The sequence below is a fragment of the Pan troglodytes genome, chromosome 5, assembly GCF_028858775.2.
Source record: "Pan troglodytes isolate AG18354 chromosome 5, NHGRI_mPanTro3-v2.0_pri, whole genome shotgun sequence".
In the NCBI taxonomy this organism is placed as follows: domain Eukaryota; kingdom Metazoa; phylum Chordata; class Mammalia; order Primates; family Hominidae; genus Pan; species Pan troglodytes.
Window position 1 is genome coordinate 148979406 of NC_072403.2, and position 288358 is coordinate 149267763.

General features: G+C 39.5%; 2 protein-coding genes and 1 long non-coding RNA gene across 7 annotated transcripts; 1 reads left to right on the forward strand and 2 right to left on the reverse strand.

Annotated features, from left to right (window-relative positions):
* Positions 1-13409: 13409 nt before the first annotated feature.
* IL22RA2 (interleukin 22 receptor subunit alpha 2) lies at positions 13410-43236 on the reverse strand. Of its 3 annotated transcripts, XM_001171428.2 has the most exons (7): positions 43005-43236; positions 31246-31371; positions 27901-28036; positions 26314-26409; positions 24526-24704; positions 17301-17470; positions 13410-15366 (listed from the first exon to the last, which is right to left on the reverse strand). In XM_001171428.2, the coding sequence occupies exons 2-7, from the start codon at positions 31304-31306 to the stop codon at positions 15217-15219; spliced, it is 792 nt and encodes a 263-aa protein (XP_001171428.1). In that variant the 5' UTR covers positions 31307-31371; positions 43005-43236; the 3' UTR covers positions 13410-15216. The 3 variants fall into 3 exon arrangements, with proteins under 3 accessions (XP_001171428.1, XP_527512.2, XP_001171411.1); XM_527512.3 differs by lacking the exon at positions 26314-26409; XM_001171411.2 differs by lacking the exons at positions 17301-17470; positions 26314-26409.
* Positions 43237-67039: 23803 nt separating this feature from the next.
* On the reverse strand, positions 67040-89241 carry IFNGR1 (interferon gamma receptor 1). Of its 3 annotated transcripts, XM_016956378.4 has the most exons (8): positions 88498-88991; positions 85109-85219; positions 76800-76914; positions 75973-76145; positions 74169-74341; positions 73337-73523; positions 70750-70877; positions 67040-68198 (listed from the first exon to the last, which is right to left on the reverse strand). In XM_016956378.4, the coding sequence occupies exons 2-8, from the start codon at positions 85161-85163 to the stop codon at positions 67590-67592; spliced, it is 1440 nt and encodes a 479-aa protein (XP_016811867.1). In that variant the 5' UTR covers positions 85164-85219; positions 88498-88991; the 3' UTR covers positions 67040-67589. The 3 variants fall into 3 exon arrangements, with proteins under 3 accessions (XP_016811867.1, XP_001171570.1, XP_009450359.1); XM_001171570.7 differs by lacking the exons at positions 85109-85219; positions 88498-88991 and adding an exon at positions 89069-89241; XM_009452084.5 differs by lacking the exon at positions 85109-85219.
* Positions 89242-89254: 13 nt separating this feature from the next.
* Positions 89255-225087, forward strand: LOC134810376 (uncharacterized). The gene is made up of 3 exons (XR_010158206.1): positions 89255-89344; positions 134305-134391; positions 224998-225087. It is a non-coding gene; the product is annotated as an uncharacterized LOC134810376 (long non-coding RNA).
* Positions 225088-288358: the final 63271 nt, after the last annotated feature.

Genomic DNA, 288358 nt, shown 5'->3' on the forward strand with positions numbered 1-288358 from the left:
CCTTTTGTCCTTGAAATTTATATTAATAGGACAAAAGGGAGATATTGGTTTTTTGGTTAGAGTATTCATACAGCCACATGACTTCTGAAGACTATCAGATGGGACCTTGATTTACTGCTGTAAAAATGTACTTTTTACATACTAGGTTTACACACTAGATTTCAAACTAGGGATGCACGAATGGTTTAACATTTGCAAGTCAATAAATGTGATACAACACATAAATAGAATTTAGTACCAAGGAAGCTGTGAATTGAACCATGTGATATAAGCAAAATGAGAATTTGCTGACAACAGTAGATGTTGGCTGATATCGTCTCTGATAAAACCCTGACCAGAATAACCAAGCATAGTTCTGTAGGGCTTTTCTGTGCTCAATTTGCCCTAATTGTATCATCTGCAGAAAGATGAACTTTCCGGCCATGTTCTTCTCAATATTTAGAGGTTAGAGTTTAAAAGTCTTTTTTTAAAAGTTTAAACTGTAACTTTGTCTTCATAACTTACATTGGCTTCATTCTCTACTGGGTTTTCTCCATCTGCTGGGAAAGTTGTTTAAAAAGTTTAAGCTGTAACTTAATGCAGATGATACAATTAGTGCAAATTGAGCACAGAAACTTTACTTTTGTTAGTACAATACATAATTCATGTCACACACACTTATTTTTTTTGTTCTATTAGTCAAGGATCTTCTGGTTGAAAGTGATAGAAATTTAAGATAATAGTAAAATAAGGGGAAAAAGTAATTTATATGTTCATTTAAAATCAAAGTACGGAAGGTGGGCTGGTTTTCAGCACAGCTGGATTTACTTGAATACTATCAGGAATCTGTCTCTTCCCATCTTTACTCTGCTTTCCTTCACATTGGCTTTCTCCTCTACTGGGCTCTCTCTACGCTGAGAAAGTTGCCTGCAGCAGCTCTAAGCCTAACAGATCCTTGCAGTGCATGACTCCAGAGGAGAGAGCTGGCTGTTCTTCTCCAATCTCAATGTTTGTATTTTAAATAGCTCTAATTGATCCACCTGAGTCAAGTTCCACCAGATGATTGCCCTGTGTGTGTGATGGGGTGGGAGGTGGGAAGACTTCTTTGACAAGGTGGCAAACAGGGCCAGGGAAGGCAAAGAGTCAGCAGAGCTCTGGGGGCCGTCACGTCGCATTCTTGGGGCTGTGAATGAAATGAGGGATGTGTGTGGAAATAGGGTAGATCTACCATTTGCCTCTTCTCACCCAGCTCTCATCTTCTCAGACCCCTAAAAAGAATAAACAGACCCATCTCCAGGACCATCATCCTTGGGCACAGTATCATTTCAGCTGAAGGGTGAAGGGCCTTTCTGCTTAAAACATGTATTTCCAGTTACACAGCACTGCCTGGAATCAGTTTCACTCAGAGCAAAGCATTTCATTCCAAATTATTCTTTTACAGATAAAAAGCCCCAAATGCAAAAATCTGGCAGGATAGGCTTATTTGTGAGAATGTCAGTCAAGTATAACTGACTGCTTTTTGTATGCGACTGAGAGTCAGAAAGAAGGAAGGCAAATGGTTCCCAAGAGGGAAGGAATGCCAGTGGACCAGCCTCTGCCCCACATCCGGCCAAGGGGCTGTGGGTAAATAGAGGCTAGCTATTGTCAAAGAAGTACTAGAAGAGATTGAGGTCCCAGCTGAAAAAAATGATACCTTTGGAGCATCAGGAGCAAGGTTTGTCTCCTTGGCAACCCTCATTTTGTAGAGATCAATTTTTGTAATTCGGCTTAAGCAACATCTAGCAATTGACTATGTAGTGATTTTTGTCATTGTTTAGACACAAAGGTCTACTTTCCTTTCCAGGGAACATAATCCTTACTAGCAGGATAAAATAAAAGAGAATCCACAAGAACAATAAAGAAAAGTTCTATCCACCAAGTTCACTTATTTCTCTGGGTAAATGGCAGTTTAAAAAGTTAAGGAAACTTATTTCTCTGGGTAAATGGCAGTTAAAAAGTTAAGGAAACAATGTAGTTTGGTGCAAGAATTTCAAGATGGTTATGACTTTAAAAGGCTTGGATAGAGTTTATCCTAAATTAGTTTCATCTTATCAAGCTGGTTTTATCTTTTTCTTTTTTTGCCTTGGAACCATTGGAACTTAATTTACCAAAAAAAAATTATGATTTTTTTTTGCTTGGAGGTCAAGATACCATAAAAATGATTGACAATAGCCTTAAAAGTAGTTGAGAGTGATGTTAGCAAGATGGCCAATTAGAAGCCTCTCCCACTCATTCCCCTAACAAAGACAGCCAAAAACAACAAATAAACAACTACATTATGATAAAAATAACTAAAGGAGAATGCCAGAGTACATCAAAGGAGTGGCAGAAACCCCGTGGAACACAGAAATCCAGGATGGCCACACAGAAAAAGAAAGGAAATGCCTTGCCTCCACCATCCCATACCCCAGTCGGATCAGCAAGGAACCAGGAGGGATATCTCTTTGCAGGGAAAAGGGAAGCAAGAGGACCCCAGCAGCCCTCATCACCACCTTGAACACCTACAGTCCTCACCACTGAGGTTCTTTGCAGTCCTCATGGGCGTATTAAGCTTAGTTGAGAGAGCTGCCTGGAGTCCACACAGCTGCACTTCCCCTAGAGAAGAAGCCAACACTGTGCCCTCCTCCCTGTGGTCCATGCAGCTACTTCACTGTGCCATCTTGGAACCAGAGCCACTGTTTGAGTGTGTCCTGCTCCATGGATTTGCCACAGCACTCTTCCATCCCTGAGGTTTTGTCACCACTGAACCACCCCTGCCTGATAGCTTGCCATTCCTGAGCCAAGCTACCTTGGAGCCTCTCCATCTGCCCCTCCCAGTTGCTTCTGTGCCCCACCCTTGTGGCTTGAGCTGGAGTGGTGTACTGCTTCCCAGAGAAACAGCGCCTTGGCTGCTCTGAGCAGTGCGCCCCCTGGACCTGAGCTGAAGCAGCACCCTACCACCTGAGAAATCAGTGCCATAGCCACAGAGAGCAGTGGCTCATCCCAGAGCTGAGCTGATATAGTACCTGCGTCCCAGAGAAACAGCATTGGCTGAACTGAGATATCTTTTCCTATAGGCTGAACAACCATAGTACCTTGATTTCCTAGAACTGGACTAGCCCCCTAGAATCTGAGCTACTAAGACACCTCCTACTCAGGGAAATGGAATCATTACTGTGCTGCTCCCTGCCCCCCAGGGCCCAAGCAACTCCAAACACTCTACCATTCTGGCATCTTTGCTGCCACTGGATCTGGCTTCACAGGGTCTGGGATACTGCCTAGTCCTACTGTCCCAGGGTCCAGAGTCACCACTGCCTGATGCCTCATCCCCAGGGCCTGAGTTGCCACTGTGCCCTATTGGCTCTGGTTCCAAAATTGTAGCTGTACCCTGCCTCAGAGTCACAGGCCCTGGCTTTGTGGGCAGTCTGCACCTAACCATGACTCAAGAGAGAGAAACTGTACCTTAAGACTCAGGTGCCCTAATAGGTTCATGAGACCCTGAGCCCAGGGCCCTGGTGCAACAGTCACTTTGAGCATCTGTGCCCCAGAACCCAGGGCCACTGCAGCTGCTTGTAGGTTGTGTCAGAGCTGACACCAAGAAAGATCCACTCAACTAAGAATCCCCGCTGTGAGGAAAACAAGAACAAGAGGCCACCCAAAGCACTTGTAACTGAAGACCTTAACAGCCTATGCTACTATCACTGCTTACTACAAACTCCTACAGCCTAAGCCACCGAGGCACCCACAGTTATCATTGATGTTGATTGCAGCTAAAGCAGCTGCATGGAGGCTATACCACTGCATCTACTTAAAAACAAAGTCACCATACCCTTCTCAGCTGGCACACTAGGACCCATGTTCTGGTGAAAGTCTTTTCCTGTGAAAAACACTTGGTAGAGTTTGGAAGAGGTGATTGCTCCACCAGATGTGCAGACATCAACCCAGGGACATAAGAACCATGAAAAAGCAAAGAATATGACATTACCAAAAGAACACAGTAATTCTCTAGTAACTGACCCTCAGCAAAGGAAATTTACAAGTTGCCTAAACAGGATTTCAAAATAATAATCTTAAGAAAATTTAGTGAGATACAAGAGAATACAGATAGACAATTCAAGACAATCAGAAAAAATCATGATCTGAATGAGAAATTCAACGAAGAGATAGATATTATTAAAAAAGAACCAAACAGAAATCTTGAAGCTGAAGAATTCAATGAATAAAATAAAAAATACAATAGAGAACTTTGACAGCAGGCTAGATCAAGCAGAAGAAAAAAAATCTCTAAACTTGAATATAGGTTTCTTGAAATTACCCTGTCAGAGAAAGAGAAAAAAAAGAATGAAAAAGAATGAGAACAGCCTAGAGGGCATATGGGCCATCACTAAGTGAACAAACATTTGCAGTATGTTTATTTCAGAAGGTGAAGAGGCAAAGATAGGAGTGGAAAGTTTATTTAATAAAAAAAATTGCTGAAAAACTTCCAAGTTTTGGAAAACATATTATCATTCAGATCCATGAAGCTTAAAAATCTCTAAACAAATTACATCCAAGTAGGTTCTCTTCAAGACACAATATAATTAAACTGTCCAAATTAAATAACTATTAAAAGAGAATTTTAAAAGCAGTGCTAGAAAAGCAAAAGGTCACATATTTAAAAAATCACCATTAGACTATCAACAGATTTCTCAGTAGAAACATTGCAGGCCAGAAGAGAATGGGATGATATATTCAAAGTGCTGAAAGAAAACAACTGGCAGCCAAGAACATGATACCCAGCAAAACTGTCCTTCAGAAAGGAAGAGAAATAAAGCCTTTCCCAGACAAGCAAAAGTTGAGCGAATTCATCAGCACTAGAAAAGAAATGCTCAAGGGAGCTCTTCAAGTGGAGATAAAAGATGGTAATTACTAACGTGAAAATGTATGAACACATATAATTCACCGTAAAAGTAAATATATCATCAAACCCAGAACATTACAATAATGTTATAGTGCTTGTAAATTATATATATCTCTGGTATGAAGGTTCAAAGAAGTCAAACAGTTGAAAATAATGGTAACTATAATAAGTTGTTAAGAAGTACATAATATAAAAAGATGTACATTGTGACATAAAAATATAAATCATGTGTGTTGGAGGGGGGGGGGAGGAGAATAAAAGCCTAGAGATTTTGTATGCAACTGAAGTTATGTTGTTATCAGTATAATATAGTCTATTATAACTATAACATATTCTATGTAAGCTTCAGGGTAACTACAAAGTAAAAAGCAATGGCAGATACATAAAAGATAAAGACAAAGGAATAAAAATGTAGCACTACTAAAATCACCAAATTACAAAGATAAACAAGAGAAGAAGAAAAAAACAAAGGATCTATAAAATACCCAGAAAACAATAAACAAGAAGCAGTAGTTAGTCCTTACATACTAATAAGTACTTTAACTATAAATGAATCAATTCTCCAATCAAATGACATGGAGTGGCTGAATGGATTAAAAAAACAAGATCTAATTATATGGTGCCTACAAGAGGCCCATCTGAGTCTTAAAAACACATGTAGGCTGAAAGAGAAGGGATGAAAGAAGACACTTCATGCAAATAGCAACCAAAAGAGAGCAGGAGTGGCTATACTTAGTAGATAAAATAGACTTCAAGTCAAAAACTGTTACAAGAAACAAAGAAGGTCATTATTTAATGATAAAATGCTCAATTCATGAAGAAGACATAATCATTTTAAATATATGTACCCAATATTGGTGCACCTAAATACATAAAGCAAATGTTAATGAACATAAAGAGGGAAATAGATAACAATAGTAGAGAGAAATAGACAGTAACAGTAGGGGACGCCATTACTTTACATTTAACAATGAACAGATCAACCAGACAAAAAATTGATAAGTAAATGCTAGAATTGAACTGCACTTTAAACAAAATGGACATAACAGATATACACATACACACACACACATATACATATATATGTATGTGTGTGTGTGTATATATATATATATATATATATAAAATATAAAATGTTCCATCCAACAGCAGCAAATACACATTCTTCCTTAGTGCATATAGAACATTCTCTAGGATAGACCATACGGTAGACCACAAAACAAGTGTTAATAAATTTGAGAAGATGAAAATCACATCAAATATTGTTTCCAAACACAATGATATGAAACTAGAAATCAATAACAGGAAGAATTTTGAAAAATTTACAAATACATGGAAATTAAACCATTTGTTCCTGAACAATCAATGAGTCAAAGGGGAAATTTTTAAAAATCTTGAGATAAATGACAATGGAAACATAACATACTAAAACCTGTGGATTGCAGCCAAAGCAGTTCTAGGAGGGGAGAAGCTTACAGCAAAAAGTACCTGTGTTAAAAAGTAAGAAAAATCCCAAATAAGCAGCTTAACATTGTGCCTCAAGGAACTAGAAAAAAGAACAAACTAAAACCAAATTTAGCAGAAAGAAGGAAAAATAAAGATGAGAATAGAGATAAATAAAATAGAGAATAGAAAAGTGGTTAAAATTTTTTTGAAAAAAAAATTTTAACAAACCCATAGGCAGACTCACTAAGAAAAAAAGAAATAAGACAAATATGTAAAGTCAGAAATGAAAGTGGAAACATTACAACAGATGCCTCAGAAATAAAAAGGATCATAAGGGACTATTGTGATCAATTATATGCCAGCAAATTTGATAACCTGTAGGAAATGAATACATTCTTAGACAAATACAACCTACCAAGGTTGAATCAGGAAGAAATAGAAAGCCTGAATATAATAATAAACAAAGAGATTAAGGTAGTTATTAAAAACATCCCAACAAAGCAAACCCACGACCAGTTGATGGCTTTAAAGCTGAATTCTACCAAACTCTCAAAGAAGAATGAACCCCAATATTTCTTAAGCTCTTCCGAAAACAGAGCTGGAAGGAATACTTCCTAACACATTTTATGAAGCCAACATCATCTCGATACCTAAGCCAGGCAGGATACGACACAAAAAGAAAAGTAAAGGCCAATAGCACGGATGCACATTGATGCAAAAATCCTTAATAAAATATTAGCAAATCAAATTTAACAACAGAACAAACATATTATACCTCATGATCAAGTGAGACTTATCCCTGGCATGGAAGGCTAGTTTAGCATATGCAAGTCAATCAGTGCAAGTCAATCAGTGTGATACATAACATTAACAGGTAGAAAGACACAATCCACATGATAATATCAATAGATGCAGGGAAAGCATTCAACAAAGTTCAACATCCTTTTTTGATAAAAACTCTTAACAGTTTAGGTATAAGAAATTTCCTCAACATAATAAAGGCCATTTATGAAAAACCCACAGCTAGTATCATAATCAATGTGAAGAAAGTCAAAGCTTTTTTTCTAAGATCTGGTACAAGGCAAGGATGCCCACTCTAACTTTTATTCTACATAGTACTGAAAGTACTCTCAAGGAATAAAAGGTATCCAATCCAGAAAGAAAGAAGTAAAATTATCTCTATTTGCGGATGGCATGATCTCGTAAGTAGAAAACCCCAAAGACTCCACCAAAAAACTATTAGATCTAATACATGAATTCAGTGAAGCTGCAGGATACAAAGTCAACATGCGAAAATTCATGGCATTTCTATACACAAATAGTGATCCAGCTGAAAAAGAAATCAAGAAAATAATCCCATTTATGATAGTATCAAAAAAATGCTTAGGAACAAAGTTAACCAAGGTGGTAAAATACCTCTACATTGAAAATGATAAAACATTAATGAATGCAATTGGAGAGGACACAAATAAATGGAAAGATAGTCCATGCACATGGATGAGAAGAATGAATATTGTTAAAAATGTCCATACTATCTAAAGCAATATATAGATGCAATGCAATCTTGATCAAAGTCTCAATGTCATTCTTCACAGAAATAGACAAAACAAATCCTAAAATTTGTGTAAAACCACAAAAGATCCTAAATAGCCAGAACAATCCTGAGAGGAAAAACTAAGTTGGAGATATCACACTTTTTGATTTAAAATTATGTTACAAAGCTATAGTAATCAAAATAAAATGCTACTGGGAAAAAATGGACACATAGACCAGTGGAACAGAGTAGGAAGCCCATAAACAAATCCAAACATATATGGTCAACTAATTTTTGACAAGGACATGAAAAAGGAACAATTGAGGAAAGGACAGCCTCTTCAATAAGTGGTGCTATGAAAACTGGATTTCCATATGCAAAAGAATAAAATTGGACTCTTACCCCATACACAAAACAACTCAGAATGGATAAAAGGCCTAAACAGTAGACCTTAAAGCAAAAAACTCTTAGGAAAAAAACTTAGAGGAAAAACTCCTTTACAGTGGCCTTGGCAATGATTTCTTTTGTGTTTTGGATATCAAGTCAAAAGTTCAGGCTACGACAGCAAAAATAAATAAATGGGTCTACATTAAACTAAAAAGCTCCTGCACAATAAATGAGACAACAGAATGAAAAGACAACCTACAGATTGTGAAAAAAAAATTTGCACACTTTATATCAAATAAGGAGTTGATATTGAAGATTTATAAAGAACTCAAACAAATCAATAACAAGAAAACATATAACCCAGTAAAAAATGGACAAATGACTTGAATAGACATTTATCTAAAATGACATAAGAATGGACAGCAGATACATTGGAAATATTAGTTGAAAAGGTGTCCAACATTACTAATTATCAGAGAAATGAAATTAAAACCACTATGAGATACCACCTCTCACCTGGTAGGATAGCTGTTATCAAAAGATAAAAGATAACAATGTTAATGAGAGGGAAAAAGGAAGCCTTGTGCATGTGGGAATGGAGACTGATGCAGCCATTATGCAAAATAATACAGAGGCTCCTAAAGAAATTAAAAATAGAACTACTATATGCAGTTAATCTTCTGGGTATATACCCAAAGGAAATAAAGTCGTTACCTCATGAAGATATCTGTATTCCTATGTTAACTGCAGCATTATTGACAATAGCCAAGATATGGAAACAACCTAGATGTCCTTCAATGGATAAACTATGATATGTACATACAATGGAATATTATTCAGCCTTTAAAAAGAGGAAAATGAGGAAATCTTGCTATTTTCCACAACATGGATTGACCTGGAGGACATTATACTAGGAGAAATAAGCCAGAGACAAAAAGAAAAATATTGTATAATTTCACTTATATGTGGTATTCTCCCTAAAAGATCAAATATATAGAGAGAATGAAACAGGGTTACCAGTGCTGGAGTCTGGGAGGGGAGAATGGGGAGATCTAGGTAAAAGGTTACAAAGTAGCAAATATATAGAATAAACAAGTCAAAAAATGTGTTGTACAACAACATGTGGATTAAAATTAATAATAGTGTTATATACAGGATTTTTTTCTAAACTAAGTATATTATAGCTGTTTGCCACAAGGAGAAACATGGTATATTAGCTCATTTTGCATTGCTGTAAAGGAATACCTGAGATTAGGTAATTTATAAAGAAAAGAGATTGATTTGGCTCACCGTTCTACAAACCGTACAAGAGGCTCATGGTTCCACAAACCGTGCAGCTTCTGCTTCTGGTGAAGACTTCAGGAAGCTTTCAATCATGGTGGAAGGTGAAAGGAAGCAGGTGTGTCGCATGGTGAAGGGAAGCAGGTGTGTTGCATGATGAAGGTGGGAGCAAGAGGGCAAGAGGTGAGGTCCCAGGATGTTTAAGAACCAGCTTTCATGTGAACAAATAGAGCAAGAACCCATTCATTACTGCAAAGAGGGCAGCAAGCCATTCATGAAACATCCACCCCCAGGACTCAAACACCTCCCACCAAGCCTCACCTCCAGCACTGGGGATCACATTTCAACATGAGGTTTGGAGGGGACAAACTATATCAAATGGTAACTGAGAAGATTAATAAATTGTTCCACTATAGTAACCATTTTACTACACACATGCATCTTATAACATCACGTTTTATACCTTAAATATACACAATACAATTTTTTTTAAAAAAAGCTAGTTAGATATGGAACTTACCAATGAGTGAATGTTTGCCAGTAATTGTGTAGACTTCAGAGCTCTTTCTGGCGAGTACATATGGCCTCCAACTTAATATGGTTCGACTTAAGGTTTTTTGACTTACGATGGATTCATCAGGATGTAACCTCACTATAAGCTGAGGAGCAACCATATGTACCTCCATCCATGCTGGATAAATGGATTCTTTTTTTTTTTTTTTTGAGATGCAGTCTTGCTCTGTCACTAGGCTGGAGTGCAGTGGCATGATCTTGGCTCATTGCAGCCTCCACCTCCCGGATTCAAGCAATTCTCCTGCCTCAGCCTCCCGAGCAGCTGGGATTAGAGGTGCATGCCACCACACCAGCTAATTTTTGTATTTTTAGTAGAGACGGGGTTTCGCCATGTTGGCCCGGATGGTCTCAATCTCTTGACCGCGTGATCCGCCCGCCTCGGCCTCCCAAAGTGCTGGGATTACAGGCGTGAGCCACCGTGCCAGGCCAACAAATAGGCTCTTTAAGGCACTGCTCTTCTTTGTCCCTGAAAGCAGACAGCCACCCACCAGCTGACCAGCTGCTTTATCAGGTCTCCCTGTCCCATGCTCTCTTAATACTCACCCTTCAACATACTGACATTAAAGGGGAAGAAGAGTCCCAGAGTTCAACAGGGCAAAACTGACATTTGAAAAAGGAATTTTAATTAAGAGACTAAAGGGAAATCTCTATGTACAAAGGCTGAGAGGAAGTTCTAAAGGGTCTGATAGAAAGAGAATAAGCTGTGGAATTAGACAGATATGGTTTCCAGACCTTGGCAAATCACTTAACCCATCAGAGGCTCACCTGTAAAGTAGAAACAAGCATGACTTGTAGGCAGTATGAAGAAAGAGAAAACAGAGTATGTGCAAGTGTCACCTTGGGCAGGCCAAGGCCTAAACTTGATGAGAAATATGCCTGAGGAAACGATCGTTGCTATATCCTCTCTCACAGCCAGTTTGCAGGATTGCGGTGAGACTGTTTGTCACCATTTTCTTGCTCCTGTGAGCAGGCAGACCTTTGGCCAGATCCCTCAAAAGACGGGTGAGGGAGAACCCAGGGGCTGCAAATCCCTGTGAGGATGGCAAAGAGGGCCTCTCACCTGCCAGAATGTTATTCCAAGCAAACGGCAGTAGCCACAGCACTGTCTTTACAGGGGAAGGTAGGGACTGGGGGTGCTTAATCCTCACTAGGAGCTGTGTGTTCCCTATTGAACCATTTCTCCAAATTTCCGTATTGCATCTTGCATGTCTGTTGGAATCTTTCCTTCAGTCTCATTGGCACAAGAGAAGTTAGCTCTCTTCTGTTGCCCCCTCCCTCAAACAACTTTGATCTAACCCCAGGTAAAATAGGCTCATCTGCCTATAGGGTGTATTAGTCAGGGTTTCCTGAGGGACAGGACTAATAGGATAGATGTATATATGAAAGGGAGTTTATTAAGGAATACTGGCTCACACAATCACAAAGTGAAATCCCACAATAGGCCGTGTGCAAGCTGAGGATCAGGGAAGCCAGTCCGAGTCTCAAAACCTCAAAAGTGACAGTGCAGCCTTCAGTCTGTGGCTGAAGGTCTGAGAGCCCCTGGCAAGCCACTGATGTAAGTCTAGGAATCCAAAAGTGGAAGAACTTGGAGTCTGATGTTCGAGGGCAGGAAGCATGCAGCACAGGAGAAAGGTGGAGGCCAGAAGACTTGGCAGGTCTGTTCTTTCCATCTTCTTCTACTTGCTTTACTCTAGCTGCACTGGCAGCTGCTCAGATGGTGCCCACTGAGATAGAGGGTGGGTCTGCCTCTCCCAGTCACTGACTCAAATATTAATCTCTATTGGCAACATCCTCGTAGACACATTCAGGAATAATACTTTGCATCCTTCAATCCAATCAAGTTGACACTTAATATTAACAATCACATAGGGCATCCTGGTTTTTCATGGTTTTATCTACTTGCCACAACCTTTTTAGAGAAGACTCTAAAATTATTTTTTGTCAATGTGAGTCTTTTTTCCATACGCAATTTTACTCCCTCTCTCCTTTTGAAATCTGGGACAGGACTTCTGGACTTAACCACCAGCCAGGGAGAAGAAACAATACCAAGGAAGTGACACTCAGTTGGAGGAAGAATGATGATTATAGAATAACTCTCTGCTCTGGCACCAGGACTGCCTGAGATCTGGTCTCTGCACATCTTGGTGTCTGCATCCTGGTAAAAAATGGCCCACTTACCCACACTTACCCATGGAGGAAGATGAGGCAACAGGTTGTAAGAAATTACCAGAAAAGCCTCACTCCTCATCTCCTGACCCACCCCCTCATGCTCTCAGTGCTTCTACTCTTGCTTCATTAATTTATCCAACAAATACTAATTGTCTGCTAGGTACCAAGTTCTGTTATAGATAATTAAGATATGGCTGTGGAAAAAGAACCAGAAACCTGCCTTTACATTCTAGTGGAAGAGGAGGAAGATAAACAATAAAGAAGGTCAACAAGTAAACTATAGCATGTCAGGTGATTTAAGTGCTGGGAAGGAAACTGAGTGGTATAGATCATTGCAGAGGGTAGGTTGCAATTTTAAATGGAATAGTGAAGTTAGCCTCACTGATAAGGCAGTCTTCCAGCAAAGATCTGACAGAGGTGAGGAAGTGAATCTATGGAAACCTGGGGGTACAGCCTTCCAGCAAATAACAGGTGCAAAGGCCCAGAAGCCTAGGGCATTTGTATTTGAGGGCAAGCAAGGGGTCTGTGTGCTGGAGAAGAGTGAGCAAGGTGAGAATTAGGGAGTGAGGCCTGGGAGATTATGAGGAAAGGAAACAGATCATACAGCGCCTTGGAGGCCATTATAAAGACTTTGGTTTTTACCCTTATGAGATGGGAAGCCATTGGTGGTTTTAGAGCAGGAAAATGACATGATCTGATTTATGTTCCAAGGCTCATGCTGGCCACCTTGTTAAGACAAAACTGGAGGGAGGCAAGCAGAGTGGGGACACCAATGAGGTAACCATAGTGACCATCCAGAGCAGAAATGATGGTGGCCTGGAATAGGTAGTTCTGAGAAGTGTTGTATTTTGGAGGTAGATCAATAGAATTTATTGGTGCATTGAATATATTTGATGTGAAAGAAAGCGGGGAGACAAAGATAACCTCAACGCTTTTGGCCTGAGCAGCTGTAAGACTGGGATTGCATTTGATCACAGGGCAAGCTCAGTCGGGCTCAACACTGTTTGCTCCTGCCTGGCTGGAACTTCGTGTGGGCCTAAGATGTTTAACTGGAATTTCATCTGGCAGACTTAAACATTGTATTCTTCTTTTAAAGTCTCAAATAACAAATATTCCAAAATGTAAAGCAAAAAATTCAAGGATTTATTGAAATCGTATGACAATATATCCCTAACACCATGAAGAAGATGACAATTATGATTTTCACAGAGTATTTTGCACTTACCTGAGCACAAAAGCAAAACCAGAGCAAGGCAAACAATATACAAACAAAACTTGATCCTATCTAATAACTTTCATGAAACAACCATAAATGAATTTTGTTTTATTAAGTCAGGCTTCAGGACTACTGAATTGCATTCACTAAAATGCTATTTGAAATTTTACTTACTCGCCACCCACCCCACTACTCTTAATTCATCGCCCTCTCCACAAAAGGACAAAAGGCAAAAAAGGTAGTAAGCAAAATATAAATAATAAGAATTCAAAAACAGAGATCAAAGTAAATTTTTTTTTCAGTCTCTGCGTCTATGCTCAAATCAATGTTTTCTGAGCATACAGGGAAGCAAGGAAACCAATTCTCTAGCTCTTACTCTGCCTCTTATTCTCCTCCACCCCCCAATACATTTCTGAATATTTTTTAATCCATTTATCACTGAGTACTTGCATATAACTAGAAGCACCGACTATATTGTTATCACACTTTGGAGCAATTTTCATGGGGAATTGTACAAATGTTCTCTGATATGTATCTCCTCACTAGAAAGACAACCTTAAACATATATAAAGACTTAGCCTCAAGTGAAGAAGGCAGCTTTCTGTTGACCACACTGAGCCTTAGGTCACCAGATTTCTACTCAGGAGAGGCAGTGAGCAGGAGGGGCCAGTTTGGAGGGCTTTGTCTAGCTCTATAGTCTCTGTAGGCACCTACCAACACCAGTCCTTCTCCTGCTAACCACTGTGTGCTTCCAGCTTCAAGCTGAGTTCTCTGCATGGGGTCGACCCCAGCAGTTCCCAATAAACCATCATTCATGGGATCCTCCTATATAGAGATGAGGAAGGCGCCACAAGCAAGACACTCTTGGCCAGAAGGGTTGAGTAATGAGGTTTCCTTTCTTCTTTGTCACTAAAAAAATTACATTTAATTTTGAGAATAAAGATAAGTTCTTCTAAGATAGGATTAAAAACTAAACAAAACAAAAACAAACAGAAAAGAAAACCTTAATATATCTTTTAAATGAGGGACAATTGTACAGAGTAGACTTCCTTGTTGTTGATAGTTTTAATTCAGATATCAATCCAGAAATCATAAGATTTTTTTCCCCAAAACCTGTTCTTATTTACATAAGTAGAATTTAAAACAAAATTTTGATTCATTAAGTAGAAATATTTAATAATAATAAATATATAAAAAGTATATTCATATAAAATAGAAATGTATGAAAAATATTCATCCGTATAGAAATTTTAAATTGTCAAAACAATGTCAATTTAATTGGCTCAATAAGAGAGTGAAAAACCATTGCTTCAGGACTGCCTCAGTCTGTAATGCTATTTTAAAAAAATTATTTCAACATTTTCTTAAATACTATTCCTTGGTTGTTAAATTTTTATTTTGCTGTCTTAGAAGAATGAAGGTTGTTATTAGGGATGTTACATTCAGAAATAAAGTTCTGAATTTCATAGAACACTTTATTCTCTGCCTTGTCTTTATATTTCAATTTTTGGGGGGAATGTTGTTCAAATACAGTTTACAAATGAAATATAAAGGATGAAAGAATGGGTAAACAAAGAAGTCCCCAAGGTGTAACAGTGAATATTGCTTTAAGAAAATACAAAAACAATTTTAAATAAGATCCTTCAAACACGAGTCATCCTGTTCTCAGGGAGCTTTAGAATTTCCACATTGCTGAGTGCCAAATTCTACAAGTCATGGAATTTCCACACATCTCTCTTCACTTCTCTGACTTCTTCTGTCTAACATGGGCTGATATATTTCAGCCACTACACAGTAGCTGGAGTGTGGTGTTAGAGCTTCAATTTCAACCACTCTGTGAGCCCCTTCATAAACCTTTTGCTCCTACACACGAGAGAGAAAATAATCAGTTGGTAAATGGCTGCCATTAAGTCACAGCTGCATTTTTGTTTAAATTAACAAGTTGTACATGGTCACAGCAGTAGATAGGTTGTGGGGTTTCTTCCAAGACACACCCTTCTTTTCTAGAGTCCTAGGCCATAGCCTGGTAAAGGGACAAGGCAAGTGGCCGTGTAGGTGCAACTTGACTTCTCCTTGAGGGCTGTTGGCTGGTTGACCCTGTGGTCAGAGTCTTCTTTTTAAGAATTTTGTTTGCTTTTTGAGACACAGTTTCACTCAGTTGTCCAGCCTGGAGTACAGTGTTACTATCTTGGCTCACTGCAAACTCCACCTCTCAGGTTCAAGGGATTCTCGTGCCTCAGCCTCCTGAGTAGCTGGGGTTGCAGACGCATACCACCACGCCTGGCTAATTTTTGTATTTTCAGTAGAGATGGAGTTTCACCATGTTGGCCAGGCAGGTCTTGAACTCCTGACCTCAAATGATTTGCCTGCCTCAGCCTCCCAAAGTGCTGGGATTACAGGCGTGAACCACCCCGCCTGGCCTTCTTTTTAAGAATTTGAAGTGTGCAGTGAGAGTGATGTGCAGCGAGATGAGCAGAGGTAACTGCAGGCATGCAACTGTGGCCACAGAGAGACAGAAAGTCAGACAGACAGAGCAGGATCCCTTAGAACTCACTTCCATTTCCCTTCCCAGTCACCGCTAAGCCTGCCGGCACTCTACGTCCTGCCTCTGTCCCTGAGATTGCTTGCCTATCTCCTAATTATCCCTCCCCTCCTCTTTTGTTTCTAAACAAGTTAGACTGTGGTTTCTGCTCCTTACAACAAAAACCCCTTATCTTAGATGACACCAAAAAAGGAACAAATTCAAGTATCCACCAAATCCAGACAGAAGCACCGATGGTGGATTAGAATACCACTGCAACGCCCGGCATGGTGGCTCATGTTTGTAATGCCAGCAGTTTTGGAGGCCAAGGCAGGCGGATCAGTTGAGCCCAGGAGTTTAAGACCAGCCTGGGCAACATGGCCAGAGCCTGTCCCTACTAAAAGCACAAAAAAACATAGCTGGGCATGGTGGCACGCACCTGTAGTCCCAGCTACTTGGGAGGCTGAGGTGGGAGCATCATTTGAGCCCAGGATGTCGAGGCTGCTGTGAGCTGTGATTGCACTGCTGCACCCCAGCCTGGGTGACAGAGTCAGACCCTGTCTCAAAAAAAAAAAAAAAAAAAAAAAATTGCAGCAAAACTGGCACAAAAATAATCATGTGATTCAAAAGCTATTTTAAAATAAGGTGTGAGTCTGGGCATGGTGGCTCATGCCTGCAATCCCAGCACTTTGGGAGGCCAAGGCTGGAGGATTGGTTGAGGCCAGGAGTTTGAAACCAGCCTGGGCAACATAGTGAGACCTTGCCTCTACAAAAAAAAAAAAAAAAGCTGGATGTGATGGTGCATGCTTGTAGTCCCAGCTACTCAGGAGGCTGAAGCAGGAGGACCACTTAAGCCCAGAAGTTAGAGGCTACAGTGAGCTATGATCACCACTGTACTCCAGCCTGGGTGACAGAGTGACACCTGGTCTAAAAACAAAATACATAATAAATAAATAAATAAATAAATAAGGTGTGCAAAGCCTGTAAAAATGAATATTTGTGGCAGTCACCTGCAATTAAATACTGTTAATACCAATCTTTAGCTATGCAGGGAAGACTGTAGAGACAAACCGGAGGATGGAAAGGGCACACACACATTCTGATGGTGATGCCACCACCAACCGTGGATCAATGCTGGCTGAGAGTAAGAAGGAATTAAAGATAAGGAAAAATAAGAGGAGGCAGAATAGCAGAAGAGGACATCTCATATGACCAAAATATTGGTTAAATAAACAAAAGAAAAAAACTCTAAATATATCTATTCATCTGAACTTACCTTTTCTAGTGAATTGTTAATTATAAAAACTTGGTATAGTAGTTCATAGTAATCTTCTATAGATACATTTTTTTCCTTTTGGTATCTATATGGTAAATTTGGAGCATGCAGAATTACCAACAAAGATCCATTGACTTGGGTTATATTCATGACTGGAGGATCTATTTTTGCTGAAGAAAAAAACATAAAAATTTGACAAATCATCAAAGAATGTATTATATACAGACACATTATGTATAATGACAAATCAGCATGGTGGGAGGATCACCTGAGCCCAGGGAAGCCGAGGCTGCAGTGAGCTATGATCATGCCACTGCACTATAGCTTGTGTGGCATAGTGAAATCCATGTCAAAAAACAAAAATAAAAAAGAAAATTGCATATGTATTTGAATCTCGAACCTTTATAAATGTAGAGAGTGTTAGATTCTTAGCAGAATAAAGATGGAAACATACAAATTACTTTCCTCTGTTTATTGGAAGGGCTTTTCTTAGTCCGACTTTTGTTTGTTTGTTTGGTTGGTTGGTTTTGGGTTTTTTTTTGAGACAGGATCTCATTATGTTGCCCAGGCTGGGCTCAAACTCCTGTACTCAAGTGATTCTCCTTCAGCTTCCTGAGTAGCTGAGATTACAGGTGCATGCCACCACATCCAGGCTAGTCTGACTTTTTATTGACAGTGTAGCCCTTGGAGGTTCTAAGACTTTTGTAGGGGTATTAGTTCTAACTCCCTGCCTTGTGCTGGCCTAAAACCTTGTCTTTTGTCCTGGGAGTGGCTGTTACCACTTAGGGTCTAGTTACCATATCCAGCAAATGCCTTCAGGGTAGCTGGGGCAGTCACTGTGTTGGTCTTCTGGTTCCCCTTTGATTTCCATTTACTTTGTTTTGGCCCCCAAGGATTCCCTTTATTTTTATTTTTGCCCCTCTGTGGAGTTTGGAGAATGTGTTTTATTTTATCCAGAATTTCTAAGTGTTTTAGAAGAAGAGAGTTTCCTACTCCCAGGCTATTTAATTTGGAACCATACGTTTTTAAAGCACTTTCCAACTGTATTGGAATAATGTGATAGTTAACTTTAAATACACATGTCCCTTTTGCAGTGAGGCACATATTTCAGGCATTGTCCTATCAGTGAGTCAGCTGTGGACATCACAGGGCTCCTGGCTTATGATCTGTGACGCTAGATTTTGCAACTGATTGCAAAATCAGTTTTGCAATCAGTTGCAAGTTTCTTGACCCATTCACTGGATTGTGATTGTGTTACAAGACCAAGTCAAGATTATTTGACCTCATAGCACTTTACTCTTTAACAGCTCTCTCCTTGAAATATTACCTTCCTGCACTATTCATGAACATATCAGCCCACAGATTTCCTCCTACCTCTTTGGCTATTCCTTCTCAGTCTCCTTTTAAGATTTTTCTTACTCAGGCATCTTTGGGTGAAAGTCCCTCAATATCTGGTCTTACTCAAAACTGCCTCTCACTCACTACTCTCTCCCTAGGCAATCCTATCAATGTCCACTGTACTATATGCATGAAATGACTCACAAATTTTTGTCTCTAATAAAGACTTTACTTTGAGTCTTGGATCTGAAGAGATATGTCCCCTGGATCTCTTAAAAGCATATTAAGCTTAACATATTCAAAACCAAACTCATAATCTCTATTACCTTGCATCCCACCAAACTGGTCTTTTTCATCAAACCCCATCAAAAACATCTCAGCAATTCATCTAATTATGCATGCAAGAAACTTAGAGGTAATCTTTGACACGTTCTCTTCACCATTATATCCGATCTATCACCTGGTCATGCCAATGTTTCTTACTAAATGTCCCTCCAGGAATAAATTTTCTCTAGTCCTTTTCATAAGCCAAATTCGGTCTCCTGTAGACTATTATTAGTAACCTGCTACTTCACTTATCTGCATCCAACCTGTTCCCCCAAATATAGTCAAAATGATCTTTTCTATACACAAGTCTGATCATATGGCTCCTGAGTAAAATTACGTTTTTCTGGAGGAAGTCACAACTCCTTAAAAAATTCTTGTACCTGCCTACCTTTCCAGTCCCATCTCATTATGGACTCCTTCCTGCATGCTCTTCTTCAACATATTGGTTATCTTTCAGTCCCTTGAGTTTGCTATGCCAGAGGGCCTTTGCAAATGCTGTTCCCTTGCTTGAAATGCTCTATTCTTTGCCTCAAGTGATCCTCCTACCTCGGCCTCCCAAAGTGCTGGGATTACAGGCATGGAGCCCACACACCTGGCCTTCACATCTATTTTTAATCCAAGTAATTCTAAGGTCAAATAATACTGAAATCTTGCTAAGTATCAAATGCTGCTTTTAACTGAAGAAACTTTACTTTGTTTTATTTTATTTTTAAAATCTTGCTTTGTCTCTAGATAGACACCATAAATCAGAACTTCTTAATCTAAGATAACATCCTGCTGCTCAAAAACAGGTGTCAGAGGAGCCAATGCATGCAGCTGGCTCATTAGTCTATATCACAGATGCCACAAACATGCTGTCTTGAGGAACTGGAAACGTGTTTTTTGAAATATGTTCTTCAGAAGTTCTTAGGAGCTGTGGTGGGAGAGCGCAAGCCTGGGGGTGAGGAGACAGCTGAGTGGGTGATTCTTCTCACTATTGCATCAACAAGAGTAGTAGCTATAGACTGGGTTTCTTATTCTTCTACTAAGAGGCCCCAAAATAAAATGGCTTTTTAAAGGACCTGGTCTAAAGCTTTTTTCTTTTCTTTTCTGATTTTTTTTTTTTCTTTTTTAGGGAGAAAGGTCATATAGAAAACACACAAACCCTTCTTAACTCAACACTATCCCAATTTAAATAGAATTGAGCTAAAGCTGTGTCAGTCAATGTCTTTGGCTATTCTTACCTGACTGGCCTAATGGCTTAGACTGAAGGAAACTTTGTTTGATAAGTAAATTTGAATGTGACCCTATTTCTAGGCTTGAATATAATAATCAAACTGATCTGTGAATTCCCTTCACTGGTGTTCATCAGTTTAGTCATGAAATCTCCTTTTCCTCAACTAGAGAATTGCTTGTTGAGTATATTGGCTTTGAATTTCAATGTATCCAAGAGACAACCAAGAGTTACCATGAATTAGTTTGCTCAACTCTATTCCACCCTCCTGCTAATTAGAGAGTTGGGGGAAAATGCATCTAGCATTTTGGACATTATCTAATTAATTTGGATCTAATTGGACCTTGCACCAGTTAGAAGAGGTGTATGGATGGATCCCTAAGTACTAAGATACAGAATGTGAATATTTCTGTGGCCATATGAATGCAAAGCAAAAGGCTCATACTGAAAAGTGGTCTTAAAAAATCTAGGTGGTTAGAGAATTGCAAGGAACCCATAATAGTCAAAACAATCTTGAAAAAGATGAATAAAGAGGAGGGCTCACCCTTCCCAATTTCAAAGCTTACTACAAAGCAACAATAATCAAAATAGTGTGGTATGGGCACAATGATGAATGTATAGCTCAATAGAATAGAATTGAAAGTCTGGAAATAAACCACACTTCTATGGTCTATTGATTTTCAACAAGTGTGCCAAGAACTCTCAATGGGATAATTTTCAACAAATGGTGCTGGGACAGCTGGATAGTCATATGTCAAAGAATAATATTGGGCCCTTACCTCACACCATATACAAAAATTAACTCAAAATGAATCAGACTTAACTGTGAGAGATAAAACTATAAAACTCTTAGGAGAAAACATAGGGTAAATCTTCATGATTTTGGATTTGGCAAAGGATTCTTAGATATGACACCAAAAGCACAAGCAACAAAAGAAGAAATAAATTGGATTTCATCCAAATTTAAAACTTGGTGTCAAGTGATACCATCAAGAAAGTAAAAAGACAACCCACAGAATGGGAGGAGCTAGCTGAGGATCATATATCTGATAAGGCATTGGTATGCAGAATATATAAAGAACCCTTACAACTCAAAAATAAAAAGATTTGATTAAATTTTTTAAATGGGCAAAGGATCTCAATGGACAATTCTCCAAAGAAGGTACAAAATAGCCAATAAGCATAAAACAGAAGCTCAACATCATTAATTAGCAGGTAAATGCAAATTAAAACCACATGAGTTACCTTTTTATACCTATTAGGATGGCTACAGTCAAAAAAGATTGGTAAAAATGTGGAAAAATCAAAACTCTCATATATTGCTCATGGGAATGTAAAATAGTGCAGATGCTTTGAAAGTAGTCTGGCATTTCCTCAAATGATTAAATATAGAGTTACTATGAGACCCAGCAATTCCACTCCTATGTATATATTGAAGAGAAATATAAAGGTATGCCCAGCTGTGTGTGGTGGCGTATGCCTGATAGTCCTTGCTACTTGGGAGGCTGAGGTGGAAGGATTGCTGGAGCCCAGGGGTTCAAGACTGAAGTGAGCTATGTTTGTGCCACTGCACACCAGCCCAGGTGACAGAGCAGGATCCTGTCTCTCAAAAAAAAAAAAAAGAAAAAAAAACAAAAAAAACTCCCACTCAAAAATTTTTACATGACTGTTTATAGCAGCATTATTCATAATAGCCAAAAAGTGGAAACTACCCAAATGTCTATCAACTGAGGAAAGGATAAATAATATGTGGTATATCCATATAATGTATTATTTGATCACAAAATAATGAAGTACTGATACATACTACAATCTGAATGAACTTTGAAAACACGTTAAGTGAAAGAAGCCAGTCAAAAAAATCATGTATTATATGAGTCTATGTAGAACAGGGAACTCTATAGAGACAGAAAGATTAGTAGTTGCCAGGGCTGAGGGCTAAGGGAATGGTGAGACTGGAAGGTGATAGCCAAAGGGTATGGAGTTGCTTTTTGAGGTGATAAAAATGTTCTAAAATTGACTGTGAGTGATGGTTGTACATATTTGTGAATATAGTAAAAACCATTAAACTGTATGCTATATGCTTAAAGTATAGGCTGTGTGAATTATATCTCAATAAGGCTGTTTAAAAAAATCTAAGTGGATGCAGTGACCATCTATTTCCCCAGTGTCCTGTAGTTGCTCTATGGGCTCTTGAACAAAATAGTTGCATGATGGAGGCTATATATAGACTTAACAATATGGATCTCCTCTTACCAAAGTTGGTCTGACCTGCAGAATGTCCAACTTTCCAGTAAGGAAGATCAATGTTGAACCCCTAGTATAGTGCCATATTCCAGGGGCTCTCGTCTTCCATCTCGTTGCAGGTAGGTTTATTTTTGTTCCCTTCCAAAAGGGAGGGGGCAAGAGACATTGGTTATAGATTTTCTTTACTGCTGGGTATAGATTCTGGTTACAGATTTTGTTTATAGATTTTTATTTACTGCTTCAATGCTTTTATTAGCAGACCCCTCACCACTCCTGGGACCACACATACACCCATAGATGTAGTCAATGCCTTGTTCATGAGCATAGTACTCCACAATACATTGCTTATGACAAAGAACTTAAGTTAATGTGAAAGGAGTGAAGCAAGGTCTCAAGACCCATAGGACAAATATATATCATATATTTGTCACTCAGAAATCCATGACTTTATAGGAAGGTGAAATGGATAATTGAAAACTCAGTTTGAGAGACGTCTTGTGAATTGGCATATGAATTGGTAAATGCTCCAATTGGTAAATGCTTCACTAAGCCTAGGGCCAATATATGGTGCTATTTCTTCCATAGACAGAATTCACTGGTCTAGGATACAAGAAGTAGAAGTGGGAGGGGCAACTCTGACTGTTACCCATAGTGAACAACTTATGACATGTTTATATTTCCCATATGCTTGGCCTTGAATTCTTCTGGTTTATAACAAAAATGGTTTCCAAAAATTGGAAGTCGAGGCTCTCTCCTGACCATTTGGAGTGCCTCATGCCATTTAACTAACAAAAAGAAAATGAGGTTCTTATATTGTCTAGGGTGATTCATTCTGATTTTCAAGGCATAATATAGTTATAAATACAATGGGGTCAGGTGGAAGAATTCTTGGTATCCTCTGGTGTGTCTCTTAGAGCTTCTCTATTCAGAAATAAAAATTAATGTAAGGTTAGGTCAAGCAGAGACAGGAAACACCAAAAGGACTCAAACTCCTCGTGGATAAAGAGCTGAAGTGCTGGCTGGAAAGAAAGTGAATGTTGAGTTTATAATGAAGGAAGAAGTCATAAATATTAACTACAGCTTCATGACTAGTTGACTAGTTGCAATTCTGAGGACTGTGGTAAATATCTTTATTTTTTTTCTTGTTCTATTTACACACATCTTTATATCTATACATTAAACCCCTTCTCTCTCTCTCTCTACTATTTTATCCAATGTCTGTTGGTAATGGTTAATTTTAACACCTATATCTTAGATTATATTATTCTATGATTGTGACTAAACTAAAAAAGGAATAAATATCCTTCAGGATGGATACTGAGAAAGCACTTTTGGTCTGCCTTTTTGGGGAGGTGACTAAAAGTCTTAATTTCCTCAATAGAAAATTCCTCTAATGAGTATTTTCATGAACTTAACCTTCATGTTTGGGGAAGGACTAGGGCACTATGACAAATTCTGCTGTCTAAAAATACTTTTTTAGGGGCTGGGCATGGTGGCTCACATCCATAATTCCAGCACTTTGGGAGGCCAAAGGGGGCAGATCACCTGAGGTCAGTTTGAGACCAGCCTGGCCAACATGGTGAAACCCTGTCTCTACTAAAAATACAAAAATTAGCCAAGGGTGGTGGCACACACTTGTAATCCTAGCTACTCGGGAGGCAGAGGCCGGAGAATCGCTTGAACCAGGGATGCAGAGGTTGCAGTGAGCCAAGATTGTGCCACTGCACTCCAGCCTGGGTGACAAAGCGAGACCCTGTCTCTCTCTCTCTCACACACACACACACACACACACACACACACACACAAGGTGACAAATTGATGGAGTGGAGGCTCTGCAGTCAGATGTAGCAAATTTGAACCCTGACTTGGATAATACAGGTCACGAGATTGGAGCAATGACTAAAGCCTCTACATCTTGATGTTCTGGGCTAGAAAATTAGGATAATAAAAGCTATCTCCTTGAGTTGTTCTGACAATTAGACCAAAAGAGATAATGAAGTAGAGACCTCAGCAAAGCACAAGGCCTAGTCACTAGCCGTGCTCCGGGAGGGCTGTCCAAAAGCAGGAAGAACAAGGGCAAAGAAACTCCATGGTACTCACTTTCCCACCAGGGAGTGAACCGCGGCGTCATGCTCCATTCTGAGTAGCTCCCAGCCGACGCCGCCCTCACCCTACCGTAATAAGGTTCCTGTATGTCTGAGGTTTCACTGGTAAGGTCACAAAAGAGTTCTTGAGTACCCCAACAGTCTTCTTTATTTTTCCATTGTCTCTGTCCATATCTGTAGCAGGGAAAAGGCAAAGATCTGAGTTTCTTTTCTCCACTCAAGGAGTCTTCAGTATTTTCAGACTAATAATTTTTTATACCTGATTCTAGTAGCAATACCACCATGATAGCTTATGGCTCCTCTTCAGAATCTTTAAAAAAATTCCTTCTTATTAACTGTTTCAGTCCATTTTCTGTTGCTATAACTGAATATCTGAGACTGGGTAATTTATAAAGAAAAGGAATTTATTTCTTACAGTTTTGGAGGCTAGGAAGTCTAATGTCTAAGAGCCATAAGAGCCACATCTGGTGAGGGCCTTCTTGCTGGTGGGGACTCTCTGCAGAGACTTAAGGTGACAGAGGACCTCACAGGGATTCAAGAGAGATGGCATATATATATATATAAAACAGACCAACTTTTTTGATAACTAGCCCACTTCCTCAATAACACGTTAATTCGTTAATCCATCAATGGATGAATCCATTCATGGGGGCAGAATCCTCATGACCCAATCATCTCCCCAAAGTCCCACCTCTCAACATTGCTGCACTGGGGATCAGGTTTCCAACACATGAACTTTTGGGGGACACATAGAAACCACAGCATTACCTAAAGTGCTGTCTTGCTGGAAGATAAACATCCCTGGCACTTTCTGTATCACTAACATAAGGGTTTTAACCTTTTTTTTAATACTTGGCAAAATGTTCTTTCTGGTGTGTGGACTGACTTCCATTTTTGAATACTCACTCTCCACATCCTTAATGCTCTGTGGTTTTGGCTCTTTGTGGTTTTTCTCCACTTCTCATCAGCTTGCTGTTGAGTAATGTGGCTGCTTCTGAGAAGTTGCTACCACTTTTCATCTCAGGTGTTGCTTACCCAACATACATGATTAATCTCTTTATTGAAAATTGACGGGAACTTTTAGTGAGGACTATATATGGAGCCCTGTAATTAGGGGTTGGGAGAGGGGGAGGGAATCCCATGAAAAAAGGTAGTGAGGCAAGAGGCAGAGAGGTTGACTCAGCCTGAGGCCACAGGATGGTGTAATAGTCAAAGGGAAGATTCACGCTTTGTTTCCTTACCTGCCATAAATCAGACCAATGTAACAAAGTGATGGTGGGGAACAGAGAAGGAATTGGAGTCTGGGGAGAAAGGTTTCCCAAAATATTTATTGAAAGATTTAAAATCTAGCTTTCTAGACACATAATAAGGAAGATAGACGGTATCTGTACTCGGTAATCTACATGGTGACAGCAGTTTCATTCCATCACAATTAAAGCAGAACCACAACATATATTGAGTATAATTTGATGTTTTAAAATTATTATTTATTTATAATAAGTCTTGAACTTAGCTGTAATGACAGACTTCTCTTTTAAAATAATATCTCATTGTTTATCCTATTCTAAACACAAGGGATATAACAGTATTATAGCCCATGAACTGGATACGCTAAAGTGAAAGTTCTCAAAATTATAAATTTGTCTTGTGCTGTTGAAAATCCCTTAGAGACAGGAATGGATTCAGGTATTCTGGGGTCTGAAATTTATATAATCTTGGTCCATTTAATGTTTCTATAACAGAACACCTGAGGCTAGGTAATTGATAAGGAAAAGAGGTTTACTTAGCCAATGTTCTACAGCCTGGGAAGTTACAAGAAGTGTGCTGCCAGCATCCACTTGGCTTCTGGTGAGAGCTTTTCATGCTGCATGAGAACATGCTAGAGAAGGTCAATGGGGAAAACAGATCGTGTGAAGAGGCCAAACTCAAGGGGCATCCTGGCTTTACAACAACCACTCTCATAGAAACATTTCCATGACAAATTCAGTCTTGCAAGAGTGAGAACTCACTCAACTGCAGCAATAATGGTACCAAGCCATTCATGAGTGCTCCATCCCTATGACCCAAACACCTCCTACGAGGCCCTACTTCCAACACCACCACACTAAGGATCAAATTTCAACATGAATTTTGGTGGAGACAAACTCAAACCATAGCAGCTTGGGAGTCCTCTTTAAGAAAAGATTTATAAATATAAAATCCTTGCATTGGGGTCCTGACATTTAATCTTCATTAGATTCATAGTAAAACAGTTTCTAATCTTCTTAGTACTTTGGACCACAAATAGGTCCACTTTTGACCTATTTATACTGCTCCAGGGGAAGCATAAAAAGTGTACCAATCTACTTCCTACATGCTGAAAGTATCTCCAGCAATGCACAAATCTACTTTTGTAATGGAGAAACCTTCATTGTAAAGATTTGTAAATTTTACAATTGCTACATAAAATATGTAGAGAGAAGTAGCAGCGGTTAAAGATGGAGATGCTTCTGGGGATATTCCTTCCAAAATTAATTAGCAGGAAAATCTGACCTAGGACCTACCCCATGCTGGAGAGACATGGACGAATTTATGGGATAAAAATTGCTACTTTGGCCATAGCTGCATTTGATCTTCTGAATTTCTATTGAAAAACCATGAAAGCTAAATTGTAATATCTCCTGTCTCACTGTCAGGAGACAGGATTGAGCCTCAACCCCCCTCACCCCCCCAGAAATATATGAGTGGAAAAACCTGACATTTTCAAGTCAGGAGTGTTTGTTTCCAAGCCTTGAGCCAGGAAAGGAGTAGATTATATCTGAGTTTTGGCAATGATCCAGCAGGAGTAGCCTGAGGATCACACGAGAGGAACATGTAGCAGCATGTTCCAGTTTGTGTTCATGCTTACGAGAGTCATTAGTTTTTGAAAGGAATGTTCTAAATAGTAAATCAACTCTGAAAGTGACTTTTAAATTAAAACCTTATTTTACACACTCACCACCATGTTTGCCACAACTTCTTTTTCAACTACCGATAGTTTCACTCACTGAGTACTTGCTATGTGCTAAATAAGTTGCTTCCAACATTCGCCTGACAAATCGATATTGAGAATCCACCATGTGCCAGGCTCCTCCATGGAGACGAAGGCTGAGCCTGTGAGGTCTTGGTGCAGGTCTAGGGCTGAAGTATCTGCCCAATGCACTGCATACCATCATGCATTTTGAGTCCCCAGGCAGCCTTCAGGGGAGACAAGTCACTGTTATCCTGACCTTGGCTTCTTCTCAACCCTTCTGAAACTGAAAAAAAGCTCGGATCCTAACACTCCATTGCATTCTAGAACATGTTATCCCAGTGCCATCTCTATCAGCTGAAGGAGGCTCAATTTACTTACATTTTGTACTGCACAAAATAGACACTGCTGTTGCCAGTAAGTGCCCTCCCAGGCTGCCACTGCAAAATGTTGTGAAAATTTCGGGACTGAAATTGTACCCTCTGAGGCTTCAGAGACTCATGCGTTGACTGAGTTCCTGAGATAATAAGAGAAGAAGAACATTGAACGTTGCTTGGAGCACTGTTGTTCCCAGCAGTAGTTTTCAATGGAATACCTGCATCAGAATTCCCTAAAGTAGTTGCTCTAAGTGCAGATAGTAGAGGTGGAGCCCAGAAATCAACATTTTGAATCTTCAATGCAATGATTTTGATGCACGCTAAAGTCTCAGAATAATGCATTCCAGATCATAAACATGTACGTGATACTTTCCCACCCTATTTCCCAGGCTGTGGGGGAAGTAAATTGCAGTAAAAAAAATATTGCTCTTATTTTATTCCCAAATAGTGATGGAATATAATGACTGAGATGAAAGACCCACACTAAGACCACCAACCATCTTCTTAGGAACCACTATATTAGTACTACTCAAGCAAAATTTGCTAGTGACCACTTCTGGGCTCCAGGACCTCAGCCCAGCACTCAGTCCCTCTTTTCACAGGTTCTTGCTCAATCTCTGGGTCCTGCTTCCAGGTAGGTCTGCCTTTGCTGTCCCACTCCTGAATGGCTGTATTTACCTGCCTGCATCCTGGCTCCAAGTATCCAAGCATAATCCGTCAGATGAAATGGCCATGCTAATGAGGAAAACTACCCAAGACCCTGCTGGGGGGTAGTGTTTCTGAGACTAATCATGGCATGGCATGGGATAATTTTGCACTGGCATGACTTGTGCTTTCTTCCTCAAATCATGCAACATAGGTGGTACAACCTCGCTTGCCTTTAGTCACATGGAGGCAAGAGAATTTTGGCAAAATTTTACTTAGGGTTCAAGGTTTTTTACAAGGGATAAGAAGTTGGGCAGAAGGAGGAGTCAGGAAGCATATCTTTTTGTTTTAGATGGAGTTTCACTCTTGTCGCCCTGGCTGGAGTGCAGTGGCATGATCTCAGCTCACTGCAACCTCTGCCTCCCAGATTCAAGCGATTCTCCTGCCTCAGCCTCCTGAGTAGCTGGGATTACAGGTGCCCACCACCACGCCTGGCTAATTTTTTTGTATTTTTAGTAGAGATGGGGTTTTGCCATGTTGGGCAGGCTGGTCTCGAACTCCTGACCTCAACTGATCCACCCACCTCGGCCTCCCAAAGTGCTGGGATTACAGGCGTGAGCCACTGCACCCGGCCAGGAAGCATATCTTCTGTTTTCTCCCTGACCTCATCTTCTGTCACCCCGACCCCTGTGTTTGCAGTGTTGACTCCTTCACTTGCTCCACCATGACTTCAGTGACTCTGCCTTAGGACCTCTGCACTGGCCCTTCCCTTTTCCTGGTGTGCTCTTCCCCTGGATTTCACATGGCTCATTTCTCCACCTCCTTCAAGTCTTTGCTCAAATGTATCACGTTATTGAGATGGTTAAAAAAACACTTCCAAGCCCATGGTCTCAGCTCTGAACTTTCAAGATTTGTTATTTTCAAATGAACAAGACTGTTTCCTCAGGCCTTTCTTCTTACCAACCAAATAGTGTGAATACTGTTATTTGTTTTTTAATTTGTTTTCACTTTTATTGTTTGGACCACCATCAGTGCATCAAATGGTGTTGTGTTCTTGGAAAGAGTCTACAGCCACAGTTGATTTTGCTCACAAAAATCACTGCCTGATCAGTCATCTTTAGAATATAAAAATTCCAGAAGTTTTCAGGAGATGACAGGCACAATTTCCTGAAGGCCTGCCTAGAATTGATTTGCTAACATGAAGATAGATGGCTTAATGCCCTTAATCCCTCTGTCTATGGATTTCTTCTCTCATTTTTGTAACATCAGTGCTACCACCACCAACAGTAATAACACTGCACCAGGCACTGAGGGACTTTTATCTGCATTCACTCATTTAATTTGCCCAGCTCTTCTGTGAGGAAGGTACTGTGCATTATGGTCTTCCTCTTACAGACTGAAAAAACGAAGCCTTGGAGACCTGAAGGAGATTGCCAGGCAGCAAATGGTGAAGCTGATTTTGTACACCCAGACAGTCTGAGTGCAGAGCCTGCCGTTACCCTCCAACAGAAAACCAAGAGCAAAGCCATGGGAGAGAGGAGCTAATGAAAGGCAGACCAATTAGAAGCTGAGGCTATACTTTATCGTCTTCCTTCTTCCCTCCTCCTCCTCCTTCTGGCCGGCATTCATCAAACATTGAACATACATGAACATTAACTTATATTAGGCACTATGTTCAAAGCTTTACAACTTACTTAATTCCCACAGCCACCAAGTAAGGTAAATATTTTTATTATCGCATTCTACAGATGAGGAAGCTGAGGCTTTAAAAAGTTGCATCTCTTACTGGAGGTTACAGGTTTGGTAAGATGCAGAGCCAGGAACATTTTGGTAGCATTTGAATTCCTGCCGTATTTTGCTAAATGTGCCCTTGCTGTTACCAAGTACCAGAGTCTTCTCAAATCCAAACACTTCTGGAAGATGAAGGCTTGAATTGCTTTTATGTATTAGTCACTGGACAACTGCACCATCTTGGCAAGTTACTTAAATCACTTACACTGAGAGGTACCCATCTGTTAACTTGGATTCTTACAGGCTTGCTCAGAAGTATGTGGCGCTGATAAGATGCTCTACACTCCTGCAGTTTCCTCCACGAATACCAGAAGCAAATTCTCACCTGTTGTTTGTGGTCCCTATCCTGTGCCAGGCACTTCTCTAAGCATTTGGCATATATTAATTGATTTAATCTTCATAGTGACCTAGAATCCCCATTCTACTAATGAGGAAATTGAGGGTGTTAAGTAAATTTCCCAAGTTTTCCTAGATGGTAAATGGCAGATCTGAAATCTAGACCACGATAGTTTGGCTTAGGAGCCTGTGCTGGTAACCACCATGATTTAGTGTTCCTTCAAGGTAAAAGACATTCTAAGGTGAGTGAGAGCCAGAGAGAAAGAGAGAGGGAGAGAAAGAAAGAGGGAGGGAGGGAGGGAGGGAGACAGAGAGAGAGAAATGGATGTACATTTGTTCTGTATGAAGTCTCTGCACCCTCTAGAGAGCCTTTTCTTTAGTGGGAACTCATTAAGTACATGTGGGGTCATTCAAGCTGCAGATAGACACTAACCCCATGCCTGCCCTGATCATTTAGTGACATCAAAAGCTGCAGCCTTTATAAAGTTCAAAAAAGCACCAGTGCCATTTCTAACAGATCCTTGATCGGACTCAGATGACAAAGCTATGAGCAATTAAAAAGAAACAAAGCACTTACCTGCTACACCAGTAAGGAAGAAACTGATGAGGAAGCCTAGAAAGCAATGTTTAGGCATCATGGTTGCAAGTGTGGCTGTTCAGGCAACCAGTGTTCCTTTTAACCAGCTCAGGACCAAAGAGGAAACTGTAAAATCCACAAACAGACAATCACTCCTGGGTTTAAGGCAGATGGTTCCTTGAAGCAACTACAGTTTTATTTTGATACTACATTATATTATTTTATTTTAGGAAAAATATGAAAGTATAAAAATCACTTCAAAAAACATTTGCTGTCACTTTTATGTGGAAGCTCATTTTATTGGGAAGCTCGGTTTTTTGTTGGGGCTTCATTAGCTGCAGAAAGGCAAAACACTGAGGATGGGTAGACCTGAAGGGCAGGGCAGTGCAGGGATTGTGCAAGTGGCAAGCAGGTGAGTGAATGAAACGACTAGTGGGGCTTTAAGGGAATCTGGCCCCAGGAGGCGGAGAGGCTGCCAAGGACTAGGACTTGGCTGCCAGGGTGATTTTGAGTAATGTGCTTGGCAGTTGCAGCTATCGGGGCCCCTGGCAGTGGTTCAAAGCAAGAGGGGTCTATCGTTGATTCACTCTTTTCCTCTTTTTTTGGTAGGTCCCCAATTAATCTCCCTGCTATGCCCCATACCCTTCCACTGCGTCTGGCTCTCCACGGGGCTCCCTGCCATACTCTTCAGCCTTTCCCACTCCTTAGTGGTCCTGGGCTCCATTTAGCTAATGCCTCTTCCTCTTCCATTTTCACACCCAGTTTCCAGTGAGCTGGAGAAAGATTTTGAGCCTGTCAAACCACATGATTCCTTAAAAAGATGAATGGGGAAGACACTCCTTTTGAGCTACATTAGATCTTTTTCACATTGTCTTTGAAATCTGATTGAAGCAGGTCATCTGTTCTCTGTCTATGATTCATTATATCATTCTTCTTACCTTTTTTTTTACTACATGTGTTTAGAGATACTAAAATTATACATGAAAGAACAAAAAAGTCATGTTCCATAGTGAGCAGGTCTGTGCAAACCTACCCTTAAAGTCCAAGGAAGCTGAGAGGTCAAAGAAAAAGGCTGACATATCCAGTTTCTCAGAAAGAAACATTTCGTAGGGACTTATGAACAGAGCCATGTGTGTGTCCTGGACAGTGGCAAGACAAGATGGTGGACCCTCATGCCATTACCCTGTAGACCTGAAGAAGGAATTAAGGAAATCAACTATAACCTAATAGTAGTAGTAGTAATAGAAATTTTAAAATCCTCTTAAAGTTGCTGCAAAGTGTGATCCCCCACCTTACACTCAAGTTAAAAGGGAATATTAACAGCCTGTCTTCTCTCTGTGGACAGTGGACCTTATCTATACTTCCCAAATCCACATTCCTCAGAGTTTATTACAGGCCCAGTGAGTTCCTGCATGACTGCAGGGTCACAAGACTGATAAGTTTAGGTTGCAAGACATGTCTTTCTCAAAATGTAACAAATGTTGTAATGCTGCCTTTGTTTCTTGCTTCTGTATCTCGCTTCCTGCCTCATGTAGTTCCCACCTTAAGATGTTTAAAAGTAGGAAAAGCCCTTTGCTCAGGGCTCAGACTTTCTGGACATATGTCCTACTGATCACCTTAATTTAGTAAACTCTCCTGAACCTTTTTCGGTCTCTCCAATCTTTGGTTGTCCCACAACATTTCCATGGGCCAGTCCGGGATTGGAGATGGCAGATTTTTGTCTCCTTTGCCTGTGGGTTAGAGCCCCAGGACATGGGAAATCTGGGGTCCTTGGTGCCACCGGCAGAGTTTTAGCCCAGAAGGAGAACAGCCCTTCCACGTTCTGGAGCCTTCCTCCAACAGTGCAAATGGAACCAGTGGAAAGGGTTGCAGGACAGTCACAGGAACAGCGCATAGACATATGAACTGCAGTAAGGTTTGGGCCCTAAGGCAAGACCCGTCCCATAAGGATGGAAGGGGAACCTGGTCACCTCCAAGGGCATGACAACTAGTCTGACCCGAGGGGGTTGGGACAATGGGAGAGGCCCATTGATTCAGATGAAACTCACACCCTAATTGACACCAGACGTAAGTGGGGCTCATGAGTCGGTCAGAAAGGAAAACCATTTTGGGGATGGGGGAGGTATGTGAAAGTGTGTAAAAGAGACGGTCTCGGGAGAGACCAAGGCGGGGTTGATGTGGGGAGGCACAGATCTCTTAGCGTGGACTGTGTGCTCCCAGGCGAGTGTGGGAAAAACCAGACCTAGGACACTGCATACGGCCCAGAGGACCAGCTCCACAGCTGCAGCTAGCTGTGACAGGAATTAAGGCATGCTCCTGGCTAAGCAGTGTCCAAACCTCCTGTAATAGGACCCAGTCTGGTGGATCCAAGAGTGAAAGTGAGAGTGAAAGTGCATCACGAGGGAGGAAACAGGAGGAAAAGCGTCAAAGCCTATTCCACTGGAGTGCGTGCTGAAAAACTTTAAAAAAAGTTTTAATGGTGATTATGGGGTTAAGCTAACTTCACAGAAACTGAGAACTTTTTTGAGATAAAATAGCCATCTTTTAATGTAGGGTGGCCAGCCAAGGGGACAATAGACAGGGAGATAATTGGCCGAGTGTTTCAGGTGGTCACCAGGCTTGGAGAACAGCCCGGGCACCTGGATCAGTTTCCGTATATTGACTCCTGGCTAAGTATAATTCAGACCCTCCCTAAGTGGCTGCAGGCCTACTTTGAGATCTACTGTAAGACTCTAACGGCCAAGACAAAACCAGGAACAATAGAAAGAAACTGCAAGCATCAGAAAAAGAAAAGTCACAGGAAAAGCAGTAAAAACCTGTCCTACAGGCCCCACCTGAAGAGTTAGAAATTCCACCCCACTATGCACCAATTTATCCACCTCTGGCAAAGCTTAGACAGAAGGCTGCCCCGGCTGCCTCCGGAGACTCAGACTCAGAAGGAAGCACCCCTCAGGCAACACCATGCAGAGAGGAGCCAGAGCCCTTGACTGAAAAGCCAAGGGAGGAACTCCAGGGTGATGAGGTCGGCCGCCTTAGGTCGGTCTGTGCCCAAGCAATGCAGATGCCACTCTGAGAAACATGGGGACAAATTTATTTGAATGCACAGAATGAAGTCCAAGGTGGAGAACAGCTCTTCTTTTATCAGCCCTTCTCTACTACTGATCTCTTAAATTGGAGACAACATACTCCCTCCTATAGAGAGAAGCCTCAGGCTCTTATAGATCTAATGCAGTCCATTTTCCTAACTCACAATCCTACCTGGGTTGATTGTAAACATTTTTTTCTGTCATTATTTAATATGGAAGAGCACCATAGAGTTATACAAGCCGCTCTCCAGTGGCTGGAGAAAAATGCACCTTCAAGCACAGGAGATATCAGGCAGTATACACAACAAGCACTCCTGATAGAGGCTGACCCAGGCTGGGACCCTAACCAGGCTCAAGGGCTACAAGTTTGCAGCAGTATTGAGAGGCACTCCTAAATGGAATAAACGCTGGAGAGAAAAAGGCCACCAATATCGGAAAGGTCTCAGAGGTTCGCCAGAAGCCAGATAAAAGTCCCGGTGAATTTTATGAGAGGCTGTGCGAGGCTTACCAGCTTTACATGTCACTTGACCCAGAGGCTGCGGGTAATCAGTGTATGGTTAATGTGGCATTTGTAAGCCAGGCACAAGAAGACATCGGAAGTTAGAAGGGTTTGAAGGTGTGAATATTACCCAGCTTATCCAGGTGGCTACTAAGGTGTTTGTAAATCAGAAGGAGGAGGCCAAGAGAAAAGCTAGATGCAGAGCTAAGGAAAAGGCAGACTTGCTGGCGGTGGCCTTAGTTGGAAGAGAAACTGGTTTTGTGAGAGGATGTGGTCGTGGTTGCGGTCATGATAGAGGACAAACTAGGTAAAACCAGGAAGCTAAGCCAGGACAAGAGGGCCAACCTAGGCTTAAGGGAGATCAATGTGTGAGATGCAAACAGATGGGACACTAGAAGAATGAATGCCAAATTTTCCGGTGCCCTTGTTAGGAAGAGATTTCCTCCAGAAATTGCAAGCACAAATCTCCTTTATACCAGAAAGGGACATGACTCTAAATCTAGGTCAAAGAAAAGCCATGATAAAGACCCTTACTGTCCCAACAACAGAGGAATGGTAATAATTTGGGTGCCCCACACGGTTGTCACCCTGATGGAGCAGAGGGGACATTGCTGGCTTTCTAACCCTAGAATGTTAAGATATCAAGGACTTTTGTGTAAAATCCCCTACATAACCTTGGAGGCTATGAATATTCTAAATCCAGCCACACTGCTGCTGATAGAATGGGCGGAGCATGGAAAGCCCCCATTGTGTGGCCCAGAGTATCACTGTTGTGTGGAAACTGTGGATGAAGTTTTCTCAAGCTGAAAAGACTTAAAGGACTAGCCCTTAAAAGACCCACATGTTAAATACTTTGCTGATGGAAGCAGCTTCATATCTAAAGGTTTATCAGATGGGCTGGATATGCAGTGGTAACACTGAATTCAGCAGCTGAAACCTGCCCTCTGCCGGCCGGAACTTTAGCCCAAAGAGCTGAGATAATAGCTGTCACTAGGGTGTTGCTTTTGGCCAAAGAAAGTTGGTAAACATCTATACTGACTCAAGGTATGCCTTTGCCACTTTGCATGCCCATGGAGCCATATATAAGGAAAGAGGATTGTTAACTACTGAAGGAAAGGAAATCAAAAATAAAAAGGAAATAGAGCAGCTCTTAGAAGCTGTATGGGCTCCAAAAGAAGTAGCAGTCATCCATTGCAAAGGGCATCAAACAGGAGGACATGACAAGGCTAGAGAAAACAGAAAGGCAGAAAGAGAAGCCAAAAGAGCTGCAATGACAGCGATAACTCAGAAGGAAGAGGAAACACTTACCATGCCCTTATTGGAGCTTCCTCTTACAGAACCCCCTAACTACTCCTCTAATGAAAAGGCTTGGTTTGAGCAGGAAAGTGGAAGTTACCAGAAAGGAAGTTGGTGGAAGTTCTCAAATGGGAGGCTCGCCAGCTATCCCAGAAGCAATAGCCCCTGGTTCATAAAACAGTTTCATCAAGGAACACATATGGGAAAAACTGCATTAGAGACTCTTGTAGGATGGCATTTCTATTGCTGAGCCTAACTGCCATCACTCGAGCCATTTATGAGTAATGTTTAACTTGTGCCCCAAACAATCCACAGCAGGGGCCAACATGGCCCCCAGGGATTCAAGAAACTGGAGCTACACCCTGTGAAAACCTGCATGTGGGCTTTACTGAGCTGCCTCGAGCCGGAGGCTACCGGTACATGCTAGTGTTTGTCTGCACTTTCTCAGGGTGGGTCGAGGCATTTCCCACCAGGACAAAGAAAGCTCGGGAAGTAACCAGAATCTTACTAAAGGACATTATTCCTAGATTTCGACTGCCTCTAACTTTAGGATCAGACAATGGCCCAACATTTGTGGCAGAAATAGTACAACAGCTAACACAGAGGTTAAAAATCAAATGAAAACTGCATACAGCTTATCACCCACAGAGTTCTGGAAAGTTGAAAGAATAAACCGGACACTCAAAGAGCTGTTAAAAAAGTTTTGCCATGAAACTCATCTAAGATGGGATCAGGTGCTGCCCATGGTCCTTCTCTGAGTCAGGTGCACCGCTACTAAATTAACTGGGTATTCACCCTATAAGATAGTGTTTGGCTGACACCCTGATCATAACTCAGATAAAAGGGGATTTAAAAAATTGGGGAATTAACCTTAAGAAGGCAAATGCAAGCCTTAGGTGAGGTCTCGCAGGAAATGCAAGGATGGGTAAGAGAAAGAATATCTGTTAGCCTCACAGATGCAGTACATCCCTTCTAACCTGGAGACTCTGTCTGGGTCAAACAATGGAACCCAACCACTTTAGGGCCTTTATGGGATAGTCCCCATATTGTGATCTTGTCTACTCCCACTGCTGTTAAAGTTGCAGGTATCATACCTTGGGTTCATCATAACCGGCTGAAACCAGCAGCAGCCACCACCCAGGACCAGTGGACAAGTCAACAAAACCCAGACCACCCAACATGGCTGATCCTGTGGTGAAACCAAGCCACTGCTGACAAGGACAACTGCCCTGCTTCAACCACACCAGAGGCTGGTTGGTCCATGCACGGCTGAAGCTTGAGGAAACATCGAGCCCTGTTCTAGTCACACAAATGGAAGCTGACTAGTCTATGCATGGCTGAAGCCTGAGGAAGTCAATGATACATAAGTAAATGTAGATTAAATTTACAAACATAGTTATACTCTTACTTGTAGTGATTATTTTGCTGTCATGTTATCTGTGCAAATGCTGCCAAACTTGTTGCCCAGAAAGGTGCCCATGCATAGTATAAGTTTAATCATATTAGTAATACTGAAGCCACTGACACTTTCACCTATGGTTATAAAAGGGGACCAGGATGACTGTCATCACTGTACGATAGAAGCCTGGTCTGGAAAAGGTGTGACTAAAACTCTGTTATACCAGACCTACTATGAGTGTACAGGGACTCATACAGGAACTTGTTGTTTATAACCAGACTAGTTACTCGGTCTGTGATCCTGGAAACGGGCAGCCCCAAATATGTTATGACCCAGAGTTCTTGCCCTATGACTTCTTATTTGAAGTCCAAATTTGGTGAACCCCTAATGCCATCATATACAAACCCCACAGAAACTGGGGTCAGTAAACTTGTAAACAAAATGCAAGTATTCACTTACTCGCATAAAGGGCCTGTCTCCATATATTTTGATGCCTGCCAAGCTACACGTCTCAGTAAACTAAATAATATTTTGACCATCTGTAAAAATCTAGGACAAGAAAGAGTCAGCAGCAGAGCCACCAAGGCCATAATAGGAGAGTCCGAAAAAGAGTGCCCTGATTGTGATAATCAGTGGACCACACATGAATTTAATCAGCACCTATACACAGGAAGGGCTGCTCTGTTTGCCAGCCAAGAGGAGAAGATAGGGTAGACAACTGGAACATGCTACCCACTCAATCTGACAATACTAAAGCCAAATATGCCTTTCTGGACTAAAGGGCATAAAGGATTACTAACCTTTGATCAGGCAGGAGCTCTCCTAGGACTTGGTATTCCTCTGGTCATCACAAAGAAAACCCGAAGGACTCAAGTTCAACTTAGTCCAATACAACAGTTCAGGTTTTATAAATCTTTCAATGAACACTTTAATCATGAAGTATCAAAAATTCAAATTCCTCCTATATCAACTGAAAATCTGTTTGTCCAGCTAGCCAAAAGTATTGCTAACAATTTAGGAGTTACTTCCTGTTATGTATGTGGAGGTGCTAATATGAGAGATCAATGGCCCTGGGAAGCCAGAGAATTGATGCTACAAGACAATTTTACCTTGCCTGAATTTGTTACAAAATTCAATGCAAATCCAAGTGTTTGGCTATTAAGGAACCCCATCATTGGAAAATACTGTATTGCCTGTTGGGGCAAGTCCTTTCAGAACCAGGTAGGGGAAACAACTTGCCTAGGTCAACAATATTTTGAAGAATCTGAGAACAGAACACAATGGAGAAGCTTTATAGACGATTCTTCTGTGTCACTTTAATCCCTTTTTGCAGTTCCCAACTGCATGGGTACCAATCAATCATGGTACCAATTAGATGCTCCAACTGTTTGGAGAGCACCTGCAGGGTTATATAGGATCTGTGGAACAAAGGCTTATCAATTACTAACCGATAAATGGACAGGGGCATGTATATTAGGAACAATAAGGCCATTCTTTTTCTACTCCCCCTGCAGCAAGGGGAAGATCTAAGCTATCTGGTCTATGATGAAGGCAGAAAAAGAGTCAAAAGAAATGTGTTTACAAAAATAAGTACTGAGGAAAAAATAAATACTAACATTAAAAAGGACATTGAAATAGGGGGCTGGAAAGATAATGAATGGGCCCCTGAAAGAATTATCAAATACTACGGACTGGCCACCTGGGCACAAGATGGGTCATGGGGATACTGTACTCCTATTTATATGTTAAACCACATCATAAGTTTGCAAGCAGTTCTGGAAATTATAGTCAATGAAACAGCCCGAGCCTTAGACTTGCTAGCCATACAGGCAACCCAGATGAGAGATGCCATTTATCAGAACAGGTTAGTACTGAATTATGTTTTAGCTTCAGAAGGGGGTTTGTGGAAAACTTAATTTAACAAATTGCTGCTTACAAATTGATGACAATGGAAAAGCTCTCATGGAAATCACTGCCAGGATGCGGAAGTTAGCTCATGTTCTGGTTCAGACATGGTCTGGTTGGAACCCGAGTTCACTCTTTGGAGGATGGTTTTCATGGTTTGGAGGCTCTAAAACTGTAATACTAGGCTTTGTGGCCATAATAGGTGGATGCCTACTGCTTCCCTGTCTCTTGCCATTTCTAATCGGAAGCATCCAATCCACCATAGACTCAATGGTAGACAGACATACCACCACCCGAATAACGGCTCTGCAAAAGTACCAACTGGTATCCCAAGATGAGTATGTACCCACTCAAGAAGAAATAGCTAACTGTGGTGCTCTTTATTAATCTACATTTGTGTCGAGCACCAAAAGGGGGAAATGAAGAAGGAATTAATGAAATCAACTATAACCTAATAGTAGTAGTAATACAAATTTTAAAATCCTTTTAAAGTTCCTGCAAAATGTGACCCCTGCCTTACATTCACGTTAAAAGGGAATATTAACAGCCCGTCTTCTCTCTGTGGACAGTGGACCTTATCTATACTCCCCAACTCCACATTCCTCAAAGTTTATTACAGGCCCAGTGAGTTCCTGCATGACTGCAGGGTCACAAGACTGATAAGTTTAGGTTGCAAGACATGTCTTTCTCAAAATGTAACAAATGTTGTAATGCTGCCTTTGTTTCTTGCTTCTGTAACTCGATTCCTGCCTCACGTAGTTCCCACCTTAAGATATTTAAAAGTAGGAAAAGCCCTTTGTTTGGGGCTCAGACTAGCTGAGCCGGTGATCACCTTAATTTAATAAACTTTCCTGAACTTTCGGTCTCTTCAGTCTTTGATCATCCCGCAACAGACCCAGGGCTTACATACCACTGGGAAAGGGCCTGCGTGATTCAGAAGGGATGTATATGACAATTGAAGTATCATAACATCAAGGTGGTTTTGACGTACAGGCAGGACTTATGACAAGTATGTGTTCTCATACAAGGAACAATAGATAAACTAGAAATCTTAGAAGCCTTCCTGGAAAAGGATTAATCAGAAGTCAACATGGCAGAGTAGCATCTAAAAATGAAGTTGCTTCAGCCTCCACAAGTCATAAAGGTTTTTTTGTTGTTGTTAAAAAGAGAGGCTCTTTAGATCAAAAGGGGAAATGTATACTGGTTTCTATTTTCTCTTGTATAGTCTCTTTCAAGTTCTTGGTAGAATAGCTCCTTTAGTAAGGAATAATGATGGCTGCTAAGCAGTATCCATCCATGCAGCTATCCAATAACATTTCACAAATATTTGCTGTCCTACCATAAACTAGGAATTAGTCTCAGCAGCAAGGATGCAGCAGCAGATAAGAGACATTGCCCCTGCCTTCCTTAAGCTTGCTTCTCAAGGGAAAAGTAGACAATAAGGAGCTACAGCAGGGTTATGACTTCTATTCATCTAACCTTCTCTGTCTTTTTCTTCTCCTTCTTAAATGGGAGATGAAAAGTTTCAGAAGCCGGCTTGCAAAGCCACTTTGCCTCCCACCCTCCATCACAACCATTAACCAAGACTAGAATGTAGGAGGGGAAGCAGGTAAAATGAAGGTGCTAAAAGGAGAGGGTTGGGTGCTGCTGATGTGGAGGAGGCAGAGTCTTCAAAGAGAAAGGGAAGAATGGCCTTCTGCATACAGACAGGAGCAGAGGAGTTGTTCTCAAGTGTAGACCCTCCATCCCAACCCCATGACCCAGCACCTGTGAACATTTTTAGACACTCGGGTGCCTGAGACTGTGAGGCCTTGGGTGGAGCTGGGGCCATGCAGGGAAAACCTTATTCCTGATCAAAGGGTCTTAGAAGAGAGCTTATCAGAAATTTCCTCAGAAACCAGATCCCAGTGGACCAGGCCACTATCAATTTTCATTTAACAAATTTCAGTTATTGGAGGGCAGTTGCGCTGCATGCTTTCTGAGGCCAGCCCTACGTGGAAAGTTTTGTGTGGATAACATCAGGTTTCCCAGTGCCTCTGTTCTATGGCAGTCTTCTGAATCCAGGCTTGTATCTCCTCCAGCTGAAGTTTTTGGTGCTTATAAGGTAGCTTCTGCTTTGAAAGAAGAAACATGCAGCACGTTTTATGTTCCCTTTTCACCTCTTCATGCTCCTTAGCTTGCAACCTTCTCAGCATTGTTATTCACTTCCCTGCTAATGTTTACCACTTCACATTTACTTTGGTATTTAAATGGGGGATGATAATCTGGGTTTGCACTATTGATATTCAATGGATTCAATACCAATAGATCTCATTTTGAAGCCACCAAATTGCTCCAAGTTCCAGCTAAGAATAAAAGGAAAATATTTAAATTCAGGGTTTTATGATGAGAGCAGCAGAGAACGAAATTGAGGTTTCCACTGGGTTGCTGACTTTGTCAAACAAATGAGGGGAAATTAGGGGGAGTGGGATAAGCAAAACATATTTAAGAGCTGAATTCTCCCCAAAACGTGAGCTTTGGTGCTCTGTTAAATTTCACAAACCAGACCAGTTCTGTCACTGTTCAATTAGCTCTAGTTGTGTAATAGAACCTGCATAAAAGCCAACACTGTCAACAAGGCCTCAAGGTAGATGAAAAGATAAAATTAAATTCTAATTTCCCATCAATCTGGAAGCAGAAGAATTTGTACAGAATTGTTTCAAATGAAATGCTGTTTTGTTTGGGAAGTAAGAAAGTTTTAGTCACTAGGGGATCTCCGCTCTGCCTCCTTTCAGGCATGAAATGCTGGCTTCATTCCCTGCCCTCCCCCGACCTCAGCCCCACTCCGCAGCAGGGAGAGTCCACCTTGACGGTGACAACGGGTATTTCCATCATCGTGTTGACTCTGGAGAGAACTTGCTTAAGCCCGTGTCTTGAACAGATTTGATTCTCTTCTTCCTTTCTTCTTGTGGCTTCCAGCAGACCAACCATTTATCTAATTAAGGAATCATTGTTCATTGTTTTTAGGTGTGATATGGAATTTTGGTTATTATTTTTATTTTTTTTTAGAGCTACCTATTATAGTACTACAGATGAAATGGTGTCATGTCTGGGATTTGCTTCAAAATAATACAAAGGCCTGGGAAACGGGGTTACCATCCATGAGCTGATAATTGTTGAAATTGGGTGTCAGGTTTATTATACTCTACTTTTGTATGTACTTAAAATTGTTCATAACAAAGAAAAAAGATTTTTAAAGTTTATCTACAAGATGTGGCCAGACATGGTGGCTCACACCTGTAATCTCAGCACTTTGGGAGGCGGAGGTGGGTGGATCATTTGAGGTGTGGAGTTCCAGACCAGCCTGGCCAACATGGTGCAACCCTGTCTGTACTAAAAATACAAAAATTAGCCAGGCGTGACAGTGTGTGCCTGTAATCCCAGCTACTCAGTGGGGCTGAGGCAGGAGAATTGCTTGAGTCAAGGAGGTGAGGTTTGCAGTGAGCCGAGATCGCGCCACTGTGCTCCAGTCTGGGCAGTGATAAAGCGAGAGTCCATCTCAAAATAAATAAATAAATAAATAAAGTTTACCTACAAGATGCTGTCTTCCTTTTGGTAATTTTAATGCCATTTTAGTGTCAATAATAAGATCTAATAATTATGGGACACCATGTTATGTTTTTCCCATATTTTGTCTTTGTTAACCCTCTTATGAAGTCTAGGAGATTGGTATTATTATTCATTTGATGTTACAGATGAAGAAACTGAGACATAGATAGAGAGGTCGAGAGAACTTGACCAGGGCTCTATAGCGAGTAGTGGTAAAGTGAGGACTGAAATCAGATCTGGTTAGCCTCAGGGCCTGAGGAGTATTATGAAACTCCTCTTGTGTTATTCTTTGCTTGTAATAGACATTCCATAAAGGGATAGAATGATGCCAAAGAACATTTGTCCATTGGCTTCTTGAATTGTTTATTCAGTCAAACAAATGTTTATTGAGCATCTGTTATATGCCAGGCACTGTGTTAGACATCGGGGATGCAGAAATGAACAAGACTACAGAGCCAGCCCTCAGGGAACCAACAGCATTTTCTTCAACCAGGTCTTGGTAGCAAAGGGCTAAGTGTTTCTTATTGTTTTTCAGAGAAGTGTTTAAAAACTGGTGTTCAGTATGACTTTGGCGCTGTCCATTGAAGGAAAGTCAGAGCAACTGTGTTTCTGCTAGGCCCTTTCCTTCATCCTATGATTTGGTGGGCAGCTGAGCATCTTTTAAAAGTTTCATCATGAATGATAATCTGAACACCACCCTTCTCCCTCTCTGGAAAACTATAGAGCTGTAGAGCCAACAACAGGGAAACAACTTGTTCTTTCTTATTTGCTGGGACCTTAATAGCTCCACCGAGTAATATCCATGTCCTTTAAGCAGTTCGGCATTCTGGAAATAATTGGCATGCAAAAATTCAAAATGGTTTGTGAACTTGAATTCAGAAAAGAAAAAGAAACATTGTTATTCAAACACAGGTGATAAGCACAATGACTAATCTGAGTTTTTGGACTGTGATCACTAATACATTATTTAAAATCTCCACTCATAGGACATAGGGCTTAATGAGGTTAACCTTTCCTGCTCTTCACTCTTATTTTTCTGGATAAAAGATGCTATTGATTTTGCTTTGATTATTCTTTAAAAAATTTTTTTAAATTTATTTCTGAAAACCAAAACATAAAGGAGTGGTAACATTTAAAAAATATTTATTTATTTTTATTTCAATAGCTGTGCAATAGTGCAAGTGGTTTTTGTTTACCTGGATGGATTGCACAGTGGTGAAGTCTGAGATATTATTGCATCTCTCACCCGAGTAATGTACATTGTACCCAATATGTAGCTTTGATTATTCTTCACCCAAGGTCACCTTGAAACCCCTACCAGATATCATCAATCATTATGCCCATGCACCGGTATGTTTGTATGTATTGTTTGATCCTGAAAATATCTTCATGGCATAACCAGAATCCAGCTGGTTTTCACCTCCTCCACTGTACCCATTTGGGTAACCTGCTATCATCATCTCTTGTGTGGACTGTGGCCACAGCCTCCTTACTGGTCTGCCTGCCTCTGTCACTGTTCTCTGCATCAGGTGGAGTGTTCCTATTAAATGTCAGAATAGAACATTTTATTCAGAACCCTGTGATGCCTTCCCATCTCACTCAGATTGAAAGTCAACATTTTTACAGTCCCTTACTAAGCCCTATATAACCAGGCCCCATTACCTCTAAATTTATTTCCTACTGCTCTCCTCCCAACCCATGGTGCTCCCTCCTGGGTGGTCTTTTTGCTGTTTCTCAAACATATCAGGCACATCCCCACATTAGCAAGGTTCCCTCTGCTCCAATGCTCTTCCTGAGATGTCCAGGCTCACTCCCTCACCTCCTTCATGTCTCTGCTCAAATATTACCTTATCAGTGAATTCTATGACACCCAAAATAGCAGTCCCCAACAGCTGTCCCTGGCACCTTTATCTGTTTGTTTTCCAAAACATTTATCATCATTTGGCAGGCTATGTTTCATTTTATTCTTGTTGTCTGTCTCCCCAACTAGGATATAAGCTCCACGAGGTCAGGGATGTTATGTGTTTTGTTCACTGCTTTAACTCTAGCACTTAGGACAAGGCTGGGGACACAGTAAGCCCTTATCACATGTCTAGTGAATCAATAAAAAGGAATGTGATTTTAGCAACTGCCATGAATTTACAAGAATTAAGCTAAAGGAACAGGAAGGTGCTTTTCTGCTTTTTATGGTCTGAAGTAGGAGTCCTGAGGGGAAGGGGCTGAGAGGTTACTATGGTCAGATACTCACGAGCTCAGACACTCATGGGCAACAATGACCTTTGCAAAATCATGCAATGTTGCAGTCAGCTCATCAGTTGGATAAATTAATCTGAGTGACCTAGGAATTATCTGCTTCTTAAGGATACATAGATTTCCCTGAGAAATCATCTGGGTGCTTTTGGAATTTGGGGGCAGAAAATACAGGATAGTATTATCTGACAATTTTCTAATTCTTCTATGGTAATTAGTGTGTTTCGATTTTTTTTTTATCTCATCTAGATTCAGTTTCTACACAGTATATTTTCTTTAGAAGACTATCCTTTTTATTCATGACTTTAAATTTATTGGTACAGAGTTGTGCAAGTTATTCCTTTATGATTTATTTAATTCTCCTGTTTCTGTGACTTCCCTTTTATAATTTCCTGTTTTGAGTAATGATTTTCCCCTTGTTTTCTTAGTAAATTGGCTGGATATTTATTTTCAAATTTCTTTTCAAGGAACTAAATTTTGTAGTTTTGTATTCTACTTTAAAAAAAGTCATGTCTCATTTTTATCTCCTTTACCTTTAAAAATTCCTTCCTTTTGTTTTTGTTTTATTTAATTTGTTGGATTTTTCAAAAAACAAAAACTCCTGAGTCAGATATTTGTTCTGTTTGTTTTATTCTTTATTTTATACCAATACAAATTTTTACACTAGGGATTTCTCTGAAATGTATAAGCTCCCTCATTGGCTCTAAAATGTGATGTTTTCTTTTTTCTTATTTTTATTATTTTTTTTTTTAGCAATTCTGCAATTTAGATTTCTTTTCCTCACCCAAGGGTTTTTAAGGAAAGAATGAAAAGCAAAAATTCCAAATGGAAGGGCTGTTTAATTTTAATTCTCATTGTTGCTTTTTCATGATATCCAGAGAAGAAGAAAAAAGATGCTTGACTTACGTAACCATGCTCAATTTGGAAATACTCTCTCTTTTTGCTTTGATTTCTGGGAGGTGGATTAGCATTTACTATTAGATTCACTATTTAATTTACTCTTTAAGAACAAAGATAAAGTGTAGCCAGACAACTGCTTAGGAGTGTATCAGTTCAACAAGATGTACATTGAGCTCTAAACAAAATTTAAAAATCTTCATGAGCCTTAGAATAAGAAAAATACCTTTTACATTTTAAAACAGTGACTTAAATTTTTTTTTTACTGTAGCATATGAGCAGCCACCATAAGTAACTTATTTTGTATTTCTAGCTTCACCTAAAGCTATTTCTGGATGTGGCTGCTAGTTTGTCAAAGTTAAATAAAGCGTGACGCATATTGTTCAAAGGCAAGCGGAAGATCTAACGTTTCTTTTTGAAATATAGGAAACTGGAGATATCAGGCAACAGTGGAAAAGCATGCACTTTGGAGAAAGGTGAAACCTGAATTCAATTCTCTCAAAATGTACTTCGAGCCTCATCCATTTGCATTGGGGTCCCCATCCTGGTACTTAAAGGCATGTAGGATGCCATTTCTCATTCCCCCCAAGTGCTCCCACACAAACCCAGAGTACTCACTAACTTCATTTGATTTCTGGGGTCTCTGGACTCCTTAACTGAACCCACTTAGACATCCCATATGCCTTAAAATAGGGGCTCCACCTCAGCCATGGGAAGGATTCCAACCTTCTTCCACATCCATGTTCCTTGCTTAGCCCAACAAGACCCTGGCAGAGGCTCCTGCCCAAGGGCCATGCTGGGCCTTGGGCTCCCCTCTCGGCCCTTAGCTGGCTCCTTGTCCTCTGAGCTGCACTTGTTCCAGCCTGAGGCATCCCTCCCTCCCACCCTTCATCCACAAGACCCCAGCCCTGCCTCCTCAATGTTTTATTTGCATTCTGAGTTCCTACTATATTGTATTCCCAAGACATATCTCCTCTAAATTTCTAAATTACAGTAAAACAACTTCTAAATTTCATGTGTGATATGGTTTGGCTGTGTCCCCACCAAAATCTTGTCTTGCATTGTAGCTTCCATAATCCCCATATATTGTGGGAGGGACCTGGTGGGAGGTAAATGAATCATGGGGGTGTTTTTTTCCCATGCTGTTCTCATGATAGTGAATAAGTCTTACAAGATCTGATGATTTTATAAAGGGCAGTTCCCCTGCACACATCTCTTGCCTGCCACCATGTAAGACGTGCCTTTGCTTCTCCTCCTTCTGCCATGATTGTGAGGCCTACCCAGTCATGGGGAACTGTGAATCCATTAAACCTCTTTTTATTTATAAATTACCCAGTCTTGGGTATGTCTTTATTAGAAGTGTGAGAAAGGACTAATACACTGTACCTCAGTTTCCTCACTGGAAAAAATGTATAATACTAGCCTTACCAGATAGCTAGGAGTGTCAATAAGAGAAACTTTGCCAACCATCTGCCTATAGTAGAGGCTCAGGTGCATTAGTTCTCCCTCCCATTTCTTTCCACTTCCTGCTGGAGCATGTACCCAGGCTACCCATAGCTGCTTTAATGTTTCCCAAACTTGCAAGCAGGAATCAAGGTGTGTGGAGAGAGAGGAGTCTCCATAGGTCCCAGGAGAGAGTCATACCTGATTCTCAGTCCTACAGAGGGGAAGTTAAAATAATGGGAAATGAGCAGTTCTACAGATGCAGTAACATAGGTAGAATTGTTGAGGTAAAGTTAGTTCACTGAATTTGGCAAGCTGTTATAGCTGGTTTTTTGTTTTTGATTTTATCTAGCTTTTTGCAATCTGACTATAATCCTGTACGTTTATCCATATATTTTATTGACTTTCAGTCAGTTCTGGCTTGCAAGAATTTCTGCAATTCTTCTGTAGAAGTTTTCAAAATTTCTGGAATCACAGAAAACAGACATGTTTCTTTCTCTATAATACATAAAATAAATTATATTAATATTATAGGTTATATATAATAACACATATAAATAAATATAAAATTTTATATATAGAAATATATTTTTTATTTTTATAAGTACATATTTATTTGTAAACTGTAAAACCATAATAAAGGAGTAAAACTGACATGAATATAAGTGAAATGGAGGGGGTTGTGTAGACAATATGTTTAGCTGACAAATATTTATTGAGCACTTGTCCTATGCCAGGCACTGTCTGAAGTTCTGGGAATACGCAGGGATTAGACAAGTTCTTGTTCTCATAGAGCTGATATCCTAGTGTCCGTGGCAGGGAGGCAGATAATAAACTGACACATCACTATTTTGTCAGGTGGTGCTAAGTGCCATGGAGACACAGTAGGTGCAGGGAGGGAGAATAATGGGAAGATACCATTGCAGGTAGGGGGTGAGGAATAGCCTTGCTGGACAGGGACATATGAACAAAGATCTGAGTTGGGTGAGGCAGGATGCCACACAGACATTGGAGGAGGAAAATCTGAGCAGGGGGCACAGCAAAGCCCCAAGGCTGAGGCCAGATGAAGGAGCAGAAGGCAATGTGGCTGGAGAGGAGGGAGCAAGGGGCAGAGTGTTGGTGGTGAGGTCAGGGGCCCAGCAGCCTGATCCAGGGGACTTGAACAGGATGGAAGGACTTTGGGTGCGTTCTGAAGAAGGGGAAGCCACTGGAAGGCATTAAGTAGAAAAAATTGGAAGTGAGAGTAATTATATGTGAAAGTTGTTAGAGTCACAATGGAGTGACGATGAGGCAGGACAGGTAGCCAAGGAAGTAAGTGCAGTTAACACAATGAGCCCCAGTATTCGCATTGTAATCCAGCTCATGCAAGCACAGCTATCTCCTGCAGGGAATATTTCCCATAGATAGCATTTGCACTTTGATTTTACCTCTTCTCAAACTGACCCTGTTCTCATGATAATAGTAAAAAACACACCCCTAGGTGGAGATTTAAGATGCTAATGAATTATGTGATGTATGAACAAGCATGTACAGCTACTGCACATGTGCACCCAGAGGACCACCGAGGACATGCTTACTAGCAACACCTTTTCTCACCCTCTTATGAATAATCATGTAAGAGTCCCATAAAAGGATTTCTCCAGCAATAATCAGTGCTGTCCATTCAGTGGCTCATGCCTGTAACCCAGCACTTTGGGAGGCCGAGGTGGGTGGATCACCTGAGGTCAGGAGTTTGAGACCAGCCTGGTCAACATGGTGAAACCTCGTTTCTACTAAAAATACAAAAAAAGTAGCCAGGTGTAATGGCACATGCCTGTAATCCCAGCTACTTGGGAGGCTGAAGCAGAACTGATTGAACCTGGGAGGTGGAGGTTGCAGTGAGTCATGACTGTGCCACTGCACTCCAGCCAACAGAGTAAGACTCTGTTCCCCCTTGGCCCCCTGGAAAAAAAAAAATAACAATGATAAGAGGCAAGATCAATGGCCACCAAAATTTTATTTTTTCCCATAGCGTTGCTGGGGTGGCATGGCTGCCTGCCCTGGGTTCATCCTGTCCCTAAGTGGAACTCCCTATGGCTGAGGGACTCAGAATCAAATGACTTATAGCCAATTAAATGTTCTAGTCCAGATGCCCAATTAAATGGGCATGGACAGACATTCATTAGCCTTTAAATTATTTTCTAAGTAAAAAGTCAACAAACAAAAAGTTAAAGGTGAGGTTACAAAACTGACTTTTCTTTAACCTCTATGCTACTGTAATCTTGGGTTTTGTTATTGACTTATAGCAATTATTTATACAAAACATAAGAATTGTTCTGAAAAAATTAAAAAATATATACCTGCATGACTCATAACTGGAAATATTATACCAGGAGGCTTTTCACTTGATATCTTTATCCTTTTACTTATTATTTTCTTTTAATTCTACAGGAAGCAGTAAATTCTTTACGGTTGGAGTGGATGAAGAGGTGCCATGTAATAGCTCAGAAGGCAAAGTCCCTTGTTTTACCAGCTGTTTAGGCATCCATGTACTCATCCTTGATTTGAAGGGTTTGAGTTAATTCTATCCTTCCAAATCAGCCCTTACAATCTCATGTGCCCACCTCTTCTGCAACAGTCTCTGGGCCTAGAGGGAGGACGCTTGCAATACAGGATTTTTTGCATGTTCCCAGTGGCTCCACCCCATTCTCCCAGTGCACATGCAGGCCCTTAGTCTGAACTCACTCTACATTGATTTATTTCCCTTACTGAGCATGTGTTAAGGGATGGAATTTTTCACCATGGGCATGTTTAGGCAAGCCCCCTGTGCACAATGTCCTGGATGGCATTTGGCTGTCTTCTGCCTCTATCATTCCCCCATCTAAAAAAGTACATCTAACTGCCATTAGAATAAGGATAAGAAGAAAGACAAAGACCGATCTTAACTGCTTCCTGCTGACAGAGGGCACTGTTTTGGAAAGACAGCAGTTGGGTCTCCCTCAGAGGCCTATCTAAGGGTATCTGGTAAAAGGGACCATCATTCGAGGATCTGGTTGCATAACTGTTTGGAGTTTGAGGGCCTGAAGGCGAGAAGAGACAAACCAGGTTATTAGAAGACATGTACCAAAATGAAATGGGGGAAGGGTAAGGACAGTTCAAAAATCCTGAGGCTGCTGACATGCCCAGATAACTGGTGGCTATAGTTGTGCCTGCTAATATTTGGGTGCATGGGACTTGGCTTTGGTTAGCTCCTGTAGTTTATTTTCCCAAAAAAGAAACCTCTGGGTTATGGGCACCCTATTTACTCCCATTATCTGGCAGGATTTGTAGGATAATTGTTCAGAACTAGAATACTGTTCCAGATTTTTACATTACCCATGCCTTTTGTTTCTTCTGAGCTGCAGCCAGAGATCACTGGTTAGTTCACAGGAATAAGCAGGGTTAATTTAAAATGTAGGCAAAAAACTTAAAAACAACTAATGAGTCTAGAATTTAATGATAAATGTATGATAAGTTTTGAAACATAATTTCTTTCTCCCCAGTCCTCATTTTTGTTAAAAACAAATCATAATAGGAGTGAGTTGTTTGTAAAATAAACTTTAGTCTTACACTTAGTCTGCTTATTTGCACAAAGTACAACAAGAATAATTATTTTTACATAGGCTTTTTAAATTGGCTTTGATGGAACTCTGTTCCACAAGGAATTTCAGATAGGACTTCATAAAAATGAGCCCAGCCATGGGTTTGTACCCTCAAATACCTATGAGTTGGGTGAATTGCTCTCTTCTTGAGGTCCCAAGAATATGCGGTTCCTGGCCCTGTTAGAAAGTGACATTCTTTACTCACTACAGGTTAGGGAACCTGTATGGGGACTGTGTAGACAAAGTATGAGGCTGGTTTACCCAAGGGGCTTTTATTGGCTCTGCAAGTTGAGCTTGATTCCTTAAAGGGAAACATACCCTTCCAGTCAAAGTTACAGTTACTGGTTGGTAAAGTTAAAGTTACAGCTACTGGTTGGTAAAGCAACCAGTTTCTCCAATTGCATCCTGTTGCAAAAGAAAGTGGATTCCTACTGCACTGATGCAAATAACCGTGTTGCCCTAAGTTAAGAATACTCACAGATAGTTTCCAAATTCTAGAGGAAGCAGGCAGAGAGAAAAAAAAGTGCTAAATTTTGTTCACAGGAGTCTGCGTTACTCAATTATTAAAGATTGTGTATAGCTCAAAAAAAAGATCAGCAATGTTTTAAGCTAAAGTTTAAAAAAGATTACTTCAATTTTCTATTAGTTCAATCTGTTCAGTTAACTCTTGTTCTGCTTGATATTTGTGAACATTTCAGCTCTTCATGAGTCCTGTACATTTTTCCGTTATTCCAATGTCACAATCTCCAAAGTTATCAGAAACCTGCATTTGAGAGCACCTGTTAAGTTTCTATAGCTGATTATAAATCCTATTTGAAGAAGATCAAAACAAAACAATGGTCTGTGAATAGCAAAATGTCCATGGTAGTTACAGTCAAAAACACAATTGACAAAGAAATTTGGTTATCTCTGTGGCTTATAATCACCTAACATAACACCTTTAATTGTGATTGATAGCATATACTTAGATATTAGAATTTTAGAAATCCCATACAGTTTTGGAACATATATTATTATTCACTAAAATATAACCCAAAGAAGATTAAATATCATTTTGGCAATCCCATGTACATAAACTTGTCAGGTAATCCTATTTACCTCTCTTCTGGATGCTCCAGGGATGCTAGGGGTCATGAAAGACAACCTTGAAGCTGACATTTGATTTTGGGAAGCCCATTAAATATGTTAGAGGTTTAAAACAATGTTATGAAGTAGAATTCCAGATTACCATAAATTACTTATTTTGCCAAAATGATGACTCAAAAATTTTAAAACAAGCCAAAAACTTTTACTCATTTGGAGGGAAGACTTAGATTTCCAAAGAATTTGTCTCCTGTCTTCACTTTCATTTCCTTGGCAGTCTATCTGGAAGACAAACTGAAATATTTAATTATCCTTTATTATTACATGAAAATCTTATACAAGGGAGAGAAAGCCAAATTTTACCCTTACATTAGTTTACTATTAATGTCAACCCCAATTTTTTAATGAAACCTTATAGACAATTCTATCCAATCTTAACCAGTTTGATCATGAGGCAAGATTCCTATAAACTTTTTATAACCTTTTACAAATTACTAATTTACTAATCTGCTAAAGAGCAGATTAGGGCTTTAAGAAAACCTTGTTGTGCTTTCATTTCAATGCTCAGTTTGTAGAAAAACCATATAATACAGTTTTGGATTTAATCAATGTTCACACACAGAATTTCTTTTGCAAGATTAATTTTTAGAAACCTCCCACAACTTGTTTAAACCTTTAGCTTTATCTTATCTAATTTATAATAGTCCTTTAACCTTAGGCAAAAATTTACATTTCCATGCATTCTTATAATCTTTGACTAATAACACATTTTACTGTTCTTACATACCTTGCATGTAAATCTATTTTCAGTGGTCTCAATTACAAGTTATAATGGTACCTCTTAGCAATTTTTAATTTTAGTTTAAAACCTGGTAAGTCGTTTTAATTACGCACTAGGTGCTGATAAAGTTTGATTCCTTCCAGCATAATTAAGGGTGTGGTTAATTCCATATGTCCCCAGGCCTTACCAAGTTGTAAAGCAGGCAGATTGAACAGTTTTCAAAGGCAAAAGAAGCAGTTTACAACCTTAAAACATTTAGCAACCTAGTGCCTGACTTGCATAATTTAGACCAGCTATTTACATTTTAAGAACATTTGCATTTTATCAATTATCTTTAAGACTACTTTTATTTCTCAGAGATTAAAGTCACAAGAGCTAAAAGGCATTATAGCTTTTATCTTTCCTCCAAAAATATTTGATCTTAGTGCTTATTTTTCTTTAAGCCAATTAATTAGAGCTCTTTTTTATAACTACACAGATGGAGAAGAAGATTGAGTGTTATAAGATTTTTCATTTGCCCATCTCCTAATTGGATTCTTGGTCTCTGGGTGGGACCCTTTAAGAGCAGGGCTAAGAAAGCATGCAGTTTATTTTCTTTTTCTTTTCTTTTTTTTTGAGAAAGAGTTTCACTCATGTTGCCCAGGCTGGAGTGCAATGGTGCGATCTCAGCTCACTGCAACCTCCGCCTCCCAGGTTCAAGCGATTCTCTTACCTCAGCCTCCTGAGTGGCTGCATGCAGTTTCTAGGGCCTAATAAACAGGCATAGCTGGAAAACAAAAACTGATTTTGAGAGCGATCTATTTGCCTCTAATTCCTGGGGTTCCATGAGGAAAACAGAGGTTTCTCCCAAAATGGAATCCATGGTGCCTTTTCTGTTTTTACCAAGCAGCCCTATGCCATCAGAAATTATCTTAGGGCCTCTCATGTGCACATTAAGACTGGCAAGACAAGGTGGAGAAAAGTAATTCAGTCAACTGAGAAAAAAACCTTTTTCCAGCAAAACAAGATCCAAGAAGAGAAAAACATAAAGGCCTTTCAAATATACGTATAACTTGGATATCCACTTTTAATTAAGCTGAGCTCTCTTTAAGAAAGTCCTTTTAAATCCCACATTACCTGACTTTAGCCATGCCAAGCAGCCAATATTTCTGGCTTTGGAAGTTTATCAAAAGAACCTCAAGGTTCAACCAACAAGCCTCAATTAAGACACGCAAAGCACACCAGATTGGCTACACCTTAAGACCAGCCTCATAAAACCTTTTTCACTAATGGAAACTTTACAGGGAATATAAACAGTGATCCTTATCATTCTTTTCACCAGTTTGCACAGGGAGAGAGAGGCCAAAAGTCTGACTGGTTAAAAAAATTTTATCCTTTTGCTGGCATGTCACGCTTCTGGGTTCCCTTCCCCTGAGCTCAATTCTAAGCCAACCAGTTTAAGGTTTGGGAAATTAACTTTTCTCAGTTTGGAGGATGCATCCTATGGGAATGTCCTTTAGTACAGGGACACAGTCACCCATCTGTGAAGAGAGGACAAAGGAGGAAAAAGTAAAAAAAGGTTTTTTTCAAAGGCTCCCCAGGAGTTAAGGATGCATTTGAAAGGGGGACAGATTGAAGATGAATGGCTACTTATCTAGAAAGAGGGGAGCCAGGCATCCCTGGTTCCTTTCTCTTTCTAGGAAATAGCCAGGGTATGTGAGGGAAAGAAGGAACAAGCATCCATTTTCCTTCTTCTGTCCTTATGTCCCCAAGTCCTGACAACCTCGACAGGGTGCCAACCATGGGTGCCAATACGGTTCTCACCCATGGTAACAGGGGACCTAGTGGATGGGATTATCCACTGTTACCCACAAACTGTCTTTCCCCCTGCTGTCAATAGCCTTCAAGTGCCCTAGACCTCATTTAGGCCATTGATACTAGTATGACCTTTATCCATGAAACAAGAGGCTTGGCTTAATTGTCAGGAATTAGTCATGCTCACCTATACTGTGCTTTTTAATTTTTGTTGTTGTCTGCCTCTGGATCCCTCCGATGCAGTTATCTTTCCTAGGGCTTCTACATGAAGCTTGGAATTGAGTTTGGGACAAAAGAACTGCCTCAGTAGGTGGGTGCATGGACTCATCAATCCCCAGGTGTCCCTCACCAGTCTGGCTGCTGTCGCCTTATCATAAGCTGAAGGCTAAGGTGCAACTGTGAAATTAGGTCCTTCTCAAACAAGGGAGGGAAAATGGTGTCCTGTGAATTAGGGTCCTGGTCTAATAAGATGCCTTCCAAAAGGAAGAAAACTTCTGGCACAGAGAAGACCCCTCTACCCGCAGGGCTGTGTTATTAGGTTGGTGCGAAAGCAATTGTGGTGCCCATCATTCTAAGTAATGGCAAAAACCACAACTACTTTCACACCAGCCTACTAACTCATGACTTGGTGGACAAAAGAAAATAACAACAACAACAACAACAGCTTAAATGCAGGGCTGGGTTTACTGCTGACAAGGTGGAGAAAAGAAAAATATGCCTGAGGAAGAAACCTCTTGTTCTTATGCAAATGTATTTCTCCAACAGGCAGAGAAACTTAATTGCTATTGCACTGAGCTGGACCCCTTGGCTTGGGGTGGGGAAGACTCTGTGGATATATGGCAGGGGACACTGGCCAGTTGGCTGCATGGGGCCCAGGCCCCTGAGATCACCCTGGGGCTGGGGCAGCAGCTGTGGCTCAGTCCTGCACTGGATGGCTGTTGGACACCACATGCACATGCAGCAGACAGTCATGCACCCCAGCCTGGAGGGAAGGGGGAATGGGGAGATGCTGTCTTCCTATCCATCCTACACATGTGCCTGTGGCCATTGGGTTGGGAGTGGAACACCCCCAATATTGTAAAAGAAAAGATAGGTGCCATTACAGTCCCCCTAAAAAGAAGGAAAATGCCATAGAAAAGACTGGGTTGGACTGAGGCCGACGTTCCTGACCCCTGAGAGCAATGGGGGGTTGAAGGGTGGGGTGCAATTTCCCCCATCCTTAGAAAACACCTGAGAACAAGAAAGCTCAGAAACAAAAGGGAAAGAAATGTTCTGGGTTCACATTTTACTCACCCAGGCAATGTCAGCTTTCTCATTATAACTTTTGGCTTTTGATTTTTTTTTTTTAATTTTCCAATCTGGACAAATAGTGTTTTAAAGACCTTTATTTTAACCCCCTCAATTTCCATTCTATTTATTTCATTTCTTAACAACCATCCAAAGATTTCTATCACCCTTCTGGGGTGACTCCTTTGACTCTCTTTTGCCTTTCTCATTTTTTTTTAAATTACCTCAACATTTTATTAAGGATCTGTAAGACCCACAAGGGACAGCAAATTTGATACGACTTGTCAAACAATTGTATGGTTCTGTCGGAGAAATGTCACCCGGGATGCCTATGTAAAAGGGACCTCTTTAACCCCCAAATTTACCATGACCTGGGTAATAGGCATATACAGTGGGAGAATATCCTGGTCATCATAAAGCCAGTACCATGTGGTTTGCTTATGAATCATATCTACTGCTTCATCTGGGTTACTCCACTTGGCATTTTATAGGGAGAGTTGGGCAGTCCCTTTCTTGGGGTAAACAGACTTTACAGTGGCATTTATCCAGTCCACTAGGGTTGGATGTTCTCTCAGGAATAACCTCCTATGCATTTGGATCACTTATACTCATTAGAGATTTAACAGTGAGCTGTGGGTCATGGATCAAACTAAAGAAGCTCTTTCACTCTGTAGCATTTAAAATTAAGGATTCTGTCCTTAAATTAGTTATTTTTAAATCCATTATAGTAAAAGTGTCTCAGGAAGCTGACTATACCAATCTACAAAATGGAACAATTCCTTTACATTATAGCCTCTGGTTTTAATAGTTGTTTTGCCCTGCCCCTACATTTACTATCTTCTTGGTAACCACAGGTCTCAGAGGTAAATTTTGTTGCCCCGGTTTAATTTATATTTTTGTGAGTAGCTTGGATGCTAGAGGCTTGAGCTGGGACAGACCCACTTCTGGTCTTGGTCCACTCTTAAGGACCAATCCAGCACTCTTTTACTCTCATTTCAGCTTTTACAGATAATAACCAAAGGATGAAACATTTTTCTTCCTTATTAGCTTGCCTTCCCTTATGCATTCAGGGAACTAACTCCCTGGGAGTATGAGTAGGATCCATCTCTAATTCCACTGGTAACTTTTACTTTTAGTAACTGACTATAGCCCAGCTGCAGCTCCTTAAGATGGGCGACCACATGGCTACTCAAGAGTCAGGATTTCTCATTTCACACCCTTTTTTTTTTTCTTTATCCATTTAGTTTTATCTATATAATTTTTTCCTTTATTTTAGAGTGACTCATAAATAGTCTCTAGAAAAAAATTACATTTTCTTTAGCAAAAACTAGATCCTTGTGTTTTCAGAAACCTCCCCAAAAACACCTTTTATTCACCTACTAGTTTAAGTCTTATTAACTCAAATTCCCAGTGGAAAAGAAAACCATAGGTTTACTTAATTTAAACATTACATGATTTATTAACCCAAATCCCCAGTGGGGGAAAAAAGTAACCTAGGTTTACTTAATTTAAACATAACATGACTTTAAGATTTTAAATTACTGGAAAGAATTGAGATTAAATTTACCAAATTAATCTTACCAAAGATTACTAGTCATGGAGCTAAAAGGCATCTGAGCTAGGTTCCATCAGTCTGATAAGCATTAACATTCTCTAAGCCAATTGATTAGAGCTCTTTTGTACCACTTGTTAGTGAAATATCACTTCCACATGGCACATGTAAACATGTAGATATAACAGACATATAGACAACGGCAGGTCCAAAAGATTTTTCATTTGCCTCTTTTCAAAAATTCTCTCCCCTACTTTAGATTATTAATTTTAAAAAGTTATAAGACCAAACAGAAGTTGAAGGAGAGAGTTACCATCCTAGGCCTTTTCAAAAGCGAAAAAAGGACTGAGATATCAATTTGAATAATTTCAAAAAGAAACATTACAGAATTTAAAAATTAAAAACTTTGTGCATTGAGTAACTCAATATTTTAAATAAAATCTTGTTCTAACCAAATCTTTAGTTATTTATTAGTGTATTTTTTTTTTGAGACAGAGTCTTGCTCTTGTTGCTCAGGCTGGAGTGCAATGGTGCGATCTCAGCTCACTGCAACTTCCGCCTCCCAGGTTCAAGTGATTCTCCTGCCTCAGCTTCCCAAGTAGCTGGGATTACAGGCACCTGCCACCATGCCCAGCTAATTTTTTAATTTTTAGTAGAGACAGGGTTTCACCATGTTGGCCAGGCTGGTCTCGAACTCCTGACCTATATGATCTGCTCGCCTTGGCCTCCCAAAGTGCTAGGATTACAGGCGTGAGCACCGCACCCAGTCTAGTGTATTTTTAACATAAAAGTTCAATTTAAAAAAAAGATTATAATTTTCTGTAATTATGGACAACTTAATCACATAACATTTGTATAAATTTCTTTTTTACTAACTTTATTATGACTTACACAGACCATTCACAACATGCTTGGACTTTCTGCTTTGACCTAAGTGTCACTCTTTCTTGAATAACTCGGTCATTTTATCTTAGGACAAAAATTCACCAAACAATATTTTTCTCATACAAAATTACTTTTCTTTTAAGCTTTCTTACCAAAAATACCTCTGTATATCTATACTTTTCTTTATATTGGTCTATTTCCTGGTTCCTTTCACATTCTTATTTATACAGGACTTTTAAATAAGCTTTGAATTAGACAAAAATTATTTACCTTTTAATAAGAACATATTTTAAAAAAAGAATAAAATATAATTTTTTGAATTGGAAAATACCCAGATATTTAATTAAATATCTATTATTGAATTTAATATAATTTTATATTCTAAATTATGGCAAGTTTATTTACAGGTATTTATCCCTTTACATTTACCTGATTATTTTATTTTAATATTTTATGTAGACTATGAAAACTGTGATAGTCATCATTTAAAGTTATTTCCCTGTCAATGATTTTTATAGCCTATGAAGTTCAGGTGTTTACCTAAGTAAGAACCTCAAGATTAAATATATGGTTATTTTACCAATAATTCCAAGTTTAGCTGTTTTCATTAAACCAACAATATTTGATATCCTGTTTGTCAAAAACTACACCAGCAAAGATCATTCTGTTTTGGGTTGGTGTATTAGTCTGTTCTCACACTGTTATTAAAAAACCCTGGAATTGGGTAATCTATAAAGAAAAGAGGTTTAATTGGCTTACAGTTTTACAGACTATATAGGAAGCATAGCAGCTTTTGCTTGGAAACTTATAATCATGGTGAAAGGGGAAGGTGAAACAGGCATGTCTTACATGGCTGGAGAAGGAGGAAGAGAAGGTTGTTGGGGAGGTGCCACACACTTTTAAACAACCAGATCTCATGAGAACTTACTATCGCCATGACAGCCCCAAGGGGGATGGTGTTAAACCATGAGAAACTACCCCATGATCCAATCACCTTCCACCAGGTTCCTCGTCCAACACTGGGGATTACAATTTGACATGAGATTTGGGTGGGGATACAGATCCAACCATAATGGTTGGGTTTACAGTTTTATAAACTTTATGTCAAATTTTGACACAGAGTATTTGTCAGGGATAAGTATGAAATTGCTGATCAATAAATGTAAACAAAAATATATGCTGACAATTCATAAGACATTTCTAATATTACTTTACCAATAATTTTAAGCCAGTTTATTTATAAAAGGTTTTACTTGTCACATGACCTTGAAAAGCATTTGGGCTTATTGTTTAATGTATGAGTACCCTTCAACTTTAAGCCATTTTAGTACCTTGTGGCCAAAAACACATAATAAAATACATGTTTGTACACATAAACACACATATACACAGTCATACAAAGATCCTGTTGCTTTCACTTCAAAATTTTAGCTATGAGACATTAATATAAACTTACCAGTTTGCAAAAACAATAACAAAAAGAAACGGTTGGATGCAAACAGTGGATTTTATCTCAGTAGAAATGTGTTAATAATAGCAGACAAAGCAGGTGGAAAAGAAAACAGAGATAGAGAACTTAGGAACTTTAGAGTTGCAGGTTGAACTTTAGGTTCTGAATTTTCCTTGATGTAATTTGCCCATCAGTTTAAAATGTGCACAAGAACAGACCTAATGTGTAACCAGCTGGAGTATTAGAAAACCTGGCATACCCTTCCATTTACACAACCACTTGCAAGTAGAGGCACCATGAAACCAAATGAGGTGCCTGAGAGGCCTTGTTCTCCTTGTTTTTCCATATCCTTAATTTGTTCCCACATATTTTCTTAAAAGGAGGAACTGAGCTGTGGCCTAGGTTTTAGTTTAGTGGGTCAAAATGTGCTGATTCTGGGTGGGGCTCCACAGTGTGTCACCAGTGAGTCGTTGCCACCCTCTTATGTATCTCAGTTTCTCTCTCTGGAGGTTTAGACCTCTGAGTGCTCAAAACATGGAGTTCCTACATGAGCTTCCTGGATGAACCTTTTTAAACTAATTTTGCTGGGGGTTCCCTGTAGGGCGGCTGCATTTCATGGGGTTGGTAGTCAACCCCTTAGGCTCCACCCCAGTAACCCAGGGATGCCTTTTGGCTGGAAGGAGCAAAATGCCCTTTCTTTTCAGAGCTTAGGAAACTCAGTCTGACATTTATCTACAAAAACAACAGTTTAGTTGCTCTCACAAATACACAGACAAGCCAATCGAGATTAATTTTGGGAGAGAAGACAATGAGAAAGCTCTTTAGAATGCACCTCTGAACTAGAATTAGGATCCTAAACAACAACTTCATTGGTGGGGGCAGCGGGGTGGAAAAAGCTAAGACCAGCTGTAAACTGTCCTCAGCCACTCCTAACTTTATAGCTCTTGTCTGCCATTACACACTCCAAGGTCACATCTTCTCACAGTACAAGGTAATCTCTGGTGCCCCCAAAAGCCAAAAGGGTCAGGTAATGCAATACAGGAAAGCAGAGTTTTAAATCTAAGAAGAATCTGCCCATGACTCTTGAAACTCCACAAAGAAAACAGAACACCACAAAAGGGGGTGGGAGTGGTGCCTTTGTTCTGAGTTCTTTAAGGGGTCTGAGTCATTAGAACCCTCCTGTAGATTTTTCTTGGTACCAGAGATGGTGAAGGGGGAAGGAAAAATAGAGTGGAACAAAAGTAAACAGAAGAATAATTTTTTTTTTTTTTAAGAAAGGAAGTGAACACAGAAACCAAGCACATGTTTTTGTTTTTGTTTGTGCAGCTGCCAGGAATTTTAGCCAATTCAGAGGCCTTGTTTCCCCTAATTTGGAATTCTCATTGGAATTTGACCAAGTCTGTTATAGTTGATCAAATCCTATGGGAGAAAGATCAGAACAACAAAAACCCCAACAATATGATTACTGAGTGCTCTAACGGTAAGGAGAAATTAAAACCGGCTGCTTGTCAATTTCAACTTGTAGTCATTAAGGATAATTTCCAAGACAAAAAATTCCCAATTCTTGCTACTTACCTAGGAATAGAGCCCTGGCACAAGATTGCTCTTTACCATCTTAGAAGCAGGAAAAATACCTGGAAATGTGCGCAGAAACAGACATAAGGTTCTTGCCTTCCCTGTCGGAAACTAGCTGAAACTCCAGAAATGAGTTACCTGCTATGCATCATCATGGAAGCAGAAAAACTTGCTTTCCCTGTTGGAATCAAGTAAAACTCCAGAAAAGGAGTTGTACAGCAAAATAAGCTTTAGATCTCGACCAAATTTTGAGAGATCAGGGATTCTCTGGAGGGGGAACTCCCAGGCCTCAGCAAATTGTCCTTCTGATTTGAGCCATAAGGATAGCTCAAGCTGGTACCAAGCACCAATAGATTCATCAAAGATCAGGGGCACCTCCACTCAGAATCCCTTCATCACCAATTTGTGAACTCAAAAGTATCTGAGACAGATCTCAGTACATTTAGACGGTTTATTTTGCCAAGGTTAAGGATGTGCCCATGACACACGTGCCCGTGACACAGCCTCAGGAGGTCCTGATGACATGTGCCCAAGGTGGTCAGGGTACAACTTGCTTTTATACTTTTTAGGGAGGCATAATACATCAATCAATACCTGTAAGATGTACACTGGTTCAATCTGGAAAAGCAGGACAACTTGAAGTGGGGGCTTCCAGGTTATAGGTAGATTTAAGAATTTTCTGATTGGCAATTTGTTGAAAGAGTTATGTTATTACCCAAAGACCCAGAATCAATAGAAATGCCTGGGTTATGATGATAAGGGGTTGTAGAGACCAAAGTTTATCAGGCAGATGAAGCCTCCAGGTAGCAGATTTCAGACAGAATAGATTGAAAATGTTTCTTATCGGACGTAAGTTTAATGCTGGTCAGCTTTTCCTGAATTCCAAAAGGGAGGAGGGTATACTGAGTTATATCCAACTCTCCCTTCCCATCATGGCCTGAACTAGTTTTTCAGGTTAACTTTACAATGCGCTTGGCCAAGAGGGGGTGTCCGTTTAGATGGTTTGAGGTGGGGAGGGCTTACAATTTTATTTTTGGCTTACACAGTAAAGGTTAATTATCTCAATACAATTAGGTCATCTTCATTTTTCTTTTAAAAACTTTTGTCTTCCTTTATCTCCCTGAATACACAGACAGTTTACTATTTTCTCATTGCAAGACCCATTCTCAAATATTATTTTCTTTTAGAGAGACTCTTGCTGTTATTTAGGTTCACAAGATGGTGTCAGAAGTGAAATAAAAGTGGCCTCACCTCAGATGGATCAGAGGCCCCTCGAATTGAGTGAAGTACCTACTGACCCCTTTGGCCCTCACCTCTTTTTATACCAGGAAAGGGACTGGCACATCTCTGGTTATGTAGCAAAAATGTCCCATAGCCCAAGGGCTGGGGTCTGACATCCAGTCTGACTACATACCTGTGTTGTTCAGCTCCATGAATTTTCCTTAAAAAGGCTGTCTGAGAAGCCAATGTGTGAGTGTTCTCTACTACTCACCTTTTATTGGTAGATATCTGCTCAATATTTAATTTTGGAGATACATTGTGGGTGTTATAACATTTTATAATTAGCTCTAGAAAGGATACTCTAGGAATGTGCTAGTCAGAACATATCTCTGCCACTCTTTCCTCTCAATTAAATATCTGACACTTATCTCCTGGGCAGAGGAGATACTGGAGCAAAGAGAGCTTGGGGTACGTGGTTAAGCCTTAAAGCCCTGTAACAGTACCAATGGAGAGACCAGTTCCTATTTGCAGGGCGGTGGAAGGTAGAGTAAGTATTGCATCTCATAAATGAAGCTAACTAATGACTATACAAACAAAGCTGGCACTTATTTTCTAAGTCATCCACTTATATCCTTATCAGGCATAAGAAGTGGTACCTTAAATTGGACCCAGGCAGTAATCTTAAGACAATTTAACTTGGCATGAATAATGGTTCAATAACGTGAATTTCTGGTAACCAGAAATAATGTAAGGGGAAAAAAATTAAGTTTAGACACAAAACTGTGTTGGAAAGATGATGCTCTAATTTTTTTTTTTTTGAGACGAAGCCTTGCTCTGTCACTAGGCTGGAGTGCAGTGGCGTGATCTCAGCTCTCTGCAACCTCTGCCTCCTGGATTCAAGCGATTCTCCTGCCTCAGCCTCCTCAGTAGCTGGGACTACAGGTATGCACCATCACGCCCGGCTAATTTTTGTGTTTTTAGTAGAGACGGGGTTTCACCATGTTGGCCAGGATGGTCTCAATCTCTTCACCTTGTGATCCGCCTGCCTCGGCCTCCCAAAGTGCTGGGATTACAGGCATGAGCCACCGCAGCCAGCCAATGCTCTTACTAATTAACACAAATGGAAGCAATGACTCTTAAGAGCCAAAAGATAGAAAGAATGTAATCCAACCCTCTCATGAGGCTAAGCGATTTGCCCACAGCCACCAGGTTTGGTCAATCACTCTTGGAAAATAGCGTATACCAATTCATCAAAGTTTGAGGACAAGGGAATAAAAAACAAAATATAATATTGGCGACGAGAAGGCAGGATTACTCTTATTTATAGACAATACGTTTGTACACTGGGAAAACCAATCAACTAAAAACCATGAAGAAAAAACAGTTTAGATGTTGGCTAGATACAAAAACAACTTGTAACAATAGTTTGTGTGTGCGTGTACATATAGACAGCCATTCAGGAGCCACAGTGCAAGATGACATTCCCATAGGCAACAAAAAACATAAAATATCAAGGAATACACTTAGTAAATTCTCTACACCTGTATGAAGTAAACCTCTAATGAGGGATGTAAGACTTGAAGACAGAAATAGTCTCCATTCTTGCAGAACATTCAACCCTTGAAAATATTAGTTATTTCTAAACATTTTATAAAGTCAAAACAATGCCAACATAAATCCCAAAGGAGTTTAAAATTTGGGGGAAAACTTGGCCAAAAAATTTAGGTTATAGTTCACCTAAAAAATAATTATTGCTGGCAGGGCGCAGTGTCTCACGCCTGTAATCCCAGCACTTTGGGAGGCCGAGGCGGGCAGATCATGAGGTCAGGAGATCGAGACCATCCTGGCTAACATGGTGAAACCCTGTCTCTACTAAAAATACAGTAAGTAAATAAATAAATAATTATTGCTAAGAAATATGAGCAATGAACATTGGCTGAAAGTATTCAGGAAAGCCTCAGAAGTCAAAACAGCCTGTAATTGCAGCACTTTGGGAGGTTGAGGTAGGCAGATTGCTTGAGCACAGGCATTTGAAGCCAGCCTGAGCAACATGGCAAAACCCTGTCTCTACAAAAAAATACAGAACATTAGCCAGATATGGTCATGGGCGTCTGTACTAGCTACTTGGGGGGCTGAGGCAGGAGTGTTGCTTGAGCACAAGAGGTTGAGGCTGCAGTAAGCCATGTTCGTACCACTGCATTCCAGCCTGGGTGACAAAGCTAGACTCTGTCTCAAAAAAACATAAAATATATCCCAGTATAATGTGTATTAAAAGTGTGATACATAGACGGGAAAAGACCGAACAACAAAACTGTTCCAGGAGTGCTGAGAATTTGGCATGTGATAAATGTGACATTTGAAATCAGCATAGAAAAGTTAGACAATTTAATGAATAGTATTTGGGATAACTAATTTGTTAAGGGAAATATATGAGTTGAGTTGTATCCTCAAAAAGATGTGTTGAAGTCCTAACCCCTGGTACCTATGAATGTGATCTTAACTGGAAACAGTGTCTTTACAGATGTAATCAAGTTAAGAGGAGGTCATACTGGATTAGAGTGGGACTAATCAATCCAATTGACTGGTGTCCTTATAAAGATCTGGACACAGACATACAGAGAAGAATGCCAGGTGACAAGAGGCAGAAATTGGAATAATGCAGCCGTAAGTCAGAGAATATCAAGGATTGACAACAATCACTAGAAACTAGGAAGGGGCCCTCCACCCCTAGAGTTTTCAGATAGAATCTGGCCCTATTGAAACCTTGATTTCAGACCTCTAGCCTCTGAACTGTGAGATAACAAATTTCTGTTGTTTTAAGCCACCCAAGTTTGTGGTAATTTATTATGGCAGCCACAGGAAACTAAAACAAAAAAATAAAGCTGGATCTCTATCTCTGTCCTCAAAGGAAAAAAATCTAGATGGATAGAAGAATTAAATGTAAAACAATCATCACCAAAGACCAGAAGAAAACATGAGTGAAAACTTCTATCTTTTGGGGAAAGGGGAAGGGCTTTTAAAAAATAGAAGGAAATAAATAAATTTGACTTTATAAACATCTTAAACATCTGTGTGGTAAGTCAAAAGGCAGGAAATTATAAAATAAATCTGTAACTCAGGGCAGATAAAGGGTAGTAAGAAAGATATAAACAGCCCATAAAAAAATGGACAAAGAACAAGATGAGTTGGCATGAAACTATAAATAAGATATAAAAACATGCTCAAATTTACTAAAGAAATGCAAATGCATTTAATGTGTAAAGTGTTTTACCGAGATTAAAGACTTATTTCAGTCAATTAGCTAGGGTGTAAAAACAGGTACTTCATTCACATTTGATGGGAGTACACATTGGTATAATCATTTTGGAGGGCAGTAAGTATTACCTCTTCCTTGGTTATTTCAATTATTTTCATATTTTTGCTTTTCCCATTCTAATGTGTGCATTGTTCATGTAGTTTTTATTTTTTGTAATTTTCCCACAAGAGAGATCAAAGTCTGTTGAAGGATATTACTTTTGTGGAATGTGATATGTATGGGGTATCAGTTTGAAAAACAATTTACAAGACATTACCCCAAAATCAGCGACTATACCAGTTCCACGCAAACCACACCACTACTTTTTTCACTAATAGTATCTCATTTGTAATTTGCATTTTTAAATGAAGAGAAATATCTTTCCAGAAACCAAAGAAATATGATTTGCTACTCATGTAAATTGTATTTCATTTTTTTTGGTCCACTAATTCACAGATTCATATTAATTTCTGAATATTTCTATCCTCTTAGTAATTCCAAGAAATCCTTGGGTAACATATATATTAACTCTTAGTTTGCCTCTCACTGGGGATTCTTTCCACACCATGTGATTCTCAAGGTTCCATCCATTTCCATGGCTCTGCCCACCACCTTTATGCTAGATTCCTCAATCCACATGCTCTACAGCTAAATCTTTTCTTCTCAAACCACTTAGAACAGTGTTCTGCACACTGGGTGTTAAGCACTGAAATATAGACCTATAAGGACCATTTAAAAATATTATTTTTAGGGTTGTTTTAAATATTAAATATGAACAATTAGCAAATAATCCTATAGCATTAATGCATGGAAACAAGCAGTGGATATAAAAGTATTCTGCTTAACTATGAAAGACTGCCTAAGTGCTTGAATAAATGAATACAAAAATGAGTTTTAAAATTCTTTATTTAAAAATCTCTAACTGTAATGTTTCATAAAAAATATACACGTTTCTATTTACATATTCCATTAATTCTATTAGTTTGAATTAGATTTTAAGTCCAATTTTGAAAAGCTTGCAGAATTTCTTCTGAAATTACCACTTAAAATTACTGTATGCATAAACTTACAAAAACATATGCTATACCAAGGCAGAGAAAAGAAAAAAAGTGAAGTGGCTACAAAGGTCCCTGGGGCATCACCTGCTCACCTAGGAACCAGGAGTACTGGATACTGTTCCCTGTTACTGGTAACCTATCTGGATGTAAAGGTTCATAAGTTACAATGCTTTTTTTGTTTAAAAAAAAAAAAGTCTGTACTTTCCAAGCCGAAAGTGAAAATGCCACACATCCTCTTTACGCTTTTATGTAAACTAAGTCACTCCATTTGGTTGATACCAACTAAGATACAATTTCTGAGATCATAATCTTTTCATGAAATTAAAGCAGAAAACTGTCCAGGAAAATCAGACTTCAAAGTTGGTGCAACTTAGCTGATCTCATGAAAATTCTTTGGAATCTTCTGTTGGTCTATAACCAATCAAGGACTCTTTACCACTATCATCCACAAGTAGATCCACTAGCACATGTGGTTTATCATAACCAAAGGAGGTGGGGGCTTTTATTACGGTTATGAGCTCTTGTCCTTCTGTTTTTATTTCACCTTTATTATTTGGGGGAAATTCTGAGTCAGATAAGGAGCTATGTGATTCCAGACAGCTGGAATCAGTATCAAAACCATTTCTGGAGTGATCACTCTCAGAACAATTTCTGGAGTGATACGAGTTTAAAGCGATGCTGCCAGGTTCAGACTGGTTACTACTTAAAGGTGAAGAACTCTCTCTCTCTATTGGAGTCAGATGGCTGCCCGGGGCCACGTCAGGAATATTTTCTTCAGTAGTCACCACTTCTGTTATACTAGAAAGTTCTTCTGTATGTTCCACTTTTCCTGGATTGTCTTCGGTATGCATGCCTGGAACTGTTGCTGGAGACAACGGCTCTTCACAGACCACCTCCTTTTCTAAGGAAAATGGCTGGTATGACGTGATGAGTGATACATATTTTGATTCAGGTTTTGTCTCTAAAGTAGCACTTCTTACCACAGAGATCTATGGGGAGAAAAATTGATTAAAGATAAAAAATTGTTAAGCTTAAGTGCCTACCCTCAAAAAAAACAAAGGTCTGAAGTAATGGACCACCAAATGGCACATTTAGGATAATGGGTGAATCAGATGTTGCCTTTTCTTTTTAATGAAAGGTCCCATAGTAATATTAAAAACAAAGTTTTAGAATTTTTAAAAAGCCATCAGATATCTTACTAATATATGTTGCTTTTTGTATGTTACTGTGATGGTTAATACTGAGTGTCAACTTGATTGGACTGAAGGATACAAAGTATTGATCCTGGGTGTGTCTGTGAGGGTGCTGCCAAAGGAGATTAACATTTGAGTCAGTGGGCTGGGAAAGGAAGACCCGCCCTTAACCCGAATGGGCACAATCTAATCAGCTGCCAGCATGGCTAGAATATAAGCAGGCAGAAAAATGTGAAAAGACTGGCCTAGCCTCCCAGCCTACATCTTTCTCCCATGCTGGATGCTTCCTGCCCTTGAACATCGGACTCTGAGTTCTTCAGGTTTGGAGCTTGGACTGGCTCTCCTTGCTCCTCAGCCTGCAGATGGCCTATTGTGGGACCTTTGATCCTGTGAGTTAATACTAAATAATACTAAACAAACTCCCCTTTATATACATATAAAAAATATAATTAACACTATATATTATATAATTTATAATATATTATATAATATATAATTTATAATATATTATATAATATATAATTTATAATATATTATATAATATAATTTATAATATATAATATATAATTTATAATATATAATATATAATTTATAATATATAATATATAATTTATAATATATAATATATAATTTATAATATATAATATATAATTTATAATTTATAATATATTATATATTATATAATTTATAATATATTATATATTATATAATTTATAATATATTATATATTATATAATTTATAATATATTATATATTATATAATTTATAATATATTATATATTATATAATTTATAATATATTATATATTATATAATATATAATATATTATATATTATATAATTTATAATATATTATATATAATATATAATATATGATATATAATTTATAATGTATTATATATGATATATAATTTATAATATATTATATATGATATATAATTTATAATATATTATATATAATATATAATTTATATAATATATAATATATAATATATAAAATATATTATATAAAATATAAAATATAAAAAATAAAAAATATATAATATATAATATATATTTATAAAAAGGGGAGTTTATTTGGTATTATATATATATCTTTATATATATATTCCATTAGTTCTGTCCCTCTAGAGAATCCTAATACAATTATCTTCCACATGTACGCACATTATGTTTACAAAGTGGGCACATCTACTTAAGTAATATTCTCATTACTTGCCTTCATCATTTTATTTTTAGTAGCTCGTATTATTTCTTTATACTGATAAATAATTTAATAGATGGGGAAATGTTTCCAATTTTTACTAGCTATGGAACATGGTAAATATCCTGTACATCTTTTTATTTATGAAATTATTTCCTTATAATACATTTTTTAAGAGTGGAGTGACCATATCGAAGAAATGGTATGTTTACGTCACTATTACACTGAATACCCACTGTGTGCTTTTCTTCTTACCAGGGCTAGATTACTTTTCACCAGCATTTACCCGTTATGCTACTGCTGGTACTACTGGATATCCAGGTTTCTTTTTTCTTCTCTAGCACGTGTAAAATGGCATACTGCAAGGTTACTTTGTGCTTAATTACTAGTAAGAATAAAATATTATAATTCATTTGTGAGTTGACTACTAACTGTTGAGAGTTCTTATCCACTTTAAAGGTAGTTTTTTTATAGCAAATTTTAATGTGCCCTTTGAGCATCACAGATATTATTCCTGTCATATTTGACTCAAATAGATACTATTCTGTTACCTTTAAATATTCTTTACATCAAAGGCTTTGAAATGTTGGACATGAAAATCGTCAAACTCCTACGTTAGTCTCATTTTTGGCTAACTTTCCTTTCATACTCCAACCATAATGAAGTGTTTCTGTATTTGCAGATCTTTCAAAGTCATGCTTTCTTGGCTCTGGACCTTAGCACATTCTGTCCCCTAGTGCCTAAACTCCTGTATGTCCCTCAAGACTGCTCAGGCATTGCCTCTGGAAAAGCTAGGACTAACCCCACCCCAAAGCTGGACAAAGTCCTCATGGGCTCAGGTATAAATCTTTGAATCTATCACACGTTATATAGCCAATGTATACTTATCTTTTCTTCCCCCTAGACTTTAAGATCTTTAACAGAATTGTCTCACCGTGTTTTTCCCTGAGAATAAAAAAAAAACAAAATACTTGCTGCACAGCAAAAGACACAGTATGTGATTTTGCATGTGTGGTAGATTGACTGATTGATGGCAGGTGACATCTTGTTGAATATCATTCTACTTTAAAAACATAATTTAAGAAACTATCAAAAAAGGTTCAAGTTAACTTTTTAGTGTATATAAAAAAATTAAATACATTACCAAGGACTTGGGTAATATTATGCTTTTTTCCTTCAATGGATTAATCTTCTTAATATAAAAACAGATGAATACCAGGCTAAGCACTAGAAAGAGTAGTAAAGCAGCAACAACTGGAATCCAAAGAGAACCTTAAAAAAGGCAGAAATCACAAGTTACAATTAAGATGGAATACTGCTATTATCTATCAAAAAGTCTTAGTGCCATTCTTGAATAGATTTACACATTAGTGAATATGGCCAGAGTTTTAAAGAACACTGAAGGAAGCAGAAGTTAGGAAATCTGAGTAAAAAATTAGGTATCTGTCTTAGATAGCAATATGATTCTTCCCAGCTCTGCAATTCTAGAACTTTCTGGGACTATTCTACTATGACACAACATAGTTAAAATAGCTTTTCTACAATAATTTCCTTACAGCCCTACATACAGTGTGTTTCCAGGGTTATGCATTTCTTTCGGTTAAAAATGCAAAAGAATAATTTTAAAAATACCTCTCCTTAGAAACAAATTCTGGCAGCTGGGCACAGTGGCTCACGCCTGTAAATCCCAGCACTTTGGGAGGTCGAGGTGGGCGGATCACGAGGTCAAGAGATCGAGACAATCTTGGCCAACATGGTGAAACCCCATCTCTACTAAAAATACAAAAATTAGCTGGGTGTGGTGGCATGCGCCTGTAGTCCCAGCTATGTGGGAGGCTGAGGCAGAAGAAGCGCTTGGACCTGGGAGGTGGAGGTAGCAGTAAGCTGAGATTGTGCCACTGGACTCCAGCCTGGTGACAGCACGAGACTCCATTTCAAAACAAAACAAAACAACAAAAAAAAAAGAAAGAAATTCTGGCAATGTTTATTGCTCTTAAGATGATTTAGCCCCACTCCTCAGAATTTCCTGTTATATTTATTTCACGACTGCAAATACTTATAAAGCTTCACAGATGTACATGCACACAGCAATGTTGCACAGGAATAAAGTCCCCTTAATTATAAACCAGACATAAATAATATAAAATAGGAAAGATTTGTTTCCAAGCACATACATCTAGAATCACCATTGTGTACTTTGCTGTAATGCTGCCTTTTATTTTTGCAGCACAATCTTCAGTATTTTTTTTTTCATAGTTCTCTCTTCCAAATTAACAGCACTCTAACATATTGTGACAATGTCTGGCATCCTTTAGGGCATTTTGTTACCCAGAATTTTCTAACTATGGAAGTTACTAGTTAATGAATGCTTCTATTACGCTTATTACAGGATGTGAAAAAAGTTAAATCATTACAAAAGTAAAAAGGAAAATAACTACAAAACCAACATTAGTGCTGTTAGAAGTCCCATGGGCTGAGCAAGTGCTGGCTGCAAGGCATTGAGGCAAGCAGGCAGGGGCTGCTGCTCAGGAGCCACGGCAATGCCACCGTGTGGCCATATTATCAGTGCAGTTTATAATTCAGGCTAAAAACAAATCTGCGGCATTTGCATTATTTCAAATTTTGAGCATTAAGAAGGGTTTTATTTTTCAAATAGCATAATGAAAATGAGCATTGCACTGCTTTAAATCACCTATTTGAAACCTTCATATAATGGCTTGAAGTTATTAGTATTGAATTTTAGGTGTTTGTTCTGACTCTTCAGCCTATATTTCCATTCCTCGAAAATATACTTGCATCATAAAATTTTAAACCTATGAAATCTATTCTAAAAAAATCCTAAGGAAAAAAATATATGTATACACACACACACACACACAAAGATAATCATCAAAGCATGAGTTATAATATATGCTTAAAGCAATACACAAAATCATATATACTATACAATATGATCATGTCTATGCAGAAAAACTAAAGAAAATATCAAACTGTGAATAATGGGGTATTTTTGCATGGTAGAACTACAGATTATTTTGTTTTCTTCTGGTTTTTCATATTTTATAAATTATCTATAATGAACACTTACATTTCCTAACTGCAAAGAAAAGTCCAAACTTCTTTAAGGTTCCTGACACCTGAGAGTAATAGTTCTAAAGTTCAAGTTCTAGCATATATATCTCTACCTCCCCACCCCCCACATTAAAAGATGAAATAAAATTAATTATTGTAAAATGTTATAAAAATGACCCATTATCTATTATTCAAACCCATCTATAAACTTTTTTGGATATTAATCTCAAGTCTTTGTCCAGTCCACGTCATACAGTTGTAACCAGTGATCGTTCCTGCTCTTCAGTCTTTAAATTACAATCCCTATAAAGAACATTTTAGTGGATTCATAACATCTTGCCATGGTGAAGTAACAAACTGACTTATAATTCATAATCCCGAAATGCAAACATTTGTGTAGTTTTATGTACTTATTATATATTTTTTCTTTCCTGGGTCAAGGGGCCATCACATGGCTTTCCAAATTAGTTGTTCTATATCTTTAAATGTGTGAGAAACTGCTTATTTTTAATTTTGAACTTCTCTAAGGAATGGAACTAATGCAAATGAATATTGTTAAAACAGATCTTTTGAAACTGCAAATGAGTTTGCTTTCCTCACATGATCCTATTTTAGTTACTGCTCCCTCTATATTTAGAAAAAAAATGGCAAGAACTTACCTTTTATGCTGCTATTGAAAATGGTAATACAAACTTCTTTTGACTTTTCAGTTGTAACACCCCATACATGTAAGACTCCTTCTGCTGAAACACAGTACTGAGAATTCAGTGAGGATACTGGAATCGCTAACTGGCACTGAAGCTCGTCACAATCATCTTCCTTCTGCGTGAGTATTTTATACTGGATCTAGATGGAAAAAGAAAACAGTGAAAATGCACAGCTTCTTTTAATCTGAAAAAAGAAAAAATCACCATATTAGTCCTGGTCAAACAACTGAAGAAATATATATGACTGACTTGAACATGTCTAAAAATAGCTTTACTATCAATAAGTCAATTTGTTACTTCAACACAGCACGATACTATGCATCTGTTATATTCCTTATAAAAACGGTAAATTTAAAAACTCAAATTGCAGGAATGTTTACTGTTAGTTGTTAAACTAACAAATGTTCATTTGTCCTATTCATTTGTCCAGAAACTTAGCTGGTGGGAAACAGAAGTATTAATATTACTTTACGTCACCGCCAATGAGGAAGAAAATCCTCGTTTTACCAGTGGAGCAATGGAGGTGTACTGGGAAAAATCCTAGATTAGAGCCATTCTGCTAAATGAAGCAAATAAAAACTAAATGTATTCACATGGTCAGTGTTAGTGACTAACTCTGTATCATTTTTGCTTTAATAGCATTCACATATTTTTCTTATCAAATCTATGATCTGTGAGTCTTGCTTGAATATTTATAAGCATCCTATTTTCATTACACTACAGAAAGGAACAACTTTTGCTAGCTACACAAGAATTTCCATTATGAAAAATGTGAAACACATACCTCACTTCCGTTCATTCTCACATACACATTGTACACCCTAATGTAACAGGTAGTTTCGGGATCATAATCGACTTCCTGCTCGTCTCCATTTACAAAAACTGAAGGGTGAAATATGTCAATCATGATTTGCTTCTCCTCCTTTCTGATATCCAGTTTAGGTGGTCCAATTTTTCCTGGGGAAGGAGGAGGAGGAAGTATAATAAGTACTGGCCTTGGAACTAAATGGTACATTTCATAAAATTACCAGGATCTATCAATCAACCTATTGTTTTTGTTCTGGTTGTTCTAAAGCAGGACCACATTTAAACCACTCCACAAATATCTAGAAGATAGTCTCGGGGTCCTTAATGAACAAATGTTTCATAAATCTCAGGCAAGAAGAACTCTTATTTAATCTAAATGCCTATTTAGCAGTTTAATTTCATTTCTAGTTGTAAATAAAAATAGTTATAAACTTTGGTTAAAAAAAGACTTCACATAATATAAACTCTATTAAGTAATTTTTCCTTTATCTTTGCTTCTGTGGATTAAGAAGCCTGGATTCTAAAAAACGTTTCAGAAATGGCATTAGTTTTCTTCCCTCATCAAAACTCTTTTTACTGTGAAAAATCAGAACTTATTCCATAAATATTTATTAGGTCTTTGATGTTTGAGACTTTGTTGTGAACCATTTATCTAGTCTTCACATATTACTGTGTACCACTGTGTGCCAGGCAGGTCTGTTTTTAACCCATCAGTGTATCCTCAGGGCCCAGTATACTTTCTGGCACGTAGTAGGCCCTTGATAAATCTGTATGGAAAAAAATCTAACATGCAGATGGTGTGGTAATCATATGACAAAAGTGTGGACTCTGGGGAAGAAAAGTATTTAAAGGGTAAGGAGAGGAAGAGCCTGTAGAAGAGACTGAGGTGGCACAATCTAAAAGGCAGGAGCAGAGAAAGGAAGTGAGGCTAGAGGGAAAGGGACCCAAGGGCTAGAAGACTAGGGAGGAGTCAAGTGACTAAAGGTGTCTTTTACCCAGGAGTCAGGGTCTGAGAGCTAAGGCAGGATGTCATAGTTGGAATACAGGAACTGGAATTAAAGATTCAAGAGTTTGAGGTGACAGCAAACATCAGGTACACTATGGGAGTGGGATGCTGGAAGACTGAAGACCTGAAAATCACAGTGGCTGAAGAGAATAAGGAACTCTGCAATTTTTTAATGTATTAAGGTGGTATTCAGGTTCCCCAGGCATTCAGAATAAGAGTTAGCTGCCAAAGTCCTTAGTGAATATAACTTACAAATGACTGACAAAAGATGGGAAGGGCAAGGGTGGTGCAGGGGACCGCTGGGCAGCACAGACCTATAATTGTATGAAGTGGAAATGTCATGGCATAGAAGCAGCTAAGTGATGGCCACCTGTTAGCCCTATTTTGTGGGGCTTGAAAGAAGGAGAGGATACAGATTGAGTATCCCATATCCGAAATGCTTGAGATCAGTAGTATTTTCGGTTTCTGAGTTTTTTTTTCTGGATTCTGGAATATTTACGTTATATTTACCAGTTGAACATTCTAAATCTGAACATCCAAAATGCTCCAATGAGTATTTCCTTTGAGTGCCACGCTGGCGCTCAAAAAGTTTCAGATTTTGGAGCATTCTGGGTTTCTAGACTTGGGATGCTCAACCTGTACTGACTCTAAATTCCTCCAAGTGTTTCTTAAGCATTGTGATAATTTTCAGCAACTGCTAATAAAAGCAAACATACAGAAGACATGTATAAATATTTTCCAATTTAAAATTTACATGTGTACACATTCTACTCACCATCTCGGCATACAGCAAATTCTTCTGACTTTGCATAGGCAGATTCTTTTTGTCCAACCCTGGCTTTAACTCTGACCCAAAGAGAATTTGATGGATCACCAACATGATCAGAAATATTACAATAATGATGAGAAATATTGATGCAGGCATCAATCCATTCTGAATTCTTAACACTAAAAAGAATAAAAAAATGCGAAGATAACTTTTATTGTTATTAAATAAACTCAAACCATTTCTGTCTGTGCTTTGCTTTTTATTCACAGCACAAAGCGGTAGAAAGAGCAGAGCTAAGAATAGGATGGAGACGCTAGACAAAGTAGGAAACCCTTACTCTTTAGTTAGAAGAACTACAAACTCTGTTACAGTAAAGAGGCTCAATTCAAAATGTAAGACCTATGCAAGCCACATTCCACATTCAATTTTTTAAAAATCTGTTTTTTTAAACAACTCTAAATTCCATTTATATATGTTAATTATAGGAGTAAGCACATTAAAAAAACTAACAGTTGTCAAAAAAGTTTTTTGAAATTTATATTGTTCTACTAAAAATACACTATAGGAAGATGACATAGTAACTATTAGCTTTATTTGTCATGCTAATCTCAGAAGTTTAGTGACACTTCTCTATTTCAATACTGATAAGGAAGAGGAAATAAGAGGCAAGAAATATTTGGCAAAGAATTTGCATCTTTAGTACTTTTGGACCTCTATAAGCAGTTTAGAATGTTTTGCCACGTGGGAAGGCTGATGAAAGAACACAGTTGTGGAATTTCCAAGGACCTAAACAAAAATGGAATAAAAGGGATAAATAAAAGAGTGACACTCACCCATAGTTCTTTACCTCTACGGTAAAAACAGGGACCTGTGGCATGATCTGGTACTCCCAATATACGATAGGGTTCATGTTATAGGATTCAATTGTAACATTAGTTGGTGTAGGCACTGTAAGAAAATAAAAAAGTAAAAGGGACAATTGTAAGAAACTAACATTAACATTGGAAAGCCTTATTGTAAGATGCCACATTGCCCAGATATGTATATTTGAAGAAAAGTAGAATTCACCAGGATACCAAAATTATTTAAATGAAGAGTAGACATCTAGAAATTAATTTTATTGAAAAATCTATAGAAGAGTTCTGATTCGTTTTAAATTATGGAAATATCATTGCAATATAAAGGAAACACAAATACAGCATGAAGCAATAAATTCCCTTAATATGATAGAAGTTTTATAATCAAATGCACTGATTATTGAATTAATAATCCTCATTTCATCACTAGAATTTTCAATATTTGATACTACAGATTGTATTCAATGTTGATAGGGTTTGGCTGTGTCCCCACCCAAATCTCAACTTGAACTGTATCTCCCAGAATTCCCATGTGTTGTGGCTTGGACCCAGGGAGAGGTAATTGAATCATGGGGGCCAGTCTTTCCTGTGCTATTTTCGTGATAGTGAATAAGTCTCATGAGATATGATGGGTTTATTGGGGCTTCTGCTTTTTGCTTCTTCCTCATTTTCTCTTGCTGCCACCATGTAAGAAGTGCCTTTCTCCCCCGCCATGATTCTGAGGCCTCTCCAACCATGTGGAACTGTAAGTTCAATTAAACATCTTTTTCTTCCCAGTCTTGGGCATGTCTTTATTAGCAGCATGAAAAAGGACTAATACAGTAAATTGGTACCAGCAGAGTGGGGCATTGCTGAAAAGATACAAGAAAATGTGGAAGCAACTTTGGAACAGGGTAACAGGCAGAGACTGGAACAGTTTGGAGGGCTCAGAAGAAATAGGAAAATGTTTGGAACTTTACTTAAGAGACTTGTTGAATGGCTTTGCCCAAAATGCTGATAGCAATATGGACAATAAAATCCAGGCTGAGGTGGTCTCAGTGGAGGTGAGGAACTTGCTGGGAACTGGAGCAAAGGTGACTCTTGCTATGTTTTAGCAAAGAGACTGGCGGCATTTTGCCCCTGCCCTAGAGATTTGTGGAACTCTGAACTTGAGAGAGATGATTTAGGGTATCTGGTGGAAGAAATTACTAAGTGGCATAGCATTCAAGAAGTGACTTGCGTGCTGTTAAAGGCATTCAGTTTTATAAGGGAAGCAGAGCATAAAAGTTTGGAAAATTTGCAGCCTGACTATGAGACAGAAAAGAAAAACCCATTTTCTGGGGAGAAATTCAAGCTGGCTGCAGAAATGTGCATAAGTAGCAAGAAGCCTAATGTTAATCCCCAAGGCCATCGAGAAAATGTCTCCAGGCCATGTCAGAGACATTCACGCCAGCGCTTCCCATCACAGGCCTGGAGGCCTAGGAGGAAAAAGTGGTTTTGTGGCCAGGCCCAGGGTCCCCGTGCTGTGTGCAGCCTAGGGACTTGGTGCCTTGCGTCCCAGCTGCTCCAGCTGTGACTGAAAGAGGCCAACATATAGCTCGGGCTGTGGCTTCGGAGGGTGGAAGTCACAAGCCTTGACAGCTTCCACATGGTGTTGAGCCTATGGGTGCGCAGAAGTCAAGAATTGAGATTTGGGAACCTCTGCTTAGATTTCAGAAGATGTATGGAAATGCCTGGATGCCCAGGCAAAAGTTTGCTGCAGGGGCAGGGCCCTCATGGAGAACCTCTGCTAGGCCAGTGTGGAAGGAAAATGTGAGGTCAGAGCCCTCACACAAGTCCCTACTGGGGCACTGCCTGGTAGAGCTGTGAGAAGAGGGCCACCATCCTCCAGACTCCAGAATGGTAGATCCACTGACAACTTCTGGAAAAGCTGCAGACATTCAATGGCAGCCTGTGAAAGCAGCTGAGAGGGAGCCTGTACCCTGCAAAGCCACAGGGGCAGAGCTGCTCAAGACCATGGGAAGCCACCTCTTACATCCGCATGACCTGGATGTGAGACCTGGAGTCAAAGGAGATCATTTCGGAGCTTTAAGATTTGACTGCCCCACTGGATTATGGACTTGCATGGGCTCTATAACTCCTTTGTTTTGGCCAATTTCTCCCATTTGGAATGGCTGTATTTACCCAATACCTGTACCCACACTGTATCTAGGAAGTAACTAGCTTGCTTTTGATTTTACAGGCTCACAGGCAGAAGGGACTTGCCTTGTCTCAGATGGGACTTTGGAATGTGGACTTTTGGGTTAATGCTGAAATGAGTTAAGACTTTGGGAGACTGTTTGGAAGGCATGATTGGTTTTGAAATGTAAGGACATGAGATTTGGAGGGGCCAGGGGTAGCATAATATGGTTTGGTTCTGTGTCCCCACCGAAATCTCAACTTGAATTGTATCTCTCGGAATTCCCACATGTTATGAGAGGGACCTGGGGGAAGTAATTGAATCACGGGGGCTGGTCTTTCCCATGCTAGTCTCGTGATAGTGAGTAAGTCTCACGAGATCTGATGGGTTTATCAGGGGTTTCTGCTTTTGCTTCTTCCTCATTTTTCTCTTGCTGCCACCATGTAAGACCTTTCGCCCTTGCTGTGATTCTGAGGCCTCCCCAGCCATGTGGAACTGTAAGTCCAATCAAACATCTTTTTCTTCCCAGCCTTGGGTATGTCTTTATCAGCAGCATGAAAACAGACTAATACAAATGTCTACAGAGGAACTGGCTACAATGAGGATGGCCAATTTCACTCTAAAATACCATCAACCTCTCAACTCTACACATACTACTATTTATGCCTTCCACACTTTTTCTATAGTACAGGAATAGATACCTAAAGATTGAACAATGGAGCCACACATTCCAGTTTCATCAACATTCTGCTCTCTGGGGTGTGCAGGGCTTTTTACAAAACATACCCAACATTTCTTCTTGCCTTCACTCTTTTAAACCTTTCAGAAAACATCTGTTGATAAGACTTGAGTCACGTAAGAGAACAGACAGAAGTCATTTTAACATCTAATCAGACACTATCAAAATCTAGTTATTAAAAGTAGTCATGGGCCAGGTGCGGTGGCCCACGCCTGTAATCCCAGCATTTTGGGAGGCTGAGGTGGGAGGATCTGTTGAGCTCAGGAGTTGGAGACCCTGTCTCCGCAAATAATTAAAAAATTAGCCAGGTGAAGAGGCCTGTGCCTGTAGTTTCAGCTACTCGGGAGGCTGAGGAAGATTGCTTGAGCCCAGGAGGTCAAGGCTGCAGTGAGCTGTGACTGTGCCACTGCATTCAGTTCTCTTAGAAAAAAAAAAAAAGGAGTCATTTTTCCCCACTGTTCAGTGTAAAAGGTTGTTATCCAACACCCCTTGGAAAACTGAACACACACACTTCTCCTTTCTCCCTTCACTTCTTTACAGATAAACATGAATGTACACAGTTAGCGATGTGACCCCGAATTTATGGTTATTCAATCTCACCTCCCTGGAACACTCTATTAAACATGATTTACTTATATAACTAAAACAAATAAATGAATGTCCATGTGGATAGGAACAGTGGCTTCCAAACATAACTTATAATCATCCTCAAAAATTGTGAGAGGGACAGAAGTTTCTATTTTTCCAAAGTGCCTTGGATGATAATGATGATGATTTATATATATATCAAGCAGACTGCTTAAATAAGAAAAATACTCCCTAGGTCAAACATTAATAAATTTGGGTTCTTTCTTGGCCACACTGCTAAATACTTCAGATTTCCTGATCTGTCATGAGGTGTTACTTTCATATCCCTAAGATATTTGCTTACTGCTGAAGGGAAAATCTATATTTTCCCCAAACAAAAATTCCAATATTCAAGACCAAACTGGTATATTGCCTTAATTTACAATTATTTAACACATATATTTTCAAAGCAGAACATGGATTAAGAGTTTTTTAGGTAAATAATAGGCACTAATGGACAATTAAATGCTATCACCATTATTATTTTCTTTTTCTGATTATTTTTTCCTTTATTGCAGTGGTTCTCTGTGGGAAGTGATTGTGTTGCCAGGAGACATTAGGCAATCAATGTCTGTAGACATTTTTGGCTCTCACAACCTGGAGAAGAAGTGGGTGGGGGAGGTACTGCTGGCATCTAGAGGGCAGAGACCAAGGGTGCTGCTAAATATCCTACAATGCATCAGACAGCCTCCACAACAAAAAATAAAATAGCCCCAAATGCCAGCAGTGCCAAGGTTGAGAAACCCTGCTTTATGTTTACAATTTAAGTGTTCTTTAAAAAAAAAAGTTGAGGAAAAACTAACTTAAAAACAGAATGCTTTACAGTAAACCTGTATATTTCATGGCTCCCCTCAAACAAATGAATAGATTTGGTTATTGCCAAAAGATCTAACTTCTATATTATTTACCAAAATGGTGTAATAATTTGGGCCAAAAGGTTGAGATTATCAAGCTGGGGAGGATCTGAAGATTCAAATACTTCATACTACTAACTTGACCTTTTTGTGGCCAGTGACCAGACACCTAGTTTTTCTCCTTCTGCTTCCAGAAGCGCAGCTGAAGGCTCCTGGTACCTGCCATCTCTGGTTCTCTAAGCAACTTCCTTGTAGGTGATCACTAAGGCACTGTTCTTGCCAGAGTAGCCTTGGCTCTTTGTTTTTTGTAGAGTTCCCATGGCCATTCATAGCAGGGGATACTGAGGCTTCCTTAAGAGGGTCTTTCTTCTATCACACGTTTGCATCTCAACCTCCTGAAACAACTCAAATACTTCACAATCCCTATTTTAGGTAGAAATAAAAGTCATTCCTCTTCACCTGGGTTCAATCAACATTAATATCAAATAACAATCACACATGTAAATATACTTTTTCAACCGGAAAACAGAGGTACTTGATGCTAAGAAAACTCATACTAAATCTGAGCCTTCCTTCGGAGACCATTTCTTCATTTTGGCATTTTTTGCCTCTCGAGAGGCTGAGAATTTTCAAACCAGGTGGTCCTGGTTTCTTTTTAACAGTTCTTCCCATGATTGAGCAAAGTCTCACCTGTTACTATAAGATGCAAGAAGAAACCAGGTGGCACTTTCAGCACTCTGGTTAGAAACCTCCTGAGCTAGATCACACAGCTCCTCAGACATTCTCTACTTTTGGTGTCACTGAAGGCTACAGTGTCACTCAGCTTTCTGCCACTACATAGCAAGGACCCCCCTTCCTCTAGGTTTCCAAGACTGGAAATCCTTTGCTTCCTTTTAAGCTCCACTCCCCTCCTTTTGAGACAGAGTCTTGCTCTGTTGCCCAGGTTGGAGTGCAATGGCATGATCTCTGCTCACTGCAACCTCTGCCTCCTGGGTTCAAATGATTCTCCTGCCTCAGCCTCCCGAGTAGCTGAGATTACAGGTTTGCACCACCAGACATGGCTAATTTTTGTATTTTTAGTAGAGATGGGGTTTCACCATGTTGGTCAGGCTGGTCTCAAACTCCCAACCTCATGAATCGCCCACTGGGCCTCCCAAAGTGCTGAGATTACAGGTGTGAGCCACCGGGCCCAGCCTAAGGCTCTCTTTTTAATTATACCCAGTAGGAATGGCTTTATAATGGTATACGCTCAACCTGAAATTCCTGTGAGAAAAAGGCATATAGAAGTCAATCTGCATACTAGAATATCAAACAAAGTGCATTTGTACTTAGGAAGGGGCTACTGAATCACACAATGGAAAACTACAAACAGGAGTAGGCTTGTGCAGCATTAGATTAGTTTTTAACGTGAATCAAAGTATGTTTCCTATAATTTAAGTAAAAGCCTGATATGGTTAGACTAGGACAAGGACTTAAATCATAGCTTTCAAAGCAAGACAGACAGGTGGTAGGAGGAAAATATTTCAATGGTTTATAGCAAAAAGAAATTACTACTAGGTTAAAAGAAAAACTTATAAATTTACACCAAAAGATGTTATCTGTGGTTTTTAATGCTACCAGAGGAGAAACTATGTGGTTATTAGACATCTGCCTTTGTTTTGCCAAATATTATTTTTTGCCAAATATTATTTGCCAAAATAATATGACAGACATAAGCAGTTTTCTTAAGCTTCAGAATTTTGTAATGTGAGGTTTAAATTGTTATATATTCAGATTAAATTAATTAAGGCTTACAATTAACTTCTAATACATTTACACTATGTAAATAAAAATATATGTAGAAACAGCAAAAGAGTATTATTATCTCTGGGGCTTAAGAAAAGATCTTACCAGACTGATTTCATGAAATAAGATAATCTTACAGATTTTCCCATCTCTTGAAAATGCCAAGATAGATAGTTTTGTGTAACTCATGTTGCTTTTGGAAATGGACTCAGAATTATTTAATGTATTACATCTGCATACTATCCGGAGTAAACTTTAGCTATTTTAAGATCTAATTCCCAGAACTCCCCTACAACTCACAGCTGATAATTTAAGAAAACTAAACACAGGAGAGAAGAATTTGTTTTTCCTAACACTTTAATTACAATGCAGAAAAAAGGAGGGCCCTGGTTAAAGCCAACTGTTTCCTCAGAAAGCTGATAAGCCAGAAGAGACAGGATATGAAAAAAGAGAGACAACACAAAAGACCAGTGAAGATCAGCAGGTGATACAGAGCAGTGCTATCGACGGGACCATAACAATGTCACAAAGGATCAAAAAATAGCAGTCGTGATAGCTCTGCAATAAATGTTGGTGAATGTAGGGTGGATGGCAAACTACAGATACCTGCAGAGTATAGTCTGAAGACACTGGCCATTTCCTCTGCATAGATGGGTGACAGGAACCAGGGCTGCTACCTGAGTCCATCCTGTAACCACCAAAAGCATCTGTGTCTCTTTAAAAAAGGACAGCCCAAGGAGTTCATCACCCATCTTAACACACTAGTGTAAAAAGACTGTATAAAAGGTTTGTACATCTATGGTGGAACAGGGCTATGGACTCTGCAGAAATCATCTGACAACCTGCTCACCAACCTCTTCATGGGAAGAGCACGCTGAGAAGCATAAGGAAGTGAGGATGAAGTAAACTGTTGTTGTGGATTCTAAGTCATCTGACACTACAACTCAAAAACAAATGTTTCAAATTAAAGCATCTGGATCTTTTTCTTAAGAACAACTCTCAGAGAAGATCTAACACCTTCCCCATGTTAAAGATACAGGGACAGGAATGGGGACTGTCACAAAGGTTTCATCTGCACAGCAAACAGAACCAGCATAAGAAATCCACACTGAATAAATGAAAAGTACCAAATCAAGGCCTTTGTATTTTTGTCAGAACATATTTGATTACAATCTCCCTCCCGAATGGCTTCCAGTGGTGATAAAATGACTATTTTTCTTAATGCTTTCCAACTTTCACTGTAGCAAGGAGCCGCATCCCCCAGGTTTAAGCTGAGTACAGACATTTTGATAATTCTTGCAGGTGATGTTTCAAGTGTTCATTGAAATCTTCTAATTGAAATTTTTCTTTTTAAAGAGCCAGGCATAACACATAGTGGCCTGCAGTGAACTTGTAAGTAACTAACCTCCCCTACATTTTTCCCTCGCACCACCACCAAGTTGGGGCTTATCCAATAAATATCTGCTCAGCCACTTTTCTGACTTGAAATCCAGGGCTTTATTCTTACTCCTATTTATCCAATTTCATCTAGTTGGGTTTGGTCTGGCATTAGTTCTGACTGGACCAGACCAATCTAGTCCCTGAGAGAAGTCATTTCTCAACACTAATTCTCTTTTGGACTAACTCATTCTGAATTGAAAAACAGTTGAGGAAATGAAAAAACAATGCAGGCCTTTCCAGTCTACTAAAAAACCAAACTTTTTTGTCTGTTGGAAGAGATGGAAGAATGAGTTAGCTGCTGAGCCTATTTTAAGTTTCTCATACTGATCTGGTTAAGTTTGTTTTTTTAAAAGCCAACACAATTTCTCACATATGACTAAGGGAATTTAATATTTAAAGATATATTTGTTAAAATAATAATGCACATTATTGAATAATCCCTAACATATTAAGTATTTACTACAAGACACACAGTGTGCTTACCTTTTTAATGCATTACCTCAGATACTCATCACATCCATCCCGTGAGGGAGACAATGTTACCATACATATTTTACCAATGAGAAAACAAAGGCTTAGAGAAGTTACGTAACTTGACAATATGCAAAGTTTTGTTGGTTTTCATTAAGAAAAATGCTTCCAACATCTTTGTGATCATTTAATAAAATAAGGGGTAAATTACCTCCATATTTAAATTGGAATTGGAGAAGACTATTTTCTGGTGACTTCAAAAGCATCTGCTTCAGGTAATGTTTCCTGATTTTATTATATTATCACAATTATATTATGGCCACTGCAAAAGTTGAACAATGCATTAAAATGAATAATTTCTTAAAAATGCACAAGACCTAAACAGATACCTAGTATTCTGATTACTATGCATTAGGATAATCTAAAATAAAGGCATCCCTTTAATAAGAAAATTACAAGTAAATTCCTTTCTGTTAGGAATTCACTTCATTCTGGTTCAAACCTCATTCTGATTCTTTGTTCAGTCAAAATTGAACCATTAATTACTCATCTGGTTTGTAAAGCAACTTCACTACTGGTATGCTGCCAAATTTTGTAAGATAGCTGTTTATTACTTTTCTTTAGGTTTTCATACACAAACACACACACACAAACACGAGAGACAGAGTCTTGCTCTGTTGCCCAAGCTGGAGTGCAGTGGTACAATCATGGCTCACTGCAGCCTAGACCTCCTGGGCTCAAGTGATCCTCCTACCTCAGCCTCCCCAGTAGCTAGGACTACAGGCACATGCCACCACAGAGGGTTAATTTTTGTATTTTTTTGTAGAGATGGGTTTTGCCATGTTGCCCAGGCTGGTCTTGAACTTCTGGGCTCCAGTGATCCTTCCGCCGATGTGCTGGGATTACAGGCATGAGCCACTGCCCCCAGCCTAGGTTTTCTTTTAGATAGAACCAAAATATGGTCCTTTCAAAGTCTGTGTGAATCACGAATCAGAATAAAATGAAAAAGAAAATTTAATACCCTATTCAATAAATATAATTAAAAAGTATTATCCTGTGTATTTTGAATCTCTGAAATAACTATAGAATCCAAAGAAATAGTGAAAAATTTAAACAGTACTCAGAGCTTTATCCTAAAGTCAGATAATTAGTAGGAAGCATAGCTGATAAACTGTACAAGGTCAGTGAAGAGCCTTCCAGTTGGTGTGAAGTCCAGCCTAGCTCTTCAGCTATTACTCAGAGTGGGACATTCATCTGGATGAAGAAAGCCAGTGGCACACCCTGATTCACTTAAAAATATATACTACTTTTATGTGTAAAAGTGCATAAAGAGTGAAATACTACTGATTATTAAGTGGCACACACATTTTATTTTCACTTAAGAAGTATTAATGAAAGCCCATGAATGTAACACAATACATTCCTAAACACCTGGATTTCCTGGAGACTGACTATATCACCATATTCTCTTGTCTGCTTCCCTGTTCTTACCAGGTCCTCTCATCTAAGATGAGCTTCAACTATAGAGTCAAGCCCAGCAACAGTAAGAATAAGGCTGGGAAGCTAAGCAAGAGCCAGAGCATTGTTGGTTTCTTCCTACTTTGGAGATTTTGTGTTTTAAATTAACTTTAAAAGAACAGGGAACACAACAAAATCTAGAGAAATGCACTGAAAAATCTAGAGAAATGTGTTAGAAATGCACTTTAAAAAGAGGGCTCACTGAAACTAATGAAAAGCAAGGCCGGGGTGCTTGTCTCTTCTAGGGGAGTCAGGAAAGGCTTCACAAAAGTGACCCCGGTTTTAGAACGAGAGGTACAGAGACAAATTCTAAAGTTTCTGCAGAATACAGAAGGCTGCAGTTGATCTTCCCACGGGAGGCAGACAGGCAATCCTCCTCCCAGAGCAAGCTACAAGGACGTGCAAATTGTGCACCCACAGGGGTCACACGGTGCACTCATAGGGCCCCGTATTCAGAAGGAAGGGCCTGGCACTTGCTTTAACGCTATGCCTGCGCTAGCGTTATCCTCTTTCTCTGCTGACATCCAGTCAGAGGCCTACTAACTCTTCCTTCTAAATGTTCTGCTAACTGTCCTCTTCTCCACTTAAACTACTTATCGACTCCAACTTAAGCAGCAGCCTCCTAATGGGCCTTGTGTTTACCCTCAAACTATTTTATAAGATGACTGGTCTTTCTAAATGGCATGTCTGATCCTGCATAAAATCATTTCCCTTTGTAATTGATAATCCAATGATGTCAGCATTAGTAAATAATGACTGACTTCAGCAAGGCATAGTGGGTGTATTATTTTGTTGGCTCAACACCTGTACTTCAGGCACGCCATTCCGCTTCTTCTGGTAACCCAACCCAACCCTCTACGAGAATGTCCTTCCCATGCAAGCTGGCACCTGAACCTAGCTGGGCAAATCACAGCCTTTCCCTGGCATTTTGTTAGAATGGAGGAGGCTGCAAGATGTCAAAACTCAGAAGCTATCAGCATCCATGATTCCTGCCAAGTGTGGAAAGCTGTCAATACCCAGACAGTTAGAAATAAGAAATGGAGAGTCCTAGCAGTTTGGGTTCCTGGTTCTAGCTTCTTGAGACCCAGCTGGCATCTATAATTTTCTGTTTAACTCTGGTTTTTCTGAGACAATAAATTCCTCTTTTTGCTTAAGTTAATAAAGCTAGGTTTCTTGCTGGTACACATAATATGGCAATTCATTATTTGGTTCCTACTTCTCCACCTAACCTATCTCCCCTTGTAAGCTCTCACACACACTTTACAATAGAACGCTTAATATTCCACGAATTCAACATGCTATCACACCTCTGCACCTCAGTCTCTGCACCTCTGGTTCCAACACTGGGGTCACCTTTGTGAAGTCTTCACTGACTTCCCTAAAAGAGACAAGCACCCCGCCTTGCTTTCCACTAGTCTGTGCCTAAGTGCAAGCTCTTACCGCAAAGTACTGCAGCTGCCCATGTGGATGACTGACTACAGCCTGGCAAAGCAGTTAAGAACTTGGACTCTGGAGCCAAATTGAGCAGCTCCCCACTGAGTGGCTATGACCTCTCTGCCAGTTGGGCAGGCCTCTCCGTAACTCAATTTCTCGTCCATAAAGACAGAGACAAATAACGCCTGCTCTAGAAGATTGTTGTGAACACAGAACCAAAACGTGGACCTTTCAAAGTCCGTATGAATCATAAATCATAATAAAAAAAAGAAAACTGAATTGAAAAGGTTTACTCTTTTCTCTGGAGCTCGTAATCACAATTACTCTGCACTTCAGAAAAGCCACCCTCAACATTTGTTTTCTAGGAAATGTCAATAAGCAGGTGGAAATAAAATGCTCCGAAGAACAAACCCGCACGAAGAGACCTACTGCCAAATCTGCTAGTGAGTGCCGGCAATCCACCACTTCCAGACTGAGACCTAAGACGGACTGCCACTTACTTCTCAGCTGCCACTTACTTCTCAGCTGGCGACATAATGCATACTTTCCTACCCTAAGCACTTTGAGTCCCCCCCCACCCCCGCTAAGAAAGAAGTATTTAAGCCACGAACTGAGACCACGATGCCACATGCTGATCAGGACACTCACAGTCATGCGTCACTTAACGATGGAGATCCGTTCTGAGAAATGGAGAAATGTCCCCTTAGGCAATTTCTTCGGGCAGTAGAAACCCAGACAAACCCAGATGACACAGCCTACTGCTCTTAGGTCATGAATCTGTACAGCCTGTCACTGCACTGAACACTACAGGCAACCGTAGCATACTAGTGAGTATCTGCGTATCTAACCATAAAAAAAGGTACAGTAAGAAGACGATATTATAATCTTTGAGACCACGCTGTCCCACATTGACCGGCAACGTCCTTCTGCAGCGCATAATCGTATTTAAAAGTGGATTACAAGAGTCGGAAAAACAAGCGGCGTGATTTGTTGTGGCGGCAACCAGGGAAGAGGCAGGAGAAAGGCAACCGACGAGTGCAAACCACGGAGCCCCAGTCTCGCGACCCCACCTCGCGTCCCCGTCGCCCGCTCAGGGCCCGACAAAGGGGTCCCGGGCTAGGGCGACCGCGGAGAAGCGGGGCGGGGCTTCCCGGCTGGGGCGGACCCCTCCCTCCCTCTCGTCCCGACCCGGCCGCAGCCCTGCCGCGAGCGACGGTACCTGAGGACGGCCCCAGATCCGCGGTGCCCATCTCAGCCCTGCTCACACCCTGCATGACAAGGGGTAGGAGAAAGAGGAGAGCCATGCTGCTGCCGACGGTCGCTGGGTCCAACCCCGAGCGCCTGTGGGCCCAGCCCAGCGCGGCCCTCCAGCCTCGGCCTTACGTCACTTCCGTCACCGGGGTCTGTGCCGGCGTCGGCAGGAGGCGGGACCAGGGCGTGGGCGGGGTCAAGTCCGGGAAGCCGCAGGAGGCGGACTCAGGCGCAGCACCCAGCGGTGAGCACGGCGTCGTGCGGTCGGGACCTGGACTTCTGGGTGTGGGAGGAATTTGAGTGCAAAGGTTAAGGTCTTTCAACCTGGCACCCCATTCCGCAATTCTTCTTCCAGTTTTTTCGGTTTCCTGGGGTTGTGCAAGTTTGCATTAGGCCACAGCCGAGCCACAATCCTTATTTTACTAACTCTTGGACTTCACCTGGGTGTCTTGGAGCCTGACATTTTTAGAAGAGAATGAGACTTCAAAAGCCATTTCCAGTCCCTGCTTTTTCATTTGAGGAACCTGAGACTTAGCTAGTGAAATGGTTTGTGCAGATTCCCACAGCCCAAATCAAATCGGCTTGACCAAGAACTACTTTGTTCTTGGAGAAAAAAACTATTTGCATTACCTTCTCAGCAATTGAGTGTCAAATCAGTTTATTAGGCAGCCTCTCATGAAGAGGTCTGCTCTCTTACCTCTCTGGGTTTGTCTGTTATTTTGCATCTCTCCTATTCCACTGCAGCCACGTTGCTAAGTCCTTCAGCGCTTGTGCTCAAACATGCGAATGTCTAATGATCTCACCTGTTTCAATTCTCTGAGTATCATGACCTTTTGTAAAAATTTTAAATTGCAACACACCTTCTCCTCCTCCTTACCCCGCTCTACTGTTTTTTCATGGCACTTTTCACCCTGCTGTACACTATAATATACACCTTGATATTTGTTTTCTTCTCCTTCTAAAATGTAAGCTCCGTAGAGCTGACATCTTTACTTGGCACTCAATTAGTATTTGTTGAGTGAAAGACTGCATGATTACTAGTGTTAAGGAAAATTTTTAAAGAGGGAAAATCCTTATAAAGACACTATATAAACTAGAGGTATTATCAGCCAGATCATTTTACTTGTATTAATAAATCCCTTAGCTCAGTACTTCTCAAACTTCAACATACATGTGAACCATCTGGGGATCTTGATAAAATGCAGATTTGGATTCAGTAGTTCTAATTCAGGTTGGGTCTTGAGATTTTGTATTTCGGACAAAATGCACAGGGGATGCTGGTGCCCCTTTCAACAGGACCACACTTTGAATCAGAAGAATTTAGCTCAATCTAGACTAAGTTTAGGGAGAATATTTCCTTTGATGTGTTTCTGATGTCCACTATATGAAAGACACCTTCTATTCGTTGTAAGGATGCAAGGATAAATAACTGATCTTTACCGTTTAGGCGTCTATGGAGTAGGACAAAATATGATATCCAGTTTGTAAACATTTTTGTGGTACTCGTCACAGGCTGGGTTACCCTGGCAGTAAACGCTGAGGTCGAGATTAAGGTATAAGGCATTGATTAGGGAGTGCTCTTGGAATAAACGTCTGTGAAGGGGAGGTGGAGGAAGCAGAGCGGAGGAAGAAGTTGATCTGTGATGCCATCCCAGTAAAGGCTCCCAAGGGGCGCTCTGGAGTTGGGATGGCCTTGTAAAGGTGTCTTGAGTTGGTATGAGGGGCTGGGCCTTAAAACCCAACACTGATTAGTCATTGAATACCAACTATCATGATTTTGGAGCTGTCCATTTCTTTCATGGAGGCATTCCCCAGAGGAACTCTGACGGTTGAGGGTGTCTACTGGCAGCACTCCTAACATCAGGAAGGGGACAGAACCCAGTCTTCTGTTCCTGAGAGGGATCTGGGCAAGTTTCACAATCACAGCACCCACCACCCTACGTATCCTTCTGAAGACTTTGCTAGTTAGTCATTTGGAGACTAAATATATTTATTAATTGGGTGAATATTATCAAGTGATACTGTCTGTGACTGACATGACCAGGCACAGAGATAAAGACCTGAGCAAGACAGACATGGCCCCTGCCCTCACGGAGCTTACCGTCTACTGAGGGAGATAGCTGTTAAACAGGGAATTACACAAGTACTGAAATCGTGATCATCATTCCCAAGGAGAGCAATGGGAAGAGATTAAAGGAGTATAAACAGGAATTTAACTTAGTCTACATTTTAAGGAAAGTCTTTCTTTTCTTTTTTCTTTTGAGACAGGGTCTCACTCTGTCGTCTAGGCTGCAGTGCAGAGGCATGATCATAGCTTACTGCAGCTTCAAACTCCTGGGCCCAAATGATCCTCTTGCCCCAGCCTCGCAAATAGCTGGGACTACAGGTGTACACCACCATGCCTGGCTAATTTTTTTTTTTTTTTTTTTTTTTGAGACAGGGTCTGGCTGTATCACCTAGGCTGAGGTACAGTGGCACAATCTCAGCTGACTGCAACCTCCACCTCCCGGGCGCAAGCCATCCTTCCACCTCAGCCTCCCAAGTAGCTGGGACCACAGGCATTTTTTTGTGTCTTTTGTGGAGATGGGGTTTCACCATGTTGCCCAGGCTGATCTCAAACTCCTGAGCTCAAGCAATCCGCCCACCTTGGCCTCCCAAACTGCTGGGATTACAGGAGTGAGCCACCTTGCCTGGCCTTATGCCCGGCTAGTTTTTAAATTTTTTATAAAGCTGGGGTCTTGCTGTGTTGTTCAGGCTGGTCTCAAACTCCTGGGCTCAAATGATTCTCCTGCCTCAGGCTCCCAAAATGCTGGGATTACAGGTGTGAGCCACTGTGTCTGGATTTAGGGAAATTCTTTTTTAAGGAAGTTACCGTTATGTTGTGACCTGAAGGATAAGGTAAAATTAGCCTGAATAAAGTTAAAAGATGGGGGTGGCCACCGGCTAATAAGAGAGGTAGGAAGAAGAGCAATAAACTGTATTTTAAAATCCCATATAAAAATCTCATACAGCTAACACAGAAACAAATGAGCGGTGTCAGCTTTCCTTGATAAATTTCCAATGCCTAATGGCTGGGGAATATCCAAGTATACGTTGGTCCCCACTAGAGCCTCAGATTAGTTTTTAAAATGAAGAAAACAAATTGGGGTGGAGCGTAGATCATTCCAAAGCCAAGTGTATACTGAAGTGCTGCTGCTCAGGAGCAAGGCTACATTTTGAAGACCATACTCACCTGCCTTTCAAGTTAATAGGCCAAATAAAACAATTTAAGAAGCTAGAAATATGATCCAATGAGAACAGAGCCTGTGTGTGTGGAACAAACTGTGCATTTTGGCTCTGAGCACAGTGCATTTCCTTCCTCTTTTCTCCAAAGCAGAAATGTCTGCCAGCTTCCCTTTAAAGGAGACAGCGTGAAGATTTGTAACTGAAGCATATAGTTTAAATTCCCCTGATTAGTCTGTAAATTATAGCCAATACTCTTGCCCTCTCACACTCTACCCATGCCTTTACACTGGCCCTTATTTAACTTTGTTTATTCCATAGTACTTATTACTATCTGGAGATTCTACTGGAAATTTAATATATCTATTAAATTTGAATTAAGTATGAATAAATTGTATGTGTTAAATATATGCATATATATATATATTTCACAAATAATTACTGAAATTGTAGTAATTGTTACCAAGGAGAGCAACACGATTATAGGTGCATAAACAGGGACTTAATCTGAGATTTAATGAAATGCATCCGTGTGTGTGTGCATACATAAAATATGTATATACACACGTAGAAAATTTTGTTTCAGTAGTCTCCCTCTTCCTCTAAAAAATAAATTTGTTTTCTTCACTGTCAGACCCCGAGCACCTAGCCAAGTGCCTATTACTCCATTAATATTTATGGAATATTGATGATCCTGAATCATCAATTGTATGTAATCCTGAATCATCACTGTCAGCATTGAGCAGCTGAACCAATGTCTGTGGCCACTTATTAAATAAATATATGATGAACAAAACAAGCTTGTAAAGAGGTGTGGGACTGACGCAGGTATAGTTGAATTTATGGCTGGCTAAGCTATAATTGGGTCACTGATAAGAATTTAGAGAGATATTTGGATATCATACTGGTACTCAACAAAGCACTATCCTCTTGCCTTGCACTCAACGCTCCTCTTAGCTCTCATGCTGACATCCGATTGTATCAGACCAACCCCTGGCTTGAAGATGTTTATCCATAGACAGTCAAGTATTCTAGTAGTTGGCTTGTCTTAGAGCACTGCCTAGGGTAGATGCCACATGCTGCGTGGTGACTGTGGCAGATACTACTCATTAGCTGACTGCTAACAGCTCTTTTCAGTCCCCTTCTATCTTGCTGCCTCCCTACTGCAGAGGCTAGACAGGCTCATTACTCACTTTCCCAGCCTTTTTGGCAGCTAAGTGTAGGTATATGATGTAGTTTTGGTCAGCGAAACACAAGCAGAAGTCTGTGAGGCATGTATGTGTGTGGTGGTCATCAGGGGTATAATGGGGAAGAGGATTGGAAAGCATTCTGTGAGAACTTTTCCTTTCTCATAGAAGGGGCAGATGCAATGGGAGAGTTTGCTGGCCTTGGCCCTTTTCCAATCTTCTTGCCTTGCATGTAGATCCAGTGACGCCTAGATCTGCAGCAGATCTTGGCATTTTGCAACCATGAGGCAACAAGATTGAAGATGAAAAGTCAACAGCTACCAGTGGAAGAACAGGAAGTTAGAAAGCCTGAATCACCGTCAGCATTGAGTTTCTGAACTAATGTCTATGACCACCTGCCTTTGGCTTATGGGAGAAAAAAATAAACCCCTGTTGATTTAAGTCACCATCAGTTCGATTTTCTGTTAATCGTGCAGATTTTTTTTTTTTTTTTTTTTTTTACTCAATGTCAGGCCAACCTAAATAGATTGGCTTTCAGAGAGTTGGAATGTAAACCATGATGGAGAAGAGGATGACTGAGTGTAAGGGAGAAAGGAGAAAAGAAGAAACAACAAACTCAAGTACAGGATGTAGAAGACTAGAATAGTAAGCAAAGAAGATCACTTGTTGAGGGGAGAACAAGAGGCCCAGCAGCCAGAGGCTTAGCAGAATTGCCATGTGCCCCGAATAGTGCTCCCTCACTGTGCTCCCTGGGCACTAGCTCATTGGCGAGGCTTTCCTCTTCTGATGTTCCCACACATCTTCACCAACATCCCTTGTCACTAAAGGTAACCTAAATGTCTCTGTTCCTTGCAACTAAAAGAGCGCAACAGGCCAGGTGTGGTGGCTCACGCCTGTAATCCCAGCACTTTGGGAGGCTGAGGTGGGTGGTCACTAGGGCAGGAGTTCGAGACCAGCCTGGCCAACATGATGAAACCCCATCTCTACCAAAAATTCAAAAATTAGGTGAGTGTGGTGGTACACGCCTGTGGTCCCAGCTACTTGGGAGGCTGAGGCAGGAGAGTGGCTTGAACTGGGGAGGCGGAGGTTACAGTGAGCTGAGATTGTGCCATCGCACTCCAGCCTGGGTGACAGAGTAAGACTCTGTCTTAAAAAAAAAAAGAAAAAGAAAAAAAAAAGCACAATGAATTTCATTTCTAGCCATGAAATTTTTGGCCATTTCAGCATCATAAAGGGCAGCTACCCTATTCTTTTAGAAAACATTTCCCAATATAACACTAAACACCAGGCTGAAAAAACTGTTGCTAAAAAGAACTGAGTAATCTAAAGAAGCATGCAGTTTGTCCTCAGAGCCTCATACTTCCTCTTTCAGTGCATCTTCCCCCTCCAGTCTCCGTACTTCCTTCACCACACACCAAAGCCCAGTGACTTCTTGCTGCTTCTCAGAAGCCCAGAGTCCTCCTACTTGGAGAATACCAAAAACTTCCCTAGCTCACAAGGCTTCAGCTGGAAGCGTCTCTCCATCCTTATCTTTCATCAACATCTAGGTCAATGGTTCCGTAGCAGATGCTTTTAGATGGCTCTGGGTAATGATAGATGAACAAATTGAACAAATTAATTTATTGACATCAATATTTGATAACAATTTTGGGGTGGACACTCCTAGATATTTTGACATTCGAACAGTTCTTAACTAGAAGAACCAGCGTGTCCAGTGGTGACACTGGAGGTCTTGACAAGAAAGGATACAATAAGATACTTTGCCTTGGGCAAAAGGGTCTTTTGGGTGCCTTTCAAATCATGGTATGATGGCTTATTTTTCAAAAGGCAGGGCATACCTTATATAGTTACCACAAACTAGCAGCTCAGAGCCTAAATTCAGCCAACAGATGTGTTTTGTTTAGCCAGCAGAGAGAATTCCATTTTCATTGGTTCTAGGCAGGGCACATAGTCCTGTTAAGTTTTAAGTATCTATATTTAATGTGATTATTTTGAATGCCAATACTAGATTTCTAGAGCAGAACACTTTTCTTTTCTTTTATTTTTTTTACTTACAGCAAATAATTTTGTCAGCTCTCTTTTGTCCCAGTTCTTATCTCTGGGGCTATGCAGTGAGACCCAGATGTACATGTAGGTTGCACATGTCATCCTATATGTAATGGTATCTACTGTAAGTGAGGACACCCTCCAAAATGAATCTGGGCATTTATATAGGAGAAAGGGTCAACTTTCCCCTCCCCCTCTGAGAAAAGACGAGAAATCCATTGCTCCCTGGTATAAACACATTCTCCTTGGGAACAGAAAGAAAGATTCTGGGAGCTTAGCTTTTGGAATGTAAATAAATTTCCCCACTGGAAAGATGAGACTAGTGTCTCTGGCTTTACATCCCAGGAGATGTCTCCATGGTCCTGGGGGTTTAATTCTTCCTTGAAATGAAAACGCAGGTATCTTCGGGAGGTAAATTTCTCTGGCATTCTCACTAATCACTTCGAAGTTAACACCAGGCTTGTCCTTTTAGCTTAGATTCCAAGATTCCGTAAAATGGGCTCAGAAAACCCTAACTGTTCAGAAACGTAAAAATATTGTCTCTATGGCCCACAATTCCACAGTTGAACCACACGCCTATCATCTCAACTGTCTTACACTCTGCAGCTTGATTTTTGTTACCTTTTTGGTTCTTACTTGTAGGCATTTGTCAATGATGGGATTTAGAACATGCTACCCGAAAATATGGTATTCGGGCATTTGGAGAAACAGCAGAAGTGAGAAGGTGACTCTCTGACTTTTTCCCACACTTCTCCCCTGAAGCAGGTTATAAAAGAAATATCGGGGCCGGGCGCAGTGGCTCATTCCTGTAATCCTAGCACTTTGGGAGGCTGAGTTGGGTGGATCATCTGAGGTCAGGAGTTGAAGACTAGCCTGGCCAACATGGTGAAACCCCGTCACTACTAAAAATACAAAAATTAGCCAGGTGTGATGGCACACACCTGTAATCCCAGCTACTCAGGAGGCTAAGGAAGGAGAATTGCTTGAACCTGGGAGGTGGAGGTTGCAGTGAGGTGAGATCCCACCACTGCACTCCAGCCTGTGCGATGGGAGCAAGACTCCATCTCAAAAAAAAAAATTCTGGGGCCTTTATCTGAAGGAGGTCATAAGGCCACATTACAGAGTGCCCTTTCTATGTCAGGAAGGAAGGAATTTTTTTTTATTATCTCTGATGACACAGGGACACAGAGAAGTAGCTTACAAGCAGGCTTGCTAAATTCCCCTCAGTTTATGACCATTGGATCACAGCCTTTTGTCCTCCAAGCACACTTCTGCATGGCTGCCCACTCTTCGTCAAACCTCAGCATAAAAAAACACTTACATTAAATACATTTGTATGCGCTTCTCTTGTTAATCTGTCTTTTGTTATAGATGCCTTGGCCATGAACCTAACAGTGAGTGAGAAAAGAATCTCTTGTCCCCTACATCATCAAGTTATAACAACCAATACTTTGGTCAAAGAATGTATACTTGCTAACATCTAGACCTTTAAAAAGAGAATTGAAATACACTCCATTTGTGTGAATGAAAAATTTATAATATGTCTTTTCGGACAAGAAATCAAACAAAAATGAAAATGTAATTTCTTACTACTCCAAATTACATAGAGGATAACTGTATCTGCATGGGAATGTATCATCTGAGAAATGGGTTCATTTTGTCACGGAAATCCTAGTTGCTGGTTAGGAGTGAGCAAGACAGTCTTTAGTCAGTCAGGCATTTTGTGAGTGAGACTGTGCAGCACCGTGATCAAGCATGAAGTCCCCGAGGCTGGACTGCCTGCATTTAGGGCTCACACCACCACTGCTTTATCATGTGATCTAGGGCAAGGGACTTGTCTTCTCTGTGCCTCAGTTTCCTTACTTGTGAAGTGGAGATAGAATAATGTACACAGCATAGGATCTTTGTGAAGGTGAAATGAGATAATTATGAAAAATCTGTAGTCCTCTGCCTGACGAGTAGCATTAGCTGTGTTATTAGATAAATGTTAGCTGTGTTGTTATTTGCTACATCACCTCCCTGCTCCTCTGTGATTTAAAGAGAGCTTATTCTCTAATAGCAAATGAGAGAAAGAGAGAGGGAGAGATTTGTAAACTAAAAAAGGCATCACAGTTTTATTTCTTTGACTTGTAATGGAAGTTTGGGCCAGCTCTGGCAAGAACGCCCCCAGGAGCAGTGAGTTCTACTCAAAGTGGTGAGGAGTGGTTAGGAAATTTTTTAGAGTAGGAGGAGACCTTTGAACTGAATCTTGAAACCACTTTCTACTCTCACTTTGGGCTCCTAGCAACCACTGAATAGTGGTAGAGAAAATAAAATAGACATTTTTAGAAAGTGTGTATTTTCCTATGGACTAATAAGCAATGACTGTATTTTTGAAAAACGTGCTTACAGCTTTAGATTCCAATAATTGCATGTGACAAATCTAAGCATGGTCAGCTTGTGCTTCTCCTGGCTTTGCCTTTATTAGGTCCTGCACGGGCCAGCCACAGTCATTGTACCTCTATCCTATTCTGTAGTCATTTGTGGTTATCAGCAGTCTGATAGAAGACTGTAAGAGCTTACTTATTAAGATCAAGATAGAACGAGGGCAACACTATTCCTTAGGCCAGAGCAGGGATTAACTGGGACCTATCTGAGGACATAAGCATATTTTTTAGAAAACTACACCAAAAAGGGATAGTTAGGATGGAAACATGGCAAAAATGTGGAGTTCAGGGAAGCAAAATTGTTTACTGTGTTCCCAGCAGCATCCAAGAGAAAGGATACCTTTTCCTGATAATGCACATGTCTAGTCCCTTTGTCAGGGAATGCAGAGGTTAATTAAGAGTATGAGAAGCCTGGCTGGGTGCAGGTGCAGTGGCTCCCAGCACTTTGGGAGGCCAAGGCAGGAGGCTCACTTCAGGCTAGGAGTTTAAGACCAGCCTAAGCAACATAGGGAGACCACGTCTCTGCAAAAAATAAAAAAATTAGCCAGGTATGCTGGCATGCACCTGTAGTCCTACCTACTCTGGAGGCTGAGGTGGGATGATTTTTTGAGGCCAGGAGTTCAAGGTTACAGTGAGCCATGACAGCACCACTGCACTCCAGCCTGGGCAACAGAGTGAGACCCTATCTCTAAAAAGAAAAAAAAAGTCTGGGAAACCAGACTCACTGGGTTCAAATCCCAGCCCCATCATTTCATAGCTTTAGAACATTGGGTAAGTTATTATATCTCCGTTTGCCTCACTTTCCTCATCTGTAAATTGGGAATTGCAGTAATACTCACCTCAATAGAGTAGATGTGAGGGTTCAGTGAAGGCATATGAGTTGTACAGTGCCTGGGACAGAGAACATGTTGGATAAATCATGGCTAGTATTTTTCTTTGCTCAGCATTGTCTGCTCACATTTTCTTTCTCTTTCGTCTGTCCCTGAATCCCAGCACATTTCACACACAGGCCCACTCCACTTTGACATTCCTGACTTTAACTTTGGTTATTTCATGGGGCTAAAGCTGAGACTCAGACAGCTGGTGTTCAGCAGAATCACCAGCTAGAGCTCCTCAGAGTGCATAGGACAAGCAAATCTGATAATGGTCACAAAATATTGGGGGACTTCCTAACTGCCATGAAATGGACAGGAGCCTTACACAGGTGCTGAGCCATATCCCCTGATTTAAACTGGACTGGGAATCTCTTGAAATGACCTTGAATCCTGCCTGCAATTGAGACTCAGGGACATAGAAACAGATATGAAGGATGGCAGAGAGGACAGTTGGCCTCTGGAAGAAAGCCACTGTGGGAGTGAAGTGTGGCAGAGCGACCCATTCTGGGCAGCAGCACCAGGCATTAGTGAGGGCCAGTGGTTCTGGTAAAGTGTGAAGTTGAGCTTGGCTTTCCATCGATTGTACTTTTGTTCCCATCCTAAGTGTCTGTGCACTTAGTAAGGACAAGTGTAGATAACATGTCCTATTTGTGGTCTAAAACCTTTCAATGCATTTTGACACTTCCAGTCATTGTGATGATTCCTTAAGTTTTGCTTGCTCAAGGGAGAATTAAACAAACACTATATTTCCCAGACCCCCCTTATATCTTGGGTATGGACAAGTGCCTACATTTCTTCAAACACAGATGGCAAGACTTCAGTTGGAAGGGAGTTTGTGCAGCTGCATTCTGGTGGTGCGGGGATAGTGGCTGAGATCACCACATCCACATTGCATTCATCCTCCTCCACTTAGGCCACTTTCACCCTGTTTTCAGGGGAGACAGCCACACAAGGCTCCTCATGCTCTCACAATTTACACTCTAAAAAGATGTGTTAACGGAATGTGCTGGATCTTTAGCTGGGAAAGTTGAAATACTAGAGGTGGGGCTGGGGAGAACTGGGCTCTAAAGTTGGCCTTTGAGGCAGGTAGGAAATTTTCCAGAAGGTGGGAAAACAATCTCTGACCAAGCAGCATCTCTATCCCAGGGTCCTCAACTGACATACTATCAGGTGGGTGGTAGTGCCGTGGCATGGGCTGGGAGTCGTGGTGAGTGGAGGGAGTCTGCTCTCTTGTTTGATACAGTTGTTCAGAAGAAGTCAGGGGCTGTCATATATATATGGGGTGGGGCGGTGGGGCAGAGAGAGAGAGAGAGAGAGAGAGAGATAAAGATAAGGCAGGGTTTCAGAACCCCTGCCAGGTGGCTGGTTTGCTGGGCAGTGCTCCAGTTCTGGTGAGAAATTAGAGTGCTAATAAAGCTGAGCAGACTAAAGTTCTAAGGATCGGGACCCTTACCATGGAAATTCCAGAGAGGCTGGGGCTCTGCAAACACAGCAATGCTAGAGTGGGGCAAAGGAGAGACCACACGTAGGGCATCGTGTCTATATTCTGAGCCACCATCCAGCGGGAACAGGGCTTAAAGCCATTAGATGAGACTGCCATTGGGTCAGGTATAAGACTGGTTCAAATGGGTAAACATGCTTTAGGCCTGATTCGCACAGCTCCACTTTTGTGTGCCTGTTTTGTCCCTTCCTCATCTTAAGGCTGACTTCCCCCATGGTCACAAGGTAAATTGCAGAAGCCACAGAGCCAAGATGCTCCTTCTCACTCAGAGGGAGACAGGACATTTGCTACAAATTTCAAACAGACTATCTCTGACCAGTTTCCTTGGGCAGGGAATTAGGGGCAGTAATGGCTTAGGTCTGGATCACCAATGTGGTCCCCCCTGGAGTGAGGGGTGAGGTCCGCTCCACCCAAACCCCATGACTGCTATGCAGTTGGGGAGGGCTGGAATGGATGTTTTAAGAGACAACCCTATGTTCAAGAGGAATCTTCAAACTCTCCTAGGCTTGGTCAGAAATCACTAGCAGCGTAGTCCATTAAATCACCAACTAAACTTTTGAAACGTTGCACGTGTTGGTATAAGTCGGGATTCTCCAGAGAAACAGAGCCAATAGGATGTGTATCTGCAGAGAGAAACATTTATTTTAAGGAACTGGCCTACATGATTATGGAGGCTGGTAAGTCCAAAAGCTGTAGAGTGGGCCACCAGGCAGAGACCAGAGAGCAGCTGATGTTGCAGTTCGAGTCTCAAGGCTGTCTGCTGGCAGAATTTCTTCTGTCGTATTGCAGTTTTAGGGCACTTGCTTCTGAGTGGGGCACCTGTCTCTGAGAAGGAGGTAAGGACTCTCGTAGTACCAAGTTCCAAGAGACAGGCCTGGTAGCACAAAAGAAGGTCTGACTACCTAGCCACATGGTTGAACTTGCTTCCAACTGCCTCTGAGTGGCAAAACTTCCAGAAAAAGGAACAATAGTTGGAATCTGCTTCAGTAAGAAAAAAAATGGTGTCCAGTATAGTTTTCATATACACTCTAGGCTTGGTGCCTTAGGAAGATAGGGCATCTGAGATAGAAGAGAAGTTAGGGAGGTGAATTGAGCCCCGAACCTGCCTTGCAGGACACAAGCACTGTTTCTGACTGGGTGAGGGCAAAGAGAAAGCCCCCCCATTCCTGAAGCTATGCCCAACCTCATGAGAAACAGATTCTTTGTTTATCTTTCATTGTTGGCTTAAAATTATCAGCTACTGAGTAGTTTTGTTATTAAATGGTTATTGCAATGATGATTGTATTAAATTTCAGTTATTTTTATGTTTCTTTTAGGAAAATGGAATGAAATTATAGAAACAATACTTTTAGATAGTAAAAATTGATCCCATTTTCACTGTCAAAAATAAAATTGAGAGGTTTTGAATTAGAACTTAGAGGTTTAAATAGCTGTAGCAATGAGCTTCCTTTTTAGAAGGTGTTAAGTTCTAATCATTGCCTCATTATCACTTCAAAAGATTTGCTTTTTCAGCTCTGTGGTTAGAAGTGTGTTAATGTCTCAGCAGTGAAGACGAGTTAGGGATTTTGTGGTTTTTTAGCTAGAACACTCACGGTGAACACTGCTTTTAGTTCAAATTCATGTGAGCGGACTCTTCTCTAAGTGGAAGATTTTGGAACATGAAATGGACTGGACATACAATCGATTTTTAAGAGTCAAAGATTTTGATTTAAAAATCAGTAAATCTGGTCCAGTTTGTAGGTTATGAAATGAGATAGACTAAAACATCTAAAGGTGTTTTAAGAGTCTAGGCTTTCCTTGTCCACGATGATGACCACTAGCTACATGTGTCTTCTGAGCACTTGAGATGTGGCTAGCCCTCACGGTGTTGAACTGTAAGTGTTGAATACATACTGGCTCTGGAAGATGTATGTACAAAAGATGAAAATAAAACATTTCATTAATGTTTAAAAAATATCAATTATACATTGAATGATCATAATTTGAATATATTGAGTTAAATAAAATATATGACCAAAATTATTTTCACCTATTTCTTTATACCTTTTATACTTATTTAAAGGGGCTAATAGAAAATGTAAAATGATATATGTGATTTGCATAAAAATCTGCTGGACTAGCACATGATGTCCTTCATGTTTGTCGTTTTGTCCTCATATCTGTGGTCACTGTGTTGGCCTTGGGCGCTTCTGCTTGGTCACTGCAACAGCCTGCCATCTGATCCTCGTTCATTCTCAGCTCAGCTCCATTGCCTGTTCTTTTTGGCCAAGTCTTCCTCAGTCGGCAGGTCACTGCAGTGCCTCACCCTGACAGTGACTGCACCAGGAAGTGCTAGGTTCCAGGTCCTCCGTCTAGCCCTCCTTTGCACCACTATGAGGCTTTTAAATTGTAAATTGTTTTAGTCCAAAATTGAAATTTGTTGGAAGGAGGTGGGAGCAGAGATAAGTGGAATCTTACCGTATGCACTTTTTTGTGTCTAGATTCTTTTGCTAAACAGCCATGCTTTTTAAAAGTATTTTTGATGTTGTTTTTAATTCATTCGCATTTCAATTTATATCAGGGACTCCAAAGGTTGGGCCTTGGGAAAGGAAGCAGGAACTAGAGCACCATGGGCTACGGAGCGATTGTTTTATTGTTTTTCTGTTGCCATGTCCATGATTAAAGAAGCCACTGTACAGCTTCTGATTTTTACCCATGAATCAGTTTCTGCTACATGTAGAGAGTGACAGTTGTCACAGCCTGATTTTATTTTATTTTATTTTATTTTATTTTATTTTATTTTATTTTATTTATTTTGTGATCTCACTCTGTTGCCCAGGCTGGCGTGCAGTGGTGCAATCTTGGCTCACTTCAACCTCCACCTCCTGGCTTCAAGCGATCCTCCACCACTGCTTCCCTAGTAGCTGGAACTACAGGCATGCGCCACCACACCCAGCTAATTTTTCTATTTTTTGTAGAACTGGGGTTTCATCATATTGCCTGGGCTGGTCTCAAACCCTGAGATCAAGCCATCCGCCTGCCTTGGCCTCCCAAAGTGCTGGGATTACAGGCGTGAGCCACCGTGCTGGGCAAAAGGTTTGGAGACAGCCTGATTTTAAATCAAAGGCATTCAGCTTGGGAGCCCTGGTCTAGGAACTGTATCTAATTTTTCTGTTCATCTTTCACACTGCAGCTGATCTGAGCCTATGGACTACCTCTCAGTACTGACTCCTGATGTAATAATAGTAACAGGAACTCATCACTGTGTGCTGTACAATGTAGGGAGTACTTTTAAACAACCATTGTATTATTGGATTCCCGCAACTGTAAGCAGTAGGCAGCACACCAATGTTATTTATTATCATTTTGTAGATGTGGTCACAGAGAGGCAGACCAACTAACTGATCTTCCCAAAGTCCCAAGCCAGGTGACTCAGTTGGCCTGTCCTGCAGGCAGGACTCGGCCAGGTCTCTGAGTCTCCTTCTACTGGTGCAGATTTCCTGTTAGTATTTTCCTCAGGGAAATCCCTTTGGCTCTGACTCCTGAAAAGAAAGCTTGTCTTCTAAAGTTGCCAAATAATCTGGTCTGCCTTCAACTGAAGGGACTTTGAATCGTGGGAAGAGGAAAGGGGAGAGCTGTGCTAAAAAGATGAGTCATTGCTTCAAGAATGAGGAAGCAAGGTTTTATATCTCGGGGACTTTTCAGGAGGAGGATCAGTGTTTCTTGATGGTGAAAACAAGGAAGTGGAGGAAGGGAAGAAAGCACACCCAAGTATTTATTTTCCCTTCTGTCTTTGAATGCACATTCTTCCTATTATATTTTCTATTTGCCACATCTCTTACTCATTTTAACAACTTTTTGTTAAGAATACCTATTGGTTAAAAATTATTTTTTATTTCTTAACATTGCAGTTTGCTTTCTATACTATGTCCTTAATTGACTACCTCTGTATAAGTAGCTGGTACACATGTATTTTTTTTCAGGAATCCTTTCTTACTTGTATTCAGATGTGGCTTAATTGGACAAACCCCACTGAGGTTCATCACTTTTCTTTTCCTTTTCTGCTTGACTGTCCTCTTTCTCCTCCAGCCATCCATCCACCTGTGAGAAAGGGCTATAAAAGGCGTCCTTACTTCCTTAAGAGGAAGGAAATGGCAGTGAGTTTTTTCACCAGTAGAAACATGTAGATGAGTCATATTTATAGCCTTTTTTTTTTGTCACCCATGCTGGAGTGCAGTGGTGCACTCTCTGTAGCCTAATTCTTTAATGCATATACCTGTTTAGTAGGCATTTCATTGCCAACCTTTCAATGCTCTTATGGGTATTTAGTATGATCTGTGAGAATCTGGAGGACTGGTTAGTATATTAAGTCCTGAACTTTTTAAAAGAAACTTGGTTGCTTGTTCTGTTGGTAAGAATTAAGTTCTCAACCAAGAAAATAGATTAATTAATTGGGCAATGTTAGTTGTGGGCATAGTTTTAGGAAGACTTCTAGGATCTTTAAAATATCCACTTCTGCCTCTTTCTGGGATGAGAACTATAATACTTTTTCTTAAAATCACTTTGAGCAAATTATAATATACATACAGAAAAGTGCACATACGTGAATATAGTTATTCATTTTCAAAAACTGAGTATATCTAAGTAACCAGCAGCTCCCAGTCCTCTTTATACTCCCTGCTATTCTTTCCTCTTTAGCCTACAGGGAACCCTTGTCCTCACTTCTAATAGCAGAGCTTGGTTTTTCGTTTTGTACCTTATATAAGTGGAATCTTACTTTATGTAGTCTGGTGTCTAGATTCTTTTGCTGAACATCAATTTTTTAAAAGTATGTTTTAATACTGTTTTCAATTTATTCTCATGTGCAAAGCCTTGGACGTACAGGGAAGTGTGAGAAAAAACCTGAAAACCAGTAAGCATAATCTCATCACCTATAGAGACCTACTATTATAATTTTTGGCTATTTTTTTGGAATACTTTTTATATGAAATGTTAAAAAATTTTACATAGCTAAGTGTGCTGTGTATTTAACTTTGAATTCTGTCTTATTTTGGCTTAATATTATATTTTAGAATCTATTTTTTAAAAAATTATTATTACTGTTACTATTTTTAGTGACGGACCTGCCTCTGTCACCCAGACTGGAGTGCGGTGGTGCAATCATAGCTCACTGCAGCCTCGAACTCCTGTGCTCAACCAATCCCCTGCCTCAGCCTCCCAAGTACCTGGGACTACAGACATGTACCCCCATGCCCAGTTGAATTTTAAAAATCTTTTTAGAGATGAAGTCTCCCTATTTTGTGCAGCCTGGTCTTGAACTCCTGGGCTCAAATGATCCTCTTGCCTCAGCCTCCTGAGTAGTTGGGATTACAGACCATGAGCCACCATGCTTAACTCAGCATTTTATTTTTCATTAAAGACTTCATAAACATTTTAAAAGGCTGAATATTGTCATTTTATAAATGAACCATCATGTACTTACCTATTCCCTTTAGGGTGAATATTTAGATGGTTTCCAAATTGTTGCCGAACAAGTAATGCAGTGGTTGACATTTTAATACAGAAATATTTTGTTTGCTTCCCTCTTTCCCTCCGCCACTTCTTTCCTTCAATTTTTCTTTTTCTTTCTCTATTTTCTATCTTCCTTCCTTACTGTAAATACTTTTCACGTGCCAGTTACTGTTATAGGTACTAGGGAGAAAGCAGTGAGTAAACCAAAGTACTTGCCCTCGTTTGCTTTCATGATTCTAACTTACTTCTTTTTTTTTCTTTTTTTTTTTTTTTTTTTGAGATGGAGTCTTGCTCAGTCGCTCAGGCTGGAGTGCAGTGGCACGATCTCAGCTCACTGCAAGCTCCGCCTCCCGGGTTCACGCCATTCTCTTGCCTCAGCCTCCCGAGTAGCTGGGACTACAGGTGCCCACCACCACGCCTGGCTAATTTTTTTTTGTATTTTTAGTAGAGACAGGGTTTCACCATATTAGCCAGGATGGTCTTGATCTCCTGATCTTGTGATCCACCTGCCTCAGCCTACCAAAGTGCTGGGATTACAGGTGTGAGCCACCGTGCCCTGCCACTACTTTTGAAAATCAGATTTATTGAGGTATTATTTATATTTGCATGCAGTCAACAGCATCACTTTCAACATACATTTTATGGCATTGACAACCTATACAGTCATCTAAGTACAACCACAATCAAGTTAATTCACAAAAAGTTCCCTTAGGTCCCTTTGCAGTCACCTACCTCCACCCACCACCTAGTAAACGCTGATCTATTTTCCATCTGTACAGATTAGCCTTTTCCTGAATGCCATAGAAATGGAATCATTCAGGACTTAGCCTTTTGTCTCCGTCCCCTTCCCTTGGGATACTGCTTTTGAGATGCATCCGTGTTGTTGCGTGCATCAACACTTAGTTCTTTTTTATTCTAGAGCAGGCTTCCATTTTATGGATGTACAACATTTTGAAAAGATTGATCTGTTCACCAGTTGGTGGTCATTTGGGTTGTTTCCAGTTGTTGGTGATTATGAATAAAGCTGCTGTAAACATTCACTTTTAGACTTTTCTGTATGTGGACGCATGTTTTAGTTTATGTGGGCCAAATACCTAGGGGTGGGACTGCTGGGTCATGTGCCACGAATTTGTTTAACTTTATAAGAAACTGCCAAACTATTTTCCAAAGTGGCTAAACCATTTTGAATTCCTGCCAGCAGTAAATGAGAATTCCACTTGCTCTGTGCCCTTGCAGTAAAATATTTTCAGGTTTTTAAAAGTTTTACTTTTTTCTAATAGGTATATGAGCTTATATTTTATTGGAAAGCATCTGTCCTTTGCCCAACTTAATCAGTGTTGATATATTTCAATCTCTCACACTTCCTTATAGATTAACAGAGACTGGATCAGTCCCCTCAAATTCTGATGATTAGAAGGGGCCTCTTGGAATTCCTGAGTGGCAATTCTAACTGTGGGTTCTTTGGAGTTCAGGCAGACCTTTGGGGTTGACAAGTATTAGAAGTGTGCTCTATATCAGGAGGGTATGTTTGTGCACTGGGGTGGGGAAGTGGGTGAGGGAAGCCTGTCATTGGTATGTTTCTTTTAAGAGCAGAAGAACTTGGGAAATTCCCAAGGAAAGCTTTGTTCCCAGATGACTAAGCAAGATGAGTTGCTGGTGAGCTTAAACTAGGAGACAGCCTGGGGCAGTACTCAGGAATCCAGTCCTGAAATAACAGGGGCCTGAACTAGATTGTAATGTTGGTAAAGGCTGGGTGTGATAAAATAAAAAAAAAAAATGTATAAAGAGGGTGGAAATGATAAAAGGATTATCAAAATTAGTAGCTGAATATTATTGACATGAGGGTAAATAAGGAGTTGACATGCTTGAAGTTTCACATTTAGACAATAAGGAGAAGGATCCCAACAGTACAGTGAAACAACATTTTTCAAGTCCCTGTCTTGCTAAATCCAATGGTCATGCACTTCCCCAGCTGCATTTTACTTGACCTATCAACATATTGACATAGGCTAACTGACACACAAGAAGGTCCCTTCTTCTTTCCTCTCTGAATCTTAGGGTGCTGTTATACTTCCTCTTGATTCCTTTGTTTTACTGGCTGCTCATTCTCATTCTCCTTTGCTGATTCCTCCTCATTCTCCTTTGCTGGTTCCTCCTCATCTTCTCCACATCCAAATATTTAAATCTCTAGCCCAGACCTTTTTCTCAGACCCCAGACTTGCATATTTACCTAGCTACTCAACACTTCCCCTTGAGGGTCTAATAAACATCTCAAACTTCAACATATCCACGACCAAACTCTCGATCTCCATAACCCCAAGCCTGCTTCTTTCAGTCTTCCTCTCTTCTTCCAAATGCTCAGGCGCAAAACCTTGAGATCACCTTTGATGTCCCTCTTTCTTTTCTGCCCCACATTATCTCCATCAGCGTATGTTTCTGGCTTCACCTCCAAAATATGCCTGGAACCTGACCATTTCTTTCCGATTCTACTGCACCGTCGTGGACCAAATCATCATTATCTCCTAACTGGATTCTTGCTGAAACTCTGTTTTTACTCTTGTCCTCTTAGATCCATCCTAATGGCAGGAGCCAGAAAAACACTCTAAAAGAAAAAACACTCTAAGCTCATCATTCTGCTGTTCAGAATCCTTCAATGGTTTCTTATCTTATTCAGAGTTAAAGTCCTTACAATAGTCAATGGCTAAAGGATTCTACAGCAATTGACTTCTTGCTACTGCTCTAACCCAGGACTGGCTACATAATTTGCATTTCCTAGTACCAAATGAAATGCGGGGCTTCTTATTAAAAATATTATGAAGTAATTCAAGGTGCTGATGACAGAGCATTAAATAAAGTGCAGTGCCCTTCTCTGCCCATGGCCTTCTGTGACTGCACATCTGCACAGCTAGCCCTGCTCACACCTCGTCTTGTGCCACTTTTTCTTTTGCTTTCTCTGCTCCATTTATAAGGCCTTTTGTAGGTTTCTTGAACATACCAGTCAGGCTCCAACCTCACATTCTGTTCCTCTGCTTGAATTGCTTTTACCTAGATATGCGTGCAATTCATTTCCTGGTTTCCACCAGGAGTCTGCTTAAATATCCGTTGATAAACAGGGACATTGGGAAGGAGCTGTTTGGGGCATAATAGATAATATAATGGCATTTAGGCCTATTTGTAGACGCATGGAATTGTACAGGGTAGATCAGAGAGCATTTAAATGTACTTATTTCTAGGATTAAAAAATCTGACGACAAAATAAATTAAATGCCTACCTAAACTTACATACTACCTGTTATGAATTGAGAGCATGGTATTCAAAATAAAAATTCTCAGAAGTTAAGGATATATGGCTCATGCCTGTAATCACAGCACTTTAGGAGGCCAAGGCAGGCATATCACTTGAGCTCAGGAGTTCGAGACCAGCCTGGGCAACATGGTGAAACCCCATCTCTACAAAAAATAGCTGGGCATGGGCCTGTAGTTCCAGCTATTTTGGAGGCTGAGATGAGATGATCACTTGAGCTCAGGAGGCAGAGGCTGCAGCAGTGAGCTGAGATCGTGCCACTGCACTCTAGCCTAGGCGACAGAGCGAGACCTCAAAAGAAAAAAAAAGAGAGAGGAAGAAATTAAGGATACATGATGCATACATGGAGGAGTAGTGTAGGATGTGTCAAACAGCACCAGTCATAAAGTCTTACAGGTAGGCAATGTTCTAATTCTAACATACTCATTTTGGGGAAGTGTTTTTAAAAGCAATAGGTAAAATAAATGAAAGAATATATATAGAAAAGAGCAAAGGCCTTCAAGCCTCTTCTTTTGGAAATATCCATAGCTATAGGGAAAGATAATTTGCTAAAAAAAAAAATAGAGCTTTAATTCTGGAGTCAGACAGCCATGGTTTTGAATTTTGGCTTATTCATTTATAAGCCATGAAACTGATTCTCTATGCCTTATTTTCCTCACTTGTAAAAGGTGGATGATAATAATAATAATTTTTCCACAGGATTTTGGGAAGAATGAATGAGCTAACCCATGTAATGCAGTATAGCAGCTTGCACATAAATAAATGGTATTTCATATTTTGATAACTTACAGGAAGAGATATTCCATACCATAAAATACATCAAGCTGCATTTAAAAAATTGTCCCTTTTTCCATAGTCCTAACTTTGAATGTAACATTTTTAGTTGTTGCTTTATAAAGACATGGATGTTTATGCTGTAATTGTTTGTGGTTTGGTTGAGGGGAAGTTACACCATGTGCTTTATTTTATGCTGACATTACAAGAAAGTTTCTCTGTTGTTCCAAGGAACACTTTTTTTTTCTTTTTTGAGACAGAGTCACCTTCTGCTGCCCAGGCTGGAGTGCAGTGGTGCAATCATGGCTTGCTGCAGGCTCAAATTTCTGGGCTCAAGTAATCCTCCTGCTTCTGCCTCTTGAGTAACTATAGGCATGCATCACCATGCCTGGCTAGCAATCCTCCTGCCTCAGCCTCTTGAGTAACTGCTTCTACAGGCATGCATCACCATGCCTGGCTAATTAAAAAAAAAAAAATTTGGTAGAGAGTGGATCTCACTTTGTTGCCCAGGCTGGTCTTGAACCCCTAGCCTCAAATGATTCTCCCACCTCGGCCTCCCAAAATGTTGGGATTACAGGGATGAGCCACTGAGCCCAGCTGGAGTACAAAATTTTTTTTTTTTAATTGAGGCAGAGTCTTACTCTACCACCCAGGCTGGAGTGCAATGGCGCGATCTCAGCTCAGTGCAACCTCCGCCTCCCAGGTTCAAGCCATTCTCCTGCTTCAGCCGCCCGAGTAGCTGGGATTACAGGCACGTTCCCCTACTCCCAGCTAATTTTTGTATTTTTAGTAGAGGTGGGGTTTCATCATGTTGACCAGGCTGGTCTCTTAGCTCCTGACCTCAGGTGATCCGCTCGCCTCGGCCTCCCAAAATGCTGGGACTACAGGCGTAAGCCACCGCATCCGGCCAGCACAACATTTTTGAATAACTTAAAGTATGGTTTCAAACGGAAATTTCTGGGTATTGAGAAAAACTGGCATGTTTCTGAATTGTTGTTCAGCTGTACTTTTTGTTTCGAATAGAAATGCTTCAGATTGGCAGCCTGTTCTTATAGAGACTAGCGTATGCAACATGACTTATTTCCTTCACTTTGTCTCTAAAGTGAACTCTTTAATCCTTATACTGGATGTTTCTTTATCAAAAACTGGATAATGGCTTTATTCTCTATTATTTTATACAAGGATATATTTAAGGATAACTTTTCAAAAACATCAGCCATAGTTATCAAGAAAGAGAGGCGACAAAGGCTCTTATTCAAGTTCCATTAACTTTGACATTCCAGAAGATATGAACTTTAGATTTTGGAAAGATGCCCCAAATAAATGTTCTATCTGCCACTGAAAAAGTCTTTACTATTGACTCATTATCCCTAGGACATGAGTTGCTTTTCTGGTTATGATTTTTCAAAACCAGAAAAGAATGTTCCTTAACCTAGTCTTTCTCTTAGTACTCCTGTACTGCCTATTAGAAATGGCTGATCAGGAGGTGGGACACACATTGCGTTATATTCACTTTTAGTGTTCATTGCTAACTGGCAATGAAAGAGTTCTATATCTAGCCAGAGACAGCAATGCGGGACTGTGCTTATTTGTACAGTGTCTATGGTACATTAGTCAAATATTTGAGGGTTTTTATAGAGAATTATGTTGGCTTCCTGGAAGTTCTTTTTGCTTGTAGATTATCCTGACTGGCTGTGACAATTGCTATTGCTCTGTGTTTGCTAGAATTTACCAGCTCGTTGGATCCCACAAGGGAGCAAAATAGAAAAAAAAAAAAAAGATTAAAGCAAAATGGAATGTACCAGCTCTGTGCTGGGAATACCTGTGTGTTGAAATGAGGACATACCAGAATCAACTTTGCCTTTGTTCACAGTCCAGATGAGGAGTCACCACTGGCCTTATTAGAGATAAGATTCAGATAAGAGCTCTGCCTTTTTTTTTTTGTCATGTGCTTCTAAGGAAATCATAAAGCTTTAAGCATAGGGATTGTGATTGAAAAATATAATTAGAACAAGAATCAAAGAAATACAAAAACTTAAATATAATTACCATTCTCATCCCTATTTCACAGATACTGATGCTCCATTCATTCTTCATTTCTTCCTTAGAAAAATACTTGTCTAGCTTTACTCTAAATCGCAATACGTCTTGCCCCAAATTCTCCCATGCTATGCACAGATTCAGGGCTTTGAGGATTCTACCCAATTCATGAGGTCAGAATTCCTAATATTTTTCTTGCTACTTTCAGATTCTTGAATATTAAAATTCTTGCCACTTTTTCTAAGGCTTCCTCAAGTCTTAGTTCTAAGGTAGTTCCCGGAGGGTCTCATTCCCTTTGAAATTTGAAAATTGGAATTTCTTTATTATTCCTGCCACATGGAAGTAAAAGAGACAATTGTATCTGCCTATGAAAGGCTTTACAGTTTCCCTGTTAAAACTAATATATATATAGTTTAACTAATTAGAAAATCCTCTCTCTTTGTTCAACCATAGCTCCAGCTTTATTATTTCCCTAACGTATACTACAGAGTCCCTTTACAGTCGCCTCTCTCAGAGGGTGGATCTGCAGAAAACACAGTTGTGACAAACTCTAACTTTAAAATATATATTTAAACAATTATGTTTTAAGCAGTAAGATTTGGAAGTAGAGAAATACATGCTATCACTATACAGGCCCATTTTACCATTAATACCATAAAAGCAGACAGTACTATATATTTTACTTATTTATTACTGTCTCTCCCTATAATTTTTTGTGTTTTTATTAATTTATGTATGCTTAGCACCTAGAATAGTACCTGGTATGTAAAAGACACTGAAATCTTTGTTCAAAGAGTTAATTAGTGTTTTTGTCTTCGGTTGTAGCTCATGTAACTATTAAGGGTCCTACCGTGTGGTATTGTGTTTGAAAGATGTGAATGAGAGATAGGAGTTTCAAACAAGAAAATCTTATATTTTAGCTATTACTCCCTGAAAGGTGTAATTATGTGATGGTTATGTCTTATCTTTTGTATAAGAATTCTGAGTAGGAAAAATAAGTAATCTGTATTTATTTTATATCTCATACAAATATAACATTTTGTTACAAAAATAAATTGATACAAGGATTGGAAGTTCTGGATCCCAGTCCCAGCTCCCTCCTTGATTATGTCTGGGTCCATGAGCACATTTATGTTTACCTTTCTGGATATAGTTCTGTTAACAGCATCACCAGGTTGGGCTAGATGCTCCCCACTATCTCCACTCTTCCTGTTCCCATTGCACCCTGGTTACCTATCGATTTCTCCCCACTTACGGCATTGTATTGAACACATCTGCCTATGTGTGTTTCCCTACTTGATTTGAGAAACTTGGACGCTACCTCATTAAAAAATAATGGCTACTATTTTTGAGTACTATCAAGTGCTATATTCTACCTATTGTATGTTACTTAGAACACCATTAAATAAGTATATCTAAGTCAATTTTGAAGAAGTGAAAATTTAAGACTTTGAGAACTTAAACAACATGCACCAGGTCTGTAAACTTATGAGATTCCAATCTCTACTCTAACCCCAAAGTCTCTGCTCTTAGCCCTCTACACTATATCCTACTTCTTATCTACAGGATGATCATCATGTCCTGAACCCCTACTAAGTGCCAAATATTTATATCTTGATTATAATCCTGAAAATAACCTCGCACAGTAGACATGATTATTCTCAGCTTGCATCCTATAGGCCAGGTAACTGATGCGCAAAGATGACAAGTAATCTCCCCCCCAGCCATACAACAATACCTGTGGGGCAGTCTGGTAATTCTTGTTGCAAATTATCTCAAAGCTAGTTGATATTTATGCTTTCCTTCACCTCCTACCCATTCATGTTCCCTTTACCTTTAGCCAGCGCCTTAGCTACTTGGGATTCTTTATATGATTAAATGCTTTTTTCACTTGATTGTTTTTCTAGTTTTTTTCTCTTTCTCTTTTTTTTTTTTTTTGAGACAAAGTCTTGCTCTGTTGCCCAGGCTGGAGGGCATTGGCATGATCTCGGCTCACGGCAACCTCTGCCTCCCAGGTTCAAGCGATTCTCTTGTCTCAGCCTCCCGAGTAGCTGGGATTGCAGGTGTGCACCACCACGCCTGCTAATTTTTGTATTTTTAGTAGAGACGAGGTTTTGCCACGTTGGCCAAGCTGGTCTCGAACTCCTGACCTCAAGTGATCCACCTGTCTTGGCCTCCTAAAGTGCTAGGATTACAGGCATGAGCCACCATGCCCGGCCCTTGATTGTTTTCAAACCTTCATTCCTGAAGTGTCTGAGCTCTTGGTGGGCCTACCTCGGTTGGGTTGTTCCATTCTACAAAATGTGTCACTCAATACAAAAGTCTTGACATACATTCCCTGCCCCTAAACGGATTTAGACAGGAAGAATAAAAAGAGAAATGCATGCAAGTTTTGTTAATTTTACATTCACATGGGGATGTTCACAAGAGAGGGAAGCCTCAAGAAGCGGCCAAAGTAAGATGGTTTTATACTTTTTAGATAAACAACAATAAATTTGTGAAGAAATGACAGGGGAAAGGGGATCTGGCTAGGGATAGCACATTCTAGGGGAGTCACTAGGAGGTATTTGGAGTATGTAAAACTAGTGGAAGATAAGGGTTACTTCCAGAAGTTTATTTACCTAGGCCTGTGGCAGCACTAAATCTCAGTCTCCAGTGATAACGAATATTCTTTTACCCAGGTAAGGAGAAGGCAGCCCTCCCAAAAGAATCTTTTTTGGCTTGCTACATGCAGGAAAAGACAGGGCAACTAGACTTTTTCTGAAACTGTAATTTTTCCAGTGTTTTTTAGCTCAAAATATACCAATTTGTTATATTTGGGGATGATGTTTCCTTCACTTCTTCACCGTAGAAGCAGAAATTCCAAACACCTCTTTGAGAGTTACTCATTCTCTGGGTATCTTCCACGTATATATGAAATATACATGTTAATAAATGTCTGTTTGTTTTTCTCTTGTTAATCTGTGTTTTGTAATAGGGGTCTGTTTCAACTATATATTGGGGTTTTATTTTTCCCTACCCATTCATGCACCAATCAATCTAGCATCAAGCTATATAAAACAACAACTGATAAGTTCAGGAGAAATGTGCATGGCTCATCAAACACCCTGTTATTTGCCCAGGAAGCTAACACATTGCTGTTGGCTGTTGTGTGTGCCTGAGGGAAGGGATAGAGGCTTATATCCTAGCTTTTGCTTTTCCAAGTATGCTTAAGGAGTGAGCGTGTGTGCACTTTCTCAGCTTGGAGAGTTCTGATGTGAGGTGAGGTTCGTTTATTATGCCCTCAACACTCCTTATCCTGTTTCTCAGGGGACCTTTCTGAATCTCACTTTGCACAGGTCTTCCACAAAGCTGCCTCCTGGGCTGTCATCTCCTGGTCCCAAGGGGTGGCCTGAGTGGGACTGGGGGGAGAATGATCAGGAAGCAGTTGGTCTGCCTTGCCTGCTGTTACTCTTCTCAGTGACCTGGTTTCAGGGTTGTCCTGATGTGATGCCACAGCCTCTGACAAGTGCCATAGATCCTGGCTGGTGATGATCCAGCAGGGCACACATGGTGGAGAAATGGCCACCACCAGAAAGCTCTCCACAGCCCATCCCAGCCTGCTGCACCTGTGGTCTCTTCTGCTCCAACCCCGGGATACAGGCTTTTTTATCTTGTCTAGGGTTTCTCAGAGTCTTTATGTCCTGATCCATCACCCACTTTCTTTTCACCATGACACTTCTGGGCTCAGTTTGGGGAGGAATGATGGTATTCAGCATTAGTTCACCATCTGGTGAGGAACTAGAATCTTTTATGCATCTTTATATTCCCTTCCTTAAGATGCTTAAGGTATGTCCTAGAACAGTAGTTCCCTACCTTTTTGGCACCTGGGACCAGTTTTGTGGAAGACAGTTTTCCCACAGATGAGGGCAGGGGATGGCTTCGGGATGAAACTGTTCCACCTCAGATCATCAGGCTTCAGATTTTCATAAGGAGCATGCAACCTAGATCCCTCACATGTGCAGTTCACAATAGGGTTCGTACACCTAGGAGAATTGAATGCCACCTGCTGATCATAAAAAACATAAAAAACTAAAAAAAAGGAAAACCACTTTGTCTATGATCTTTAGACTTATTTATGTTTAAATTGTTTTTTTCTGTTTAATTTTTAAACAGGAGGTGGAACTCAGGCGGTAATGTTCGCTGCCGCTCATCTCCTGCTATGCAGCCTGGTTTCTAACAAGCCATGGACTGGCCCTGGTCCACGGCCTGGGGACTGGGGGCACCTGTCCTAGAACACTGACCTGGACTGCCTCACCAAGTTTAGTATGAAGGACAAGTCTGTTTCATTGTGAGGAAAAACTATGTTAGAAAAATATAAATATAAATATATAATATGCTATACTTAAGCTAGTATAATTTAGTGCATAATAACTGTGAAGTAAATGACCGCTAAATAAATAAGACTTTGGATGAGCAGCTAGAGCAGGCTGCACACCACTGTGACAGCATTATTTCTCAGTGCTACAGCAGTTAAGTGCTACTTAAAGAGAAGAACAGATTACTAAAAGGTTGATTTGAACAACTCCTTTAATACATTTGCTTGTTGTTTGGGATTTGTTATTTCAAAAATACTTTAACTTCTCAATTTTGACCCAAACACCATTCATTGTTTGTGAGTGAGCTTTGTAAAACTGAATGCAGAAGTTTTGATTATGAGGCAAAAACTCTCTCATCCTGTTTTAAGGAAGATCTACATGCCCTTCTTGGTGATATTCTAGGAAGCAAAAGGAGAAGTGCTCTCTGGGAGATGAATTTCACTACCCTTGTTTTCCCCCTCCTTACAAGATTGGAGCAAATTCCCATTTATTTAGCAAGCAAAACATACTTCATAATTTCCAAATAAGAAGTAAAGTTTGCCATGTACACATCTGGAACCTGTGCATCTAGTCTCAGTTTACAACAAATAATACTGGTATTCTATGAATTCACCCGAAAGCTCAGTTTTGAGTTGACTCAATTCATGAGGAAAGTGCAATTAAGGTAGCTGATATTGATGACAGTTTAAGTAAAATATTAACCATTCACCCCTAGTACGATTTCAGGTTCTAGCTTGTTTCAAATTAAATCACGATATCAAATTAGATCACCAGAATTATTTAGTGTAACTCTTTGTAAAGTTGCCTTTACTAATGTAACTTAATCTGCCTTATTTGAATGTCTTTGGCATTCTTGAATGTTGATATGAGAAATGGTCCTATGGAATTAAGGTTTCTGCATCTTTTTAGAAGACTCTGTTGCAAAAATTAATAATTCTGCAAGAGCTACCATTCAGAGAGTACATCGGATGACCCAGGCATATGCTTTACTGAATTTAATTCTCACTACAGTCTTTTAGGTGTATATTATAATCCTTACTTTACATATGAAGAAACCGAAGCTATGTTAAACAACTTGCTCACACCTAATAAGTGCTTGACACAAGATTCAAACCCAGGTCTGTTAGATCTCTAAGTTTGTGGCCTTAACCAATGTTTTATATTGTAATTATGCTATATGTGTAGAATTACTCATATAAAATGGTAAGAAATTGGGAGGAACTACATTGTAGAGCCAGAAGTCTGACTGGGATGGCAAGCTACAATCAGGATGATCTTTGGCACATATAGGCTTGCCTGGAAATTTCCAGATTCCATTTTATCAGAAGCTGGATAAAGACTGGACTTTGGTCACCCAACCCTGCTGGAGACTCAGATTATTCCTGACTTGGACATTAAAGGGAAACTTAGTTCCATGGGCAAGGGTGTCTAGGACACTCAGGTAACCACATGAACAGGAGCTTACCTTTGACTTCAGGGCCTTCCATGAGTCATAGGTTAGGAAATCCTTATCTAAGCCGTGCTAGTTCCCAGGTTTTCTTGGCTTCTGGGAAGCCCTGTTTCAAATGAAATACTCAATTCCAATATTTTCCTGAATGTTATTATGTTCTTCTTTCCCTCTAAGTCAGTAGACTTCAAACTGTGTTCCACATAGTTCTGTGAGTTCCACAGGCCCTCTTTTAGGGCGCCCCATTGCTTGAGGAGAAGATGGAAGGGATGGAGCTGTGGGCAGGCATCCCGCCCCGTAGTCCAAGCAGCTTCAAGGCCACAGGCATGAAGGACATTAGCTCAGCTCTACCACTGCCTAGTGATTTGATTTCTTTATGCCCCAGTGTCCTCATCTATAAAAAGGTACTAATAGTCCTCTCTTGTAGGTTTCAATCATGACAAAAGGACTAAATGCATGTATGACACTCAGAACCCTGCCTGACAAAAAGCAAGCCCCCAGGAGTTGTTAGTCATTATTATTGCTTGACTATGCTTTTAAATAAAATGTTTTTTATCATGAAGAACACTGAAACTAAAAAAAAAAGGAAAACCACTTTGTCTATGATCTTTAGACTTATTTATGTTTAAATTGTTTTTTTCTGTTTAATTTTTATTTGTATGTTATTTTCACGTAAATGAGATTTAATTCATTCTCAGTCTGCCATTTTTGATCTACCAAACTACATCCTCATAAATGGTCATCCCTGACTTCCCAGTGAGAAACTTGGAAATTGCTTTTATTTCTTGGCTGACAGATCTGATAAATGAGTGTTAGAAGGAAAACTTTAGCTAAAGTAAATTTAACGGAATTTAATTGAGCCAAGAACAATTTGTGAATGAAGTAGCCTCCCAAGCCAGAGTAGGCTCAGAGAGACACCAGTGCAGCCACGTGATGTAAGAAGATTTATGAACAGAAAGAGAACAGGGAAGCACAGAAAACGGAAGTGAGGTACAGAAGCAGCTGGATTGGTCACAGCATGGTGCCTGCCTTATTTGAACACGGTTGAAACGGTTGGCCCTCTCTGACTGGCCAAAACTCAGTGTTTGGCACAAGAGTAGGTTATAGTCTGTTTACAAATCCATTGAGGTTATAGTTCCTTAGGTACAGAGAAGCCTTTAAGTCAAACTTAAAATACATAAGGAGACAGCTGTAGGCCAAACTTGATTTAAGCTTCTTTGCCTCTCACTTTGCTACTGGCTTCACTGCCTCAGGTGCTCTGTGCTTGAGACAACTTAAGGTTGAGACCCTTTAAAATATTTTGCTGTCCTCTTTGCAGATGAGAGTGTATTAGTCTATTCAGGCAGCTATAAGAAAACACAATAAACTGAGTTGCTTATAAACATTAGAAGTTTATTTCTCTCAGTTCTGGAGGGAAGTCCAAGACCAACACACAGGCAGACTGGGTGCCTGGTGAGGGCTCTCCTCCTGGTTCACTCTTCCTGTGGGCCTGTTTTATAATGCAGCTAATCCCATCCATGAGCACTCCACCCTCATGATCTAATGACCTCCCAGAAGCCCCATCTCTTAATATCATCACCCTGGGGGTTAGGAATTCAACATGTGAATTTCAGGGGGACACAAACCCTTAGACCATAGCAGAGGATACAAAGAAGTAAAAAAAGATAGATAACAACAAAAGAAAAATAATGGCTATTACTAGTCATTTTAAGTTTTTTTTTAACTTTCCTTGCTCCCCCTTCCTACTTTTGAAACATTTTTAAAGTTTTCAATGAGAAAAGAAAAGCCCAAACATTATTAATTTTATTGTATTTTTTCCCCAGTAAAATATATCATGCATACAAACTGGTAGAAATAACGTACGTTCACTGTTTTAAAAAGGAGGTTGAAATGAGCCTCACTGAGTGTAATCTTGGGTTTACCCTTCACCTGGCTCCCTCTTCACTGCCTCACTGGCTGTGGGCTTTAGGGAGAGGATGTCTATGGACACCATCTGCAGCCTCCTTTGCCTTTCAACTTCCAGTTAGTTTTGGCCAATGGAGTATTGCATTAAACTTGTTTTTCTACACACTGCCCCTACTTTTGTACACAATCCCTTTCTTAACTTCTCCTCAAATTAACTTGAGGTTTCTATTTACTTCCTTTAAGGATCCAACCAGCTCCCCCTGAGCTGGGCCGGTGGAGGCTCTCCCTTATCCTCGGGAGAGGTATACACCGGTTTAAACTTTGTGTTAATCATTCCTTTGGTTAAAAAGAACTAATGTCATCATATAAGTATGTCGAAATGCATATTGTTTAGTTTTGTGTTTTTTGACTTATGTAAATGGATTGATTCAAAGTCTCCCTCACTTGCGTTCCATTTTTTTCCCTTTGCTAATTTGGAAATTATACATTCTGGCCGGGCGCAGTGGCTCACGCCTGTAATCCTAGCACTGTGGGAGGCCAAGGCGGGTGGATCACGAAGTCAGGAGATCGAGACCATCCTGGCCAGCACGGTGAAACGCCGTCTGTACTAAAAATACAAAAAATTAGCCGGGCATTGTGGCAGGCACCTGTAGTCCCAGCTACTTGGGAGGCTGAGGCAGGAGAATGATGTGAACCTGGGAGGCAAAGCCTGCAGTGAGCCAAGATCACGCCACTGCGCTCCAGGCTGGGCGACAGAGTGAGACTCTGTCTCAAAAAAAAAAAAAAAAAAAAAAAGGAAATTATACATTCTATGTCTAGGTATTTAATAGTTATTTTAGAAACTTTAATGTTTACATTTAATTTAATAAGTCTCAACTTAAACTTTTCCTTCCCTTTAAACATTAAGGTCTTAGAATGCTTCAACCCTGATTACCTCTCACCCAACTGCAATGCAATTTTTTTCAGTATTTCGGCTCTGCCTAATTTTTAAACTTGCAAAAAGTGGTCACTGTTGATATTATTATTTCATGCCATCAGTGATTCCTTAGATGGAGCCAGGTGTTATAGTTTTCTTCACTCACCATTCCATTTTGCATCTGAGATATTTCTTTGGGATCATTTCCCTTTTTCTTCAGAGGTTCTTTAGTGAAGTCTGTTGCTAGCAAAATCTGTCTTCGTCTGCAAATGTGTTTTATTCTTGTTCTTGAAAGACAGTTGTACCGAGTTTTTCTTAGTATTTTGAAGACAATATATCACAATCTTTTGACTTCCACTCTTGCTTTTGAGAAGGCAGCTGTTAATCGTTGATTCTTTGAGGTGAATATCTTCTCCTTTTAACTACTTTTGGATTTTCTCTTTTCCGTGCGTCTCTTTGGTTTGTTTTAATGTATTGTCTAGAGATATAGGTCTTTTTTTTTTTTTTTAAATCTTGTTAAGTTTCCTTGGACTCAGTGAATCTGAGAATAATCTTTCATAAGTTGCAAAAATTTCTCAGCCAATTTCTCTCTTCAAAAACATTTCTCCTTCATTCTGTTAGCTCACTCTGAAAAACTGATTAGATATATTTTACGTTTTCTCATTCTATGCCCCAAAACTTTCAACCTCTCTTTCCCAGTTTTCATCTTATCACCTTTCTGGCTGTGTTTGGGTAATCATCTCTTTGGTTGTGTCTAATCTGCTGTTCAATACATCCAATGAATTTCTAACTTCAAATATCAATTTTACATTTTCTATTTCGGTATTTCAAATCTGCTTGACTATTTTAATGGCCTCTTATTACTCTATGTCATTTTTAATTCCTTCTATTATTTCTTTAAACATATTAAACACATACGTGTGTGTATATATGTGTATGCATATATATATATATATATATATACAGTTGTCCCTCAGTGTTCATGGGGGATTGGTTCCAGGATGTCCTGCAGATACCAAAATTCACAGAGATACTCAAGTCCCTGATGTAAAATGATGTAATATTTGCATATAACCTACACATATATCCCCCTGTAAACTTTAAATCATCTCCCTAGATTACTTATAATGCCTAATACAATGTAAATGCAATGTAAATAATTATTATATTGTATTGCTTAGGCAACAGTGACAAGAAAAAAGTCTTCATATGTTCAGTACAGACACTACCATCTATTATTTTTTCTAAACATTTTCCATCTGCAGTTGGTTGAATCTACCAGTGTGGAACCTACGGATGCAGAGGACTGACTGCACTTACTTCTGCTAAGCACGTTGGTATACTATCAACCTGGAGATTTAAAACTAAATTTTCAGCTTGGGGCTTCAATTTGGGAGCATAGATTATGTGAATTTTGTTGCAAGCCAACATAAGGATAAGTTTATGGAAGGAATTCTTTGAAGTGACCCTTCCTCCTTCCCTTCTCTTTCCTCTCCCTGTCTTCTTTTCTTCTTTTTCTCTCTCTCGTTCTTTCCCTAAATCCTTAACCTTCCTCCTTTCCTCTCTCTCTCTCTTATCCTTCCTTCCTTCCGACAAAGACTCTCTCTGTTGATTAAAACTTTAGTCAGGCTCCTGAGCACTTCCTGACTAGGCCCAACCTTGGGCTTCCCTCCTTGTCTTCGCAGAATCCAGTGTGAGCAAGGATCTTGCTAAGTCTGCTTGGCTGTAGAAAATCCCTTACCTTTGCTATCTGAGCCCCCTCCATATCTGAGCCCCCTCCATATCTGATCCCCCTGGCCTGCCTTCAGGAATTAGCCTGTTAGATCAGTCTAGCCAGAAACCCTTGTCCTTGATGTTTCCCCTGAGTAATTTTCTGTTCACTGATCCCCACTCTGCTCCTTGGTTAAAAATCTCCACTTATTCTTGTTGGAGTAGGAGTTGAGCCAAATCTCTCTTGCAACTGGAAGACCCTGTTACAATGCTCCCTATACCTATGACCATGGCTCCCCTTAAATAAAGTCTGCCTTACCATCTTGAACAAGTGTCACAAATGATTGTATTCTGTAGCTCTCCCTCCCTCCATTCCTCTCTCCCTTCATTCCTTCTTTTCTTACCTTTTACTTTTCCTCTTTCCTTCTTTTTTTTTTTTCTTTTTAAATGGAGTTTCGCTCTTGTTGCCCAGGCTAGAGTGCAATGGCACGATCTCAGCGCACCACAACCTCTGACTCCTGGGTTCAAGCGATTCTCCTGCTTCAGCCTCCCGAGTAGCTGGGATTACAGGCATGCACCATCACGCCCAGCTAATTTTGTATTCTTTAGTAGAGACGGGGTTGCTCCATGTTGGTCAGGCTGGTCTTGAACTCCTGACCTCAGGTGATCTGACCACCTTAGCCTCCAAAGTGCTGGGATTACAGGTGTGAGCCACTGCACCCAGCCTCTTCTTTCCTTCTTTTTCTTCCTGCTCTGAGGTTATAATTGGGAAGTAGTGCTAGCATCTATCTCTGCAGAGTGGGTTTCCATGTCCCCAGTTATTCTCTCTTTATGTTTTGTGCAGGGGGCTTTAACCTGACTGATTTGAATCCTAGACTATATGCCCTGGGCCTCCAGGATGAAGACGATGCCCTCAGCATAAATACCATTTTAATGCTGTTCTTTGGGACCTCTAAGGACTCGCCTTACTGCTCCATAACTTCAACCCTGCATTTGAAAATGTTTTTGAAATGTAATTTTAATATAGGTGTTCTGCACTGGGAGGTTTTTTTCTACATAGGCAATATGTCATTTGGCCAAAAATGGAAGAAATGGAAAAAATGGAATAAATAATGTGATTTTTTTAAAGGTTTAGTAAAGCAATGCAAATTTTGGTAGATTTCAAAACTTGAACATTTAACTAATTTTTTGTATATAATGAAGAATGTAGCTTCAAAAATCTAATTTTATCTATCACTATTAGAAGCACATAGCCCTGTTTTTGTCATAGTTATTTAGAAAAGAGAAGATAAGGCCAGGTGCAGTGGCTCACACCTGTAATCCTGGCATTTTAGGAGGCCTAGGTGGGTGGATCGCTTGAGGTCAGCAGTTTGAAACCTGCCTGGCCAAGATGGCAAAACCCCATCTTTACTAAAAATACAAAAATTAGCCGGGTGTGGTGGCATGCACCTGTAGTCCCAGCTACTTGGGAGGCTGCGGCATGAGAATCCCTTGAACCCGGGAGATGGAGGTTGCAGTGACCTGAGATCATGACACTGCATTCCAAACTGGGTGACAGAGTGAGACTCCATTTAAAAAAAAAAAAAAAAAAAAAGGAAAGAAAAGAAAAGGATCTGCACATGAATGGGATCTCAGGACTATGGCCTACATAGGTAAAATAAAGGTGAAAATTATTTCTCTTATTTGGTGTTGCAGGAGGTCAGGGACCCAGAACGGAGGGACTGGCTGGAGCTGTGGCAGAGGAACATAAATTGTGAAGATTTCATGGACATTTATCAGTTCCAAAAATTAATACTCATAATTTCTTATGCCTGTCTTACTTTAATCTCTTAATCCTGTTATCTTCGTAAGCTGAGAATATATGTCACCTCAGGGCCACTATTGTACAAATTGATTGTAAAACATGTGTGTTTGAACAATATGAAATCAGTGCACCTTGAAAAAGAACAGAACAACAGCGATTTTAGGGAACAAGGGAAGACAACCATAAGATCTGACTGCCTGTGGGGTCTGGCAGAATAGAGCCATATTTTTCTTCTTGCAGAGAGCCTATAAATGGACGTGCAAGTAGGAGAGATATTGCTAAATTCTTTTCCTAGCAAGGAATATAGTATTAAGACCCTAGGAAAAGAATTGCATTCCTGGGGGGAGGTCTATAAATGGCCGCTCTGGGAGTGTCTGTCCTATGTGGTTGAGGTTCTCTGCTCTTGAACCCTGTTTTCTGTTAAAATGTTTATCAAGACAATACATGCACAGCTGAACATAGACCCTCATCAGGAGTTTTTGATTTCGTCCTTTGCTTTGCCCTTTGCCTTGTGACGTTTATTGGCCTTAGAAGCATGTGATCTTTGTTCTCCCTTTTGCCCTTTGAAGCATGTGATCTTTGTGACCTACTCTCTGTTCATACACCCCCTTCCCTTTTAAAGTCCTTAATAAAAACCTGCTGGTTTTGCGGCTCAGGTGGGCATCATGGACCTACCGATATGTGATGTCACCTCTGGTGGCCCAGCTGTAAAATTCCTCTCTTTGTACTCTTTCTCTTTATTTCTCAGACTGGCCAACACTTAGGGAAAATAAAAAGAACCTATGTTGAAATATTGGGGGTGGGGTTCCCCAATAATTCAGTTTTTCTAAAACTGCACTGAAGTAAACTGAATTCTCCTGTGAGCATTCTCACAGCCTGTCATTTTCATGGGTTCACTTCCTACATTTTGTTCCTTAAATCTTAGTGACAATGCCTCTTAGAATGGAAGCTGAAACAAACAAAAATTGTTAGGTTGTAGATGTTAGTTCCCTGTTGATACTAATTCTTTTCTCTTCTTCAATTTCTTATTTGATGAGAAAAAGCCCTCTCACATTCTCAAGTTCAATGGTCTTTTCAGCAGAACGGCACATGCTAGTAAATATAATTTTCTATCTGTGTGTGTCTGAGTTGGTGATAATAACACCTCACATCTGCGGAAGATAAATTATTACTCTCCTTGGAAAAACTCTGACAAAGATTAAGTTTTCTTGAGACTATTACATATTGTTTCACAATTAAAAAAAGTTATAAAACTTATCAAAGTATTAAAATAGTGCATTTCTGTTATAATAAAAATAGCTTCTGTATGTATGGGTTTCTCATATATATAAATATATATGGGTTTCTCCTAACTCTTCAGGGTAGATATTATTATATTCAGAAATTGTGGATCAGAAAAAAAAGTAAGTACTTGCCCAAGGTCACACAGCTATAAAATGGCAGAGCTGGGATATAAGCTATGTCACAATTTGCTCTAAATTATACCATGCCAAGGCCCCTTCAAGCCTTAAATCCCTAAAACCTCATAAATATAGAACTCTCAGGGCTTCTGTAGAAGCCCTATGGTCTAACCTCTTAATTTTACAAACAAAGAAACTGAAACCCAGAGAAGTTAAGTGATTAACCAGGATCACACAGTAATTAGAACTTAGATCTTATGATCCTGGGCCACTGATTGTTTCTGCATGCAAATCTGAAATTTAAAATTTGAGAACTATGAATGAAAAATGTTTAAATGAAAGTTGAAAAACATCCCAACTTTGGATACAGTCTTAATGTAGGAATATTTGCCACCTAATATTGATACTGATATTGTGAAGAGTGGGAAGTGGCAATGGAGAGTGAAGAAGATGAAGGTCTTGACCTTCTTTCCTGAAGGTTGACCTGCTCTAGGAGAGGAAACCAATCATTCCTTCTTTCTTTCTTCATCCTGCGCCAGGACCATGGCATGTGCTGTTCCATCTGCCTGCTATGATTCCCTACCTCTCACTTGGTTAACCATCATTCTTCCTTCAGATCTCAGCTCAGAGCATCACTTTCTCAGGGAGATCTTCCTAGAATTCACTGGCTCCACTTACACTCTGGGCCTGCAGTGTGGAATGACTGCAGTTTCCTGAGTTAACCAGGACCCTGGATCATGGCTCAAGCTGACATCTGCTGGCAATGCCACCTTCCCCATTTATATTTGTGGAGCCACGTTTACTCCACCTTTTTCACCTGGCAGACACCAAATTATCCTTAAGACATAGTTTAATCATTACCTTTCCTTAAGGATGGGGGTGGCCATGATGACTACCATGGCCTCAGAGCTCTTATCACAATGCCACTAGCACTTTGTTGAGTTCACAGCTTTATAGCTGTATCCCCACTGCTAGAATGTGACCAAGTTTTTTATCACTGCATCCAGAGGGTTTTGAATGGTTCTGGGAATAAGAGATATTTGTTAAAGAAATGCTTTTTCAAAAAAAATTAGATCACTGGAAATTATTCAATTCATACTGAAACCCTGACTGGGAACTAGATAGTAAATATTTACAGCTTATCGCAATAGAAAGTTCTTCATTGCTTATGTGGATATATTATAGTTATGATGCAAGTTACTCTGTTTACACTGTACAAAACAAAATTTCCAGTGTGTTTGTGAAGCTATATAGTGTCTTTTATATGTCACACTGTAAATATTTGCTGAAGTCATGCAATGGGCTATACACTTGCAGAATTTTAAGAGGTGTTTGGTAATTTTCTGTGCTGTCAAAGAGGGTGAAGTCTAAACTAGGTGTTAGCACTATTAGATTTATTCAGAAAACTTATCTTCCTACCTGCACCAAAATCACCAGCTCCAGGGGCACAGGAAAGCCCTTCTCACACCTGACAGAGCTCCTCAAACTAAAGCAAGAGCCCAGGACACATCCTCTGTGCCTTGGGGCCAGCAATAATGTTCCTGCCCTGCTGCAGTGTGGCCTCCTTCTCCACTGGACCCTGAGACCTCAGGGCTGAGCATTTCCCCGGTGAAACACATTCTTTTTGTACTAACACCCTTCCCTTTCTAACTCCACCGTATCAGTTTCCTTTTGGCATTCTATCAAATTACTATAAACATAGGGGCTTAAAAGAGCACAAGTTTATTATCTTACAGTTCTGGAGGTTAGAAGTCTGAAGTGAGTCTCACTGGGCTAACATCCAAGGGTAGGCAGGGCTGTGTTCCCTTCTGGAGGCCGTACGGGACAATCAGTTTCCCTGCCTTTCCGGCTTCTAGGGGCTGCCCACATTCTTTGGCTCATGGACTCTTCCTCCATCTTCAAAGCCAGCAACTACAGGTTGAATCCTTCTCACGTTGCTTTACTCTGCCCTCCTTTTCTGCCTCTGTCTTCCAGTTTTAAGGATCACAATGTGATTACATGTGGCCCACCTAAATAATTCATAATAATCTTCTCATCTCAAGGTCCTTTACTTAATATCGGTGAAGTCCATTTTGCTAAGGTAACATATTTACAGAGTCTGGTGTTTAAGATACGGACATCTTTATGGGGAAGATGGGCGTTATTCTGCCTCCCACATCCACCATTTCCATGATTACTGCCATTTTCATTCAGATATATACAGCAATTTGATTATTCTCCAATAAAGTCATTAATTTAATAGATATTTATTGATTACTTTGGCTATAAAGATGAGTTAAAATATATATGTTTATATCTAATATAAAATATACAGAGCCAAGCAAACAGTTGTAAAACCATGTGAAAAGTGTCATCTGAAAAGAATTTCAGGGTATTAAGAGATCAGAGAGGAAATAGTGCTCAAGTCATCTCTGAATGAGACTGGAGATTGGAAATTGACCAGAAGGCACCTGGCGGGGGGAGCTTGGAGACAATCTTGAAGAATGTCTGAGAATTTTCCAAATAGACAATAGAGAATAGAAGGGGCTAGATAGAGAGAACAGCATATGTGAAGGCTCTAGACTGTGAGAAAGTATGTGGGCTTTGGGAACTGTGGTTAACTTGGTGTCACTAGAGCGCTGGTGTCCTGTCGCACTTACAGTGATGATGCAACTATTCTGTGTCTGTGCTGTCTGTCACCGTCACCACTGACCACATGTGGCTATTCAGCACTTGAGATGTGGTTAGTTGACAATGGGACTGAATATTTTCTTTTGTTTTATTGTAATTAATTTAAATCTAAATAGCCACATGTGGCTAGTGACTACCATATTGTCAGCACAGCTGTAGGGCATAGGGTACCACTGAGTGGGTGATGGGAGAGATGAAGCTGGAGAGGTGAATGGGGGTTGGATTATGCCAGGCTTTTGTTTGTTTGTTTGTTTGTTATGCAGGGAGTTTTGCATTTGTCACCTGGAGATGTGATTTTCAGGCTGTTCCATGGTCATTGGTTCTGTACAGGTTATCCAGGGCTGCTGCTGGGGCTGGCAGTGGGGTGGGAAGGGGTCAGGAAGACTGAGTGGCTGGGTGGAGGTCTGCTCCCCGCTCCCCATAAACCCATCTCATGAGTTCCCTTCAGCTGAGCAGCTCCTATGACATCAGTTTAGTATATTGGGCTTTTGTTGTATCGTATTATTGAGAGAAAATGACTGCGTTGCAGGATGGTGAGAAATAAATGATAGAGATTTGCATTTCTCGTATGTCACTCTGGCTAGAGGTCAGCTCAAGGCCGTGAGGAACAGACTGGAGAGACAGAGAAAAGAAGTGAGTCTGTCTTAATAGTCCCAACAACAGACCATTGGCTATCCAAATCGTCAGTACACCAGAGAATAGCTTTCAGGTGACCTGCGGACTTTCAACATGAAAAATTCAATCCAGAGTCCTGGGTGGGGCTCACGAGTCTGCATTTTTAACAACTCACCAAGTTATTCTTATGTGCCCTAGAATTGGAAACCCACGTATCTCAAGATTTTTTGCACAAACTGCAGCCCATAGGATAAGAGAGAAACGTAGATTAGAGTAGAGGTTTTGCGACTCTAAGAACCAAAATGATTTCAGATGCCTGGTCATCCTCAACCTGGCGGACACTCCTTCATTCACTGGAGAAGCAGCAGCAGGGCTTGCTTTGAGTCCAGGGAAGCAAGAAAACAGATCTGATCCTCCTGTGGAGTGTGGAGTAGGGGCACTGCCCTTGATGGTGGGAGTGAAACCAACTTGTTTGCAGGTAAGCACATGAGAGACAGCCCTGGAAGCACTCAGGGGTGATGAACTTGACATGGAAGCAAAAATCCTGCAAAGCCTGGGGTGGAAAGTTGCCAAGGAAGTATGCATCATGATTGTTAATGTGCCTTTGTCTTAGTCCATTCCTGCTGCCATAATAAAATACCTTAGGCTGGGTGCAGTGGCTCATACCTGTAATCCCAGTACACTGGCAGGCCAAGGCAGGTGGAACACCTGAGGCCAGGAGTTTGAGACCAGCCTGGCCAACACGGTGAAACTCTGCCTCTAGTAAAAAAAAAAAAAAGAAAAAAATTAGCTGGGCTTGGTGGTGCATACCTGTAATCCCAGCTACTCAGGAGACTGAGGCAAGAGAATTGCTTGAACCCGGGAGGTGGTGGCTGCAATGAGCCGAGATGGCACCACTGCACTCCAGCCTAGGCAACAGAGCGAGACGCTGTCTCAAACAAAAACAAAAACAAACCTCAGACTGGGTAACTTATAATCAATGGAAATTTATTTCTCACAGTTCTGGAGACCGGGAAGTCCAATTTCAAAGTGCCAGCAGGTTTGGTGTCTGGTGAGGCTTGTACCTTCTTGCTGTGGTGGAGCCCTCATGACTTAATCACCATCTAAATGCCCCACCTTCTAATATGGTTGCATTGGAGAATAAATTGCAACATGAAATTTGGAGGGACACAAACATTCAAACTATAGCTGACTTCATCTACATCTCCAGCTGGTGAGGTCTGGAAGAAGTCAGGTTACACATATAGATGAGAAAGCTGAGGGTCAGAGAGTGGAGGTCTGTTGTATGAAAGGAAAATAAAAACCTGGGACCCCAATTCAGTACACCAAGGGGAAAAAATAAGCTGAAAGCTGACTCATGAAAGCACCTGCCATTCCTTTTGTTCCTAAGCAGATAGCTACGATAAAATATTAAATATCTCACTCTGTGTTTGAGGCAGGAGAATAGGGTCTGGAGGCAGGGAACCTAATGACTTCCTAGACCTAAATCAAGTGGAAATGCTTCAGCTATGACAGGAAATATTCTCTCCATTTATATAGGGCATACACTGAGTAAATGACTTTGTAACTTTACTTCATCCCCTTCATTTCCATAGGGCATATACCAAGTAACGAATAGAAACCTCTAAAGGGTATTTAAACCCCAGAATATTCTGTAACGGGGCTCTTGAGCCCCTATGCTCAGGCCCGCTCCCACACTGTGGAGTGTAGTTTCATTTTCAGTAAATCTCTGCTTTTGTTGCTTCATTCTTTCCTTGCTTTATTTGTGCGTTTTGTCCAATTCTTTGTTCCTGGACACCTTCCACTGGTAACGTGTTCACCTTATCTTGTGTAAAGTGTGGATCCACTGAGGGCAAGACAAATACATAATTGACTATTCCCCTACCTGATCCTTTTGTCTTGCAATATATGAGTTCAGTCACATGCCCATACCCTCTCTATTCCTTCTCCAGCTTGCTTTTCCCGGTTAAATTGTTGAAGCCCTTAAAATCATCTTTGGAGAAAGGCACAGACCTGTCTCCTGGGTGCATCCTCAACCTTGGCAAAAAAAACTTCTAAATGGATTGTGACTTGTTTCAGATACTTTTTGGTTTACAGTTGTTATATGTTATCTAAGGTAACTCAGCTCTTTAGCGGAATTCTAACCCAGGTATGCCTAAATTCAAAATGTGAGGTTTTTCTGCATTATAGTGAATGATGGATATCAAGGCTTTTCTGATGACTTTGAAAAATAGTTGGATAGGCCAGGCACAGTGGCTCACACCTGTAATCCCAGCACTTTGGGAGCCCCAGGCAGGTGGATCACAAGGTCACGAGTTTGAGACCAGCCTGGTCAACATGGTGAAAACCCATCTGTATCAAAAACACAAAAAATTAGCCAGGCATGGTGGTGGGCCTGTTGTCCCAGCTACTTGGGAGGTTGAGGCAGGAGAATCACTTGAACCCGGGAGACGGAGGCTGCACTGAGCCGAGACTGCACCACTGCACTCCATCCAGCCTGGGCGGCAGATGAAAGAGTTAAACTCTGTCTCAAAAAAAAAAAAAAAAAAAATAGAGAACAGAACATTCTCCAGTTATGGCCTCATTGTTTTGTTTGTTCTTGGCAAAGTTTCCACTGACATAACTCAGTAAACTTTTACATCTGAGTTCAATGGAATGTTTTCAAATGGTTGTGGACAAGAGGTTCGTTCATTGTTGATGTAGAATTGAGTACAGAATATACTTTGCTTAAATTACTTTCACTATTTTTTCTCATAATATTCTTGAAAGTCATCTATTAATGCAGTTCTTACATAAAAGGAAGAGATAACTAAAAAGGATATAGAGCCAGGAAGTAAATTGTTTCCCCAAACACTTCAAACAATTTAAATGTTCAAATATAGAGTTATTTGTGAATTTGCAAAGTAGCAAATCAAATGGGTAATTCTCAAAGCCTTGTGTTTGAAGTGATGAGAAGCAAAGCCTTTTCAAGTTTATGTAAATAATTGACCACTTCCTTGAAAAAGTTTTAAGATTTCTCTAGAGACAAGGTGAATCATATCAAGTGGCCTAAATAAACTTTAGTTTTGAATGAGCAAATAGCTCAAGGCAAGGTGGTGGTTTTACTAAAGTAAAAAAAAGAAGAAGTTGTCAAGAATGAAGCTTGCCAAAAAATTTTCAAAAACTAAGATGGCAAGATTTTCTTTGGAGGGTTATGAAATGCTCTGAAGTTAGACAGTCTAGAATTAGATGGTTCAACAATTGAGTGAATTTACTAAAAACACTGAATTTTACACTTTATCAGGGTGAATTTTATGTTATGTTAATTAAATTTCGGTAAAGCACTTATTAAATGAAATTGTAATAAGAGGATGTAAGAAGATTCAGTCACAAAATACACACATATACCACACAAATTTAAAATGCTTTTAGCTAAAATATTAAGACAAGCTAGTCACTTTGGAACCCAAATTCGTTGTCTGAAAGATTTTTAAAAATCTTAAAGAGAAAGAAATGAAGATAAAGCAATCATGAGTGAAAAAAATAAACAAACTTGGATGATATAACCAGAAATAACACATAAATGAAATAATTTCAGAAGAACAAGATATATGCATTTTAAAAGTAATATGGAAAAGCAAGGGACCCAGAATAATCAAAAGAATCCTTAAAAACAGGGACAAAATTGGAGGACTCACATTTACTTCAGAACTTACTACAATGTTACAGTAGTCAAGCCAGCATGGTACTGACATAAGGATAGACACATAGATCAATGGAATACAGTCAGAGTCTAGAAGCCAGCCTACATATGCAAGACATTATGGAGGGTCTTCAAAAAATTTAAAAATAGAACTACCATGTGATCCAGCAATCCCACTACCGGGTATATATCTAAAGGAATCGAAATTGGGATTTCAAAGAGCATTTGCACTCCCGTTCATTGCAGCATGAACCTAAGTAACCTAAATATTCATCATGGATGAATGGGTAAAGAAAATGTGTTATATATATACAGTGGAATATTGTTTAGCCTTAATAAAGAAGGAAATCCTGCCATTTGTGACAACATGCATAAGCCTAGAGGACTTTATGCTAAGTGGAACAAGTTAGACACAGGAAGACAAGTACTACTTGATGCCACTTATATAAGGAATCTAAAATAGTTAAACTTGTAGAAGCAGAGAGTAGAATGGTGGTTGTCAGGAGCTGGGGAAAGGGGGATATAGGGAGCTATTAGCCAAAAGTTGCAAAGTTTCAGTTATAAAAGATGAGTAAGTCCTAGAGATCTACTGTATAGCATAATACCTATAGTTAACAAAACTGTATTACATACTTAAAAATTTGCTAAGTGGGTAGATCTTATGTTTTATCACATACTACACACACACACATGCACACACACACATACACAAATAATTATGAATATAGAGGGTAGGAGGAAACTGTTTTGGAGGTGATGGGTATGTTTAGATTGTGGTAATGATTTCACAGATGTATATTTAGCCTCAAACTCATCAAGTTGCATACATTAAATATGTACAGCTTTTTGTATGTCAATCACACCCCAATAAAAGTTTTTTTTAAAAATCCTGCACACACACACATATATACATGTGTATATATGTATATAAATATATACATGTATATACATTTATTTTAGATAAGATTGCCAAGACAATTCCAATGGGGAAAAGAAGTCTTTCCAAACATGCTGCTGGGACAACTGGATCTCTACATGCAAAAGGATGAACTTGAACTACTATTTCACACTATATTAAAACAATTATCAATTATTTTGGGACTGAAGGCAATTAAGAAGCAGCAAATGGAAAAAGCTCTCGCTGTCTTCCCCTTTTCTGCCTCAAGGTGGGATATAAATTCTCGTTTACTGGACACAACTCTAGACTCTATTCACCCAGAGAAAGCACCAGAAGAATCTGCAAACAAACGTTACTTCATTAGTTTACCCCCATATAGTTATTTTCCCACTGTTTCCTACCCCGAAAGGAAATTGCCTTCCTTTGTCCTGTCATTTCTCTATAAATTTATTGTTCTTTGTTGAAGATGCGATACAAGCCAGAGTTCTAAGCAACTGCTTTGAGTTACTTTTCATTGAGGTTTTTCCTGCATGGTGTTCATTGTATGTGTTAATAAACTTGTTTGTTTTTTTCTTGTTGATCTGCTTTTGTTACAGAGGCTTGTCTCAACTAAGAACTTACACAGGGACAGGTAATCTGTAGCTTCCCTGACAACTGAAATGAAAGAGCTAAAATTACAAAACTCTTAAAAGAAAACATGGGATTTGCTATGGTTTGAATGTCCCACCAAAACTCATGGTCAAATTTAATTGCCATTGGGGTGATACTAGGAGGTAAGACCTTTAAGAGGTGTAGATCATGAGGGTTCTGCCCTTGTGAATGGATTAATGCTGTTATCAGGGTAGTGGATTAGTTACTGAGGGAGAGGACTCCAGGATAAGTTTGACCTCCATTTTCTCCCTGTCTCATTTGTCACCTGCCTTTCTGCTTTCAGCCGTGGTGTGATGCAACAAGAAAGCCCTCACCAGATGGCTAAGCAGATGCTGGCACCATGCCCTTGGACTTCCCAGCCTCCAAAACTGTGAGCCAAATAATCTTTTGTGTATAAATTATCAAGTCTGTGATATTCTGTTATAGCAGCAGAAAACAGACTAAGACAAGATTAAATCTTTGTGACCTTGGGCTAATCAATGATTTCTTAACTATGACAATCACATATCGGATAAGAGCCTTTAATTCACAATATATAAAGAACTTTTATAACTTAACAATGAAAAGACAACACAATTTTAAAAGGGCAAAGTATTTGAATAGACATTTCTCCAAATAAGTTATATAAATGGCCAATGAGCACGTGGAAAGATGCTCAACATCTGTTTGTCGTTAGGCAAATGCAAATCAAAACCACATTCACTAGGATAGCTACAGTAATTAAAAAAGGAACGATAGTAAGTGGTGAGGATGTGGAGAAATTGGAACCCTCATATATTGTTGGTGGGTATGTAAAATGATGCAACCACCGTGGAAAGCAGCTTGACAGCTCCTCATAAAGTTAAACATGGTGGTACCACAGGACCCAGCAATTCTACTCTTAGCTATATATGTCCAAGAGAGATGGAAATTTAAGTCCACACAAAAATTTAATTTGCCATTTTCATGGCAGCATCATATATAATGGCCAAATATTGGAAACAACCCAAATGTTCATCATCTGATGAATGGATCAACAAAATGAGGTATATCTATACAATGAAATAGGATTTGGCAACAGAAGAAAGAATGGAGTACTGACACAGGCTACATCATGGATGATCCTTGTAAATACTAAATAAAAAAAGCAAGTCATAAAAGATCACATATTGTATGATTCTATTTATGAGAAATGTCTAGAGTAGGCAAATCTACAGAGACAAAAAGTACATTAGTGGGCACCTAGGGCCAAAGAGGGGAGAGAGAATGGGCAGTGATGGCAGCAGGGTGTTTGGAGGAGGGCTGGTGATGAAAATGCTCTAAAGTTATAGAGATGTTTGCACAAATATATTAATATATTTTAAAACATTGGATTGTATATGTTAAATGATTGAATTTTATGGTATGTGACACATGTCAAGAAAGATGTTTTTAAAAATAGTTCAGGAAAATGGATATATATACAAATTATGCAACTAGTTCACTTTCCAGAATCCCATAAATTAAAACTCCTATGACTTGTAAATCTTCTAGATCTTAGACCAGATTATCATAAGCCTATTCTTAACTAGAAATTTCCTGGACACATGCCAAGGAATAAAAACTCTTGGCTGGGTGCGGCGCCTTAGAAACCCTGAGGGACAAGTATTATCTTCTAATCAACAAAACTGGTAGATGATTAAATTATTGGTTCAGAGTACAGGCTTTTTGCTAGACAGAAACATCCAAAACTTAATACTTAATAAAGGAAATTAAGAACAGAGATTTTTCATAGTGGAAACCTTGTTAAGATTACCAAGGCTCACAGGAGATAGTACCAGAGCATGCATGTATTTGGCAGCTACTGAGAGTCTGCTATTTGCCAGAAGATATTAGACACTGGAAAGAAATGTTTAAAAGGCTGAGTCCCTGCCCTAAGGGAGCTTATGGTCCAGGGAAGAGACACAAATGCGTTTCATATCACATGTTAAGTGCTACGGGGAGGGTATGCAAGGAAACGAAGGGACAGAGAAGAGAGTTGGTCACCCTGGTTGGGAGACCAGAGATGCCTCCTCAGAGGAGTTTCTAGGAGAGGATCAGGGTTGGAGCAGGTGTGGGATTTCAAAGCACAGCCATCTGGAATGTGCACTCAGAAAGAAGAAAACCTCAGGGGACAAGGAGAGCCAGTGTCTGAAAAATGGCGCAAAAGGCTGTTCTCTTCTGTTATGCTATGTTTATGTTTCTTTGAGGAGGGAACTGTGTAAGAGGTAATGTATGGTAACGTATTAGCACTTGAGAAGGAAATGCCTTTGACTCAGTGCAATTTCTTCCCCAGTAAGAATAGTCTCCAAAGACTGCTAAAAATATAGAGGAGAAGCAAAGTGAAGTCTTCGTTTTTTTCTTTTTTCATCTCTTCACAGCAGGTGAATTAAACCAAAATTCATCATCATAGAAGCAGCAGTTCTTTTTTAACCTCACATACAATTTTACATTTTCCTTAAAAACTCTTTATTTCAAATACACACAAATGGAGAGAGGAGTGTGATAAAACCCCATATTCCTGCTGGCTTAGTCTGTTTTGTGTTGCTATAAAGGCATACCTGTGGCTGGGTGGTTTGTAAGGAAAGAGGTTGAGTTAGTTCATGTTCTGCAACCTGTGCAAGAAGCATGGTGCTGGCATCTGCTCTGCTTCTGGTGAGGACTTTTGTGCTCCATCAAAACATGGTGCAGAAGGTCAAATGGCAGGCAGGCAGGTGCAAAGATGGATCAAACCTGGGGGGCCTCCTGGCTTTAGAACAACACACTCCCTTGGGAACTAATTCATCCCCTCAAAACCAATCCATCTTGGGACAGCATGAGAACTTACTCACTACCCTGAGAACAGCACCAAACCATTCATAACCCATGACCTGAACTCCTCCCACTGCACCCCACATCCCAACATCACCACACTGGGGATCAAATTTCAACATAATATTTGGTGGGGAACACACAAGTCATATTCAATCCATAGCAGCAGCCACCCAGATTTTAAAATAATCAACATTTTGCCCACTTGAATCACCTGTTTGCACCCCTTTTTTGTTGAAGAATTTTAAAGCAAATTCCAGGCAAAATGGCACTTACCACCTAGTATTTCAATGTGTCCCTAAAAGAGGGAAATATAACCAGTTACCACTATCACACCTAAATTCATAACAATAATTAATTAATATCTAATTCCCAGTCCATCCATATTCAAAGTTCATTGACTGTTTAATAAACTTGTTTTTTTTTTTTTTTTGGACGGAGTTTTGCTCTTGTTGCCCAGGCTGGAGTGTAATGGCGTGATCTTGGCTCGCTGCAACCTCTGCCTCCCAGGTTCCAGTGATTCTCCTGTCTCAGCCTCCCGAGTAGCTGGGATTACAGGCGCCTGCCACCACGCCTGGCTAATTTTTGTATTTTTAGTAGAGACGGGGTTTCATCATATTGGTCTGGCTGGTCTCGAACTCCTGACCTCAGGTGATCCTCCCGCCTCAGCCTCCCAAAGTGCTGGGATTACAGACGTGAGCTACTGTGCCCGGCCAATAAATGTCTTTTTAAGATGATTTTTTTTTTCCAAATCAAGATCCAAACGAGACTCACATGTTACATTCAGTTGTCACACCCCCTTGTCTTCTTATATCTGTAGCAAGCCCCTCTCCCCTCTTCTTTTCCCTTCCCATTGACTTAACTGAAAAAACCTGGTGTAATTGTCCCATAGAACAATGTGCATAGAATATACATTGTTCCACATTCTAGGTTTGCCTGATTACTTCCTCATGGTGACAGTATCATTCAACTAGCTCTTCTTCTTTGTATTTTTAGTAGAGACGCGGTTTCACCATGTTGGCCAGATGGTCTCGATCTCTTGACCTCGTGATCCACCCGCCTCAGCCTCCCAAAGTGCTGGGATTACAGGCATGAGCCACCACGCCTGGCCGAAATGTATTCCTTAAGTAATAAGATTTGAAAGTTGAAATTACTCCTTGATTCATTGGCTACAGAATGGATGTTGTGTTGAATAACATTCATCTCATTGTACATCTCTGTCAGAGCTCTTGAGTGACTAGATGCACTGTCAGTGAGTGATAATATTTGGAAAGAAATCTTTTTTTTTCTGAGCATTAAGTCTCAATAGCAGACTTAAAATATTCAGCAATCCATGCTATACACAGATGTGCTGTCATCCAGGTTTTGTTGTTCCACTTAAAGAGTGCAGGCAGAGCAGATTTAGCATAATTCTTCCTAGAGTTTTCAAAATGGCAAATGAGCATTCGCTACAATGTTAGGTCACTAGCTGCAATAGCCCCAATCAAAAGAGTCAGCTATTGCTTGAAGCTTTGAAGCCAGGCACTGACTTTTCTTCTCCAGCTATGAAAGTTCTGAAGAGCATCTTCTTCTAATATAAGACTGCTTTTTGTCCACAGACAATATGTTTCTTTCGCCCTCTTCATCAGTGATCTTAGCTGGCTTTTCTGGATAATGCTGCAGCTTCTCCATCAGCACTTGCTGCCTCACCTCGTACTTTTATGTTATGGAGATGGCTTCCTTCCTTAAGCTTCATGAGCTGACCTCTGTTAGCTCCAACTTTTCTTCTGCAGCTTACTCATCTCTCTCAGCCTTCGTAGAATTGAAGAAAGTTAGGGCCTTGCTCTGGATTAGGCTTTTGCTTAAGGGAATGTTGTGCCTGGCTTGATCTTCTATTAAGTCCACTCAAACTTTTTCCATACCAGCAATAGGGCTGTTTTACTTAGCGTTTGTGTGTCCACCTGAGTAGCACTTACTTTCCTTCAAGAACTTTTCCTTTGCATTCACAAGTTGGCTGTTTGCTGCAAAGGTCAAGTTTGGTACAAAAGAAAAGTTCTTGGAAATTAAAAGTGCTACTCTGCTACCTTGGTTTTCAACACGCCTTCCATGCTTAATGTAATCATTTCTAGAGTTGGATTTAAAGTGAGAGATGTGTGACTTTTATTTTCACTTGAACACATAGAGACCATTGTGGAGTTACTAATTGACCTAATTTCAATATTATTGTATCTCAGGGAATAGGGAGACCTGAGAAGCAGGAGAGAGATGAGGAATGGCTGGTTGGTAGAGCAGTCATGGTAAAACATACATTTATTGATTAAGTTCATCATCTTATATGAACGTGGTTCATGGCACCCCCCAAAAACTACAATAATAGCATCAAAGATCACTGATCACAGATCACCATAATAGATAAAATATGAAAAAGTTTGAAATATTGTGATAATTGCCAAAATGTGACACAGAGACATGAAATGAGCACCTGTTGTGGAAAATTGGCACCTATAGACTTGCTTAACACACAGTTGCCACAAAACCTCAATTTGTAAAAAACGTTTGCATCTGCATAGCATCATAAAGTAAAGTGCAATAAAATAAAATATGCCTTTATTCAATGTTTTTCAACCAGTTGTAGTCATTACTGTTTTCACATCCTCAGATGTCACATTTGACAACGGAAAACCTTCAAGTGGATCTGTGTGTTCTGCTGGTATTTTCCTTGCTTTCTGGCATAAGCATGTCATAGAACCCCAAATTCAGGCTCGTGTACCCAGCATGCAGCTGAGGCCAAACACTGACACAAAGGTGCTTGGAGATAGAGAAGGGTTTATCTGATTTGCCCAAAATGAGGTGGGAGGGCAAAAATCTCTCCAATCTACCTTAACAAAAAGAAGAGGCGGGGAGTTTTTATTTGGCTGGAGAGTAAAGGATGGGGAGTTACAGGAAATCTAGGGAAAAAAAGTCTATTTCTTCAGTCTGAGATAACACCTTGAGCAACCAGACTTCTTGGCATCAGCAGCTGGTCACGACATCCCTCTAGGCATTCATTCTTTCTGCAAACTTTTTTTGTGACACTGGAGTTATCTCCTGCTGCTTGGCACAGGAACGGTACATCTATAGTTTATAATTACATTGTGGGAACAAGGAATTTTGGGCAAAAAGCAAGTGGTTAACATTTGCAAGCAAGCAAGGGCCTAATCAGAATTCTCATTATTTCAGATACTAAAAAATGCTGGGGTGCTGAAATCTCCAGTGGCCCAATTGCAAGCTGTCCCAGGCTTAAAATCAGCTTTGCCCTAGACTTAAAATCAGCTATTTCTCTGGGGAGCCCTAATTCTTTTCAATGAGAAGTGAGTTTAGAGACATAATCTAGGTGATATGGGTGCTCATTGCTATTGGGCTGTCAGTGCTTCTAAACATTTCAGTCAACAGAGCTAAGAAATACATGTTTTTTAAATAAAAAAATGTTTTCAGAGTTTATAGTAATTTCTTTCTTGTTTCTAGTGGGGTTGGACATAGTAATATTTTTAATTCAGATTAACAATATAAGGTTTCTACTTAACTTCTTTAATTTTTTTTCTTGTCTTCCTTTTCTCTTACACAGAAAATCTTGATTCTTACCAACATTAATATAGTTACCTATTTGCTTTGTTCTATAATGTGTATAAACTAGTTAAAAAATATAAAATCCAAATGAAAATTACTCAGTGAAGTTAAAACAATGTTACAGTTCTTTTTGTCATTAATCCTACTAAGACTTTATAGCTAACATAAAGGTAACCAGATATAATTCTTTCTTCTGTAAGGTCATGTTACCACCTTCATGATATTCCATTAATGTGTTAATTTCAGTTTATTTTTATGTTGGGAATTGATTGTTTTCTTTTTAGATTAATTTTATTTTTTGAAAATGTAAAACAGGCACATAGAAGGGAACAACACACACTGGGGCCTATCAGAGGGGGGAAGGTGGGAGGAGGGAGAGAATCAGGAAACTAATGGGTACTAGGCTTAATACCTGGATGATGAAATAATCTGTCCAACAAAACCCCATAACACAAGTTTACCTATATAACAAATCTGCACATGTACCCCTGAGCTTAAAAATAAAAGTTAAAAAAGAAAATATAGAACATTTGTAAGATTCCAAATGTAAAAGGTTTATATGATTCTGAAGTCGTATGTAACACACCATTCAGAAAAGTCTTGCTTCCATCACTAACCCTTCCCCCATTCTCTCTCTCCCCGTGCATGTAATCACTTTCAAATACATTTAATTTAAATTTCCAGTATCTCATTTTGAAAATATAAACATGTATGTGTGTACTTATGCATATTCTTAAATGGAAAAAACAAGATAAGTTTTGTGCATGCTATAATGCTAACTTTCATGTAAGAAAAGAGGAAAATACTGTATCTTCTATGCCCAAAATGAATAATGCTAGTCATTTTTCAGTTCCCTAAATCAGCAATGATGAGGGTTGCAATAGAAGGTGACGCAATTAAATTGAAGTAACTGTTGGTAATTCAAACAAAAGATTCATCTTGCATTAATTACCTGAACTATTTGAATTTGTGTTGTAATCTGTATTTCTATTTGTTTTCTGCTCCTAAAATTGAGTTTCTATTTACCATAAGCAATACTATATTTACTTTACATGTCTTTATAATGCTTGAGTTATTTCAGACAAATTTACTTTCTCTTTGCCTCAGTTTCCAAATGTTGGATTGGACAAGAGGTGACCTTTTAAGTCGTCTTTCAGCTTTAGCATTGTTCTAAGCGAGCTGTCTTCACACTTGTAATAGCTGCCATCATCCACTAGATGTCAATGTAACATAGCAACCTATTTTGGGCATTTAAGCCTCTATATCCTAGGTTTAAAACCAGGAGAAAATTAGAAAATTTTATTGATCTGTTATTTATTTTTGTTAAAAGTACAGTACTCTCTTAAAAAAGACAATACGTAATCCTGTTCTACCTAAAAGAATATAAACTACTCCAATAGAATTAATATTTTCACAGGTATCATTTTTCCAGTGCTTAAGTTGAAAAATTCAGTTTTCAAATCAACATGTATAGACTATTCCCTATAAAAGTAGTGGAATACAGAATTGAAAAAAATTTTTTAGTCATTGTATAACATTGTAAGATTTGGCATATTTAGGAGAAAAGAACGAAATTTGTTCAATATAATCCCAGATAATGGTGATCGTTGTCAAAATGGTATGATGTTTAGAGCTAAATTGTTTCTTTAGTGTGAAATTATTTATTACATTATTAATTTAATAATCTTCTTGACAGATTTTTAAGTCCCTCATGAAAAATTCAGAATTATTCTGCAAAGAAAAATGACATTATTTCTCCTCCTTGAAAAAAAGAGATGAAATAAATTTTAATACAGAATGATGTTATGTTTAAATCGTAACATTGGAAAAAGTGGTTTATTTTTTCATTAAAACTTTAAATGTATCAGGGAGAGGAAATTGCTGGTGTTGCAAGGTTGTCAGTTTTTAAAAATTCTACCTTTTGCTTATGTTCCATTATAAATAATATGCTTAACATGTTTGGATTTCAAGGGCATTTTTTTCTCTCTCTCTTTTTCTCTCTCTCAGCCTATAATTTTTCCTATCCAGGGATTGTGAAACCTAGGAAATGCCCAACAGTAAAAGGAATAATGCGAGTCATTTCTTGTATGGGGTTTCTAGGAGGTCACAAAAAGATTCAGAGGTGTAAGCTTTTTCTTAAAAGCATGTGATCTCTATATGGTTTTCTTTTAAATTTATCTTTGATGCACTTTGAAGAAGCTAAAGGTATGATACTGACAACCTCCAGCACTAATACAGGAAAGAAACATATTCTTTAGTGATTTCCTTCTTTGGGGAAAGACTTTGCATCATCATCAACGTTGAGGTTTGCAGGAGAAAGCCACCTTAGTGGCAGGCCTTCCAGAAGGTGGAAGTGGAGAGAGGGTGGCTGAGCTGGGTAGAGACCGTTCCAGGGCGGGTCGCCAGGGTCTCCGTGCAGGAGCCAAGCTGTTGCCTAATAAAATTTTGTTTAAAACGAAAATTACAGTAAAGCCCCAGAGTAGTACCAATTCTACATGAAATGACAGTGGTGTTTGCATTTATACCCTACTTGTCTGCAAAGAATTTGAGGTATTGGGACCTGTGCAGTGGCTCACGCCTGTAATCCCAGCACTTTGGGAGGCTGAGGTGGGCAGATCAAGAGGTCAAGAGATCAAGACCATCCTGGCCAACATGGTGAAATCCCGTCTCTACTAAAAATACAAAAATTAGCCGGGTGTGGTGGCACATGCCTGTAGTCCCAGCTACTTGGGAGGCTGAGGCAGGAGAATCGCTTGAACCCGGGAGGCAGAGGTTGCAGTGAGCAGAGATCATGCCATTGCATTCCAGCCTGGGGACAGCTCCAGACTCCATCTCAAAAATAAATAATTAATTAATTAATTAAAAAAAGAATTTGAGGTATCAAAAGATGAAGAAAAATGAACCATGGGAAGGAAGTCAATAGACAGGGAAGTATGACATCAGTATTAAGCTTTATGAAAACTCTTAATACAAGGAGGAAAAGTAATAGCTATCCATTTGGCAGCCTCAGCTACCAAATTACCTTAGGACAAAGAATTAATGTAAACATATGGGAGAATGCTATTTAAACCTGATTTGATGTAACTGTTTACCTTGATATTATATTTATACCTATGTATATATATAATAGCAAAATATCTATATCAATGTCTATATAAATTTATCCTTTATCTAGCTGTATCAACTTGTTATCACAATAATTTAGAAGTTGTCATATCTTTTTTACAAATGAAAAGAAATTTTATAATTATGAAAGGAATACATATTTGTTTCAGAACATTTGGAAAATAAACAAATAAAAATTAAATTTAAGCCTATCAGCATTTTGGGTTATTCCCATTTGTTTAATGTTTATTTATTTTAATAATTATGCAAATATAAGTTTGACTCTTGAATTTTCATTTAACATTATATCATGACAAATTTCCAAGTGATTAAATATGCTTTGGAAGCATCTTTGTAGTGACTGTGTAATATTCAGTCAAACATATAAATCATAAATAATTTATTTGACTATTTACCTACCACTGGATATTTTGATTATTGCAGAAGTTTCACTACTATAAATAATACTGAAGCAAACATCTTTGCATATACATCTGTCAACCTATGTCTAATTATGGTATTTCTTTAGAAGCAGAATTACTTAAGAACTATGAAATTTTTGAGATAATTGTCAATTTCCTTTCCTAAAATTAAGATCAATTTACAGTCTTACAAATAACAGATAAGTGCCTGTTTTAGTTGAGAATTAACAATTAAAGCATATTTTGCCAATTATACAGATTATAAATCATACCTTATTGTGTTTTTATTGCATTTTTCTTTATTAGTGAGTTTGGTCATTTAAAAATACATTTATTGCGGCCGGGCATGGTGGCTCATGCCTGTAATCCCAGCACTTTGGGAGGCCGAGGTGGGCGGATTGCCTGAGGTCAGGAGTCCCAGACCATCCTGGCCAACATGGTGAAACCCCTTCTCTACCAAAAATACAAAATCAACCGGGTGTGGTGGCAGATGCCTGTAATCCCAGCTACTCGGGAGGCTGAGGCAGGGGAATTGCTTGAACCAGGGAGGTGGAGGTTGCAGTGAGCCAAGATCACACCACTGCACTCCAGCCTGGGCGACAGAGTTAGACTCCATCTCAAAAAATATATATATAGCAATTAACATTTTCCCATTTAGAGCTTTTTATTATAAATTAAGAATGCAACCTCTTGTCAAAATTATTTCTATCCAATTAAAGATTTACTTTTACATTTTATTATTTTGTGCTTTTTTAAATGTACAGAAGTTTTGATTTTATTACATCATGTAATCTCTTTCATCGCCTTTATCTTAGAAATGTCTTACCTTCATATCAGTTAAAAATACACATCTGTTTCATGCAGTATTTTAGAATTTCATTGTTTATGCTAAAGTCTTTAATAAATCCTTTAGTACAGTATAAGTTGAATGCTTATCTTAATTATTCTTGAAATAGATAATTTTTTAAAGTTTTGTTGAATAAGTAAATCATCTTTTTTCATTTCTTTATGACTTGTTTTTACAATATACCAGTTTCTTATATTGTAGGATTTTTTTCAAACTGTTTTGTTCCATCAATCTATCTTTTAATTTTTTCATTAATACCGTACAATTTATATTGTAATAGTTAACATTTTTAAACACATCATTCCTTTCTTGGTTAGTTTCAAGTATTACTGAGCTATTCTTCCTTGTTAATTCTTCTAGAATCATTTTGGGAAGTGTCTCTCATCTCAGATAAAATCTCATTGCCATGTTATTTTTATTTGTTCTTCATTAACACATGAGAATTAATTTAGGAGGAATTACAGTCATGCATTGTTCTAGCCAGGAAATTTTAAACTTACCTTTTATTATTCCTCTCTAAAAGTGTATAGTTTTCTAGAAATAAGATCTGCTCCATATCTTATAGGGTTATTTCTAGGTAGTTTATGTCATCCCATGGCTACTGGATTTTGTATGTTTGTTTTGTATCTATTCACCCCAGTGAACTCTAAGGTTGTTAATTAATTTGGGGGGATGATCTTGGATATAAAGTACCATATGCAAATAATGAGAATTGCTGATATAAATTATTAAGGCCTGTTGAAGGTAGATTTTGATAATACACTCAAAACATAATTTAGATTTCTCACTAAAAAGGAATACCGACTAGTTTTTTATTTATGAATTTACATTTTATTGTTAGATCTAAGAATTAATAAAGTGATTTTATTCTTATATAAAATACTTTTATTTTAATATCATTAAAGTAGAATAAGAAATCTGAAATTTTTAAACAGTAAAATATACCTACATATGTTTTTGATGTCGTAGTACCCAAAGCACTAGAAATAAAATGTTATATCTAACAAAATAACATTGAAATTACACATAAATCACATTTGTATTCTGCATTATCATGATCGTCCATAAATAAAATACAAATTAGTTCTGCATTTAGTTAAAAAAAAAGAAAAGATCTTTGCTAACTAGATAATATTTTTAAGAAACAATTTTTCTTCATTTGAAATCTTTGGCAACATAGCCCAGATATTTTACTTTGGCAGAAAGGTTCTTAATAGTGTTAACATGAACTTAACACTGCACCAGTACAGACATTGCTATTACATTTTGAACTAAAATAATATAATTAAAAAACACTATCTGAAATAAAACAAATCACCTCTGCTTACAGTGTAGTTATGTTTACTTTAGAAGTGTGTGGGGAAAATGCATGCTAATAAATTTACAATTGAAATGAAATATGTTTCTGACTTGTTATAAATTTGCTTTAAAAATAGTAGTTTGATATATCTAATCATAGAACATTTACTAGCTATATTTCAATTTTTCTTTTAATATATTCATAATTAGAATTTGTAGTATTATGCAAAATTGATATTTTCTGACAAAAATTATAAAATGCTGAGTTTTGCATTTAATTAATATTATCCTAAGGACAAATAATGAAATTCATTGACTGAGAATAAATTTGCTAAGCTCTTAAAAAACGAACAACATTCAGGGAGATTATTAAATAAATCCATGCAAAAGAATATACATTAGGAAATCAATCATTTTATATCATTTCTTGAAGAACTACATGAGACAGAGATCTCCAATAACATAATAAAAATAATTTTTTCATAGATATATTTATGCTTGAATAAATTGAAATTGATTCATGGACATAATTTAACAATTAAGATGTCTGTATCCTTCAACGATGTGAAAATGATAAAGCTTTATTCTTCTCATTGCTTCACCTTTAAACTTTATGTAGCAAAAATGTTTTTATGCACATTATCATCATATTTTTCATCTTAAAAAGTGTCAGTAAAATGCAATGTTGTTTACTTAAAACATAATAGAAAATATTTTTATGTTGGTGTATTGTCTGGTGCAAAATATATTTTTTAATATTTCTGGTAAAGTATTTTAAGGGATTTCCAATCTTTTGATCATTGGGGTTTTGGTCACTAATATCACTGCTAATTCACTAGGGCTAATACTTTGAAAAAACAAAACTGCATTTGTCATCCTATAAATAAAACAAAGCTATGAGCTTATTTGCACAAAGACACAGAGCCAATTAATTTGACTTCAGTTTGGAGACACTTCACAAAACTGTACATCTCATAGATAAAACCATACTGGTGTTATATTTTATACTAATTAGTTTTAGCAATCATTAATAACATATAGTAGGTAATTAAGTGATTTTCATTTTGGATAGCAACTACATGGTCATATATATTTTACATATAACATACCACATATAATAATAACATTGAGATATACTGTTAAAATTTATCTTAAAATATAAATATCTCAAAAAAGTCTGATTTTATTATGTAGAGAAAAAGTCAGAGTTCTTATTTTAATTAAGGTACATTCTATGGGGGGCAAACAAAACCAAAACTCCCATTACATTTAAATTTAATACAATCAGTTTAAACACATGTCACTATGTTTAAGATTTATTTTCAAGATGTTTTAATTACTGAGAAAAGTTTTTGTAGTCGGTTATGTTCATGGAGTTGTGAAAGTAAATTATTTTTAAAACAACCTGCTCTTAATTTAATCTATGGCTCAAGAGTTTCAAAATATTTGAGTTTAAAAATAAATAAAAATTTCATTTTTGTATATTGAATTTAAAAGAATCTGACAAGGTTTTTTGCTTGCTTTTTTGTTGTGTTTTCATTCATTTGTAAGCAGTTTTTATTCTATAGGGTTATTAGAAACATAGTGAACTTTACTTGCCATTCAATGTATAACGACACATGACTTTTAATAAATTAAATGGAACACACTCAGTGCAGAGTAGTACTATAGAAAGAGCTCAGCCCTTCGAACAGAGATCTGAGTTCTGGATGGGCTGAGAGACTTTGGACCAGTCACTTAATCTGTCTGAGCCTCTGCTTCCATGTCAATTACTGACCTTTTATTGTCCTTGAACAAAACATAACATTAAGCTAATACGATCATTTTGTCTTTTCTTGAGAATTTTGAAATAAATGGCCAATTCAAGAGCATGCCCTTAGCTAAGGGCCTGCACTTTTACCCTTGGGAGAGACTTGATGGATTTTTCAGTGGGAAGGCCTGCCATAAGCCCAGTTTATCAACCTCTTCACTAAAGGATTTTGGAGCCCTGGAATTGTCCATGGTTTGGAGGGTTTTTCAGATGCTTGAGAGTTACTTTGAAAGAGGTGGAAAAGGAAAGATTGACAGCGCTAGCTTAGTCTCAGAACTAATTTCCCTGGTTCGTGTCTACATGAACAAGGACTGATTAAAGAGATTTTTAGAATCTTTGTGGGAAAAACAAGGCTAATTCCATCTGGAAGGTTGACCTGAGCCTGCTGGAATAAGTGGGTAGCAAGCTAAAAACGCAAGGAATACAGGACTCAAATGTGTGTTTAGATGGAAAGATCTGTTTATATTTCAACTTTGTATCGTTTAATAACTTCCTGGTTGGGCTTGTTTTAGTATGCTGAAGAGCTAGGATTTGGATCCATTAAATTAATTTTTCTATCTAAAGTCTTCCAAATCTAACAGCTTGTGAGTAGAATGTATAATGTTTCCTCATAAATCAGCCATGAATTTTAAACAAATTAACCCTTAAGCTTCCTCACATCCCCTGAAGTCCATTGTGTATACTAAAGAGTATTGTCCATCCCTACTTCTGTGAAATGCACAATTCCCTCGGGAAAAAGTCTAAATTTGAACTCCTACAGAACTTTCATAGCACTGTCATTTTAATGAAGTGGTATCAACTCTTGGAAATTATTGTGCTAAATTATTTACTTCTCTCTTAAAAATGATTTTATCATATTAATTTAGAGAATGCCTGGTTTTAGCTATTTTCCCTGCTGCAATTTCCCTCTCAACTACAAATCGAGTCTCACATAGTGTTTGTTTTACAACGATCATGGTCTTCAGCCTTCCAGAACATGTTTTGGAGAATTGTAGTCCAATTATGCACTGAAAAAACAGCCCTAAATATTCTGTTAATGAACTGCATTCAGGCACTAAAAAGACATTTCATCGTGACAGGATTATAAAGATCCTGCCCTTAATTATGAGTTGTAACAGCCACTTTCAGGTAGAAATAAAGAGGGTAACAGTTGTTCAATTAGAGGTGAACATTCATCTAGGAGAGGAAAAAAGCCTTTCTGTGATAAGACCCAGAAATCTTGTTTTTCTGCTAATGCGATTTCATACATTTTTGTTGCACGGTGGGCTGAGCAGCATTCCTGGTCTGTTGCCTCGGATGGGAATTGTTCAATGCCATGTCACACATAGCTGTGCCCCGAGTCATCATGCTGAGCAGTGAACCGATCCCATGGTCGTCGTGACAGTTTCTGGAGAAAGCAGGCGCATGCTGATTCATTCTCAGCCTCCTCTTCCCATCCCTGTCTCCAGCCTAGCATCCTTTTTACGTTTATTCAAGAGCTTATCACTCAGGGCAAAAAAAAAAAAACAAAAAACAAAACAAAAAAAACAAAAAACTATTTGCATTATAACATTACATTTAAATGCTATAAATTACGCAGAGCTATAAATACTGCCTTTTGGTAAACACCATAAAATCTGTGTGTGTTTGTGCACACGCAAGCGTGAAATGTCATTTGGATTTTCTCGCTACTCACTGCATCTTATAACTCTTCAATCTTCAGCATTCCGAAATCTAGCAGTTAAAACAGTGATAATTTAAATGGGTAGGAAAGGATTTAGACCTGTTTTAAACAAACTGTGATTCTGTGTTAACTATGGCACTGGGCTCACTCCATTTGGAAACTGTCATCATTTCACAATAAAGGTGATGAAATATAACATATCTGGAAGTTGAAAAACTGAAGATGATTTTTGTTCTGTGCTGTTCAACAGAGGCATACACAACTGAACTGATACATATTTTTTTTAATCAACCTTGCCCCTCTAGAATATTTGTAAAACACTTAATAGACAGACCAAACTTAAATTCTATTGGTCAAATATTTTCGGAAACTGAAGAGGTGATAATTTGAGAAAAGCCTAAACCTTATCTCAGGTTGATTATACAGGGTTATGATTCCACATCTCCTTTCTCATTGTATAAAAGAAATTCCTGTACATCAAGCCTGTGACTCTGGCATGCACACAAACTTGAACTTGCAGAGAATCTTTGCATCCTGGGCATCCAGCAGCCTGGGCACTGGAGGTGCTGCTGTTCAGGAGATGAGTGTTGTCTGTTAGCTCATTGTGTCTTTAGAGCAGCCGAGTCAGGGTTGAGGGTGGGGGTGGCTCAGGTTGCGGTTGGCACAAACTTCTTTCCCCCAGGTGCAGTACAGACTGTGTGCTAGCTTGATTTATTCATTCTGATTTATCATGAACCAAAATATGAACTACAACATTAGGAAGATTATATGCCAATGTTCTCTTTTAAAAAGAACATAATCATATCCTTTTTTGGGTGTTTACTGTATTAGTCCGTTCTCACGCTGCTATAAAGAACTGCCGGAGACTGGGTAATTTATAAAGGAAAGAGGTTTAATTGACTCACAGTTCCACATTGTGGGGAGGCCTCAGAAATCTTACAATCATGGTGGAAGGCAAAGGAGAAGCAGGCACCTTCTTCACAGGGCAGCAGGACAGAGTGAGTGCAAGGTGGGGAAATCCCAGATGCTTATAAAACCGTCAGATCTCATGAGAACTCACTATCACTAGAATAGCATGGGGGAAACTGCCCCCATGATTCAATTACCTCCACCTGGTCCCACCCTTGACATGTGGGGATTATAGGGATTACAGTTCAAGATGAGATTTTGGTGGGGACACAAGGCCTAACCATATCACCTTATTTTCCTGAAAATCTTCCTTAAATCCAACTAGAATGCTTCCTATCTCATTTTAAGCCCATTTCTTCTTGCCTGTCCATAAGCAAAGATCAAGAACAAATCTTCATTGAATTAAAGGGAATCTCACTTTGTATTTAGAGGGGGATAGGGAGGTATGAGTCTCAGTCTATAACAATCATGCAGGAAGCTTATCTGTAAATACAACGGATTTCGTGGAAAATGCCCTGTTCCTTTGGGTAAGAGAAACTAAATTCAGTCAATTACAGGTATCCCTGACTTCCCTTAGTATTGTGCCACATTTTGTTTTCCTTGCATGCATGGAAAACCTTCCCCACCGCACACCATTCTGGGCAGCAGGAAATCCTTTCCACACCAGTATCATGCTGGGCCTGGGGGAATCGTGGCTGTTCAGGGCTGCTCTCTAGACACACCCAGCTGACCTTCTTTCTGCTCCTGCATCTTTCTGGTTACAGGAATCCTAGGGCCTGAGGCTCCAGACCTGGGCTTCACTGAGGGAAGGCCAGGTCCTCCATGGTCTTGGGGTTTCCAAATCTCCCCAAGGGTGGAATGGTGAAGCCTACCCCCATCTCAGATCACTCATGCTCCCTGGTGTTCCTCTCCTTCTCTAGACCCAGGGGTCTTCCCAGAGTCTGTTCAGGACCTGAGAATTTGAACCTCAAAAGCCAGAGGATATGTAATCCCTTCCATAAGGTAATAAGAAAGGAAGGCACTTTTAAGCTAACTCAATGAAGAATTGGGAGTAAATGAAATGTAGGGATACACAATTATTATTGTGCCACTTTTTGGCAGATGAAACAAACCAGTTCCCTTTGTCTTTTCTCTCTAAGACAGCTTTCCAAAAATGCCATCATTTGATTGTTCTTTTTTGGGGGGGTGGGGACAGGGTTTTGCTCTGTTGTCCAGGCTGGAGTGCAGTGGTGTGATCTTGGCTCACTCCAGCCTCTACCTCCCTGGCTCTAGCCATCCTCCCACCACAGCCTCCAGAGTAGCTGGGACTACAGGCACACAACACCACAACTGGCTAATTTAAAAAATTTTTTTAGAGACAGGGTCTCACCGTATTGCCCAGGTTGGTCTTGAACTACCTGGGCTCGAGTGATCCTCTTGCCTGGTGCTCCCAAAGTGCTGGGATTACAGACATGAGCCACTGTGCCCAGCTTGATTGCTCTTGATGCCTTCACTACCGAGTTCAGGATGAAGCAGGGATGCTGTGGAGGGGATGTGCACTTACCATGAAGGAGGAACGGATGTGGAGAATGCAGAGAGGACATAGCGAGAACTGAGGCCATGGGCAGTGTGCCCGAGGCAGAGTGTGTGAATGAGGGACAGGCAGAGTGTGTGAGTGAGGGACAGGGATGGCCGGAGGAGGCAGAGTCTTTGAGTGGGCCTGAAGCTGGCACCCGAGAGCCTTCTATGCTGCAGTGAGGAGTTTCAGACTTGTCCTGGAGGGGACAGGGCCAGTGAGAGTTTCAGCAGAGGGAACAGGATGAGATTTGTTGGGGGCATCCTAGTTTGTTTACTGTGCAGGATGGGGAGCTTGGGGGCAAAATGGGAGGCAGCTAAGAGTCCTTCTTGGTCCATTCATTGATCTAAGCTTGTGGCTGTTGGAATGGAGGTGAAGGGACAGATCTGAGGGATGAGGTAAAGGAGGAAATGCAGTGAATGAAGTAGAGAAGGAGGGAAGGATGCCTCTCTCTGGAACTTTTCTGGTTCCTGGTTTCCAGGGGCTTGAGGTATTAGGCCTGGTTCTCAGGCAAACAACTGGAGCTCCTGGAGACACAAAAGGCAGCACCCAGGTCCATGAAATCATAAGCGAGGGACGTCAGCAGAGATTTTCCTTCCCGCTTTCCCCATTGCTTGTCCACTTTGCTCTTCCTCCATTGGGAGTTGTATCCTGTTATCCCAGGGGAGAAGTGATGCAGCTGAAATAATACCTGTGATTTCTGAAAGCTCTTGCGTTTCAAAAGTTTCAACCTAGACTGTCCCAGGACATAATGTTTATTTATAAAGATTAGATTTAGACCAATATGTGATGACCAAAGCAGGTTTCTGGCACAGGCGTGGCACAGGGGTAGTTAGGAATACTTGGGCTCGAAGAGAGAGTTGGAAAGGGTACTAATGGGTTTTGGGAGTTGTGTTCTCAGAAGCAGCTGTGCTCTCTGACTGCCCAGATACCTCCCCTTCTGGCCCCAGGTTGAGGCCTCGAGATGGGTCCCTGGAGAGACAGGGGCAATCCAGGAGCAGGGGGCCCTTGAGGCTTGCGTTCAAGGTGAAGCCCAGACAGGGGGCAAGCCAGGCAGATTTTCCCTCTATTTAGCATGGAGAGGGGTGGGGCAGCGAGAGATGGCTGCATGGGCCTCTAGACAGGCAGGATAGCATCACGGAATTTCTCTACACCCTGCCTGGGATAGGGAGAGACCACATATGCCCAGAGCTCCCTGAGTGGGTGCTCTCTCTACATACTCTTCTCTCACGGAAAGTTGAGGCGGGTAGGTAGGGGACAGGGAGGCTGGAATAAGGGAGGTTACATGGAATTGACATAGATTGAATTTAACTTTAGTTATAGAGGGCAGGGAAAAATCACATTTCCTGAACACTTGAATTTGTGTTACCCAGGGACTAAGAACCCAGCATAGTGTTCATCAGAAATGACAAGAAACACAGTAACTGGGTCAGTGAGAGGGAGCAACCAGATTAACAGGAAGGCAGATGGTGGAGACAAGCGAGATTCCAAAGGTGCTGCAATGACTTCCCCAGTGTGTGCAGAGCACTGAGGCCATTCAGACAGCTCCCACTTCTGCTTTGAGCAACAGTTCTTTTCTCACCAACGTAGAAAAGAACAAGAGGCAGAGCCAATGTGCAGATGAGAAGACGAGTCAATTTTGAACATGTTGAATGATGACAAGTGAATTTGGAACGTGTTGAATTTAAAGAGTCCAGGTGGGGCTGGCTTGCAGTGTTCACAGGTTGGAAACTGGGTAGGGAGGTGCATGCATGGAGTCCAGTGTTGAGTTATTAACATAGAAGCCAGGCTGATGCACCAGATGATCTGGGGAGAGTGCAGAGGTGACTGGGGATGTCTTCCAGGATGTCTCCAAGGATGGGACCAGAGGCCACCAGAGGATTTACTGGAAGACGAGGAGCCTGCAAAAGTGGCTGAAAAACAGTGGACAGAGGAGTAGAAGGAAAATAAGGAGATGTTTGGTTTCTGAAAGCAAAGGGAGAAAAAGGATTTTGATAAAATGGAGAGTGCTGGGTGTGTTGCCATGCTCCTGTAGCTCAGCTACGTGGAGGCTGAGGCAGGAGGATTGCTTGAGCCCAGGAGTTCAAATTCAGCCTGGGAAACATAGTGAGACCCCCATCTCTAAAAAAATACTCTCTCTCTCTCTCTCTCAAATATATATATATATATATATATATATATATATATATATATATATATATTTGAGAAGTGGTTAACACTGTTAAATGTGGCCACTTTCACTGCTTCTACCATCATCCCTCTGACCTGTGCCACCATCTTCTCTGGTGTCACTTAATGTCATCACAGAACTCACACTTGTTCCCTATGGTATATTTTTCCTACATCAGCCAGAGTGAAAAATGCAAAACAGATGATGTCACTTCTCTGGAAATAAACCAAAGCCCACCTAATGGCACACATAGTTTTATATGACCTGCCCCTCCCCACCCTGTCCCTCTCTGCCCTCATCTCTCTCCTCTCCTCAGATTCACTCTGCTGTAGTTGCATTGGCTTCCTTCTGTGGCATGAGTGTGCCAGGCCTGTTCCTGCCTCAGGGCCTTTGCACTTGCTCTTCCTCTGCTTGGAACTCTCTGTCCCCATATATCACTATGACTTGTACCCTCATCTCCTTCAAGATTTTGCACACATGTCACTGTCCCTGAACATCTATTTAGAATTGAAGCCCCCAGCTGGGAACGGTGGCTTATGCCTGTAATCCCAGTACTTTGGGAAGCCAAGGCCAGTGGATCACCTGAGATGATCAGGAGGTCAGGAGGTTGAGACCAGCCTGGCCAACATGGTGAGACCCCCCATCTCTACTAAAAATACAAAAAATTAGCTGGGTGTGGTGGCGCATGCCTGTAATCCCAGCTACTCGGGAGGCTGAGGCAGGAGAATCACTTGAACTTGTGAGGTGGAGATTGCAGTGAGTCGAGATCATGCCACTGCACTCCAGACTGGGCAACAAGAGCGAAACTCCATCTCAAAAAAAAAAAAAAAAAAAAAAAAAAAAAAAGAATTAGAGCCCTCTACCCTCACCTCCACTCCACCATTCTTTAACCTCATTTTATGGCTTATGTTTCTTCTTGGCACATAACAAGGACTGAAGCAGTATTTGTTGAATAGATACAATGCTGCCTTGTGGTCAGCAGGGTAAACATATCAAAGTATCTGTTGTATTTAGTCACAGGAAATCAAGAGATATTCTGGTGAGAGCAGTTTCAGAGGACTTGATTGGCAAGGGAGAGTTTTCAAAGTGTTGGAGTGGAAATAGATGTTGAGAAAAGAGGAACACTGAGTTTTGACTACTGTTTGTCACAGTTTGACTGTGACAGGAAGGAGAGAGTCATAGTCATCATTAAAGAAGCATTTCTTAAAATATCCAAAGAGACTCACACAATCTCGTAGATAGACTGAGGGACAAGAGCTTATGCTGGGTGGGTGTGGGAGGAGACAGGGAGGAAGGTAAATAGGGAGGCAGGGAGGCAGGTCTCTAAGGGGACCTGGATTTAGAGCGCTGGGAGATAGTTGGCCTTATTCAGCTCTTCTCCCAAGGCTGGGAAAGGAGGGAAGATGGAAATGGAGATGTGCAGAAAAGCTTTGGGGGGAAAGACTGTGATGTTCTGGCTAGATGTGTTTTTATTTTTTTCTGTGTAGTAGTTGCAGGAACAGGACGCAGAAAGATTTTTGGAAGAACTGAAAGCCACACCTGGATCTCCTAGTGCCCTAGGGATGACATTTCCCCCAGCTGCACATGCAGCCTGGGAATGGGAGCTGAGAAGTCAGATCTGAACTTGATTCAGAGTGGAAGCTTTGTTGGGCAGTTTTGATGGACAAAAATAGAAATGGGAAAGGGAAACCGAGGCTTTTGACAAGCTTACGATTTTCTAGCTCAGCTGAAAATAGGCATACATTTCTGTTCTTTCCAAGTAAGCAGAACTTGTGGATGATCTACCACATAGTCCTGACTCTGGAAGAAGCCAGCAGTGATCTTTGGATCCTTTTCTCTTGTTTTCAAGAGGAACATCCTTTCTATGCTACATGTAATAATGGAAAACCTAAAATGAGCAATATAAGTAAATATCTTTTTCATCATCAGTTGGAGAGAGAACATTAATTCAACCTTGATAGACTGTGTGTTAGAATTGTGCTTTAACTTCTTCTCATCCTTCAATATGGGTGTCAGCTGCAAGTAGTGACATGAAGAATGACAGTGGCACAGTATGAGGCCACAAGGGCACCTGCTGACTATGACAAGGTGATGGAAGGAAAGAGACTGACCATGTAAACAAATGCCAGGGGAGGCAGGGTGATGAGCTTCAGCAAGAAGGAATTTTGTGCCAAAAACAGTAATGTGCTCTGGCTTACAGCAGCTAATCCTGAATTAGAAGACAAGCTAAACATGACTAAGAATGCAAGAGATAGATTACGCTTTTAATTTTAAAAATTTGCCATAAGCTGGGTGTGATGGCTCATGCTAGTGATCCCAGTGACTTGGGAGGCTGAAGCAGGAAGACTGCTTGAGGCTGGGAGTTTGAGACCACCCTGGGCAACATAGCAAGGCCCCATCTGTAAAAAATAAAAAAAATTTCTGGGTGTGGTGGCACATGCCTGTAAGTCTTAGCTACCCCAGAGGCTGAGGTGGGAGGATTGCTTGAGCCCAGGAGTTCAAGGCAGCAGTGAGCCATGATCACGCCACTGTACTCCAACCTGGGTAACATAGCGAGACCCCAACTCTAAAAAAAAAAAAGAAAGCCACACAAAAAATTTGCTATACCCCTCAGTTATGTCATAATATACTTTTCCATCTGCACTGGTGTTCTATAATCTAAACTAGTAGAAAACTCACTGATAACTTTCTATGTAGGATCAGATTCTGGGTACTTATCTTCTATCTATCTATCTATCTATCTATCTATCTATCTATCTATCTATCTATCTATCTATCCCCTATCCTATTTAGTTAGAATTCAAGCCACAATTTTAAAAACACACAATTGATTAAAAGCAGCAAATGCATAATTGCCACTCGACATCACAGATCTAGCATTTGGAGCTGTTGGATATTTAATATAGCTCTGAGTTTTCTGGCAGTCATATAAATATATTTTTTATTCTGATACGTACTTATAATCTTTTGCAGAGTAATATGTACCTAAATCCTAACTTTAGAAAGGAATATATTTGTTTATGTCTTTATAAATGGGTATTAATATAATACATTTTTTGTCTTTACTGTTTCTCTCCAGGGCAGAAACTGTTTAAATAGCCAGTCTTAAGTCCTTAAATGCATTCTTCACAATGTTAGAGTAAAATGATTTCTGTATATTGTTTTTCGAAGTGCTATCTTTGGAAATAAGAATAAAGCATGAGATCCTAGAATCATGGAAGACCTAGAATAATTGTTATTATTAATGGCCATCACTTTCATAGCCCTTATGCATCAGCCATACATATCTAGCATTTTACATATATTATTTCATGTAATAATCAAATCAACCATATAGTGGAAGTATTATTAATACCACCTTAATTTCCTGTTAAGGAAAACATAGTTCCAAGAGGTCAGAAACTGTCACAAGGTATAGCTATTAAGGGATGGAGCCAGAATTTGATCTCAGACAGGCTATTCCCTGGGCCTGCACTCTCACCCCCTACTGTGTACTCTTTCACCCTCAAATATTCATGTGTTGCCTAATGCACAGGGTCATAATCAGTTCATAGTTTGATTCATTCACAAAGGCCTTAAATGCAGTAAATTGAAGGGAATATCTCAAATATTTTACTATGATAGGATTTTGTGATTTTATGCATTCAGGGTCATCTCCTCTTCTTATAGAGTTGGACTGGCTCAAAGGTGTCCATAGAAGGGCCAATGTTTTGTGCAAGAATCTTTTGATCTACTTAAATATTGAAAACTACTATTCATCCAGTATGAAGTGCCAGAAAGTATGAATTCACAATTTATTTTTTTAAATTAAGAGGAAATGTAGCCAATCAAAAACTTTAAGATAAAGTGTCAAAAGTTGGCATTTTGTAGAAAGATTGCTAAATGAATCATAAAATTGTCAATTTATCTGATTGAGTAGGGTTATTTTGTCATTCATTTAAATTTAGAAAATTATTGTATTAGTTAGGTTTCTCTCCATTGAATATAACAGAAACTTAACTTGCATCACTGTAAGCATAAATAGGAACTTGCTGGAAGGATACTGGGAGTGACTCATAGGACTGAGTGAAGAACTGAACAATTAGGCCTTGGAAAGATCAGGGTCTATGCGAACCACAGGCTAGAACAACTTGAGGACTCAGTGCTTCTCTGTGCATGGTGGTTTAACTTTTTCAGCTTTCTCTGCTGGTAGAAGACATGGCTACCAGCTTTTCTAGAATCATATACATATCAATCCCACTCAGGGCAAAAGAGAAAACTTTCCACTTGTAGCTTCAATGAGAAAATTCCATGGGAAGGGTTATGATGGGCCTCACCTAGGTCATCCACCTGACCCTGGACAAATCTCTGTGGTCATGTGAAGTAGACAGCATTATGGACTCAGCCTGCCAATACCTGTTGTCAGGGGTCTAGAGTTTGAGATTAGATGTCCTACCACAACTACATGATCAGGATGGGCAGAAGAAAAGTAGGATGCTCTTCTGGGCAGATAAAACAACTTGTATTTGTTGCAAATATTTATAAAACTCAGTTTTAATTTTAGGGCAATGTAAGAGGAAGCTACTGCTTTGTAACAAAAATCCCTAACATCTAGTTGAATACAACAGTAAGCAATTATTTATTACATATCTATGGGTCAGCTGGACAATTCTACTGATTTTAGTTGAACTTGCTCAAGCATTTGCAGGTTGCATAGGGGTTGACTAATCTGGGGTGGACTCAGCTGGGCAGCTCTGCATTATTCTCCTTGGACCAGCAGACTAGTCTTAATTTGTCTTCTCTCAGTGATGATTAAGGTACAAGAATATAAGCCCAATCATGGAAATATCAAATAGCATTTGATCTCATTATTTCAGTCCTCATGCCATTGGCCAAAGCAAACCACCTGTCCAGCTCCAAAACAAGTGATGGGCAAACACATCCCATCTAAGAAGGTAGGTGTGTGAATGTTTATGAACAATAACCTTACCTCCCAAATTAATTAATATCAAAATGTTCTTCCTGGAATTAAAAACAAAAGCACCTAGTTCTAACCAAAATTCCCGCAGGGTTTTTCATGAATTTTGATAAGTTGATCTCAAAAGTTTATATGAAAGAGTAAAGACTGAAAATATAGCCAAGATTGTTTTTCAGATAAAAGTAAAGTGGTGGGAATTATCAAGATTTTTCATAAAGCTATAATAATAAACCCATTTAATACTGATATAGGGAGCTACATGATGGAAATGGCCAAGGAGCTGTTTTTTGAAAGACAAGAGGTTGTAATATTCAATTTCAAACTGAGTTTCTATGACATTTCTCCAAACCTTCAGGCAAGTCTTCTCCATCCCCACCCCAAACACATATACACACAATAGGAAAACTGAGAAAAATTCATGAGGACATGGATTCTATTCACTCTATCGTAGCATACAGAACAGGGTCTGGTGTACAGTAGATACTTGATAAAAATGTTCTGCATAACTAGATAAAAACTAGTATGAACAGGTTTGATGTATTTCCACAATGATAACCACACTGGTTGCGACTCCTATATATCTTTGAAGGTGTAGAGATGGTAGATTATTTACATTCCTTTTCAACATCTGGTAGCTCTGTCTTAAAATTTTTGCTTTTAAGTACTATGATAATTTGTGAGAGGTCTTAATACCCACCCAATTAACTTTTTGAGACTTGTGGGAATGAAACCAAGGAGAATGAAATTGAAACAGGCATTCAATTTCTAGATAAAAAGAGATGACAAGAAAAACATGTAAAAGAAGTACAGCATGAAATAAAAGAGGTAGGAGTATTTTCCTTAGAATATTAAGAAAATGCAATACTATTTTTTGCACAGTTGAAGAACACGATTGAAGAGAATTACCTATCAGAGTAGGTTAGTGGTAGAAGCAGATGTTGTCTAGGCATTTTGTTGAAAGAGACAGACTTTTAAAAAGGTTTTTATAAAATTTAAATTTTAATAATCAATATTTTATAATATAATACATTTACATTTTAGAAGTTACACTTAGTATATATTATATATAATTAGTATATGTAATATATATACTAAGTATAATAGTATAATATATCTTAGTATAATATATATGTGTTAAGTATTTATATACCCATTATTCCCTTGGGTAATTTATCCTTCATCTTCGTGAGCTTTTGGTCTTGCCAACTGTGTTTTGCTCTCTGTAGTCCATCTTTGTAATATAATCTTTGAGGTGGGCAAGAGCTTACTGAAGTTATTGTTCCTTATCTGGAGGGTTTACAAAATTAATATTAACAGAATGACTAGGAAAAAGGAAGAGCTGCATGTCCAAATGGAGTTCCAAGAAAGGAATTGAAAGTGCCTGTGTTAATCTGTCTTCCCCACGAAGACTGCTAATACCGGTGAGGGTGGTAACGGGGTGGGCCTGGTTCCCCAGAGCCTGGATGAAGTGACTGAAGTCATGAAGACATTTCCACTGGATGGAAATATTTAACTGAATGGTGGAAAGAAAAAATATTTCCATTCATTCAGAAAACACCGAAGGCCTACCGTGTGCCAAACATTGCTCAGCAGTGAACTAAGCAGATGAAAATCCTATTCTCCTTGGGTCTTCATGCTTGCACGCTTGCTTCTCTTACCCAGTTAATACTAGAAACTATGGAGGAGAAAATAGAGTGAAGGGTAGGGAACCAGCCCGCCTGAAGCAGCCATCGCTGACCCATGGAGAAAGGGCTGTGAGACTGGGAGAGAGAGGGAAGGGCATCAGGCAGGGCAGGATCCCAGGACAGGCTGGAGGGTGGTCCTGAGCTGGCCATCTGGGAGGAGTGAACTTCCTGACTAAGCAAAAGAAACTACCTATGAGGCTGTGGGATGAGATGAGTTTCCCATCATTATCTCTGTCCTTCCATTCCCGAAAAAATAAATAAGAAGAGAAGGTCCTCCTCTCCCAGGAGCTTCCCAGGGTGGTTTTAGTGGAATGTACTTGAGAGTAAATATCAGAAGACTTGGGTTCTAGTGTAAATTCTATTGCTGACAGTTTACCGGTGGGTAAAATGAGTTCAGTTTACATAGTCTCTCAGTTGTCTCTCAACTCTTTATGACTGTGTAGCCCACCAGAAGCAGAAATAAAGATATTCCCTGTTTTGTGTGCATACATTTCCTAGACCCAAACTCATGTCTTTGCATAATGCTTATCAATAGAATAACTAAATAAAGCATTATTCTGTTTATAATAGAATGCCTCATAATCTTGTATATTGTTGAAATACCTCAATTAAAGTTTTATTATTATTACTGAAACTTCATGGCATGAAAAGTCAAACTAATTTTTTATTCTAAAACCACACCCACCAATTGCCAATTTTTCTTCAGTGTAACAACCACGTCTTCTTTGCCTATCGTAACTGTGTCTTAGTTTCTATCTGAAATGTTAACTTACCTGTGAAGTTCCTGATATCCCCAGTCCAAATGCACTTTTTCATTTGTCTTCTCTCAGCACCTGTTTTATCCCTCTGCTGAATCACTTGGCATATTCTCGCTTGTACTAGGTGTGTGTCTGTGTATGTGTAAGGGGAACAAACATATCTCCCACAAATGATTTTGAGTTCTTTGAGGGTAGGACTTGTATCTGACTCGTCTTCATATCCAAACAATTAACACAGCACATTGCATAAAGTAAATGCCCAACACACGTTTGTGGGAGTGCATTTACCTGCCCTCTGACACATGCCAGTTGTTCTGGCTCCTGCAACTCCTCAGCTGCCTCAATTCCTGGGAAACTCAGCTAATAGTGATTAAAACCCACAGATTGCAGAAAGAAGATGAGATAAAACACACAGATTGTCTGGGTCTTGGAAAGGAGCTATTACAGATGGAATTGACATTGGCAGAACACCAAATAACATAAAAATGCGGTAGAATTGATTAATTCTGCCCAGTAAATAAAGTTAATTTACCTTCTCAGTTAGTCACATATCTATGACTCCTGGCCCAGGTAGAGGTGGAGGCTGGCAGGCTGCTCAGGTCATAGGATGGCGCCATTTAATTGGTGAGGCCCGGGCAGGGCTTTCCTACATACGTCCAATACTACCTGAAAGTACCTACCATACAGAATAGACCCCATCTGTAAGAATTCTGGTCTCTCTGGTTTGGAAGAGGGGAAATGGTCTCTTTTTTTCTCTGCTTTTATTTACATATTTTTCATTGGGTGTGGGAGGGATTGCAAGGGTAGGAAACCCATAGTATCACAGAGGTCAGCTGATCTTCTTTGGTTAGTAAATAAAGGGGGTCCCCAGTCAGAGGCTCCAGGTAGCCATGTTAGAATGTACTCTTGGTGTTGAATCCACCATTTATCTTTCTAGCACTGGATTCATTTCTTAGTTAATGGGTCTTTGGTATAACTTCCAGGCCAGATCAGTGTAATTGCAAACCACTTGGGTGGGATTTTTATTCCAGGGGATGTGGGCATTGGTACAAAGTGAAGAAGAGAGAAGTCTAAGATGAGTAAAAAATAGTTCTTATCTTCAAAGTTGGTTATAGTCCAGGAAAAGATAGGCATGTCCACACTAGTGTGGGAAGTGGTTTGTATGGGCTGAGTGTGGAACTGAGCCAATTTCCAACTTCCACATTTACAGAGTTCTAAGCCTTTTCCTTTCAGCTGTTTGTTCAACCCATGGCTAATGAGCTCTGGAACAGCATGTGGAGCACACATTCATATGACAGGGTTTCTGCTTTTAAGGAGTTTGTAAGCATCTTGTGGAGAAAAAATTGACCCCATGAAACAAATAATATAAACATTTAAAGTGCTTTGTCATAAGACAGTAACATTAGGTATAAAATAATTTTATTTATAAAGAAAAAAATTGGTATTGGCTTGAGTAATTAAAGATGTCAAGAAGGAGTAGGATTTGAGGAGGACCTTGAAGAAAGTGAGAGCTTACAGAGAGGGGAGTATCCCAGGAGGTGGCTGATCCACCAGCACCATAATCACATAAAGTCATTTCTGGGATCATGTGATAACTATGTTCTTAAGAAGCCTTGTGTATTCTCAAATGTTTTATAAAGTATTTGTTAGGGGTTGGGTAGAAGGAGACTACAAAGTAGAGAGTTTCAGAAGCTCATTAAAAAAGTTATTTGTCAGGCTGGGAATGGTGGCTCACGCCTGTAATCCTAGCACTTTGGGAGGCCGATGGGGGCGGATCACAAGGTCAGGAGATTGAGACCATCCTGGCTAACATGGTGAAATCCTGTCTCTACTAAAAATACAAAAAATTAGCCCGGTGTGTTGGCATGTACCTGTAATCCCAGCTACTCTGGAGGCTGAGGCAGGAGAATCACTTGAACCTGGGAAGCAGAGGTTGCAGTGAGCTGAGATCATACCACTGCACTCCAGCCTGGGTGACAGAGTGAGGCTCTGTCTCAAAAACAGACAAAAAACAAACAACAACAAAAAAAGTTATTTGTCAAGTCAGGAGCAGTGGCATGTTCCTGTAGTCCCAGCTACTCAGGAAGCTGAGGACTAGAAGTGTTTCAGATTGCTTTGAACTTTGGAATATTTTCATATACTTCAAATGGGATATCTTGAGATGGGACCCAAGTCTAAACACAAAATTCATTTATGTTTCATATACATCTGATATGGTTTGGCTGTGTCTCCACCCAAATCTCATCTTGAATTGTAACTCCCACAATTCCCACATGTCATGGGAAGAACCTGGTGGGAGGTGATTGAACTATGGGGGCAGGTCTTTCCTGTGCTGTTCTCATGATACTGAGTCTCACAAGATCTGATGGTTTTAAAAATGGGAGTTTTCCTGCACAAGCTCTCTCTTTGCCTGCTGCCATGCAGGTAATATGTGACTTGCTCCTCCTTGCCTTCCACCATGATTGTGAGGCCTCCCTCGCCATGTGGAACTGTAAGTCCAAGCCCAGCCTCAGGTATGTCTATATCAGCAGCATGAAAACAGACTAATACAACACCTTATACACATAGCCTAAAGGTGATGTTATATAATATTTGTAATAATTTAGAGCATGAAACCAAGCTTTTTTTTTTTTTTCTTTTTAGACAGCATCTCACTCTGTTGCCCAGACTGTAGTGCAGTGGTGTGATCTCAGCTCACTGCTGCCTTGACCTCCTGGGCTAAAGCGATCTTCCCACCTCAGCCTCCTGAATAGCTGGGACTACAGGCATGTGCCACCACTCCCAGCCCACCATGCCTGGCTAACTTTTGTATTTTTTATAGAGACATGATTTCACCATGTTGCCCAGGCTGGTCTTGAACTCCTGAGCTCAAGTGATCAGCCTGCCTTGGCCTATCAAAGTGCTGGAATTATAGGTGTGTGTTGCCCCTCTTGGCCCAAACAAAGCTTTGACTGCATTTTGACTGCAACCTGTCATATGAGGCTAGGTTTGGAAAATTTCTACTTGTGGTATCATGTTGGTGCTCAAAAAGTTCCTGATTTTGGAGCCTTTCAGATTTCAGATTTTCAGATTAGGGATGGTCAACCTATTGTAGCATAGCTTCCATGCCTTAACTAGTCCGTAGGCACCCAAACAAAGTAGCTGTGTGTTCCTCGGCAGCTATTTTGCAGGGCACTGTGCCAATACCTGGTCAAGCTCACATTCTAACCAACAGGCATAGAATGAAATTAATGCAATAATCAATGGCATTCTATTCAATACTAGTTATGAAAATTTAAGCTGTAGGGGAATGGCCACGTTTAAACCTTACCAGGCTTCTAAGTGTTTTCAAACACATCATCTTGTTGGATTTCCATTCAGTGCCTACCTGTGGTAGGGAGGCAGACTTCTACGATGGCCACAATTGATTCCTGTCTCCTGATATTCACATCTTATGTGATCCCCTCTTGTTGAGTGCAGGCTGGATCTAGAGACTTGCCTCTTACCAAAAACATATGGCAAAAATAATGAGATGTACGTAACCTCTGTGACTAGATTACAAAAGACTGTGACTTTTGTCTTCCCAGCAGTCTCTTTCTTATTGGTGTTGATGAAGTTAATTGCCCCGTCGGACAGGCCCATGTGGCAAGGAACTGAGGGTAGCCTCTGACCAACAGTCAGAGAGAAGCTGAGGGGTCCTCAGTTCTATAACTGGAGAGGAACTGAAACCTCCCAATAGCCATGTAAGTGAAGGAGTGCAGGGAATTTCACTCCAAAATATGGCTCCCTGGTATAATGAGTATTTTGAATTAAAGTTCTTAAGAGATCAACAGATGCTGGGAATGACTTTTTCCTTATCCACATGAAGACTAGACAGACCCACCAAGAAGAACGATTAGTTTTCCTTCCTCTCCCTGTTATCACACTAGCTATTGCAGAGAAAAAGACCAAGAAGTAACCAGACCTGATTATACCCTTTCAAGAAATATCTATCCCTCAGGCTCATTCCATTTCCAAAGAGAATCATTTATAAGTTAATCTCTGTTCCCCTATCCATTCATCCTCCCAAGTATTCTTTCATTCTCCCTAATAATCATTTATTGCCCCTTAACAGAATTACCTATATTCCCATCACTCTCCTCCCCTCTAAAATAAGGCTATATAAATATTTGAACCCCATTGGGATGTTGAGTAATCATTCTTGATTCTCCCTCATGGTATGTTAATAAATTTGTGTGCCATTTCTCCTATTAATCTGCCTTTGTCAATTGATTTTTTTCAGCAACCTTCTGACAGCTGTAAACCAAAAATAAAATTCTAAGCCCCGCAACTGACTGATGGACCCCTCTCCTGGCCAAGGTCATTCCAAAGTGAACGTGAAAAACTAGTTCAGGCCATGAACTAGTTTCAGTCTTGCTCTAGTATAGAATCACATGACATTTAGCAAACCCATAAGGAAATCAAGTATTTTAGCCCAAAAGATATTTCTTTGACATGTTTTGAAATGGCCCTAAAAAGCTGTCTCTTACGGGGAAAATCTCCATTCTGTAGAGAATCCCCTTTCTTTTCTGGATCTTTTCCCTGATCCAGGAGACCATTAACGAAGTGTCTGGCACCCTTTTAGATCTGATATGAGCTATGAAGCCTGCTACCTGTAGGCTTGATCTGCATAATAAAAACCTTGGTCTTTAGATAATAACCTAACTTTTTCAACCAATTGCCAATCAGAAAGTCTGTGAATCCACCTATAACCTGGAAGCCCCTGCTTCAAGTTGTTCCACCTTTCTGGACTGAGCTAATGTACACCTTCCATGTATTGACTGATGTCTGCCTATAACTGCTGTCCCCTAAAATGTATAAAACCAAGCTGTAACCCAACTACCTTGGGCACATGTTCCCAGGACCTCCTGGGGCTGTGTCATGGGTCATGGTTATTACATTTAGCTCAGAATAAATCCCCTCAAATATTTTACAGAGTTTGACTCCTTTTGTTGACACAGCAAAGGGGAAGCTTTCCCTTCACCTCTACATACGTGAACTTGCAAGTGAATCTTTCCCCAGCTGACCCTTCAGATTGCCTTGATTGCCACCTGTGAGACAGCCTGAAGCAGAAGATCCAGACAAGTGCCCTGGAACCCAGTGGAAACTGTGATGTAATAAATATATGTTGTTTTAGACTCATTTGTTATGTAGCAATAGACTCTGTGATATGGCAGGGGTTAGTGATATCTCCACTTTAAGACCAGACAAATATGGCTCAGAGACAGTAAGTGACTAGTGTTGGGTAGTGTGGAGTGGCCAAGCTGAACATTTGTGATCTTCAGCCTGGTGATGTGTCACTGATCCCCTGCACCACTCCTCCTCCACATGAGTGTGGTACATATGGACTGCCAGGCCCTATCAATCTCTTGTTACTTGTCTCTTTCCTGTTTATCCACTAATGCTCAGCCCAAGCCAATGTGCACTAAATTTATCTTTCTCTGTTCCACCGTAGTAATCTATTTGTGAGGAGTGCTGGAAAATCCTGGGAAGCTGTACAGGGATTAAGCTCAGCTCCCCTTTTTTGGGGGTAACTAAGCCCCGTGCATTTGTGCTAGTGGGGACCATGCCCAGGCTCCGATCCTAGCTATGCCACTTAATGACTATTTGAAATGTTACTAAGTGCCTCTGGGAATCCATTTCTATATCAGAAAAATGAAGGTAACACAACCTCTCTCTTAAGATGCTATGAAGATTAAGTCAGGTAACACACGAAACCCTGATGTGCAAACATTCAAATGTTATGCTCCCCTTGCTGCTGTCTGTCCTTAATGTAGCCAAAGGTACCCATGCATCTAGGTCTTCTGAAAAACACATGCATGTTGGACAACCTGAGCTTTTAACAGTCATAATATAACATTTTCTTTACTTATATTCCAAGTTTATCTTTTATCCGTATTAGGTAATTATTCAAATCAGTTGAAACTGGATAAATATCTGTTGCAAACCAAAAATAAAATTCTAAAGCTCCCCAGCCATCTGAATGGATTTCCTCCTCAGCCAGGGTGCTCTTAAAATGTAACCTGAGAGACTGGTTCAGGCCACGATGGGAAGTGGGGGGTCAGACATGCTTCATTATACCTCTCTGGTTTTAACATAACATAGACCTTAAGTCTGATTGAAACATTTGCAATCTATTCTCTCTGAAGCCTGCTACCTGGAGGCTTCATCTTTATGATAAAACTGATCTCCACAACCTCTTATCCCAACCCAGGCATTTCCTTTCTATTGATCCCAGGTATTAGATAAACACAACCAATTGTCAACCAGAAAAATTTTAAATCTACGTACCACCTGAAAGCATCCCTCCCTTTTGAGTAGTGCTACCTGTCTGGACTGAACCAATGTACATCTTAAATGTATTTGACTGAAGTCTCATGTCTTCCTAAAATGTGTAAAACCAAGCTGGACCCAACCGCCTTGGGCAAACATTCTCAGGACCCCCTGAGGGCTGTGTCACGGGCCACAGTCAGTCATGTTTGGCTCAGAATAAATTTCTTCAGAATACAGAATACAGAATAATATTCTTCTGTAATAAATTTTACAGAGTTTGACTCTTTTCATGGACACTATGAGCCAAGTATCTCTAATATTCAAGGAGTACGCAAAGGCCTCTGTGGCATGATGGTCAATGCTATGGAAAACGAACATCTTGCCTTAACTAGAAGTATAGAATGTGCTGATTAGGGCTATGGGCTCTGAAGTCAGGCTTCCCAGTTTGAGTTCTCTGCCAAATTTAGCTGTGTGACCTAGGGCTTTGTCATTTGAAAAATGACTATAAGAATAGTACCTGTTCATGAGGTTGAGAGGAGAAGGTGAGGATTAAATGATTTCAACCTTGTTATGGTTGCAGCCCAGGGCTTTCAGCATAGCAAGCATTTTATAAATATTAGGCCTTGCCAGTTTCACTGAGAGTTTTGAAGAGGAATAAACAAGTAACTTCTGATATTATCTAAAGCTGAAGCCCAGAAAAGCACACTTGTGAAGGGAAGTTTCACTGTGTAACATATATTCAGGTTACGTATTTTACAATTACACATGGGGGTAAATTCATTGATCTAGGCAGATTTTAATAGGTCTAGCTGGAAGCTTCAGAAGTGCAGTGATGGAATTAATTAGATACTAAGTCCTTGATGAAATTTGAGAATTTCATTGAGTCCTTGATTTGAGAATTGAACGTATTCAAAAGCCTTGCCCACAAGCTTCTAATCCCTATGGAACCAACCAAACTCATCAAGAAACGAGTATGTTTTTAAAGTCCAATTTGTGATAAATAGCTCTTTTTCCATTTTCCTTGCTTTCTGCGAGACAGGGGTGAGAAGCTCTGCTGAAGCTATTTCCTTAATGAAAGTGTTTCTTTTATCACGGAAAGGAAATATTGAGTTATTCCTGACAATTCCCCCTAACTCTGAGCTCTGTAGCTCTCTAAGGAAGGAATCCTGTAGCTTTTCCTGAGATGCAGGGTCTGCCCGGCAGGGAGAGTGAAATAGACTAAGTCTGCCGCTCAGCCGCCTTTGTCAAGGGCCAGACCCTGGCCTTGGGAACTGACTCGCGGCAGTTTGCAAATGTATGTGCTTGGTGGGAAGCCTGCAGTTCCCTTTATTCTTGAACCACAGGAAACCTGATAGGGAAGCCGGAGTGTGTCATCCCTGACTACCCCAGCTTCCAAACAGGAACATCATGAGTAACTTTTCAGACAATATCAAACATGAACATTCAGTGTTTAACCAATTCTTTCTCCAGATGCAAATAATAACTTGTTCTACATCCTTTCCTACAAACCTACTGTTTAAACAGCCAAGTAAAAGAACAGATCTTCCACTAGGTTTGAAGCCTGAGTTTTTTACAGGGAATGAATAAGAATTTCTAATTTTTCTACCTCACTGTTACCATCCAACTTTTATTTCTCTTTCCTGGTTTTCTTTAAACCCCTATGGAAAGCCATCAAATCAAAACTAATGAGAGGGTTCAGGACATGCTACCCCTAAATATAGGGGCACTTGGAATACTAAGTGTTTTAAGCTGAGGGAAACTGAGAACATTGCAGAAGTAGGAAGGCCTCCTGAAACTTCTCCCACCTTCTTTTCTGAAGCAGACTAGGAAAGTAGACAGAATTTTCTTACCATCCCCTGAAGCAGGTCATAAGACCCTCATTTGAGATGTATCTTTTCTGTACCCAGAGGAAAGGAGTATCTTTATCTGTGAAGACACAGAGACTCTTGAGAAAAATCTCAGCAATAGGCCTTGCTATGATTACCTTTAGATCACACCCATTTTGTCCTCTAATCATGCTTCCCCATGACTGTTCGCTTTTCATTAAGCCTAAGCATAAAAATGCACAAGTTTACCTGTTTCTTTGATCTTCATATCCAAAGGCTCCTGTGTCACATAAAGCTTCTATTAAATAAATTCATATGCATTTCTCTTGTTAATCTGTCTTTTGTTATAGGGGCTTCAGCCATGAACCTAAGATAGGAAGAAAAGATATTTCTTTTGCCCTATACTATTCTTTTTACTGGTATTCAGAATGACTAGGAATTAAAGACTTTTCCTATCAATTGTTTTCATATATGTACCTGCCTCTGTCTAAAAGCTTAGGAAATACACCTATGGAAAAGAGATAACTCTGTCTCCCGTCATGCTGGAGGATACATCTTTTACAACACAGATGACCCCCAGAAGAGTGATTTTTTATGCTCATTCTATACCTAGTTTGTTTTTAACTTAGTTGTGAGTGAAGCTCATTTCTTTTCCAAGCCCCACTGAGGTAGACATTACAAGTGTTCATCAATCTCTGGCTATTTTCTAATTCTGGGTGTATGGAGTGACACACTTTCCCACCCCCTTGAATTTAGGCTTGGCCACTTAGTTTTCTTAGGCCCATGAAGTGTGAATGGAAGTGACCTGTGTAGAAAGTGTTGGGAGGAAACTTTTCCTCTACCATTTTAGGCTTGGATTGTTGGGGCCCTGTGAGTTAATGGACAATAGGTAAACTAACAGGAGAAATGACAAGTTTATTAACCATGTCCGTGTACACTGGGGAGTGCTTTAGTAACAAGTAAATCCCCCTTAGTAATGAGTAAATATGATTAATCTTTTCTTGATTATCTCTCTCATTCTAAAATATTCATTTTTAAAAGAGATGTTATTATCATGTAAATAACATGACTCATTTTCTTCAGGGATTCATGAAAGATGTCTGTCCAAAGCTAAAGGATTATACACCAATTTATTCAATAGCAAGAAAAGGAGAGGGGGAGTTTAGGACTTCAGTGAGAAAGTATGGAAGGTTCTATTGGGCTTTTTCATGCTCATGGGAAGCTGAATTCATACTTCCTAATATTTAAAAGTCATTCTTCTGCCAAACAGGAAACTCCCTCGGAAGGACAGGGGTGGCCATTTCTCCGATTTCAGCTGTACTTTCTTGGGTGTATCTGCTTAAGTTTAGATAATGTTTCTTTCTGTGACTGATGACTGTTCACGTGTTGTTAGTTTAAAGTAATGTTAATCTCTTCAAAAGTATTTCATTGCTAGGGCAAGTCTCTCTGAGCCCTGTCTCCCTGGAAATGATCATGGCAGCACATATTGTTACGTAGATGCTGAGCCATCACTGAGTGCACAGAGATCCTGGACAATCTCCTGGTCTATAGACTCCATGTAGGCACAAAAGAAACCTTGGTTAGTTTAAGCCTCTGCAATGTGTTGTTTGTGTAAAGGAAAAGAAATATCTTTTCTCCACCCATTTCTAGAGAAATGGTCTTCATGGCTGAGACCCCTATAACAAAAGACTAGATTAGCATAAAAATTCATTTCATGTAAGTTTTACATTACATGAGAGCCTTCAGAAATGAGGACTCAAAGAACCAGGGAAACCTGTATATGTTTATGCTTAGGCTTGCTGGAGTGGAGAGTCAGTTGTGCAGGAGTTGGATTGCACAAAAGGAATATGATTGAATGGTAGCCCGCTGGGGGAGTTTAGCAAGGCCTGCTTGTTCAGCTTCTTCTTGGAGTCCCTGTGTCTTCGAGAATAAGAATGTTCGTATCCTCTGGGGAAAGGAAGGGTGCCTCTAGAATGAAGGTTTTATGACCTGCTTCAAGGAAGAAGGGCAAAGGGATAGTGAGACTCACCTTCCTGCTTCTGCTGTTCTCTCCAGTGCCAAGCTGTCATATTTTGGGGTAGTGTGTCCTGAAACCTATTATCAGATTTTTTAAAAAGTTCTTGGTGATAATATTGCTAGCGGTGGTGAATCTGTACGGGTCTGCCACTGCCTCAATTCTTGCTTCTGCAGAAGAAAGAATTTGACTGAGGGGCATAAGGCAGAAGAAGAGACTGAGGCAAGTTTTAGAGCAGGAGTGAAAGTTTATTAAAAAGCTTTAGGGCAGGAATGAAAGGAAGGAAATTACAATTGAAAGAAGGCCAAGCGGGTGGCTTGAGAGATCAAGTGCACGGTTTGACCTTTGATGTGGGATTTTATATGTTGGCATGCTTTGGGGGGCTCGCGTCCCTTCTCCCCTGATTCTTTTCTTGGGGTGGGCTGTCTGCATTCACAGTGGCCTAATAGCCTTGGGAGGGGCGCATGCTCAGTGTGTTTACTGGAGTTTACACTTGCTCACTTGAGGCTTCTTCCCTTACCAGTCGAATGTCCCTCCAAGGTCATATACCAGTTAAACTCCACCATTTTTCCTCTTAACGTGCATGCTTGAGCCCACTTGCCCAGCTCCTGAGATCTTATCAGGAAGCTGCTGATTTCAGATGTTTCTGTTTACTGGGAGACGGGGCCTTTCCCTGGTGCTGGCTGTGACCAATCATTATTTTATAGAGACAATCAACAACCAGCTGACCATCCCCTGACGGTTGCCTGACATTCCTGGTGGTTTGGCGGGGTGGCCTCTCCTACTTTCCTCATGTCTGACTAGCTACCTACTGTAACAATAGGATGAATGTGTTTTTTTTGTTTGTTTTTTTGTTTTTTTTTTTGAGACGGTGTCTCACTCTGTCGCCCAGGCTGGAGTGCAGTGGCGCCATCTCCGCTCACTGCAAGCTCCGCCTCCCGGGTTCACACCATTCTCCTGCCTCAGCCTTCTGAGTAGCTGGGACTACAGGCACCCGCCACCAAGCCCAGCTAATTTTTTTTTGTTATTTTTAGTAGAGAAGGGGTTTCACCGTGTTAGCCAGGATGGTCTCGATCTCCTGACCTCGTCATCCACCCATCTGGGCCTCCCAAATGCTGGGATTGCAGGCGTGAGCCATTGCGCCCGGCCGAATGTTTTTCTTGATTATGTATCTTTTTCATGCTAAAATATTCATTTTTAAAAGAAATACTGTTATCATGTAATTGACATGAATCATTTTCTTCAGGGATTTATGAAAGATGTCTATCCATTTGTAAGCTTTTTCTCATATTGCGTAAAGTGCTTTATTGATATGTGGGTGTAATAAATCCTTGCTCTACTGGTAACCTTTGTTCACTTTTTTCTATATTGGAAGCAAGCATGCCCTACCTGAAACAGGACTTGCTATTTCCCACTAGAGGTTTGTTTCTTAGCCATAAAGCCTTGGCTCCTCGGAGCCTTCTGTTCAATTGTGAATGGGCTCAGTGTGACTGCACTATTCATTCACTTTTCCTTTCGCAGATAGTTTTTTGAATGTTCACTATGTGCCAGGCACTGCATTAGGCTCATTAAAAAGAATTTATTGGGAGGCCATTCGGCTGAGATGGCCTAACTTCAGCACCTTGGGTTTCTACGTAAGCAAACCGAAACCTAATGCAATGTAAATGGTAAAATGAAACTTAAATTTTACTGATCAGGAACTGCCAACTAACTCCTAATTAGGGACTTTACTAATCAGGAACTGCCAGCTAACCTCTAATTAGGTCTTTACCAATTAGGAATCACCAACTCATCTCTTAACTCGGGACTTCACCAATTAGGAGTGGCCAACTCACCTTTAACTAGAGACTTTAAGGCTAGTATTCCACTGTAACCAGTCACACATTTCTTCGTCTTGCTTCCGAGAAGAGCCTTATTGAAGTTTTCCCCCCCATGCTCCTTTGGTGAAGCTGAAAATCTCCTGTCGTCTTCAGCTGCTTGATTTATGAATCACTGTTTGCCCAAATAAACTCTTTAAAATTTTAGTGTGCCTAAGTTTCTCTTTTAACAAGCTGTTGGTTATTTGTAAATAAAGACAAACGCTCTGACCTCGAGTCCCACGTAAGTTAGGCACAGAGACCAACATGTCAGCTGGTAGTAGCAATACAAAGTGGTAAATTAAGCCAGTGACAGGAGTTTACACAGGGTGCGTGGAAGGGCAAAGGATTAGCAACTGTTCTAATACTGAGTGATATGGTTTGATTGTGTCCCCACCCAAATCTCATCCTGAATTGTAGTTCCTATAATCCCCACGTGTCATGGGAGGGACTGGGTGGAAGGTAATTTAATCATGGGGGCAGTTACCCTCATGCTGTTCTCATGATAGTGAGTGAGTTCTCACGAGATCTGCTGATTTTATAAGGGGCTTTTCCCCCTTTTGCTCGTCACTTCTCCTTGCTGCTGCCATGTGAAGAAGGATGTGTTTGCTTCCCCTTCTGCCATGATTGTAAGTTTCCTGAGGTCTCCGCAGCCATGCTGAACTTAGTCAATTAAACCTCTTTCCTTTATAAATTACCCAGTCTCAGGTTTGTCTTTATTAGCAGCATGAGAATAGACTAATTACACTGAGGGAATGTACACAGAAGCCTTCTTAGAGATGATACCTGTCTGAAAAATGAAACCATTAGTTAAGAGAGCAAGGCTAGGACTGGGCAGGAAGAGTAAACTCTTTGGCCTTGATGAATGTACCATGTTAGTGTGGGGACAAGGTTGTGGGATGAGGGCACGAAGAATGATGATAGTAGAAGGAAGATAGTGTAGAGACAAATTTTGCAAAGTCCACAAATTGCCAAAGACATGACCTAAATAGATTAAACAGAACAGTAGGAGTGGGGGTGCTAAAGGGAAGGAGAAAAAGAGTGAGTACAAACCCTCAGAGATTCCTTCTCTCTTCTGAATAGTTACAGCAGAAGTCTATTTTCACTTTTAGTGGGCTGGTCAGCATCTGGATGAGTAGTATTTGTAGATTTCCAGGCTTCTGTGGTTTGGAGGTTTATGATAAGGATTTTACTGTTGGATGGGAATCAGAGTTCCTGCAAACTGATCCTGATCCTTGACTCAGTCGGGCCACCTGGCTATGGCAGTATGTTGCAGACAAATGGCTGTAGTCACATGGCTCGGCAGTAAAGGTATGTTGAAAGGTAGTTCTCCAGAGAGAAAGGTAGATTGCTCTCATTTCTTACAACTTGTGAGCAGAACTAATAGAGCCCTTGTTCTTTTCAAAGATGTTTGTATAGTAAATAGTCTTGGAAAACAGAGGTAAGATCTCTCTCCAAAACAGAGGGCAGGTTTGTTTGCTGTCCAGTATAATAATATCTCTCTCTAGGGCAAAGAGAGAGAGATATTATTTTCTTTAATGAGTGGGTTTGTTTATAACCCATTAAAGAAAAGTAGAGTTTTCCTAAATTTGGGATTCCTTGGCTATTGTAACCAAATTCATGTTCAGCTGCTCACTTCTTGAAAAGCCAGACATGAGAAGTGAGGATTAGTGGGAGGAAAGCAGGTTTCTTCAAGTGCTAGAAGCTTGAGGAAACAGCCTGACTCAACTCTCAAAAAACCATCTCAAATTCTCAGTTTGGCTAAAGAGGTTTAAAGGGGAAAGGTGGCATGGAAACTATGCACCAGCATGGTGCGGGCTGCAAGTTTGCTTGTAATTTTCTGGTGACTTTTTTCAGTAATGGACCACCCAGAGGCCTCACTGGCATCATCTCAGCAGGGTTCAGGTTATGGATTAATTGAACACCAATTTTTTCTCAGAAGGGAGAAAATTGCAACTGCCATCTCCACTTTATGCCTACATTATTTCAATATTGGCCGCTGGAATTCTCTAGCAAACAGTTACGTGTAACAAGGAACAAAGGGAGGGAGGGGTTACTTTTAGAGTAAGCTAGCAAACTGGCTATACTAGTTACAATGTGATGCAAACCTCCTTCATGTATCGACCCAGCCCACCTTCATTACTCCAGTGAGACTTAGCAGAACAAGGGGTTGATGTGAATATGAAAACACATGCTACCCGTTGTGTTGGAAGTAAGAAAGTCCTTTGAGTCTAATCCAGAGTCTTGTGACTTTTGCAATTATTCATGAAATTGTGGCAGGATAAATTGTTAGCTTGCTTGTTGGTAAATAGCTTAGGTCTTCACAGCTCTTGACAGGCAGGACACTGGGGCAAGACTCCAAACTGCAGCAGGATCATGATAAGGGTGTCTTTGAACAACACACTTGGAGTTAGGCATTATCCAGGTAGAACAGAGCTAATAGTTTCTGCTTGATCCATATTGATTATGAATTTGACAAGTTTCTATCACACAGATCACTCAGGAAATCAGTGTTAATGGAAATGATTACACAGGGGACAATAATTTTATTTACAGTATGTGAAAGTTGAAAAACATAGGGACATAAATACAATGTCTAATTAAATTCTGTTTTAATTCCTTTTGGACTGCCGGGACCAGTTCGGTTGGGGAGACCCTAACCTAGTGGCGCTAGAGGAATTAAAGACACATACACAGAAATATAGAGGTGTGAAGTGGGAAATCAGGGGTCTCACAGCCTTCAGAACTGAGAGCCCCGAACAGAGATTTACCCAGTGTTTATTAATAGCAAGCCAGTCATTAGCATTATTTTTATAGATATTAGATTAACTGAAAGTATCCCTTATGGGAAATGAACGGATGGGCCCAAATAAAGGGTTGGGTTTGGCTAGTTATCTGCAGCAGGAGCATGTCCTTAAGGATCGCTCATAATATTGTTTGTGGATTAAGAATGCCTTTAAGCGGTTTTCTGCCCTGGGTGGGCCAGGTGTTCCTTGCCCTCATTCTGGTAAACCCACAACCTTCCAGCATGGGCGTTATGGCCATCATGAACATGTCACAGTGCTGCAGAGATTTTGTTTATGGGCAATTTTGGGGCCAGTTTATGGCCAGGTTTTGGGGGGCCTGTTCCCAACATTGGACCACTTTTCATCCACTTCCATTCGAAGTCTGGATGATGGAACAAATAAATAAGGTGATCATTAATGTATATATGGATTTTCCATTTTATTTTTCATATTATAAAGTGATATGATAGACTGAATTGAGCCTGAGCTTGAGATTTATTGAAAGCAGATTTTCCTTTATCATCAGCTGTCATTTTAAATATACTAAGGAGAATATGCAACACTGGGATTTATGAGACGTGGCTTGAGTTGCTACACTTTGCCTTGGTGGAAATTCCAGTCTTGTGAGAGATACTGGAATGAAATACATCTTAGTTAGTTTACTGGAGGAACACCATAACATTTGGGTTAAGAGCACAGATAATGAAGATACACTGCCCATGTTTGAATTCTGGCTTTATGTCTACAGGCATACCACCCTGAATGTGCCTGATCTCATCTGAATTCTGTCTTTATCATTTACTAGCTGTGTGATCCGAAGTAAGTTACTTAACCTTTCTAAGCCTCAGTGTTCTCTTTTGTAACATGGGGATAATAGGACTTACCTGATAGGGTTTTTGTAAGAATTAAATGAATGTATACACATGTATAGTTGTGCTTATAATGGTATCTGGCACATATATGTACTGTAAGTTTTTGGTATTATTATACATATATGTACATTATTGGTACATATACTAAGACCAGTATTTCATATCATAAAACTGAGAATAATATCTGAAATAACTATTATTTGAATTTTTCCCTCCCCTCTAAAAAAATGTTAACTTGCTTACAAATAATTACCTGTGTGGAAATGTCTGCAAATAGTCATTACTCTAATTAGTTCATGGAGGATATGTTGGGCCAAATAGATACAGCAATACTTAATTTTCCTTTACAGAGTTAATGGTTTTTAACCCTAACAATTTATCATTCAAAACATCTGAGTGCCTACTATGTGCAAAGCTACATATTGGCCATCTTTTAGCTCAAAAAGATTGTTCCCTACTAATTCTGAGACTAGTAAAAGTCCTCTGTAAAACTCTTTGATAGTCATGAGGGTATTGGGGCTGACAATATGATACCCCAAAGTAAGGCACCTTGGCATGCTGAGTACTTTGAACTAAAGGAGATTGAAAGACTGAGAAGCACGGTCCTTCTGCTCCTCTCCCGTCCTCCTATCTGTTGCCCCTCTTTCTACCACAAAGCGAGTCATAGAAACCAGAATTCCTCTTTCCCAAGGTGGGTCACAGAAACTAGAACCTCTTTCTTCCAAAGCAAGTCATAAAACATATAAAGGTCACTCTCTCCCTTCTCCCTTGAAAATTCTCATTCCAGATGGGTCCTGCCCCATATCCAGGAGGAAAGAAGGCTACACAGGGAGGCCAAAAAGAATCTGATCAGTCAGACCTCGCTGGGTTCTGCCCTCAGTCTATTACCCTTTGGTCCAATCACACTTCTACACGGCTACCCATTCTTCATTGATCCTAAGCATAAAAATAGATGGTTTTCCCAGGGTCTTTAGGTCTTCATCTCTGAAGTTTCCCATGTCACATAAAACTTTGATTAAATAAATTTGTTACGCTTTTCTCTTGCTAACTAGTCAGTCTTTTGTTATAGAAATGTCAGCTGTGCTGGGTGAGGAAAGGTGTCACATCTTTCTGCCCTTACAAGTGCATAAAGAGGTCTGTTGCTTACAAAATGTCTGGCGCATAATAAACATTCAAAAAAACAATGTGTCATTAGCACTCTCATGCCCGGCCTATTGTGGAGCGTCTGTAAATGCAGGTGGTGCTAAGTCTGATCACAAAATAACTGAAATCACAGATTACCAATGATTGGTAGTTGGGTTGGGTTGGTGGTTTAAGAAATTATTCCATACTTCATGGGTACAGACCTTTTGTCCTGTGACCCTTGCATTTTAGACTACCTGTCTTTATCTATTTTAGCTTTATCTTTAGCGGGTAGATGAAAAGTCAGCATGTTCTTATTTATTTTTAGAATTTGAGGAACTCCGTGATCAGAAACCTTCTTGTGTGTGTGTGTGTGTGTGTGTGTTTCCATTTTATAGCTTAACTTCCTCTTGGGTCTCATATAGCTTAGTCTATTTTCTAACATGAACTTCCTTCCTTTCTGCATAACAGTGTCTGAATTTGCAGGACTCTGTACCCAATAAGTATTGTTAACTGATCGGTAATCTGTGATTTCAGTTATTTTGTGATCAGACTTAGCACCACCTGCATTTACAGATGCTCCACAGTAGGCCTGACCTGAGAGTGCTAATGACACATGGTTTTTTTAAGTGTTTATTATATGCCAGACATTTTGTAAATAAAATCTCATTTAATAATGTTAAACTGTACTTAAAGCATCTAGTTATTTAGGAGTCACATAGCTGTAAAAACAGCCCACTTGTCAAATCCAATAATTATGAGTATTACTTATCATATTTTATGCTGGGTTAGGTCTAAAGGCATATATAGATATTGCTTATCCTAATATTTTTTCCAAGGCAAAGTGTAGCTACTTAGGTCAAACTGTAAAGTCTAATTATGTTGACACATAGAGCAAGGATTAAGGCATTAAATATTTGGGATTTCTATTCATATTTTAAAAGTCACAGAAAATTACATTTCTTGACCCTTTTTTTCCACATTTTAATTATGCAAAAAATAATTTTAACTAAACATATTTCCTTATCAGAAAAAAAACCTGGCTTAAAAACAGTGTCTTCTCTCTATCTCTGGCAATATCAATATTGATATATAAAAAGGACAGTATATACAGGTAACTTTCCTAAGCCTCCCAAGACCCCTTTCATAATCCAGGCTATGTGTTTACTCCATAATGTTGTACAGTCCTGGTGGGGTCTGTTTCGCTGTTTCCAAACTGTGAGGAGCTTTGAAAACCATCCAGTCCCATTTCTTGGTTTTACAGATGGTGAAATGAAGGCCCAGAGAGATAAAATTAACCTAAGCAAAGTCATTGAAGAATAGGAAAGAGTAGTGTAAAATCACACCGCTAGAAAAAAAATCTTCCTTCATAATTAATTTTGAAAATTCCATGTCTAATCTGGAACTAAATATTCCCTGTAAAAGAAAATTCCTTGAATACCATGGATAATGCATTCTAATATCTAACAACCTTTTTAGTCAGAAGTGTCATTCTTGAGTGTAATAACCTCTTTTCATGCAAATTAAGCTTATTTCCACTTGTTAGATGCTTAACAGAGATGGATGATAGTCACTTTAGTAATTATAATCACACAAATGTGCATTAAAATATTTGTCAGTGTTAACTTATGCTCCATTATTTTCTTTGTACTTGCTAAAGAATTCAACATTTAAAATTTTCTAACATAAGTCTTTGCTTCCCATCCCCAGTTACTGAGACAGAAATCTTGATATCATGATTTGCTCCTCTATATTTTTCACTTTTACCTCTAATAAATTACTAAGGCCTGTTTGGTTTTGTTCCTTTGGTAGCCCTCAAATCTCCCAACCTTAATGTCACAATTTAATTTATACCACAATCATTTATCACATTTCTCACATTATCACATTTCACTTGTGATAATTGCTGGTTGATTAGTCAGCAATTATTGTGACAACAGCCAATTCTAAAATCTTGGTTGTTTAATGAACAAACAAACATTTATTTCTTGTTTGTGTTACATGAAGACAGCAGGTTAGCCGCAGGTTTGACTGGGAGGGGTGGGACTTGCCTGAGTCTAGCCAGGCTTGCCTGACTTTGGCTCGGCTCCACATCTTATGTCATTCTAGGGCTCAGGCTGAGGGAGCAGTTCCTGTTTGAGGCTAACTAGTCTCATGGCCAAGGGAAGAAGCTCAGGAAGGACAGAGCCACATCACATACACTTAAAACTTCTGCTCGGAGGTGGCATATGTTAAGTCCGCTAGGATTCTGTTGGCCAGAGTGAGTCCTGTGGCCAAGCTCATAGTTGTTAGGATAGGGCAGTATACTATATCCACAGGAGAGTGTGCTCAGAGTCAGGAGGGAGCCAACAATTGCGAACAAGTAATGGAGTCTATCACAGTTGGTAGCCTGCCTGCAGTTGTGTTTCTCTCCAATTCAGCCTCCATACTAACTCACAAACAGGTCAGGTGATACTTAGCAGCCTTAGAATTAAATCCAGTCTCCTAACCATGGCTTCAAAGCTCATGTTAGTCTGGCTCCTTTATACCTACTGCTGCTTTCATCCCTCTCCATTCCCCATCTGAAACCCTATCCTCTAGGCACAGGAAACCTGTATTAGTTCCCCAGAATAAGCCATAAGTCATATTTCTCTATTGTTAGGGTCTCTGCTCATTTTCTTTCCCCTCTCAGGAACACTCCTACCCACATTTCACCTGGCTCACTTCTGCTGGTCCATCAACGCTTTCCTGACTCTTCAAACAGAGTTCAGAACTCATTTTATGTTTTCCCAGAGTATCCTCCGCCCCTCTATCAATACTTACCCCACTGAATTGTAATTGGCTGATTACGTATTTACATCTCTCACTACACTGAAAACTCCCTGGGATGGACACAATTTCTACTGTATTGCACCCCAGTCCTTGGCACAATAACTTATTTAGCAATTGTTTGTTAAATTCATGAGAAAATAATTTTTTTCTGCATCGTGTTATTACTGTATATGTAAAGTCAACCTGATTATAGTACTTTCTCAAAAACTTTCAAATCATTTTCTCATGCAATGAGAAAATTGCATTTAGGGATTTTGCATTTTATTTTTATGTGAATAGATCTCATATATATGTCATAGCTCTACTTTGCTAGTTTGGCCACTTTGGGGGAATATGTAACAACAAACAACGTTAGATTTCAGACTCTTCATCTGCAGTACAAGAACAATGCATGTTGGAATAATTTTGAAAATGAAGTAATATTGTATACACTAGGTACACTAAATCCAAACATGTAATAAAGTGCCTAAAATTTTTTTTTAAGTTTCATTATTTTTTTCATTTCCGATCATTGTGAATTGACTTTTACTTTTTTTCTCTCTACCATGCCCCACAGAAAAAAAAAGTTGCTAATTAGTACATTTTCTACTAGTTGAAACAGGGAGGAAATATTAGTTCAAATTGTCTAAGTTTATCCAGTTAGATGGTAGCAAGCTAGGATTAAAACTAGCCTTTCAATTTTCTGTTCAGTGTAGTATCCACTTTTCTCTGTCTTTTTTTTTTTTTTTTGCCTGCATAGATATCACTCAGTTTTCTTTCAAGGAAATGTCTAAATTTACTATTTGTAAAATAAAAGCACATTATTAAACTTTTCTTTGTTTGGTGCAGGAGGAAGAGACACAAAGTCTTTCTTTGCAAGGCAGGATTTTTTCTTATATTTGATTATGCAAACTTTTGGGGCCTGAATTGTCAAATAAACATTCAATTTCCTCATTCATTCATTCATTCATTCATTTATTCATTGATTAGGCCTTTATTAAGAGCTGGGGTGAAAGAAGATTTAGGAACCTCTTCAGAGAAATAAACCTTGAGAGAGAAATAGAATCTTCTAGAAGAGAAGAGGAAAGAATAGCATATCCCCGGACACTCCTGGAAAACAATAACCTGAACACTGCTGTGTGTGGTGGCTCCTGTCTGTAATCCCAGCTACTTGGGATGCTGAGAGGGAGGATGGCTTAAGTCCAGGATTTTGAGTCCAGCCGGAGCAACATAGTGAATGCCTGTCTCTAAAATAATAATAATAATAATAATAATAATAAATAACCTAAACATCCTTCTAAATGACCAGTTTCTTATTTCTCTAATATCATAGAACTATGCAGACAGCTCTTCGTGAGATCTTGACTATAGTACAATGATTTTTATTATTGACCAACTTCACCCTGCTCCTATGCAGACTATAAATTTCTGGGCAGCAGAAATCATCTCTCTTTCATCTTGGATTAACCTAGCACCTAGTCCAGTGCCTTGAACATAGTAGGCACTCAAAATGTTTGAGAGGCACATGCCTATGTTTTAAAATGTCTGATTTAGGTAATTGGGTCCTCTTGATCATTTTGCTGGTCTGAGGCTGATGGACATTAACTGATAAACAGACCATCATTGCTTAAATCTCCTCTTTTGTGCATTCTGGAGACACTACCTCTATTACCTGTTCTTTAGTTGCCCTTACTCACCTCCTCTCTTCACCTCTCTTTCAGTACTTCTTTTTAATTGTTGCTGCTCCTATTCATTAAGCCATTTGAAAATGTGGGCTTGCTTTCCTGATCGGGCAGCATCTGTGACCCTAAAGGAACGCATGATTCAATCCTTCATATGAATACTTAATAACACATTTGAAGATAACCTTTTACTTGCACACTAGATATGCACCAGAATTTAATCTTATTTTCTGCATTTCCTACAATATAAAAGTCAAGTCCCTTACCAAGACTTTTGTTTCAGAGACTTAAGATCCCATTGCCCTTGATGGGGTTCAGGACTCACTATCCCAAAATATGGAACCTTGGCATATTGGGTATTTTAAGCTGAAGTAATTTGAGAAAACTGCAGAAGTGGGAAAGTCACTCTCACTTGCTTTCCCGCTCCTGCTGCTGGCCTTCTTCCGGTCATAAAACCTGGGAGGATATTCTGACCCTCCCCTGAATAAGGTCATAAGACTCTCATGTGAGAGGTGCTTTCCTTATACCCAGAGGACAGGAATATCCTTCTCTCCGAAGATGAAGGGTAACAGAGAAGAATCTGAACAAACAGGCCTTTTCCCAGTTAATGGTAATAAACTTCTTCCAGTTTATTACCATTAGATGATACTCTTTTTGCCCTGTCATATTTCTTCATGACTGTCCACTCTTCATCAAATCTACTATAAAAAACATTCAGGTCCGGGCACGGTGGCTCACGCCTGTAATCCCAGCACTTTGGGAGGCCGAGGCGGGTGGCTCCCAAGGTCAGGAGATCGTGACCATCTTGGCTAACACGATGAAACCCTGTCTCTACTAAAAATATGAAAAGTTAGCCGGGCATGGTGGCGGTCGCCTGTAGTTCCAGCTACTCGGGAGGCTGAGGCAGGAGAATGGTGTGAGCCTGGAGGCGGAGCTTGCAGTGAGCCAGGATCCCACCACTGCACTCCAGCCTGGGCAACAGGGTGAGACTCTGTCTCAAAACAAAACAAAACAAAACAAAAAACATTCAGGTTGAACTGTTTCTTCAGGTCTTCATTTCCTTATGAAGGCTCTGGTATCATGTACAATTTATATTAAACACATTTCTACGCTTTTCTTTAATTACTTTTTTTTTTTTTGAGACAATGTCTTGCTCTGTCACCTAGGCTGGGGTGCAGTGGTGCAATCATGGCTTACTGCAGCCTTTACCTCCCAGGATCAACCAATCCTCCTGGATTTTTGTAGATACAGTGTCTTTCTATGTTGCCCAGGCTGGTCTCAAACTCCTCAGCTGAAGCAATCCTCCCACTTCGGTCTCCGAAAATGTTGGGATCACAGGTGTGAGCCACTGTGCCCAGCCTCTTTTGTTAATCTTCATCTTGTTATAGGGCCTCAGCCATGAACCTAGGATAAGTAGAAGGAAAGAAAGATATTTTTCCTCCTTTCCACCCCCTATATTTGCTGGCTCATTTCCCCCACCTTTCTCCAAAGATCACAGATTTTAGCTAATTGTGGCTTTTTGCCATTCTTCAAACACGTTCTGCTCTTCCACATCTCTGAACTTGGTTTTTGTTGATCCCTTTCCTAGAAAGCACTCTCCTTCTTTGCCTCTTCTAGCAAAATCCTACTCCTCTTTCAGCCTCTACTTTGTGAAGAGGTCATTACTTCTGTCCCTAACTCTCCATAATTTCCAGATGAATGAATGAATGAATGAATGAATGAATGGTTTACTTGACAGTTCAGATTTGTTCAACATGAATTTACTACCTTTTTCCTATAAGTCTATTTTTAAAACTTGTTTTGATTTGATACTCCTGATTGATTAATTAATTTGATTTGTCTTTTTCTTATTCTAGCTTGGGATCCCCTTCAAATAATTCTTGAGTCAATTTTTTCAATATCATGATGAGGATATAATAATATATTATTTTGTAGATATTCTTCATTTTTCCCCATATGTAGGCTGTTGGTTTAACCAATTTATAAGCCCGGTGCTGACCGAGGCTCGAGTCTTTATTTATTTTTGTGTACATTTAGGTTTCCACTGTCTTAAGACTCAAAGCCTAAGATGGGCATTATTCTCTTTCACGAGTCTTCATATATTACATATGCCTGTAATAGTGTGTATTTCAAGGAAACACATGGTGGATTTCTTTTTAAGTGCAGATGGGTTATTATTATGGAAAATAAGACAAAAAAATCACATTGTATCTTCTAAGAAAATTGAGTGAGAGGAGGAAGTTACTATCTGACTTCGAGTTCATCAGAGAGGCTTAATGACTCACTAGAACAGAGGGCCCACTGGGAATTCTCAGTTCCACTGGAGAAGTCTTATGCCTGGACTAGATCCAGCTGCTGTGGTCTGCATCCCAACTCCACCGCTTGGCAGCTATGTGACTGGAGCAAGTGATAAACTCCCCGTGCCTCGGTTTCCTTTTCTGTAAGATTGGGAGTAATAATGGTGTGCACATCACAGGGTTCTTAGGAGAACTAAGGGAGTAAATATTTGTAAAGCCCTTAGAACAGTGCCAGACACATGGTTAAGTGCTGAAAGTGTTATTATTTCTGCTTTAGAATTTCTTCCACTTGTTTTTTAAGTTGGAGGAAAAAATGCTTGTTCTCACTCTTCTGGGTTTCGACTGGAAGAATTAGAAAACAGTACAAGACTTTGAAGTTCTGCATAGGTTCAGCTAACCACCATAAATTGCATCCCTGTCGCCCCCGCCCCTCCCCCTCACAACTATTTGAGGATGCTGCCCTCTCGTGGTCACTCGGCACTGCTTCTATAGCTCAGCCAGTTTGAATTTTATCAGAATTTTCTTTGTCTCCACCTTCCTCTAACTTAAAGGCTCATTTGTCAGAAGTTAGAGTATTTCCCTCTGTGCATTATTCAAAGCATATCTGCTAATAACAGAAACAAAGGTGGATTTCAAAAACTTGAATGCCAAATATAATTGTTATTTGAATGGTTAGAAATGATTAGAAAATGATGTATGAAATTACAAAATGTATTGTCTTAGGTGTTTTTATTGATATGTTTGAAAATGAGATAAATAATGGCTAAGTTCACGAGGATCAAGAGGAGATCTCTTTGATAGTGATTTAGGCATTCCTTTTAGGAAAAAAAAATTATGACCTCTATCAGGTATAGGTATATTTCATATTAAAATTTAGATTGTTATATTAAGATTTTATTACTTTGGCAACATATTTTCCAAAATTAAAGAGATAAAACTTGCAGTCATTAAAATGATAGCTTATGCTGTGTAGGAAGTCTATTAATATTACAGATTTTATGTTTTTCATGATCAAATTTTCTTTAGTCAGTGCCCCAACTGTCTAAACCCTGTTTCTTCAGGAATCTCATATACAGAGATTTATTTTCAGGTGAATTTGTGAAAAATTCTTCTTTGCCAATTCTTTTGATAACTTACATAACTCTGGAGTACAGTTTGAGGAATGCAGCTCATCTCCACTGGGTGAACCATTATGCAATTCCCAGCACCAAAAGAGGAACATCAGAAGATCCGTGACTATTTATTTACACATTTGTTATCGTTTCTACTCGAGAATAAAGAATGAGTTTGAACTCTAAAAGCTCAGCCTGCAGGAAGCCCCATCAGTCTCTCCACACTTCTGCTGTCTTTCCTATTGTAGGCGGAACATTATTCAAACCACAGGCTCTGAACTCCCAGGTAACTGAAGCCAGCAGGAAGCTCTGTTTGATATCAAGTATGTTCTTTATCAATCTTTTTGTTGTGATGGGAAGAAATGAACCAGCTTTACTTTTATCTTGCCCTGTTTTAACATTACCCAGTAGGTGAATGCTTTATTGGTATGCCTTGGCCAAAGTCTTTGATATATACTGATTTTGTGGTCATAAATTTCCCATATTAAAAACATTTTTAATGGTTTTCCATCTACGCATACCAACCATAAAGTTTCACATGTCATGTGCTTTTATTAAAAGTATATTTAAAATTCTGCTGATAGGAGTCACCACATGGAAAACACAAGTTGATTTTCCTTATTAGATGCTGGGAGACAGAAGCCCTTCTACCATCAGACAGAGTCAAACCTAACAATGCAATCCTGAACTTTGGGGTCAACATTGTAGACTCTACTGAACACTCAGTCTTCATGCTTTTTTATGTTAGAAAGACTCAGTGAAATAAGAAAATGAATTGCCTTTATTTTTTTTCCTCCACAAGTAGTTGGTTTTCAATGATCAAGCTAGTTTTGTTTTTTCACACACAGGTAAACTATATATTGAATCTACTCTTCATTCTTTGAAGAATATTATTGTGTCATCTTGTTTGGATTCGGTGTCAGTTTTACAGGGAAGGTACCAGTTTGAGCAAAATATAGACATTTAAAGCAGTACACATGTTTAAAATGATTTTAAACTTGTGTCTTTATCTTTCCTACATCTTTTTGTTCGATGCACGATCGATTTTGGATGTTGTTTGTTCCAAATCCCCAAAATTCAAATAATTGAAGGCAAGGAATTCAGATTTTCCTGACAGAAGAAAATTTCGTGAGAACATTTTACACTTTTATTTTAGATCAACATTTAATGACTGGTACCTTTTAGTACCTTTTGTGATTTAAAGACTATAAATATGTTTTTTAGTAACTTTTGTGATTTAAAACCTATAACTACTTTAAGTATCAATTATCTCAGGGCTATCTTCATTCCGGTATTGGAAACAATGCATTTATTTAAACACATACTTTTCTCACCTTAGAACATTGTAACCTTCTCACAGAATTAGTGTACTGAGCAAACCTCCATTTGACATTATTGCCAGAATATTTAAAGACTATTACTGAAAAGGAATAAATACATGAAAAGACTATTTTATTGTTCCTGTTGAACTTTTCATTTGAAACCAGTGCCTCGGTCTTGGTGCTACTGACATTTTGGGCTGCATAATTCTTTGTTGTAGGGGGCTGCCTTGTGCCTTCTACAATATTTAGCAGCATCCCTGGTCTCTACCCACCAGATGCCAGTAACACTCCCTCCCCCACTGTAATAACCAAAATGTTTTCAGACATTGCCCAATGTCCTCTGAGGAACTGAATTCCTACCTCCTGCCAGAACCACTGTTTTAAACCAAAAAACTGTGTACCACATTGCTTCTCTTGCAACATCTCCAGTCAGGACTTGGCCATTTTGCATGGCTTCCAAGATCAGATGTAGGATATATGGTCACATACATGTAGCTACGTGTCTCCATATTTTTCTACTTCTTTTCCATCTTCCTCCCTTCAACCTATAGCATGCTTCCCCACAAATATGCACATGTTGAGGCTAAATTTGCATTATGTTGGCCATCACAGGCTGGAGACTCCAGGAGACCTATGTTTGCGTTCTCATCCCTCTCCCAAGCCTAAGTCAGTGCATCCCCTCTTTTTTTTATGGAGTCTCGCTCTTTCACCCAGGCTGGAGTGAGGTGGCACCATCTTGGCTCACGGCAACCTCTGCCCCCCAGATTCAAGTGATTCTCCTGTCTCAGCCTCCGTAGTAGGTGGGATTACAGGTGTCTGCCTGGTCTTGAACTCCTGACCTCAGGTGATCCACCTGCCTCGGCCTCCCAAAGTGCTGGATTACAGGCATGAGCCATCTCGCCCAGCCAGTGCATCCTTAAAAGGATGATCACACCTGTTTCATAGGTGCTGTGGGATTGATTACATAAGGAAGTGAATTGAAAGAAAACTAATTTCAAGATAACGTTCTTTGTGACAGGCATGAGGTAGGTGATGTATTTAGGTTACACTACATACTCCCAACATTTTACATAGAGAGAAATTGTGATGCTGAAAGACAGAATAACTTTTTCAAGGGCATACTAGTGTCAAATAGAGAAGTCACCTGTGCTTTCATGGTACCTAAATACTTCTCACAGTTCCTGAAACAAGGGAAGTTCTCAAGTATTATTCAGCCACTTGTCTTCAGGAGGACCAAGGTCTGGTTTGTTGAATTTTTACTCCATCAAAAATCAAATCTAGCAATGTATTAACCCTGCCCATTCTATTCATTTGGATAATAATCCAAAATACTCTGGTAAATTTAGAATTTTATTCAGAGTCCAATTCTTTTTTATCTTCTTGTTAAGATTCATGTTAACCTTAATTCAATTAGTTGGGAGGTTTACAGTGATGAGAGTTAGTTAAGCATATTTGCTAAGATGTGCTTATTTCTGTGGCTCCTGGTAACCCTTTCTCACCTGGGTTGCTTTTACGTCTGTGCTTTGTTCTTAATCACTGGCAGATGCAAAAGTGCATCTGTGAGAGAATCCTACGGTTCTTTGGGCTGCTGGTAATGAACTTTTGACACAGACCTGATTTGGGAGGAAATAGGTGGAGGTAGCAAAAAGAGTTGAAAGCAAATTATTTTTTCAGGTTAAAAAAATTTTTTTCAGGTAGAAAGAAACATTGAGCAGAAAAATGAGATAAAGCAACAACAACAATAATTTTTAGAAGAGGGTGGCATTTTTCTCAGAGAGATTTTTATTTTGGTCATTTCTATTGGAACATGTCATGAAAATTCCTTGGTATTAGACAGCAAGGCCAGAACAGAGAGAGCAGCTTTGTGGGCTTTCTTACAGCAGGAGTCCATGTTGGAACAAGTCCCTGATTGTGTCTTCATCTTGCCACTGGTGTTCTTACTTAGGGGATCTCAGGCCCGTGTGTTTGCAGACAGGGGAACATACGGAATGATTTCTTCAGTAGCAAATAATTGAACCCATTGGAAGGACGGTGGGCCTGTTTAAGGGACAACACGGAGGCCAGATTTTCCACCTTAGGTTTTTTGCCTGTTCTACTTTGTCTTATTGTATTCTTTCAGCTGTAAGAACTACGATTTTATTCCTAGAGTTACATAATCCCAGAGCTGGAAGGCCTCTATATCCAGGTCTTAAAACAAAACAAAACAAAACAAAACAAAACAAAACTCTTAAAAGGCCACAGGACACTTCATTCTGGAAAAAAAATCTGATATGGAAAAGAACTGAAAAAAGTGGATCCACCCTGGTCAAAGCTGGGTGTGCAGGCCTGCAGGTCACTGGTGTGCCTGGCTCAGCTCATGTCCTCTCAGACTTGTGTCATCTTGAACACTACCGGGACTCCTGGGGAGTCTGCATCCAACCTCAGAAGATAGAAGGCCCTCGATGATGAGGAAATTGCAGCTAGCAAGTTTGAGTGGGACGCCCAGGCCACGTGGTTGGCCTCCAGATGCTCAGTCCCTCTGCACCAAATCAAATAGAAGGTCACTGGCCACCAGACCATCTCTGCTGGGATCTCAGACCTCCCCAGGCTGACGGAATGAGAGTTCGGGGTTGTGGCATGTACAAGACTCTATTCTGGTGGCTTTCATACTGGTAATTGGGGCTTCCAAAAATGCTTCTCAGGGTTTTGGTTACAGTTACAGCAGTAAAAAAAATCCTACCAAGTAGCTTTTAGAAATATTTGATATTTTTCATTTTGAAATTGCCACCTGTCATTTATCTAATTCTTGTATTATTGTTTCTGTGCAGCAACATTTGTGATCATATGCCCGTCACAGAGAAAGGCTAAGACACAAAAGAATAAACATCACCAACACATGGAGGCCATGTTAGAGTATGATTTTCTAATTTTAGGTTCGAACAACATTGATGAACATTTTAAATGTATGAAAAACAATTAGGCTGTCATTTGCATTGGTAACTGTGCAGAGCAAAATTTAATAAGATGGAAAATGTACTAAACAGGAGAGGAAAATGTGTAAAAAATTAAAATGACAAACCAAGGTTAGTAGGGTGTTGCAAAAACCATTTATGCATACTAAGGTGTAGCCAAATGAAATATGGGCTCAACTTGCCATAAAAGATTTAAAATTTTTATAGAAAATCACTTCAAAATATAAAATTATGATTTTATATGTATATGGGCTGTTTTTCTAGAAATGTTGATGTTTATTATCTGTTTTTAACTATCAGTAATTTATATTTGAATGTTAAGGGCTATGAATGTAGAATGGTTGTCAGATTTCAACAGTTCTAAAATAATTGCCTTAATTTCACATGAAACCTATTGCAATAAATAGTATTTCTGGCTAGGTATAAAAGACATTGGTTTATTTTCCAATAAAATTATAATTCATCTGGTTTATGAGCAGGAGCTTAGAGATCAACCACAATATGAAGCAGTTCAATGTTTAAATATTATTTCTCATTTCATACCTGTGATTCGAAAACCTTTCCTGTTCATACACAAAGTGAGAAAATGTATTTCTAATCACAGCAGTAACCATATACTAATAAAGACATTGCTGAAATTGAGGTGCAGTGTGTGTGTGTGTGTGTGTTTGTGTGTTAGTGGGTGGATGGGTTTCGTTTTTTTCTGAACTCGAATACACCCAACATACCAGGGGATTTGGAGAGGCCAATAGAGCAAAACGCCATGACTATCCCGTGGTGATGGTCAGCTCACAGTTTGAGAACCTGATGAACAGCTTGACCGGCCAGCCTGTGGCAACCACAGCGAGTGGCTCTGGCCGCAGCTCTCGGACAGGAGAAGTGGGTTCTTCCAAAAGCAAACAACCTCCGACCCACGGTCTTCATCTGGGCCCATCAGGTCAACCGTTGTTTTACAGAACATCGGCGATTGTCTTTCTCCTTGTGTCAGGAGCCTCTTGAAACATTATACGAGGATAATTAAGTGGTGAATAAGGGTCAATGTGGACAAATAAATCAAACTGATAGTTTGAACACAGACTGATTGAGCAAAAACAAGGAATTCTGCCATGCCTGTTACTGCAGCGCTTGATGTTAACTGACTTTGTTAACATTACATCCAAAGGCAGCAAGTGGGAAAGCTTTGTGTGGGATCAAAAGCTGAGCAAAGAGACACGGGATTTAATTGTTCAGCTTTATTTTTGAAATAAAGACATGCAGCGCATCTATTTAGTTGACTTTAATGGAGCACGAAACCAAACCCATTCTTTAGCATGCTAATTGAGCCAGAAGATGCTTTCCTCTCCTGTAACAGAGATGCAAGAAATACCAGTAGAATCATCAGACTTTTGGAGCAGAAGTTCAGAGTTTAAAAATCTGACGGGAAGTTAAGTCCCTCTATCTCATGAGACAAATGAAATATTCAAGTAAATACAATATAAGCTTATAAATATTTTTAAATCACCTATCACAAGTCTAGTGGTAGTAAATGTTCATAGAATAAGAAGCTGTTGAAGTCAAATGTATTAACTTATGAAGGAGATTTTGTCAAGCAGAAGGGCAGCCTAGAAATCCTAAACAGGAAAGAGAGGGAGAGAAAAACAGACAAAACTCTTTAAAAAGACTTCTGTGTGTCCACAGGTTTGTTCTCTGGGGAAAAAATTATTAGAAATGAAATTGAAGGAGAAATCTATCTTAGGAAGGATAAAGAGGAGCTATATATATTATATACATATTTATAAATTTTTATTAAAATATATTTTTTATAAATATTCAAATATACTTTTATAAATATTTAATATATATATATTTTTTACCACAAACATGCATCTTGACTATTTTATTTGAGTATTGGAATTCAAGTTTTCCTGGCAGTCAAAATTTCACTTCACTATCCAGCTCTAATGTAGCAGAAATGAATATGTAGTTTAAGCTATAATTTTTTGTCATGTTAATGATCTTAGTTGTTATTTTATAGTCTTGTTCTAACTTACCATAACGGTGCTTGTGTCCGACAATGTAGGACACTGGATTTAATAATATATCACATATATCTTCATACATGAACAGCATCAATCTTTAAAATGGTGATATTTAATAGTCTCACATATAAAGTGAAAGAAACATAATATAAACTTATGAAAATACATGCTCTATCAATGTAAGCTTACAAAAATATATGCTATATTTTAATTATAAACTCACCAATGAATGAATTTTATTATAAAGAAAACCATTACTTTATTAAAAAATCTCCTTTAATAGAAAATCTTCTTTAATAGAAAAATGTATAAAGAGAAATGAGACACTGATTGCTTCTACCTTTCTGTGCTTTCCATATTTTATATATAGGTTGCTTGAAGAAATTAGCAATATAGTGTATAGTAATTGCAAACAGTAATTTATGAGTTTAAAGACATTTAAATGGCATTTGTTTGTAAGCATTGATTACAAATTCATTCCCATATCTGGTCATCTGTCTTCATTTTTTAATTTAAATACTAGTATTAATACCAATACACTTAGATCGACAAGGATAACACTGTTATTAATGTTGTCTTTTGGCTGTGTTAATATAAAATAACTATCAAGAATAAATTATATGGGGGAAGGTGGCTATTTGCTGCAGTGCTCCTAGGTTTTTTTTTCCCCATAAATATTTTCACATAAAGAATCTAAGAGAAGCTCATCTATGAGCCGCCTACTCTGAGAAAGTGGTCTGAGAAAGGTGTAATGGATTGTGGAGGGAAATGAAGGCAAGCTTACACCATATCCAATCAGCCTTTTTCTGAAAGGTCAGGACATTCTGTCTGGGCCCATTTGTGTTTTTGATTCTGCCGTTTCACTATTCAGTAACACAATGTAACTGTCAGTCTCAACAACAGCTCCTGGATCTGCTGGCTCCACAGCTCTCGGGGTAACATACAATATTTCACATTCACAAAACAATTCAACGTCTGCGTGAGCAAACCATATGATGACCACAGGGAGCAATATGGTCACACCCTACTGAGCACTCTTAAGGGGGACTCTGCAAAGAACTATGTCTAAAAAAGAATCAGGCTTTGCTCCTCTGGGCTTTTGCTTACTTGCCAAATAGCATTTTAATGTTTCATTTTTATCAGCAGAAGTCAAATGCAAATGTTCCTCCCTCTGCTCCATTTTGGTAGAGAAAGAGAGCTTTACTGCTATGCAAAACATTTGCAGTCATGGAGTTAGGAGGGTGATAGATATTAGAAATAATTTAGCACATTAATGATGGCCTTGTTGGATTTCCCCTGTGTGTGTTTTGTTATATTATTTATTTCTCTTCCCAAACAAAACCAGACACCAGCTCAAATTTATAAGGACAAAGCATGGGTTCTGATAGTCTAGGGAGACCAAACCACCAATGCCCTAACATAATTTCTAACCAATGAGATCTGAACTGAGCTCTAGAGAATTAATGCATATGGTACATTTTCCAAGGATTTGGCCTCTAATGCTACTTTTTGACCAGCTGATTGATTTAGGTTACAGTCCAGCCTGTCACTTCACTCAGAAGAAAATTAGATAAACTATTCACAGAAAATGACAGCAAAGAAAAGAAAAAGAAAAGAAAAAGCTTACCTTCTAAGGCATGCAGTCTGGTTCCCTCCTGCCCAATATTTATTCTTATTGCTAGATTTCCAATTCTTTTTCTATCCAAGTTGCATCATGAATTTCTGAATTCATCATTAATTTTTCAGTGAATTTATTTTTTAAAAAACTCTCTTGGATTTTTCTAACACTAAAAATGTTTTAAAATGTATTTTCAGGTAATATGTGTTATCCTTCCATTCTTCTCAATGTTTTACCCATGCTGCTGAAGATTTCTTCAAGTTAATGACACTGAATTAACCAGTTACATAATTTATTCTTACCAATCCTCCCAATTATGCTGAGTTTGAATCATCTTAAAATCCTAATTTCTAGTTTTCCAGTAATAACACTCATAGTGATTATTTGGGTATACACATCTATTCTTACAAGAACATGATGATTATGGGGTTTTTTTTTCTAATTGATTCCAATCAATAATGGAGAGGCCAATAAGACTTAAATGGCACGAATTATTTGCCTCTGGCTTTAGAGTGTATTTTTGCTCAAATAGTATTCTACTTGAGCAAATTTCCCAAATTTGTTTCTTGTCCTGACATTTTACTTGATGTTACATTACAATGGATACAGCTATCACCTTGAATATTGATGAGAAGTACCAGTTTCGACGAATCTAGGTTTTAGATTGACAACTCACTACTTAGTAGAGGTAATATCAGTAAAGAGTATAAAGAAGTTAAAAAATAGAAAAAGTTAAGTTAAAAAATAGAAAAATTAAATGAAGAAATCCACAGTGAATAAACTTCCTTTCCCTACAACAGTCATCATGATTGAAAATAAACACCAGGTTGGAGTAGGTTGGTTGCATTCTTTTGTTATACAGGCCTCCATTATGAACCTAGTGATGGGGGAAAAGGGGAACTCATTTCCTCTCCTACATCACCAGGGTACAGACTGCTGGTGATCCTTAAATCTCTTTTCTGCTTCTCCCTGGGTTCATGACTGTGTAGCTAGAGACTACATTTCCCAGCATTCCTTGCAATTAGATGACACCAAGTCCTTTCTGGTAGAATGTGTAAAGATCTGACGTGTGTGTCCTGGGCCCGGAGCTTTGGGCACTGAGCTGGTTCATCTAGATCTTCTTTCTTTTTCCTACTGGCTGAACTTAGACACAGTGTTAAGCCAACTTGGACCATGATAACAATGCCCTGGCGGTGAAAGGATCCTGAGTGTCTGCAGCCTGTGTGGAGCAGGACTGTCCCAAGACCTGGACTGCCCACTGCAGATGGGTTAAAAGAGAGAAACAAATGTCTGCATTTCTGAAGCCACTGTCTTGGGGATCTTTTTGTTACAGCAGCTTAGCATTACTCCAAGGAATACATTCAAATACATGTCTTTCAAAGAAAATTATAAAAATATATTTAAAAGCCAAATTAGAAATAATGTGTTCCTATCTATATCACAGTTCCCCTTCATTATCATACAAGACAAAATCCTGTAAATGGGCAACTATCTGTTGCAAAATGCAGAGTCTAAACTAATGTTTGTCAAATATGAGTTATAATTTGTTTTCTCATAACTTTTATAATGTAATAATGTCTATCTTTTTATGTTTAGTAAAAATGAATCATTTATTTAAAATATTTCTCCATAGGATTCTGTCAAATAGAAACAGCATATTTACTCAGCTGTTTTTAGTAAGTAGCTTTTTTCTCTGGCAAAAAGTTGAAAAAATGCCCCGCAATATTTTTCTGTCCACAACAGAGACTGTTTTTGTTTTCTACCCAGTCATTCAGGAATCAAGAGGATAAAACCAATCATTTTAGACACACTTTTGTTTCTTCTCACTTTTCTTATGCCTTGAGTCCCCACAAGTTCATTGTCTTTTCTCAGGTTAATTTTAGGTGGCAAAGGGTAAGCAATGAGGAGTCGAGTGGGTATTGGCCAGTTGAAATGGCAGACTTTTTAAAGGTAGTGCACATGAGAATAAATCAAGATCTATGACTGTAATCATGACTGTAAGCATCTCCCCAGACTGAAGGCCCTTGAGGAGATGTCACATCTATCTCCTCCCCACAAACTCTCTGTCCCCACTCTACCCAGTGTCTAAGCAGTAAACATATTTGCTCCATTAAAGAGGTTCAACAAATGATGTGTGGTAGGTAATTGATGTGGGTAAGTAATGATGGCATTTGACCACTGCATCAGTTGACTGTATGGACTTATGTATGGGTATCAGTCTGAGCAGAAAAAGCATTGCTGAGCTTTCATGCCACTGTCCTTGATGGTCTGGCATAGGATCCACCTTCTCTTGTAATCCCAGCCCCAAATCTCTTTCCCAGGATAAAACATTTTTTCATTCCCATCCTCAGGCATTAGTAGTGTGAACTAATGCTTCACTTCCACTGATCTTCAACAAAGGCATCCATTAGAGCCCTTTTCCCATGTCACAATGATGTGATGACCACAGGACGTGATGTAATGTTTTGTTTTCAATATTTAGAACCAGAAGTTAAGACAACCCATTCATTCTGGAATGTCTTACTCCTTTCAAACTGCTGTCTTCAAGTTCATCCTTAGACGCTGCAATCCCCCTAGCTCCAGGAGAGTCAGAGCTTTTTCTTGATCTCAAACCTTTTCATTGATGTAATGTTTCTAGTTTTACACCATAAACTTTTTCATAGCAATAAACTACTGTTTTGATAAAAGTCAAAAGAAATAGATGTTTGCTCTACTTAACAAGTCAATTTGGAGAAATAAGTACGTATCAATTAAATAAATGTTAGCAAGTTTGGGGGTGAATTTTGTGACAAAATATTACTTTAGGGTTTAGAGAAGCCTAGTTCTAGTTCACCCTCCTCAGAGCTGGGCACACAGTGGTCTTGCCTGCTGGCCTTGAGCAGGGACATAAGGAGAGAGGATGGACTTGAGCGGTGGTTGCTCCAAGTTCAAACCTCTGTCCTGCAACATACCAGGTAGGTGGGTGACCTTGAAGAGTTCAATGAATCCTTCCTATCCTCAGCTTCCTTATCTGTGAAAGAGGGACAGTGATTCCTAACTCATGATGTTGCCAGGTGGTATAAATTAGATGCCCTAAGTTAGCTGCCCTGCAAAGGGACAGGCAGTTAATATGAGATAAATGCATACTACTTCCTACTTCCTGCCAGATTAATGAATGATTCTTGCTCAGTAAAATCCTTTAAGATTGGTTATCTTTGGCCTTCTCATTTCATTGTTGGCAGCACTGAGTACTAGAAGCTTCCATTTTTTTCATTATATAATCAATAATAATGAAAATATAAGACTCACATTCACAGTCCAGTTTTCCCTGATTTCTAACCCATGCTATTCAGCCAGCTTGTGGTTCCATGGGAGACTTGAGGATTGTGTATTCTCATATAATCTTTCTGATAGGAATTTTTTATTGATGTGAAGCCTTTCTTGTACTCACCGTCTCCCACAAGACATTGAGCTTTCATTCTCTACTTGTCTTTTGCTCATATACCCTGTCTGTTTAGAATGACTACATCTCTCTCTGCTTAAATAATCTTTCTGAACTGTCCTTCAATTTGCAACTCACATCTTTCTTCCTTTAAGAAGTTCTTCCTAATACTGCACCTGGAATGACCTCAAGTTCCTGTGTGTTCCCAGAATGCTTATTCTCTTTATTACTCATTTGACATTTCACATTTGCTGTCTTCTATTAAGCTAGTAGAGTGTGGCAGAAAAACTCTGGCCTAGGTGTCAGCAGACCTGAGTCCTGGGCCTGACAGCAGGATATCACTCACTCACTGTAACCTTCGTTTCCTTGTCTGTAAAACCGAAGTAATAATACTCAAGTGGTCTGCTTTGACAACCAAAAGAAATGTTAAAACACTTTACAAGCAATAAAATGCTATAGAGGAGAAGGCATTAATTCTGTTACAAGCACATATGTTTTGCTGTTTCTTCTAAAACACCCAGCACAGTGCCCTAAATATACTATCAATAAAATGAATACATGAACAAACTAGGAACGTGAAGACCTGAGTTCTGGTGTCTGTTCTGCCAGCTGTATGACCTTTGGCCTGGCATCTGAATAATGTTCAGTTTCTTGTAAAATGAGAGGATTTGTCCAGAGTTCAGACAATGGATCTCAACCCTGATTGCACATTGGAAAGACCAAGGGAGCTTTTAAAAAAAGGCACATGCCTGAGTCCCACTTCAAATCCATCCAGATTCTCTGACAGTGAGGCTCTTGCCTCGGTATTAAAATTCTTTGTTTTTAATTTTGAAGCAACTACAAACTTACAGAGAAGTTGGAAATACAGAATAAAGACTTTTTTTCTGAACCAGTTAGAGTAAGTTGCCCACCCAGTAACATATTACCCTGAATACTTTAGTGTGAATTTCCTACAAACAAGGACATTATCCTACAGATATGCAACATCACCATCAAAATCAGATGACTAACATGGATGTATTCAAGATCCTATTCAGGTTTCACCCATTGCCCCAAATCCTATTCAGATCTCACCAACTGTCTTTTGGAAATGGAACCTCTTCAGAATCATGCCTTATGTTTAGTTGTCATGTTTCTTTTGCCTCCTTTAGACTAGATGGTTCCTCAGTGTTTCCTCGGTTTTCATGACGATGCTTTTGAAGATTACAGGTCATTAATTTTGTAGAATGTCCTTCATTTTGGGTTTGTCTGAATCCTCCTCATAATTAGATTCAGGTTCCATGATTGACAAGAATATTACAGAGGTGATGCTGGCTCTTCCTATCCAGGAATTTTGTTCCATTACTGATGAGGTTCACTTTGATGGCTTGACAAAGGCAGTGTCTGCCAGTCTTCTCAACTGGAAAGATAATCTTTTCCCTCTTTGCAATTAATCAATATCTTATGGGAAGATACTTTAGAACTGTGTAATATTTTGTGCCTTATCAAACTGTCAAATGTATTAATTTATTTATATCTGTATGTTTTAATGATTTTCCATGTTATTCAATTAGTTTTATTCCATTACTATCATTATTTATTTTGGTGCTCAAATTGTGCCCAGTTTGGCCGGTGGAAATCCCATCAGGCCAGCTCCTGTATCCTTCTCACATGTCCCCATCATCCTTTGAATACATCCTGCTGTCTAGCACCACAAGATATCCCAGGATCCTCTGGTAGTTTTCCTGCCCTAATCCTGGAATTGGCGATCTCTCCAAGGGTCCCTGGCTCCCACCGAGAATAGTATGTGGAGGGAAGCACATACTAGATGTGTTCATCACTGTCGGGTTATCATGACTTCTAGGCCCTCTCAGTGGACAGGTTTAAGGATTATGTGAATAGTGATATGTGTATATATCACTTTTATATTCATGTTTGTTACTATCTATTTTTGAAACCATGGGTTCACACTAATTCCAATGCCAATCTAATACTGCAAAGATTATTCTAATTTTCTCTCTTTCAATATTTATAACTCCTTCTCATTTTTAGGAGTTTTGGAATTTGAAAAAAACATCAACAAGAAACATCCTCTGGAGAATTTTCTTCACTTTCATCACCCACTAAGCTAAAAAAATCACAAAATTATTAAATGAGATGCCTCTCTTTTTTGAAGCCCTATCATCTTAAGTTTCTTTAAAAACATACACATGTGCACGAACTCTCGCCTACATACCTTTTGAAAGCTAAGACATTTTAATATTGCTTTTATACAGGCTTATGGCACCGTGTCATCCTTCAGAGCCATCTAATTATAATTAAGGTATTGCCTTTATAGAGACATTTTTAAAAATATAGGAATAATAATCTTTCTGCATTTTAAAACCTGAAACAGGATACGTAAATAGATTTGTCTTGTGTCGGGATCGGGGGAGTAGAAGTCCCTCAACAAGATGGGAAGAGTTGTGCATTCAGCAGTCCATGATGAGCACGTATTGAGCCAGACAACGCTGTGCTGAAACACTGCTTGCCTGATGGACACCCAGAGATGGCATTGTTTGTGTTGGTAAAGCTTGTATCAGTCACAATTGAGAGGAGGTGGCTGCTGTGGATCATGAGAGCCATTTGGAAAGGCTTATATCATGTTAGTTGCACTTTGCTTCACATGTCCTTCCTGTTTTCAATCTTCCTTTTGGCTGGAAGACTGTATTTCCATTCAGAGGTATCACATATTTCCTTCACAATATATTCATGATCCATACAGTTATAAGGCAGTCTAGGATGATCTAAATATTGACCTTTTCTGTTGACGTAAGTACATACTATCTTTGGAATACTGAACTGCTAGTGAAAAATACAATCGTGGTTGAAAATAAAATTCTCTTTCATGGAATTCTTTGAAACTGCTACAATCATGCATATTTTCCTGGATTGCAAATTTTGGTTTATTCTTCTTACCTAAACACTCTTTACCTTTAATAATTCCATACCATTTAGTGCAACAAGCCCAAATGTCCAGTGTGGTCCATTTCTGTCTTTCCCCTTCACTCTTTCCTTATGGACAGTTGATGTCACATGGGTAATTCATAGTCAATACTATCTTATGTAAAGAACTATTGCTTTAGCCACCATGTCCTGGCTGGGCATTCGGTCATGCATTAATTACTAACCTACTATCCCATTCAATCAATCAGTCTATTAATTAATCAATTCGAGCATTTTTAACCTTTTAGCTCTTCTTCTTTTTTTTTTTTTTTTGGAGAAGAGTCTCACTCTGTTGCCCAGGCTGGAGTGAAGTGGTGCACTCTCCATTCACTGCAACCTCTGCCTCCCGGGTTCAAGTCATTCTCATGCCTCAGCCTCCTGAGTAGCTGGGACTATAGGCATAGGCTACCTTGCCCAGCTAATTTTTTTTTTTTTTTTGTATCTTTAATAGAGACGGGGTTTCTCCATGTTGCCCAGGCTGGTCCCGAATTCCTGAGCTCAGGCAGTCTGCCGCCTTGGCCTCCCAAAGTGCTAGGATTACAGGCATGAGCCAGCATGCTGGCCACCTTTTACCTTTCCATTAGGTAGAAATTATCCATTCCCTAAGCCTTCTTTGTAGTTCTAACCAAAATTTTCCTTTTTTTTTTTTGAGACAGTTTCACCAGTTTCACTTTTGTTGCTCATGCTGGAGTACAATGGCGCGATCTCGGCTCACCGCAACCTCCGCCTCTCGGGTTCAAGCTATTCTCCTGCCTCAGCCTCCTGCGTGGCTGGAATTACAGGCACGTGCCACCACGCCTGGCTAGTTTTGTATTTTTGGTAGAGATGGGGTTTCTCCGTGTTGGCCAGGCTGGTCTCAAACTCCTGACCTCAGGTGATCTGCCCCCCTCAGCCTCTCAAAGTGCTGGAATTACAGGCGTGAGCCAACGCGCCTGGCCAAAATTTTCCTTTTTGAAGATTGAGGCCAAATAGCATAAATACATATCTATGTTAAGATTTCAGAGTAGTTTTAAAGTTGAGTGTTGAATGATGAGACCCTAAAATATCCATACATTACATGATTGAGTTACCATAACCCATTTGATAACGAGTTGTATTGTCTCGCTTGCTTAAAATACCTGCGTTTCTCTTGGGGGTGAAAGGAGATTGGAATAGATGTTGAGAGATTGTCATAGAAAATGAATACTCAGTAACGTAAGGATATAAACAACTATTCAAGAGATGGGACCATTGAAGACCAAATACATCTTAGTCAATAATTGGAAAATGTGGGAAAGATTATTTTACAAAATGAAAGAATGAGTAGAACTTTCTCTCAAAAGTATTTATTGAAAATGAAACAGGAATGTTATTTCTGATGAGTATTTGAATGTAACAAACCATTTCTTGTTCATATTTAAAATGTCAAAAGCAGCTTACCTTTCTATCAAGTCAGTTGAATTATTTAAATGACACACAACTAAGCTGTTTTGATTGTCTGAATAGTGACACTACAATGAAAACAGCTAGTCTAAGAATTTCATATATTTTAGAAACTTCTAACTGCATTTGAACCATTCTGATTCTACCCAAAATAAGACAACGTTCCATTTGAGACTTGAAAAAAGAATTCGACATTTCTACCAAATTTTCAAATATTCTAGAAATTGTCCTTTCTCTGAGGTATATTCTGATGCATTTAGAAAAGGGGATGTTGAAAAAGTAGCTCTGTTTATAATAAAAACCTCGTTTTGGGGGGTATAAAATCAGTTAAATAAAGAACATTGCATCATGCATGAGAGAATCTTCCCCTGGGTGCATCTATAACGACTACAGAGTGCCATCCACAGACTCTAACAGATGCCCGACAGAGGGATTCCAGGCCCTAACCTCCCTCTAGTCTCTTGTGTTAATGAGGACTCTTGATGCAGTTTAAGGCACACTAGTGAGCAGCTCTAAATCAGAGCTCACCCTGTGGAAGGAAAGTTTACAATGGGTACCGAGGCCAGTCGGTTGGAATTCCAGATGTGGGGCCTGCACCTTGCCTCTGACCAGCATCCATTTCTGCGCTCCACAGCTGGTCCATGTAAATGTGCCATATTGCCGCCCATCTGCTCAGAGAGTGCACAGTGGCACATCTCTCTCTGACAGTGGACCGTTTTATTGAATGCTATAAATATTGAAATTCATAGGCATGAAGCAGCAGATTTTTAATGTTACTTAGAGAGACATTTGAGCCACAACCTTTGGCAGAAGCATAGACTGTTAGTATCTCAGTACACTGCACACCATTTGGTTCAGACTCATGAACAACTTTTCCAGGGATTTCATGGCTCTCCAATCCCAGGTAAAATGGAGTACAGACCCTGAGGGATGGTATTTAGTGTGAATGTCACCCTGCATACAATATGCATTTGGGATATGGACTTTCCAGCCCTGTGCTGTGTTAAACCATATGTTAATGTTTTTATACTCAGAAAAGATTAGATTGGGGACCAATAAAGTTTCAAAACTACAAATAATAGGCTAACCATTGTGAAACGTGAAGAATTCCTTCAGCTGATTTTTTTCCAAAGTCTCTGCAGTTTTCATTTTTGAAATGGTAGGGCTATATTTTGTTATAGGAAACCAGCTTATCCATATTTTATAAGCTAGTATGTGCAAATTTTGTACCAGAGAGTAAACATCCTCATTAATTTGAAATTACTGGCATGAGATCTGGATAAGAAACAGAAAAAAGAAAATTGCTCTTTGGTGTTTCCACCTCTTGACCAAATGATCCCAAGCAAACTTTGAGGCAAAAAAGGAAGTAAATCAAAGCCCAAGAATGAAAAGTATGCAGGTTATCAGTACTGATTTTATTCCTGGGGTAATGTTCTTTGTCTTTAATAAACTGTGAAGCCAGGCAGGCTGTTTAAGGCAAAAATGGACACAGTTTTGTATATAAACAAAAATGGGCACTATTTTACTTTTCCTTCAGTTCTACTGTGAAAATGCCCTTCTAGCAATTGTCAGAGATTTAACAACAGAAGCGAATCATTCATTTAGAAAAGTAAGTAGTTTGGAAAGGACATGATAATGCTCCCAGTTTGGCATTTATTTACATCAAAGCTGTTAAGACAAACTAATGTGACAACTATTTAAAAATAAAATACTTTTCCTGCCTAATTGATGTAAAGCACTGAAAATGAACAAAATTCAAACTGAATTTCAATTATTTTTCTGGCACGTACATTTCTGAAGACCGTGATGCTTTTTAGCTTTGCTTCATTTTTATTTTCCAATTGCTCTGTGGTCTTTGTATTTTTTTTTAAACAGTAACTTGCATCTTTATTAGTAAAGTTGTAACATTCCAACAATAAGCTGTGTCATTGCTCAAACATTTCCCTGAGTTCCCAATCAGCAGAGTTATGTAAGGTGGCAGGTTAATAAATGCGACACACTGAAATCATTTGTACCAGATTATCTCTCTTTCCAAACTCTGACAGATGCTAAGTCCAGCTGGTAAAAAAAGTTTATAGGCGAGTTGGATCTGGGGTCTTCACACACTCCACAATGTTGGCGACCAATGCTTGTTTTAATGAGTCACGGATTGCCTGTTTATCTTCTGCTCCCTGCTGTTTCTGCATTTTGTCTTCCAGAACAATCCTAGAAACACATGCTGCTACAGACGCTGGAGCAATGTGTGTAGACATTTGAGCCAAATTATTATAAAGAACTCTTTCTTCTCTGATATTAAGAAAAGGAGCGAGAATTGCACATTGCCTAGCAAATCGTTATCTCAGATGTTCACTGTGACATGCTCAATATGGCCTACCAGAAAAAGTTGGAGACATTTGAAACCTTAACAACTACACAAAATGACACTGTAATTGGCGGGTTTTGTTGTTCATGTTCTGGCTCAGCTAAAACTGCTCTAAACACTTTGTTTAATGATGTTACATTATGACAACACATGGCTTCTATACAGCAAGTCATCATGTTTAACATGCTACTACACAGGAAAAGAAGCAAGTGGCCAGGAAACAGTACCAGGAGCCACCCTTAGAAGTTCTTTTGTCAAGTCAAAAAAGATTAAGCCTAAAGTTTCCAAAAATGCCACTTCTCACTAAAAGCTCATTTAAGTCAGGTTCCCAAGCCCACTGGTTTAAGGTGACTTCTCAAGAAAAGCTGTTGTTGTGAGGGAGAGAGAGAGAGCGAGATTGAGAGAGACAGAGAGAGAGAGAGAGAGTGTGTGTGTGTTAGGGAAAGAGTACGTGTTAACATCACAATATTTAATACTTAATTGAGACTTGGGGGAAAAAAACTTTAAAATGAAAGAAAGAGACATAGGTACAAAATCATGCCTTAATCAGATCACTCGCTGAAATTCAGATATTTTCTTTGAATTAAAAAAAGATTTTAATGTGATAAGAAAATACACATTCTCCTCTAAATAGATTTGTTGGTGTTACATTCTTCCCCATTTTAATAAAGTTTTTGGTCATCTCCTGAATGGTTAACTTTTGCTGTCTTAGAAATATACGATGAAAATTAGACACAACCTCTATCCTCATATATTTTGATTTTTAATGACATAGGGAATTGATGGATAAAAATAAATGTTATATGGATATATATAGAAAAAAATGACAGCTGTCAAGTAGATTTGATGAAAGAGTTTAGTTCAAGATTATGATGATAGATTGGAAAATGTTTGACACCACATTTGTGGGAGAATTCTTGTCGGGAGAGTTAGATTTAGGAAAGAAAGAGTTGGACACAAATCTAAAGTTGCATTTGAATGTTCAAAATATTCAGAGAGAAGCCTGGTGAGACTAGAATCTGGGTCTGTGCACGAAGCAAGACATTCTGGCAAGTTGATCTAAGCATTCTCGAAAAGGCTTGCAGGTCATTGCTAAAAATAATTATTCTGTCCAGAAGCAATAAAAAAACACATGAGTGGTGTGTGGAGCAAGATGAAGCTGTAGTGTACAACATTTTGGAGGAGATAGAAGCAGAAAGCTAGGAAATGTGAAGTCACACAGACTTTAGGTAGCACTTAAACACCATTTCGCTATCTCAGAAAATCTGATCTATTTTTCTGCATGTCACTCAATATACTTTACAGAAGCACCCTTGTGATAAACTATTATATATTTTTTGAGTTTCAGAAATAGTTCATTTCTTTCAATAAATCTGTTTTATTTTGAATAAATAAGGATTTAATACAATGTCTTTTATTGCCATTTTAGATGTCAAATAATTTAGTACCCAATTATTGCTCAAGATTTATGTACTCACCAGAGGAGTCTGAAATATTGTCTTCCTTTGGTTTCTATCAGGACATTTCTGACTTGTTTCATTGTTAAGTCACCTCAGTTACCTTGGAAGTAGAGAACGGTAGAGAGGATACAAAGTGGGAAGGATCCACCCATTTCCTCACACTTCAGTAAGTTGTACAATAAAAATGTAGTTTCTTTTATTGCTTTAAGTAATTGATTAAATTTTCATTACAATGGACTGATGGATAGAGAGAACAATATAGTATATTTTAGTCTAGATTAGAAAACTCAGTCTGTTTCAATAATTTCAGCAGTTGCTTTAAGTGACTCAGTCTCTAGATAAATGTTCAGTATTTTGGAACTCCCATTGCCGCTCCCCAGCATGGCATGTGCATGTGCAAGAAAGAGGGGCTTCCAGGCCCTCATGCTGGAATGGAAGGAGGTACCTGGTTATTCTCCCCTTGCTGCCCCTGGCTACACCCATCTGTGCCTTTGCCTGCCCTTCTCCGTGTCCTGAAAGGCTCTATTTACCCCTACTGACTCTAGGTCCCTGGCTTTCTTGCTGGTTGGCGTCTGTGGTTTTGGTTAATGGGAGACACCTGCAGGACCCTGACGTTTGGAAGGTGAGAGGTGGGAGCTTTTCTTCCCTGCTCGCTCCTTGCTTTGGCAACAAGTCTCTGGCATTGCTTTGTGTCCCCATGATTCCATGGACTCTGCTTTTTCCTTCTCTTCTCCCTTTATCCTGAAGGGTAAGAAGAGCTTCCTGAAGTGGCTAGTCTCTGGGAACTTCACGATCTTTCTTCAACCTAATATGCCTCCTTTCTCTACAGCTTCCACTTCAAGAGGAGAGCTTGGAATTCAAGTGTATTGCCATTTGCTTCTCCTTTTCCCCCATAATTCTACTGGGCAAAAGGGCTGGATTCCTTCCTACGTCTGATGTTGGTGGGATTTTGCCCAGCATCATATCCCTTTTGTCTTTTTTCATTTTCCTCTTCTTCCATTTTCCTGGGGCTGTAATGACAGAATTCCTGCTAGAGATTGATGAGAAAGAAGGTAAAAATACATCAATTTAATATTTTCAGAACATTAAGCTATCCAGAAGATTAGACAGTAGAGAAAGAAATTTAGTCAGTGGACAAGAAGGAAAGAGTCTAGCATTGAAACTGTAGCAAAGAAATACAACGATTTCTGCTCAAATGCACTATATGTGTTCCTGAAGAGCCTCATGCACTATAAAATTACAAGACACATGTGAAAAAAAAAAACCAGGGCTCATGGGAAAAACAGGTGTGGGGCACTTTCTCAAAACCTATAGAATTTGTAATCAGAGCGTTAGCAAGCACAATAACAATTCTAACAAGAAAACCAGTAGAGTTAAATGTCCACTGGCCACACTGTGTCACCGTCAGCTGATCTTCTGTGGCCTTACACTCTAGGCTGCTGCTTCTTCCTTTGAAATACCTCATCAAAATTAATAATCTGACCCAAGATGGATATTTCCTTATGAACCAAAATTTTTTTTAACACAGATGGAAATTCTTCACAGTTTCTTCATCTGTACTGTCAGGTTCCCAGATCGTTTTTTGAAACATAGATTTGTTTAAGAAATTTTTCACGTTGCATTTTATTAAGTCCATGGTTTACATTAGGGCTCACTCTTTCTACTGTACATTCTATGAATTTTGACAAACGTATGATGACATGTATCACCATTACAGGATCATACAGAAAAAATAGTTTCACTCCCCTAAAAATCCCCTGTGCTAAACTTGTTCATCCCTCATCCTCCGCGAACCCCTGGCAACCACTGATTTTTTTTTTTTGAGATGGCATCTCCCTCAGTCACTCAGGCTGTCTTGGCTCACTGCAACCTCTGCCTCCTGGATTTAAGCCATTTTCTGCCTCAGCCTCCCAAGTAGTTGGGATTACAGGCACCCACCACCACAACCAGCTAATTTTTGTATTTTTAGTAGAGATGGGGTTTCACCATGTTGGCCAGGCTGGTCTTGAACTCCTGACCTCATCATCCACCCACCTCGCCCTCCCAAGGTGTTGGGATTACAGGCATGAGCCACTGTGCCCAGCCCACTGGTCTTTTTACTGCCTCCATAGTTTTCCTTTTCTAGAATATCATATGTGGTGGTTGGAATCATACAGTATGTGGCCTTTTCAGATTGGCTTCTTTTGCTTAGTAATATGCATTTCTGTGTGCTTTTGCGCTGCCATAGTTCATTTCATTGTCTGGGTGTACCACAGTTTATCTATTTACCTCTTGAAGGACATCTTGGTTGATGCCCTTCAAATATGTTTTGGCAATTATGCATAAAGCTGCTATCAACATTCAGGCACAAATTGTTCAGCACAGTGAAAACCATAGGGACTTAACTGACCACTCCTTGCACTAAAAAAAGTTGCTTCTATCAGATTCTCAGCTTTTTTCTTAAGATTTTCAAATACTGATAAAACAAATTGTGAGGAAGTTTGCCCTGCCCTTGATTGTGTTCAGGGCATTACAATGTGGGGAAATTTGCATATGAATGAACATGTCTTCTACATTTTACTGACCATATGCCTTAAGTCAGACTTAAATATTCTTGGGCATATGGAAAAATTATGTTGAAATCTTCAACCTTCCTACACTTTCATAGTGAGATTCTTCTTACCTTCTATCTGCCCTGACTCAAGCATATAAAAATACAATAACAATCCCTGATTCCTTGAGTGATTTGGTAGCATCTATGTGTGCAAGTCTTCTGTGTTTAATTTTCTAAAGCCACAGTTTCCTTTGTCCCACTCTTTGGCCCACACATCAGTATCTTAATGCTATTTTTTTATATTTTAATTTTGTATTTTTCATTTTAACCATCTCTATGCACTTGGATTACTTGTCTGTTTGGGGCATCTATAGAAGAATAAGAGACTTTGCCCTAGCTTAAAACCTAGATGATGGGATGATAGGTGCAGCAAACCACCATGGCACATGTATGCCTATACAACAAACCTGCATGTTCTGCACATGTATCCCAGAACTTAAAGTAAAATTTTTTTTAAAAAAAGACTTTGCCTCTAAACTTGGAGATGACACCATTCTCCAGAGACAGATAGATCACTGTGGTCATCTGAACAGTGGGTGAGAACATCTGGAACACCTGGAATAGGGTAGGCAGGAAGTAGGCACTCAACGCATGTTTTAAATGGTTGTTACAAATTATTGTTATTGATTGCTACTTATAGAGCAGTTTCCCTGAGGCTAACTCTGTGTAATTTTTTTTCTGATCCTCCTAACCATCCTGCAAGATATAAATTATTTCCATTTTTTGATAGGAAAACTGACTCGACAAGCAAGTCACATGCATGGCTAGTCAATGGCAGAACTGGAACCTGTCCTTGGGTCTGCTTGGTTCCAAGGACTGTGCTTTTCCCTCTGTTCACCTTATCTGAGCAGCCTTTCTGCCAGAGTGATGTGTTGTCACCGTTTCTGGGTAGCGTGAGGGTCTGGTAGGGTTCTCCTTTGCTGTATGCCATTGGATCTGCAGTGTGAGCCCAGGACCGAGATGGAGATCTGGGGCCAGTGCACAACGTGGGCCAGGCAGTGCATCTCACCATAGCTGTCTCCTTCTGGACCCGATTTTTACTCAAACCACTGGGAAGTATCAATACTTAGTCAAAGGCCTTCATTTTCTTGAACTTTATGTCAGTTGTACAGTAGTCTTATCACTGGATTCCGTCTTTCCACAGCATAGCTGTATAAATATGGTCAAGTGATTCCGTTATACATAAAGATGGTTGGGCTGTACACAAAAGATGCACTTTTTATTTACATAAAAGGCAATCTGTCAAAATGTTCAGTGCTGCTCAATGAAGAAAGAATTTTGGGTGTTTATTTCTTCTTTCTGCTTTTTTATATTTTCACACTAACACACAAATATCTGTTTTGATATATATTTGAGAAATAGTAAAATATAATGGAATAATACACACTTTAGTCGGGCAAATTGGGTTAAAATCTGAGCTCCGTGACAGTAGAGCAATTCATTAGATTCTATGAACCTCAGCTCTCTCAGCTTTAAAAAGAAGAGAATGATCTAGTCCTTATAGGATTTTTGTGAAGACTGAGGGTAATAATGTGTGTAAAGTTCTTAGCATAATGCCTGGCACACACTAATCATAATTACCAATATTTACAGAGTGATTCCTATGTACCAGACACTTAACTCATTCAATGCTCACTTATAAGACAAGAGTTCCTATTTTATAGGGAATCCTTGTCAGTCTCCTCTCTCGGGTTTGGAAACCAAGGAGCTAGGAGGTCACTTGTGTTGCCTAAGCAGCAAGAGGTGGTGGAGTGGAAACAGAACGGAGGTAATTTGGCTCTCGAAGCTTCTCCCTTAATCACAATGCAACAATGCTCTCAATGATACTGTTCTCAGTAATATTCCTCTCAGCCATAGGCACCTAGTGAATGCTGGTATACACCATCCCCTTTCCTTATTAGCCAGATGATCTGTTTCTGTGGATCATTCATTTTTGGTATAGTTGGTATTTAAAAGTCAAAGAAAAACACAGAACCTCCTTTAAAAAACTATTGGCTTGAGTGTGACATCTCTTGTGAAGAAGACTTGAAAAGTAACTACTTAATCATTCCTCCTTCTGTTTTTAACAATTTTCTTTAGTTCCTTTTGCACAAGTCTCCTATATAAACAAGTAGCATCTGATCTTAATGGGAAGACACTTATCTTAACACATTTTAACTGCAATTAGTTTTACTAAAGTAAAAACACCATGCTACGTGGCAAAAAAGAATGAGCCATTTGCTATTAATGGGGAAAACAAAACCTCCTTTAACATCCTCAGGATTTTAAAATACCTGTTTTTAGCCTACTGACTGATTCAATGTGCTGGGGTTCCATAGAAGAAATATGAAGGACAGGCATTTTCAATAATCTTGCAATTATTTATAGAAAATTTAATTTTTTTGCTTCAGCATGAGAAAATGACAGATGGCAAAAACACCAAATTTATGTCCATTGGTTGCAAAAGACAATGGGTGTTATATATCATTTAAATAACATTTGACAGTGGAAGGAGTCCATCCTCCTTACTGTGCATTTAGCTAAGAGAAATGTGTTATAGGTATTCCACTATATTCTCTTAAAGCAACCATCATTACTTGAGATGTTGGCTTTTTTCTGAATAGTACTCTTACGAAAAAGGCTGAGAGTTTTACATTAACACAAGAATAATTATTTACATTGTTGTCTTTTTATTTAGCTGTTTTAACAGTATGCTAATGACAGGAAGAAAACATACATATAAAATATTGTAAGCATCAGGACGTGGTAGGAGAGAGTAAGTCTGGCTCCTGACCATGAAATTTCTTTCTGTGGTTGCCTTCTTAATGGCATCTCTTAAGGTCAGCGGCTTTGAATTCTCCCAATTGTATGAGGTCACTCTGGCAGCACTGACCAAGTAGAAAATATTCAGCTAGAGAACACAATAGCAGAAGTCACCCTTTAAGTGTCCTGCCTTCTATATCATGCAATTGACTCCAAGGCTCCCCACTAAGATGTCACTGTTTGACCAGTTTGCTTTAAAACAGCTTAATTAGCTGAAAGGAAAGCTATGTCTGAGCACGTTTGTGAGCAAAAAACAAAAAGCTCTCTCTTTTCAGAAAGCTCATGCTCTATCTTGTCGGAAATTTTTGGTTCTGAAACAAAACAACATTCCTTTCATACACAATCAAGTCCCTGACAACAAATTTTTTCTGGATCAGAAAATATCTGGTTTGGAGTTATCTCTTTGTGGACATTTGGTTCGTGTTCTGTATAACTAGGTTTGTGTTGGGACCCATAGTCGTATATGGCATTACTAGGGGAATTCTTGCCAAATGCATTTGAGTTTATTTCCTTTACCTAGCAAGGAGATACTGCTTTCTTTGCATAAGGGCTATGTAGGCTTTCTGATTAAAATCTACTGAACTTTGTAGTAATGGCAGTAACGTCAAAGTAACTTAAGTGCTAACATCAAAAACAATCTCATTCCACTTAGTTCATTTGCTTCTCATTAAACATTTTTTTAAAAAAGTTCCAAAGAAACAACTCAGATTTAATTCCTGGCATGACACGTCAAGAAAATCTGTGTCATAATACTTCAACATGGACCTAATTCAACATGGACCTCTTGCACAAATGCACGCATACCACCTGCTATCTCTGGACGTAGAGCCCCGCAGAGAACATGGGAAGGTATATTTAGGGCCCATCTTAAGTTGTTTAAATGCAAGAGAAAATGCCTAGGCTGACAGTGAATGACACTTGTTCTTTCTTGCATGTATTGCTGTGGCTAAACCCATCTGAGAGACACAGGAAACCTGTGTTTTCATTTGTCAAGGCAAATTGACAAGAATTGTTTTCATTTTGATGGGGCTGATGAAAGCATCTACAGAAATCTTGAACTCATGTGAAGGGGTGCCACAGGCAAGCCAGGGAATTGTTACGGAAAAGAGAGAACAACCTATCCCTTTACTACAGCGTTTCAGAAAGCGTTGTGGATTTTTTAAGTCACAGAAGAAAATCCCCATGCCCCAAACAATATTCTACTGTAAAAACCAAATACTTCCAACAATTAACCGCTGCAATATGGCCTGCCTACTCATCCAATTTCTTTCATAGTCTCTTGTCTCGATGCTGATTATCCAATGAGCACATAAATTTCCAGTCGACTCTAGTTATTTTTTTTCACAACTTCTAAGTTATAATGAGCACCAAATTCCAACCAAAGTACATTTTTAAAAATTGCTCTGAGCTCCATAATTTGGGATATCTCAAATTATTGTGATATTGTGTAAAATTGTGTGTGTGTATGTGTGTGTGTGTGTGTGTGTGTGTGTATGTTGCCAACCTATCTCGAGAACATCTAAATTGTGGTTTGCAAAAACTCAAAAATGATGACACCCTTTGTAAAGTAACATTGGATTTTAAATTGCAATCATAACTTCATTTTTTTAATGGAGAGAAGGATGACTAAATTAGGAGAAAAGTCTATAATTAGGAATATAAATCTTGCACTGATTTCTGGAGGTCACCAGATGAACCAATGCAGCCTTCACACACATCTGCTGTTTTGGCAACTGCTGCCTTTTTCGAGGATACTCATTGGCTCCCGCTAATCATATGCGAGGCCTCCTGGAAGCGATTTGTGCCTCTCCGGGCTGAAACCGGGCAGAGCCTGGAACGAGGCTGCATTGCTCAACTCCAAGCTACCACATCGAGCTGCGTGCCACCTTCCAAAGGCCAACAGGCCGGGTGTTGCAGGGGGAGTGCGATGTGGCTGCAGGGTGGGCAGCTGACAATAACCTTTCAAAGCAGGGGGGAGCAGGTTTTCCAGAGCCACTGGAAGGCTGGCATGCAGCCCGCTGGAAGGAGCCGGTATTTTCAGGAGAGGGGTTCATGCCCACAAGGTGGCATCATTGGTGCCAACTTCAGACGGAGGCCCTGGGCTAGTTTATCTTTGGAGGTGATGTGCTTTGCGGGTAGATCAGGGTGAAGTCAGAAAAAACATTCACGTGAAATAATTCACACCTTAATGAAGTTGATTCTTTTAATACACATAAACAGCAGTGAGGAGAATGGCAAATAGCGTTGCTTTCTCACTGGCTACTGTGCTGTCAGGCAAGAAGCCAAAGGCCAAGTGCTTTGGACAGAACTGGCTATAAATTAATAATAATAGATACTGGACACCCATCTGTCATGGAACACACCTCTAATAAATGACTGTGATTGTAAACTGTTGACTTTCTTAGTGGCTAACAGAGTGATGCACTTCCTGGGTTCCAGGCTGAGCTCAGATTCTGCATCTGCAAGTTCTGAACTGGGAACTGGAATAAAAACATACTTTTTTTCCATTTGTAAAAAGCTACAAAATATTGTCTGTATGTTTAATAATGCAGAGAAATAAGGTACTAGAGCCTTTTGCATCAGTGCAGACTTGGGAAGAGTGTAATTCAAGTGCAAGAATCTGTTCGTGACTAGTTTCTTGCTTTTTGCATTCTGATCAATTCCCTTTCCATTAAATAATGATAGTTTCACCTTATCTGTGAAACTTTCTTCAGGTTAGGGAAGATCAGCCTCACTGAGTTATGCAGATACAGGATATAAGTATAGTCCTCTAGAAAACAGTTCCTCATTAAAGTATCCTAAAGCAAACAAAATCCTTTGCTATAGGTTACTTTCATTTTCATAACGGATAATTGTGTTTTATGTTTATAGTTTTATGTCATCTTGAGTTTAAAGATGCACATATCTGCTTTATGGAGCGGCTTGGTCTTAACTGAAGCTGGCCACTTCACACATTTGCCCAGCTCTGGAGGCAGGCAGGCTGGGGTCACACTTGTGAGCACACTGCCTTTGGCAAGGAGCCTGGAGGACGGATGCGGGTGAGGGGCTGAGGGGAGGGGGGATGTGTAGAGTTCTCCTAGCAGAGCAGGGGTGATCCCTGGCTGAGCGTCCACTGAAGGAAGCCCGCCGAGCCTTTGTGCCTTGACATCATTCAAGAAGGGGAGAAAATAAAGAGAATAAAAAAGATCTACTATTTTTGAAAGCTCCCCTCATATTTCACTATTTTATGTAACTCCGCTCCCCTCTACTCTTATTTTCATCTCTCCAAAAACATAAAGAGTTGGTGAAGACAATAGGGCGAGAACATGCTTCTAGTGTCCATATATTCAAATCTCTCTTAAGGTCCAGAACTTGACTCCAACACCGATGTAAAATAGGTATTTTTCTAAGAAGTGTATTTACGCCACATGATATATTGTCTCTGAGTCACTCATGTACCCATAAAATGTTTTTCATGCTACTTTCAAACTGTAGAATTACTTTCTGGTGGACTATCTTTTCAGATAACAAAGTTAAACATTTCTGAAGTTAATATGATATTTGCTTAAAGGTGCTTTGTTATATACTTTGATCTCTGAGTAATAATAACATGACCAAAAAATGGTCTCTAGATCTCTTTAACAATTTATAACTTCTATGTCCTCACTGAGAATGGGTCCTCCTTTCATTACCTTTGCCCAGGTTTCTTGTGGATAATTACAGAGAAAAAAATAAAGAAATTATTAAGAAAATTGTGGTGGAAATGGTGGCGGGAAGGAGAAATGCGCACATAATTTTTTATTGCTATTATCATTATATTATTTTTACTAAGATGGCGATACATGCAGAGAGATGTTTATCTCAAAAGAAGCTCAGAAAACTCCATCTTAACTGAAGAACACAAATGTGTGAAGTCACCGAAGGAATGATTGTATTTTTAAGGCTATTTTAAAAGAGAATTTTACCCTGAAGATGGGTACATCTAGTAAGTCTCAAGAAAAAATTAATTATAAAAAGGACTGTATTAGCCAGTTGTTAATTTGTTAAATTGAGATCATTGTTAAATGCATTTATGCTGACATTTTCACTGGCAAAGTCTTAGCTATAAGAAATACAGTAGTAGGTGCATTAGATTTTTTTGACACATCTCTATGCAGATTAATATATATGACTCAAGTATTATGCTTTTAGCTTGTCGAAGAATCATACTAAACTACTTATAGTTTTTGTTACATCTGAGCTGGTAATAATTTGTATAAAATATGTATAAGGGAATAAACTGAAATGTTAAAAGAGTAAATCTAAAGCCACAGGAATGATGAAAGTGCAGGGCAACCTATTTATGTGTGTATAAAAATAGTTTTCTTTTTATTACTTCCTTATTACCTATAAAAGACACCTATTTGGGTATATACTTATTTAATCTTAGCTTAAATAAAGGAAATCAGATTCCTATGTTATTGTCTTTGCTGCTTATGTTTACTCCAACTTGTATTCTCCAGATTTCTTGAGATTTCTCAAACCTCTGACAAAGTCTACCCATATACGACAAGGACAGAAACCTTCTTTCCACTGAGCAGGCTAAGCAGAGAACAGACACCAACAGCGTGGTTGAGGTTTGCTGAATGTAGGGATCAGGGCTTGGGGTAGCAGAACCCAGTGGGGTTGGGGGTATGTTGGTTGTGCCGCAGTGGTCATGTCAGTATCCAGGTCAGCTCTGTGGAACGCTCAGAACCTGGGAGGCTGGACAGTCTTCTTCCTGGTGTGTCTGGGGTTGGTGGTCCAAGATTAAAATCGAGGCAGCTCAGGCACAGGGTGAGCACCCTTGCTTTTCCTGATTAGTCCTTCCTGAGCATCCTCCTCTCCTACAGTGCCCCATATAGCAGGCTGAATCTCCTTGCACCTTACAGGAAGGAAACTTACTTCCCTGAGATCCTTCTTGGAGTTTCAACAGGAGATCCATACTTACATTCCCATGTATTCTCTGTGGGATGGGATTGCACAGGTGGTGGATAACTGGGCCAACCCGAGAACACAACCAGAAACCAATCACATGTCAGGGGACTCCTCTCTTTCCTTTTGGGCACATGCCTTTTCTCTTCTGAATTGCCAAGGAAGGCTGGAAGTACGTACTTTGAGGATGCCCATACATAAAACATTTGATAGACTGAAAGTCAAAAGGAGACAGATAAAAGAGTCTGGTAGGGTAGAAAAGAAAGCTGCCAAAGGAACTTCCAAGGTTCAATTTCTTTCCTCTTAGATATGTGACTCTGTGGTGTACACAACCTTAAGGCATAATTTCTGGCCCAAAAGCAAAGAGGAAGCGATTCTGCTTTTGTAGTGTGGAGGTGAACACTAGCTGTGCCAAAATGTCCTTGAAAATACCTTCTGTATTTTATACAGGGGAAGAAGGAACAGAAGATGAATCACCTATGATGTTCCTTGTCTGCAGCAGAAAGAGAAAGTGATTTATTAGCTTTTTATTCCAATTTATAGAAAGGTAGGAAAAATAAATTTGATGAGAATACCTGGAGCATACTAATTAAGCAAGTCTATAATTTCCCAAGCTGTCCTCTATTGGCTCTTTTTATGAAAGTGGTCCTTTCATACCAATGCAACCTCTCACAATAAAGCAGGATTTCTAGTCAAAACGTTTGTCCGCTGTGATGCTGACAGCTGCCCAGTGGGATGGGGTCATATAACAGCACTGCAGGCATCCAAGGGACATCGGTTTTCGACCCCTGTGTCAACCTCTAGAGTTCCCAGGGTCGGGTCAGCATCCTAAGGACGCCTGTGGTCTCATTCTGGGACACCTCTGGGATATCCCGCAGAAGAAGGGAATTCTTTGCCAAAAGCGTTCCCAGCCCCATTTTGTGGCTTGCTTTGTAGCATCATACTGGGGAGCATAAAAACAAAAATGACTGGGGAGTGGAGGCTGGGGCAGAGACTGTCAAATCATCGAGAAGCCTGGAAAAGACAGGCTTCCTCTCTGGTACAGCGTTGATGGGAATTAGGATTCCTACTGGAGGAGTTTGAGATAAAGGATGCCTTCTTTATGCATCCCACGAACGGGATCCCTGGGCCACACAGATTGCACATCCATGTTGCGGCCTTTTATATTTCAGCCATTTGGCATACACTGGATTCTAAACCTTAAGGGATATGCAAACCATGACATTAATATGTCACTCTTCTGGGGTCAGATTTAAGGAAACCTTGTGCTCCAGGATGGCATCAAAGTAAGAGACCACGTGTTCCCAAAGTGATTTTTATAAATCCCTTGCCCTAGATCTATGCACTAGAGCTATGTAGTTTCATAAAAACTATACCCAAAGCTTACTGCCTGTTAGGTTGGATACATTTTCCTGGTCACAAGCAACACCAAAGAAAGAGACCTGAAGTGTAAGGAAAACTATTAAAGGACAGGTGATGTGACAACTGATTCAACATTCTGTTAGAAAGAAGGGGAAATTCAGGACAGAATTATTATCCTGCATTAAAAAATACAAGTTTCCAAGTCACCAGGATAAGTTTAAATAATATCACTATGTCCAATATCCTCTGCTTAAGAAGGCAGGAGTGTAAAATATATATTCAAAGCAAATTTCCATGAAAAAGGGGAAAAACAGCTTTTTGCACAAGTGGTGAAATTTACATTATTGTACAGTGTGCTTGTGTAGAATATATAAATCTCTAAGGATGGATAATAAAACATTGGGCTTGGGTATATATACTTGGGAATTTTTACTGCTTATTATGTTTACTTACTTATTTTCAGAATGAATTATATAATGTTACTAAATTATAGTAAATAGTACATTTAGTAAATTATATATAAAGTTACTAAAAATGGTAGTCATCAGCCTACTAAGTAGTGTAGAGATAACTCTGCTCTTATGAGACAGCAGAGAGAATCTATCCCCTCTTGTGAGAGCAAATGCTTGTCTTCTGGGGGTGACAGTGAGCTTGGCTTTCTTACTCATTGAAGAGCCTTTGGGAGCCCCTGTACCAACCCTGCCTCAAAAAGAAAGGCTTCCAGGATGCAAGGCTCCCCCCACCAAGGCTAATTTCAATTTTTAGTTCTCAAAACTTGAAAAAGACCTTTTCAAAGTACACTATTTTAAAATAAAATCATTAGAGAAATAAATGTTTATATAAATCACTGTTCTATTAATCTTGTTAACAGCAGTGGCTAATGTGTATGAAAGGAAGATGAAATTCCCTCATACATCTCTTGGCCAGCTACGTTTTACATATGACAGAGATTTTAAGGGTGCACTTTTTGTTTGTTTGTTTGTTTTTCAAGTCAAGTCACATTGTTTAGGCCCTGGAACTTGACATGGAAGTTCTTGTACTACATAAATACTGTTCACCTGGTAGAGCTTATCTACCTATGTGGGCTCATTTAACATATATTTACTCTTCTAATTCTGATGATTTCCATGGGACTTTGAGAATCTGTTTACTAGACTGAGTGTGCAATGTGCATATTTATTCACACAAAATAAAGACACATTTGTCCTGTCGATGTGTTACGTCTGTCAAAATCATCCACTGATTCCAGCCCTCGGTTTGAAATGTGAAGTCTGGTTGTTGTGCGTGATCCTAGACAATGTATAGGGAAAGGAGGGCATCAGTTGCATCTAGGAGTGACCTAAATTTGAGACATCAAAAACTCTGACTTATAGTAACTAGAACATAGCATCTTGAAAACAGTAGCAGCACGAAAGTGACAAGCTAGCATATAAACAAGCAGGCAAAGTGAAGGAATAAACTAAAATATAAATCTACATGATATTTAACATGGAGACCATATCAAATCCTTAGGTTTGCTTCAAATCCATGTAAGTTACCTTATTGGTTTGCATCTTTATCGGGTCTTTCCTCACTCTCTTGTGCTTTATGTCAGTCATAAAGGCAGGTCCTAAGACTTTCTCATTACCTGTGTGGTATAGTTCCTCTGTATTTGAGGATTCTGCATCCGTGAACTGAACCAACCTCAGATCAAAAATATTTGGAAAAAAAAACAATGCAAGGGCTGAGTGTGGTGGCTCATGCTTCTAATCCTAGCATTTTGAGAGGTGGAGGCAGGTGGATCACTTGACTCCACGAGTTTGAGACCAGCCTAGCCAACATGGCAAAACGCTGTCTCTACTAAAAATACAAAAATTAGCCAGGTGTGGTGGCGTGCACCTGTAATCCCAGCATTTTGAGAGGCTGAAGCAGGTGGGTCACTTGACTCCACGAGTTTGAGACCAGCCTGGCCAACATGGCGAAACCATATCTCTACTAAAAATACAAAAATTAGCCAGGTGTGGTGGTGTGCACCTGTAATCACAGCATTTTGAGAGGCTGAGGCAGGAGGATTGCTTAAATTCAGGAGGTGGAGGTTGCAGTGAGCTCAGATCATGCCGCTGCACTCCAGCCTGGGTGACAGAGCAAAATTTCATCTCAAAAAAAAAAAAAAATTAAAATGACAGTACAACAATAAAAGTAATATAAATTTAAAAATCAGTACAGCACTAGAACTATTTACTTAGCATTTACATTGCATTAGGTATTATAAGTAATCTACAGATGATTAAAAATATACAAGAGAATGTACGTAGGTTATATGCAAATAGTACACCATTTTATATCAGGGACTTGAGCATCCTCAGATTTTGGTATGTATGGGGAGGGCAAGGATAGACCCAATTCCCCATAGATACCAAGGGACGACTGTACTCAGGGTCAGATATTTTCCATGCAGCTGTCATCTTATTTTTAGTTGGTTTACGAATGCTCTTTAAAGAAGATTTTCCTAGACTTCCTAATAACCAACCCCTCCACAGCCAATTAAAAGAGACCATGGGGGCATGAGCATTTATTTTAGATCTGGAGGCACTCCGAGGAATTCATCTGTTTTCAGCTTCTGCTTTTTGCTCAGAGAGGTCATATATACCCATTTTATGGATTTAGTTGAGGCTCAAGGAGACAGAGAGCAAAAGGAAGCAGAGTGGGCGCACACCACATTTTAGGCCTTTTCTCTGCTTGTGTCATTACTGATTTCTTGTAGTTCTCTTTATTATTTTAGAGATACTAATTTTAAATCTTCCCATGAGAACAATCTTTGTAAAATGGGGATGATAACTATATCTGTCTGACAAAGCTGTTGTGGATTAAAGGATTTATGTAAACCTCAGTGCCTGTCTGTTACTCTAATGCTATTGTGGGGCCATGAGCTGCACTTTTAGGGCAGAGAGAAACAATGAAATTTGGCTCTATTTAAAATACAGCTTTTAAGTTAGAAGGAATCTTAAAAATAAAACATTCTACTTTACTGTTTTGTAGCTAAAGAAACTAAGGCCGAGAGAGGAAGATTACCCAGCTAGACAGGGATGAGCATGAGATAAGCTCCCAAATCGCCTCTTTACTAGTTCAAGTCTTCTTTCACTCTGTTAGAAAATGCTTATGTTTTTTTAATCCAGTATATTTAGCTATGTACATATACTGTAAGACACCCTTGGGAAATAAGTTGCATTCTTTAGCAAAAGCCTTTACTTCTGGGACCACAAGCACTGGATTGAGCAAAGGGCTTCTGCAGGACAGTTAAATGCAGCCACTGTTCTTTCTGACTATGTCTCAGAGAACCCAGTGTGCACCTTCTCTGTATCAGAGACTGGACCTCCGAGCTAGACACAGCCACTATTTCCCTACCCTCCAGATAGAGCTCTTCACCATGAATAATATGCATTTCTTAATGAAGACTAAACATCCATCAGCACTGGAATCTCTTCAATATCACACAATGAATCAAGTATCTGGATTCTAGGAGCAGAAGGAAGTGTGTTTGCATGTAGGCATCATAAGATTAAGGAGAGAGTACATACACTTGGGAGTGAGAAAATAGGCTAAACAGAAGAGTATGAGAAAATTAGCTCAGGTGATTTCATGTGAACATCTGCAGAAATTGCTAATGGGCACTGTGTCTAATTAAATCCACTAGACATATGCATGCCTGTTATCTGTGGAATGGTGTTCTTCCCGAAGCTGCACCTGTTGCTAGCAGGTATAGATTTCCATTCTATCACACGTAATGTCAAAAGGGTTCTAGGGAGAAAAATTCGAGGCTCCAGTCGGCTTCACTTAGAGACAAGCACATCAGTGGTATGGGAGAGCCACACTCGGGACTCAAATACAGACTGAAAGCAGATACACTGAGACTTCACCATTCTCCAAACCACCTCTCCCGAGCTCCTCACGATTCTGACGGAGACAGTAGGCTTCTGGTTAGTGTAGATTTTAGAAACCAACACTGTGAACCAGATTTCAAAGACAGCATTTAACTGATTAAATGCTGGCTTGAACACAAGGCAAAGACAAACACAGGACAAAATGTTTAAGTTCATGTCAGCCTTCATTTGTATACAAATGTCTATTGTGCAAATAACAAATGATCTTTGTACATCAGAACAGGCTGTTTTTGGCAGATGTTCCCTTGGTTATCTCACAACGGGTCAGTCCTTAGTTTGTGTGTAGCTATGTTCCAAGCTGTTCCTTTGATTTGTCTCCTCACTAATTAACAGTCTCCCCAGTTTAGTGGGTACTGATGTTCCACCCAGTCCATTGGATTTTCAGTGGATACAAATTGCGTTGAAGAAGCAGCAGGGCACAGAGATTAATAATGCAGTCTCTGGAGTCATCCCAGCTCCTTGTTTACTAGCTAGTTACTCAGTTCTTTAGGCCTCAGTTTCCTCATCTGTAAGGTAGCAATAACAGTGGCACCACCTCACAGGGTTCTTGTGCCAGTTAAATGAAGCAAGTCTTATCAAGTGCTTAGAGTTGTACTTGGCAAAGTGGAAATGCCCATCAATGTTAGATTTCTTTTTCGAGACAGGACCTTGCTTTGTTGCCTAGGCTGGAGTGAAGTGGCGTGATCATAGCTCACTGCAGCCTCGAACTCCCAGGCACAGGCAATACTGCCTCAGCCTCCCAAGTAGCTAGGACTACAGACACATGCCACCACACTCAGCTAATTTTTAAATTTTTTGTAGAGATAGGGTCTTGCTATGTTGCCCAGGCTGGTCTTGAACTCCTGGCCTCAAGCAATCCTCCTGCCTCAACCTCCTAAAGCCCTGGAATTACAGGTGTGAGCTACCATGTCTGGCCAAATGTCAAATATTTTTATTCATTATTACTGAACAAGCTATCTCCAGCAAATAACAACTGCAGTTCAGTGCACAGATTTGTCTTAAAAAGGAGAAAAATGGGCCAGGTGCAGTGGCTCACACCTGTAATCTCAGCACTTTGGGAGGCTGAGGCAGGTGGATCACCTGAGGTCGGGAGTTCAAGACCAGCCTGACCAACACGGAGAAACTCCGTCTCTACTAAAAGTATAAAATTAGCCGGGTGTGGTGGTGCATGCCTATAATCCCAGCTACTCAGGAGGCTGAGGCAGGAGAATTGCTTGAACCTGGGAGGCAGAGGTTGCGGTGAGCTGAGATCATGCCATTGCATTCCAGCCTAGGCAACAAGAGTGAAACTCCGTCTCAAAAAAAAAAAAAGGAAGAAGAAAAATGTAGATTAAAAATTAAACCTGAGGCTGAATAGACCTAATTAAAGACCTATAATATTATATTGTCATAATGTTATTTACCTCAGTTCTATATACCAGTAGTCACTTTATCACTTCCATTACCTGTCCCCCCACTGGCAGGTATATGTCCATGGGCTCATGTGATCTGGTGAATTAAAAACTAGGTTGACAGACAGAGAAAAGTTGCGTTCTTGGCTAGATTTCCCACTAATTCTGTAAAAATATACATGTCACTACTGTTTACTTACATTTTCAGATAATGATATGATAACAAGGAAATATTTCAAATCTAGTGTCTCTCACTCATAGTATAATGAGAAAATTCTAGAAAGCAGATCTTTGAGGGGAAGACGGGGTGGAAAACAGACAATGAGTGGAGGCTGAGATACCCAGCTCCTCTATCGGGTATGTCTCTAGCTGCTTGCTTCTTGCTTCTCCTTTCCTTGTGTCTGCAAACACCACCCCAGAGTGACATAACCAAGGTTGATGAGGTCAGGATGTGATGTATTTGTGGTTTTAACTGGAGTTGTGGAATCTAAGGATGCTGCGTATGGAGATAGTCTTGCAGAGGACTTCTGCAATAGCAATAACTCCAAGGGTGGAGAAGTATTCTGTGTAGTAGATGCATGAAATCACTGTTATTGGCATTGGCCTCTCCATAGGACTTTTTGTTTTGTTTTTTGTTTTCTTAAGACAAGGTCTTACTCTGTCACCCAGGCTGGGGTGCAGTGGCATGATCGTGGCTCACTGCAACCTCTGCCTCCCAGGCTCAGGTGATCCTCCCACTTCAGCCTCCTGAGTAGCTGGGACTACAGGCATGCATCATGATACTTGACTAATGTTTTGTATTTTTTGTACAGATGGGGTTTTGCTATGTTGCCCGGGCTGGTCTCAAACTCCTGGGCTCAAGCGATCCACCTGCCTTGGCCTCTCAAAATGCTAGGATTGCAGGCATGAGCCGCCATGGCTGGTCTCCAAAAGACTTTTTAACAGACACTTTCCTATATTTTTCTCTTCACCTGCTTTTATTTCAGCTATATTGATATCTAAATGGTGATTAAAACACAATCATTTAAAACACAATGTGCTATTTCTGCCACAATGTATTTGAATTTGTATTCTCAGTATGTATTTAAAATTATTATCCTTTTATTTAACATAATTTATTCAATTAGACTTGTAAATAACATTTTTATGGTGTTTTAAATGAATATATTGGTCTATTTCTGTGAGGCATTTGGAATATCTATAAAGTGTGATGTTAGACAGAAAAGCCAGCACTAAATAAACATTCACATTCACATTGCTTCTCTATCATGTCCGAGAAATTTAATCTCAAATTAGCCCCTATGGAGTAAAAGTCTGTGTAAACAGGTGGACTTTGCACCTTGCCGCAAAGGTCAGCTGACGACAGCACTGTGAGTTTGGCAGCAAATCCCTTAGTCAGAGAAGGACCTTCCCATAAGAAAAACTTCGTCTTTATTTCAGTTCTCATGACATGAATGGGACTCGGCTTCCATCACAGACTTGGCAGTCAGCGAGGCTTCCAGAGGATTCTATTAGCAATGATGATGATGATGGTTGAGATGGTGCAAAGCCCTTTATACTTTTCTGAGGCTCTTTCACAGGCCTTGTGAAAAGTTCTCACCATTTAACCTTAAAACACCATCAGATAAGAAATGTATATATGCAAAGTATTTTTTTTTCCAGGAAAAGAAAATAGATGTAATTCAATCTGGGTTCTTAAATTTTTCAGATCTAAATGAACTTTAAAATATGCTTGGATATATCTCTGAGGAATATAACCTTAACATTTTTCAGTGTTCAACCTAGACTAATAATAATATCAGCAACTCTGGTTTGGGGATCACAGAACTCACAAACCATTCACATCTGGCACATTTCATACCCCTTTCCTGATTCTACTGTAAGAATAGTCAACAGGAAATACGTTCACCATAAATGACTGTGAGGCAGTGATGCATGCTGCAGCTTCATTCTTCTGGGGGAGTCTGAGTTTCCACCATAAGAAAAGTCAGAGATGTAGTTATTTCCTGTCTTCCTCTTCACTGAATCCTTGGACAGTACCCATTTTATGTTCTTAAGTGAAAATGCTTTCTTCACTGTGTGTCTGAAAGTGTACGAAGTATGTTTCTGAACACAGTGCCTATTGCATCTTCTCTACAATCATAGTAGAGCTCAAAAGAACTTTGTTCAGGGTCCAGCTAATTTTCTTTTTCTTTTTCTTTTTTTCCTGCCCCACAGCTATTGTTGGAGTGTCATATGGGCATCTCTCTCATCTCCCAGATCGATGGCATCGTCTAGGACTTCCCACATAGACAAGATAAACGAAAGGCTTCCATGGACAGGTATGTAACTGTGGAGACAGCAGCGCTGCAGAAGAGGCCTCCTGATCAGAAAGAATGTCTGTCCCACAGTCGACTCTCTGGCTCTGCAGTCACCTTTGACATGACTTGCTGAATAGGAGTTTGTTTTCCAATTTCCATGGTTCAGCCATAGGCCATGCAAAGTAAATACTAGTAAATGAGCAACAGTAGGTTCAAAGGAACATAAGACTAGAGTCCCTCCTCCTTTTGAAGACAGTTTGGGTAGCATTCACATGTGAATCAATCTGTTTGGGGTCTTTGAAGTGACTTTGATTAAGAGTTGTGGCCCAATAGTAGTGAAACGGGCAGGGCCGTCAAAAGAATTGGCAGTTCCAATATGGACACTCAGCCTGTGCTCCACAGCCAGAGAGAGCCCCAGGTGATACCCATACACAGAGCGGTTTTAGCCTTGGAAAAACAAGTCAGAAACTCACTATGCAGGGAGGTTTGCATGGAAAGGGGTTTCGTTTGAAGTAAAGAAAATATACCATAAGACTTCATATCCCTACAGATCAGCTATGAATTAAATTAATTCACAGAATGTTAGACTTCTTCATAGTGCTCTTTAGTAAGCACAAAACACCTTTCTTTTTTTAAAAAACAAACACTTTATGTATTTTCAAAGGCACAATTTATCTGTTTATGAATAAAACAAAAACAATTAATGTCCCAAAATTTCAGGAACCACATAAAATCAAATGCAGTTCACTAAATTCTCCTTGATTATATTAAAAATGTTAAAATTAGCAAATACTTAAATTTGGTAGGCTTCCCAGAATGCAAACATCTTTTGGAATAAGAAGAAAAAAAATAATTTATGGAAAGACTAGGATTTCTGCCTACCTTCACTTCAGCAGAGGAATAAAAATAATTCAAGAGCCCATTTCTTTGCTTTTTGTGTTTCAATTAACTATAAAATGTGCATCTGTCTTACTCATGTATTGTGACTTAACTTATTTTTCTCCTTACTTTATGTTCTCCTTCACTGCCTACTGCTACATATTGTGGAATCAGCTTTTCGTTCTCAAACAAACATAGATTAACTCTGGAAGCCAAACGAAAGGAAATATTTGAAATCAGAAGTATAGTTGGCATAGTGGAAAGATAGGCTTTAGGGTCAGACAAAAATTAATAAGTGACCTAGGTCAGTTGCCCCACTTTTAAACCTTAGTCTCAGCATATAAAAATTGGGAACATAATACTTCTTACTGAGTTGCTATAAAGATTAGATATTTTAAAAAGCAAATGATAAGCTATGCACTTAGATGTTCAAAAATGGTAGTGTTAATTTTACAGCATTTCTATTTGCTGATTTTCTGATTTCATCAGCTCTACTGTCAGTTACTTTAGACTGGTGCTATTTTGTCCTGGGGCAACATTATATTTTATAGTTCCAGTTTTCATGGAATTTTTATCATAAATTCAAAACGTGCATAAATGATTTTAAACTTAATTTTTTCTTAGGATGGTAATTTGTACTATTAATGATGATGATGAATTTTTTTAGAACAGCAATTTAAAAGGGATATGGAAAGAGCAGGACTACATAATTATTGGCTTAAATTACAATGAGAACAAACATATCCCATGTTTAAATTGTTACCTAGTTTGATCCAGAAGGAAAAGGAAATCTCTAGCCAGTACGGGAAAAGTCTCTTTTGCTGTGCTGTAGATATCTGCAATTCATAATACTCTTCAGGCCTAAACTACTCCTATGGTGCCATTTCTGGCTTAGACTCTGGTGCTTTTAATGGATGTCCAAGCAGAACAAATCTGCAGTCACCAGCAAATTTTATTATCTAAACATGGAAAGATTTGTCCACATTATAAGAAAACAGATTTTTTTTTAGTAATCTCTAGGAGAGTCTGAGGGCCCCAAAGGATTATTACTATAAATAACCCTATAACTACTGAAAAAGATTTATATATGTATATGGCAAGATGCTTTCCATCCAGATGCTGAAGTTTGGTCCTTCTGAGTCCACCAAGGTGTGAGCTGGCAGAGGAGGTGGCTAAAGTCCTGAGACCTAGATGAAAGGGTTAATAGCTGCACTCTTACATTGAATTTGTGAAGGGTGAGAAAACTTAGGAAACGAGATTTTTTTCTGAGAATAATATGCCAAGTGAAGCCACGATGGCACGTGTATGCCATGAGTGCTGCTAGGATCTCTTCCCTACATTTTGGCTTGTCAGTTTGTCCTAATTAATCCCAACCAAAGGATACCTTCAAGCACATGAATGTGGAACATGTCAAAGACTAATTATCTTGGGCCCTAACACTGTCTTCCTGCCAAACCTAAGTCTTTCCTCTACGGAATTAAAAATACTGTCTGTAATTCACAAAACCCTATTAGAAAACTTTTGATTCATTAAAGATGGGAATAATACTTTTATTTTTAATGTCCATTATATCTACATACTTCTGAATGTTAAAAAGGGTCTAGTTTCTTCTTCTACCCTGATACTTCTTTTTTAAAAAAAAAAAAAAAAAATATTCCAAGTTGCCATTAAAAGTTCAGAAGGAAAAGGTAAGACAATCAGAAGAAAACATCCTTTACACATTTTACTGCTGAAGTGAAGATTTCAGGAAACTCTTGATTTGGCAGAGACTAGAGTGGGGTAAGTTCATGAAAACAGAACGTTTAGAGAAAAACGCTGGCGAAGCAAGGATGAGAAGAAAGAGACCCAAAGGAGTAATTCCTTCTCAGGAAGACAAGAAAGGGGAATTAGAAGAGAGATTTTTTGGAATATGAGGCTTGCTGTCATCTCCTAAAACCAAGAAATAAAAAAAAAATTTTAAAAATGGGGAAAGTCTCTTCAGGAGGAGGAAAGAGGAGAGAGTACCCTGCCAGGTAGGGCCACCTCACAGTGGTGACTTGTTCCAGTCATTATCTATAAAAAATGAAAAAGCCATTTTGTTTTACTTTTGTTCATCTGTTTCATTAGCTCAGATAATATTTGTATTAGAGTTTTATTTGGCAATCACAGTCACTATTTATACTAATTGGCAACCATTCATACTTAATGGAAACCTAAGTAATATTTGCTGCTAAAGCAAACATTATAATAAACTAATCTCTGATTCCAATGATTCTTGATAATTCTGGCTTTGTAAGATCATGTTTGAATTTAAAACATTTGACTGTGACCTCCATCCCCTAATGTGCTGTGCTGATTATATTTGATTTCATCTTTGGTTCCAATGTGGCTTCCCTCTGATAGTGTAACAATCATCATAATACATCTTACTTCGTATAATACCTCTTTATAGTTTACAAAGTGATCTCACATGTGTTATTTTTACAACGAGAGGTAATATACTGATTTTATAGATAAGTAAACTGAGGCACAAAAATAAGTGACAAAGATAATCAAAGCCAGGCTTTCTGACTCCAAATCTAATAGTTATACCACCAACTAGTGTACAAATTAAATGCACTGAATGTGATACATGCCTTCCATAAATCTGCAGAAAGATGTAATGGTGACTGTCATTGGTATGGAGTGTGTAGAGCTGAATCACAGCATCCTAGATGTCTTTCTAAAATGTATCCTAAAAATGACTCCACGGGTTGAGAAGGGCTACCACCCTCCAATGCTTGAATGTTGTGACACCACTGATTGACACAAACCCAGCTCAGGCCTCAGGAAGAGTAGGGGGAGACAAGCCAAGCCACAATCCAAATTAGCGCAGCCGCTCCTGCAGCAAGGGGAACACAATGTGGTCTTTGACTAACCTTTCAATGCCCTGTGTAGCTTGAGCCCTGAGGGCGGTGCCGAGCTGACAGCCTGGAACATTGACCAACACGCTGCAACTGACGTGTAAATCACCCTCAGACTAGGGGTCCCGAATCTGGAAAAGGAAATGTCATCTTTGGACTTTGCCCATCATGTGTTTATGCACGAACAGTCCTTTCAAGTGCCTCTCTCCACCTTTGCAGACAAGTGGCATAATGCAGGTAGAGATCACATTTTTGGAGTTTATTCCTAAGACTGGCTGTTAGTTTTTATAAACATTCCTTTTATCTGAAATTTAACCATAATTTTTTTTCTTAAAATGCCATATCTTCCTATATTTAGAGGGCAGGATGCCGAGTCCATATCTACTCAATATATCAAATATTTTCAGTAAGCCAGGAATTAGAGCTTCCTTTTGTAATCAACAAAACTCCTGGTAACTTCATCTTTACTAACGGCCTCATCCTTTCCTGCCATTTCTTTGTTTGCTTGTTTAATAATTTGGTAGTACTGCTGTTGCCTTGCTTCCTGGCACCACTAGCCTGTCTGGGCATGATCTTTCTTTCCCCTCTTCCAATTACTGGCCTCTGTTTGCCTCAAAGAGCCCACTTGTTAGGCACCACCTTCCCAACCCCTCTAAGCCACTGCTTACTTGGATTGTGAGCTGTCGGCCCTTGTTGCCGGCTTCTGATATCACACCTACTGGCCAGGCTGAAATTCCTCCCTGCATCCTCTGCAGCTGCCACTCTCAGAGCCATTCCTCCTAGATCCCACATGTGCATTCCAGGGCCTCTCAGTTGGCATCTTCGCCATGCGGGCAATTTGGTCAAGTCATTGTAGCATCCTGAGACATTCACTCTATCCATATAATTTATGCACTGGCCATTTCTTGTCCTTTGAGAAATACCACTGATTGTCACTAGTGAGTGGGAGAAGTGGAACTAAAAGCCAGCCACACTGGGTAGTAACTTATAAGCAGTTCTTGAAAATATTAACAAGATGACATCAAACTTTATGTCAAAAATGAAGCATTTTGTCTCTCCTATTTTCATTCCTATTAACATGGCCAATCAAGAGTTATCAGTACCTTAAATGTGTATATGAATTTCCTGAGTATTTTTAATTCAATTCGTCTAGGGTCGGGACTGAAATTCTGCATTTCTTTTTTTTTTTTTAAAAAAAATAGGCCAGGCGCAGTGGTTCACGCCTGTAATCCCAGCACTTTGGGAGGCCAAGGCGGGCAGTTCACGAGGTCAGAAGATTGAGACCATCCTGGCCAACATGGTGAAACCCTGTCTCTATTAAAAATACAAAAATTAGCTGGGTGTAGCAGCGGGCACCTGTAATGCATGTTACTTTATAGGATTGGCAGAGCAAAGAGCAAGAGGGGACAGATATGGCAAAGGAAATATAATTCAGATTCTTCTGATAATTTATAAATATCTGGTAGAAATACAAGTTATACTACTGGAATTCCAATTATATTTTAGGAATTCTTATTAATTTAAAACCAATAGACTATCCAAATAAATTAAATTAAATGTGAACTTAATTTTGATTTTTGTTTTCCTTAGTTTGTAAGATATAGATGATTTCCAAAAGTGTAATTTGTGAATGAGGTACTAGAGTGTTCTCTTAAAAATAATTGTTTGCTTAACAGAATTTAGAATGGAATTGTGAATGAATAAAAACCACACTGGGACCAAAGTCATCAAGAAACTAAGTACAGCTATGGGAATTTCATTGTACCCTTGAGGGGCCTCCTTTTAAGACCACACAGGCCAAGTTAGCTAACCACCCCCTGCCAAGAGTGGAAGAGCTTTTCACTAACAACGGCAAATATTACTTAAAATATTGAGAACATTTAACATGAAAAACAATTTCCAAAGAAGCAAGAGTTCCCGTTGCTGCTGCAAAAAGCAATGCTTTTAGTTAAATGAAATAATCCTATTATATCATTTCTTAATATTGTATTTAGTTTTCAGAGGCAGATGCAGTATGCTTTGAAATTAAGATCATTGAATAGATCTTTACATGGCAGGCCATTTAGCTAGGGGCCAGGAATATAGGGTGAACAATACACACGTAATCCTTGCCTTCATTGAGATTTCAGACTGCATTGACTTTTTTATTCCTACTAGATGTGTTTTCCATTGTGATCCCCCTCCCCAATTCAGTTTTGAGTACAAAACTGAATCTTGAACCCTGAGCCAAACTTTTTTAAAAAAGTGCACAAATGGAGTATTTGTAAATAATGCTATCAGTTGGAAAGATCATGCATCTTACACCTTTTATCAATAAAAATATGTTTATGTCTATGTATATGTATAAGCTAATGGCTTCTGCCTTTAAACCTACTTCTAATTTTTTTTTCTTATTTGTTTTGAGATAGAGTCTCACTCTGTCACCCAAGCTGGAGTGCAGTGGCACGATCTCAGCTCACTACACCCTCCGCCTTCCAGGTTCAAGCAATTCTCCTGCCTCAGCCTCTTGAGTAGCTGGGATTACAGGCACCTGCCACCAAGCCCAGCTAAATTTTGTATTTTTAGTAGAGACGGGGCTTCACCATCTTGGCTAGGCTGATCTCGAACTCCTGACCCCCAGTGATCTGCCCGCCTTGGCCTCCCAAAGTGCTGGGATTACAGGCGTGAGCCACCGTGCCCAGCTCCTACTTCTAAATTTTGTGCAACAAAATGCAGTGTAATTACTCACTTATAGGTCTGTCTCCTTAACGAGGCTGTACACTCATTGATAGATCCACTACAATCCATTGAGTTGCCAAGCCAGAAACTGGGCCTTCCTGGGTCTACCTAATCATGTTGATTGAATTTCGCAAACAACTTTCAAATCATCCCTTTTCAGGTCCTATAAATGTTCATCCAGGCAATTACTACAGCCTCCTCACTTGCTTCTTCTCTGGACAGTCCCCCACACTGCCCCTGATCTCTGACTTCCAATCTGACGTCTACAGTGCCCAAAGGAAGCTCTCTAAAACATCAATCGCTCTTGTCACTCCTCTGACATCTATAGTGCCCAGAGGAAGCTCTCTAAAACATCAATCGCTCTTGTCACTCCTGGCTTCAGTGGATACTCATTACTATCAGGTTAAAATCCAAAGCTGTATACAAGTTCCATGAACACATAAATGTGAAAATGTTGCATTCTATGTACCTCCTTTGATTTACACTACATTTTAGTATATTAAATGTTCTGAGATGACCTGCAGTTATATAGGCTTCTCTAGTTTTGCTTAACCCAGTATATCTCAAATGCATTTAACTATGGAATTTTTTCCTCCTAGCATTAATAATTCCTATCAGCATCGCCCAATCCAGCATCCTCTGGGACATGCTAGAGTCCACTGGGTGATCTATGGCCAGCCAGGTCTGATTACAAAACTCTTGTGTTGGAACCCATAGGTGCCTTTCTGAGGGATGCCTGGTTTATCCTCCTCAGAGGGCCTGTGTTGAGCAGCTATGTTTTATTAAACACAGCTGATTCAACTTAAGGTTTTGGACTCGTAGGAGACTTTTAAAAATCATTGAGTATAATTCACTGATTTTACATTTGAAGGAAATAAGAGTCAGAGAGGGAGATACTCAAGATCACACAGATAATAAACTAGACAGGGAACTGCACAAAAATAACTTAGTGCAGAAAATACAGTGGCATTTTGGGGGAACAGGTGAGAAGAACATAAATAAAAAAATAAATTGGGAAAGTAAAACCAACAGCAAGCAGACTATCTAGAGCAGTGCTTTCTAATTGAAATATATTATGAGCTACAAATGCAAGCCACATGATGTAATTATAAATTTCTAGTAGCCAAAAACAGTAAAAATAACCAGAAAATTAATTTAAATAATTTATTTAACTCAACATATTCAAATTATTATTTCAATATGTAATCAATATTAAAAACTATTAATATGATATTTTATGTTCCCTTTTGGACTAAGTAATCAAAATCTAGTGTGTATTTCACACTTACAACATATATTAATTGGAACCAGCCACATTTGAAGTGCTCAGCAGCTAGTTAGTGGCTATAAGACATCAGAGATAGAACACATCCATCATTTCAGAATGTTCTATTGGGCAACATTGATTTAGAACAATGGTTCTTAACTGGGGGTGATTTCTTCATCCTAGGAAACATTTGGCAATGTCTGGGGAGATTTTTGGTTGTCACAGTTGAAGGGGAGACTGCTACTGGCATCTAGTGGGTAGAAGCCAGGGATGTGGCTAGACATCCTAAGAAGTTGTGATGCATAGGATGGCCCCCACAAGAACAAAAAATTGGCCCCAAATGTCAATAGTGCTGAGGTTAAGAAATCCTACTCTAGAGAATTGAGTGAGCTAATGAGAAATTATATTGTATTTTTTGTGAAAGCTCTCTTTCTCTCACTCACTTGACAAATATCAGTGAAGTTTCAAATACTGCCAGGTACTACGTTAGCGCTTTAGAAATAAAGACGTCAGGCCGGACGCGGTGGCTCGCGCCTGTAATCCCAGCACTTTGGGAGGCCGAGGCGGGCGGATCACGAGGTCAGGAGATCGAGACCACAGTGAAACCCCGTCTCTACTAAAAATACAAAAAAAAAAATTAGCCGGGAGCGGTGGCGGGCGCCTGTAGTCCCAGCTACTCCGGAGGCTGAGGCAGGAGAATGGCGTGAACCCAGGAGGCGTAGCTTGCAGTGAGCCGACATCGTGCCACTGCACTCCATCCTGGGTGACAGAGCAAGACTCCGTCTCAAAAAAAAAAAAAAAAAAAAAAAAAGACAGGAGATAGAAATAAAGACGTCAAACATCACCAAACATGGTCACTGAATGCAATAGGTGTTATACTATATAAAGAGCTGAAACGGGGCAAAGGAAAGAGTCATCAACTTTGCTTATGTTTTTATCCACTACAGAGTTAACATAAAGTCTTATATAGAGATGAGTAAAAAGGAAAATAAAGGAAAGAAAACAAACAAACAAAATCAAGGCAAAACCAGAGGAATCGGAAGGAAAAAAGAAAAGAAAGACAATACACTAATTTGATAGACTGTGCAGGAAATCGAAAGGTAAGGCAGAGTGAGATGGAATCTAAGTAATATGTGGAGAAAACATAAGAACAGCCAGTGACATTATCCACTGCTGTCCATATTCAAATATTCAAATATTGCCCACTGTTTTCCCTCTCCTCTCTCGGTGGACATTCCTAAAGGACCCGCTCAGAGGCTACCTCCAACAATGAGTGTTCTATTTCTTTTTTCCTTTGAGAGTAAAAAGAGCTGATTTTCTGGAAGTATGTCAAGTTGCTCTCCACTGGGATTGGAAGGCAGGCTGATTGGAGATACAACGGGGTCAGTGTCTGGACAGCAATCTGTCATGAAGCAAAGCCTGTCATAGACAGCCCTGGAGATGTAGACAAAAAGGCCGGACTATTATTTTCCAGAGAGAGCCTTTAAAGCACCTTGGGGCCGAAGATCTGCACAGCCCTGGGCTTCCACGTTGGACCACCTGCCAGGAACTCTGCGTCAGGCTGACCTCTCCCACCCAATGTGAATAACTTCCGAGAGGTAGTCCCCACATAAGGGCAGGGGCTGCAAGCTGGCGAAGAAAGAGAAGAGATTTATAGCTCTAGAATATCTCTCCCTTTTGAAAATGAAATGGCACATTAGCGGGGGAGAGGGGCTTGGCTGAAAGGGCTTATCCCCAGGCATGACAAGTTCAACCTTCATTACCCAGTGCAACAGCTTGGGTCGGTCCAGGCCAGTCTGCCGAGGAAAGAAAGGATGGGTGTGTTTAGTAACAGACGAGAAGAGGCTCCCTCAAGACTTATTTGATCCATTTTTTAAAAGCCTTATCCCATATGATTTGTTCCCAAAAGATAGTGTTTGCCTGGGGGCCAGCACCACCACAGGCCAGAAATCATACCAGCATGGAACACTCCTGTTATGGCCTACTCTACAGTATACTAAAATTGGGAAAAGAACTCTATATACCATTTAAAAATATCCTCCCAATAAAGAGAGAACAAGTTTTTGTGTCTTTTGCGGTCTTTTTGATTCTTCCAATCTTGAAGAAATTGCTTAGAATCTTGAAAACCCTGATTATTCTTTTAACTACTAAAAAGGATCAGCTATTTTAAAAAAATAGGATAATGATGGCCTCTTTGATGTGGTTCCTGCATGAACATGGTTTACTTCCTGTCAAGTCATCTCTGCTTTTTGATGACTAGCAGGAAACTTTCACCATCAGAAAATACAGCATTCTTGGGGGATGGTGCCTTCTCTGAAGTTTTGAGGGACAAAGAGGAGCTCTAGGCAGAAAGACGGAGGTTAAATTCCAGAGTTCTACCACGACGTCTGGGTCTGCGGCTGGACCAGGAAAATCCATACACAATGAAAACACAGACACGGGAGATTTGCACAGCTTTTAACTTAGGTCAAAAAAACTTGTAATTTGTTAAGTAAGAGGGCACTAACACGTGCCATGTCACGCTAGATTTTCTTGAAAAATAAAAAAAATAACAAAGTTAAACTTTCAGTCAACCTGAAAATATTAGCTTTTTTGGGGGGCAGGGTGGAACGAATGGAACAGCAGCGCCTTTTTTTTTGGATTGCCCATTTTCCAAATCTTCTCAGAGAAACACTGATAGGGGAATCAGGAAGACAGGAAATAGAAATAGGAAAACAAATATTGGAAATGTACTTATGAAAGATACGGCACAAGGAGAAAAGATAGGCCTCTGTTACTGGTGACCAAGGTATACAGTAGGACATAGTGATTGATAAATGTTTTTCTGAGATTGAAATTTGCAATGTTTTAATTGAAGGAGAAAAGTGCAAATGAATGAGAAGCATATGGTATGTTGTATGCAAAGCAGACTGAAGCAATATTTTATCATTTTAACTCTGCAATGGCAAATACTTTTCAGGAAGTATACATCACATGGTTTTGGGAAAAAAGAGGTTCTAATTATAGGAAATTTCACTCTTTAAACCGTAAAAGAACATTTTGAAGAAAAAAGAAAAGAAATCCTTGCCCACAAGCATGATAAGATCAAAGATCAGGATCCAGTAGACAAGATTCTTTGTGTTGGCCAAAATTTTATCCAAAAGGGTATGTAAGACGTTGTGAAAGATTTATTTATTTATTTTAGCATTATAAAATTACTTTATTATTTAGAATACTTGTCATATACAGCACATAATTTCTCAAAGGCGTTCCAAAAAAATCTGAATCCTATGTAATGTTAAAAAAGGTATGCAAATGAAATTGTTACATTCTATATTATATTTTTGAAGTGTCACTATGCATTAAATACCTGATAAAGATTTAAATACCTTAATAAAGATCTAGATCAATGTGACAATAAAGAACTGCATTGATCAACTATGGCTGTATTTGATCCAGCATTTCCCAGATATATTTGATTATGTGAATCTGTGTTTTTTTTTCCACCCATTGTGAGAGGTTTAAGAATGAGTTTCCTACCTGGATGTAATTACTCATTGCTTAGTACATGCTTTTGATTGAAATGTTTTCCTTTCTTTTACTAAATAAAAACGGCATCATAAAATTTTAAACGTTCCTTATCTGGTATTAAATTGTTCTGACTTCTTCCTTTTTATTGAGCAGGATTTTGTCAGAATAGGAAAGTCCTTTCTCCTCTGTGCATCTCCTTTCTGACCTTCAGCCAACAATCATCATGCTTTTTTAAAAAATTGATTTTTAAATGATAATGATAATAAAAACAAGGCCGAAGAAGATGATAGGATATTTAATGTCTTGTTTCCTGAGGTAGGTGGATGCTGGTTTAAATCTGAAACAAACTCTAAACGTCTGTCATTCATTCCTTCAATCACAATTTCCAATGTTCTATCTGGTCTCAGAACAGGAAAACAGGTCTAAAAAAATGTCAGTTCTACTGATGTCCTGGGTTTTATATTGAGACATAAGGGGTGGGGAAATGGGGGACCCACTAATAATCCTACGTTTTTACCCACATGAGGGTCCAGGGATTGTTTACTGTACTTAGCCTCGAACCTCTTCTCTCCCATGGTCTAGGCAGGAATGCGGAGGGAGTGCTGACCCCAGCGTCACACAAAGAGCCTTGGACAATAAAGAAGGTCGCCTCTTTCTATACAGACCTGCCTTTGTGCTCCGTGTGGGGCTTGATCTTTGCGGCCCAGAGCTCAGTAGATGCCAGGGAGATAGATGTGATGTGCTCGCCTCATCCCGGGCAGCAGCTGAGCAACTTTCACACAGGCAGGCAGGTACAGCCAGCCTAGTAACAGATGAGAACCCCTGGGGAGCCCGTGACTATGGAGGATGAAAAATCAAAAGAAACCATATTGGACACAGATACAAAGGGAGTCCCCCGCTCCTTTTCTCTCCTCCCTTGTTCGCTTTCTGTCCTTCCTTAGGAAACAGCAATGAATGTGGAAAGCTGGCTTCCCCCTGGAAGCGTTGTTCCTTGGAGGGCAGGGCCTCCAGATGCTGTTCTGTGCAAATGGTTCCTCCCTTTCCCGCCTGGGGGACAACGAGCTGTTCTTTACCCCATCTGCAAGTCCATTTTCTGTCTTTTCTGGATGGGAAAGGCAAATGAAGGGATAAAAAAATGTTCCAGAGAACGATTTCCTCTGCCTCACTCTGGGTGAGCGGAAGTGCCCTGGGGTTGCTGTCCCTGCCCACATCAGGATATCACTGTCCTGGGATTTGGAAGCAAGGCTCAGAAGTGAGTGCATAAAGTACCAATGAAAAGTTTTCAAAACACTAGATGTTTTCCGCAAATGTGAAAGTAGGTGGTGAAGGCATTTGAAAGGACTTAGGCCCCAAGATTATGTAACTACTTTTAATGTAATGTAACAAAATTGTGTATTTCACTGTTAAAGATGCCCACCTCCCCTTTTCCTATTTGCTTTAAAAATACTGCAATACAGTTTACAGTGATTTTTTTGTTTGTTTTTTTAATATTACCGTTTTGTGAGGTAAAATCAATTTTGTACAGCCTAGTCATATGACAAATATATAAATAAATAACAAAGAATGATAGCCCATTACCAGGATTCTAAGATAAGTAGTAACTGTGTGAACTCTTTCGGTGAGGTCAAACCATGGCTAAAATCTGTGTCAGTGAGAGTTCCTGGAATTTCCGTGTTGAGCATCTCAGTGCTCCTCATGCCTTCAGCCCACATTGACGTAAAAGAAAATTAGAACTAAAGCTCAGATAATATTAGTAAATTTGATATATGCCAGAATGGGTAAGAAGTATTTTTATAGTATTACCTGGCAATCATATATATTGCCTTATTACACACAAGTCTAACTAATATTCTGCTGAAGCAGGACCCATGGGTATTATATTTTTAAATGTAGGATGATCATACAAGTTTCGGATACTTCTGGTAGTATTATTAGTCTGTAATTTTATGCAGATGTTTCTTAAGAGGAGTCAATAACTTACCATTTAGAAATAAATTAATTCTTTAAAGGGAATCAATGCTTCCTTGTTATAAAGTGAAAACACAAATAACACTCTCACTATGGATTGGCCTATATGCCCATCCACATGTATATATGATCCTGAAACTAACACAGCAGTACAGTGGTTTTGTGGGGATTTTTTTTTTTCCTTCTTAGAGAACAAACAACTCTAGTTAACAAAAGAGCATTTAAGATAGTGGTAAATAAATCTCAATTCAGCTCCTGAATGCAATTAAGTAATAGTGGATGAATTTAGAAATACAAAGCATGGGATACATGTACTCCCTCCCACGTTCATGACAGGCATCATAATTAATCCTGACATTTTGTAGCTGGCTACAACTCAGAATCCATCTCAATAATACTCCAAGGGATCACCACTATGTAATCAAGCTGCCATATAAGATGACCTTCTATTTGCCACCCTTGGACTAGTTTCTTAATCTACTTGTGCCTTAGTTTCTTTATTAGAGAAATGATCACAAAGATTAGAGTCCTGTATGGAGACAGGATTGTGAATTTCTGGAATAGATTATCTAGGGATGATGATATATATCTTTTTTTGGAAAGTAAAAATAAAACATAATATCAGTAGAGAAGAGTTTCAGTTAAGTCCATCTAAAAATAAGTTAAATTGCACATAATATCTGAGGACCTATCCATTTTTAGAATTCCATCATGGCTGCCTCGCCTCCTCAAGAAATTATTACTCCTAATATCATTGGTAATTAAAATGTATAATAAGTCAGAGATTTAATACAAGTGGAGTTTCATAGGCAAAGAATACTTCTCTAAATACATTTATTTCATGAAGACAAGGTAAAGATACTATTGAGTCTCTTATTCAATGTTTTTCCTAAATAGCATATTCCTCTATAAGTCAAAATATGACTACTGGGATATCTAACACCTGGAATACTCTTCCTTTCTCCTCTCAGGTTTGCTCTTGTCTTATTTCAAGTCTTTGCTGAAGTATCAGCTCCTCAAAGACGCTTCTGTATTGCCTGATTTGAAGTACATTGTCAACATTCCTGTGATTTTATCTCATAGCATCCTGTTCTTTCTCTTTACAACATTTACCACAAAAACTCCTATCTATCTATCTGTCTGTCTGTCTATCTATCTATCTATCTATCTATCTATCTATCATCTATCTATCTTTCTTTCTTTCTATGCCTCTCATCTATTTCAGCTATCTCAACTTGTTTAGTAAGTTGTTTTTTCCAAAAGGGTAGGGACTATATTTTTGTTCACCACCTAAGGCCTTAACATATTCTAGAAGCCTTGGCTGTACACTAGACTCACCTATGAAACTTTTTAGAAATCTCAATGCACAGACCAAACCCCCCAAAAATTATTAATACATCAGAGAGGATGTGTATTAGTCTACTCATGCTGCCAGAACAAAATACCACAGACTGGGTTGCTTAAACACCAAAATGTATCTTCTCATAGTTCTGGAGGCTAGAAATCCAGGATCAAATGTACCATCAGGGCTGGTTTCTGGTGAGGCCTATCTCCTTGGCTTGTAGACAGCCATCGTCTCACTGTGTCCTTACACAGCCTCTTCTCTGTGCACTCACACAGACAGCAATAGAGAACAAGCTCTGGTGGCTCTCTTTTTATAAGGACACAAGTCTTATTGGATCAAGGCCCCACTCTTATGACTTCATTTAAATGTATTATCTCCTTAAGACCCTATCTCCAAATACAGGCACCTTGAGGGTTAGGGCTTCAACATAGGAATTTGGGGAAAGGGAAACAATTCCATCTATAACAGGATGAAACCAGGCATCTCTGTGTTTTAAAGCTCTGTTCCAATGGCCAACCATCTTAGTCCATTTTGTATTGCTATTAACAGAAGACCTAAGGCAGGGTAATTGAGAAAGAAAAGAGGTTTATTTGACTCACAATTCTGGTGGCTAAAAAATCCAAGATTGTGCAGCTGCATCTGGTGAGGGCTTCATGCTGCTTCCACTCACAGCAGAGGGCAGAGGGCTGGGGGAGCAGGCGTGTGCAAAGGCAGAGGAAGCAAGAGAGGGAAACTGAGGAAGCCAGATTCTTTCAAACAACCTACTCTCTTGAGAACGATTTCATTCCTGGAGTGAGGGAGCCAAAACTCTTTGACTCCAGCAGGAAAGCATTAACATATTCATGAAGGATCCTCCCCTATGACCCAAACACCTCTCACTAGGCTCCATCTCCCAATACTGCCACACTGGAAATTCAGTTTCAGCTAAGTTTTGGCAGGGACAACCCACATCCAAACTGTAGCACCAGCTAAAACTGAAAAACCACTATCATTTAGGGAGAAACATCAATATCAATTTTCACTGCAAGCCTTAGCTTTTTTCATGTAACCTTGTTAGTAGCAGCACTGTAAGTTATGACATCCACAGAAAAAAATATGATGTAATCCAGCACCATCAAAAAGGAATGGGGAGGATGGAGATGGACACACTGACTGTGCAGAATGATGCTATTGCTGTGGTGCCACATTCACAGGCCTATGAACGGACTGAATTCAGAAACAAAACACAAAACACTCTCCTTTTCAATAAGCCTAGCAGTTTGCAGTGATGAGTACAAAAGCTGGGAAAAGGTTTTATGCTCGTTCACAATTGGGGCTAAGCTGGTGGGATCACATCTCTCCTAAATGTGGCTAGAGGCAATTAAAAACAAGAGGAAGATTTAAAGCTTGATGCCTCCTAGATGTTAATTGGAAGGGAGAGAGGGAGTCCATGCAAATACAGCCACCTGCCTGGAAGACATGTATTTAGAGAAAGGATTTATGCAAAGCATCTGATTGTCTTTTGCTGTGGATACCCACTGAGTCTCCGAAGCAAGAAACTGGTGAGCTTTGGGTGGGCAGCCCAGAGTTTGGGCACAGTACATCGTGTAGGAAGCAACTGTTTGGGGTGGAGGCCACAGATCTGGAGTCAGAAGAGACCAATTTGAGACACTGCTGTGCCATTTACCCTCTTTGTAACCACAGGGCAAGTTACCCATCCTCTGAGTCTCTGTCTCCTCAATTTTGTAACTAATAACACATGCCTAAAAGGATTGTCGTGAGGGTCATTTGTAAAGCCCAGGATAAATCCTGGTCAGTATTATTACCATGTGCTTTACAGCAGTAATCACTCTGAAACTCCAATTTTCCTTTCACACAGTGAGGGTCAGACCCACCTGCATTAGCTAATTTATGGGACTATTATGTTAACGGAGATGTACTGTTTTTGGAAAAACCTTTAGAGACACTAGATTTTGTCAAATTATTCAATAAAGATCCTTTGTGATTGGATCAAAATCATAAACTAAGCACAAGCTCCAGACACCCTTTCCTTCCTAAAACCCTAAAAATAACAGATTTAAGAATTTTTTAAAACAAATCTGAGAAACAAGAAGTGATGTCTGAGGTGGATCAGAAATTCTGTAGAGTCCCTGAAATAATTGGAAATTTTAAAATTAAATTGGGCTTAAAGAGAAAAGCAAAGGCTGAAATACACATAGGAAGGCATCTGTCTGTAATGTAGGCAGCCTTGGAGGTGTTCCAAGTTTGGACCCAGCAGATATGGGGAGCAGACTGGGGCCCTTGCATGGCTGGCTGTGGAACACAGTGTAAGCAGCCAGGCAAACCAGTGTTAAAAGAAAAGAAACCTTAGACAAATCAAATTTAACAGAGTTCAATTAAGCAAAGAATGATTTGTGAATCAGGCATAACCAGGAACCAGAACAGGTTCAGGAGGCCTCAGCACAGCCACATGGACAGAAAAAGGGAAATGAGGTACAGAAAATGGAAGTGAGAAACAGAAACAGCTAGATTGGCTGTAGTGTGGAGCTTGACTTTTTTGAACCCAGTTTGAACAGTTGGCCGACTTTGGCCAAAACATGATGATTGTTTCGAAAGGTTACAGTCTGTTTACACATCTGATTAGGTTACAGTTCACTATGTACAGAGAAACCAAAAAGGCAGTTTTAGGCTGGACTGAATTTAACAATTCTCACCTTTTGGTCATCCTCTCAATTTTGGGAGATAGACCAAAACTTTAGGCATTGATATCACTCTGTCACCATGATAAATGTACTTATTTTGTCTCAAATCCCACTGGGAAATAGCAGAACAGTAGGTTTTGTGAGGTGGAAATAAGGACTTTGGTTTACTGTTTTTTAGAGGGCAAGAGTAGAGGGGAACTCCTTGTGTTGGAATATCCTGTTTATAGGAGAAAACAAAACCTGGTTTGTTTTAGGATTTATCTCTTTCCCTGAAGTTTTAGTTTGATTATGTTACATTTAGCATGAGTGACTCCATTTTGGTTTGGTCTGGTCTGTCGGGGCCTAGTACACATGCTCAGTCCAAAACAATGACCTTCCAAAATTTTGTTTAAAAAGCGCCCCCTTTTGGTCAGGTTCTCATTTAGGCATCTGTGTGATCAAAACTTAGGGCCTTAGCACCACTCTCATTTACCATCATTTTGGGTTTCTAGTCTTAGCATGTCATTCATAGGTTATGATGTCCTCGTGGTCACACAAGTCCTTGAGTTTTTGTCACTCCAGTCAATGAAAGACTATTTGACATTCTAGAGATGGCTGCATGCAAACATTTAAAACATTTGAGAGAATACAGTGTACCAGGGAAACTACCATTATGTTTATCAGAAGGACGATGCCAAGAGTTTGGAGTCTGCTCCTTAGCCAGGATCCCCGTGAACCAAACCAACTAAAATCAAATAGATCAAAGAATGAGCTAGATAAAGAGTCTACTTGTTTTAAACAAGCCTCTTGTTCTGTTTATTAATTTTTTACAACTGAATCTCTGTGATACTCAATGTATTCCTTTATGTGCAACTAGAAGTGTCAGGAACTGCACAGATACTTCTCTGTTTAGCCAGTAAATAATTTAGAACAAGTCTATTATTTAGCAAAACTTTCACAAAAGAATTTAAAGTCTGTTGTGTAATCATAGCCTTTGCAGTAGAATTTGCTATAGAGCCTATTATGAGGGATATATTTCTAACCATTGCTTCATTTATTCCAAACCATGGAAAAAGCAACCTAACAAATGATGCCCATCTAGAATACTGAAGGTCTCCTGCCAATGTTCCCTTTAACCTATGCTGGCAATGTTCTCTTTAACCTATGATGTAAGTTAAAAAGAGTGGGCCAATATTCTGTTTCTGACCAACTATGAAGCAACAAATGTACAACTAAAATTTTTCACCAAAAGTGGCCTTTCTTCCTCCATCAAGGTGTAAGTTTGTTTATGTATAAGGTTAGCTGAGAAATCCTCCACGAATGAAAGTATACCCCATGAATGCACACAAAAGACCCCTTTTCAGTTCATTGTTCATAGAGGCATAAGCAAGGAGAACAATGAGAGATAAGAGTCTTATGATAGCAGAAAAATTTTGATCTGTGATCTTGGAGAAAAGCTGTCCATGTCTGGATGCCACCTGTTTCTGGGGAGAAACTTCCCTGGCTAGCTTTATCTTAAGGTCTCCAAAGTGTGTACAGTTTCAAGAGTCTGGAGTGGCCCTTCTGAGTGAGATTATGAACTCAATGTTCCAGGCCCCAAAGTTTTCCTGCAGTGTGAGTGGCAAGGGCAGTGTTTGATGTTCTCAGAAGACCCAGTCTCCAGGTTCTAGATTGTGAAAGGGTTGATGATTGTATGGACAGTCAGCGGAGCGTGAAAAGCTTTCTTTACCTGAAGAAAATACACTTTGGCATAATGCATTAAAACCTCGCAGCATTTAGTCATATCAGAGTCCAGTAGCAGAAGATACATGAGGTTCTATTATTAGGTGCATAGCTCTTCCAGTGATCATTTAGGGCCAAACGTACGTCTTCCACTGGAAATGGATCTGATTGTCATCAGTCGGCAATACCTTTCTCCAAGGCAACCCAGTCAATTCAGCTAGTTTTGCCTAATGCTATTGTATCTGTAATACCTTATTTAACTATTTTATAATTTGTCCACTGACACAAATACCTTTATTACTGGAGATTTCTCTAAGAATGTCCCATGAGAAACACCTTTTCAAAAAACTTTTAGCTACTTTTATAACATCAACCCTCTTGTATGAGAAAGCTTTTATACAATCAGAAAACATGCATTGAAAATGACAATTGAATGAAAACTCTCTATAAATGTTTAAATGGCACATCAGGTAGCAGAAATGTAACTCAAGTTGTGAGTGTCTTCCCAGGATTGTAGGTTTGACAAACCAAATATTGGTCATGAACCATTTTAGCAATTTATAGCAGTCAATATATATTTACTTTGAATTATTTTATTTCTTCCGTGATGAGTCACAGAGTGCAGAGCTTTCACTAGTGGAAGGTATAAGGACTCAGGAAGGGCCAGGCTGGTGTCCAGGCTCTCCATGTGTCCACACTTAACATTGGACTTATGTCTTCCTAAATACCCATTTTATTTCTTCAATTTATGTGCATAGCACTGTTTACTGGATGGATTATCATAGGTAACTTGACTTGAAGCATGGGGTTTATTTAAATTGCATATCCAAAGAATTTAAGTACTGCCTGATTTAACATGAAAACCTGGCAATGTACAAGAAAGCTTGATATTTAATTAATTTTTGTCCTGCTTGAGTTAGCAGTTTTATATGCCAGTCAGTCTTTTCATTAGACTTTTGAGAATTCTTACCCAGTCCAAATGATATGATCCTAAAGTTATTAGAAACCGGCATTCAAGAGTGCTTGTCAAGGTCCTTTCCATCCTTTGATGAACCTCCTTGAAAACACAGACTCTAGGATTTTGTATGCTTGTGAAGAGTTTTCAGAAACTGCATCAGAACTAAGCAATCAACTGTGGAGATGACTTAAAATGGTCATAAAAACACAATTGACAAGAAAATTTAGTTATTTCTGTGGCCTACAATAATTTAATATAATAACCATAATTATGAGTGATACTATATATCTAGACATATCAGAATTATGGAAAACCTATACAATTTTGGAGCATATATTAATAATACATTCATAAAAACATAACTGGAAGGTTAAACATCATCTCTTATTTGACAATGCTTCGCATGTTATTTAACATATCAAAAAATCCTGTTAATCTCTCCTTTGGATGCTACAGGGGCTGGAGGGGCTCTCTGCAGCATTCCAAAGTTAGAGGTTAAAAAGAAAAAAAGTTAATTTTGAAGTTCAAATTTGATTTTGAGAAGCTCGTCAAATATGTCAGAGGTTTAAACACTCTAGACCAAAATAAGATCACAGGTCACTATAAAAAAGTCATTTATTTAGACAAAGTAATAAACAAAAGATTTTAAAAAGCAAAAACCTTTACTCTTCAATAGAGAGGAGACAGTTTTCCAAACAGTCAAAAGAACTGAGAGGGACAGCATGAGACAAAATCTCTGTCCTCTCCTCTCTTCTCTGTTTTGCAGTTTACTCAAAAGGTGAACAAAAATATTTGCTGTCTTAGTAATACTACATGAAACTCTTGTTCAAAAGAAAAAAATAAATTTTACTTTTATATTAGTGTATTATCAATATTAAAGAGCAAAATTATAAAGAAATCTGTCACCTTTTGACCACACAAGATTTCCAAAAAGTTTTATATCTTACATTTTTTCCCCAACTTTATATTCATTTAGTCCTATCTATTTTTTATTCCTTCAATTTAAAACATTTAATTAACTTCTAAACTAGACAAAATTATTTTTCTCAACGCACATATTGTCATACCTATACCATCTTTTCACCAAAAGCATATCTTGCTTTTGTTTATGCCCTATATACAGAATTGTTTTTCTCATATCTAGTAGTTTTAATATTAACTATAATTTTAACTTTTAGTAACCCTAATTTCTAGTGAAAACCCTAGGAAGAAGTTTTGTTTTATATCAGTATTTGCAGATAAAAACCATTTATAAATTTTTAGAAAGATGTTTCCTTCAATTATTGTTTATTAAGAGATCTAAATATATTTAGCTTTTCTATATCATATAAAAATGACATGTCAAGTTATATAACTTAAATTCATGTTTAATAATTAGTATTTCCATATTTTAATTTACAAATTACTCAGATATTTTATGATTATGTATTACTTAATTTAACATGAATTTAAAGATTTTAAATTGCTGAAAACAATTTTGAAGCTATGACACAGGTCCCCTCCCTAATGGTTTTCTCCAGTTGCCCTGGGTCTCAAGTAGCCACGTGGCATCCAGGAGGGCTATGAAGGCAGGATCTGTCTAAGTCCTGAATGTACACTGCAGGAATAGAGCTCAGGACAGAAGACAGAGCTGTGAAGAGGATGCCTGGAGGATCCAGTCCCTCCCAGAGTAGCCAAGAGGCAAAGCTAAGGCAGGAAAGAAGGTGCCATATTGGGCTTGATTCTACCTTGTAGCTATTGGGCTAGGTCTCACCATGGCAACCTATCCAGACCCCTGTATCTAGAGGCTCAGAACCAAAAACATAAGCTCACAGTCAATTCAAGCAAGTATTGAATTGTATTTAACTGACAATTTTGAAGCCATTCCTATGTTACCAACAATTTAAAAGCTAGTCATATTTATCAAATATTATCATATACACATATAGACATACAAATGGACAGAAGCTGATCTTGTAGCTTCCATAAAGGATTCTTATTGGTCAGCTTTTAAATAGTTTTTCCTTTCCACATTCAGACTATCATTCTTCTAATTACCTGTTTCATTGCCCTAAGCAATTGTTAACTAGGCAACAAATTTGCATTTCTAGAGGGAAAATGTTAGGTGAAATAAGAAAATTTATATTTGAAAAGCACAGAACTTAAGACTTTAGTCCAAAATATGGCACCATTTGCACCAAATATTGCACCAAACCAAGGAAAAAATGATGTAAGTGAAAGTTCAGTTAAGACAAGATGGCCAAGAAAGCATTTTAAACAAAGATATGACTTGTTATGTAAATTTTAGAACGATGGTAAGCATTTCTAATGTACAGTCATACTTACAAATACAGATTTCCTTTCTAGATGTAAATTTTTTTTACAAAGGATTTTAAGATAGCCAGTTGATGTGGTTTGACTGTGACTCCACCCAAATCTCATCTTGAACTGTAGCTCCCATAATTCCCTTGTGTTGTGGAAGGGACTCACTGGGAGATAATTGAGTCATGGGGGTCGTTTCTCCCATACAGTTCTCACTGGTAGTGAATAAATCTCATGAGATCTGATGGTTTTGTAAGGGGAAACCTCTTTCACTTGGCTCTCACTCTTTTCTTTTGCTGCTGCCGTGTAAGAAGTGCCTTTCGCCTTCCGCCATCATTGTGAGGCCTCCCCAGCCACATGGAACTGTGAGTCCATTAAACCCGTTTTTCTTCCCAGTCTTGGGTATGTCTTTATCAGCAGCATGAAAACGGACTAATACAGCAGTCAAATGCCAGAAAGGCATATTTTAGTTCAACAGGTGATCTTTGTAAATTAGCTGAAATTGTTGAGTTTGGGGTGAATCCTATTAAGGAATAGGACAAAAAAGCATTCTCTCTGCCTGGACTCAGCACGGTTCGATCTGAAAACCGAAGCAAGCCTACTTTATCTTAGGGCCTACTTTTTAGAAACACTTTATCTAGGAGAGCTTTCTTTTTACCTGTGAGATGGGATAGTAACTAAGCTAAAAGGTTAGCAGATTTAATTTTTCTTATCAATTAGTCATTCAAGCTTTTTATTTGCCTTTTATAAACAGTCTTTAAAGTAAAAAAGCAATAAAATTATTGAAATCTTTTCATAAGTGTCTGCAAATCAAGAGGCATCCCTGGCTGATACTAATTCAGGAGCCCTCACTTCCAAATGCCTTTCTTAAAGGGCAGTGTTGTTAGCTTGGAATGTTTCATTGTAGTTTTAGATTACCCTTAGTAAGATTTTATCATTTTTGTGAGTGCTTGCTGCTTCTGAGGCCTAATATTTATGCATGTATAAACTGGAAGGCAGAGTACTCAGGTCTTCAGAAATTAAGGATCCCATTTTTACCCTGAATCCTGGCTTTGGCTTTCAGATCCCCTTGATCAACTAGCCAATGATTTTTCCCTACCTAGGCATGCAATAAAAAGAAACAAGGGGCGTAGAACACAAAAATCTCTGCAAATATTTGAAAGTTGCAGTTTGTACCCCCTGCAGTATTGCCATTTACTACCAGTCTGATGCCTCTAATGAATCCAAGCCAGTTAATTATCAGATCCAATTCAACCCTGGACCCAGTCCAGTTTCTGTCGTCACTTCCAAACCCAACTTGGATCCGAAATTTGCACAAAGAAACTTGGATAGCTCAAAACACAAATCAGTAGACCTTTGGAATCTGGGAGAGAACTTACCAGCAATCCCCAGTTGCTGCAAGAAAGCAACGGCGGGGCGCGGTGGCTCACGCCTGTAATTCCAGCGCTTTCGGAGGCCGAGGCGGGCGGATCACGAGGTCAGGAGATCAAGACCATCCTGGCTAACACGGTGAAACCCTGTCTCTACTAAAAATACAAAAAAATTAGCCGGGCGTGGTGGCGGGCGCCTGTATTCCCAGCTACTTGGAAGCCTGAGGCAAGAGAATGGCGTGAACCCGGGAGGCGGAGCTTGCAGTGAGCCGAGATAGCGCCACTGCACTCCGGCCTGGGCGAAAGAGCAAGACTCTGTCTCAAAAAAAAAAAAAAAAAAAAAGCAATGAACACAATGCGCCTGGCAGGCACCTCGCCTGGTCACCTGGTGCTCCCTGGGATCGCTAGAAGCTCTACTTTGGATCCCACTTCTGATACCATCTGCTAAAAGAAAAACTTTAGACAAATTAAATTTAACATAATTTAATTGAGCAAAGAATGATTTGTGAATTGGACAGCTCCCAAACCTGAATAGATTCAGAGAGATTCCAAACAGTCACATGGTGGAAGAAGATTTATGGACAGAAAAAGAAAAGTTATGCACAGAAAATGGAAGGGAGATGTGGAAACCGCCAAGTTGGTTACAGCTCAGCACTTGCCTTACTTGAACCCAGTTTGAACAGTTGGCCGCCTTTGATTGACCGAAACACAATGATTGTCACAAGAGTAGGTTACAGTTTGTTTACACATTCAGTTAGGTTACAGTTCACTATGTTTGGCAAACCTCTAAAATATGTAAAAAAGCAGCTTTAGGCTGAACTGAATTTAGCACTGGCCTCTTTTTTCCTCCTTGCTTGTTTCAAGCAGCAAGCAGGAAAGAAACTTTCTGTAAGTGGCATCCGTGATTGTGGCTCCCTGAGCTGGAGGAGTGAGACAGGGTAGGACCCCCAAGTGACTGGTAAAAATCAAGATGGGTAAGAAACCCCCATATCAAGAAGTCTGACTGCTCATGAAAAACTCCCCAGTGCAAAGATGATTATTCAACCAAGACTCACTAAGTGCTTGAATAAAACTTACACCAGGTAAGAGAGGCATCACACTCAGTAAAGAGTAGGGCAAACCAAACAAGATATTAGAATAAGTATAATTTCAACCCCAAAGTTAATGTGAGAATATTTAGAACACATTAACAAAATTTAAAACAATGACAACAAAACAATAACAAAAATATAAGCTAGATATTTGGAAAATTAAATATTTGATTGTTGAAATTAACAAAAGGGCTAAAGAGCACAATGCAAATAGTTGAAGAGTTATTGAGTCAACATTGAGACGAAGGATTCTTCCTGAATACTCTATAAAAAGATAAAGGAATGCATTATATGAAAGAAATACTGAGAGACTTGGAGAATGGATCCAACAGCTCTACCTGATATGCATTCTAAAGGAAGAACAGAAACAAATATAAAAGAAGCAATGGAACAAGTTCCATAGTTTAAGAAAAAAGTGAGTCATATTAAAGGGATTCATTGAGTGGAGGCTGGAGAATTTGAAGATACTTGTTAACTATAATATGTGGAATGTATATAAAATTAAAAGTAAAGACAGAGAGAAAGCCCAGTCATTGTAGAGGTCTAAATTAGGCAGGGAGCAAAGGTACGTGAGCAGGCTTTTTTGCCTTCCTGGTTTTATAGTCTGCTATATTCTGTATATATGGAGGACTTCCATATGTATAGACATAAACACTGGTATTATCTTATAATACCAGTGCACTAAACCCATGCACTTTCTAAAGCCACACACTTTCCAATTCTATTACTTGACCTCAATAGAAGAAAACTGATTTTTGGCCAGGGAGATCAGTTTTGTAAAACTGACTTATTACAGTTGTGATTAGATTGATTAATCCTTCTAGTTTAGAGTACACTATGAGAATTTGAATCTCAAACACTATGTATGGTTCATTTCATTTGGCCCACTTATTCTACTCTAAAGAATCTAATTTAAGGTAATCATAAATTCAGAAAATGTTTGTGAAAGAGATATTCATCATGATATTATTTGTAAAGTGAAAAAGAGGAAACACTTTTATGATTAAATAAATTATGGCTGGAACCACAAAAGTCCCTAAATAGTCAAAGCAATTTTGAGCAAGAAGAAAAAAACTGGACAAAAACATTTCCTGATTTTAAAATATATTATAAAACTACAGTAATAAAAACAGTATGGTACTATATACAATAGACATGTAGACCAATAGAACAGAATAGAGAACCCAGAAATAAACCCATGCATACACTGTCAACTGATCTTCCTAAAGGGACCAAGTATACATAATGGGGAAAGAAAAATCTCTTCAGTAAATGAGAAAACTGCATATCCACATGCAAAAGAATAAAATTGGACCCTTATCTTACACCATGTATGAAAATCAATAAAAATGTATTAAAGACTTAAATGTAAGACTTGAAACTGTAAAGCTCCCAGAAGAAAGCATAAAGAAAAAGCTTGTTGACATTGGTCATGATGTTTTGGCTATGACAGCAAAAACACTGACAACAAAAGCAAAAATAGGCGAATGGGATTACATCAACAAAAAGCTTCTGCAAAGTAAAAGAAACAACAAATGAAAAGTAAATTCGCAAAATGGAAGAAAATATTTGCAAACCAGATATCTGAAAAAGTGTTAATATTCAAAACATGTAAGGAATTTATACAACTTGATAGTAACAAAACAACAACAAATAATTCAATTAAAAAAATGGTCAAAGGAACTGGATAGATATGACCTTAAAGAAAACATACAGATGGCCAGCAGGTATATGAAAGGTGTTCAACACTACTAATGATCAGAGAAATGCAAATCAAAATCACAATGAGATATCACCTCATACCTGTTAGGATGGCTATTACATATATTTATACACACATAACAGAATAAAGAGCCCAGAAATAAACCCATGCATACTCTGTCAACTGATCTTCACAAGAGTACCAAGAATACATATATGTATATATGTATTCTTTAAAATATAAATGTTGGCAAGAATGTGAAGAAAAGGGAACCCTTGTACACTACCGGTAAGAATGTAAATTGGTGCAGCCACTATGGAGAATAGTACTGAGATTTCTCAAAACATTAAATATAGAACTACTCTATGACCCAGCAATCTCACTTCTGGGTATACATCCAAAGGAAATAAAATCAGAATCTTGAAGAGATATCTGCACTCTCATTTAATTGCATCATTGTTTCCAACAGTCATGACATGGGAGCAACCTGAATGTCCATTGACTGATGAATGGATGAAAAAAATATGGGATATACATCCAAAAAAGATTATTCAGGCTTAAAAAGGAAAGAGATTCTGCCATTTTTAACAAAATGAATTAACCAGGAGGACATTATGCTAAGTGAAATAAGCCAAAAACAGAAGAAAAAATACTACATGCTCCCACATATATGAGGAATCTAAAGTAATCAAACTCATAGCAATAGAGAGTAGAGTGGTGATTGCTCAGGGACTGGGGGAGGAGTTTTGGAAAAACAATTGTGGCACATGTACGTAGTGAAATACCATGCAGTTCAGTAAAATGTTTCTAGAGAAGTTCAAATGACATAGAAAAATCCTTGTAAAATGTTAAACAAGAAAAACAACATGTTAAAATGGCATGTGCAAAAATGAGTAAGTAAATAATTACAAAATCATACAAAAAACTAGACAGGCATACACTTACATATTATTATATGTTAGTCGTTTTTTAAAACCCTAGTTGTTTTTAAATTTAACTTTTATTTTAAGTTCAGGGTTACATGTGCAGATTTGTTGTATAGATAAACTTGTGTCATGGGGGGTTGTTGTACAGATTATTTTGTCATCCAGGCATTAAGCCTAATATCCACTAGTTAGTTTTCTTGATCCCCTTCCTCCTCCCACCCTCTATCCTCTGACAAGCCCCAGTGTGTGTCGTTCCCCTCTATGTATCCATATGTTCTCATCATTTAGCTCCCACTTATGAGTGAGAACACACAGCATCTGATTTTCTGTTCCTGCATTAGTTTGCTAAGGATAATGGCCTCCAACTCCACCCATGTTCCTGGAAAAGACATGATCTCATTATTTTTAATGGCTGCATAGTAGTCCATGGTGTATATGTACCATATTTTCTTTATGCAGTCTACCATTGATGGGCATTTATCTTGATTCCATGTCTTTGCTAGTGTGAATAGTGCTGCAATGAACATACACATGCATGTGTCTCTATGATAGAACAAGGTATATTCCTTTGGGTATATACTCAGTAATGAGATTGCTGGGTCAAATGGCATTTCTGGTTTTAGGTCTTTGAAGGATTACCACCCTGTCTTCCACAATGGTTGAACTAATTTACACTCCGACCAGCAGTGTATAGTGTTCCTTTTTCTCTGCAACCTCACCAGCATCTGTAATTTTTTGACTTCTTAGTAATAGCCTTTCTGACTGGTGTGAGATAGTATCTCATGGTGGCTTTGATATGCATTTCTCTAATGGTCAGTGATGTAGAGCTTTTTTTCGTATGGCTGTTGGCTGCATGTATTTCTTCTTCTTTTTTCCTTTTTAATATTATATTGTATGTTTAAAAATCTTGTTTTGATTAGTATGTGTCACATATATTTTTTAAAATTTTCATCAAACCACAGAAGTAAAACAACTGTGCTGTCTTTGGAAGAAAAATAACACTCTAGTCAAGTCATCACAGACCATCCCAGCACAGGCTCATTTCCCTTTCACTTGATTTGGGGACAAATTGAGCCACAGCTACACAACATGGGACTTTCTGAGCATCCCCTCATGTCCTGAAAGAACCTGCACTCATGCTCCCCATTGCTTGACACCCCACTGAGTCAGGTAGAACTTGTTTTCCTTCCAGATTAACTTTGTGGTTACATGACATGAATGTTCAGGACGACAAGCAAATGTCTATCCCAGACAGAAAAGTTTCAATATTTTTACCCCTCTCTACCACTAACTTTATGTGTAAATAAGAATCTTCTTATTTTTTTAACATAAATCAGATAGGCCCTGCCCCAGGATCTATCTGTCTATAAAATTTGTGTCATTTGCAAAGCCTGAAGTCATGGCCTGCTGCTCCATCAGAGTGTCTTTCTCACTTACCTCTGATCCTATCATCCCACAACCAGTTCCTTTGTTGTAAGAGCATTGCAGTAGTGAATTGGGGTCTATGGAACACAGAGTAATTAACCTGGGGGAGAAATTGCTTCCTAAGATGGCTCATTTCTTTCTTGCATGGGCTATGCAAAACCACAGAGAATGCTTGACTTCTGAAAGGCTATGTTTTGACTCAAAAAGCTTCCAAAGGTCATCCTTTTGGTCTGGGTCCTCAGCATACTCTCCCCTTTTGGAGTCCCTGCTCTACTTCTTATGGAGTTGCATCCATTTATCCAAGCCCTGAATCTCCCCTCCTCCAACACACGCGATATTGACCAAATCCAAACAGTGAAGCAGCCATTCATGCTGTCCTTGAGATCTCACTGAAGTGCCACCAGGATATCTCATCTCTCTTCCTATCTTTGAGAGAGTTGCATGTGATAGCACTTCCACAACCCAACCAAGGGACAGCTTCTTTCCTTTTTCCTTGATTTATAAATCCATTAATTTTTTTTTTTTGAGACAGGGTCTCATTCTGTCACCCAGGATGGAGTGCAGTGGTGCACTCATAGCTCATTGATGCCTGCAACTCCTCGGCTCAAATGATCCTCCTTCCTCAGCCTCCTGAATATCTAGGACTACAGGTGCATGCCAACAGCCCAGCTAATTTTTTAATGTTTTTGTAGAGATAGGGTCTTGTTACGTTGCCCAGTCTGGTCTTGAACTCCTGGACTCCTCAAGTGATCCTCCTGCCGTGGCCTCCCAAAGCACTGGAATTACAGGCACAAGACACTGAGCCTAGCTGATTCATTTTTCTTTCTCTTCCTTCCTTCCCTCCTTCCTTCCTTCTTTTTCTTTCTTTCTTTTTTTTTTCAGAGTTTTGCTCTTGTCGCCCAGGCTGGAGTGCAACGGCATGATCTTGGCTCATTATAACCTCTGCTTCCCGTGTTCAAGCGATTCTCCTGCCTCAGCCTCCTGAGTAGCTGGGATTACAGGTGCCTGCTACCACGCCTGGCTAATTTTTTGTATTTTTAGTAGACACGGGGTTTCACCTTGTTGGCCATGCTGGTCTTGAACTCCTGACCTCAGCTGACCCCCCCGCCTCAGCCTCCCAAAGTGCTGGGATTACAGGCATGAGCCACCGTGCCCAGCCCCCCATTAATTTTTTCTAACATATTTTGTAATTATTTATAAGATACTTCTGATCTTTTGGGAAGAAGAAAAATACATGAACATTTATTTATTAACATAAAGTTTTTACTTAAGTCGCTGGGCAGAAGCCAGAGCCTCAGGTATCTTTTGTGATCATTGGCATAAGTCCAACAAATTGGATTGCTGTCCACTTGTAGAAAGAAAGTAGATTGTAGTTTCAGAGACAAATGATTTTGAATGCTGCGTCCTTGATGTGAGAGTCTGGAAGCACTTGTCTTCTCGTTAGTTAATGGACATAATATAAAGCATGGGTAAAATGATGCACCTATAATTAAAATAAATTTTGAAATATTGATTTGTTGATATCCTCAGAATTTTCTTACTAATCTTGCCCTCCCCTCTCCAGCGCCTATCAGCACTGAGGATATTTCTTATTTACTTCTTTTAAGGAAATATCGTGCCAAAATGGACAGAGAAAGTAAATTCAACTCTTTTTTTTTTTTTTTTTTTTTTTAGACAGCATTTTACTCTGTTGCTCACACTGGAATGCAGTGATGTGATCATAGCTCACTGCAGCCTTAAATTCCTGGGCTCAAGTGATTATCCTGCCTCAGCCTTCTGAGTAGCTGAGACCACAGGTGCATGCCACCACACCTGGCTAATTTTTTTAATTTTTATTTTATTTATTTTTATTTTTTGTAGTGATGAGGTCTTGCTATGCTACCCAGGCTGGTCTTGAACTCCTGGTCACAAGAAATCTTCCTGCCTTAGCCTCCCCAAATGTTGGGATTATAGGCATGAGCCACTGCACCTGGCCAACTCTCAGCTTTTGAGTTTCAGTATGAACTTTTGAAACTCATAGCAGAGGCAAGAATAAGAGAGAAAAGGATTTGGAGACACAAAAACCAAGGCCATAAAGAGCCAGTACTTAAATTTTTTCCATCAATAATGGGTCAGACAAATGTAAATGATGTGATCATGTGTCTTCCCTTGGTAGAAGAGATGAAGATCCTCAGGGCTGGAGGAGAGAGAGAAGCAGAATGGTAAAGCAAGATTGAGGCTATCGTGAGCGTCCTTCATATAATGCCTTGAACTCAACTCCGGACAAGTCAAGTACCATGGTGAAGGTAAACTGAGCCTCCATTTCTGAAATCAGAAGAACCCAAGCTGGTAAGCATAGCAGAGTCCCTCTACATTGCCATGGTGCTATAGCAGGAAGGCAGAGAAGCTATGTCTAGATAGACAGAGCCTGAGAGAGCCCACTGAGGGCATTGCAAAGATCCTTATGTCCCTTTGAGAGGAGGCTGAAATAGCTGATGAGAGCTGGTTGACCCGGAAAAGTCTCGTGGACAAGGCCCAGGGTGATCTCTTCTCACTATGCATCTTATGTTATTACTATGCACACGCTACCTTGGGACTCCTGTTGGCTCAGGATACACAAGTAATAATCGGCTGTGTAGTGTAATGATTAAAAGAATCAGTGTGGAGTCAATCTGTCCAGTCTAATTCCTAGCCTTACCTTGTACTAGCTGGGGAATGTTAGAAAACATTCTTTACCTCTCTGTGCCTTGGCCTTTTTAAAAATCATAATGGGAAAGATGATAGCACCTATCTCCTATGGAAGGACTAAATAAGTGAATCTAAAAACTTAGAAAAATGCCTGGCCCAGAATAAATACCTTATGTGTTGGCAAAAATAACAATGATTAGGATTATTAGTAGTAGTGCTATTATTTTGTGATTTCTCTTATAATAACCTCCCTTTCTTTCCTGCCTTCCTTGCCTGTTAAACTCTGATATATCCTTCCAAACTATCAATTATGTCTGCCCAAATTGGCAGCTCTCATCAGAGCCACATGACCAGAAGAGATCCAGGTCTCTAAAAGAAGAAGGGAAAGACTGTGGGTCAGGGCGGACACAATTTAGAATTGTGGTCCGGGGATGAGCAAGTGACTAGGGTTGGGCCAATCATGGGACTTCTTTAACTCTAAAATGCTCATAGTTCAGAAACATGGAGGTTTGTGGAGATTTTATTTGCAAGAGCAGTTTTACTGGGGTGGTAGTGAAGGAGCATACGCCAGGTTGTTGTGTATTGAGGACTGAATGGGAGGGAAGTCTGTGGAAACAGCACAGATAGAATCCTTATTCAAGTTGTGTAGCTGTGAAGGAAGGGGAGATTAGGTCCTTGCCATTGAGGAGAAAGAGGAATTGGGAAACTGTGATTTTAAAAGGGCCACACACGTGGAAGTTGAACTGACCCTGGGTGATAAAAATGAGCCGAAGTCCTGAAGAATATGTGAAAATAGCCAGGACATCCGTGGTCCAACCAGCTGAAAAGATCTGCAAAAGAGAAGGAATTTTTGCATAAAAATAAAGTAACAGTGACCTGAAGTAGTGGAGTTTACACTTCCAGTTGCAGGTTCTTGAGGAAGGGCCTCAGAGCTCTGTTCAGCTGGCATAGTGTAGTTGGTCCAAGTGAGTAGGCTGAACTGTGCCCCTCCAAAATCTGTATTTTGATGCCCTAACTCCCCAGTACCTCTCCTATATTCAGAGATCAGGCCATAAGAAGATGATTACATTAAAAATGCATTCATTAAGCATCGAGTAAGACATAGACAGAGGGATGACCATGTGAGGGAGGACATGGTGAGAAGGCGGCCGTCTGCAAGCCAAGGGCAGTCTTCAGAAGAAACCAAATTTATTGATGTCTTGATCTGGGACTTTTAGCATCCAGAATTGTGAGTGTATCAGTCTGTTTTCACACTGCTGATAAAGACATACCCAAGACTGGGTAATTTATAAAGAAAAAGAGGTTTAATGGACTCACAGTTCCACATGGCTGGGGAGGTCTCACAATCATGGCGGAAGGCAAAAGGCATGTCTCACATGGTGGCAGACAAGAGAAGAGAGCTTGTGCAAGGAAACTCCCCTTATAAAACCATCAGCTCTTGTGAGACTTATTCACTATCACGAGAATGGCACAGGAAAGACCTGCCCCCATGATTCAATTACATTCCACCAGGTCCCTCCCACAACACGTGGGAATTGTGGGAGCTACAATTCAAGATGAGATTCGGGTGGGGACACAGCCAAACTATATCAGTGTGAAAATAAATTTCTGTTGTTTAAACCACCAGTCTGTGGTATTTTGTTATGGCAGTGTTCGCACAAAAATAAACAGATAGAGTTAGCCAAGGATAGGGAGTTTGGCTAGGACAGAAGAAATGAGGGATGTAAAATCCATCCCATGAGGGCAGGCCCACACAAAAAGCCACCAGGTGGACTGATAGTCCCAGGCCAGACTTCTCTATGTCCTTTTGTAAAGGGAGCATGCTCTGTGGGAGGAAGAGGCCAAGCAGGACTGAGCTGCTCCGTTGTAAGCACTGGTCCGAGCAACAGAAGTCTGGTTCCTTGGGTGGCACTTCTGAGTATTTAGAGAAATATCCTAATTCTCAGGAGACACAGGATTGCATAATTTGCAAAACTTTCTAAGACTCAGAGTAAGATATTGGGTCCAAATGGGAAGACTAACCAGTGAGGATAAAAGCTTCTCTGATTCAGGAGACTTAAGGGTTCTTTCCAAAGCTGTGGTGGTTCCTGCAGTTCCTGCCCTGCCTAGAATCTTGCCAACATGGAATTGCCTGATGGTAGACTTTGAGCTCTAAACCAGAGGTCTCTAACCCCCGGGCCACAGCCGCCGTTACCTCCTGCTGTGCAGCGGGGTTCCTAACAGGCTGCACAGCAGGAGGTGAGCAGCAGGTGAGCAAGAGAAGCTTCATCTGTATTTATAGCCACTCCCCATTGCTCACATTACTGCCTGAGCTCCGCCCCTGTCAGATCAGCAGAGGCATTAGATTATCATAGGAGCATGAACCTTATTGTGAACTGCACATGCAAGGGATCTAGGTTGCAGGCTCTTTATTAGAATCTAATACTTGATGATCTGTCACTGTCTCCCATCACCCCCAGATAGGACCATCTAGTTTCAAGAAAACAAGCTCACGGTTCCCACTGATTCTAGATTATGGTGAGTTGTATAATCATTTCATTATATATTAAAATGCAATAATAATAGAAATGAAGTGCACAATAAATGCAATGTGCTTGGATCATCCCAAAACCATCCCCCTCACCCTGGTCTGTGGAAAAATTGTCTTCCATGAAACAGGTCCCTGATCCCTGGTGCCAAAAGTATAGGGACCGCTGCTCTAAACCATGACCTGAAATGCCCCTGAGCACCCATGCTTACCTGACCATAAAGGTGCCAAGCCTGGTCCAGGACCCTGATCCATGGTGACCTATATCCCAGCAGGGAGGAGAAGCACTTACTACACATCACCTTCATAAGAACCTAACCCAGAAGACTTGCATAGGACGGGTCACTGCCCTCACTTGGTGACCCCTTGCCAGCACTCCTACAAATACATAGCATGTTAAGCAGAAACTCCTTGGATTTCCTCCCTTGCAATGCCCTGACATAAAAGGTATTGAATGGGGTTGAATTGATAGAGGAAACATAACTACCAATGATGACAGTCTTGTAAGTATCACACTCAGGGTATCCATATCATTATAAAAGCTCAATCCCAGGAGAGGAAAGGGAGGTACATGAGAGATTTCCTAGTGTCAGGAATGTCTAGGTCTCTGTGTTTTTCAGTATTGATCCATTTCTTATTCCAAGCGGGTTTTTAAAGTATTTTTCTTCTGGCAGTTGTCTCATTGTCATGTACTCTTGGTTCCTGGTTGAAAAACTCTTGGGTTTTTTCCCCACTTCAGCTTTTTTGGTTCTTAATTTGGTTAAATTGTTTTAAACCTTCCTCATCAGTACTGTGTATAATATCATATCTAAGAGTTTATATACTAATTGATATGCTTGTAATCTTTCTAGTACTTCTAACAAATCAGTAAATCAGCAAAAAAGAGGGTCAGGCCAGGCATGGTGGCTCATGCCTGTAATCCCAGCATGTTGGGACACCAAGGCAGGTGGATTGCCTGAGTCCAGGAATTCAAGACCACCGTGGGCAACATGATGAGATCCCATCTCTACAAAAATTAAAAAAATTAGCCAGGCATGGCTAACTCCTGTGGTTCCCAGCTAATCAGGAGGCTGAGGTGAGAGGATCGCTTGAGCCTGAGAGATTGAATATGTACGGAGCCAAGACTGTGCCACTGCGCTGTAGCCTGGGCAACAGAGTGAGACCCTGTCTCAAAAAAAAAAAAAAAAAAAAAAAGGAGGGTCATATTTGTCTTCAACTTTAAAAATGTCTGTCCTTTGAGCTGGAGCTGCAAGTTAAAATTTTAAGAAATGTTTAGAGTAAAATGGAACAATTCTCCCTGGTGAGAGAATTCACTTCTTCATTGCTGGTGCTATTTCTTTACAGAGTTTTGCAATAGGGATTAGGAGGAAGTGTGAATCAGAGCCCCTGCTTGTGGTTTCACTGTCTTATTTATCTCCTCAACTTGCTGAGACAGAAGGGGAAATCCGGGGAGGGGTTGGGTGGAGAAGACAAAGAGGTGAGAAGAGGAGAAACAGATAAAGAAACACAGAAAAAGAGAGCAGATAAATGGAGAGGGAACACACATATTATAAGGGAGTAACAAATGAGAACTGAAAGAGGCAGAAGTTAGGCATTAAAATTTTTATGTCATCTTGTATTTACTTGCTAGAATATAAGCATAGAGATTAGATGGTTTAATGAGTGTGTGTGTTTCTGCACGTGCACATGGATGCATGCTATTTTCAGCAGGGATAGTATAAGTCCTTGGAGCACTTAGCAGCAGGCTAAACAAATTGTCTGAACTGCCTTGAATGCTCTGAGCAAACTTGCCATTTTTATTCATGGGCCTCTGAGCCATGGCTCCCAGTGGATACATGAAGATTAAATAAATTATCTTTCTGATCATTAGTGAGCCCACTATCTTTTTCATGGCAAAGGTGGAGCCTGCAGTAATTCTGTGGACAGAACCTTAGCTTTATGTTGGGCAAGAAAAGGTTTTGTCTTTACCCTTGTTTTAATGCAAGGGGGCTATGCAGAGGATAAACAGGTGCATAGGCTCAACCCTAGCCCACCCAGCTGGTGGGGCAGGGCCAGGGCATGGAAAAGGAGATGAGGGGCCATCTTGCCAGCTGGGATCTGATCACCAAAAGAGTGGCTTCAAGCAGTAATGCTCATTCTTCTCTAGCGGCAAGGCTCTGCTTCAATGCAAAGAGAGGGAGACCTGGAGGGAGGCTGTTGTGTGTTCCTCATGGAATATGTATTCCTACAAGACAAGAACAAAGGCCTGCCCAATGTGACCAGGAAAGATGTGCATCCCCTGCAAGGGCCCGACGTGCCTTTTCTTGCTCTGAATCTACAGCTTTTTATATCCCTCCAGGCCAAGACCCTCTGTGCCTCTGCTTCTTCCCTTCCATCTGGCGATGACCTCCAGCCTGGACCCATAATCGGGGTCAGCAGGGAAATGGAAGATCTATTCTGCAAACTGCCTCTTTCCCCTGCTGACTCGGTCCTCTCCCAAAGGTTTGTTCTCCTGTTAGATGTCAAGTTGATGATTCTAAATCCCAGATGTGTCATGCTCAGTTAGTGAATAACAGACTGTCAAATAGAGCAATAAATCTTCTCGCTCAGTGACTGCTGCGCAGAGCTGCCATGCCACAGCACTCACATACCCACTAATTCTGTGTGATGAGTGAGGCTGGCGGCAGCCCTGTGTCCTCCAGGGACTGGTATCAAGGTGCAAACATATTGAGATGGGATGATTGCTGGATCCATCCTGCTTTCCCAGCCCCTCAGTTCATGACTAGAAATCCAAAGGCAGCCTGCCATGTAAGCTCTGTTAATTACGTTGGCTGAATGCCTCTTTGGAATCTCTATCCTTCCTGAGATTCTGACAACTTTTTCAGAGAATAGCCCGGTCCGGGCAAATTGCTGGTTTGGATTGTTGTATGAGGTTGTTTTCTATCGCAGGGATTCCTTTATTTTTCTTTATTAAGTGATAAGAAGTGGAGCTTTTCTTTGGTATCTCTCCCTTAGGGAGACACCATTCAGAACACTGGGGATTCCTCTTTTCTCCTACTAGGTTTGATCCCTTAGCCAATCCTCTGGAGAGAAAGCACTGAGTTGGTTTTCATAAGGTCTAGGGAATGGAATAAAATGGATTCATGGAATCCAGACAAATACATTCCTAGCTTCACAGCCCTTCTATTAATATACAGATGCATTTTCCTAGGTGAGACTGTCTCCAGCAAAGAAAGGCCTAAGTCATCAATTGCCATATTTGCCGCTAAGTGAATATGGCCACCATGGTAACAGAATTCTGTGCATATCTGTGCTGTCAGAAATATTTGGGGCCCTGTATGAACATCCCTAAGACTGTAATGTAATGTCTCCCACTCAATGACTAAGAGCAAGGAATTCTAGACAGACTGCTGTGGTTTGAATCCTGCCTCTGCTACACTGTGTCTTCCTCATAGAAAATGCATTCTTGGGGAGGAATTCCTACAAGAAGCACTCTGAGCCTTAGTTTTTATGGCATAATATTAGTTCTTACTACATAAAGCCAAATCACATATCAAATGACATAATGCATGTAAAGTGTTTAGTACCAAGTCTGGCATACAGTAAGTGATCGGGATGTGATTGGAATTATTAGTATAATAACATTGATGATCAGGATTTGAGTGTGTAATGCTTACTGTTGCATTACAACTTATTCTTCTGCCATTAATCATTTACTACTTCTCTATGTGTGTATGTGGGAGGTGGAGTGTTTTGTAAAATCAGCATTTCTATCAGAATTGTGAAATGTAAAATTGGGATTTGATTGTGCTCTTTTGGAGAAACTGAATGATTTTAACATTCAGCTTGTCTGGGTGTTATTTAGCTGGATGCAAGTATGAAGAAATCCCTTTATACCCTTAGAGTATATTTGATATTTTGTTTTTTCTTCAGCTTCTAGAAGAAGAGACACACATCATGGGAAGGATATACAGGTAGGGATCTTTAGAAATGGCATTACTATATTAATATTTATGTCCTCTAGTAAGATATAGGTTTCTGTGTAGGTAGGGAATAGAACATCCAAGTATAGACTTTTCTAATAATGGATTTCACAATTTATTTGTGTCCCACAGAAGCTACTACAAATGAAGCAAAAAAAAAAAAATTTTTTTTTAGATAGGAGCATCCTCTGTCACCCAGGCTGGAGTGCAGTGGCCTGATCACAACTCACTGCAGACTCAATCTCCCAGGCTCAAGCAATCTTCCCATCTCAGCCTCCCAAGTAGCTGGGACCACAGGCACATGCCATCATGCCCAGCTAATTTTTGTATTTTTTGTAGAGACCAGGTTTCTGCATGTTGACCAGGCTGGTCTCAAAATCCTGGGCTCAAGAGATTCGCCCACCTTGGCCTCCCAAAGTATGGGGATTAGAGGCACAAAATGTGTTTTAATCTTCCCAGTTTGACTTTCTGGCAAATATCTTGTGATTCATTCACTATGTACTCGGGTTCAGAATTTGTCCTCTTTAGGTAAAAGTCTTCAGTTTTCACACAGAAACTGTTAGAAAGCCAACATATCCCCCTCCCTAGCTCAACTATTAAATGTGTTGCTTCTGAAAGCATAGACTACTTGCTCCATGCCAAATTTTATTTGCCCCCATAAGCTCCTCTATAGTTAACAATCCAAAATATGCCTCCTGTAGGTTCCATAATGAACTGACTACTCAATGGAATCTGAGAGTTTCCATTTCAAATGCAAAATCTCAAAGACATCCATGTACTTTGTGTTTTTCTTGAAAGCCTATCGTCTCCTTCCTTCTGATGTTCTATTATGACAGCCTATGTTAAAGTAATTTTTCAAAAGATGCATTAGCTCAGGGCACATTTTCACTGTATGCCAAGGGGAAGCCAGTGCTGGTGCTTGTCCATGGGTGGCTTCTGCTTATAGAATTATGGAATTCTTAACCAAAAGAGCGACCAGTGTGACTTCTTCTAGAGGAGGCCTGAAATAGTAACAGGAGTTTTGACTCTTTTGCTTATTGCTGTGTGTCTCTAGGAGATCACTTAAACTCTCTGAATCTCAGTCTCCACCTCCGTGAAATGAGAAGGTGATGAAAATATGGTGATAAGCTGATCGAATATGCATCACTTCTGGGCATGTGGTAGTAGTTCAACAACAATAGCTATTAGGAGGGTCATCATTCAGTGAACCACAGTTACTTTGGAGACAGAAAAAGTTACACCAAGGCAATGACTTACTTGTAAGCAATTCATTCATTCATTCGTTCAATTATTCAGTGTTCAAGTAAGCATGTGTAGATCGCTTATTTCAGGAGGTTACAAGTTTTGTGTTGAGTAGGGACCCGGGCTTGAACATATTTGATCAGAGTGAAAAGGCATTAAAAAACATAAATGTTTCATTTAGCAACATACCTTTTTTCAAGGTCAGGATCCCCAAATCTTTAGAAGCTACTTATTTGAAGACGGGGACTTCTTAATGAGTTTACTTCTTGTCTCAAAACCAGAATCTTAAGATAATAACAAAATATCAGAAGCAACATGAATGTCCACCAGCAAAAAAGAATGAAAAAATAAATTATGGTTGGTAATACAGTATAATAATACAGAGCAGTTAAAAGTGAATGAACTAAGGCCGGGCATGGTGGCTCATGCCTGTAATCCCAGCACTTTGGGAGGCCAAGGTGAGTGGATTACTTGAGGTCAGGAGTTTGAGATCAGCCTGGCCAACATGGTGAAACCCCGTCTCTAGTAAATAGAAAAAAAATTAACCAGGTATGGTGGTACGTGCCTGTAATCCCAGATACTTGGGAGGCAGAGGAAAGAGAATCGCTTGAACCCAGGAGGCAGAGGTTACAGTACGCTGAGATTGCACCATTGCGCTCCAGCCTGGGCAACAAGAGTGAAAACTCTGTCTAAAAAAAAAAAAAAAAAAAAGAATGAATTAGATCTACATGTATCATTCAGAGATACGTTGAGTGAATAGAGCAAGTTGCATAATACTAGGTAAAGAAAACTGCAGTTCATATGAAGGTTAGAAGAGAGAAGGTTGTGTTTTATTTACAGATGCATAATTATGTAGTAAAGAGAAAATCCACACCTTGATGGATGTAGTAAAATATGAAAACACCCAGGGAAGGGCATTCCCCAACTTCAGGAGACTGGATACCACTGGAGAGGGAGGAAGGACTGTCATAGAGACTGTGATTAATCAGGCCTTGCTGATATTTCCAGTATCTTGTTTATTTAAAGAAAAGGTTTGATGTGCAAATAAATGTACAAACTAAGGACTTGAAGTAAAAGGAATAATTTTTATAATAGTTTTTAGGTTATTTTTGAAGATTTGTTTTAGAGATTGAAATAACACCCTATTTCTGCTTAAAGCTGTTATATTCTGTTTAATCCTGTTTTAGACATTTAAATTTCAGGTGCATCTTTAAGTCCATGATAAGGATATGGCTATGCAAGAAACACTCATTCCCTGCCTTATCCCATGTGATGGACAGCTGGTTTCACAGCAGCTGGATGGGAACATTTGCCTTGCTTTCACTCTTGTTCTTTCCATCCCTCTCAATTCTGGTCTATTCTCAGCTCCTGGCTTTTCTCCTGGGGGTTGCCATTTTCAAATAAAGACAGATTTGTTATTTTGTTTTTGTGTTTTTGACCCTCGGCATCACCTCTAGATATCACCAGAGCTCTTACTTGCCATTGGAGACCTTCCTGTCCTTGTCCTTCTAGGGCAGCACTCCTAGCTCAAGGACCACAGAAGTCCTCATTCTCTAGGACTCCACATTCCCCGTTCCCACAGATCTCTACTGGACCAGTAGTGAGATAATTCCTGGAGAATAAGTCCAAGGAAATCAGTCACCCATATAAGCAGATCAATTTACAAGCCACTTGTAAAGAATATGAATTAGAAAAAGATAATTGTTACATTTCCTCACAGAGCAGAACCGCTTAACTTCTACTTTCTGCTTTTTAGACCATCGGAGGTAGGGGACAGAGTGACATAGGAAAAACACTGACCATCTTCGGAACAAAGAGACAATTAAAAGCTAGAGAAATGTCCATTTCAAAACCAGCTCGTGCAGAGCTAACTTAAGCTCTGAGGCCAAAAATGAGTCCTGAACACAAAACAAAAGTTTTAGGGCCAGGCAGAGTGGCCCATGCCTGTAATTCCAGTACTTTGGGAGGCAGAGGTGGGCGGATTGCTTGAGCCCAGGAGTTCGAGACCAGCCTGGGCAACATAGTGAGACCCTGTCTCTATTAAAAAAAAAAAGAAAGAAAGAAAAGAAAAGTTTTACAGGGAATTATTGTTATGTATTCTACTTAAGAAGGGATTTTTTTCTCAAAATTCAAGAAAAAATGGTATTTAGGAACTTCTACATATTTTAAAATTTTATTCTAAATTGTGTGTCATTTTTTAGAATACATTAATTGATGACTCGTACAACTTTAAACAGAGGTGCTGAAAGATTTCTATTGCTGGAACAAAGTGTCAAACACTATGACAATTAATTGTGTCTATGAATAACTGAGCTGTGCAGTCCATGAGGACATGATCAAAGTGCCAATATTGGCTTGGAGGGAGTGTGCCCCAATTATACATCAGTCTCACCAACACTGTTACTCTTATAAATTAAAACCAACAGAGAAACTGGCAGACACAATCGATGAGTCTTTAGAACTGAGGTGGAAGAGCAAACATCAGCCAGTGTGAGTCCACTAAACCACCTGACCCATGTTATTATCCTGAGCCTAGTCTGGCTGGCTTTTTTGTCTGTTCTTGACTGTAAGTGTCTTGAGGATGAAGATTGTTTGCTTCGTTCTCGTATTGCCAGAGGCCATAGCAAATGCTCAGTCCATATATTTTTAAAAAATAAATTAAGCCACCTAGTTTTAGCTTGACATCATCCCTCTTGGGCTCTGGCTTGACTTTCCCTTTTTCCATGATCCACAGCATCTATGAGGCCTGGCTACATTCTCCCAGTAGTACTCATGCCTTCAGAGGGACTTTCCCAGCAAATGGTTTGCAATTCTCTGCAGCCCTCCTTCCATTCTACTTTTTAAAGAGTTGATGGTGTAACAGTATTTTCCTCTAATTCTGGAATTCAGAACAAGTTCAGGATTCAGGGGATGATGAAGAAGCCCAGACTCAAGTGAGCATAAGTTGTAGTCATTATGTCAACAATTTCCATTTTAAAATCCAGACCCAGTTAAAGGGTATCTACTGCTCCAGTCTTCACGGAGGTAAAATTTCTTTTCTTTTGTTTTTTAGAGACAGGGTTTTGTTTTGTCACCCAGACTGGAGTGCAGTGAGTGGTGGGATCATAGGTCACTGCAGCCTTGACTTCCCAGGCTCCAGCGATCCTACCACCTCAGCCTCCCAAGTAGCTGGGACTGCAGTTGTGTGCCACTACGCCCAACTAATTTTTGTATTTTTGGTAGAGACGGGGTTTCACCATGTTGCCCAGGCTGGTCTTGAACTCCTGAGCTCAAGCAGTACACTGCCTCTGCCTCCCAAAGTGTTGGGATTACAGGCGTGAGTCACTGCATCTGGCCAAAATTTCTCGTTTTTTTGTCTTTTTTTCCCTGCCCCACAAGAGTGCTCCACCACTTCATGGTGTGAGATGACAAGCTATCCCAGCATTGTGGCACGGTGAATTCTCACCCACTGGTGATATACAATAAAGTCAATGGGAATTTTCTTTAAAGAAAGATCAGATTTTGGTTGATATGTAAATTTTCAGATTTCGATTCAGGTTTCAGCAAACTTATAGAGACCAGAGTCCTGTCGATCTACAATTCCTTGTGAAATTCCATGGACAAGTTTATAATATTAAATTAAAAAAAAGATTTTCAGAGCCTAAGAGTCCACAAAGAATAATGCATAGTTCTCTTACTTAAAATGTAAAAGATATTAAAATCGGAATCATTTTATCTTCTCCTGCATGCTTGTTTCTTCAGAGGGCAGAAATAAAGAGAGAAAATCTCTGTATATTCAATGTCATTCCTTTGGAAATTTAACTTGGAACCATGCAACAACCCACAAGTCACTTAATTTCAAATTCTGTTTCCAGTTCAGCCTTGATGGCTTGCCCAGACTCGTATAACTTTATGGACTCTCGTTTGTTCCACATTGTGTCCTCTTCTTGTCTTTGGAGAAAATCAGAAGTAAAAGGAAGATATGCTCTCAAGAAGTGGCAAGCTTAAATGGAGAACGCCACCTCTCCATGCTGCTGCAGACAGTAAGAGATAAAAGCAATTATCTTTCCAAATTCTGATTGCAACTAGTGTTCATAACCTTCTTTCCCTTTAAGTCTGTTACTAAATCTAAATATAGCAAAACTGGTTTCCTTAATTCTAGTCTACTCTTAGTTCCTCCTGACCTTAAAAGACAACTGGAATAAGAGAATTCATCTAATTATTATTTGTGAACGTGAATAATGGAGGGGAAAGTAAATAAATGGAAGGGAATGAGGCGGCCGAGGAGCACAGAGTTCAGGCACTAACAGGAGAGGCCATTTCACAAATAATTATCTGGAATTTCATGTTAAAATTCCATGGGCAATTTCATAACATTAAATTTAAAAAAGAATTTCAGATTCTAGGAGTCTAGAAAGAGTAATGCATAGCTCCGTCAATTGTTTGTAAAAGTGAATAATTATTTGTGAAAGTAAATAATGGGAAACTAAGACATCCCCTTTTCCATTAACAGAAAATTCACCAAATATGAGTTTTGGCTATTATTTAATGCTACTAAAAAATATGACTTATTTCCCTAGGTCCTGCCACTGAAGGTGACCGTAAGAATTTTTTTTTTTTCGAGACAGAGTCTCTGTTGCCCAGGCTGGAGTGCAGTGGTGCAATCTCGGCTCACTGCAACCTTCACCTCCTGGATTCAAATGATTCTCCTACCTCAGCCTCCTGAGTAGCTGGGACTACAGGCATGTGCCACCACGCCCAGCTAATTTTTTTTATTTTTAGTAGAGACAGGGTTTCACTGTGTTAGCCAGGATGGTCTTGATCTCCTGACCAGGAGGCCTGCCCTGGCCTCCCAAAGTGCTGGGATTACAGGCGTGAGCCACCACACCTGGCCAACTGTAAGATATCTTTAACGTCTGACCTCATCTTGCATCACACTGTCCATCACTCAGGGTGCTTCAGTCATGTTGGTCTTCCTTAGGTCACTTTAACATGCTGCACTTGTGCTACCCACAGCCTTTGCATCTGCTCTTCCCTTGCTTGGGACACCATCCCCCAAGATTGTCACACAGTTGCTTCTTCCTCACCATTCTGATATCTCTCAGAGAGGCCTTCCCCAACAACCTATGTAAGGTATCTCGTCCCCTTCAACCCCTTCCCAGCAATCTCGTTAGCTTTCTACACTCTCTTCACAGCATTTGGTTTTCTGAAATGACTTCATATGTATGTTTATGTATAAGCTGCATTGTCTGGGTCCTGCCTTTATAATATGTTATCTGGGGTCAGAGCCTTGGTCAGCTTTGTCCACCTGTCTATCCCCAGTGCTTGGTAAAACCACCCAACAGGGAGCAGGCTCTGGATCAATACTCGTGAATAAACTAACAAAAGAATGAATGAATAAAACCCTGGGCAGGTTGCTTAAGCTTCTTCAGTTTCCTCATTGGTAAAACAAGGATAAATAGCACTGACTTCATGGTGGTATCGTACAAATGAAAGAAGAAAATGGCTATAAAATTTAGAACAGTGTCTAGCACATAACAGCTGTTCAATAAATGTTTGTTTCTTTCCCACCTTCTCTCTTGATTTTTCCCACAGTGAACCTCATAGCTTAGCATGGAATGGAAGTATTCCTCCCTCACCACAGCCCAAAGTTGCTCTTGTAGTAAATATAAACCTCATTCCACAAGTTTCAGTATGCAAGGATATAACCGTAGTTTTTACAATTCAATTTAATTTTTGCTGTGAGCCTAGATTTCTGCTAGGTAACAGATTTATCTCAGTCAACTGAGGTTTTAAACTCTCCTTTTCCCCTTGGCTGTCTGTAAATTCCGAAGGACTTACAGAGTGCAAAAACTGGCAGAGGGCAGTCAGTCGCTGGTGATGTTGACGTATACTCTGACACTCAAATCAAATAACATAAAGATTGCTATAATTTTTACATGCCAAATTACTGAAGTCTGTTATGCTAGGCCCTCTTCAAAGGGGTAAATCAGGAATTATCCTCCACACATGTTCTCTGAAGGTCAAAGTGAGAAGAAAATGGAGGGAACCTCTAAACCCCCAGGGCCTGGCTCCCCTCAAGAGTTAAACTCAGAAAAGTCCTCCCGACAGCCCACAGCACAAGGTCAAAAACTGTCCCACTCAGCTGAAACCTGTAGGTCAAAGAAATGGGCCGGTTGTGCGTAAACTAAGAAACATGCATATATGATGGGTGGCCTAAGAGTCTCTGGATCATAACAAACTGGGTCCTCAGACAAAGCCATCATGGCCTTTTCCAGGTCATATGACCCTGCCCCTTTCTAAAAGAAGCGATACCACCTTCCTGGACTTACGTGGGACACTAGAGTGACCCAGGTTTGTGCCCTGGTAAATACTACAAATGGAATCCTGGTGTCAAGAGTACATAGGTGAGCATTTGTCTTCTAATTTGTCCCAGCAGATAAAACTAAGATGAAAATTATAAAAAATGGAAGACAAAATACATTGGTTTACAGTCAATTCAGATGCAATCTGTTAGTATAAATAATGGCTACAATGTGGTGGAAAAGCCATCTGTCACTTTAAGGCAAAAATGCAGTTACTTTTAAGAAAAGAAGCTCAGGAAGAGTAAATTTATCCCAAGGCTCTTGAGCTTGGAATGCATTTGAAGAAAAGTGGATGAGTTTTTATCACCCAGAAAATAAATCAAGTTGTCATGATTCCAGGTTTTCGCTTTGTTTTGTTTTTTATATCACGCAGCATCATTCTGTTTAGGGCTTACACCCTGGTGATTTTACTGGTTCCACCAGGATATTTGAGCAAGTATCATTTTTAGTGAGGCAGCATATGGCAAGGCACTTAGTTTACTGTTGTGCACCTATGCATATGTGTGTTTGCTATATGTAATACACACGCGCGCACGCACATACTCATCTCTTCAGTTCTAAATCCAAACCCTCTTTGTAAATTAAGTGAGCCTAGAGAGTTGGAAACACAACAGCAGCAAAAGGCTGGGGCTGGCAGCCACTGCTTAAAGCTGCGTATGACACAAAACTGGATTATAATGTCATTCACTAAATGACAGATCATTTAGTGTCTTGGAAGAGCCTGTTTTCACACTGCTGAAGCTCTCACAGGGGAATTCCGTGTGGGCTCCTTATTGTCAGAGCTATTTTTCACCCAATTTGTTTCCAAATGATGTCTAACCTGAGGTCTCCCCACTGAGAGAGGTTTAAGCCATGATTAATGAGGAGTGCTTGGCCAGGCCCACCTGGGAAATGGCCCATCTGCAAACTCAGGTAAGACGCAGAGGCCTACAAGGCATCAGCTTGTGAACGGCAGGCAGCTTCCTGCAGCTCGAGGCTCCCACACTGCAAAGGCAAGGTGTTCAGAATTAGCAGGATAATGTTTCAGGAGGCGCTGGAGACAAGTGTCACTCCTGCTGTTTTTTCCCTGAGATGTTCATGGGCGAGGTGCTCTCCATCTTGGTATTAAAAGATACATTTTCTGTTCCTCAAGCTTATTTACTCTCTTCAAAGCTTTCACACATATGTGTGGCAAAACAAGCAAATAGACTTACACATGTACACAGAGACTTGGTTTTGTCTCAAAGGACGAGATCACTGAGCAAGCAGGAATTAGATTTATAACACCATGGTCTGTTTTGACTTTGTACATGAACCTATATGATCATTTTTATTTCCAGTGCCTAAACTGCTGTTTGTTATATTTAAATGTATCCATATTTCCATGCATAAAATGTATGTTAAAATAAATTCTCTTTTCTGTAAATTAAATGTTGGAAATATTGGAATACACTTTTTTAAATACCAGGTCAGTGAGTAGTATAGATCTTCTAATAATTTGAAATCTTTGGAAATGGATAGCCTTTCACTAAAGGAATAGAATATTTAAAATAAGCAGAATAGAATGCCACATTTGTTCTAAGATAAAATTATATAAGCACAAATTGGATAAGGAATTCCATGTTCTTTTAAAATACCTAGCTGGAAAACAAAAACAAAAACAAACAAACAAACAAAAAAATGAGGAAATAGGTCATTCTTCATAGCAAAGTCTATTCCTTCCCTTATTCAAGATGCACATTCTAGGCTTTCTCTCTAGGCTGCCATTAACGATGACATCCCTGTCAGGACTAAAACCTAACAGATCCAACTGTCTCCAAATAAAACAGATTGTTTGCTGGGAACATTTATGACCCATAAAGAGTGAGAGTTTATCCTGGTGAAACATTTCTTCTTGTAAACAACCAACATTCCCTGAATCTCACCAGCTGACTTTGAATCCATCCATTTCTCACTTGGCATTTGGCTTCATCTGAAGCTTCTTTGATGGCATTTTGTTCCCAACTGTTGTGCAAAAGATGCTTTCCATTGAGTTGCTTCTGTATCCAGACACCAAAATGATCCCACACTTTCTTTAACTACTTCTGTTGCCAGCAACATGTTTACCATGATTTAGATGTCTATTATACGCATGAATGACTTGTCTACTTAATTTCATCAAAAATGAACCCTCATAAGTGGCACAGATGCTGGTATGATGGTAATCAAATTAGTTTTTGGACACGTTTATGGCCACTTGCTGTCAGTTAAGCTCTCTTTGGCTATCTTCACTCCTGATACAGTTTTGATGGTGATTAATGGCTCCATTAATACACAGTTTGTGTTATGATAGACCTAATATTATAGTCTTGTTTGCTGACCACAGATGACAATACACTTGGTAAGATTCAGGTCCGCAAAGTATTAGCTGTACATCTAGTGTTAGATTTTTACTTCCTTGGTCCTAGTGTATGTATATTTAGACCCAACCACAGTGAACACTCTATTTGTGCCAAAACTTTGTTTTAAGTTAAAGTTCCTTTCATGATCCTTTTCTTTGTTATAGGAATGTTGTTGCCTTAAATTATTCTTGTTAATGCTATGTTTCATTCACAGTCTTTTCAGTCCTAGTCTTATTTGCTTCCACCTCTAAATTCTTGAAATCTTTGCTGTATACAAAGTTTTTCTGTTTTTTTCTTAAATTTTTCATTTATTTGACTGCTTGAATAATTTTCAAAAAAAATCTCTAATTATATCTTCTTATAATCTTTGTCTTTATTTTTGTCTTCCAAACGGTGCACATCATTCCATTCATGGCTATTCTATCCTATTTCTTAGACTTCTCTGAGAGTAAATTTTTAATTGAAATCTCTTGTGAGCAGCACACATTTATTTGCGTTCATTCAACAGGGCTGCTAAAAGGATGAGAACAAAATGGGAGCCTTGTAGGCTAAACTATGGTAAACACATTTGGATTGTTTACACAGCTTTTTTTATGTTTAAACAAACATGGTTTTTTTATAATGAAATTGAGTTTCCTCCTGCACATATTTGATTTTTATGTTCATCTGTGCACTTGCCTAAACTCCACCCACTTGCTGCTATGCAAATACAGATTATGCAAATTTTTGTTTTGAATTGGGTGAGCTGAGCAGATGCCCATTTTAGCATAAACAGTTCAGAAAAAAAGGCTTGAATAGACAAGCACTATTGTAAAAATACCTAGATGGACATAAAGATGAATGTTTGTTTTCACACAAACAAAAATGTTAAAGACATCTTTTCACTCTTATGAGAAAAATCTAAGGTCATTTTCTAATAAGGCTAAACGCTGAAATTCAATTCCTCATTTAATAGCAAGACTCCAGACTAGACCCAATCTACTGTGGTGGATCTTTGAACCTATTAATTTATTGTAATCCTCCCTTCACTTAAGTCAATATGATCCCAGCTGTCTAGTAAATTATCTTTATCTAAGGCTGGCATCTCTGCTGACTGGTTTTTCTTTTATTTTCTTGGATTTTTTTTTTTATTTTTAGTTGTTACCACATAAATTTACTAATACATAAATGGTTTTATCTGTGTGTGTTGTTAACACAACCCCATAAAAAGGGAAGCTTTACAAAAAGATTAGCAAAACTTAAGGCATGCAGGAGAAACCTAAATGAAAGGGAGTTTAAAATCTGATTCTTACATACAGTTACCATTTTTCCTCGAAATTTTTAAGGAAGGCATCTGACTAAGTTGTGTCTTTGCCATCTGCTGAGCAATCTCTCTGAGAAGCAGTGCTGATTCAATATTGTGAGCGTTGCAGCCTCAAGAGTTGGTTAGAGGATTATGAGTGACTTAACAGTCAGCCGGAGTGCATCAGAAAGAAGCATCTCAGCATACTATGGCAAACTTTACTTACTATATACTATGAATCATGACGTTTTCCTTTTTTTCTGATTTGTTAAGGTTATTAACAAGTTCCTGAAAAATTCTGGAAGATTGGTGCCTTTGGCACCTCCCTGATATGGATGGCGCATTTGGATGGCTCTGTGACAATGGGCCTGTATCTCTTGTATATCCATGTACAGTAGTGGACCACAGTAGATGCTCAGTGAGTGTTTTGGGGTAATTCTCCAAAGGATATTTGAATATCAGAAAACACATTTGATGCACAAGGTAAAGTCTCCAGTGGGTGGAGGTCCAGGGTCCACGTCACTAACAGCAGCGACTGTTGCCAAGCCAAAGATCCCTCAGGCTGTTAATATCATAGAATAGGGTGTGACACGGTCCTTGCTCATGGTCACTCAAGAGCCTCTAAGACTTTCATGACTGCCTCAGGTGGTCGATCTGGTTTGGGTACATCTTCTAGTGCCCTATTGGTCTGGAGCCAAAAGTTCTTCTCCAGGGTGACCTGGCCCTGGTTTAAGAACTTGGTCATTTATCAAGCGGAACCTATTCTGGTTTCCTGAGGATCCTTACAAATACATCTTCAGTCTCATGTTCATTCAGTCATTTAGTCATCCATTTAACTAATAACCAAGCATTAGGCACTGTGCTATGGACTGGGGATTTAAAAAGGGACAGGGCACAGTTTCTGTCCTACCAGGATTCCATGCTGGGAGGAAACTTAACAAGCAAGCAAATATTGTAATGGGGTCAATGTTTTACCGGAGTTGTGTGCCAGGTGCTAGGGGAAGGGAAAAAGAAACAAATTCAACTCTCTTTGGCAGTCAAGGTACTTTTCCTGGGGGAGGTACCTTTGGGTGGAGAGTGAGTAGGGTAGGAGTTCTCCAAGTAAGAAAGGCAAAAAAGGATATTCCATTCCTCAGCACTCCTTTCCCCTAAACAAACTTGAAGATCTGAATTCATTCAGTCAAACAGTTGGAGATTCTGGGGAAGTGAGGGACTTGATCCAATATTAACATGTGTTCTTTACGTTGCACGATATGGTCAAAACCCACTTTTTATAGACTGCTCTTGCCTGCATCTATCTCTCTGGCCTGCCTTGGGGATATAAGCTGATGATGCTTCACAAGCTGAGAGCAATGCTGCAAAGTGAACCAGGGAAGTGCTTGCTTACAGGCTTGCTGCCATACCATGAACCAGGTAACAACTCAAGGATGGGAACTGTGGCTTCAGTGTCTCACTTACCCTACAAATCCCTTTACTATGCCTTAATAGGAACTCGCTGATTTGACTAAGAGTTCCCGATGCTTCACGATTAGAATAAGCCTATTAAAACAACTGAACAATAGTTTACTAAATGATATCTTAGTGGCCTGAAATTGATAATGCATTTTCCAGTCTTGTTTCTCTTAAATTATACAGAAGGTATAATTAAAGTAGACCCAGTGAGAATAAATTGAAAACTGAAGTGAAAAATTTCTTTTCATTTTAGAAGCCCATTTATTTAAAGTACTATGGTTACAAGTAAGAGGTCTAATAACCTAGGGAAAAAATCATGCTAGAAGAGTTAGTAGGTTGTGAATCAGTGGGTTATGAAGAAACTGCTGCTTCCTTTTTAAATAAAGGGATAAATGCCATAACTTATAATATATGTGATTAACTCCGTGTGTTTCATCAAAAGATACAATCATCAGGGTTAAAATAATATACCACATTTTCATCTCACCTGGACATCAAATTGAATTCTTCTTTTCTATTTTATTTTTCTGAGATGGAGTTTCACTCTTGTCCCCCAGGCTGTAGTGCAGTGGCGCAATCTCTGCTCACTGCAACCTCCGCCTCCCAGGTTCAAGCCATTCTCCTGCCTCAGCCTCCCAAGTAACTGGGATTCGAGGCATGCACCACCATGTCCAGCTAATTTTTTTTTTTTTTTGTATTTTTAGTAGAGACTGGTCTCACCATGTTGGCCAGGCTGGTCTCAAACTCCTGACCTCAGGTGATCTGCCTGCCTCGGTCTCCTGAATTCTTCTTAAAATCTGTAGTGCAGTAGAACAATCTGTCAAGATGTCATAAAAATTGACTTTAGACCAATTATTCTAAGGGAAGTTGGGCAAGAGTCAGTACCAATCAAGAATGAGAAAACCTTGCTATCTTCTGATACATTCACTGGTTCCAAACACTCTAATGAGATAGCTACACTATGAAGTATTAAGGGACTGCCACTGTTGTAATCTGATGTCTCACTTAAGCTAAGGCAACGGTGAATAATGGATTAAATAATGGACTCTCATGCATTGTGCCTTTAATGATCTAATCCAATATTTACCACTGCCTTAGCTTAAGTGAGACATCAGATTAATCTCTAACAGTGGCAGTTCCTCAACTCTTTATAGTGTAGCTACCTCAGTGAGGTTTTTGGAATCAGTGAATAGCTGTGCCTGCAGGTGGTATGCAAATGTGATAAAGCTAATCTAATAATAACCTGAAAAATAAACCAACTCAGCAAGACTCCCAGGATTTCCTTGAAGAATAATCAGCAACCGTCTTAAAGATGGGTGTCTAGCCTACAGGTACATAAAGGTGGCAAAGGGGTTCTCTGGCCCCTAAGAGAAGCAAATAGCATCTTGCAATCTCTCAAGCACACATGAAAGGCTTTGTGATGACAGAGCAAATATGACACTATCATGGCCTAAGATTAGAGGACAAAAAAGAGGAAATTTCCCTATCAACGAGGAAGTGGAGAGTTCATGAGAAGCTAAAGCCTCTAAGAGGTGATGTTTCCTTTAGTTCTTCATACTTGTGGTAGTTCACCCACAACTGTGACCACCCAGTAAGGAAATCTAAGTGAAAGTAACTGGAGTAAGATAAATTTTTTTAAAACTTTTATTTTAGGTTTGGGGGTACATGTGAAGGTTTGTTATGCAGGTACACTCATGTCATGGGAGTTTGTTGTATAGATTATTTCATCACCCAGATATTAAGCCTGGTACCCAATAGTTATTTTTTCTCCTCCTCTCCCTCCTCCCACCCCCCATCCTCAAGTAGACCCCAGTGTCTGTTGTTCCTTTCTTTGTGTTCATGAGTTCTCATCAATTAGCTCCCACTTATAAGTGAGAACATGCTGTATTTGATTTTTTGTTCCTGAATTAGTTTGCTAAGGATAATGGCCTCCAGCTCCATCCACGTTCCCACAGAAGACATGATCTCATTCTTTTTTTGAGCTGCATAGTATTCCATTGTGTACATATACCACATTTTCTTTATTCAATCCATCATTTATGGGCATTTAGGTTGATTCCATGTCTTTGCTACTGTGAACAGTACTGCAATGAATATTCGCATTTATGGTAGAATGATTTATATTCCTCTGGGTATATACCCAGTAATGGGATTGCTGGATCAAATGGTAGTTCTGCTTTTAGCTCTTTGAGGAATTGCCATACTGCTTTTCACAATGGTTGAACTAATTTACACTCCTGCCAACATTGTATAAGTGTTCCCTTTTCTCTGCAACCTCAGCAGCATCTGTTATATTTTGGACTTTTTAGTAATAGCCATTGTGACTGGTTTGAGATTGTGGTTTTGATTTGCATTTCTCATTGTGGTTTTGATTGGCATTTCTCTAATGATCAGTGATATTGAGCTTTTTTTCATATGATTGTTAGCCACATGTATGTCTTCTTTTGAGGAGTGTCTGTTCATGTCCTTTGCCCATTTTTTAATGGGGTTGTTTTTCTCTTGAAAATTTGTTTAAGTTCCTTATAGATGCTGGGTATTGGACCTTTGTCAGATGCATAGTTGGCAAATATTTTCTCCCATTCTGTATGTTATCTTTTCACTCTGTTGATAGCTTCTTTTGCTGAGCAGAAGCTCTTAAGTTTAATTAAATCTTATTTGTCAATTTTTTGCTTTTGTTGCTATTGCTTTTGGTGTCTTTGTCATGAAATCTTTGCTCATTCATATGTCCAGGATGGTATTGCCTAGGTTATCTTCCAGGGTTTTTATAGTTTGGGGTTTTACATTTAAGTCTTTAATCCATCATGAGTTGATTTTTGTATACGGTGTGAAGAAGGGGCCCAACCTCAATCTTCTGCATATGGCTAGCCAGTTATCTCAGCACCATCTATTGAATAGAGCCTTTTCCCCATTGCTTGTTTTTGTCAGCTTTGTCAAAGAGCAGACGGTTATAGGTGTGTGGCCTTCTTTCTGGGCTCTCTATTCTGTTCCATTGGTCTATGTGTCTGTTTTTGTACCATGCTCTTTTGGTTACTATAGCCCTGTAGTATAGTTTGAAGTCAGGTAACTTGATGACTTCAGCTTTGTTCTTTTTGCTAAGGATTGCCTTGGCTGTTTGGGCTCTTTTTTGGTTTCATATCAATTTTAAAATAGCCTTTTCTAGTTCTGTGAAGAATGTTGTTGGTAGTTTGATAGGAATAGCCCTTGAATCTGTAGATTGCTTTGGGCAGTATGATCATTTTAATAATATTGATTCTTTCTATCAATGAGCATGGGCTGTTTTTCCAATTGTTTGTTTCTTCTCTGATTTCTTTGAGTAGTGTTTTGTAACTCTCATTGTAGAGATCTTTCACCTCCCTGGTTAGCTGTATTCTTAGGTAATTTATTCTTTCTGTGGCAGTTGTAAAGGGGGTTGCCTTCCTGATTTGGTTCTTGTCTCGGCTGTTGTTGTTGTATAGGAACTAGTAATTTTTGCACATTGATTTTGAATCTGAAACTTTGCTGAAGCTGTTTATCAGCTGGAGGAGCATTTGAGTCAAGGCTATGGGATTTTCTAGACACAGAATCATGTTGTCTGCAAACAGGGTTAATTTAACTTCCTGTCTTTCTATTTGGATGCCCTTTCTTTCTCTTGCCTGGAGTAAGATAAATGTTTAATTCATTATAACTTATATCAATACTCCTTCCTTGATGATGGAATAGTCCTGTCTTGCTTACCATCACTCTATTTTAAAGACATCAGGATCATTATCTTTCCCAGAAGAATGATAGAGGACTGAACATAGTCACCTCAAAATAATCATACTCTTGTATCAAGGGCAGCAGCTCAACCCATCTAAGAGTCTGCTTCCAAATCCCAAGACATGGCACATGGTACAGGCACAAGCTTTATTATTCATGGGTACCTAGGGTATTGCAGAGAAATAACTCTAGTATCTTGACAGTTGGAAAGGATCTAGAATAAAAAGCAGCAAGAGTTGTTCAATTAAAAGATGCATGGATTCTAATTCACACAGTTCTTTTTTTTCTTATTATACTTTAAGTTCTAGGGTACATGTGCACAACGTGTAGGTTTGTTACATACGTATACATGTGCCATGTTGGTGTGCTGCACCCGTTAACTCTTCATTTATATTAGGTATATCACTTAATGCTATCCCTCCCCCCTCCCCCCACCCCATGACAGTCCCCAGTGTGTGATGTTCCCCACCCTGTGTCCAAGTGTTCTCATTGTTCAATTCCCACCTATGAGTGTGAACATGCGGTGTTTGGTTTTCTGTCCTTGCGATAGTTTGCTCAGAATGATGATTTCCAGCTTCATCCATGTCCCTACAAAGGACATGAACTCATCCTTTTTTATGGCTGCATAGTATTCCATGGTGTATATGTGCCACATTTTCTTAATCCAGTCTATCACTGATGGACATTTGGGTTGGTTCCAAGTCTTTGCTATTGTGAATAGTGCCACAATACACATATGTGTGCATGTGTCTTTATAGCAGCATGATTTATAATCCTTTGGGTGTATACCCAGTAATGGGATGGCTGGGTCACTTAAGGCCAGAGAGCAACCAAAACTAGGTTGTTTCTGCCAATTAGCATCCCATGTAGGTAGATAGCAGTGGATCTGCTTTGGAGTTGGCAAGTCCTGTGTCTTAATCCTTAGTTCTCTGCCCTTCTCTCTATATCTTGCCTATCATCTTCCAAACAGCTCTATTCTTTCACCAGCAGGGCCCTCTATATTCCTCTACCTACTAAATCCCTTCCACCATTCAGGACCCAATTGAAACCTCATCTATTCTGTGAAGACTTCCTTGGCCTCTCTCACTAGACCTCTCACCTTTCAGAACTCATGACATGTTGTTTCTGTGCTGCCATTTGACGCTTATCATACACCCTTTGACCATTTTTATGATTTATGGTTTCTAGAGTGCTTTATGTTTTGTGCTTATTCTTCTCAACAATATGGTGAATTTTTTGAGGTCGAGACTAAATCTACTGCATCTTTTTTCCATGAGCAGTGATTATCTCTTGCCACAGAACTTCCACCCTAGGCAAAGTTCAAACTACATGTTGATTGGCATTTTCTATGGCCACATGTGTATAGTTCAACTTCCAAAAGCATTTAATAACATTAGTAGATTGGTCTCTGGCAGCTTTTAAGGAAATTTGGCAGCCCAAGGAGATTGATGCAGAGCCTAAGACTGTTCCTTCGATGATGTGCCAATTGTGTCAGAATTGATGTTCTATTTAATTCATTCTCTGTCACCAAAAATTACTTCTGGGCTATGGATTAGATTCAGTTTTATTAAATCTGTTTTACAAAGCCTGGCTCTAGGATGTGACAAGGGAGCTGGAAGCTGGAAGCTGGAAGCTGGTATTGAACTCCTCCAGGAAAGTCCCTGGACTCTCTAAAGACCCAGTCAATAAGTCATGTTAGAGATTATAGAGAAGTTTCAAACCCAGAACTGTTATGAGCTGGTGATTCACCTAAATAAATTAGCCTGCAATTAGGGAAACCTTTATTCAATAAAAGTTTTACCTTTGGAATAGTGAACTAAACCTGTTACTTTGGCAGTAATTTGCCAAATGATGCCAATATCAACCAAGAAGTAAGAAACAAAATTCAAAGTAAGGCCATTTGGTTTGGTCAAGTGCCAAAGCAACTGTTAGGGCTCAGAAAGCAATACTCCAAAGCATGGAGCTTTACATGTTGAGTGTTTTGAACTAAGAAGCAGCCTTACAAGCAAGGTCTCTCTCTGATCTTCTCCCAACCCCTGTGTCTCAGCCCTCTGTCTCTTCCAAAGCACAGGGAGAGTCTTTTCTCTAAAGTTTCTTTACCTATCTAAAGATTGGATCCACTAAAGAGGAACACAATAGACTTCAACCTTCTAACTGAAATTTCATTAACCAAGGAAGATTAAATTTATATCACAGAGGAAGAGACTGAAAAATCAAATGCCATAACTGGAGCCCAGACAAACATTACCCCAGACCATTGTCTGTTCTATGGGCCCATTCTTTTCCCCTAAAAATCATTTACTACCCCTCTAAAATTGCCTACACCTCCATTTCCTTCTCTCCTATGAAGAAGGGTATATAAACTTCTAGACCTCATGGGTTATTGGGCATTCACTTTCTTATGATGCCCCCATGCATGTAAATAAATTTATATACTTTTTCTCTTGTTAATCAATCTATTGTCACTCTATTTCTCAAACTCAAATATCAAACGTCAAGAGGTGAAGGAGGGGGTTCTTTCACTCCTTCACAAAAATAGAACAGCAAGCAATAGACTGAACAAAAAAACATATCAAACAATGGCAGTGGCCTCTTTCTATTGTGGAGACCATGTCTTAGATCTACCAAAATGTCATGCATAACTGAAACTTGCAATGTGAAGGGCAAAGAATATAATCTACCAACACTCAAGTGATGGCTGCTAACCTGAATGTGTCTAGGTAATAGCAGGAAACCTGAGGAAGTATTTTCTGGGGTCCCTAAGTGAGGAGAGGGCAAATAGGGAGGACCTTTTAGCAAACATTGTTCCAGCAACCTTATTACAAAGGACAAACTTTGTAAGATTTTGACAACTACAAAAGATCTAAGTTCTCCTCTTGGGCAAGCAGCCACCAGCCAGTTTTTAGCATTAAAACACTGCTGGTTCTAAGGTTGAATAGTGGAGTCAAGTGAATTTGGAAAGATCAAATTAAAAAATGAAACTGGGGATTGGGGAAAGCAAGCAGGTACTAATGAGTGGGTAGCAGTGGGCTTGAGCCATTCCCTGAGACTCTAGAATGTAGACCCAAGCACCTTTTATGGGTACCCAGTTACGTATTCATGGATGAAAAGGAAAGTATTAAAGATACTTAGTCAATGTGGACACACATATTGACTTTGTCATCTTACATATTTCCAATTCTCTGTTCATATCCCTTCTTTTTCTTCTGTGCAATACTCAAATTTAGAGATTCATTTGGATCCTAATTCTTTCTCTGATCTCCTTAGGGGTACATATTCCTTTATTTTCTTGTAGATGTTGCCAAGCAAATTCACTCATAATTTAATCTTCGGGAAAAAAGACATTTTTCTTCAAATTTATCAAATTTTTTTATTTTCTTAATATGTGATTATTACTTCATTCATCTACTCTTTCCAAAGCACTTATTAAGTATCTTCTAGTTCTTATGTTTGCAGAGTAAAGTATTTTGGCAAGATCTGAAATGGACTGTTGACCAATAATACTTTAAGGAATCTATGTGCATAGTATTTTGTAGAACATTTTGTTGGTCTTAGTCCTAAAATTTCCTCCTCCTGCATTAAAATTATGCTATATGCCACATGAGAAATTATCTATTAACTTAGTTCTCTTACAGTTTTCTTTACTATTGCTAAAATCAGTTCTTAATCATACAATTCAAACATGCAGGTCCATTGTCATTATTTAGAAATACCTCTTTAAAAACTCTGGTTCTTTCAGAACATGAATTACCTAAGTTTTCATTATTTAATCCACTATTCATTCCAGCTTTTAAAAATTATCTTTTACTTTTAAATTCCTCTTTTTTCTTCAAGTTAGCAATAACATATAATTCTGTAATCTGTCTATGATGATTTGCTTCAAAAGCATTATCAATGATGTTATTTTAACCTATGTAACAGTGTTACTCTTAAAACAAGTAACTCGTTTAGAAAGCACGCCTGTTGTAAATTTACTTTTAATTAAAATATTAAGCACTTCACTTACATTATGTTTACTGAGTTTTGGATTAAGAACTTTTTAATTTTTATCTATGTTCACTAGTCAGAAAAAGCGGATGTTTTTGGAAACACTACTTGCTTAAAACATCTTTTTTCAAGCTCCCTAGGCTTCATTGTTTTGTGGTTAGTTGCCTTAAGCGGCCTAAAGTGTGACAGTCTTTCCTGAATTATTTCCAAAGATATTACTGAGAATTCTGTTGTCTTCAAAAAGCCCGTAGAAGTGTCTGCTGGTCTTTTACATTAGTTTAGTTTTCTATGGAGGAGAATCATCATCTGAGTAATACTCGGGAATGTGAATTCTCTCCAGTGTTATTAAAAAGTCAGTATGCATTGTTTTGAAGGCCTATGAGTACATGCACATTCTGTCAAAGCTGATCTCTTAGCAGTATCAATGATTCCCATGTCTTGGTCTTGGTTCAGGAGTGGGAGCTGCTGAAGGTGGATTTAGGAAAATGTCGCAGGCTCCCTTGCTCAGACCTCACTTCCACTGGACTAATGCCCTGAAGCCAGGCTTCCAGGCTGGCTGGGGCTTGCTGGCTCAGAAAAGGAGGCAAAGAAACAGAACCAGGGGAACACGGCAGGAGAGGAAAAGTCTTCAAGATTTTCTGGTACCTGTTGGGGTGATCTACAAAGGACTTTTTCATTCATTTTTAGCAAAGTTTAATGTGTCCTATAATATCCATATTTGGAATGCATGTTTTAAGTTTTGCCTTCTATAAAAGCTTTCCCTTCTAATATATTTGTTTACCTTTCCAATGTCTGTAAACATACTTGAATAATGATGACCCTAAAATGAAAAAAAAAAAGAAAAAAGCTTTTCTGCATCCTCTACCTGTTTTGTTCTTTTTTTAAAACAGGTCTCAAAAAGTAAAGAAAGCCATTCTCCAAATGACTAAAACAGATCTCATGTTTGTTACCATCCTTTATTATTTTTCTTCTAAACATGTAATTTAACATTACGTAGTCATGAACAGCAAATTATATTATCTACTCATACTTGCGGAGGTAAAAGGTGAGAGAAATTCATGTGTTTAGACTTGGGTCTTTACTGAGTTGTCTCCTGTCCTAAGGATGATGATTGCTAAGGAATCGGATTCTAAAATGTATTTTGATATACTGTCCATGTTCAGATCGGTTTATAATCATATGAAACAAAACACTTATTATTAAACTCCAAGAAAACCTCTCTCAAATTGCATGTGACAACAAAAACTTTAACTTTTGGCACCCCAAATGTTAGTTTTTGCTTCTTCCATTGTTGGTCCTAGTGGTTTCTTCTGTAATATGTATACTGACTGTTTGCAGCCTGGCAACAGCTCCAAGGAGTGAGGGGGGCTAGAAAACTATAGCCCCTTGTTAGCTGCAGTCCAAACTTCAAAGGCTTTGAGAACACTGAGCAGACAGGTTTCAGCAGCCGATAAAGCAGCCAGGCAAACAAAAGGCAGCTCCCCTCTCACCGAGGTGTCTCCTGATCCAGGGTGATTTTCAGCCCACTTTTTTCTTTTATTTGTGATGAAACTTCTGGCAATGAGAGACTCATTCTGCCCACAGTTGTGTGCCCCCTTGATTCGGCATCAGAGGGAGAGATGGGCATTTATGGCACCATAAATCAAGGGATAAACCATACACGAGCAGCTGGCACATGTGCTAATAACTATAATTATTAATCATGTCAATTTCACACCCTTCAAATTTATGCTATGTGCTTTCTGTAGGAAAGCCATCCCTGGCGCCTTGAGCTGTTTATGGTATGAAAATATGATGTGCTGATGGTCTTTGAATATTGTCTTATGACAGTATTGATCTGCCTACAATTGGGTTTGTGGGGCATCGAAGCCCTGCAAAGTGGTTGTCCTTGTCTCCTGGTATACATCATTGTCACACATCCCCCATTGTTAGTGAGTGGCGTGAATTACTTTCAGCATTTGGCCAAGTCTCTAGCTGCTAGGTCACCATTATTCTATCCTTATGCCACTGAGAGGACATTTACTTTGATGTTTCCTTTGTACCTCTTCGAAGGCAAAATCCTTTAACTTCAGGACGGGAGCCTGCAGCAGAGTTTCAGAAAGAAAAGACACTACAGGTTTGGGGTGGGCAGAGGCCAAAAAATATGGAAAAATGTGCTCCCTCAAGGGCCATTTTTTACTAGCCCTTGTCAAGGCTTGTCTGTATCCAAAGAGGTGTGGCAAACGGGGAGCTGGAGATGCCAACCAATTGCCAAGTCTTGTGCTCATTCAGTAGCCCTTTCCAGAACACCCCAAAGTTGCTGCCACACACCAAATTATGCAAATTATTCTGCTTGTGGCACAGATGGTCAAGCTATGAAATCAGACTGGCCAGGAGCAAGCAGTTAACCGTGGCCAAAGTGGCCTTTTTAACTCCAAGCGATTCATCCATTTGAAACCATAATGTCTCTTAAAGACAAACCTGTTCAAGACCAAAAGCAGAGCAGCACCTTGCTGGTTAATCTGCATGTTCATTTGACCTTGCAGCCAATCGTCTGGGAGAGGCCAGGAGAGAGCAGAGTGCATGGGACTCTGCCCACTTGTTGGGAACGCTGCATGGCCCTCACTGGGCAGTGTCAAAACCGCTCCTGCTGTCTCTACAGCTGCTCTGTTCCAATGACCCCCGGAAGGTTCTGGGGATTGTTAGAAGAGATTTCTATTAATCAACTACAAACGGACTGTTACAATTTCACACTTTTTTTCCCATCATTTCACACATTTAATGAATTTGGGTGTCTTTTACATTCAAAACACTTACAATCAGGCCAAAAAAAAAAAAAAAAAAAAAACTCACCCAAAAAAAAACAACAACAAAAAACCCTTCTTTAACACAATAGGCAGCAGCAAGACAGCAAACGCCACTTCAAGACTGAATTTCTGAAACTGGCCCTTTAGCTGAGAGTGGCCATCCTTGCCGGGGCGGGCGATTTACTAGTTTACTAACATTGTTACCAGGCAGCAGCCCTGGCAGCATTTTACTAAATCTTCAACAAGAAAACTCGCAACTCGTCTGAAGTTTCAGTTTGTTTGTTGTTACTGGAGTTATATCAGGGAGTTCTTTTCTTTGCCAGACTGGAGTTCAGATTTAAATCTTGCCCAACTCAAAAGCAAGCGCACAGGAAACACGAACCTCGCCGCCGTGAGAGCAGCCTGAGTGAGCCAGCACTCACCAAGGAAAGGGCTGCAGGTTCGCTTGAGAGTGAGGATCAGCCGAATTCCTCACCCTCTTCACTGAGACTTCCCCTCACTGAGACTTCACGCTCCTCACTGTCGGCTATCGGCCGACAGAAGATCTCACATCCAAGTCACAAAGACTCAGAACCTTCTTCAACAAGAAACGTCACTTACAACGTGTTTGCTCCTCCATCTCTAAGCTCAAAGTGCCCCGTTTCTCTACAGCAAATTAGACTTTTTGCCTACTTTGGTGCTGAGAAGCCCAAACTACCAACCAAAGCTTTGGTTTTCTCTGAGGGCTGTCGGTACAGACGAGAGGCCGGGATTGTTCTCTAGCAACCCCTGCCGGTTGACAATAAATGCCAGAAACTGACCCAGAGACATTAGTTCATCCCCACGTTGGAGGGAAGTAAAAGATGTCAGGCTGAGGGAGAGCAGGTAGCACCTGAACAGGTAGGTGATTTCGTGTCAGTTCATCTTACATCAGCAAGAAAAGTAGGGTCGGATTTGATTTATAACAATATTTGGAGTGATGAAAATAATAGTCTATCAATTGGGGGAAATCTATACTGTATTCCATAGAAGTAATTAGATTTTATTATTGATGACAGACTACTGAATAATTAAAGTTTGCTAATTTTCTCTCTCTTCATTTGTATATTCTTTCTGTTTTTAAACTTTGGCTTCTCTTCACACTATTACTTTGGTGGACTGTGGGCACTTTTGCCTTCGTGGGCCCCTTCCACCATAACGATAACAACATACTATTACATAATTTTAAATATGTCAACATTTTTTTCCTCTTTTAGATAAGGTGTAATAGATTGTCGTGGGCCCTTAAAATGATCGTGGGCACCATGCCTTGGGGCCCAGTGGAGAAGGCGGCTCTAGAGGCTCTCTGAAATGTTCCCCTAAGGGGCCTGGAATACTTTTCTTCTTCAAGTTGCCTTTGAGTTTGAAGATGTTTTAGTGCTGCTTTACTCATTAGCTAAGATACTGGTCCTAACATATCTTTACATCTATTTTCTGATATACTGTGCCATATGTCTTTTAAACAAAACACTGCTTCCTGGCAAAGAAGCCACTGAGAGGCCAGTTGTTTGTTTGTGCACAGCTGGGTTTTGTCTTGCCTCTTGAAGACCTAGGCTTAATTTCCTGAGTGCATTTCACCATACCTGGAGACGTTTGGACAAAGCCGCAGACACAACTCGCACGCTCACACCCAGTGCCCATACATCACCAACTTACATTCATCTATTCATTTGTTCAGAAAAAAACCCACCCAGTTTATGTTTTTAAAATTTCCCCCAATTAAACTGCCACTTCTAGGGCTTAAGAAACAAACCCAGGAATTTAATTTCTTGGGAAATTTTTCCAGAGGCAAATCAAGAACGCAGCCTGTCTAGTTCCTTGAGCTACTGACGTTCTAGGAGGAGGGATGATAACAGTTGAAGGGAAAGCCTGTAAAGTGATTGTACTCCCAAGAGCCTGGATGATTCAGCAAAAGCAGGCTAGGAGGCTGTGAGCGCAGAACTATTTTGCCCCTGGAAATGAGACATCCAAATTTAACAGGGACTTTTTTTTTTTTTTTTTTTTGTCCTTTTGAGGATGGTTCTCCCTGACAAGAAATACCGGAGAAAAGCACAGCTCCCTTCAGCTGTCCCCTTCTGTGGGTTTTCCCATACGAAACTGTGCCCAGCCTGCCACCCTGCACTTTGTTATTATGACAGGAAAAAATGAATTTCTAATGTGCTACCTCTACCAGCTGCAAGGAGCTTGTG

What these genes read in the sequence shown, in the direction of transcription:
- IL22RA2 (XM_001171428.2), bottom strand. Translation starts at nt 31,306, where the DNA reads ATGATGCCTAAACATTGCTTTCTAGGCTTCCTCATCAGTTTCTTCCTT. An exon ending in GGCTGTAGAACATTGGCTAA is followed by an intron (nt 24,705 to 26,313) that starts GTAAACCTCTTT and finishes TCCCTGCTACAG; the next exon opens with ATATGGACAGAGACAATGGA. An exon ending in GTTCACTCCCTGGTGGGAAA is followed by an intron (nt 17,471 to 24,525) that starts GTGAGTACCATG and finishes TTTTTTCTTCAG; the next exon opens with CAAAAATAGATCCTCCAGTC.
- IFNGR1 (XM_001171570.7), bottom strand. Translation starts at nt 89,153, where the DNA reads ATGGCTCTCCTCTTTCTCCTACCCCTTGTCATGCAGGGTGTGAGCAGG. An exon ending in GTAGAGGTAAAGAACTATGG is followed by an intron (nt 76,146 to 76,799) that starts GTGAGTGTCACT and finishes TATTCTTTTTAG; the next exon opens with TGTTAAGAATTCAGAATGGA. An exon ending in ATTTGCTGTATGCCGAGATG is followed by an intron (nt 74,342 to 75,972) that starts GTGAGTAGAATG and finishes CTCCTTCCCCAG; the next exon opens with GAAAAATTGGACCACCTAAA.